Source organism: Theropithecus gelada, chromosome 11, assembly GCF_003255815.1.
Source record: "Theropithecus gelada isolate Dixy chromosome 11, Tgel_1.0, whole genome shotgun sequence".
Classification (NCBI taxonomy): Eukaryota; Metazoa; Chordata; class Mammalia; order Primates; family Cercopithecidae; genus Theropithecus; species Theropithecus gelada.
In genome coordinates this window covers 1,592,806-1,881,163 of record NC_037679.1, presented here as the reverse complement: position 1 = coordinate 1,881,163, position 288,358 = coordinate 1,592,806, and the positions used below count along the sequence as shown (strand labels likewise).

Here is a 288,358-nt window from a genome sequence, read left to right as displayed (position 1 = left end):
TACCAAGTGCATAAAGAGAAATAGTTCCATGTATACACTAAAGAAATGGCTTTTAACCCAGTATATATGTAAAGAAGTTTTGATTTATCTTAAAAGCAATCAGAACAATTGAAGAATTGTAAGTAGTGGAGTGACATGATGAGAGTTGAGATTTTGGAAGTCCATTCTGCCATGGTATTGACTGCAGCGTAGATTGGGAGGGAAGTGAGGAAGGAGTGGAAATGTTAGAGCACTAGTTTTCCACTTTGATGAGCATCAGATGCACGGGCTTGCTAGTAAAATGCTGGGCTCCACTCCAATAGCTTCTGATTTTAGGCAGGTGGGCCCAGACATTTACATTTCTAACAAGTTCCCAGAAGATGCTGATGCTGCTGTTCCAGAAACCACACTTTAAACACCATTGTGTTGGAGGAAGGTGAGCAAGGTGGAGGCTAGGTGGAAAATGTTTAACACCTGAACAAAAGCAGAGGCAAATTGATGCAGAGAAGAAACTTAAGAGATACTTGAAATTAGTAGCTGATAGCATGGTGGACAGGGGTGAACTTATGCTTTTTTGTTTTCTATCAAAATGATGTCTCGTTAAGGAAACCAATAATATTTTATTCATGAAACCAACATTAGTTAAAATTCAGTCAATGATATGTAGGGCAAGCATATTCTCCTTGGCTTTTGTTGGATCTACGTTTTTATACACACACAGAGCTGTGGAGCTAGCTATTCCACACCAGACTTAGGATTATGTGTTCTAATCCTGCCTCGTCCAGCTTGGAGACCTTTTATTATTTTCTCACCTAATGGGAATAACGACAGATAACTACCATGGTGTAATTGTTGATTAAATTACATACTATATATTTGTAGACAATTCAGAAATATTCCTGTGCCATAGAAACATATCATTAGTATTTTATTAAATATTAATCATTGAATTTTTCCCCAAGGTCATTTAGCTGACTTCAATAGCTCTGAAGTCAGCTATTGTACTCAGGGTAAAGTTGTTGCCAAGTTGAAACAGAGGATTCCTAGCAGAAATAGGCTGTGGAAGAGATAGCATTTGACTCATTTCTTTGTCTCACCTGTTCTGAAGTCACTTAAATTTCCATGTTCAGCTCCTGTGGTTATACCAGGTAACACTCCAGTTGTCCCTGACAAAGGTAAAGAAAAAACAAATATCTGGCTAAAAAAAATGCATAGGCACCACCAACTATCAAGGTCATCAGCACATATAATTTTAACATTATACTTTAAGGAAGCAACTTGTGAAAAGACTAAAGATACAATATTTCAATTACATATAAGGAATAATCACCTAGCTCTAATACTTTTATTTTGCAAAATATTGTTCTGAGTAACATCACCTAAAATGAGTTTCTTAGCTGAGACTGGTATACTTTGTTCTGAATTTAATTTACCTGCCACGCCTGCAGCACCAGTGACGGTGGGGCTCACTACTCCTGTCGTGCCTGCATTTCCAGATGTTGAGATGATGGGAACTGAAGTTTCAGTAATGCCTGAGAAAAACATAAAATAAACGTCTCATCTAAAGTCTATTAGGACTTTATCACCATGGAGTGAGTTAACTGTTTAATCAAATTTACCATAGAAAATAGAATCAATAAAGCCAGTGACTTTCTGCCTAGAGTTCCCTAAGAATTTGTTTTAATATCATTGCCTTTTTTTCTTTTTTACAAATACAGCTTTCTGCATCTTGAACTGAGCCACACTAGTTCTTCATATATTTTTCTAAATAAGTGTTTTAAAATAAGCAGAACCTACAGCCACTGTGGAGAAAAGTTTGGAGGTTCCTCAGGAAACTAAAAATTGAGCTACCGTATGATCCAGCAATCCCACTGCTGAGCATATACCCAAAAGAAAGAAAATCAGTGTATCAAAGAGATATCTGCACTCCTACATTTGTGACAGCACTGTTTACAATAGTTAAGATCTGGAAGCAAGCTAAGTGTCCAGCAACAGATGAATGGATAAACGATACACGAAATGGAGTACTATTCAGCCATAAAAAAGAATGGGATCCAGTCATTTGCAAAAACATGGATGGAATGGGAGATCATTATGTTAAGTGAAATAAGCCAGGTACAGAAAGACAAACATCACATGTTCTTATTTTATGGGATCTAAAAAAATCAGATCCATTGAACTCATGAACATAGAATGTAAATGGATGGTTAGCAGAGCTAGGAAGGGTAGTCAGGGGTTAGGGAGAGGTGGGGATGGTTAATGGGTATAAAAACATTTAAAAGAATAAATAATACCTACTATTTGATAGCACAATGGGGTGACTATAGCCAATAATAATTATACATTTTAAAATAAAGAATATAATTGGATTATTTAGAACACAAAGGGTAAATGCTTAAGGGGATGGATTCCCCATTCTCCATGATGTGCTTATTTCACATTGCATGCCTGTATCAAAACATCTCATGTATGCCATATATGTATATATCTACTATGTTTCTATAGCCAGTCAATATAGACTGATCAAAAACAAGTAAAATTCAAGGTTTTTAAAGAAAAATTTAAAGTCAGTGGTAAAAACCTAGTAAACTACTTGTTTGAAATATTTTTTCTAAAGCCAAACTGTCCTATACATTCTTTCTTTAAAAGCCAAAGTGACTAATAATTTAAACTATTGAATATTTTTATTTAACATATAAAAGCAGGAATTAATATACTGGCCTGTAGTAAAAGGCTCGGTGAGAGGACCTAGAGTTGTTCCTGAAAAGGAAAACAGAAATGATGTGAATTTTTCCAACCTCAAGGAAAAAATACTAGAGAGACTGTTCAGCTGTTGTGTAGTTTTCAATATAGAGTAACTTGTAATATATTTAGTGTTTAGAGTTAATAAAAAATTTGTATTTCATTTTTAAAATAGTGACATACATGGTGTACTTTCCAATGTATACATACACACATATACACATATGCTGAATTCTACTAAATACAAAGTAAATGGAATGTATATCAACAACGGCAATACATCCTCTGATAAGCAGAGGCTGATTTTGCAGTTTATGGTTTCTTCAACTTTTCTCAGCTTCTGGTTGTCTGCAGCTTGGATATTTTTATATTGAGTAACACTTAGTCTATAAGGACTTGGAGGGAAAAGGATAAATATTTTTTAAGATTTATGTTTATGATTTGACATAGCAGGTTTATAAAAATAAATTTGAATTTACCCTAAACAGCTGTTGTGGATTATCAGTGAACTCCTGAAGGAAAAGGCCATGTTTTACCTTTGTATTCTCAATGTCTGCCCATTGCTAGGGATGTGATAAAAGCTCATCACATGTTTACTGAGGACCTGTGCACTTAAAAATAAGCCTTTATTAATTTGGGGTTTTCATAAATAAAAAAAATAGTCAGGCATTTTCTCTATTTCAATGTTAATTTTCATTGAAAATCCATGGAAATCCACTGCTTACTTTATGTAAACAATACTACTTTGCAATTTTATAGTGTTTTGGAACTTCAAAAAAAGAAGGAGAGAAACAAACTTCTCACAGAATCTATTTGATCCTCACTCCTCGTCCAGCCACACTTGCCTTTCTATCTTTTCTACCTGCTGTTTGCAGTTCTCTGTACTTGGAACATGGTTCTTTCCTCCTCTTCTCCTACTTGAGCTTTCATTGGTCAGTTCTCAACTCAATCATCTTTTCTTCAGTCCTTCCTGAGCTCCTTGACTGGATTAAATCCCCTGCCTCTCATCCCAGGCCCTTTTAGATACCCCATAGCTCTTGTGTTGATGTAAGTTTCCATTTGTTTTTGTAATTACTTAATTGATATCCACATTCCTGACTAGGCTGTAGGCTTTATAAAGGCAGAAACCATGTCAATTTTAATTCACTTTAGTATCTCCAAGGCCTATAAGAGTGCCTAGCACATAATAAGAGCTTGAGAAATATTTGTCCATAGAATGAATGAATGAATGAATGAATGGAGTAAAAATATTTTACCCATTTTCCTATAAAGAATGGGGCTCAGAAAAGTTGAGTGATTTGTTCAAGATCATACTGCTGGTTAGCGACAAAACTAGGACTCAAATGTAAATCCCCCAGTACCTAGGACTGTGACCCATACTGCTTTTTATGTTATTCTGCCTGTACGTATAACACATCACCTCCTGCAGTTTTCAAGTTTTCTTAATTACCCATTCATCATGTTAATGGAAATATTAAAAATTAGACTAGAAATTATAGAACACAATATCAAGTAAAGAATAAAATTTCCTGTCTCCCTGAATTACTTTACAGAATGTATATTTAAATAAGTATGGTAACTAGTTTCAGAGAAAATTTTTGTGACAGTTATCAAGAGCTGACAAGGTTTAGTTGAGAAGAATTTTCAAAATCGGTATTACACAGACTCCACCAACTGACCAGCTCAGATCTTGATCTTTTCTCACTAATGAGCACAATAGTTGGACATTTGAATCAAAATATCTTGCTGATCTAATTGTAAGAATAGCATGGAAAGACTGTTATGCCATGAACCCCAGAGACGATCAAGATTAGAATGATGTGGAAGAATAGATAGACCCTGATATTCCCAAAGATTTTGGTGCAGATTCCATTTCCTAGTATTGATTTAACCTTTATGGAATTCCAGTGATCCAATTTGAGCACTTTCAAACTGAAGACAATTGCATTTAATTAAAAGCAGCATTATCATATGGAATAAAATCAAATCTCCAAAATTTACACATCTAAATAAATATGCTCTAATCAACATGGATTCAAGAACATAGTTGCACATCATAGGTGGTAGTGCTCTGATCATCACTATTTTTGCCATATGCACAAGAGAACATATTTATAGGCCTTTCCTTATAATTGATGTTGCTGAGATGGCAACATGCTCATGTGCATCTCAAGGACCGATCTTTAATCAGGGTCATAGAGTTATTTAAACTAGGCACAGATTGGAGTACAGACCAGTCAGGCTACTATGATATAGCTCCCTTTCCCCATGAATGAACTTCAGAAGATGTAAGTCTGAAATTATTGATACAGCAATAAAAGTAGGGATAAGCCTTTACTAACAGGAATACGTGAGAACTCACTTTTCTTCTGGGTTTAATTACCAAAACTGATAGAGACTGCATTCTCGTTCTCATTAATTCTGACATCCATAACCATTACAGTTTCAACTGATTTTTCTGTTACTTGCAAATGAACACACATGCTGGAAGTACTTGATACTGTCAAGTATTATGCGTCAGCTTCTTTGTGTACGAGACATAAATAGTAATAGGAGGAGCTGCCTTCACCAAAACACTAACTCCACCCTAAAACATTTTTTCAAGTGGCTTTGTCCACTTGGGTTTCACCTCGCTACAAACTTAATATAAAGTCTTTTAATTAATTTTCTAGCTACCACTAAGTTTTTAAATTAATTCTAAGAATCATTTTAATTTTTACAAGGAAAAAATATTTTGGCATTTTTTTCAATGAAGTTTATTTTACTTAAAATATATGTCTGAAAGATAAACTTCAGGAGTATCCATAACATTTCCCCTCATAAACAACAAATTCAGTACTGCAGAGTCTACAGCTTTTGCAAAATATCTTATTCTGAAAAAGTTTAAAAATTCATAAAATTGGCTTTAATTCAAGAAGCAGTATGTTTCTGATTAGTAACCTATAAAGTATTAAACTCCCCAACTAAAATATAAACTCATTCACCTAGTTAATCATTCCTTATAAAATTCACTAATAATAAAGTTGCCTTTACTGAATACTTCCTATGTATTACACTAAGCTGCACTGTCACATTTACTGTTTTCTCAAATCTTTCCATGTAGAGATAATTTTTAGTTCCCACTTCACAGATGAGAACACTAAACCTCAGGCTGCTTGAGGGACTTAAAACAGGGTCAAACTTTAAGGGGAGGGATTCAAATTCTTATTTTTCTAATTCCACATTCCACTATACTCATCTACCTCCCTTTGCCTGATGCGATTTTTTTTATGATTGATGCTATTTTATAATAAGCACATTGTATAAACAAAATTTATACATAACTTACAGTTGTAACATTCTAAGTTTTTAAATTTTTGAGTAAATATGCATTTTAACAGATTATATGGTTGTGTAACAGAAACTCACTTTTAAATTATATGTCAGTATCCCACGTATTCATTCACAGGGGGGATTTTGTTGTTGTTTTAATATAAACCTACTAAACAACCTATGATTTTATCATAAGTTCCAATTTGAAATCAGAATCTGTAATTACATGTTGCTTCTTCAATAACTGATGTAAATTAAATTCAACTTCATCCTCTTCTTTAAACATGGAAACACCGGGGCATTAGGACTGGAGTCTAGAAAATATGTTCTGAATTTTAATTATCTCTGCAACTTATTAGCAAGTAACCTTGAATGTATAACTTAACCTCTTTGTGTTTCCATTTACTCATTTGTAAATAGGGGGAAATGATGGCACCACTTCAGGGAATTTTCTGTATCAAATCACATAATATATGTCATATAGGTAGAGTAGTGCTCAGTAAATATTAGCTCTGTATCAAGATCAGTCAATCTAAAAAGGAAAAGCCCCATAACTGCATAATGTTTCTTCTAAAAATAGCATGCTTATTAGAATGGTTAGCTAGGCATCTCTCAGGGTATTTTAGCCCTCTGAAAGCATTCACTGTATGGAAAAGATGATAGATACAGAAAGCATGTGGAGAAATTAAAGTCTGCACACTGCTTCCCTTTCACTTTAGAGTTTTCTGCAATGTTTTTCTAAACTGCTCAAAAGTACCCTTTACTTCTATGCTATTTACCGCAACAAAAAGTTAAGGTCTATTCAACAACGAAGTCATACCTTGTCTTCTATGCAGTACTTGGTCAAAAGTACTTTATCCAGAGAACAAGTTAGTGGCAAAAGCCTGCAGCCCCTACCCCACTGCCCCGCCGAGACTCTTTTTAAAATAAATGTTATCTTTGTGTTCAATAATTATAGGTTTTTATGTTAAAATGATTTATTTTTAAGACAAAGCAAAAAGTAAAAGTAGGAAAGTTTTAACCAAGTTAATTTATCCCATTTATCATATTGGTTCTGCTCAAAAGCACTAATACATTATCCACAATGAAATGGGTTTCCATGTCCAAGAAACAAATCCTTTCATTTATTATAGATAGTTCATGGAGAGGAAATACATATTTGAAATAAAGTGTCTTCTTAGCTATATTATATCTGAAATATAATCTTTTACTTTTCAATCTCTAAGTATCTTTGGTTGATGCATACTATATTTTGAAAGAAACAGAAAAAAACACCCTTTGCTAGTGATGGTGTCAAAACACTTATTTTAAAATAAAACAAATATGGGATTCATTGTTCTCATAACTGATCAAGTGAGGCTTACCACCAGAAAACTTAAAAACAAAAATCATTTTGTAGTTAGGGATTCATCACAATTTGAAAATGCCACTGTTAAACCACCAATGTCAGTGAAAGAAATAGGATGCATCTTTCAAGCCTACAATTTGTGCAAGACAATTGCTCTACAAAAGACCTTTATTTTTTTTAAAAACATTCTAAAAGCAAACAATCTAAACTGTTTTGTTTTCACAATGATATAATGTTTATTGGATGAATTTAGAAAGAAAAAGAGCGTGAAAAGAAAAAATAAGTTGGTGTCTCTTAAAGGAAAATGTTTTATTCTTACATGAAAAATGAAAAATAATAGATGTGACTTTTTTTACTTTGGAGCTCCAAAATAAAAATACCAGTAAACCCTTATCTAGCACTTTCTGGGTTTCTTCTGACTACCATCCTCATTTTATATAAATTATTATGATTCCTCAGCCAGAAGAAAATTGGCATATCATCTCTTAGTTGTTAAAAATCAGAAATACCACATTTTATTTTGAATAGTTTGTACTCAGTCCAAGTCCCTAGCACAAGTTGAAGTATACTATTTATGATTTCCACTTAATCGAATGAACAAAGATGACCAACTGGCATGTGCCAAGCCCTCAAGTCACAGGTTTTAAGGAAAACGAAGTTAATCATTATTTGAATGATTTCTAAATTCCCATCTGTATAGTGTGATATGGTCATAGCCTCAGAAAAGATAAGGAACTAAGAATTACCTCTAATTCTTACCACTAATTGTTATTTTTTAATTGAAATTTGATACATTTAACTAAAATTTAATTAAAGTTTTGTATGCTTCAGTTTATCTGGAAAATTAGCACTTCCTAATCTGTTCCAGCAACAAGATAAGCTATACATACACTATTAATAAATGCTGGGAATATATTATTAATTTGATAATCAATGTTTTCTGCACATTGGGATTACTTGACTAACTTTATTTGAAACACACACATTTTGTGGCACAATTGGAAAATTTTAATATGAGGGAAAAAAATAAACATTTTTATACTTCTTTGTCTCCTGATTTTATAATGATGTTGACTACAGTTTCTGGCTTTCATGGATAACAAGAAAAAGAAAACCAATCCTGACTTCTCTCTAGATCATGCCAGAAAGTCCTTTTCTTTCTGATCCTTATAACCCTGAAAATGTTAGTTAAGCTCTTTGCATTTCCTCACCTTTAAAATGATGAGGTGAGGAAGACTGGAGAATAACAATCAGAGGATTAAGATTTAATGAGATACTGAATGAAAAATATTTAATATAATGACTAGAATAAGGTAAATCCTCAATAAAAGTCATTTTTAGCATATTTTTCAATAAAATAGTAACATACCATTTGGTTAATTATTAATATTATACTTACAGAGCATGAAATATCTACCAGAATTTCAGGGAAATTAAATAAAACATTAGGATTCAGTAAGGCAAAGCACAAAAGTCATAAATAATACCAAATGAATTCAAGGAAAAAATCACCCAGGTAATCTTTCCTATAATTCAACTCTGCATTTGATTTATAATTTTTAAAATGCTACCATGAAGATAATTGATAAGTTTTTTTAGTGTTTTACGGTAAATGGGACAAAATATTACATCTAAAACTTAATCAGTTGCTCACAAAAACCTTATCAGGGTAATCTACTCATGATGTTCTGTTTTCCATGGACAGTTAACTTACTACAGTACAAAGTGTTGACAAAATAAAATTGAATATTACATTCAAAACCAGGTGTTTGAAAAGGAAATTATATATTTTATATATTTTATATACATATAATTTATATATTTTATATATATGTATATAAGCTAGAAAAATTAAACCACTTTTAATAGTTCTAGGTAAGTATTGTGATATAGGATATAGATATCATCATCATGATACTGAAGAAATAGAAATAGTTATCTAAGCTGCTTATGATTCATGCGTAGCTATGCAGTTCATTGAATCAAGGAAAAAATTATTTCTTTAAATGATCACAAGATACGAAAGTTTTAATAGCTGATGAATGACTTTGACTAAAGGAAAGCTTAGTAACTGAACCAAATTAATCATCTTAGAAACAGAGCCAGGCTGAAAATTAGGGATTCAGTCCACTGCTTGCACCTGAGGTAACACGTAGCTAGAAAATTACTCTGCGGTGCATGACAAATAATTCAAAAAACTATTGGGATGAAATTGTTATTAGTCCTGGGAAATGAATTTATGATTACAGACTGCAGAAGAACATTTCTGAAATGTGTCAGGCTTTCTGAGATTTACATTGAAAGAGCCAGTAATGCTTTGTGTCACGAATGGTATCCAACATAAGAGAAAGTTTGACAGGAAGTAGCATGTTGTTTTCGGTATTTTTAATAATATTGTGCACTATGGTAGCTGATGCTTTAAGATATACATATGTATTTACTCCTTTAATATAAAAATATATTAATTTAAAAATAGACAACACTAAGGTTTACAAAATGTTCAAAATTATAGTCACAATTCTATATTATGATATCAATTTATAATCCAATAATAGCCTTGGTTTTACACTGTATCTTTGTATTGAAGATTAGCTCTAATGAGTGAAATGTATGAACTGTTGGATTGATCAGTATAACTAATATTTAACAAATAGTTTAACCTTCACCAGAAATTCTGAGCTAAAGTTCTAAACTTGAGTTCTAAATTTTTGACAGGGAAAAAGAAAAGTCATTCATTCACTCTGTAACTACTTACTGAACACAAACTAATCTGTACCTTAACATTAGGTACAATTGGGAATTCAAGGATGGCGAAGCATGGCCTGTGACTTGAAGTAATGTATTCATTTAAGACTTGATAAGTTAATAAATAATAAAGAAAGAGAATTAGTGCTAAGTTGGGGGTAAAGACTGTAAGTATAGAAAAGTGAGTATATGAAAGATAGTGCAGAGTTGGAAGGTTGAAATCTATGGATGATTTTCTCAGACACATAGATTCGAGAAAGAAATGACATACACTATGCATGTGAATCTTCAATTAAGTAAAAATGACATCTTTTTAATTGTATAATTAATTAGTTTAAAGAAAAGAAGGTGACTATTATATATTACAAACAACAACAACATGTAGAGTCACAATGCTAAACTGTCTGCTAGCCATTTTTTGTGAATTTTTTAATCATATTTTCATATACATTAAAGACACTGAAACATACTGAATACATTTTTAAATTTAGGTGGAAAGATAAAATAGCAAACTAAATTAGGGAAACTGGATGGTCAGAGGGAAAATTCAAACCCAAATATTTTAATGTGTAATCAAACTGATGTTGATTCTAATATTTAAGTTGTTCAAGGTTTCAGATACAAACCTTTATTAAAAACTTTATTCATCACTTATGGATTTTCTGATTTACCTACCTGTTGTTTCACTGCTTGATGTTGTAATCGCTGGAATGGATGCTGCTGAATTTGAGAAAACAATGGAAAAAATAAGTTTTATACGCAGGGGAAATTATACTTCCAAGAACATCTATAGTCACATGCAAAATGGATCAACTTGAAATGACTGTATCAGACAAAAAATCATCATATAGGTGAAAAGAAGCCCAAATATTAGTTTTAGAATGTATAGGCCCCAAGTAAAAGGTCAAAAAACCTTATCATTTGGTATAATGCTTTTTTTCCCCAAAAGCTTTCTCTAAAAAATTCTTTTTTATAAAAGAAACTTCGTCTATTTCTTCTAAAAATGTCATTACAAAGATATAATACTGCAAAGGAAGTTTTGGGTGTTTTTAAAAATCCGCCATTGATTAAGTTGTGGCTTAGAGGTTACAGCTTACCTATGCCTGGGCTACTGGTAACCAGTGTAATTGCTATGCAAAGAAGAAGACAAATATTTGGAAAAATACATTAAACTGGTATTGAAAGATGAGGTTAACCATACCTATTTAAACATGTTTCAATCTCCAGAATGCAAATAAATGATTAAATGTAACAGTTAAGTTCGCTTATCAGATGTTTACACATTTCAATATACTTTTGTACTCCGCTAGCTACTGTTTTAATGACAAAGCATCCAATTAAAGTTAAAGATTTCTTGGTGTTAATAAAAGAAATTGTAAATTACTTTCAAGGAATTTAACATAGAATTTTCTGACATAGCCACTTTCTCCAAATCAGTAGAATGTAGAATGTTCTTCTTAGGACAGACAACTTTTGAAAAGGGAAGATGTTCTTTAATAATGTTACAATTACGTACAGACCTGCTATTTGGCATGGGCCTTTAGCAAATACATAAATGGAGAATGAAAACTTTGAAAAAAGTACCATGATTCCCAAACTATCAATTATCTTTGCTGCTCATTTAGGAGCTATAAAAATAGTTAGCACTTTTTAATTTATATACCTGCTCCGGTGCTTAATATGGCGGTAGCTGTTGTAGTGGAAACTGTTTAGGAAACACAATATTTATGAAAATAAATTAATTGAATAATTTTTGCTGGGAAATATAGCTCAAGAAACCAGTTGTCATAAACTAAAAGTAAAATTTCTGAAACATGTGCAGAGGTTAAGTGACAAAATAATTTTTTATTTACATCTACACAAATAACACCATATATTTATATATGTCCACCAAAAATAACTATTTCCTGTTATTATCACTTAACCAAAATCTCATAGGAACTTTATAAGGTCTCTTTATGGGCCAATAACGACTTTAAAGGAATGTGGTTCAGAACCTTGACATGAAAACTTCACTTCAGGTAAGTGACCAAAAATAACTAAAATTTAACTAGCATTTTACAGCAGATTGCATAATTTTAAATAAATTGTCAAAGCCTCACTGTTGGAAGCTCACTGTTGGAAGCAGTGAGCCCTGATCGTGCCACTGCACTCTAGCCTGGGCAGCAGAACAAGACCATCTCTCCAAAATAAAAAATTAGCCAGGCATGGCAGCGCATGCCTTTGGTTCAAGCTACTCAGGAGGCTGAGATGGGAGGATCACATGAGCCAAGGCAATAGAGGCTGCAGTGCACTGTGATTGCACCATTGCACTCCAGCCTGGGCAACAAAGTGAGACCCTGCCTCAAAACAAGAAAGCAAGCAAAACAGGAAGCAAGAAAGCAGGCAAGGAAAGAAGGAGGGAGGGAGGTAAGGAATGAGAAGGAGGGAGGGAGGGAGGGAGGGAGGAAGGAAAGAAGGAAGGAAGGAAGGAAGGAAGGAAGGAAGGAAGGAAGGAAGGAAGGAAGGAAGGAAGGAAGGAAGGAAATAATTTTTTATTTCTGTTTTCAAATCATCCTCTAGCATGATGATGGTTTTAAAATATTTACTTCACAGAAGGCAACATTTACTTCTACTTCATTCACTTATTCAATTATTATCTAAAAATATCAAGCTTTGGACGATGATATTTAACTAATGTGCAGAGTTAAAATATTAATGAATTAATAACAAATATTAACTAATAATATCTATTGTATGTTTAATCATATTCCTAACTTAATTCATAGGAATATAATGAAATGGTATTCTGACATATTTCTAGTAACTGTTCATTTTAATTCACAATTTTTGTATCAGCAGATTTACCATCATACCTTTTACTGGCACAGATTCAAGTGAAACCATAAAGGATTAGCTACACGAAGAAATCAGAGATACAACATTTAAAATATAATGATGATTTTACCTGCAAATGTTGAATTGGTAGGAGCAGTTTCTGAAATAATCACACATTACTGTTATTGACAGGAACTTTTATATCTTGAAAAAATTCTACATCTCAATTTGTCTATAAGTCACGTCTCTTTTTATTTTACTTCTTGCAATTTCTAATATAAAAAGGAGTAGCTAACATATTCTTTTGAAGGTTTTTGGGATTTATTTTTTTAAGATGTGTGTTGTGGCTAGGCACGGTGGCTCATGCCTGTAATCCCAACACTTTGGGAGGCCAAAGCAGGTGGATCACCTGAGGTCAGGAGTTCGAGACCAGCCCGGCCAACACGGTGAAACCCCATTTCCACTAAAAATATAAAAATTAGCCAGGTGTGGTGGCTCACGCCTGTAATCCCAGCTGCCCGGGAGGCTGAGGCAGGAGAATCACTTGAACCAGGGAGGTGGAGGTTGCAGTGAGAGATATGTGTTGCTCACGAACAATCCTTCAGTTATTTAATTCTTTTTATATTGATTCTCATCTTCTATTCCTCCCTTTCATTATCAGTGGGGAGGAATCATCCTTTCACTGATGCCTCACTCCCTCAATTCCCAGAACCTACAGTTAGGCAGGGGCATGTATGCAGCAGGTGCACCCCCTGAGTATCAGCCATGGCCCCATCTGACAGTCGTTCAGCATATCTTGGCAGCACTGGTTTCCCACACAACTCATCATGGACAATCGCTCTGGGATGGAATTGTGCCAGTCCTCTGAGGGACAGCCTAATGCATTTAAGTCCCTGCCCCTCTGGTGATTAGCCTAAAAATGATTCCCAACCCCTCCTCTGATTTTTCCTAAATCAATTAGTGTAAAATTTAATGACTTACCACTGCACTCCAACTGCCCTGCAATACAGTAGCTGAAAGTTAAATGTAAAAAGAAAAAAAGAATGAATTGGAAAATTTGACTCTTAATTGCATACAGCTCACAAATTTAAAACAACAAATTGCCTGATTGAAAACCAGCAGAACCAAATAGAAGTAAATATTTGTTTCCCCAAGAGAATACTATTCAAATTGCTTGTTTTTCCATGTGCTGCTATACCCAGTCGTTTCACTGAGGAGCTCCGGGCACCTGAAGAAATGGTGTGCAGGTAACCCTTAAAGGTAGTTCTTACATAGTCAGTTTCAAACACGATGTTATTTGATGGCCGTGGTGACCTACTATGAACCCGTCAATTTGCTTCCATGTAACTGTTTGAAAACCTGTGAACATAATCTTACATTTAAAGAATTAAAATTCTTTTCCTCTACAACTACACAATGACATTTTCTGTCCTGTGTTCTGCGTTATTAAGTATAAAATTCCACAAACCATTTGTTGACATGCGAATTATCTGAAAATAAAAATAACTAACATAACTGATATAAAATGAACCTAAAGCTGGCCTTCTCATTCAGAAATGGCAGGATCAAAAATTATAGATATATATACATGTATACATGACATATATATTATTAACACAATATATTCATACACGTATTTAGTTTTCCTCCTAAATGAAAAGGCAAAAGTCAAAATTGCTTATTGAAAAGTTAGTAGAGAATATACCATGTTCTTCCACAATTATCTTCAATCACTTCCCCTGCTGGTATGATATCATTATAGAAGCAGCTGCACTCAGATAAACTGACACATTTCATGGTGTTCTCATCCAGGTAAGGAGCACTATCTGGGCACTTAGCATAACAACCTGTGTGTAAAAATGACCCACAGTTCATCTCTATCTACTGAAACTCATTATACTGAATATTATATATTTGTAAAGTTACTTAAATGACTCCATGAAGTGAAGTAGACAATAGCAAAACAATATCACACTCATAATGAAAATATAAAAATAAAACAAGGTTCAGATCTTCTTGCAGTGAAATGTCAGACTAAGAACTTAAAGATTTTGGTTGATTTATTTTTTTCTAAAATGATTCTTGAAGTAATTTTAAATGATTTGCTACTTTCATAACGGGCATGATGCTGTAACATAAAATAGGCTCTGGTAAATACATATCCTGAAATGTGAATGCCAGTTTCAAATATCTGTCTTTGCAACAGTAAGTAAAGATAAAGTCATAGCAAAATAAGCTAAAAATACACCAAAGGATTTAACACAGTTGTGACTTTTGGAAGAGTTTCATGTTATACTGTTTTCTTGCCTGTTTTTTGTTTATCTCTGAAAATAATGCTAAGAATAAAATGCTGCTTAAGTGTAAGATATAGTTCATTACTACAGTAATTATACTACTCAAGCAAGATTGTATCATATGTTGCATTCTGAAACTGCATTCACACTAAACAACATTGTCTAATCAAAGATATAAAAGTGACAATAGGATCAGAGTGCTGTCCCCATCCCCCACTAAGCTTATGTTTAGAGAAAGTGTTTCTAATGTAGAAACATTAATGACATAATAAAGATAACTATTCATTAAATTGCCAAGTGTTAGACACTAAATTGGGAGAAGCAATCCTTTCCAGTTAAGATGAATAGCATTTGCACTACTTTATGGATATTCTTAAAGTATGTGTTACCTTCTAAAAGTGAAGAAAATTTCTGGCCAATGACCTGATCTTTGCATGTTTTTGCAGTCACTGTGCCACAAGGTTCATAATGCCATCTGCATTCCCCAGGTGCATTGTAATAATCACAGTAGACAGCTATAATTGAATTATATCAAATTACTTTCATTCATTATATGACAATTTTCACCTTTCATTTTCCAAAGCATTTTAATAGGGGATTTGGGATGATATTAATAATAAACATATCTAAACTATATCAGGTCTTATCAAGTTCCTTTGGCTTTATCTAAACTGTCATATAAGCCAAAATAGGTCACAAGGGGAGTAGACATATAAACTCAAAATAGAACTTTGTTTTGCCATCTCATACTCTGGTTAGTTTGAGATTTAACAGGTAAACTTTCATTTTATCATTTAGAGATATTTAGGTCATAGCCTAGATTCATGGTTTCAATTTCAACTTTAAATTGGAAAACTAAATCCTAGACAATTAAGCTTTTTAGTATGTAAATAACAGTTCCTAAATGAAGTAACTAAAGATGTCAACATAATCTAATCCTGTGCATAAAAAACTGAATAAAATGAGGGTTCTGTTTTAACACTTCTCATATTTTCTCTCATAATACTTAGAAGGAAAAGAGCTGACTCATTTCTATTAAGGTTATTACATTCCATATGTATCGAGATTCAGTCTATACTCAATGTACAGTTCATCTTCAATAGGGCTCTATGAAAGTTTTCAAGGAAACATGTGTGAGCACTTTAAGCAAAAGTAATATATTCAGTAAATATTGAAGGATATGTAAATATACCAAGATAGGTAAACAGTTCATCATCGAAGTATGAATGAGAAATATTCTCCATCAGTATTCATTTTTCCCCCTGTGAACACATGAATTTTTAAACTAAAATTGAACTTGAAGCGCTGGGCCAGGTGCTTTATTTTTTAAGTTAGGTATTTTTGCACACCATAAACAAAAATATCAACATGTTTCTAGGTACACAAACATGTGTTTTATAGAAAATATGAGAGGAAGACTGAGGGTCTAACAAAATACTTCTATCTAATTACATTTTGAAAGAACAACATCATATGGACTTCACTTACGACACAGATTTGGTTTTCTCCATGAGACACAAACTCCAACTGCACTACACGCCTCTGCGTACATAGCCACGGCAGTGCAGAATCCCAGGTACTTCCCCTCCATGTCACATGCGCAGGCTTCTTCAATGCATGCATCATAGTAAGCACTGGGGTCAACCTAGGCAGAGCACAGCACATGAGTCTCTGGGAGGAAACCCTGTGTAAGTCTCTGCTTTCAGAACAATGCTACCTTGCTGTGGCAGTCTCTGAAGGTGCTGTCTCTGAGGATCTCACATTTTCGCACAGCCCAGGCTTTACAGTATGGGTTTGAATCACATGGGAAAGTCTGAGCCACTGTATCTGAACACTCTTGGCTTGTTTTCCAACTATTCCCAAATTCCAGTGCTCCAGAAGCTACTGAAGAGTATCTTGTTGTGAAGTCATCCTTGAGATCACCGTTGTTATTTCCACAAAGACCACACACCTTGCCCTGTATTGATCGGAAAGGGAAATTTAAAAATTAGTTGTGCTAGGGACATTGAGATAGATAAACAGATGATAGATGAACAGATAGATATCATGATTATGCATATTGGAGCATGAATCTATGTAAAATTCCAATTTTCATGGATAAGATTCCAGAATTTGTGGATAAGAGTATTCTCCCATTTAAGGTACCCCATGTCACAAAATGATCTAGTACCACACAGAATAAATATCTACAGAACCAAAACAGGTATGTCTGCTAGTTTCAAATTACACATGAGACTACTTTGGCTTCTTAAAATATTTGCTCCAAGGAACACATTTAGTTCAAAATATATCAAATACCTGAAAATCACATCATGTGATAATCTCAAGTAACCAAATATAGGTAAACTACAATGCCTCAGGTTATTGCATTTACTCTTTTTTTTTTTTTTTTTTTTTTTTTTTTTTGAGACAGAGTCTCGCTCTGTCACCCAGGCTGGACTGCAGTGGCCGGATCTCAGCTCACTGCAAGCTCCGCCTCCCAGGTTCACGCCATTCTCCTGCCTCAGCCTCCCGAGTAGCTGGGACTACAGGCACCCGCCACCACGCCTGGCTAGTTTTTTGTATTTTTTAGTAGAGACGGGGTTTCACCGTGTTAGCCGGGTGGTCTCGCTCTCCTGACCTGGTGATCCGCCTGTCTCGGCCTCCCAAAGTGCTGGGATTACAGGCTTGAGCCACCACGCCTGGCCTTGCATTTACTTTTTAACCAGATTTTGTTATCTTTGATTACATTTCATATTTCATAAGAAGGTTGAAGAAAGGTGGAGGGCTTGTTACTCTAACAGAGACCCTGCCATTCCCCTATACTCTGCCTATCAATACCTGTCTTTAATTTTTAGTAACAGAAATGATTTTGCTTCCCCGTTATTCAGTTGTTAGCGATATACATACATTCCAGTTTGGATCCAGAATAACAGACAGTCTTGTATTTTTGTCCCAAATCATGATTATTCCATTTTGAAATTTCAGAATTAAGTACAGGCCAACAGTATGTATGGAGTATGCATTTGTATTGAGTTCACATTTCTTACTTTCTGTAGATTTGACTGCTGTTACTTTACCATCTTGCAAGACAACATTCTGATCCTGTAAATTCAGACAGATTTATAATAACAGTTTTATTTGGCTGTCACAATGTGAGAGGAAAAAATAAAGAAAATAGTACTGTACCTGAAAAGAAACTATAATTTTTCTTGAGCATGTTAGTCCATCTTCACAGCATGGAACACTCTCCGTTAAAATACGAAATGTGCCATTTTCATGACCACAATAATCCTTTAAAATAAAAATTATAATAGTTTGTAAATATTAGAGACACAGAACTCAACTACAGTATTTGTGTCAGACAAATATTCTTAGAGAAAATATTTGCCTTAAACTCAATAAATTGCCGTATGTTGTGTTACGGAATTTCCAAAAAACAATAGTTTAACACATTTACAGATAGTTAGCCTTGACTAAGTCCACTCTAGCTAATTTGTTTTGACTCAGTTATTTTCCCATTACTTCTGCACAAGTTCAGAATTATTCCATAAACATGTAAGTATTTAAAGTACAGACGTTTGTAATCACAGATTTATTTCTAGACTAGCTAGGTAAATTTGGCCTTATTTCCTCAAAGACTTACATGAAACTTGATATTCAAACAAAACTAATGCATAAATACAACAAATTTTACCCCTTAAATGTTAGTTAGGAAGCTTGCAGCTTGATAAGATGAACTCTGGAATGTATGTAACAAGCATGAACTCTGTAATCAGACAGGTCTAGGTTTACTATGACATTTTCTATTTGGTAGCTTAAGTTGCTTAACCTCTCTAAACTTCAATTTCTTCATCTGCATCATAGGAATAATAATATCAGTCTTATAGTATTATAATTATTAAATGCAATGAAATATATAAATTTGCTTGACAAAGAAGCGCTCATAAATGTTAGTTGTAATTTTTGCTGCCAGTGCTGTTGTTGGAAGAATCATATCTAGCATTTATTTATTGAGCACTAGTATGTCCTCCAGTGTGTGCTCTAGTGTGGTTTCAAGTAGGGGCTATTTTCATGCCCATTTTGTAAATACAAAAACTGAGACACTGAGAGGTTAAGGAATGTCCCCAAAGACATGCATCTGATAAAAGATGGAGCCAGCAGTGAAATCTAGTCCTAGCCTCCAGAGCCAGCAGTACACAATATAACATTTTACTGCCTTCTGGAAACATATAAGGGACCTTTTAAAAATATTTCCCATTTGAAAATAAAAGTATTTGGAACTAATCTACAAATGAACAATTAAGAATTATAGAAAAATTTTAATAAGACATATTCATAATTACCTCAAGAAATGAATACTGGCAGAGACCGTCAAAACTGTAACTTTTCCCATCAAAAGTTCTAACATGACCTTCCCCATAGATGTGGCAGATGGTTTGACATTCATTTTGGGTACAACTCCAAGACCCTTTAATGCAGGTACTAAAAGGAAAAGACACAGCGTAGTGATTATATTATGCCAGGATTCATACACTAATATTGCTTTTGTAAAGAAGCACAAAATTATGTTTCATATTGATTTAAATTTTGTAGTAGTCTTCGTTATAATGTAGGATGTTCAATATATACAATGCTACATAAACTTCTGTTTTAAAAATAGCATCTTGGCCGGGCACAGTGGCTCACGCCTCTAATCCCAGCATTTTGGGAGGCCGAGGCGGGCAGATCACGTGATCAGGAGATCAAGACCATCCTGGCTAACACGGTGAAACCCTGTCTCTACCAAAAATACAAAAGATTAGCCGGGTGTGGTGATGAGCGCCTATAGTCCCAGCTACTCTGGAGGCTGAGGCAGGAGAATGGCATGAACCCGGGAGGCCAGCTTGCAGTGAACCGAGACCATGCCACTGCACTCCTGCCTGGGTGACAGTGCAAGACTCTGTCTCAAAATAAATAAATAAATAAATAAATAAATAAATAAATAAATAAAATAGCATCTTTTTCTAACTGTATTTGGTCATTTTTTTTTTCAAATATCCCAAAGTGTGAATTCTTTCCTATGAAAATAAGAACAGACTGCATTTTCTAATATCTAAAACAAATAAAATAAAAATCCATTATTAAGCACCATTCATTGCAGCCAACAGAAGTGACACTTCCTTCATCATATTCTCGTCCACCAAAAGAGCACGGACAGTCATCAGGAAGGATGCATATCCCTTTAGAATTTCGAACCATTCCTTCTGGACAAAAGCACCCACGTTTGCAAGGCAAGTTCTCCTACAAGAATAAATATAAAATATACACCATGAGGCACCATTCTAATCATGTCATATTATCAGCATTAATTTAAATGCTTAAATATATCATGTATGTATTTGGAGTCAATCTCTGACAACTGAAAATAACACGCAAAAAGAGTATGACCTTCTAATTATTTTTCATTAAAATTATAGCTTTCCTAGGACCCGAAACAAAACCTTTCAATGGCTAAACTCTAATACTATGTTACTTACATCAAAAACAGGTATGTTCCGAGTACTGCATGTTCTGTCGGTTCTTCTCTGTGCTTTGGGATCCCTACAGTCTACATACTCAGCCCCTCCAGAACAATTTTCTGCAGAATAAGAAGAATTGTCATTGATCAAGAGCCTGTCGATCTGTTTTCTTTAGCAAAAGTGGATATTTTAAATTTGCACCGTGATTTTAACACTTACGTAGGGTTAAATCAATGGGAATCTGGCAAAGAAGAATTCCATCCCGACAGACACTGGAAATAAAACAAAATTATAAATTTAGACATAAGTTTCAAGGACAATTAGTTAAATGAGTGAGACACCATCCCCAGAAGAGGCATAAAATATACCAAAGGATAAGATATCATCTTGTAAATATTACAAGAATGTACAAACAAGGTTTTATGGGCATCAGAGAAAACCTTGTGGAAAGGATGGCTGGATCTTGATGAGAAGTGAAATTTAATACTTCTGATAATATGCCACACTGTGGTGTAGGAGAGAACAAGATATGTTCCAGTGACTCAAATGATTCATGTTTGGATGGAAAGAAGGGAAAATGGGGGAAGCAGTATATGTAGATTGGGGCCAGACTTTAGATGGTCTTAAATGACTTGCAAGTTTGTATTTGTTCTCCAGGTAACTGTCAGTCACTAAAGTTTCTGAGCAGGGAAGTGGCCCTATCAGAATAGTGCTTTAGGCTACATAGTCTTTATTGTTGTTATTACTACTATTATTATACTTTAAGTTCTGGGATACATGTGCAGAACGTGCAGGTTTGTTACATAGGTATGCACGTGGCTTTAAGCTACACATTCTTGCAGTAGTGCAGGAAACAGGACACAGAGAGACAGAGCAACAATGAGCAACCAAGTTAGCTATCACAGTGGTGCCAGCTGAGGAAAGTCTCAAATATGGTGAAGGGAACATAATTTGGAGGTACTGGCCTGATTCATTGAAAAGTTAATGTATTGATTCCCATGAAAATAAGAGCAGACTGCGTATTTTCTAATGTCCAAAACAGATAAATTAGTAATTCTTTATTAAGCACCATTAAAAAATTAATCTATTGATTCCCCAAAACTACAGAGAAAAAGAAATTATCATTATCAAACCCCAGCCAAAGGCTCATGGGCTTTGATATAAAGGGGTTACCTAGGCTTTCCTTTTGAATGATCAAGAAAAATTACTTATTGCTAAATGATAGCCTCATGAAACCAAAGAAAAGAGAGGAGGTGTATTCAAAGTATTTTTGAATGGCTATTTCATTTTGGCAATTATGTTGTCAAGAATTCCTACATCTCTCTATGGAATTAGAAACATGCTTAAATTACTTTGCTCCAGGCTGAGCACAGTGGCTCATGCCTGTAATCTCAGCACTCTGGGAAGCCAAGGCAGGTGAATTGCTTAAGTCCAAGAGTTTAAGACCAGCCTGGGCAACATGGCAAAATACTGTATCTACTAAAAATACAAAACGTTAGCTGGACATGGTGGCGTGCACCTGTAGTCCCAGCTACTCAGAAGGCTGAGGTGGGAGAATCACTTGAGCCCAGGGAGGTTGGAGCTGCAGTGAGCCAAACCTGTGCCACTGAACTGCAGCCTAGGCAATTGAAGTGAGACCCCATCTAAGACAGACAGACAGACAGACAGAAAGAAAGAAAGAAAGAGAGAGAGAGAGAGAGAGAGAGAGAGAGAGAGAGAGAGAGAGAAAGAGAGAAAGAGAGAAAGGGAGAAAGAAAGAAGGAAAGAAGGAAAGAAGGAAAGAAAGAAGGAAAGAAGGAAAGAAGGAAAGAAAGAAGGAAAGGAAAGAAGGAAAGAAGGAAAGAAAGAAAGAAAGAAAAGAAGGAAAGAAGGAAAGAAGGAGAGGAAGGAAAGAAGGAGAGGAAGGGAGGAAGGGAGGAAGGAAGGAAGGGAGGAAGGGAGGAAGGGAGGAAAAAAGGAAAGAAGGAAAGAAGGAAAGAAAGAGAAAGAAAGAGAAAAATTACTTTGCTCCAAACTGTAGAAATCATAGCCTCCTAGGCCAAAATAGTCAAAATTCTTCAATTCTTCAGAAACTAATTCCAAATTCTTGGTTATGATCTGACCACTGTCAGTGTTTCTAACCCAATCTTGTACAAAACAACCCACATGTGTAGTTTTTTCCTAACATTTCCTACATCTGTGCATTCTGTTTACAGGAAATCATCCTCTACATTTCATTTTTGTCTGGAAAAAGATTCATTCCCTCGTACAATTTATTTGCCTGTCTTCTCTGAGAAGTTTGCCTTAATCTCCTTAGGTAGTACCTGGCTCTTTCTGCTACCATATTCTAGTATACAAAGCTCCTTCTAATAGTTTGTGCCCTGCTTACTTGAAGTCCAAGACAATGTTCCTTCAGCTTTGCAACTCCAGCACTCAGCACAAGGCCTGGCACACTGCAGACACTTAATAAGTGTTTGTTGAATGATGACTACAGAGAGACAGCTAGAGAGCATCTTCTGAATATGAAATCATTTCACATTGTCTGTATATAGAATTTACCAGAATATTTTTCTACTGGTGTTTAAAACAAAATCAGAGTGGGATAATCTATATCCATTAGGATGCAATGAGCCTTCCAGAATAAAAGAGATTTTTATTAAGAAATAAGAAGCATAAGTATGACCAGTCTAAAAAGACTTCATACTGACAAAAGACCATTTCTCTGAAAAGCACAGTCTGTTGATTTCAGTGTCATAGCAAGTATACATGTAATTTCCATACCATTTATTGTCATCAATATGGATGAGTTTGCCTGGTTGCATGACCTCGTCATTTATGTAGCAGTCACACTGAGATTTCAGTACACAGTTTCCTTCATTATTCTGGTACATTTCATCAGGGCAGGTGCATCCATCAACTGGAACATCTTCTACATCACAGCTCCTATCTCTCTCTGACAATGATCGGCAAGAACTATTACAGGCTTTTACATTGTACTTGAAAACTAGTCCACTTGGACAAGAATGTTCTGTTGGTACAGAGACAAAAGAAACAATGAATATGTACATATTCAGGGAAATAAACAATTTTATTTCAGCTCGATGTTTATAGATATCGTGAATTTTCATAAGAGAGATTATGAATTTTTTAAGTCTTTGTTCATTGGGTTTTTAAAATTCTTTTTTGTTTTCAGTCAATACTGAATTCCTATTAATGTGTTTAAAAACTTTGCTGGGGGTTAAGCCCATAAACAGGAGAAGCAATACATTGCTTTCACATGGCTTACATTCCCAGTGAAAGGACAGTCATGGTACGTGCTATGAAGAAACAAGAGGGGAAGCACTAACTGTGTACAGATGAGGATCTACACTTAGTGATGAGCGTGAGTAGATGAAGAGCAAGAAGACAGTCCAGGGAGAGGTGATTCTGTCTGGAGAATAGCCTAAATCAGAGGGAGAATGAGTCTTTTAAAGAGTGCATAGAAGAATAGAAACTATATGGCCAGAGACAGAATGAATCAGTGGTTAAAATTTACAGGGCCGCCTTAAGGAGTTTGGTATTTAGCCTTAGAGCAATGAGACACCATTAACTTATTTTAGCCTGGAGTGTCACATGATATGCTTAGTTCCATTTGGCTTGGTTTTAAAGATTACCCTGGTTTTTCTGTAGAAAATGGATTAGAGGAAGCCAAGAGTAAATATTGAAGGAGGCTACTGAAATCACCTAGGAGTAATGGTAGTTTCTTGAACCTGGTTGGTGGCAATATAGATGGAGAGATGTGAATAAATTTAAGAGAGATTTTGGAGGTGAAATGGACAGATCTTATTGATTAACTAGATACAAGCAATGTGGTGTTAAATATGATCTACAAGAGGTTTGTTTCTACAAAGTTTGTTGTTTGTTTTTGTTTTTCTCTTGGTAAATCAAGTGTTTTTGTGAAGTCATAGTCAAACAGTGCAATAAATATTTTAAAACAAAGCAAGATTTTAAAAATATCATAGTTGAGCCCTTAATTTATTGGTTCATTTTTGTTTTTTCTCAACATAAATTATTCATATTAAAATGTCATTTACAAATGCATTAGCAGTCAGAACATTATTTAAATTTCAGCACACAATAATTGAACAGAAACATATATTTATATATAAATACATATATATTCTGGTTTTTCTCTATATGTGAATATATTAAATCAAGATCAATAAATCAAGAAGTAAAATATGTAAGGATTGCACAAGGATATTAAAAATAAAACAAAAAAAATCATCTTTGAAAGAACTAGTTAAAAATTTGTAAACACATATGCCTACACACGCACACCACACACACACACACACACACCCACTATAGCAAAACTGGGAAGGAAGTAGTTATTGCAAGCTTCTCTGCGGCTTACCACATAGGCCAGTTCTCCATTCTACTATGTATGTTTCCTTCTCAGCACACGCTTTCACATAGTTGCCTAAAATTGTACATAGGCAGTCTTGACTGTTTTCACAAGAGCAAGTATATTTTTTGCATTCCTTGAAAATAAGAAACAAATTTATATTACATTATGAAGTTACTCAGAAGAACAGGTAAACTGAGTATAATTTAGTTCCTAACCACTCTTCTACTCCAAAAAAAGCTTTTTTGAAATGTTCGAAAACATTTTTAAATATTCAAAATAGTGAATGAATTATTAGCCTGCTTGTCAAAACATTTTTAAAAAGGCAGAAAGAGAAACTTATTCAAGATTTTTCTCATTTGGGGTTATTTTCCGCACCACTTTTCTTCTGAATTTGGCATATCTAACACAAGAATGAATTAATAGAATCTAATACATATCGAAGGATATACTTTAATCTACTGACAATGGCTGTTATTCGAAAATATTTAATATCTACATGCTTTTGTCAATATCAGCAAAGTATTTGTCAACAAGAGGTGTTAATGTTAGAGCCTCACATACCTCATGATAGTGTTTAGGGTTCACAATTGGGTGGCAGGAAGCAAAAGGCCCACTTGAATCAAGAAGAATTCCACAGTGCCTTTCAGCAAACTTTTCTGGAAGAAAATCAGTGCACTCAAAATTAGTTTCAATAATGTCATAATCCTTTCCTTTTTTTTTTTTTTTTTTTTTTTTTTTGAGATGGAGTCTTACTCTTTCGCCCAGGCTGGAGTGCAGTGGCATGATCTCGGCTCACTGCAACCTCTGCCTACTGGGTTCAAGTGATTCTCCTGCCTCAGCCTCCTGTATAGCTGGGATTACAGGTGTGTGTCACCAAGCCCAGCTAATTTTTTGTATTTTTAGTAGAGATGGGGTTTCACCGTGTTGGCCAGGGTGGTCTCGATCTCCTGACCTCGTGATTCGCCCACCTCGGCCTCCCAAAGTGCTAGGATGACAGACGTGAGCCACCGCACCCGGCCATAATTCTTTAATTGAAAGAAAAGATGTACAATTTTAACTGTTCTCTCTATTAAAACAATTTTTAAAGTGTTCTGCTGTAATACATCTAACTTGTCACTATATGCAAAGATGGCATGCTATAATTAAAAAATCTTACACTAAGAGGCAAAGTCTTTGTTAGCTTTGGAATTTTGGATTAAATCAATTTACCTTTCTCTGAAATGCAGTTTCTATATAAAAATGGAATTAGGGGACCGTATTATATCTTTAGATTCATTTTAACTTTAAAATATATATTTATAGCTAAATTGTGATGAGTTGTAAATAAAGCAACCACAACAACGCCCCCCCCCCCGCCCAGCCACCACATGATCCCAGTCACCTCAGAAGATTATAGAAGATTATATCAGTTTTCCTGAAGGTCATATATTAGCACAACCAGTATCAATAATTCCAACACACCAATTTTGCTTTGTTTTTTAACTGATATTTCATTGGCCTATAAATAACTAGCATAGTATTAAATTAACAAAAATAAAAATCATAACAATAGCATCTGAGTAATAAGTGCTTGGCCTAAAGATTTTTGGTAATAGAGGAAGCTGTCTCTATTAAAAACAAACTGAGACCAATTATTTCCAAAATTTTAACTAATTGGCAACCCAGTATCATAACTTTTTATCTAAATATTACTAACAGCTTATTAAAATACAGTTTAATTTTCTGTATTTTATGTTAAGTTAAATGTAAAGCACTGAAAATTAAATTTAATTAATTTCTATATCTCTCCAAAGTGGTGGCATATAGTCTGCTTAACATAAATTGACTTGGTATCGTATGAGATATACATTCTCATTTTAACTGTTTTCATTGCAACACTCCAAAATCAAAATAATATGATAATCAAAACCCTGAAATATGTATTATGCTGTTTACATTAATGCTTCTACCAACTCTTTTAAATCAAAATTAGTAGACAAGGCTTTCAAAAGGAATTGCCTTAGTAATGTTAAAATATTATTATAATCTGATAAGACTATTTCAAGTATATATTAATTTAGAAAAAACTAATTAACATGTCAATGTAATATATTTTAACTTAGCTTCCATTGCACTCTTTTTTTTAATGAAAGAAGCAACACAAAATGAAGCATTTATTAGTATCAGCAATACCAGAGGAGCGACCAAAGCATGACTTGGATTCAAAATACTTGAATTTCTCATCTGTCATCCTTATTCACTAGGGATCTTTATTAACCCTCTCTGTGCTCCATTATCCCCACTATCTACATTAGTGGGGATAATAGTCCCGCCCATGCTGCTCATGAGTTTTGGTAGAAATAAATTGAACTAATATTTTAAAAGCCTTCTGGTAAGCATAAATGTAAGCTGAATCATACCAGTGTAAAGTTTAATTAATGTCTGTATTGGGGCTTGCACAGCAGTAGTTAGGACACCTGGACCCAACCACAGCTCTATCATCAAGTGGCTTCACCAGTTTGGGCGAGTCTTGCTAGTTCAACCAATGACTATTTTTATAACTAAGTTAAAGGAGGGAATAATTGAAGAACTAAATGTGCCCCAAATCTCTTCTAATCTTGTTATTCTATAGTGACAGTGAAAATTATGTAAGAAGGAAAGGAGTAGGTATAGAAAAGCAAACAACCAAGATGAACTCCCATGAACTATTTGTTTTGTAGGAATAAGATCAGCCAACCAGACTGCTTCTCTGCTGTGTCCTCCAAAATTCAGACAGTACAACAAAAACTAACTAAAGCCAGGATTATCTGATGTGTTCATATTATTACCAAAATAAGTACATAATTCCTAGCACCAAATATGTAATTACAGATTTCAATAGTCAATTAACATTACCTGTTTCTATACTAATACATGAAGAGGGGTTTCCTTTAGGACAGGACATCATTTCCCAAGAATTAGCAAATGCTTGAGATGTCTTCTCCAATATATTCTGACTTGACATGAAATCATCCTCTGCTTTGTTGTTGTAGGAACCACAGAGTCCTGTATAAAAGCACACAGCAAAGTTTCACACCTCACCTACTCAATTTTTTAGATTCACATCCTCACTGCACATTCAGTTCTTTGCCCAAGAGAAAACCTGTAGAAGCTACCTGAGAATATGCCTTGTTTAGCCTTCATACATTAAGTAAAATGTCATGGCATTTCAGATTTCACCCAAATTCCCTTTCATTCGCATTCCAGGAGCACTGAAACACCATTTGCCATGAATACTGTCTTTTTCCTATTTGTCGCTGTAACTTGTATCTCTTTGGAGGAGCCAACAGAAAGTGTGCTTCTAAGTAGGAACTTATGACTCACATTTGCACGATTTCAGTGTGGATAGTTGAATCATATTGAGTGCTATATGCCTTTTTAACCCAGACCCTTCTGACCTATGAGTTACATCTATTCCTTTGTGTAAATAAGTTACCTTCTCAAGTACAGGTGTGTTACAAAACCTTCTGCTGTTTGTTAAGTACTAGTCTTTGTGGCACTTGCCATAATCTTTGTTTGTTTTGCTCAACATTTATGGCTGTAGTTAATAACTGATTTATAAGACAGAAAACATCAGTGACAGAAATGACCATATGATCTTCCAGAAAGACAAGTCACAGTGTAGCTTTTATATAAACTGTGATTTTCAAAAGATTTATATCTATAATATTTTCATTTATTCAACTATGGTTTAAAGCCTTAGTAGCACACACTAGCAAAGTGATACATTAACACATATATTATCAAATCTCATTTAAATAAAAGCGTTAATTTAAAATGTTTAAAAATTTAAATTGTTAAAATCTTTAGGGAATAGATTTTGTAATAAGTAAAGCCATCTTTACTATGACGAGTAAGTTGGAATTATTTTACTACAATGTGGAAGGAAAGATTAAGTCAAAATGGTTTATTGGCTTACTGTTATTAATTAATTATCTAATTAAGAAATTAGAATAAGTGATGGTAATATTTCAGCCTTGGGAATAAAACTTAATCCAGAGGACTTACCCACAGTGTCTGTGAATTGGTTGGGTGGCATAGAAACATATAATTGCATCACAGGAACAATTTGTATTTGTAGTTTTACGTGAAAGTACGTTTCTACTTGAAGGTATGAGGAAGATGCGTTGAAAATCTGTATTTTATCTGTTAAAATAATTAAGAACATTAATTACATGTTCAACAGTTCTTACTTTCTTAAAATACTTTAATATTTTGATATCTGTTAAAAATCAGAAATGTAATAGCTTTAAAAATTGAAAAAATGACTGCATCTTACACTTATTTTAAAATGTTGTTATTAAACTTACCTGAATAGTAATAACCTTGATTTCTAATCTTGTCATTTGTGACTGTTCCATCACTGCTGAATACGTATTTGTCAACTGGAACAGACTAATATTTAAAACACTTTGTTAGTTAATATTAACTTGCAGTATTAATTTTAATGTAATATATGAACCCAAATTTTTATGTCATAAGATGTTTAATGCTATAGGATTAATTAATAAATATCTAAAATACATTTTTAAAGCATTTTTAAGGCACACTTTGCTTCATTGTTTCTCATACCAACTCTGTGTACCAGATTGTAAATAAATCTTCATCCCCAACATGTGAATGCAGAAATGGAAACCCAAGACGGTAACTTGAGTATCCAAAGGTTAAACAGCCTGTAAAGGTCAAAGTCCAAACTACTCATCCTCCCTTCCCATTTAGGTCTATTTCCACTTATAATGTCAATTCCAAATAAATAAAGCTCTAAACAAATGCCATTGCCTTCCTTCATAAATGGTCTGCAAAGTTTAACATTTCAATGAACACATAAATTTGATCCATAATCAACATATTAATTGTATATCTATGGTAATTTTGATATACTTCAGGACTTTTGCAACTAGCTGGCACTTCCAGAGACTTTATCAATTTTCTATGCAATTTTACTTAAGCTTTGAGTATACATAGTAAAGCTTCTCTTCTTCAACCTCAAAAATCCTGAATTTATAAAATAAGTGATATGATTTGACTCTGAATAAGCCTTAGGAAGCTGATTACTTACAGAATTCAAAAGAAGTGTAACGCTATTTAAGCATGTTCCTGTCTGACCACTTGGGCATGGACGGAGCTCAACACTAATAGACCAATCTTCATTCTGTAAAAAATACATTTCATTAAAATGTTTATTAGAATGTCATTTAATGCTATTTATGGTATGCTATTACTATGTAATTCATTCACAATGAGTGTTTGAATTTTAAATATGTACAATTCCTACTACAATCAGAGTGCTCTAAGAATAGAGACCAAGTTCAGCCCATAGTACAGCCTCTGGACTGGCCAAGAGCTTAGTATCTTGCATAAACTATATCCATGTAGTTTACCATTGATGAATTTTCATAGTCATCATTTTTTAATTTTATTTTTACTTTTTGTCTTCCCAAAGGGAATGTACTGCCACATAAGGACTCTTAGGAATTAGCAGTAACACAGTTTGCTTCTTCTCTGGACAGTTCGCAATGTCTATTTAAATCCAATGTGAGAGTCATTTAATTTGTTAAACTGTAATATAAGTCATATCAAACATAGACTTCCAGATCTCATTTCAATGTCTGGAAATCTGTAATCTATAAGAAGCAAATGTTCCCTATGCTTTGTCATTTTCCCCTCTTACTTTCCCCATCCTGTATCCTAATGGATTTAGAGGAGCATAAAAAGAAGGAATGGCAGGCCTGGCACAGTGGCTCACGCCTGTAATCCTAACACTTTGGGAGGCCAAAGTGGGCAGATCACCTGAGGTCAGGAGTTCGAGACCAACCTGGCCAACACGGTGAAACCCCGTCTCTACTAAAAATACAAAAATTAGCCAGGCGTGGTGGTAAGCGCCTGTAATCCCAGCTACTCAGGAGGCTGAGGCAGGAGAATCACTTGAACCCAGGAGGCAGAGGTTACAGTGAGCTGAGATCAAGCTATTGCACTCCAGCCTGGGCGGCAAGAGTAAAACTCCATCTCAAATAAATTAAAAAAAAAAAAGAAGAAGAAGGAGGAAAGGCAGATTATGTTGGTAGGCAATCAAGAAGCTTTATTTTGGAAGAGTGACTTTTAGTAGCAGCAACTACATTTTGTAGCTTACAGGACATTAACCAACATTTATCACTTCAGGATTCACAAATTCTGTTCATCTTCATTTCTTACCAAAAAGATTATATAAAATCACTAACTCTCAGGTGGACTAGATTGCTAGTTCTTTGTAGCACAAACTACAAAACGGAATCACTCTTTTACTGAAATTCAAGTGACTTAAAATTTTAGTACTGAAAAGAATGTAAATGTAGGAATAGCCTCTATCATAGTGATACTGTTGTATTATAAAAACTAAAAATAAATTTAAGGAAATAATAATGAAAGCAGAAGATGCTTCATGGAATGTAAAAGATTATTTTATTTGAAACAGTAGTGACCACACACAAAGAAAAGTAGAAGAATGAAATAAATTCCCAGTGTATTCATATGATTATGAGTGAATGAAAAGGGTTCTATTTGTTAGGTTGTTTTTTTGCAAGGAATTTCCAAGGAGGACAGGTAATGTTAATTTAATACTGACAGGTAATACCATCAGTGCCAGTATGTGATAGAAAACATACTGAAATACATAACCAGTAATTGAAGGATTGTTCATTTTTTATTTCTTTAAATACTAATTCAAGGTGAAGACTGTGTTTTAAATTGGTTGAAGAATAGCTTTGTTTGTATATCAGTTTGCTCAAATATTGCAGGCTATTACATACGTGAATGGCCAGGAAGTGGCAGTTTCCAGGAAAGTTGTACTTAACACCATCAAAGGTGGTAAGGGAACTTCCTTCCACCTTACATCTTCCAGGGCATAATGCTTCAGTGCAAGACCATTTTGCATCTTGGCATGTGCTGTTAAAATGTAATGGTTATATTAAGGGTTATCAATTGTATTTTCTCTATGGTTCAAATAAAATTTCACACTAAAAATTCATCACAAGTTAAGACATTTGGTTAAGCTTTATTCGACCATTTCTATTTTCCACCCAAATCTCAGCTCTAATAAAACATCTCATTGATGGTGGTATCCTAATATTTTAGAAGCCTTGACTATAATGATAACTTCTCATGAATTAAGTATATAAAACTTATAATCTGGATTTCAGAGATTTTTTTAAATGGAACACAGTTCATTATCAGTGTTAAAATACCTGCTACAAACCACATTGTAGAATTGCACCGCACAATACATAGAGCGAGCTTTTGGAATGTGTCTCATCTCAATTGAGACCCACTATAAATGTAAAACACATACAGATTTTGAAGACTTATAGGAAAAAAATATTGTAAAATCCCTCACTAACTTGATTTCATATTAATGTTATGTTTAAATAATAGTATTCTAGATATATTGGGTTATATAAAATACATAACTAAAACTAATTTCACCTGTTTCTTCATGTCTTTTAAAAATTTGTCAACTAAAAACTGTTAAATGATATATGTGGATCATTTTTGTAGCCTAAATTATATTTCTCTTGAACAGTACTGTTATAGACATTCAATAAATTATAGGTACTATTATTTATAATTCTTCATACAAATTAAAATTAATTATTAATATAAACATAATATAAATTAATATTGATTATTACTACCAAAATAAAACATTTTCCATTTGTAGAGAAAATGCATTTTGTATTGAGCCAAATTATGTCCCCACAGAGACACAATACATTTCAGGAAAAGGAAGAAAACCAATATTGTGAAAATGGCCATACTGCACAAGGTAATTTATAGATTCAATGTCATCCCCATTAAGCTACCAATGACTGTCTTCATAGAATTGGAAAAAACTGCTTTAAAGTTCATATGGAACCAAAAAAGAGCCCGCATTGCCAAGAAAATCCTAAGCCAAAAGAACAAAGCTGGAGGCATCATGCTACCTGACTTCAAACTATATTACAAGGCTACAGTAACCAAAACAGCATGATACTGGTACCAAAACAGAGATATAGACCAATGGAACAGAACAGAGCCCTCAGAAATAATATCACACATCAACAACCATCTGATCTTTGACACAAACCTGACAAAAACAAGAAATGGGTAAAGGATTCCCTATTGAATAAATTGTGCTGGAAAAATTGGCTAGCCATAAGTAGAAAGCTGAAACTGCATTCTTTCCTTATGCCTTATACGAAAAGTAATTCAAGATGGATTAGAGACTTAAATGTTAAACCTAAAACCATAAAAACCCTGGAAGAAAACCTAGGTAATACCATTCAGGACATAAGCATGGGCAAGGACTTCATGTCTAAAACACCAAAAGCAATGGCAACAAAAGCCAAAATTGACAAATGGGATCTAATTAAACTAAAGAGCTTCTGCACAGCAAAAGAAACTACCATCAGAGTGAACAGGCAACCTACAGAATGGGAGAAAATTTTTGCAATCTACTCATCTGACAAAGGCCTAATATCCAGAACCTATAAAGAACTCAATCAAATTTACAAGAAAAAAACAAACAACCCCATCAAAAAGTGGGCAAAGGATATGAACAGACACTTCTCAAAAGAAGACATTCATACAGCCAACAGACACATGAAAAAATGCTCATCATCACTGGCCATCAGAGAAATGAAAATCAAAACCACAATGAGATACCATCTCACACCAGTTAGAATGGCAATCATTAAAAAAATCAGGAAACAACAGGTGCTGGAGAGGATGTGGAGAAATAGGAACACTTTTACACTGTTGGTGGGACTGTAAACTAGTTCAACCATTGTGGAAAACAGAGTGGCAATTCCTCAAGGATCTAGAACTAGAAATACCATTTGACCCTGCCATCCCGTTACTGGGGATATACCAAAAGGATTATAAGTCATGTTGCTATAAAGACACATGCACACATATGCTTATCGTGGCACTGTTCACAATAGCAAAGACTTGGAATCAACCCAAATGTCCATCAGTGACAGACTGGATTAAGAAAATGTGGCACATATTCACCATGGAATACTATGCAGTCATAAAAAAGGATGAGTTCGTTTCCTCTGTAGGGACATGGATGCAGCTGGAAACCGTCATTCTCAGCAAACTATCGCAAGAACAGAAAACCAAATACCGCATGTTCTCACTCCTAGGTGAGAATTGAACAATGAGATCACTTGGACACAGGAAGGGGAATATCACACACCGGGTCCTATTGTGGGGAGGGAGTAGCAGGGAGGGATGGCATTAGGATATATACCTAATGTAAATGACGAGTTAATGGGTGCAGCACACCAACATGGCCCATGTATACATATGTAACAAACCTGCACATTGTGCACATGTACCCTAGAACTTAAAGTATAATAAAAAAAAAAAAGAAAAGTATTTTGTAGTATTGCAGAAATTTAGAGCTTCAGAGAAAAGCCATAATGAAGAATGGGGAAATCTCAATGGTCATTACATCGTTGTAGAACTTAGAAGGAAGACTCAAGCTGAGTATTCAATTAATAGTGAAATAATCTACAATAACTTTTGGTACATTAGAATTTACTGCTGAATAGATATATTATTCATCTTCACCAATCTCGCTACATATAAAAACTATTTGAAAAGTATTTGGCTCTTTCTAACTGTACGTTTTATTAAATATTCTTGGCAGAATTAGCATCACTATTGTTTCATTATTATAACCAAAATCTTATACTATACTTTGCTCTATATTTGCAACTACCAAGTGGTTTACTATTGAAAACACTGTTTCTGTTAGTGAGCATTGTCTTCTAAAGATACACAGAAAGATCATATATGTTATAATAAAAAACACACTGAGTCTAAAAACAAAACACCAACAACACAGAAAATGCAGTGATATTGCTTTTGATTTCTTAAAGGTTTATTTTAAGGGTGCATTTAGGAATCTTTCCAAATTATGTAAAAATATTGGTATTATTTTACCATCAATAATATGTGAACAAAAAGCACACACGTACCACTGAGAACCACAAGGACCTTCTCGGACTTCTCCTGGCTGATACACGTTTCCACTGGATTCACAGGGACATTCAGCTTTTAATACACATTTTCCTTTCTCTCCAATATCATCCAACAGATAACCTAGAACACATTGTATAAAGTTGACCTCAAAACTCTACAAACATCAGTAAATTGTTCAGCAGCGTATTGTGAAATCACTCTTGAGATAGTTCTTTCAAGCGTAACATGCACCGAAAATGATAATTTCTTGTTAAAGCAATTACTCCTAATTTGAGAACTGGCAAGAGGATAGAAAACAATTTTCTGAGTCTGAGTTACTGCTACACAGTGCACAGTCCCATTGCACTCAATTTGGGACTAAAGCATATTCTGTGTAATACAGAAGCCCTCAGGTATTGTAGAGATGGAAATACACATTAGCTTTAAAATTCTCTCTAACCCTCCTCTGCAGTTTGCTAAGAGAATATATTAGAAATAGTTAAATTGTTGGAATGTCATGCTATAAATAAGATATCACTCTGACATGACTTGAGTCCCACTTTCTTTTTAGCTTTTGTTTTGTTTTAGTGTAAATACTCTCATTGGTGTACTACCTTCTGGGCACGTGCAGCCACTCACACAGTCACTGTCTTGAAAAGGAGCCACATTAGAACAAGTTGCAGGGTTGGAGGGTCCACATTCTTTGTAGATATGTTGTTCTTCTGGACATCTATGTGTTTCTGAAGAAATATAAAAATATGTATACACGGATATTAGAGGAAACTAAATATAAGAAATACATACTCTTCTAAGGAGGAGCTTCTCAAATGGAACTCTTTGAGTCTGAGTTACAAGGTACAAGTCAGTCTTTAAAGATACTCAATACGACTAAATTATTCCAATTTCCTGTGCATTATTTATGACACAATATTTAATTTAGAGGAAATATATTTTTTCTGTAATTTCATTTCATCTTAAGTTGATATTTATATTCTACTTGTATTATGAGGATTGACTTAAGCATATGTGGAAAGTATGTTTGCATATGAACCTCATATTTACATTTTTTATTAATCTTTTTGAAAAATGATAGTACTAATCAGTATACATTTGATAAACTTTCCAGTTATTTTCTATAGAACTGACTCATGGTTTTCTGTGACTTTAACTGATTGTAACAAGTACAACATTTTAAATTAAGATCTTAACACAAAGCACTGCAACTTGAGGCGAGTCACATCACCTAAACAAATCTGTTTCCTTGTAAGTATATGTGACAAACAAGACTTCATCATCTCTACTATCCCCTTCCAGGGCTTAGAATCATTTGAGATTACGTTGCAATACAGCTTAACTTTAAAGTACTGTATACCTATGTATCAAACCTGCACGTTGTGCACATGTACCCTAGAACTTAAAGTATGATAAAAAAAAAAAAAGATAAATGAGAAAAAAAATAAAAAATAAAGTGCTGTAGAAACTTACAGAGTTGTAACCTACAATGAAGGTAAAAACCTACCACAAACCACATCGGAATCGCTTCGCCAGGATTCAAAGGTGCCAGGACCATCTGAGGCACAGAGGCGGGACAGTTCTGAGTAAGTGTCACATGTAGATGTTTTGTCTCTAGTTTGGCAGTATTCATCAATGCAGATCATTTTGTAGTCATTGGCTAGAGCGGCAACCTTTCCACATTTCTCAAAGTAGGTGCCAATAATTTTGTTACAGTGCTACAAAATAAAGCATGATATTTTATTAAAATGGGCAACAAAAGTAAGAAAAATGGGCAGTAAGATGAATTTTTAAAGCATAAATACAGAAGTTTTTGGTTTTGGTTTTGTTTTGCATCATATCCTGTAGCTTTGACAAGGAAAGTTCTGGGATGCTGTTTGAAATAGAGCTTTTTGAAGTATTATAGTTGGTAAAATGACTCCTAAAATGAATACTGTTGGATTCTCGGCATTTTGGATTGTTGTATAATGACGTTGGTTGAAATTGAGGTTTTTGAAGTACTACAGCTAGTAAAGTGACTCCCAAGAGAATACTTCTGGATACTTGGCATCTTGAATTGCTATGTAATGACTTCAAAATTTATTGTACTTAAACTTATCCAAACTGTCTTTAAAGGTGACATGAATTTTAGGACAGAGAAAATGGAAGGGGCGAGAAGAGAGTTGATTAATGCCAAAGACTGGGATGGTACCTGATAGAATACCACAATAGACAGAAGGGATATTGTCCCTTTAACTGTTAATCTGCCCGTAGTTTATAATCAAACAGATGACCATAAAATAAAGTGACTCTGTCCTTTCTTAGTCAGAGTCATGTGTATTTGCTCTGGGAACAACATACTCTGTTTTAGTAAAGGAAGTAATGACATGTATTATTGAATGAAAAAAAGCTCAAATTTCAACACAGTTCAACCACCATATAGCTGTTTTCTATTTTAACAATTTGTTTATTTTTAGAGAAGCAAAAAAGCTACTGTAGAACAAATGTACAATTTTTTAAATTATTGTTATTTTTGAGATGGAGTCTCGCACTGTCTCCGGGGCTGGAGTGCAGTGGCATGATCTCGGCTCACTGCAACCTCCACCTCCTGGTTCAAGCAATTCTCCTGCCTCAGCCTCCCAAGCAGCTGAGATTACAGGCACCCACCACCACGCCCAGCTAATTTTTTGTGTTTTTAGTATAGACAGGGTTTTACCATGTTGGCCAGGCTGGTCTTGAACTCCTGATCTTGTGATTCACCCGCCTTGGCCTCCCAAAGTCCTGGGATTACAGGTGTAAGCCACTGCGCCCGGCCCAAGTGTACAATTTGTACCAACTAGGCTGGAGGCAGGCTGATGACATTCTCCAAATGACGTATAAAATTAAGTGAAATAAAATCTTCAAATATTACTCTTCATCTACTATTTTTTGTACATTTTTCTCACTATATTACAGATTTCTCTAGAGTAAGAAATACGACTTTTTATGCTCTGGGCTTAACACAGTATCTTGCACATAAGTTGGTCCTTAGTAAATATACATTGGTTTGAATGTAAATTGATGTAATCATTTAACTAACACTTTTGAGCAACAAGGAATAAGTTTTCAACATATTATGCAACTACCACAATGCATAATCCCTATTATCATGGAACATCTAATTTTATAGGGAACATATGAGAAAAACTTGGGCAATTTTTATAGATGGTATCTTATTATAAGTACCAATGAGAGCCATAAGGTAACAAAAGAAAGAGAAAGCAATTCCAACTGCAAAGATCAAGTAAGATTTCACAACGAAGATGGTAGATGATCTTGTATAATGCCATGGTGTGATTTGCTTTGCTGTAGATGACAGGATGGCTGTAATTGCAACACCCTCTTCCAATAAAACAAAAACATATTTTATTAATGCTATCCACACATTTCTTGATCTTGAGAATTCTATTCTAGTTGAAACAGGAATGTGTGAACATTCATTCAGTCACCAAATGGATGCAGTCAATCAAATTCAACATAATAGCTTACATAAGTGCAGAAAATCCACAAAGTAAATGATAACTATCTGCAAATGCTGTTGTCAAAAATATTATCTGTAACTTTCTCAAAAAGAAAGTAAAAGATATGAGGGATGACAATTCAGAAAGGATATCTGGGGCAAAAGTAAGGGAGTGGGACATAGTACATGGATTTCCAAACTGTAAGAGAGGAATCAAGACAGTACCCATCAAGAGATGATAGTGGAAAGGTGAAGCATGTCAGTTTCCATACAGACAAACTAAAACACTATGCAAAGGAAATTATAATTGTTACACTAATATATGGTAAATATCATAGTATTTGAGGGGAAATTATTTTGGCATGTGCAGCTAGACCAAAGCTGAAAAACAGAAAATAGGAACATTGGAGAGGAAGTAGTTGCAGAATTCTAAGAAGAAGGTATGAGTGCTTAGGAGAATATGGAACCAAGGGCTTAAATTGGAACCAAGGGTTACAAAGCCATGTTAATAAGAACAGTGTAATAATGGCGTAAATACAGACACACAGACCAGTGGAACAGAATAGAGAACCCAGAAATAAATCCAAACATACACTGCCAACTATCTTTCACAAAGACACAAAGAAGACACAATGGTGGAAAGGATGGGTTCTTCACTAAATGGTGCTGAAAAAAACTGGTTTTCCATATACAAAAGAATAAAATTAAACCCATATATTATACCATACACAAAAATCAATTCAAAATTAATCAAAGACCTAAATTGAAGACCAGAAAATATAAAATCTCAAAAGGAACATAGGAGAAAAGGTCCTGCACATTGGCCTTGGCAGTGATGTTTTGGACATCACACCAAAAGCTCAGGCCACAAAAGCAAAAATAAACAAGTGGGACTGCATCAAAACAGTGCTTCTGCATAGCAATGAAACAATTAACAAAATTAAAGCGTAGCCTAAAAATTAGGGGTGAAATTGTAGACCATATATTTGATTGAGGATTAATATCCAAAATTTATATAGAACATATAAAACTCAAAAGTGGAAAAAGAAATAACCCAACTTAAAAATCAGTGAAAGACTTAAATAGACATTTCTCAAAAGAAGACATACAAATGGCCGACAGTTATATGAAAGGTGCTCAACATCATTAATCGTCAGGGAAATGCAGCTCAAAACCACCAAGAGCTATCACCTCACACCTGTTAGGATGGCTATTATCAAAAAGTTAAAAGATAACAGAACTGGCAAGAGTGTGGAGAAAAGGCAAGGCTTACACACTGTTGGTGGAAATGTAGATTGGTACAGCCATCATGAAAAACATCATGGAGGTTTCTAAAGAGATTACAAATAGAACTACCTGCCAGGCGCAGTGGCTCACGCCTGTAATCCCAGCACTTTGGGATGCCAAGGCGGGCAGATCACTGGAGGTCAGGAGTTTGAGACCAGCCTGGCCAACATGGTGAAACCCCATCTCTACAAAAAATACAAAAATTAGCCAGGCCTGGTGATATGCAACTCTAACCTTAGCTACTCGGGAGGCTGAAGCAGGAGAATTCCTTGAACCAGGAAGGCGAAGGTTGCAGTGAGCAGAGATCACGCCACTGCACTCCAGCCTGGGCGACAGAGTGAGACACTGTCTCAAAAAAAAAAAAAAAAAAAGGAACTACTATATGACCCAGCAATCACTCTTTTGGGCATATATCCAAAGGAAATGAAATACCACCTTGTAAAGATATTTGCACTCCTGTGTTCATTGCAGCATTAATCATAATAACTAAGATATGGAAACAACCTAAGTGTTCACAAATAAACAAATAGAAAAAGAAACTGTGGCTCATATATGCAAAATGGAATATTATTCAGCCCTAAAAAACAACAAGATCTTGCCATTTATCATAACATGGATAAGCATGGATGACATTATACTAGTGAAATAAGCCAGAAACAGGAAGAAAGATGTTGCATGACCTCACCTATATGTGTAATCTTTTTTAAAAAATTAAGTCTGTAGAAATAGAGAACAAAACAATGGTTACAGGGGCTGGAAGAATCTTGAGATCTAATGTACAATCTGAAGACTATAAGTAATAAGATTGTACTGTATCTGTTATTCATGCTAAATGAGCAGATTTCAGCTGCTCTTACCACAGAAACAAACAAACCAACAAAAAAAAGTTGAAGTATCTTTCAGATGAGATGATGGATATGTTAATTTGCTTCCCTGTAGTAAATATTTTACTATCCATATGTATCACATACCAGACAAACACGTACACATGTTGTGTACCCTAAATATACACAATAACATTTATTTTAAAAAAGAAACCAAGGGAACTATTGCTAGAATTTGCTACACAATGAAATATAAATTTCTTACCTGTATTCCATCTTCACAAACTTCATAGCTTTTACCAACAGCATTGGGACAATCACCAGGAATTTTACTATCGGCAATGTGCTCATTAATATCTTGCCCTTAAAAAGAAAGCATTGTTTAGTTTCAGTTATTCTTTTTATGTGTGCATTATTTTCAAGCTACATATGGACTTGGCAATGTAAAATGTTTTCATTTTAACAAGTTCTCATTCTTTAGACAAAGGCAAAATTGAAAATGATTTGAGTTTTTAGTTTCATTTTGGAAAGCAGGTTCTTAGGAATGATACATTGGAATGTTACCTGGAGTGCTGTTGAAGTTGCCACAAAGCCCACAAGTTGGATACTGCTTGTGAAGAGTGAGCTTTAAAAATAAATTACATGTATTATATGTTCATGAAATGTTAAACACATCTCAAAACAAAATGTACCCAAACCAAAGGGCCATGCCTCCTCAAATTCAATTCTATCTAAGCTGCTTACTTAGAGGTGTTAGAGGGCTTTTTCTTAAGGACCTGGTTCTGGAATTTGAATAGGTCCTAACTCCACCGTTTACTATGTGTCTGAAAATATTATTTGGTGCAAAAGTAATTGCGGTATTTGCCATTTCAAAGTAACGGTCAAAACTGCAATTATTTTTGCACCAACCTAATAACTTTTTTTACTTTGCATTTCCTGAGTTTCATCATCTGCAAAATATGATTATTAATAGCATGTATTTTAAGATGTTTTGAATACTAAATGAGATATTTAGTATAATGACTAATACATAGAGATTTCTCAGTAAGCCTTAGCTCTTACTTCCCTAATAGTGTATTGTTTTTGTAACTTAACTAAAGGACAAAAAGCACAGGATTACATGAAAATCATAGATAGACTTACTGAGAGTTTGTTATTTTTGTCCCACATTAAAGTCAGGATTCCTCTACGGCTATTCAGAACATTATATTCTCCATATTTTTTAATGTGAATCAACTTATTGTTATATGGTATCTGTATGCTGAAAAATATAAAATATAAGTATATGTAAAAAGGTAAGAATCATACTATTATAATATGTTTTCTGATAATTCATGTCACCCAACAATTTAGTATCCTATAGATAGAATACTTGCTGGTAAATACTAAAGTTTTTTTTATCAATTCAGAAAAAGAGAAACAGTGGCTTTTTTGAACACTGGAAGAACTTCTAAAAAACAACTAATAGATCCTTGGCGCTTTGGAGAAATTAACAGGATGAAACATTGGTTTGGTGTCAGAAAAAAATAAATTGAAATGTTCCCAAGTAGAATATCATGCCTCATTTTCTTATTCTGGAAAGTATTCAAATATGCCATCCCTTCCAAATCTGAATTGCTCCCTCTAAAAATCATGGACTAAGAGTTTTAATCTCCTCAATTCTAACTTACAAAATCTTAAATTGGCCGGGCGCGGTGGCTCAAGCCTGTAATCCCAGCACTTTGGGAGGCCGAGACGGGCGGATCACGAGGTCAGGAGATCGAGACCATCCTGGCTAACACGGTGAAACCCCGTCTCTATTAAGAAATACAAAAAACTAGCCGGGCGAGGTGGCGGGCGCCTGTAGTCCCAGCTACTCGGGAGGCTGAGGCCGGAGAATGGCGTGAACCCGGGAGGCAGAGCTTGCAGTGAGCTGAGATCCGGCCACTGCACTCCAGCCTGGGCGACAGAGCGAGACTCCGTCTCAAAAAAAAAAAAAAAAAAAAAAAAAAAAATCTTAAATTTATACTTGGTGTTAAACTTGCAAATGAAAACTGAAATATCCTGAAACATTCAACAAAAATAATCGGATTTGTTGAATACACACAATTCCCATAATCTAGATAGTCAGTATACTCAAACAACAGAATTTTTTTCCGTCTTGTTATGGGAATAAATACAATGTCTTACAATCCCAAATATGTCAAAGTCTTACACATTTATCAAACTCTTGGCCAATAATCAATTAAAATATCAATATGAGCATCAAAATGGGGAGAAAGTATCATCTCCCTTTTTGTCTTTTTTTTTTTCTTTCTTTTTTTGCTCAGGTCACTTTAAATAATTTTATATCATTTACCCAAAACACTACAGTATTTACCTTTCTCCATTAACTAAAATGGTGTCACCAAAAATAGAGATGTCGTTATTGTCAATTAGAACTGTTATTTTTTCAGTCTCACTATCATTGTTTCGTTTGATTTCAATATTGAAATCCCCTCCAGATTCAACGCAGTGACGGCAGAAAGTGTACGGGCATGAAGATTCGAACAAAAAGATGCGGCCGTTGAAAGATTTATATGCTCCTTTGCTCCAGGTAGATGCTTCACCTACAAAATATTCAGAGGAACATATACATAATTATTTAGAACAATTAGCATACCTTCTAGGTCTGTTTTAAAGCATTTTTGTCCTAAGGGAAATAAAATCACTGAAAGGTTCAATTCTCACAGCCACCACCTTAAATCAGTGCTTGCTTTCTTTCACTACTGCAAAGACTCACTAAAACTAGTACATGAGTACTTCTTTAGTGTACCCTAAGTTGGCTATTCCAGCTAAAATAAAGCAAGATTGAAAACATCTTGCTTCTCATAGGAAAACAAAAATTGTCTCTAATATGGGATGGAATATATGGAAGGAAGCAGTGGTTTGTATGCTTTCTTGCTTTGCTTTTTTGGTAGAGATAGTTTTTCTAAGTCTGAATGAAGTCCCATTTATATTGAATGACGATAAAGAATTATATCATTTATCTCTATACATATAAATGTGTGTATATATGACTGTGTATAGGTATATGCGTATGTGTGTGTGTGTGTGTGTGTATACATGTTTTCTGGAGAAAAAAATAGTACAACTGTGGTATCATTCAAACATACAATGATTAAACAGACAGATGATGGGGACATTTTCAAAACTAGTTTCAGGTTGGGCTCATGCCCGTCATTTCAGCATTTTGAAAAGCTGAGGTGGGAGGATCGTTCGAGGCCAGAAGTTCAAGACCTGACTGGGCAACATAGCAAGACTCTGCCTCTACCAAGAAAAAGGAATATCCAGGCATGGTGGTGTCTTCCTATAGTCTCAGTTACCCAAGAGGCTAAGGCAGGAGGATTGCTTGAGCCTAGGAGTCAGAGGTTACAGAGAGCTATGATTTTACCACTGCCCTCCAGCCTGGATGACAGAGTGAGACCTTGTAAATAAATAAATAAACAAAACTAGTTTCAAATTTTGTAAATTTGTTTCTGTGATCTCATTAGGTACTGACGTGGGTGTAAATATATGAATGAATATCATAACCATTTTTACTTACCAATAATTGCATTTGTTTCTGAGTATTTTGGAGTTGCTTCTGGAATGTGGGATCCTTTTTCTATTCAACACAATGCATAGATTATTTCAATGTTAAGACATATATTCATTTTAAATATACAAGATATTGGAACTTCTACATGGGAACTTAAAAGTTGGCATTGAAGGCCATCAATGAATTTTTTATACTGTATATTATATAACATATATAATGGATAACTCTGTGAGAGCTGGGACTTGCCAAAGTCACATACATGATTAACTCTGCAGTCCACACTTTTTCAGTATGTTCATGAATCATTAAGAGCTTATGTATTGGGGGTCCTGTACAATTACTAACATATGCTGCACCCCTTACAGAAATATTTTTCAACTTTAGAAATAAAACATTGCATGTTCATTTCTATCAGGAGCTGTGGCACAAATAGGACAGAGGTACATTTTAGTCAATCAGTCTATTATCTAATACTAATAATTTATCTATATATGAGGAAAAGTCAGTTCTCCCACTCACAGGGAAAAATCTATATACTTTGAAACTTTACATTTCCCATGATTGTTTATATCTAATGACCCTGGTATGTAACCAAGTAAATTTATATTCAATTGTAGGGTAAAGCCGAAAAACAAGCAACAACAATAACAAAAGTGGATGTTCTGATAGAATTGTAAACTCTTTTCTGAAATGCTCTTTATCATCTATCTTGAAGTTTCTTCTCTTTACTACAGGTTGTATTTACTCAGACTGAGTGGAAACAGATTGAACTCCTAATTTGTTTATGAAGGCATTTTAAAAATACTATGTCTAAAATAGTAAAGGAGTTGTAATATGTTTTATTCAAATTCCCTTAAAATGTGGTTTAATCTCTCTTATTCATGAAATTGTTTCAAATACTTAGTTGGCCATCTAAACTTTAGTATCCAAAGAGAAGTAGCACTTAAGAGCTCAATATGAGAAAAAATAGTAACAAGTCCTAGTAAATCAATAATCAGCAGAACATTACAACATTGTAAGTGTATGTATGTGTGTGTGTATGTATATCTTTTTAAACACTCAAAGTCATAAATCAGATTACCTGGAGTATTGAGTGGTCCAGATGTACTGTATTCAGACGAGTTTGTGACACCTATTTCAATACAAAATGATTAAGCCATTTTGTGTGTATAATTTTACTTGGTAAAGTGATTTTTAAAGAAAATCTGATGGATAGACCATAGATCCTAGTCCAGCAATGCTAATGCTAGCAGACTAAGACCGTGTAAAGCTGTACAAGAAAAAAAAATGTCAACTCAAAACTTTGCTGGAGTAAGAAAATTAAATGCCTTGCCTCTAAATTAACTGACACCAAATCAATTTTTTTCTAGATCATTTGTCTTAAAACTTGTCAAGGGTAAGAGAAAAAGGTTCATTAGACAAAGTTCTAGGTCTCCTATCCCACTGTCAACCAAACTATTTCCCATTCTGAACTGTTTTACTTTTAGGAAACCTGGGTACTATTTCAAGACGTCAATTAAGCAAAAAATTCTGCACTCACAGAAACTAGAAATATGAAAAACACTAATCTAAATGAACTGACACCTTCATTAATGTCAAGAGATTCAGACTTCCCATTGCAAAGCCACTGGATTTACTGCCATTAGAAACACTACCAAAAATAACACTTCTTAATAAAGTCTATCTCACATGGAAAAATCAAAGCAGTTAAAGTCTAACATCCAAATAGCAAAAAAAAAAAAAAAAAAAAAAAAAAAACGAAAAAACCAAAAAAAAAAAAAAAAAAAAAACAAATCGGTAACCACTCCACACCAAGAAACATAAAATGTAATTATTCTGAATACATTTCTCAGGAAGAAAACCTAAATTTGAATACCTGAGCTAATGGCAGCCTAGCTGGAGTTCCTAAATTAGATGTCTTTGAAACCGTTTGTAACAACTGTGATTTTTTTAAAAATCCAGGTCAATAAATAATAAACGAATTTCTTAGTTCTTTGGAAGTGTTGACTTCAAAATTGACGACCAAAGTTTAAGAACAACCAAAATTAAAATTATTATTTCTGTATGACCAGGCCTTTCTTGGAATAGGTTCATTGACAGTCAATCCCGTGTCAGGTCAACTGTTACTACACTACACTGTATCTCTTGCTAATTACATTTCACTTTTTAAGAAAAAGATATTAATCCTGAAGCTGAATTCTAAAGATGAATCCTGAATATTTTCCAGAACCTCCATTTTACTGTAAGTGATCCACTGTCCCCAGTTCTATTGTCATCTACTCTAATGGTTCCCAGGTCGTTCCAGCCCTGGTAACAGCATCAAAACAGTTTCTGCATCAAGAGTACATATTATTTTAAAATTTTTTACTACAAATTCCAAGACCATGCAATCAAATGTTTTCATTAAGTGGAAATATTAAAATGTATAAGGATTTCAAAAGTGGATGCAAGTCTTAGTCTTCTCAGCAATGGGCTTGCAAAGAAAACTAAAGCCGCCAAGTCCAGATTCGGGATACAAAGTTTGAGACCAACAGTTCAGCTGCTACTTTATCTCTTCAACTGACTCCAAATCAATTTTACATAAAGGCAACAAAAAGAATTCTACATTGATATATTCACAGCCATGAAACCAGTTCCACATCTTATGCCAACAAATGTTAAACATCATTTGCCTGATTATATCTAAGAATATTTCAACATTTGAGAATGCAGAATTCCTTTTAAATTACTATTAATAATGTTTACAATTTTCATTGTCATTGTAAGATGTTTCTTAGAATTCTGATTTTCTGATAATCGGAAATCTCAATGCCTATGCCATAGGAATAAGATCCAGTAACATTGCTTCCATTATCACAGGTACCTGAACCACTAAGGCCAGTTTCACCAAATTCACTTAGTCCAGAAGCACCAACACCAAGGCCATCTGCACCCTTACTTCCTCCACCACTTCCAGAACCAGAAGACCAAGTGTTTCCTCCTAATCGAAAATCAAAATATGATTAAAAGAAATAAAGAAGAAAGAAATTTATTGGAATTTCTTGGAAATAGAGTCCAGGTTAGGATACCTGAGTCACGGACATCAGATCCAGGACTCAAGTTTCCAGCCTCAGCAGGTTCACTGCTTCTCTTTCTATTCCCACCAGTTCTACTGACTTCAAATCCATGTTGATCAGATGACCCCAATATGACTCCTGAATCTTCAGAGATATCACTAGAATTTTCAAACCCATTTCTGGCACTTGAGTCACCTGTTGAATACAAAATTATGATCACTAGAATTACTTTCAATGCATACCATGATTCAGAATTGTCCGTGCACAGAAATTAACAATCAGTACCTAGCACTATAGCCTCTAGAACTACCTACTCCATTTCCATCAAAATCTTTACTACTATTGCCATTGTCACCAAATTGATTTAAACCAGAATCTCTAAAGTCAAATTCAGCTCCACCCTTCATTTATCCAAGCCCAAATTCAAATAACCATGACTTTCCCACTGGTGAAGAAGTAAAATGTTAGTAAAATAATGGATGACAGGTTGAAATCAATTTAGATTTCACCAGAGCATAGTCCAGGACTAAACCACCTGTGCCACTGACATGAGATTTACTGCTGCTCTGCTCATTCCAACCAGAGCCACTTCTTCCAAATCCCTTTTGACCAAATTTCTCCAAACCAAAACCCAAATTTTCTCATATATCACACACAAAAAAATCCCTTTTTTATTGTTCTGGTACCAATTACATTATATAAAATGATTATCATCGGAATGCATTTCAATAAGTTTATGATTCAAACTTTTATGCAAAGAAATTAAATATTGATACCTAACCACCGGAACTAGATTCTCTAGTAACTTTTATTCCATTTTCACTAAGCTCATTATCACCAAATGTGAATCAGAATACCTAAAGTCAAATCCAGCTCCAAGTTTTTTTCTTGCAAGTCCAAATTCAAGAGACTCAAGCATTCCCACTAACAGAAAATCAAAATAGTTTTAAATAAATGAATATTTGGAATTCAGATGTATATCTCAGGAACAGAAACTGGCTAGAATACCTGAGCTACTGGCATCAGATCCAAAACCTTTGAATCCAGCCTCAGCAGATACACTGCCACTCAATCCATTCCCTCCAATTTCATTGATTCCAAATCCCTCTTGATCAGAATCCCATAAATTGGATATCGAATTTCGAGAGCACCACCAACAAATTGATTCTCACTTCTTAAACTGGTATCACCTGCAGAATATAAAATAATTGTCACGGTATATTGAAACTATTTTATGATTCAGACATTTTTATGCACAAAAGTCGGATATTAATACCTAGATCAATGGAAACAGATCCTCCAGAACTACTCATTTGATTTCCTTCAACTGTTTTGCTACTAATGCCACTGTCACCAAATGAATTCGAATCAGAAACTTCAAAACCAAATGCAGCGTCACCTTTCCCTGCTCCAAGTTTCAAACCAGAATAACCAGTTCCAACTAATGGAAAAAATCAAAATATGATTAAAGTTAATATTAATTAATTAATCTCTTTGCTATTAAGTGACATTAAAATAAAAGTATTTTAACCAGTTAATTAATTGAATCAATCTAAAATTTTGAGGAGTGAGTCTTGTTGGAATACCTGAGCTACCTGCATCAGATCCAAAGACTATGGTTTCACCCCCAGCAGATCCGCTGCCTCTAGTTTCACTCCCATCAGCTCTACCGACTTCCAATCCCTTTTCATCAGACGTCCCCCAACCAAATCCCACATTCAGAGAAGCACCACTGCTACTAACGTCAGCACCAGATCTTGTGTTGGTGCTATCGGCTGAAAACAAAAAAAGAAAGAAAAATAGAAAAAAAATCATTGTGGCAAGGGAGTATTTTAACACATCTTATGATTCTTTATTTTGATGCAAAAATCTGAATAGTAATATCCACATCACTGGAACTTGATTTCCAGTGTTCTGTATTTCATTTTCACCATAGCCTTTTGTTGAAGACCACTGACAACAACTGAGCCAGAATTTCCAAAACCAAATCCCAATTCATTCTTCCTTTCACCACCAACTCCAAAATCAAAAGCCAAAATGTTTCTGCCTAATGAAAAATTAAACTGTTATTGAGAGTAATATACAAAGAATATGAATTATTTGTATTTTGTATTAATAGTCTCTCAATCAGAATTCCTTAGTCACTGACATGAGCACCAAGGTCTGTGGATTTACCACCAGTGAACTCCTTGTTCTTCCTGTTTCTACCAATGTCCACGTCTTTTATGGTAAATTGTTCTAAATCAAAAATACCTAGAGTTACTATACTTTCTTGACACTCACTTCCTTCATTGGCTCTAGTTTCCGAATATGAAATGCTATTCATCCATACTTTTGTAAATTTATTTTCTCCAGCCTTCTTTTTCAAGAAAACTAGTTCAAATATAAGTAATGGAATTTTAAAAGTTAATGTGGTAGATGTCATTCAAACCCAAGAGCACAAGATCTATCTGTTCCAGATGACAAAACTTGTGAACAAGAGAGGTTAAATGGTTTCCCCAAAGGTTAGTGTGAAAGACTGGAGATCGAAACTCTTTGTCCCAGGTCTAAGCTCCTGGGAAGCCTCAAACCTACTTGCCTCTTCACTAAATTGTTTAAATTGCTGATTTCTGTTGAAGTTAATATAGATTTTTGATGAACCAGACAAAGAGTTTACAAATTTTTTTCATGAATTCCTCTAATATTAAATCTGTATTTGTCAAAGAAAACCACCAATTCCTGCTTTGCTAATTAAATCAGTCAATTAATTGATTATTCTGACAAAAGCATAAACTAAGAAACAACATAGAATGCCTGTTTCCCTGGCAGCAGAATCAGAGTCAGCTAATCCATTTACTGCACCTACATCTAATCCATTTTGATCGGGGACCCCTACCAATTTTATTTTGATTTGAAGCAGTATCACCAAACAGTACCACCTGCTGAACTGATTTCATCCACCAAAATACAATCATTACCACAGAAAAGTTGTATTCATTCATACAATACAAGAAAGTAATCCCTGCACACTGCTTGAATCAGAGCTGCATTTTAGTTTCTGATATATTCCTTGATCTCCCTTATTCCATATCTTTCCATATATATTTCTATGTAGTAGAATCAGGAGTAAGAATGGCAACCAATTTATCATGAGATTTGAAAGATTCCATAAGAACGATGAAGCTTTGGGGCCGTTGATGATAAGCTTTTATTGTGCTCTATGGAACATGAGAAAATGACTAACACCTAATGTAAACAAGAGTAGATGGATCTGTCTTATCTCCTTAGTCCTACTGAGTTTGTCAGTCCCAAAACAGGTGAGTGGAAAATAAAAACTTGGTATCCTTCATAAAGATACTACATCCAAAGCTGTTTCTGCCTTTTCACCTCAGAGACAAAACTACTAATTTTTAATGTAAAATATAGAACTTATTTTCCTCACTGGGACTGCTTCCTTCCCATTTTGTAGAGGTACAAACTATAGAGATTTCAGGGGCCAGGCAAATATAGTAAAAATGTGAGTAGAACAGTAGGAAAAATTGTATTGAACCAGCAAGACCTCAACTCACCTAAAGAAATTTAAATTTTTTCCCCCAAAAAACAAAATTTCAGGCCACAAACTGCTTAGGAACTCTTCCTTATCATATCACTCAGCAAACCGGGTATGTAAGTTCAGTAGAGAATCTTGATATAGAAAATCAATTGTGGTTAGATACAGAAACATGAGTGGAGAGAACCTACTCTACATTTGGGCCCAGGAATCATTTTTTATTTTTAACTTATACAGTAAAAAATGTCAGAAAAATAATTCATCATTAGAATAATAGTACCAAGTACAAAGAGCACATATGAAAATAATTATCAGGAGAACAATTAATTTAATGTATACATCTTTACCAAAATCCTCTAAAGACAGAATTTATCACTCTCATTGGCCCTGAAATCAGTGCTTTTAGAGTAGCGATGACTATTAAAGCCATGTGCTGCAAACAAAAGAAAGATTCTCAGATTATCCAAAATGACAACCAAAAGCACTTGTTTGCTAGGTACATATTTTTTCTGGAACAGTACCTGCTGGGCTGTCTTCTGACCTTGAATTCCCAGCATCCCGACGTTCTCTGGACTTGTCTTCAGCCTCTCCTGTAGCACCAAATTCAAAGCTAAAGAGTGACTTTTTTCTGTCTGAGTCACCAGAGGATGGACTACCATAAAAAAAGCCACCTACAGTGAAGAAAAAAACATTTACATTGCTAGCACAGACTAAAAAGGTAGTCTAATTATGACACCATGAAGAGCCACATTTTATTTTCAGTAGGTCTCATTATCCTGACAACACTTGGAACAACATACACCACTGGTTGACTTAATCACCTTATCTGTATCTTTTGGTCATGTTTCTGAAACTTCAATCGAGAATCGAGCTATGAAGATTCAATAATTGATGTATACTAGATACTCTTCTCCTGGGCAGAGCAGAAACTCCCCAGTCTGCTTCCTTCCCCATTCCTAAGCTCCAAGTTCCAGCATCCCACTTCCCCCAATCAAAATTTTCTGCCTTGTTGAATCCACATTGTCCTTGGCTACTGTTCATTATAGCTGCTTTTCTGAATTTCTGCAAGGAAGAAAGCATGTAAACATTTACTCATGAATTAATTGTACTATCCACCTCCTTAAGTTTCATCTCAATGAGGCACACTCTGACAACTTAAAATTGCAACCTCACTCCATTGTTACACTCCCAGTTACCATTATATTATTCTATTTTATCCCACAGATTTGTCATCTTGTAATATACAAGGTAAAATATATCCCCTTGTGATACACCTTTTATCACTGTCTTTAATACTTATGGAGTATTGACTGTATCCTTCTTCCACATTTTAAGCTCCATAAACTCAAGTTTTATTTGCCTGTTCTATTGAGAGAGGGATTTCAGGTGTCCAGACCAGTACCTCAACAATAGAGGGCACTCAGTATTTATTTAATAAATGTAGTCACCAACAAAGACCACTTCTTAAGGTAATAAACACGTTGTTACATGAAGTACATATGCTTTCTATCATGCCATTTGTATATTTTTTGAAATCTCTATATAAAATTTAAATATTTCAGAATTATTAACATCTTAACTGTAATATTCCTGTAGAGTTGTGGAAGACATAAATTTTGGTCACCAAATAGACAAAAAAATGATGTGAATGATTTGTAAGTAACACTTGAAGACTATGTAATCACAAATACAAATAAAATAAGTGGCTTAATTCTGCATTAAAATAAGGAAAGAGACTTCTCCCTCCACAAATACCTTTTCTTTGATCATTTCCTGAAGAAAACTTGTGAGTACTTTCTCTAGCTCTCTGAAATGTACATAGACATTTTTAACGACTAAATAAACACCCCGAGAATGTTTCTTCAAGGGGCAGGGGCCAACACTTTGAAATATAGTCATGAAGGAAGATGCTTCCCTATATCCTAAATTCCTGGGAGGTAGGAGCCTAACTTCCACTGGTGTTTGGCTACAAATCACAAACCTACCTCCGGTCATAATACACAAGAAACTTCTTTTTTCTTTTAAAAGCAATCAGCAAACACAGGTGGTTACCCAAACCACCATGCAAATGTAGGATGAACCCTATGGCTAATGATGCTGTCAAATCCACTTGAGAACTAGTTATTTCTTATATTCATAACTTACATGTAATGGGTTTTATCTGCTTGTTTTATAAAAGAGAAATATTTCTGTGTGTCTGCAATCTTTTTAGTGAGATGCCTGTCAGGACAGGTTTTCAAAGGGGGCAGGAGACCATTTTTAAAGACATTTCCCCAACAACCTCTCTTGGAATTCTTAGCCATTTTCCAAGTTTCTAGCAAGTGTATCTCTACTTTTCTAAAGCAAATAGTAAAAATAAAATATGTCTGTGATTATGAGAATAGTCAAAATAATAATCTATTATGTAGTATTAGGGAAAGGCATTCAACATTTAAGAGATTTTGAAATTATAAAATGTGCATGTAGGCGTTTGTTTTAGGACTAAAACAATGTTTAAATTATGAATAGCCAATATATACTATTGTTTAATTACCTAACCCTTCAACCACTGCTACCTGTACTACTCTTCCTATATACAGTATTTCACCTCTTTCTCTCCTCTTTCCCTCTATCTACCCTTCTTCACTATACACTCTTCTTTTTCTCTTTTACCATCTTTCTCATTGTCTTTTTCAATGTCATGTAGTTTCAGAGCTGCACCTCAATATATAAATATTTTAGTTTGCTGGCAAAGCAGAAGGAAGCAAAGCAGTATTCAGTCACAGCAAAAGTATAAACTCTTAATGCAAACCCATCTGGTTCCTCCATTTGCAATTGGTAGCCTTGGATAGTAGCTCTCTTGCTCTCAGACAACAGGGATTCTTGTTCTGTTCTACCCACATCTTCCTCTGGCCTTCCTGGGGTCATGGCACTCATCAGAGAGCACAGAATACAGGCCAAGAGTGAAGGGATTATGCCTACCCAGGGCCTGTGCTATCCCAGCCTCCCTTTCTGGATCACATTTTAGGGCCCCAGGGCTGCAGTCCCTAGTTTGCTACATGGGCATGCATGGGCATGTTTCCTAAGACCTTCTTCTCCAGGTGAGACCACATTGCAAATACGATCCCCTAGGTCTAAGGGATGGGGAAGGAGTGGTTAGTGTGCAGAAGGAGATGGACTGAGATAGAAAAGCTGGGATGTCCCTCCCAGTATGCGAATAAGCCAGAGATGGAAGGAGCATGACTGTGGGGACCTCAGCTAGGGCACAGTCAACATTGATCTTGCATTGAATTCCAATAAACCCGAAAATCCTGCATTGGATCCTGCCTTCCAGGTTGTCACAGTGTACTTTTGTCAAGGTAGAAAAAGCAATACATTTTATGTCCTATTATGTTTCTTTATTGGTAACTTTTAATTATGTATATACCTGCATTTATACTCTTGACCATGACTGTGCCCTTGGCCTGTCCTTGGCTAACCAAATTAACATTTCTAAAACAAAGTTTCCTTAAACAAAGTTTATTTCACCATTAAATGGACACTACATAATGTATGAGGATAAAATATTGCCAAACTCATGAAAAGAGTTTTTTATGTCCTGCCTAAAGATATTACAACCACACCCCTACACCCAAAGCTTTTTCTGCCTTTTTATTATATGGACTCAGATATCAACTTTTCATATAAAATATTGAAGTTGTTTATTTCACTGAACCTCTTTCTTTCCCATGTAGAGGTATAAACTCTAAAGATTTCAGAGACGAGGCAAGTACATTGAAAGTTTAAATAGGCCAGCAGGGAAAGATATGTCAAACGAGATTCAATGTCTCACCTAAAGATACTTAAAATTTTTCTTTAAAAAAATAAATAAATAAAAATAAATTGCAGTCTACACACTGTTTAGAAACTCAGCTTTATGCTACTATTTAGTAAACTAAGTGTGTAAGAGAGAATCCTAGTGTAGAAAATGAATGGTGATGAGATTATAGAAATGTGAATGGAGAGATTCTACAGTACATTTGGGTCCAGGAAGCATTTTAAATAATTAATTTATATACTGAAATTGGTCATAATAACAATAAAGATACTAAATATAAAGATAGAATTAAAAATAAATTTTATCAGGACCATAATTAATTTAATGTAAACTTTTTTACCACAATTCTCTAAAGACAGAATTTATCACTCTCATTGGCCCTGGAAATAGTGTCTTTAGGGTTTCCACTATTTCTATGCAGGCTTTGTCTTCAATAAAACATAGGGTATCAGATTATCCAAAATGAAAATCAAGAGTACTTGCTTGCTAAGTACATATGTTTTTCTGGAACAGTACCTGGTGGGGTGTCTTCTGACTTTGAACTTCTGGCATCCTGACGGTCTCTGAACTTGTCTTCAGCCTTTCCTGGAGCACCAAGTCCTAAGCTAAAGAGTGGCTTTTTCCTGTCTGAGTCATCAGAGGATGAACTACTGTAAAAAAAGCCACCTACAGCAAATGACAGAAGATGTTATTTGAAAACAGCATTATCAGCACAGAATATAAAAGTCATTTGATTATGACATTATGAAAAGCCACATTTTATTTTGTATAAATCCCATTATCCTAGCAGCACTTGAAACAACATATACCACTGGGACTTAATCATCTAATCCAAACATTTTGGAAGTTCCTAATCTGATCTATGCAAGTCTCACTCTGGCCTTCCTTGGGTCATGATGCTCCCCAGAGAGCAGAGGCTACAGGCTGAGGGTGAAGAAGACATGCCTACCTAGAGTCTGAGTCATCCCCTACCCCATTTCTGGACCATGTCCTAAGTCCCTAGGGCTACAGACAAACCCACGATCTGGGCCTACATGAGCATCTTTCCCAAGACCTTCTTTTCCAGGTGAGACCACATTACACTGATTGAAACCCTAGGTCTGAAGGATGGACAGAGGATGGCCAGTGTGTGGAAGAAGATGGACTGAAATAGTAAAACTAGGGCATCCCTCTCAGTATGGGAGTAAGCAGGAGATAGAAACAGAGAGGCTGTAGGGACCTTGCCTAGGGCACAGCCAAACTTATTCTCTTATTGAATTCCAATAAACATGAAAATTCTACATTGGAACCTGCCTTCCGGGTTGTCATAAATATATTGTTGTCAAGGAAGGGAAAAAAAGTATTTTATGTACTATTTTGTTCTTTTATTTATAACTTTTAATTTTGTGTATACCTGCATTTATACTCTTGACCCCTGACTGTGCCCTTGGCCTGTTAAACAAAGTAACACTTCTAAAACAAAGTTCCCTTAAACAAAATTTATTTTACTATTAAATGAAGACTACATAATGAATGTGCATAAAATAGTATCAACCTCATGGAAAGATATACAATTTTATATCCTGCCTAAAGATATCATAACCACACCCCCACACCCAAAGCGGTTACTGCCTTTTCATTACATGAACTCAAATATTAAATTTTCATATAAAACATTGAAAGTATTTATTTCACTGGACTTCCTTCTTTCTCTTTTTTGTAGAGGTACAAACCATACAGATTTCAGGGACCAGGAAAATAAAGAAAAAGTTTGGACTGGCCAGGGGGAAGAAATGTGTTAAACAAGTGATATGGTTTGGCTCTGTTGCCACTCAGATCTCATCTTGAGTTGTAGTTCCCATAATCCCCATATGTGGTGGGAGGGACCAAGTGGGAGGTAACTGAATCATGGGTGCAGTTTCCCCCATGCTATTCTTGTGATAACGAGTAAGTTCTCAAGATCTGATGGTTTTATAAGGGGCTTGCCCCTTCACTCAGCTCTCATTCTTCTCTCTCCTGTTGCCACGTGAAGAAGGATGTGTTTGTTTGCCCTTCTGCCACGCTTGTAACTTTCCTGAGGCCTCCTCAGCCGTGCAGAATTGTGAGTCAATTAAACCTCTTTTATTTATAAATTACCCGGTCTTGGATATTTCTTCATAGCAGCATGAGAATAAACTAACACAAAAAGAGATGAAATACCTCACCTAAAGACATTTAAAATTTTATACAACAAGAGATGAAATACCTCACGTAAGGACACTAAAAATTTTTCCTCCCCAAAAAATTGCAGGCCATGAACTTTTTAGAAACTGCTTTATAATATTGTTTAGCAAATTAAGGGTGTAATTTAAAAAGAGAATCCTAATGTAGGAAATGAATGGTGGTTAGATTACAGAAATGTGAATAGAGAGATCTTACACTACATTTGGGTCCAGGAAGCACCTTAAATTATTAATTTATTTGCTGAAATATATTATAATAACAATTAAGATACTACATATAAAGATAGCATACAAAATAAATATTACCAGTACAATAATTATTGTAAACCTCTTTGCCAGAATTCTCTAAAGACAGAATTTAGCACTCTCTTTGGAGCTAGCATTAGTGCCTATAGGGTCTTCACATTTCTATTAAGGCTACGTCTTCAATAAAACAAAGGTTATCATATTATCCAAAAAAAAAAAAAAAAATGCTTGCTGGGTAACTGTACTCTCTGTAACAGTACCTGCTGGGGTGTCTTCTGACCTTGAACTCCCAGCATCCTGACGTTGTCTGGACTTGTCTTCAGCTTCTCCTGGAGAACCAAATTCCAAGCTAAAGAGTGGCTTTTTTCTGTCCAAGTCACCAGAGGATGAACTACCATAAGAGAAACCACCTACAGCAAATAACAGAAGATTTTATTTGAAAACAGCATTGTTAGCACAGACTATAAAAGCGGTCTGATTATGACACTAAGAAAAGCTACTTTTTTATTTTATACAAGTCTTATTATTCTGGCGGCACTTGAACAACATATACCACCTATCCACGTCTTTTTGTCATGGTTCTAAGACCTTAAGAAAGAGAGGAGAATCGAGCTGTGGAAATTCAATCATTGATGTGTGCTAGAGAGACTCTTCTTCTCCTGGACAGAGCAGAAACTCCCCAATCTGCTTTCTTCCCCATTCATAAGTCCCAAGTTCCAGCATCCCACCTCTTCCCACTGCTATTGTTTAGGAGTTTGTCTCCCCACAACCCATGTTGAAATTTGATCCCTGTGATGGAGGTAGGGCCTGTTGGGAAGTGTTTGGGTCATGTGGGCAAACACCTCAGGAATAGCTTGGTGTTGTCCTCCTGGTAATGAATGAGCTATTGCTCTGTTAGTTCCCACAGAACTGTCATTCCTTGTCTCTCTCTCTTTTTCTTGCTCTCTCATGGTGCACAGGCTAGCTGCCCTTGGCCGTTGCCATGAGCGGAAGCACCCAGAGACCCTCACCAGAAGTAAAGGCTGGTGCCATGCTTCTTATACAGCCTTCAAATACAGGAGATGAATAACCCCCATTCTTCATAAATTACCCAGCCTCAGATATTTCCTTATGGATAGCAAGGCAAATAAACTTAGATGCCCAGCAAAATACTCTGCTATGTTGAATCCACTCTGCCCTTGGCTACTGTTCCTTATAACTGACAAAATTAAGATAACATATCTGACGCTCCTTTCTGTATTCCTGCAAAGACGTAACCATTTACTCATAAATTAATTGTAAAGTTAGCCTCTTTCAAGTCTCAGCTTAAATTTCATCTCAATGAGGCACACTCTGACCAGTTAAAACTGCAACTCTACCCCCACCATTATACTCCCAATCACCACTATATTTAATATTACTCTATTTTATCCCACAGATTTTATCACCTTTTAATATAACATGTTTACTGCTTATAATGTTTTTTGTTTATTGACTGTATCCTTCTGGGTTTTAAGCTGCAAAAACTCAATGTTTCTTTGCCTGTTTAATTCACTCAAGTATCCCAGGTGATGAGAGCAGTGCCTGAACTACAGAGGACACCCAATTCATATTTATTTAGTAAATACATTCACCAACAAGATTACTTTTAAGAGAAGAAATACTGTCTTACATGATGCATATGTGCTTTCCGTCATTCCCTTTATTTTTTTAATCTTTACAATAAAATTGAAATGCTTTAGAATTAATGTCATGATAATGATGATATTCCTGTAAAGTTGTGGAAGACATACATTTTGATCAATGAATAGAGAAGAGAATGAAGCACATTACTTGTAAGTAAAATGTGAAGAATAAGTAAGAGCAAATGCAAGTAAAACTAAGTAGTTTAATTCTCCATATTCAAAATAGGAGATGAGATTTCTCTCCCTACACACTTTTGCTTAGATTATTTACTTTAGAAAACTTGTGTTTTCAGCCGGGCACGGTGGCTTATGCCTGTAATCCCAGCACTTTGGGAGGCTGAGGCGGGCAGATCACAAGGTCAGGAATTCAAGACCAGCCTGGCCAACATGGTGAAACCCTGTCTCTACCAAAAATACAAAAATTAGCTGGGTGTGGTGGCGCATGCCTGTAGTCCCAGCTACCAGGGAGGCTGAGGCATGAGAATCGCTTGAGCCCAGGAGGTGGAGTTTGCAGTGAGCCAAGATTGCACCACCCTACTCCAACCTGGCGACAGAGTGAGACTCCCTCTCAAAAAAAAAAAAAGAAAGAAAAGAAAGAAAGAAAAGAAAACTTGTGACTTATTTCTCTACCTCTCTGAAATGTATATAAATATTTTTAAAGACTGGATAAGCACCCCAAGAATGGTTCCCCAGGGGCCTGGCACCATCACTTTGACATGTCATCACAGAGGAAGATAACTTCCCATCTCCTAGGTTCCTGGGAGGTAGGAGCCTAACTTCAGCTGGTGCCTGGTTACAAATTGCAAACCTACCTCCAGTCATAAGATACAAGAAATTTTTTTTTTTTCTTTTAAAGACAATCAGCAGACACAGGTGGCCACCCCAACTACCCTGTAAACTTAGATTGAACTGTATGGCTAATGCTGCTATGAAATTCACTTGAGAACTACTTGTTAATCTTGTCATAGATTACATCTGCTTGGCTATGTCTTTCTGTTTTGGTAGTCTCTTTAACCTGTATGTGCATCACATTCTGCTTTAATGTTTATTCCATAATAAAACTTTTTATTGTAGGAATACAAGTGCTTAAATCATGTATAGTCTATTTATATTATTACCTATATTAGGTAACTTTCCAATGACTACACTACCTTTCTCCACAGACAGCATTGCCTCTCATTGTCTCCTCTTTCCCTCTATCAACCCATGTTTTCCACATACTCTTCTTCCTTTCCTCTTTTACTCTCTCTCTCTCATTGTCTTTCTTCGATGCCATGTAGTTTCAGAACCGCACTTTAATATACAAATATCTTAGTTTGATGACAAAGCAGAAGGAAGAAAAGAAGTATTCAGTTGTGTGTAAAGTATGCACTTTTCAGCAAACCCATCTGGGCTCACCCTCTTGCAATCAGTGTGGTCTTGGCCACTACCTCTCTTAGACCTAGCAACAGAGGTTGCTGCTCTGATCTATGTCAGTTTCATGCGGCCTTCCTGGGTCATGGCCTTCCTCAGAGAACACAGAATACAGGGCGAGGGTGAAGAGCCTTTGTCTACTCAGAGGGTGTGCTTGCCCCTCCCCATTACTGGACAATATTCTAAGTCCCCTGGGCTGCAGCTCCAAGCCTGCTACTTGGACCTTCATGGGCATCTTTCCTGAGATCTTCTGCCCCAGGTGAGACCACATTGCAAAAATTGAAGCCCAAGGTGTGAGGAATGAACAGAGGGTGGTCAGTTTGCAGAAAGAGGTGGACTGAGATAGGAAAGCTGGCCTGTCTCTCCCAGTGTGACCAAGCCAGAGAGAGAAGGAGCAGGGCTACTTCTTGGATAGGGCACAGGCAACCCTGTTCTTGCATTGATTTCCAATGAATCTAAAAATTCTGCATAGGAAATGTCATCCCAGCTTACACATTTTATTTGCTACTTTGTTCCTGTTATTTGTAACTTTTTTATTGTTTACACACTTGCATTTGTACTTTTGCCCCTGGCTGTGTTTTGTGTTCTTGACTTGTCCTTGGATAGACAATTTAACATTTCTAAAACAAAGTTTTCTTATCTACTAAATGGGGAGTACATCATAAACAAGGATAAGATCATGTCTACTTCATAATAGAAGTATTAATTAAATGACAGTGTTAAGTGAGGTGAGTGCACCTAGTCCAGTGTCTTACACACAGCATTCAACTGGAATAAACCCTGTCCTTTAATACATTTGACTTGTCTCAGCAAACTTACTGCATCAAACTCGTTTAGATGCATTTTATTTCACTTATTTAATTCATGATGTGTTTGTTCACCATACTCATCATACCTCTCCTGAGCTCAACCCCGGAGACATATTAGATTCTTCATTTTATTAGACCAGTATTTCTTCATTCTAATGTTGACATGAGTAGACCTGGCATCCTAGATATTCAATGTGCCACATTTGTCTTCACTAACTTTATTAACTTTATTTTATCCCTTTTGTTTTTATTATATAAAACTTGCTCAGAAATACTTGCTGCTGAAGTTATGGTCAGTATGTTTTTCAAATGTACAACATCTGTATAACAGTACTTTATATACCTTATCACTTTAGTAGCCTCAATTCTATGGGATAGGTGCCATTAAACTACTTCATTTGTAGATGAGAAAATAGATATTTAGAAGAGACTGAATAATTTGTCCAAGATCACGTGGTTAGAAAAATCTGCCAAGAAATCCTTTGCTCTTAACTGCGATGTACACTGCCTTCATCTTGCTTAAAGACAGATTGCTTATACAATGCTCAAAGATAAATAAAATGTTTACTTTATAGCTTAAGGATAAATGAAAATGTTTATATTTTCATAATAAAGTCATATTAGATTTTGAATACATTTTGCACAAAATTTTGGAAGGTTTAGCTTATACTTTAAACCATAGAATGGAGTAGAAAATAAAAATAGACATAATTCTGCTTCTTCATCCCTACCTCATGGAGAGAAAGGGCTGGATAAGAGAGGTGAACATGATTCCGCTGTGTGGATAGGAAGATTTTTAAAGTAATGGGAACAAATGAATTATGTTTCTGACGTCAGTAAAAATCAGTGGATATCAAAAAACATGAAGCCCTGTATTGACCTATAATCCTTTTTCTCAAATGTAGGATTCTTGATCTCATTAAAGAATGAAGAGTTTGAGGGATAACAATGCCCTGAAGTTTGTCCAGCTTTTTTGTTTGTTTGTTGTTTGTTTGTTTGTTTGCTTGCTTTTTGAGATGGAGTCTTGCTTTGTTGCCGGGCTGGAGTGCAGTGGCGCAATCTCGGCTCACTGCAAGCTCTACCACCCGGGTTCAAGCAATTCTCCTGCCTCAGCCTCCTGAGTATCTGGGACTACAGGCCCCCACCACCATGCCCGGCTAATTTTTCTCTTCTTTGGAAGAGACGGGCTTTCACCATGTTGGCCAGGATGGTCTCAGTCTCTTGACCTTGTGATCTGCCTGCCTCAGCCTCCCAAAGTGCTGGGATTACAGGCCTGAACCACCGTGCCTGGTCAGTTTGTCCAGTTTTATGTTGACTGGTTGAGTGGTTGATGGGGACTTTCTTGCTTGCCATTTTTATTCACTTAAGACAGCTCTAGCCTTGGAGAACCTCATGTCCCTCCTAAATAATACCCAGACCTGGAAGTTCTCTGAGACACATGGGAATAAATTCAATTCCTCAGAATTTTAAGGAACTTTCATAGAACTATAAAATCCCAAGCATACCCTTACCTCCCTCTCATTTGTGAATGGGGGCTTCTAAAGGAATGCTGAAGACTCGTATACCCCCATTTACAAAAGTAACAACCAGATTTTGTAGAGAAACTCTTACTATATCACTATGATGGAATTTAATGAGTCTCGTCCATAGTTGTGAAAAATAATCTTGCTGTCTTCCTGACTCAACTGAGCTGCTGCTTAATCTCAGTTTATATCTTCCCTCAAAGAAGACTTTTTGAAATTACATTTTATTTATGTTGTAGAATGAGGTAGGGATGTAAAATGCCTATAAGAAAAGCACAGGAAAGTATATTGGGCTGTTTTGATTGCTGTGTACAATAGATCAGAATAAAATTGAATCTAAGTTGATATTAGCAATAATCTTAATGCTGGATTTCAGAAAAACTTCATTAAGCAGTCTTGTTGATTTGCTATGGCTCATTTTTCCATTTCAGTGGGTAAAAAAACAAAAAACAGTAAAGGATAATGGTGATATTCAATCACCTGATGGGATCTAGTAAAACTGCTGAAACTAGATTGATTTTAAAGCAGATCACTAAGGAATCAATCTTGGAAGAGAAAAGCAACAGCATGTCCTGCCAATGAAAATATAGGAAAGTAAAGTCTTAAATTTGTATACACATTTCTATCACAGGTTTAAGATATTTTAGGTTAAGCAAATAACCAGAGCAATTTTCCATTTTAAATTTCACCACCTGTAAAAGTATTGATCAAAGATTAAAATGTCTGGCCCAGATTATACAAAAACACATTAAAGCATGTCTGTAATAATAAGAGAGATTATATTTTAAGCATTTGAAGGATTTTTCCAGGGGAGATACGCCCTAGGTCCAAAGCAAAGCACTACCATTCTATTGCTTTTGAGTATAAACAGTATAAGAAAACAGAATAAAGTAATTTACCTGATCTGCTTGCTGCTATTTTACCATCTGAACAAAGAAAGGAAGAATTGCTGTCATTAGTGGTGTCTCTAAATGATAGATTTACCAGTAGAAAGTGAATATTGATTACAGTCATTTCTTGTCTTTGGGAGGTGCTCCCAAAGAGATATATTCATTGAATTTAATACTCAGGCATAAATACGGTAAGTAGCCATTGCCCATGGCACATTTCTGCATCTTCAGAACACTGCCATAAAGGAGAAAGTCTGGGCTAATCTTCCAGTCACTCTCATGCCCAGTCTAAATGCATAAATTAGAATGCAGCAAAACTCAATAATTTTTGGACGACTGAACAGGTGCTTCAAAAGACTAATTATTCTTTTGGTAAAATGCAGAAGTTTTAGTTAAAAGATATTTTCATGTGACAAAGGTACTGAATAAACTACAATTACTTAATGTGAATCAAATGTCTACAATTTCTAGTTTACAGCTGAATACTAAAATTTATGTATACACAACTTAAAAATTATTTAAGTGTCATTATTGTAAATCAAGGTAAACTTTCTCCATACTTAAATAAATGGCATGTAAATGTACAACCTTGTCAAGCTATTGTAAGTACAGCTGAGTCAAAAACTCACAATAAGAATGGGTACTTTACAACAAAAAGTATAATTTACATACACACACACTTATTAAGATTTACAAATATAAAAATATTTGTATTAAATACATCAAGTCATTGGTTTCCAAAATAATTTTCTCAATAATTCTGTGAAATAAAACACTTAACAATGGTAATCGAATTTTGCATAAAGTTGCATGTTGATTGCATATTAAAGAAACTTCAAAGATGTTTTCGGTAACATTTTTATTTGGAGATTTACAGGATTGTGGTTTGTTTTAAATGCTTCTCTATGCTCTATAACCTTTAAATTTTCTAAACCCAAAATGACTGCATTATTCAAATAAAGAGTCAAGGCACATGGTCTGATACTAAGATAAACTGTTAGAAATTTGAACTAAAATCCAATTCAGGATAATCCAGGACTTATGGTTAGTAAACCTATCCCAGAGATGAAGGGGTAAATTAAGACAAACAGTAAATAGCACATTTAAAAGATAAAGTATTTCCCATATGTTCTCATAAATTTGTTGTCAAAAACCAAATCTTATGTATTGCACAAACAAATGCACACACACATGTCTAGCCAAAGGCTAAGAAGAAATGGTTTATAGATGTGGCTTGGAGACACTTAATATAAATGCTTCAAAAGAAAACTGCACAGTAATATTCTCTGTGTAAGTTAAACACCTGGAAAATTCTAACTATCTGAAATGTAGATTGCAGTTAAGAAGTTGTCCCGAAATCCTCTTGCGGCAAATAGAGGTATCATCGAGCCCACGTATAAATTCTTGTTTATTCAATGTACCCATCAGGAGAAATCTTTTGAGGCCTCACTCAGAGTGCACATCCTTACCACAGGTACAAGGCTAATGAGCTTGGATCGATGGTGTTCTCAGCCCAGTGGACTGAAAACAATGAGTAAGAAAGAATTGGAACTGACTGCTAAAAGTAGACATGATGATCCTATGAATATAGAGTTAGTTGTTGAACAGAAAAGAGAGGACAGAAAGGCAAATCAAAAGCAGACACAGAAACTCAGAAACAATCTCCGGAACAGGGACAAACTATTTACACAAGTCAGTAGATTCCAAGGGCATCATTGTATAGAATATAATATGATAATGGACATGCATTTTCATGCCCTTAAAAAAGATTAAGCTATTTTCAGAAGTTCCTCGTCTTCTTTGGTAAGAAGTTAGGGCATCCTTGGTTTATTTCAGAAAGTTTACCTTGCAAAGCATTTGGTTACTTTCAAGTAGAAAATTCTTGTAGGCAAAATAAATCTTATATTGATAATCCCAATTTATTTTATTCATTTAAAACAAAGATGTACTGAGGACCTACTCCATTGCAGCCACTGCTCTTGGCATTATGAATACAGGGTGGGCAGCATAGACCAAAATCTGTCCTTAAAGAGTTCAGAGTCACGTGGAGTAAACGGGGTGTCATGGGAGCTCATTCACGAAACCAAGTGTGTAGGACACACACTAATTTTCTGATTCCAAAAGCAACCTCACAATGCAGCATAATGTTTCAAAGCAAAGATTAATTCCTGAAAGATACTGACCTGATTTTTGTCGGTAAAGTAGGGCTTCCACATCTATTTTTAAATGAAAAAAAGAACAAAGTAAGTCATTTTATAATTCTCTATAACATATTTTAAGACAATGAAAAAGATGTTCTTTTTGTTTTCATTCTTCCTTAAAATTCAATATAAGCAATCCACTGTTTTTATCTGGTAAGTGTAATATTTTAATGGTAATTTATTATTTTGCAGGTTTTCTATTTAATAGGAAATGATCTATGTAACACAGACCTACCAGCATACTTGATATCAAAATTTTCAATGCCAACTCAGACTTGAAAATGTGCATGACCAAATAGATTAAGTTCACAAATTAATATTAGCCAGTACTTTATATCTTTTTCACACAACTACAGCTGTTTATCTAAAGTATGTTTTCTGATCTAAATTTCACATGCTTTTATTTCCCTTAAACATTTTCTGGGTAATGTGTTCATAAGCAGTGAATTATACAAAAAAGAAACAAGAATAAAGGAACAGAATCAATTATATGGACTTTAATGAGAATATAGGATAGCCTGAGGAAAAAAAAATAAAAGTGGATTATGCATATTCACGCCTGAACTATGTCTCTTATAACTGTTTTTTTCTACTTAACCAGAAAAATTGTTTTTCAAATTTTTTTCTTTCTATATAGTTATGCTTGATTAAACAATGCAAATGTTTCTTCCAATTGATTATATGGATACTGACTAAATATTTGCCTTCAGCAACTTCCAGGCCCCAAGATTTATCATCCTATAACCTACTGAAAACTATGAGAATCTGTATATGAAACATAAATCAGACTAACAGCAACAAAAATTCATTTCAAATAAGGCACCTAGGATTTCTGCAAAGAGCAGTTTTCCAAGTATGTTTCTCATTTCCCACAATGACATCTTGAATAAATACATAAAATCTTTGAATTTTGTTGATAAGCCGCCTGTCTATGGAAAGCCCGTTGAAATACTCATAATCATTTTCCAGATGTATAATGGATGGATATATAGGAATTTACCTTAGAAACATGAGCCAATTCTTCAGGAAACTTAATATACTTACAACAAGTACTTTTAAAATTATGTTTATGGTGATACGACGTAAAATAAATGCTTTGAAAATAATGTACTCGGGCCGGGCACGGTGGCTCACGCCTGTAATCCCAGCACTTTGGGAGGCCGAGGCAGGCAATCACGAGGTCAAGAAATCGATACCATCCTGGCGAACAAACACGGTGAAACCCCATCTCTACTAAAAATACAAAAAACTTAGCTGGGCGAGGTGGCGGCGCCTGTAGTCCCAGCTTCTCGGGAGGCTGAGGCAGCAGAATGGCGTGAGCCCGGGAGGCGGAGGTTGCAGTGAGCTGAGATCACGCCACTGCACTCCAACCTGGGCGACAGAGCGAGACTCAGTCTCAAAAAAAAAAAAAAAAAAAAAAGAAAAGAAAAGAAAAGAATGTGCTCTGTGCTCCATTACTTAGGAAACAAGAAACACATTTATGCAACAGGAAAAAAGAATATAACAAAGCACTATGTAAGATTTTGAAAATCACTGTTACACAAAGTAATCATTTTCTAATGGTTCATCAATTTCCCAGAGAGTTGGATTAAACTTAGAAACATTTTATCTTAATTATAACAAATAATTGCAGTTCTCTATATTCTGGCATCTCAGAGAAAAGTAAGATGTATGTTTTGTGTTCTACTTTCAGATTTAGAGAATAGATTTTTAAGTTTAGATATGGAAAAAAATCTCCTGCTCTTTGCAGACTTTTCCCCTTACGTTTGGATAATGTTATCTTTTCTGCCCTTTTCAGGAACAGAACAACGTTTGTTTCTAGGCACTTTTTCATTTTGCTTAATGTTTAATTTTCTCAAAATGAATGACATCTTACCTTTAATTTGTGAAAGTAATTAATGAACTTTCTAAAATATCCAGGAAAGTCGTTAGTTTAAAAGTGTTGTTTTTGATGATGACCCTGTTTTTAATTGGTGATAATTTCTCGATTTGTGAAAAACATGATTACCTGTTTGTGTCTTTAGTCTTAGTAGGGATATGCATTCAAGATAGAAACATCAAAGCATAAACTGTGATGAAAATCAGTAACAAACAACACTGAATGTATGTTGCGTGATCTTCTTAGTAATAGTTCTAGGCAGTTGCTAAACAAATATATCTAAATGTGTATACATATATTTAAAAGCATCCTTCATTTTATTGTGCTTTACTTTACTGATGTTTACATATATTGTGTGCTTTACAAATCGAAGATTTGTGGCAACCCTGTGACTAGCAACTCTGCTGACACCATTTCTCCAACAGCACGTGCTCACTTCAGGTCTTTGTAACATATTTTCATAATTCTCCCAATATTTCCAATTTATTATTATTGTTATACCTGTTATGGTGATCTATGATCAGTGATTTTTTGATGTTGCTCTTGTAATTGTTTTCGGGCATCACAAGCCATGCTCAATAACATGACAAACTTAATATAGACTTATGTTCTGACCTCTCTACCAATAGGTCATTGCCCCCATCTCTCTCCCTCTCTTTGGGCCTCCCTTTTCCCTGAGACACAACAATATTGAAATTAGGCCAATTAATAACCCTACAATGGCCTCTAAGTGTTCACATGAAAAGAAGAGTGGCAGATCTTGCATTTAATATCAAAAGTTCAAAATGATTAAGCTTAGTGAGGAAGGCACGTGGAAAGCCGAGACAGGCTGAAAGCTGAGTCTCCTGTGCTGAACACTCAGCCAATTTGTGAATGCAAAAGAAAAATTCTTGAAGGAAATTAAAAGTGCTACTCCAGCGAACACATGAATGATAAGAAAGCAAAACAGCCTTATTTCTGATATGGAGAAAGTTTGAGTAGCCTGGAAATATCAAGCCAGCCACAATATTCCCTTAAGCCAAACCGTAATCCAGAAAAAAGGCTTTAACTCTTTTCAGTTCTCTGAAGCCTGATAGAGGTCAGGGAGCTACAGAAGAGAAGTTTTAAGTTAGCAGAGTTTAGCTCATGAAATTTAAGGAAACAAGCAGTCTCCATAAGATGAAAGTGCAAAGTGAAGTAGCAAGGGCTGATGGAGAAGCTGCAGCAAGTTCAGAACAGAAGATCTAGCTAAGATAATTCATGAAGGTGGCTGCACCAAACAATAGATTTTCACTATAAACAAAACAGTTTTCGATTGGCAGAAGATGCCATCTAGGACTTTCGTAGCTAGAGAGGAGAACTCAATGCCTGGTTTCCAAGCTCCAAAGGACAGACTGATTCTCTTTTTTAGGGTCTAGTGCAGCTTCTGACTTGAGGATAAAACCACTGGTCATTGACCCTTCTGAAAGTCCTAGGTCCCTTAAGAATTACGCTAAATCTATTCTGCCCATGCTCTATACATGAAATAACTCAGCCTGGATGATAGTACGTCTGTTTACAACAGGACTTATTGAATATTTTAAGCCAATTGCTGAGATCTAGTGCTCAGTACAAAAGATGCCTTTCAAAATATTACTGCTCATTGATAAGAGTTCAAGAGCTCTGATGGAGATGTACATAGAGATTAATGTTGTTTTCAGGCTGCTAACACAACATCCATTTTGCAGCCGACAGGTAAAGGAGCAATTTTGACTTTCACATCTTCTTACTGAAGAAATAAATACATTTCTTAAGGTTATAGCTTGCCCTAAATAATGATCCCTCTGATGAATATAATCCAAGTAAATTGAAAATCTTCTGGAAAGGATTCACCTTTCTAGATGCACATTCATGATTCATGAGAGGAAGCCAAAATATCAACATTAAAATAATTTGGAAGAAGCTGACTTTTAGGGGTTCAAGACTTCAGTAGAAGAAGCAACTGTGGATGTGGCAGAAAGAACAAGAGAACTAGAATTAAAAGTGGAGCCTGAAGATGTGACCGAATTGCTGCAATCTCATGAGAAAACTTGAACAGATGATGAGTTGCCCCTTGTGAATGAGCAAGGAAAGTGATTTCTTTAATTGAGAGCTACTTCTGGTGAAGATGCTGTGAACATAGTTGAAATGACAACAAAGGATTTAGAATATTAGACAAACTTAGATGCTAAAGCAGTAGCAGGATTTAAGAAATCTGACTGCAACTTTGAAAGAAGTTCTACTGTGGGTAAAATGTGGTCAAGCAGCATTGCATGCTACAGAGAAATCTTTCATGAATTGAAGAGTCTATCAATGTGGCAAATGTCATGGCTTTCTTATTTTGAGAAATTGCCACAGCTCCCCCCTCTCCACCTTCAGTAGCCACCACACTGGGTACTCAGCAGCAGTCAACATCAAGGCAAGACCCTTCACCAGCCAAAAGACTACAACTCAGTGAAAACTCAAATGATCATAGCATTGCTTAGCAATAAAGGATTTTTAACTGAGGTATATATACATTGTTTTTTGTACATAATGCTATTGTACACTTAGTCTACAGTATAGGGTAAACATAACTTTTATACATGTTGGGAAGCAAAAAAACTGTGTGTGACCTGCTTTATCACAATATTCACTTTATTGCAGTAATCTAGAAGCAAACCCGAGATATCTCCAAGGTGTGCTTGTATCCACACCCTTAAGACAGGATTGTTAAAGCTGAGGTAATACACAGTAAGATGAAAAATCCAGTTTTCTTATCCTACTCTAAAGCGTAGTGTAAGAAAGATTGCTAGGAATAAAATGTTTGATGTACAGAACACTAAACATTTAAACAAATATATACTTGGGGTCATCACATTTGAAAGAATTCTTTAAATTAGTTTCTTACCTTTGCAGAAGCACCAAAGAGCCACAACCAAGTACCATAATATCAACTTCATGGTTGTGATTTGAGACCTAGAAATGGAGCATAGTCATTCTGGAGAGACAAGTCCACAAGGGCCCCTGTAACTTTGGTTTTTATACCCACTCATCCCACTGTCTGCCATCATGGGCTAGGTGTGGTAAACTTGGTGACGAGAGAGCAAAGGTAAATGTCATAGCCTGCCAAAGATGAAATCCATTTTCAGCCAGTTTAGTGCCTTACTCCTATGACATCTTCTGTCTTGGACCAAATCCAGCTCATACCAAACCCAGAACATGCCTTCTTGCCGCCCTGTGCAAACAGCAAAGCCAGGAACTAAAAGCCCCAGGATTAAAAACTAAATAAGCTGAGGATACACACATTTATCTGTCCTCCATTAATCACTGCAGAAGTCTGAATACCTCAAGAAACTCAAATATTGTGATTAAATATTGTAATTGTCTTTCCCTTAACAACAAAATGTGTTTTAAACATTAACCTACTTTGAAACAAAGAACTCTTTACTTACCAATATGTTAGAGAAATGCATTGCATAAGTATAGGTGTAGATGCCCTAAGATGTATAAATATACAGTAATAGCTTTATAATTCAAAAGGATATGTAAAACTCTAATGATATGTTTTTATTTTACAATAAGATATATAAATAAGTAGAAAATATATTAAAATGAAAACAACATAAAAAGAATGTTTTGGGACAAACACAAATTTGAATAGGAAATGTCATTCATCAATACATATCTAGATATCCTGGGTAAAGAGATAAGTTCAAGTTAGAATCTCAGAGAAGTTCTGATCTGGTCTATGATGAACAGGGTAGAGAGGATTGACAAGGGAGGAATCTCTTGGGCCAGTCAGGTGGACCTGGAAAATGGAAAGGCCAACTCCACAGCTTCAATGATGCCATTTGCTCCTCATCTGCTCCCAGCTGCTACCAAGGAAAGACTTCAGCAGCTGAAGTGAAAGCAGTCCTTAGTTTTTTCTCCCCAGAAAAGCAGAAGAATCCAGGAAAGGGGGAAAAGGTATGGCCCAACATCCTTTTTCTTCCCCTTTATTCACTCATGACTCAACTAACTTAGAACACATAAATAATTCCTACCTTTTCAGAGGGCCTCACCAATGCATATTGAATGCTTTTACACATGCTCCTTGGCTGGCCAAATCTGTTTAGTCTATTTGTTGAGTCTTAAATTATTTCCAAAGGGGACAGAATTTAACAGATTTAAACATTTTAATTGCATTTGCCTGATCAAGGTGGCACATTTACTGAAGGCCGTGCAATATTAAATCTGACACCAGTATAAGTATCAGAGCTTTTTCTGAGTCAGGCTTTTGGAGATGGTAAACAATAGATATTTTAGTGCTGGAGAAGAGGACTCACTCCAAGAACAAAGAAAGAGGTAACAAATGGAGGTTAAAGAGACTAACAACTGACTCACTGACTTTGTCATTTTTCCAAAACCCAGCCTTGTTCCTTTCAATGATTCACAAATTTATTAAGATGGTACATAAAGGACTTTTCTCCAATATAGAAAAAAATATAGTTCAGAGGGAACTATATTATACACTGAGACATGTGACTCACAGTAACACTGCCATTGATGATGTTCTTTTCTTTATCATACATGACTTCATTGTGAAGAAGATTTAATCCCAGGAAAGCCATTTTTTTAGATTATCATTATGACATAATTATTCTGCTATATGCTTCACAGTAGGCTTAGACATGTAAGAGACTAGAATGATACAAAGTTATCAGGGGCTGTTAAGCAACTAAGAATATATGCAAGATAGAACATTTCAACAAGCAAGATTGAATGGAAATGGTATGGAAGCTCCAAGGAAGGTGAGATTACTTTTAGCTTAGAAGAATCAGGGAACATTTCATTACACTTGCTTGGCACAACCCTAACCATGGCTTAAATTAAACTCTTTCCTGTTCCCAACTACACTATGCAGATGAACACAACTTGTTCATCTACGAACCACATGCTAACTTGTCTCTCTTAAATCCATTACCCCAAATTGACCCTTAAGACACCTAGGCAATTATATTTTCTAGTCCATTTGCTGTCACACTCTTCCATTTCATATCTTCTCTCCTCTCAACATCCAACACCTCTTTCCCATCATCCCTTTCTGTTAATAGCTTATTTCCAGTTTTACTGAGAAAACAAAAGCTATCAAAAGAAAACTCTACCAGATTTCTACTCAATTACCTACCTTCTTATTTATCCAGATGAACTCTCTGTGCCACTATCAAAGGCCAACTCTTTCATTTGTATACTGGATTCCATCCAAGAATATTATGCCAGCAATTCATTCATCTCTAGTTTGTCCCCCCTTTTGGATTATTCTCAACAGTATAAATGCATGAGCTTATTTCTCCTAACTCAAAATAAATAAATACGTACATGAAACAGTGCTATGAAATGTGAATTATATCTCAATAAAGCTGTTTTAAAAAAAACTGTGGAACTCACTTCCTTTCTGGCTCTCTTCCCATTTCTCTGTTCCCTTTAATGATTAAATATCACAAAAGAGGTATTTGTGCTCATGGATTCACTCATGAACTTTGTTCCTTCAAGTTTTCACTCCATCACTCCACAAGATGTGCCCTTGGCAAGGACACTGGTGATTGATCCCCTTTTGTGAATCTAATGCCTTTTATTAACCTCTCAACAACAGCATTGAACACAGTTGATCAATTCCTGCTTCTCAGTACACCTTATGTCACTTCTGCAAATTCCAAGCTTTTTTCTATTTCCTTTGTTGCTCCTTTTTATCCTCTGTTGATTCCTTCTCATATCCCAAGGCCTGTTAACATGAGGACCCTGAGGTTCAAATTTGCATCTCTCTTTTTGTTATTCACTCCTTGGGAGGGATTCTATTCAAATTCTATGAATTTAAATACCATGCATATGCTCCTTACTTTCAAGTTTATATATCTAGCCTGGCCTTTTCCTCTGAGCTCCAGGCTCATATTAATCATCTTCACTTGAATGTCTGCTGAGCAGCTGAAACTCAGTGTGTCCAACATGAAACTCCAGTGCTATGTTCCATCCCTTCCACAGATGTGCTTCGCCTAATGTCTTTTCATCTCAGTTAATGGAGCCTCTGTTCTTCCAGTTACCTCTACCCACAATTTGGAGCCATCCTTAACTCCTCTTTTTCTTTCACCCATCCCCTACTCATTCCATTGGAAGATCGTCTTAATTTTCACTTTCATCTTGAGTTCAACCTCTTCTCAGCACCCCCACTACCACTACCCTGATACCCCTCATTTATGCTGCCATCACCTCTAGCCTAGATTACCATAATGGACTTTCAACTAGTCTCTCTACTTATCTACTTATTCACTGTGGCTAATCTCAGGACATCAGCCAGCATGGTCCTGTGCAAACTAGCTCTTATGCTGTGTTTCTCCACTCAAAACTCTCATGGCCTTATTTCATTCAAAATAAAATCAACACCATTAACATGTCTTACAAGGTCCTGCTCCATCAGCCCCAACTCTCTCATCTCACCTTCTACCTACCTACTCTTACTGTCTCCACTCCAGTCCCAGAGGCCTCCCTTCTATTGGTGGAGCTTACCAGGTACAATCATACCTCAGAATCACACTCAGAATCTGATGTGGTTTGGCTGTGTCCCCACCCAAATCTCATCTTGAATTGTAGTTCCCATAATCCCCCTGTGTTGTAGGAGGGATCCAGGGGGAGGTAATTTAATCATGTGGGTGGTTACCTCCATGCTGTTCTTGTGATAGTGAATGAATTATCATGATATCTGATGGTTTTATAAGGGCCTTTACCCCTTTGCTAGGCACTTCTCCTTCCTGCCACCATGTGGAGAAGGATATGTTTGTGTCTCCTTTTGTTACCAGTGGGTCTTTGCTCCTAGGGATCTCAAGGTGGTGGCAGGCTGCTCCCAAGATGGGGTGGGCCGTTCCCAAGATGGCAGCAAGCCTTTTGTTCTCTGACCTGGGGTTCTTGGCCTCACAGATTCCAAGGAATGGAACTTTGGGCCATGCGGTGAGTGTTACAGCTCTACTAGAAGCTGTGGGTCACAGAAGAGAACCGTGGAACCCAGTGACTAGTGTTCAGCTTGATTAGGATGAATCCGTGCACTTAGCTGCACAGGAACAATGGTGAGCCTCTAGTGTGATAGGGAGTGGCAATGATGCCTTGCTAAATCAGAAGCACAGAGGACACCCTGCCGGATCTGGAGGGGTGGGAGTCAATGGCGGGTCTGCGACAGCGGCATTCAACAATGGTTGACAGTGAGCGAAAGCTTAGCTTGAGCTGGAACAAACATGGACCAGAAGAGTGTGCAGTTGCTAGATTTAATGGAGTGAAAACAGAGCTCCCATTCAATGGGAGGGAACCCAAAGGGGGTTGCCACTGCTGGCTCAAATGCCCTGGGTTTGTATCCCTATCATTGTCCCTCCCCTTGTGCTCTCACGCAATAGATGATTTGACTATTTCTTTACCTCCTGCTCTTAGCCTGATTTGTATTTTAGTGACCACTCTTTACTATCTGATTGGTTGGATGTGAGCTGAGTTACCATCCTTGTGTTTAAAGGTGGGTGCCGTCACCTTCCCCAGCTAGGCTTAGGAATTCTTACAGGAAATTCAGCTAGTCCTGTCTCTCAGTACTCCCTTTCAACAGGAAAACCCAAGTGCTGTTGGAGAGGTTGGCTGACGACCACTCTAACTGCTTCCTGCTGAATTAGAGCATAGCAGGGGTCATGCAGTTGACATTTCCTTGAGAGGGGTACCTTCAACGTTATCAACATTGGAGCATGGGCTATCAGGCTGGCCCAGGGGTCCACAGTAGATCTTAGTCATAGACTGCATCTGGGGCTCCATTTGAAGAGCCATTTGTACTTTTACAGCTTTGATTCTGGAAGACACAAACTTAACAAGGAGGTTAAAGATACAAGGATGCACAAAAAGGCATCCATAAGGTCCGGGACTGTAAACCACTCTCTTTCTCTGGTATTTGGGAAAGCAGGGTATAAGGGTTAGGTACAGTTGGGTATAGAGGGACATCGGCCTTACTGATAATCCTGAGACCTTGCACTAACCTCCACTGTCGGTTGGGTTTCTGTACTCCTAAAATTGGAGTATTGCAGGGGCTATTGCATGGTTTTACTAGGCCTTGGGCTTTTAGGTCTTTAACAATCGTTTGGAGCCCTTGTTGGGTCTCTGCCTTTGTAGGAAAAGGAGGTGGAATCCTTTAGTTTAGCTTGAACAGGACGGGCATACTTCGCTTGTCCATATTGTCCTTCTGTTGCCCAGACTTCAGGATTAATTTCTTCCTCAAGTAGGGGACAACAAATGGGTGTTCCTTCTCCTATGCTCAGGTGTATAATGGACCTTGCTTTTGCTAGGATGTCTCTCCCTAACAAATGAGTGGTGCTTTCAGGCATAATTAAAAAGGCATGTGAAAAGAGTAAAGTTCCCCAGTCACAACTTAGTGGCTGGGAGAAGTATCTAGTGACTGCCTGTCCTAGGACCCCTTGGATAGTGACAGATGTAGAGGACAGTTGTCCAGGACAAGATAGTAAGACTGAGAAGGGGGTGCCAGTGTCCAGGAGACAGTTAACCCCATGGAGCTCAATGGTCAAGCATACCCAGGGCTCTGTGAGGGTAATGGCATGGCCTGGCACTTGCCCCAAGCACCCTCAGTCCTGCTGCTGGATTATTTGGTTAGTGGCTTCTGACTCAGAGGACCTTAGTCCCCTGGGGCAGTGGGCCTTCCAGTGATTCCCTTGACATAAGGGGCATGGACGATGGGGGTATCTTATTTCTATTCGGACAATCTTTTTTAAAGTGTCCTTGTAGACTGCACTGGAAGCAACCCCTATGAGGTATTTGATTTGCCCAGCCTTTCCCTGTTCCAGAGCCTGTAAAGTCCACTTGCCTGAGGGCCATACCTAAAGCAGTGGCCTTTTTCTTATACTGTTTGTCCCATTCTGCCTGCTCCTCCTGATCTCTATGATAAAAAAACCGAGGTTGCCAAGTTCAATAGGGTTTCCAAGTTTTGTTCCAAGCTTAAGGTGGACTTCTGAAGTTTTTTTCTCATGTCTGCAGCTGACCGAGTGATAAACTTATACTTTAAGATTAGTTGGCCTTCAGTAGAGTCAGGTGACAGAGAGGTGTGCTTCCTCAATGCCTCCCTTAGTCTCTCCAGAAAGGCATTAGGATTTTCTTCCTTTCCCTGTGTTATAGTGGACATCATTGAATAATTCATAGGCTTCTTCCTAGTTTTCCTTAGTCCTTCTAGCACATAAGTTAGCAAATGTCTGTGGCAGCAATCTCCATGTTTTGATTCTGCGTCCCAGTGAAGGTCTACACTGGGAACTGTCTGCTGGCCTGTGGGGAATTTTTCTCTTTCCTCTGCTGTCATCCTATTATTGACCTGACTGAGATACCAGAGACTGCCAAACTCTTGGGCTGCAGGTATGGCAGCACTTTTCTCATTTGGGGTTAGTGTCTGATCTAGCAGTAACATTATATCTCTCCATGTCAGATCAAAGGATTGTCCTAACCCTTGTAAAACATAAATATAGCCATCAGGGTTCTCTGAGAATTTACCTAGGTCTATTTTCATTTGCTTCAAGTCTGAAAAGCAAATGAAAATTGGCACTCTGACTGGGCCAGATTCTCCAGAATACATCTTAGGGGCTCTTTTGCCTTGGGGGGAATGTTTCCCATCTGAAAAAGTAGCATAGGAATGCCAGCACCCTTAGTCATTTTCCAATGAGCATCAGTCTGATAGCATCCTCTGTGGTCCTAATGCTTATTCCTTTCCAGGGTGCATAACCACCCATGGACCTCTGCTTATCAGATTAGTTATGCTCACTGATGTAGCAGTCCTGCACCTGTTTTTCCGCCTTTCTTGACTACAAAGAAAGGGGTCCAGGTTGCTGGATTCTAGTGGTCCTTTACCAGCATGCCCAACATTGCCTGTGTGCTCAGGGGTGACTTCTAGAGCTGGGCTGGGTTTCTGAGTATTTCATAACAACCCAGTTGCCCCATCAAGATGCATTCCCATAAACAACAGTTTTATGCAAATTCGCTTCAGAGATTGTGTAGGTAACCTTTTGAGTCAGGATTGAGATAGAGTTTTTGCCCACCAGGGCTTTTGTCCTTCTTTTCCTTTATAGGAATATGTCCTAATTATCGATCTTAAACTTTTTGTTGTCCTGGATTAAGTCCTTTTGGGTACAAAATATGAGAGATGGATCCTGTTTATCCTATGCCTTTTTCCTATGAGAAGGAGAGTGAGGAGAAAAAGATGGGTTTGCGGGTTGTGTAAGCACTTTAAGGCTTGGCTGAGTGCAAACAGCTCGCACATTTGAGCAGACCAATTATCAGGCAATTTTCCTAACTCTACTTTTACAAGAGTTTCCCCCAATTACTGAATACCAATTGTGTTCTTTTCCTCAATCACCCAGGAGGAACCATCTATTGCCCTGTTCTGAAGGCAGTTCCTCCTAGGTCTGGTTGGACCTTTGCATGATAATTAAGATTTAAATCCCCTGTTAGGAAATTTGCTGGGTTAAGGGAATTATCAGTGGTTAGTGTTAAATCACCTTTTTCTAACAGAACAGTCCTATACTTTAAGATTTTTGAGTTAGTAAGCTACCTTTTTGCTTTTTTTGACTTAGAATAGCTCTGAATTGGTGAGGTATGCTCACAAAGAGGTTTTCTCTAAAAGTTATTTTTCGACTTTCTTCTGTTAGCAAAGCAGTTGCTGCTACAGATTGAATGCATTTGGTCCATCCATGGGTTACTGGGTGAAGGATTTTTGATAGGACGGCTACGGGTTGTCAGTGGTCTCAGTGTTTTTGGGCTATGTCCTTGTTTACACTGACAGCAAGGTAATATTGGAGTGTTATAGGGTCACGGAGAAGACCTTCAATTATCAATTATAGGTTTTAAATCTACTCTGGCTTTTAAAGGAATAGGGCACACTTTTTATTCTTTACTACTTCTATCTTTCTCTCTCCTCCCACCTCCCCCACTTTTCCCTTTTTTCTCTTTTCTCTCTTTCTTTCTTTTCTCTGTCTTTCTGCCTTTCTCTCTTTCTCTCTCTCCCTTTTTCTCTCTTACTCTCTTTTCTCTCTCCCTCTCTCTGCCTTCTCTCTTTTTCCTTTAATTTACTCAATTTGCTTTCATCCTGATCTATTATGTTGTTGTAGACCCAATTCCAGCTGCTAAAGTACTGGGTCATCAGTTTTAAGGCCCTAGCCAAGGAGCCAAGACTTGGAGATTGTATTGGGAGAGGGGGGTAAGCTGGGTAGAAATTGGGGAGGAGAGCATCTTGCACAATGAAAGAGCAATTCTCCTAGCCATTTACAAACTTGGGGCCCTGGCAAGGGTGATGGGGAACGGGTCCCACATAACTGCCCATGTCGAGAGCTGTATACCTAAATTAGGAGGGACACGAGGGGCAAGACTCCCTGGATTCATAGCCTAGATGCCTAAGGATGCAGCATTGAGCTTCCTTAGATCACTTTGGCAATACAACTTGCTCTAGTACTTGGGATAGGAAATGAAAGTCTGAAGCATTAGTACCTAGGAGGCAGGGATCAGAGGAAGTAGATTCAGAGGTAAGGAGAATTTTGGGGCTACACTTTCAAGAAAATCATGGTCAGGACCAAGGAGGTATGGGTCAGAGGAGAGGTAGGGGCACATGCATGGGCGACTGTGGAGTGGACTTCTGTCTGTGCCATGAAAGTGTTCGGAACGACAGCTTTCTGCCTCTAGTTGGCCCTCGGCTTCCCCCAGGAAACTGAGAAAGCAGAAGCTGGTTCCAGGCAGACCAATGCTCCCAACCCAGAAGGGTTGAGGGTTGTTAGAAAGCCTTTTTCCAGAAGCCTCACACCTGAGTCTTAAGTCTGGTGGCCATGCTAATACAGGTGCCTGGTATTTCCTCCAATTCTGAGGAAGAATAGGACAGAATAGCAAGCGAAAGTGGTCCAATATTACTCACCGCTTTGGATCCCTGTACAGGCCACCAGATGTTACCAGAGGGTCTTTGTTCTTAGAGCTCCCAAGATGGTGGCTGGCTGCTCCCAAGATGGTGGCAGCTGCTCCCAAGATGGCAGCAAGTCTTTTGTTCTCTGACCTGGGGTTCTTGGCCTCATGAATTCCAAGGAATGGAACCTTGGACCGTGTGGTGTTACAGCTGTATTAGAAGCTGTGGGTCATGGAAGAGAACCTGGAACCCAGCGACTAGTGTTCAGCTCAATTACGATGAACCTGGGCACTTAGCCGCACAGGAACAATGGTGAGCCTCTAGCCTGATCAGGAGCAGCAATGGGCGCCTGGTTGGATCAGAAGCACAGCGGACACTCTGCCAGATCGGGGTGGGATTTAACTGTGGGTCTGTGACAGCAGCATTCAGCAGCGGTTGGCAGCAAGCAAAAGCTCAGCTCCAGCCGAAACAACACGGACCAGAAGAGTGTGGAGTTGCAAGATTTAATAGAGTGAAAACAGAGCTACCATACAATGGGAGGGAACCCAAAGGGGGTTGCCACTGCTGGCTCAAATGCCCTGGGTTTATATCCCAATCATTGTCCCTCCCCTTGTGCTCTCAGGCAATAGATGATTTGACTATTTCTTTACCTCCCGCTCTTAGCTTAATTTGTATTTTAGTGAGCCCTCTTTACTACCTGATTGTTTGGGTGTGAGTTGAGTTACAAGCCTCATGTTTAAAGGTGGCTGTAGTCACCTTCCTCAGATAGGCTTAGGAATTCTTACAGGAAACTCAGCTAGTCCTGTCTCTCACTTTCGCCATGATTGTAAGTTTCCTGAGGTCTCCCCAGCCTAGCTGAACTGTAAGTCAATTAAACCTCTTTCCTTTATAAATAACTCAGTCTCAGTTATGTATTTATTAACAGTGAAAGAACAGACTACTATACCATCCCACCTTTATACTGCTGCTTCTGCTCCTTAGAATACCCTCTTCAGATATCCACACAATATGCTCCCTTACTTCACTAAAACTCAGATTTTTATGACATATTTTACAAATAGCTAGTACTTACTTCTGTTCCCAGATCAAACTGAGGATTGGGCTGCTGTTTCTTGTGGCCCAATAATGAGATGCAGATGAACTGGGGAGGAAGAGAGTTTTAATTTCTGCAACCAGTTACAGGGAGAAGGCCTGGAAACTATCACCAGGCCAACTCCAAATTACAAATTTTTCGAGAGCTTATATACCTTAATCTATATACTATATAAACTATATGTGTAAGTGTGTATTCATCTAAAGACAAGTGATTAACCTCCTTTTTTTTTTTTTCAAGATGATGTCTTGCTCTGTCGCCCAGGCTGGAGTGCAGTGGCGCAATCTCAGCTTAATGCAACCCCCACCTCCTGGGTTCAAGCAATTCTGCCTCAGCCTCCTGAGTAGCTGGGACTACAGGCATGTGCCACTATGCCCAGCTAATTTTTTGTGTTTTTAGTAGAGATGGGGTTTCACTGTGTTGGCCAGGATGATCTCAATCTCCTGACTTCGTGATCTGCGTGCCTTGGCCTCCCAAAGTGACGGGATTAGAGGCATGAGCCACCACACCCAGCCAAACTTATTTTAATCTCTAACTAACATCTGAGTCCTGAAGGCGTTCCTGTGAAGCCTCAGTAAATTTACTTAATCTGAATGGGTCCAGGAGCTGGGGTGATTAGTCTTGTCTCCTGCTAAATCTCAGAGGTTTGAAGAGTTCCTTCAGACACCCAATAAACTTGTTTATGGAGGCCTGGGGAGTTTCTTTAGACCCCCAATAAAACTTATTTAGTCTTCAGTGGTCCTGTTAAGAATTCCTTCGTTGTTTTGTCATGCTTTAAGGCCCAGGAAACCCCTAGGCAAAACTAATGATGGGCTTTTGTTACATCTTGGCCTTTGTCTAAGGGCACTGGCTTTTAATATTGAACTTCATGGCTCCATCAGCACTGAAATAGTTGTTTTGGAGGCCTGCGTCAGTGAGACCTGGCCTGCTACACTTCTGCGTACTATAATTAGTTCTTCCTCCAAAATAACTTTTTCAGAGTTATAATTAGACTTTAGCTTTAATGAGGTAAAACCTCTCCATATGTAAGTGATTTTAAATGTGGATAATTTGCATATGTTTTAAGCAGATGTCTAAGAAGATGGATAGATAACATAATAAGATTATATTATCAATATTGTGGCTGGGGACTGTGGCTCACGCCTGTAATCCCAGCACTTTGGGAGGCCGAGGCGGGTGGATCACGAGGTCAGGAGTTCAACACCAGCCTGGCCAAGATGGTGAAACTCCGTCTCTACTAAAAATACAAAAATTAGCCGGGCATGGTGGCACGTGCCTGTAATCCCTGCTACTCAGGAGGCTGAGGCAGAGAATTGCTTGACCCCGGGAGGCGGAGGTTGCAGTGAGCCGAGATCGTGCCATTGCACTCCAGCCTGGGCGACAGAGCGAGACTCCATCTCAAAAAAAAAAAAAAAATATATATATACTATACCAAATTCTGAAATAAATTAAAAGACTTAAATTTCTTGCCGACCCTTTTATACTTTTGTGTAATTGCTAATTCTCCCAGATTTCACTTCCTCACCCCATTTATGTCTTTGCTCAAATACTAATTTCACATGAAGACCTTTCCTGAATACCTTACTTTCAACTATAAATATCACCCCACTCCACTCCTTCCCTATACCTATTTTCTGTTTTGTTTCTCTGTAGCACTCACCACCAGTTGATGTCTACATCTTAATGTAATCTATTTACTACACGTGTTTATTATCTGTCTTTAGCAGTAGAATGTAAGTTTGATTAGGGTAGGGATTTCTGCATGTTTGTTCACTCCTGAGTCTCAATGCCCAGAAGAGAACTTGGCACAAATAAGTGCTTAATAAATATTGAATGATTGACTTAGTGAATAATTTTATTGGGCTCAAAAATAGGTTACATTAAGGTTGGGCACAGTGGCTCACACCTGTAATCCCAGAACTTTGAGAGGCCAAGGGAAGGCAGATCCTGAGGTCAGGAGTTTGAGACAAGCCTGTCCAACATGGTGAAACCCCGTCTCCACTAAAAAAATTCCAAATATTAGCTGGGCTTAGTGGCAGGCACCTGTAATCCCAGCTTCTCCGGGGGCTGAGGCAGGAGAATCGCTTGCACCCGGGAGGCAGAGGTTGCAGTGAGCTGAGATTGCACCACTGCGCTCTAGCCAGGGTGACAGAGTGAGACTCTATCTCAAAAAAAAAGTTACATTAAATAACAATGGCAATAGTAATAGTCATAATAGTCATTTAGTCTTAAATAGACTTAAATAACCTATTCAAAAAACCAATTCTTAAATAGGTTTTACTATTGCAGATATTTACATTGAGACATGACTCAGTTTAATACAACTTGCAGTTATTTCACACAGCACTTAAACTGGGAATACATGATGGATAAGAAGAGGTTCCCACCATTAGAAACTTCTAGCCTAGATTCACCCTCAATGAGTTATCACAAAGGACAAATATACTGGTGGTGTTAACAGTCTTTGTTTGATTTTAACAGTTCAAAATTATCTAGTAGTGAAAAATAATCACTAAATTTTAATGATGCTTTCTAGAACTTCTATACTGCAATGTTAATAACCATAGATAAAATTTGGTTTACATTGGAACTGAAAGTCAAGATAATAATAAAATGGCAGCATATTATATTTATATTTGTTGCTTTTCTATGAGTATTTTAAAACTTTCATGAAGACCCTGATAATTTGATGATATGTGTGAAAGCTTTATCTCTCAGATTTCAAAGCACGTGTAATTGAAAACATAATAGAAAAAGTATATAATATATATACATGAATTAATACTATCAACTTAGCAAATGTTAAATAGGGTGCTTTAAAATATATTTTTTTAGGAAATGATTCATTTTGTTCAGGAACTTCTCACTAGGTAGCTTGTTTTACAAGGACATTAAGCATTTACCTCTTTCGTAACAATATATCAATTGGATAAAGTCATCTAATAATATGAAAACATATACCACATAACTTCTATACATAGATTAAAAGCATATCCATCAGAAAGAACAATAGTCAAACATCTCCTTCTTGTTTTAAAATGATGTGGCTTAAGTGTTTGCACACTTAAAGATACAATGCCAGAGAAAAGGTCAACTGTTGAAAGAACAATAGCATCAGTATGTGCAAGGCATTTTTTAAATTTTATTTTATTTTATTTTAAGTTCCTGGAAACATGTGCAGGTCGTGTAGGCTTATTACGTAGGTATATGTGTGCCATAGTGGTTTGCTGCACCTATCAACCCATTACCTAGGTATTAGCTATTTATCCTAATGCTCTCCCTCCCTCCGCCCCACAACAGGCCCAGTGTGTGTTGTTCCCCTCCCTGTAAGTCAGTTTGTTTTTGTGAAACGTTTTTGACAGGAGAAAATACAGAAAATGCTAAATAATATCTATTTGGATTGTGAGAAAGAAGCTCCTCATTTTCTATACATTATGAGCTGAAATTACATTTGAAAACGGATTGTCTGAAAATTTAAAAAATTTTTGGTATATGGAAAGTTTCATTCCAAGAGAAGTAAAAGTACAATTAAATTTTAAAATAAATATTATTTAAATTGACATTAATTATGTAAAACATAAATAATAGTTATTAGATGTAAACAATAAATAATTTTCTAAAGTGATTTATCTCCTCCAATTTAAATTTTCAGCATTTTCCTAGAGTAGTATTTAGTATGCAGAAGAAATTCACAATGTTGGAATGGACTTTCAGATAGTGATTTTATAAAAGCATAAATGAGAAATGTTGTCAGTGTTCTGAATAGAATATTATAGTGGTATTGATACTTGCAGTTGCCATGTGAACTTCCCTTAATAACATTTTAAGAGGAATTTGAACACTGGCCTTCCCCTGGTAAATAGGTCTATAGTAAGCTGTATTCCTGACAAAAGTTCTATACCTGCGTCTTCTGTCTGCATTTGTATCATTGAAATGATTTCTTGTGCTCAATCATAAGCCATATTTTAATGGTCACTCTATCATTTGTCCTACACAATCACCCACACAGTTATTATATCAGCTCCTTCTTTCTAAATCTCCTCTTCTAGTTCTTAACGTTCATTGCTGTTTTTCCATTCTCATTGTGCCTTTTTAGATGTACTCCTTTACCCACTTCAATCCTTCTTCCACTCCTTCCCACTCCATAAACTCTGTTGTATCAATGGTCACCACGTATAGCGTCATCAAGTTCATCTGCTTTACTAAGTCCAGATAGATCCTCATTGACTGTCCTGCCATTTTTTACTTCACTGATTATCTCTTTAAACGATCTCCTTCTCAGCCTCTGTCCTCTTCTGTCTCTTCTGAATATGGCTTTTTTCAGAGCTCTTTTCTCAATGTGCTCTGCACATTGGCCAGGTCATCTTGTCCGAGGGTTTCATTGATGGCGTTATGGGCTAAATTTCCTCGTACATTGAAAAAAATTCCTATGTTGAAGTCGAAATGCCTAGAGCCTCAGAATGTACCTCTGTTTGTGGATAGGATCTTTAAAGAAATAATTAAAGTAAGGCCATTAGGGTGGACCCTAATCCAATAGATTGGTGCCTTATAAGAGGAGAAAGTTTGGACAAAGACAGGTGCAGGGGGAAGACGATGTGGAGACACAGGAAGAAGACAGCCACCTACAAGCCAAGGAGAGAGGCCTGGAACAAATAGTTCCCTCACAACCCTCAGAAGGAGCCAACACTGACAATACCTTGATCTCAGACTTCTAGCCAAAATAAATTTCAGTGTTTAAGCCATCCAGTCTGTGGTTTTGGCAGTCCTAGAAAACAAATACAGATGGCCTCTCAACAGATGACTTACAAATCTGTTTCTGACCCCCCAGTCTCTTCTGAGATTTGGATCAGTATTCACAACCATCTATTGAACATTTCCATCTGTATGTTTTACAAGAAGTTTAAATAAATATGTCAAACTTTAAATGCTTATCTGCACCAGACCTACTGATCTTCTTTACTTCTCAGTGTATCTCTGTGTCCAACAATCTAAGCTTAAAATCTCATAATTTTATTGAATGTATAGTCTTAATTGTGATGTTAAAACTGAAAAGGCGTGATATAGCAATGTTAAGTGGAAATGAATGGCTTATTCATTTTCTGTGAACCATTTATATTTATTAAACCATATGCCCTAGTTGACAGGCTGGAGAAAATCAACAACTAAAACTGAGGTGAGAAATTCAGACATTTGGGAAATGTATTACCAAATGTTTTCAGGACAATTTTAGTTCATTCGGTGAAAGTAAACTAGTTTGTTTCATCTTTAAATTTAGAGACATAGTGTACTAAATAAATACATAAAACACAAATGTATAGTTTAAAGAATTATTATACAAGAAATACCCATTTACCCACCAGCTGGGTCAGGAAATAGAATATTTTCCAGCATCTCAGAATCCTCTACCTGCCTACTTCTCAATTATAATTTTTTCCCTTCTTTATAGAAATAACCACTCTTGATGTTTCTATTTATCATTTTCTTACTTGCTTTATAATTTTACCTGTTATTTATACATCCTTAAACAATCAAGTTCAGTTTTGATTTTTAATTTTATGTGAATGGATGCATAATATGTAAATTCTTTGCATTGTGTTTCTCTCAGCCAACATTGTTTGTGGGAGTCCTCCATGCCTTTTCTTTTTATGTTCTGAATTTTCACTTTGGTATGTCAATGTGGGGATGCCCCAATTTATCTTCATTTGGAGTCTCAGTTTCTTGTATGTATACAAATTGGTATCTTTCATCAGTTCTAGTTATATCCTAGTCATTATCTCTTCAAACATATTTCTCCTCTATATTCCCCTTCTCTGGCATTCCAGTCAGACGTAAGTTAGACATTATTACTCCACCTTGAAGAGTCTTGACTATTTGGTTTACATTTTTCATCTCTGTTTCTATCCATGTTGCATTCTAGAAAATTCCTTTTGCCTTATCTTTCAGTTAATTAATTTTTCCTTCATCTGTATCTAAAATGCTATTAACTCCATATATGATATTTTAAATTATAAGTATTATATTTTTTCTTTTTAGAATTTCTACTTGACTCCTTTTCAAATCCTCTTAATCATATTTATAGCTTCCTGCCCCCTGAAGAAACATTCAAGTGTATCTTTATTTCAGATTCTATGTTTCACCTTCTAATATTTGGATTCTTACCTTTCTTCTGCTCTTAGTTGACCCTGAAGCGTCTTTCACATTTTCATTTCTCTCTTAAGCTTCATTTATTTGAACTGTACATTGTACACTGCTTATTATCTTTAGAAAGTATATTATTTGAGAAATATTAATAGGATAAATATATATTTCATTAGAGAAGATTTAGATTTTCTTATCCCAGGCACCTAACTACTAATGGAACTGCTTTCAATAATAAACCTCTCAATGTGTTTGGAAGCATATGTGTCATACATTTGACCTGTAAATCTCTTGTGATTTCAGAGTTACAATGACTCTGATGCTTTTCTTACCACCTTGCTATGCTTGACACCAAGACTATTTTACTTTGTGGAGTGAGGGACTGTAAAAGCATGGCATGGGTGAAATATGGTCTACCATGCTAAGAGTAGCAGTTATGCATCACTTAACAACAAGGGCACTTTCTGAGAAATGTGTCATTAGGCAAATCCATCTTTACACAAACATCATAGAGTGTAGTTACATAAATCTAGAGGGTATAACTTACTACACACTTAGGCTATATGGAATAAGCTTTTGCTCCTAAGTTGCAAATCAATACAGGGTATTGCTGTACTGAATACTATAGGCAATTGTAACACACTGGTATTTGTGTGTCTAAGCATATCTAAACATAGAAAAGGTACAGTAAAAATTTGATATCAAAGGTTGAATATGGTATGCTAATATGGGGCACCATAAATGGAGCTTGCAGGACTGGAAGTTTCTCTAAGTGAGTCGGTGAGTGAGTGCTGAGTGAATGTGAAGGCCTAGGAAATTACTGTACGCTACTGTAGGCCTTATAAACATTGTATACTCAGGTTACACTAAATGTATTTTAAAACAATTTTTTTTCTTTTTTCTTTCCATTTTCATTTTTGGAGACAGAGTTCTGCTCCGTTATCCAGGCTGGAATCACAATCACAGTTCACTGCAACCTCTGCCCTTCACCTCTTGGCCATAAGAAATCCTCCCACCTCAGTCTCCCAAGTAGCTAGGACTACAGGAGTGTGCCAACACATTCAGCTAATGTTTTGCATTTTTAGTAGAGATGAGGTTTCACCATGTTGCCAAGGCTGGTCACGAACTCCTGGACTCAATCAATCCTCTTTTCTAAGCCTCCCAAATTGTTCGGCTTAAAAGTGTGAGCCACTGCACCCATCCTATTTTTTTCCCCTTAAATAATAAATTTAACTTAGCTTACCATAACTTTTTTCTTTATAAACTTTTTAATTTTAAAACTTTTTGATTCTTTCGTAAAAACACTTAGCTTAAAACAGAAACATATTTTACAGCTGTAAAAATATTTTTTTATTTAGATTCTTATTCTATAAGCTTTTGTCTATTTTAATTTTTTTTAACTTTTTGGTTAAAAACAAAGACAAACATAAACCATAGCCTAGAGTAATGCCTTCTGGGCCACCTCCTGAAGGATCTGCCTGAGGCCGTTTTACAGTTAACTTTATATATATATATATAAAGTTATATATATATACACACACACACACACACACACACACTGTAAAATAGGCCAGGCACCATGTGGTGGCTCGTGTCTGTAATCTCAGCACTTTCAGAGGCCGAGGCAGGCAGATCACTTGAGATCAGGAGTTTGAGACCAGCCCGACCAACATGGTGAAACCCCATCTCTACTAAAAATACAAAAATTAGCCGGATGTGATGGTGCATGCCTGTAAACCCAGTTACTCAGGAGGTTGAGGCAGGAGAATCCCTTGAACCTGGGAGTGGGAGGTTGCAGTGAGCCGAGATCATGCCACTTCACTCCAGCCTGGGTGACAGAGTGAGATCCTGTCTCAAAAAAACAAAACAAAACAAAACAGAAACAGAGAGTACACTCTAAAAATAATGATTAAAAGTATACTGTAGTAAATATGTAAACCAGTAATATCACGTTTGTTATCAAGTCTTAGGTAATTCACATAATTGTAGGTGCTAAACTTTAATACGACTGGCAGTACAGTAGGTTTGTTTATGTCAGCATCGCCACAGGCACATGAGTTATGCATTGTGCTACAATGCTAAGTCACTAGGGGACAGGAATTTTTCAGCTTCATTATAATCTTATGGGACCACCATTGTATATGCAGTTCATCATTGACCAAAATGTTATGCAGCAGATGACTGTAGTTATTTTGGGTTTCAGCTTTTACTGAAGAGTCAATCTGTAATTAGTATCTCCATGTTTTATGTCTTCCATTCCACATATACCTTAAGTCCTTTGAAACCTCATCTCAATTTCAGTAGAATCAATAAATACCTTCACCAAAGCAATTATTTACACATGCATTTATTAATTTATTAATTGAGTTTTCTTTCATAAATACTGTTCAATGCCACCCAGACCTGACCAGTGCTTCCCAGTTGCTGGGAAAGTGGTCAACTTACCTTACAGCCTTCTCCTAGAAATACCTCTGCTATCACAAGAACAGAAAACCAAACACCGCATGTTCTCACTCATAGGTGGGAACTGAACAATGAGATCACTTGGACTCAGGAAGGGGAACATCACACACCGGGGCCTATCATGGGGAGGGGGGAGGGGGGAGGGATTGCATTGGGATTTATACCTGATGTAAATGACGAGGTGATGGGTGCAGCACACCAACATGGCACAAGTATACATATGTAACAAACCTGCACGTTATGCACATGTACCCTACAACTTAAAGTATAATAATAATAAATAAATTAAAAAATGAAAAATAAAAAAAATTTTTAAAAAATTAGCTATATTTTAACATGAAAGCATATAAATAGAAAATATTAAAGGCATTTTGGGTCAGTTAAAAAAAAAAAAAAGAAATACCTCTGCTGAAAATGTGGCCATGCTCAAGCTCACTCTGCCTTCTTCCGGCATCCCCCATCCGACAACTGGTCTACGTGGGTATAAAGACACTTCTATGATTATACAACGCCTTTCTTTTCCCTGATAAATTTCCTTGCTTGAGGTCTTCTCTGTCTGAAATTTTCATTTAATTAAAAGCTTGAGTAATTTTTTTAAAAAAATAACATAGATGACGTGAATTTGGGCAACTCCAGGAGGAATTGCTTATGAGCTTTTTCAGGATCTTGTCAGTGAGAAGAAGGTGGACAGTTATACTTCTGATTGTCACACTGACTTGTATTCCTTTGGTGCCCCAGTCTAACGGAAACACCCATGTGTTTGACTGCTGACCTTGAGATGTGATCCAATCCTTTCAAGGCTGGGGAAACTAAAGGTCAGATTCACTAGGTTAAGCAAATGCTCATAAGAAAACATAGCTTTAGTGCTCTGCTTACAATTCACTTTGATTTTGGCCAGATAGTTTCATACCATCTCATCAGATCTTTGGTAATTTTAGATGTTCATTTTAATATTCTTCCTTTCCTTTTAAGCTAACCTTTTTAGTTTTCAGCAGGTGGACTTCTCCAAATCATTATCTTGTTACTGGAAATGAAACCAAAGCCAATTTGTTTTCATGTTATTTTTATTGACACAAAGTCAGTTTCTCCCAGGTCCAACTAAACAAATGCTAAACACAAAGTATGAGTTTGATAGGATGCCAAATTACCAGCTTTCCTGGTCACTGATATTCATACTCTATAATCCAGGGATCTTAATCTTCCACTCACTCAAGTAACTCAGTTGAATGAATAATCACCAGAATATCGGCTCCATCTACCAGCTTCAAACTTTAAAACTCTCCTTTTTCTTATCAACAAATAGAAAGCACCTAAGAGTCCTTTTAGGCTTGGGGATAAGGAGAATCTGAGAACAACATGCTCCTCACAACAACTGTCTATTTTTATATCTTTTTGCACGTAAGGACATTGGTACAAAGAGATTGAGCAACAAAGTGGCATAAGTAAGAGAGGGGCCCAGGCCCAACAGCCCAGGGCCCATGTCTCTAACCTCTATGATGTCTTTAATTCTGACTCACAAGATGAAAAAAAAAAAATTAATTCTTCTGCTTGTGTAGATTTGCAAGGGAGATTTTTTTTCATCAGTTTTTGATACACAAGATTCCAATTAGTGATTAAAGATTTAGGTTGACTGTTTCTTCTCATTTTCCATAATTTATAATTGTGCTATAAAAATCTTCTTCAGTCAGTGTTTCAAATTATGTGTTTTCTTTCTTCCTGTTTACATTACCTGGAAAGCATAAAAGCTACTTGAGAGAGCAATTAAATAATTTATGCCTCAGTTTATATGATGACATTTAGAAAATAATACCTGGAAAACCATTTTCTTTAAAGAAAGTAACACAAAAGGAAGAAGTAAGAAGCAAAACATCAGCAACCCTGGATGAAGGACAGCTTATTTCTCAGTAATTGACACATACTAATTATCTTTATGGAAGACCAAAGTGTATAAAATAATTGAGAGCATTTAGAGAAGAGGTGATTGAATTTACTTAAAAGCTTAACATAATATTTAACTTATGGTATTACAACATATTGCTACCACTTATGTTTACTTTTGAAATAAATATATATCAATGAAGACATTCTATTGTATGTGGCAAAAACATATTTATCTTTTAAATAAAATCCTTCTTGCTAAACACACAGTTTATTGAGAGCCAAAGATACTCCCATCTTTACCTAAGCGCAATGACACATAAAACTAATATTATTTCATTTATTTTATAATTTTCCACTCTAAGAATAAAGAACTGTCCAAAATTATCAGAACTGTGTAGGTGGTTTTTAATGTGAAATTTAATTCTCATGTAAAATTATCTGCTACATGCATTGTACTAGTTAGTAATGTTACTCAGACACAGTGGACACGAAATGGGTAAATAGTAAAATCCTATATTGTAGGTGGTGAAGGGAGGAGCACGGAGGGAAGTAGAGATTGTTTGTAATGTGTGTGTAAGTTACATCAAAAAAATAATTCTGGCTATAGCAAAAGAGTTGTCACCCAGTGATCTTCAACCTCAGTGTTGCTCTTTTCTCCCACACCATCCACCAAAATCAACAGAAAGAGCAAACTTGCTCTCCTTCTTGTTGCACAAAACATTATCCCACTCAGAATGGATGATGTATACAATCCAGAAACCAACAGCTTCAGGCAATTCATTGGAGTGAATTGTTTAAAGAAAAAAATCATAGATGTTATCAACTGTTATCAAGTAACAATGGAAACAGAAGAGAAGGCAATCATAAGGACATCATGAGGCAGAGATCATTTTTCTAGCTGTATCTGGTCACTAAAAGCATAAAAACATAATGTAATAAGTCAATATCTTGATAGTAGTTTCTTTTCACACTTTAAATTAATTGTTTGGCAAATTCGATTAAAACCCTTGGCGCCTTGAACTTATTATTAGTGGTTACCAGGAGCAACTTCCAAATATCCAAAACGCATAGTATGTGTGCTTTATTAGAGAAATGAATTTTTAGTGACACTGATGTCTAATATGAATTCCCTCATAAGGTGGTGCTTGTGTGTGACTTGCCTGGGAATTCATTGCACAATTCCTTAATTTACACTCATCCTTCTAGAAGGTGGGTATACTACTGTTGCCATTTTACAGAAAAAAAAAAAAAAGATTCTCTGGCCATTTGTGCAGCTTGCTCCAGTTCAGATTACTAAGTAAATGTCAAATCTAGAATTTAGACCAAGGTCTTTTTCAATTCTAAATGTATGTTCTTTCTGGCTGCTTTCTTTTGCAACCGTTTCTCTTTTTTGCCTGTTTTTTTAAAGTGAATGCAGGTAATTAAGAAAAACTGAACAATAATGCCAACATTCATGGAATAAATGCAGAGCCCTTAAAAATGTCATTATTAAAGAATATGTTCCATTTGAACGTATAAGTTTATTTTAAATTTCTTTATAGGTATACTTTGTCTACCCTGAATTGTATAGTCTCATCAAAGAGGTCCACATCCCAAGCTATATTAATAAGCGTATACTCTTTCTTTTCCTAAAAGCAGTTATTTCAGCCAAAGCAGAAAGTTTTTATTTATCTGCTTGTGGCAGAGATTTCCTGATTCAATACTAGCACAGATTAATTAATTTAGTGATTGCAGCAAGGATCCAACTAAACTAAGCTTATGATCAGAGAACACTCTTTTGCCTGCATGCAGCTTCTATCAGTGGTTGCCTTATTACTCTAACGTACAATCTCATTTTTGTTACATAACATAGTAGGAAATCAAAACAGTGCCAACATGGGAGAATCAGTTTGCAAATATTTTATCCCCTGGACCCCCATTATAGTATATCACATTTCTGCTATGTATTAACCTTTTAAACTTTTATCATAATAGCACAAGCTTTGAGTTCGTTACTTTGTGCTTATTTTGCAAGGAGATAGGGAAATCTCTTGTCATATATTGTACATATACATAAAGTCATGGATTCCTTCTAGGATTTCTTAACCTATAAGATAAACTTGGTGTTTGAAACATCTCTCCCCATTTCATCCTAACAAATACTCCCTCTGCAAAGAACAGCTCATTAACTTTATAATCTCCCAATTAATGATAAAAGTGCTATATTCATACACAAATATATACTTCTCTTGCATCTTCAGTCACTTAAGTGTACTGTAAGGAATGGGAACTTGTCACAAATTTCAGCATGTATTTGATAGGGATGCTTTCAAAATAAGCTCAAGTTCCTAAGACAGCACATGTGTCATCATCTGCCTAGAATGTTATTTCACTCTGGAAATTGTTGAATGCCCATTTGTCCTAAGTCTCTGTTTAAATATTTGTACTTTTTTTGTGATCCGGATCCTCTATTCTCTGGCCAGGTAGACATATGCTCTACTTTTCCATAATACTTCTAATAGAGTATGTATCGGAGTTTGGTATTTTCATAAATAAATGGTAACAACCTTCTCTTGGGAGTGTTCAGTGGGTAAATGTGGTGAAGCCCAGGTCAGAATGATACCTCTTGTTTACTCTATAACATCTAGTTTTGTAGGCCCTGATTGCTGTGAAACAGTGGATTCTCATAGAGGCCAAGAAGCAGCCCCATGATCCAGATGCTAATACTCATTCCGTTTCTCTTCTCTTTTTCTTAGCCTGAGACAGACATCAAGTAGAGACTTCCCAGGTAAGGGTAGAAATCAAGAGCAGTGTGGCGGCAGCACATAGAGAGAACCACCACATCTCTGCTCGCTCACTCAGAGTGTGTTCAGACAGCAGGCCTTTGGGTCAGGTGACTGTCTCTTGCTTGAAATCAGGGTGATAGGATCACTCCAAATTCCTTGACAAATTAGAAAGAACCAAGTACCTAGGTGCCTTTAAGCAGCCAGATTCTGAATTGTTATTAGAAACAATGATACCCTGGATCAGCAACTGGCTGGCATGGAGAATGAGGATGTCAGTTTCTCCCGAGTTGACATAGTTTACTATTTTACTGAATTGCTGATGAGCCTCCATGAAAAACATTCAGTTTACCAGGTTAGGTGTTAAGCTACTCAAAGTGATGGATAAAGAAGCAAAGTCCCAACGGTTTTGAATTTTATCTCCCCTCAATATTAGAACATTTGCATCCTTACATTTAACTTAGGAAAGTTCACAATCTTCTTTTGTTAATTTGCTATGTTTCATCAATATATTTCACTGCCTTGATGAAAAATAAGTTGCATTTTAGTTAAAATAGTTCACACATAATCGATAGAGGGAATTAGAGTCAGAGAGGCGCCCTTTTTTGAATTCAAAATTTTCCCAAAAGAATATTTTCTGTTATGATAATATGTTTGTATTTTGATCATAATTAGCAGGTTATTTTAGGTTTCTAATCAGAAAACACGTGAAGTGACTGTGCCTATTTTTTGTATATATCATTTGCTCTAAAGTCTTATATTTTGTTTCAGTACTCAAGAGCAAACAAATTTACTCACAAAAAATTTTTAAGAGAACTTGAAAATAGAATGTTTCATACCCATCAGATTTTGTCCTGGGATCCTGGCAACTATACGTATTATAGAAAAGTAAATTTAAATATTCCGTAAGTTCTCAAGAAAAAACTTTAGTTGCACTTTCTTATCGTGGAATGTTCCATATACAAATTAATATACAAAGTTTCCTTTGAGGTGGATAACAGACCCATATGTGAAAAGCAAAACACTATCACAAAGTTTAAAAATTCATAAACATGCTTTTAAAAATTTTATTATTCCATGTAAATACAGTATTCTATTTTTGTGTTTGTCTTTGGTAAAAAAATTTGCAAATACATACAAAGTAACAATGAAAAGATAACACTGGAACAAAGAGCTCTACTGTATTTTTTTTGTTGTCGTTAATTACGTAGCAAGTTAAAGCACGAGTTCCTTTAAAATACAGAAAATCTTTCATGTTTAAGAATTTCATCACCCTGAATATAAATAAATTTAAAGTTTTCATATAGTCAAATGCCGTAAGTTCTGAGAATATTAAATAGACTAGTTGTCCTATCACAGGGAATTGTCTGAAATAATGAATACTGGTCAGGGCCAAAGAATTTACCAAAAGTACTTTTCCTAAAGCAGAAATGACCTCAAATTATTACATAGGTATTTGGCCCTGATACTCCTACTGTGGTAAGCTATGTAAACAATTTAAGTCTAATTTGGAAGCCTAGGGTGGCAGATATTTTTATCCATCATAACTAAAGCTCTTTTCTCCTTCAGCAACTGAAAAGTGTTAGATATTTGTCCTCATGGTCTTGGTAGGAGCTGTGGAATTCTATAATTCTGAAAAAAAAAAAAGTTTCTATCTGAATGATGTAGGATCTGCAGCATCACAAATTTAGGGAAAAGATGAATATAAGCATTAGGATGAAGCAGATTAGAAAACAAGTAGCTAATGGTATGAATAAAAAAATAAAAATATCACTTGAAGGACTGAACACTGTATTTACACTAATTATACAAAATTCAGGGTATCCATACTCAAAGAGAGTTGAAAAACAACTCTGTCATGTCTAGGAAAGACACAGGAACTCTCCTCATAGCCTAGATATGAGGACTTTGACAGTATGCCATGTTTCTTCATTAGTACTTTTAATGGAGTTTTCTTCTGGATTGAGTGAAGTTGTGTAAGATGCACTGTCTGCAACAGCAACAAAGAGAATTCACATACCAACAAAGGAATTTATTAGTGCAAATTCATTTGAATATTTGCAAGCATATATGATAGTGCATTTCAAAGCAATCTAAGAGGGAATACATTACACGGGAAACCGTCTTAATATTTTCATTCTACCTTGCAGATTTCTAGAAAAATCAACAAGCAATAGTCTTGTCTTAAGCACAGAATTTAAAATAAAGTTTATCTTCATTACAGACAAGAAAACAAAAAATTATCGGCCTTACAAATTTTAGTATGAGTACTTAAATTAGGTATTTCACAGATTTATTTTCATTAATTAATGCACAAAAGTAACTGGTATTCATAAGAAATACAACATTGTGTTTTAAATAGTTCTTTAAAATATACGTTTACTGGTAAGTATTTTTACATATATTTAAATTAAAAATATAACATTCCTTCATATACACATGAGCTATTTCAAAAAATGTGAGTACCCTTTTCATGTGAACATTTTTAAATAAATATTTACAAGAGAATAATTTTCCTATCCAAAGACAATTCCTGTTTCTCTCTTATTCAATAGATGTTCCTCTCATTTTTTCAGCTAATTCTTTTCTCACTTCAATGTGTTTTTCTAAATTTTGCACTTCATGTGGAAGATTGATGTCCCAAACAGTCAAGCAAGATTGTATCTCTAGAAAAAGAAAAAAATGAAATCAAGTTTCAAAGATCCACCATAAAACATTCTTATTTTATTTCAGTTTGGCTTATGTATTTTTAGTTGACTTAGATAAATGTATATATAAACACAGCTATAACTAATGCACTAAATAATTATTTATAAAAAACTGTACTTGGACAATTTTTATAATACATTATAGAAACTACTAAATTTCAAGAAGAGTGTGGACATTTAATAAATTAACATTTCATAATCTAAAAGAAATAAAGCTTTTCAAACACTGTTCAAAATTAAACATTATGTAGATATAGGTAAGTTGTAAAAAATATTCACATTTAGTTTAAGGGTGAGCTAGGGATTGACACCTCTACTTCATCTGAAAATATAAATATTTAACACTTCATATCACTTGTAATTTTGAAAGTTTACGCCTAAGTTCTTTATACTATAAACTACCAATTAAAATTCCTGATTATACCATATGTAATATTTTCTACAAATTTATAAAACACATAATATGTTACCATCATTCATGCCATTGCACTGTTTGGAATACAGTATCCTTTTAAATGTTACCTTTCTGCTGTTGTGTACCTTCAGTACTTTTCCGGTTATAGCCCAATACCAGCATGACATTTTTAAGGCTCCCTTTACAAAAACAAAATATGGAAGTTTTCCGTTAAAACTATATATTAAGCTGGTCTGAAAAAAATTAAAGTTGTTCATAGTCTAAGACACAAATACCTTGGAACTGAATTCACAGTTCTATTTTCTAGGTGACCCTTAAATTATATTGAATAAAGGCCAGCATTAAAGAAAAGTAACAAAATCTGTGATCTACTCCTTGCTGCAACTCTTAATTATGTGAGTCTGAGAAAACAGCTTAACCTTTCTATAAAATAGGCTTAGTATTTATACATTACCCTCCCCAAAGTTACAATGTTAAATGAGGTAATGTGTGTGAAAAGTTCTTTGGATACGGTAAGGTACAAATATGAGTATTTAGATGGACACTTAGATGGATGGATATACTGATGTCAAAATATCATATTTTCTTCTCAAATCATTCACTAATTTATTCAACAAATTTGCATCAAAAGTCTTCTATGTAAGTCCTAGGCTAGATCCTGGGAATAAAGGGGTAAACCAAAACACACTAACCCAACCTGCTTGGTGTTTATATTCTAGTGAAGAGACTAGTATTAATGGAAAAAAAATATGACTATGATCACAACTATGCAAGAAAGCTGTTATGGGAACCCAAAGTGGGAACTTTGACCTAATCAGTGTTGGCTTCTCAGAGGTTTTGACACAGGAGCTAACATTTCAAAGCGTATGAGTTAACTAAGCATAAAAAAAACTACTTTAAGCAAAGAAATAAACAGCATGTGCAAATCCCTGAGGCAAAATATAGCACAGTAATTAAGAAGAATTGGATGTTCATCTAGACGAGAAAGATCTGGTAGGAATGCGGTAGATGATGGAGGCAGGAGAGGTACAGTGAAGCCAGCTCACGCAGCACCTTGTAGGCTATGTTCAAATTGATCTTTATTTTAAAATCAAACTGTAACCCATTGAAATTCCACTATAACTTCAGTTATAAGCAAGCTATTTGGGTCCCAAAGTACATACAATTCAACTAGAGAATGCAACAACTTTGGTAGAATAAGACTATGGAGACAACCCATTGAGATACCTACTGCTCTGCTTGTGTGGACATGTATCTTAATAGTTCACAGTCATTAAGAGCATCTAATTCTAACTCCTTCTGTGCAACTCTAACGTCTATAAATGAAAAATAGGTGAAGGTGCTAGAGAAACACATGTTCCTCTTTCACACATACTTGTAATGAGTCTATTTTCTTCACCATGTTCAAAACATTCATTAATTATTTGCTAAAGTTACATAAATTCTAGTTTTTTTCGGAATTAAACCCCATAGTGTTGTTTTTGTAAACTTTTGTATATGTGCTTTTATTGTTATTTTCTAAATCAAATTATTATCAAAGGAAGATACAAATATATTTATGCAGAAAATATATTTTATGTGATATCACTATTTCATTATATTTAAATAGAAAAATAGAAGCAAAAAAAGACAAAGTTTCAGTAAAACATGATTTGTCAATATTTGTAGGTTGTGTGGTTCAGCATGTATTGCTGCAAGAATAAAGATTTGTTATAGAATGAAAAACTAAATGAGATTCTTTAACAAGCGTGGGAGGCTAGACTATGATTAAAATAAACATTTTCTTTATTTTCTTTGCTCAAAAAGTGAAATATATTCAACACTATGTATTTCCCATTTTTGCCTTAGATAAAAAGGAAAAAAGCAAGTAAGACCCAAACTGAGTGTTCAGCTGCAGTAATCTGCTTCTCTTATGGGACTGAGAGCATTTACTCCCACCATTTCTGTAATGACCCTATTCACAATTTACACCAGTCTTATGTTTCATTGTGTGAACCTCCAAGACCATCCAAATGACACTGGAAAGTGCAGAGAAAAAGTAAATGTAAAATAAAGGCATATTTTATAAGACTTAGAGAATATGAAAAATATCTAAAGGAAGGAAACTTGCCTAGCTGTGCTGTCATCATGACTCTGACCGAATCACAAAAGTTGTAAATTATACGTATAACTCGACGAGTTGAAAGATCCAGGAGTAAAATATGGCCTCCTCCAGTTCCTATCCAAAGAGCAGTGTTCTTCTGAAGGCAGAGAGCTTTCACTCTCCCAGAATAAGACATTTTGTGTTTTGATTCCTTGTTTACTTTTACCATTACCTCCCTAGAACCATAAAGTATACATTAATAATTTTACCACCAGTTAAGACATAAATGCTATTTATATATGAAAACATAAATAACATTTTAAATTATGAAAACATGACACCACACATTATGCATCATTAAAATTATACAAAGCAAATTTTGCTAAACACAGAATGCCAAAGAGCCACATTTCTTTACTTGAAGCATAAATTATCAAAGACAACAATAGCCCTTCATTTTCAGGAAATTATGAATAAGAGGGATACAATTTTTATAAATACCAAAGCTATCTAATTCAGTAAAAATAGCATGCATGTGCCCAGGATAAAGAAAAAAATGTTAGATTCAAAAGCTTTACATGATGTCTCAGTGTTACAAAGGAACATAAAATTACAGTCATTCACATGTAAGAGATATCCATACAAACCACTGGATTTTTTCCCAGAACCAGTGAATAGTCTAATTCACGACCAAAATGAAGTGTCCAGAAATAAAAGAATCCTAATCGTTTTGGTACTTCAGGAAGTAAGGAATCCTTTATCAAGGAGACCTGTTGGTTCTTCTGAACATAAACTGTGAGCCCTTCTCACAATCGAGAGAAAAACTATCAGATGAATCTAAGAAAGGAAACTTTGAAGTCTCCTTTTACAGATACAGTGTGTAATCTCAAATGTTCTTAAGAGTATCATAGATCTATAAGGTAAAACCAAAACAAAATAAAAATATAAAGTGGCTAGCAAATAAGCTTGAAAATGGTCCTGTTTCTTAGCACCAGCACAGAAAGAATGTGCTTGCTATGGATTTGTCACTCACTGGCTGCATCAGACTAAGCACTATGCTCTCATTCTGGGGTCTTGATCCCAACTCCTTAGTTAGTGCCTTGCTGAGTCCATTGTGTTTCTCCCCATATTCGTCTATTATTTTGTGACTCTTTTTCTTTGAGCAGATAATCCTGGGGCCCATAATTTAATTATAAATAGTATATTTGACACTGTGACACAACTACATCAAAGCTAGCAGAGACTCCAGTATGCTCATTTTCAATAATATACTATTTTCATTCGAGAGCATTCTTTATAATACCGTGAAAAAACTATGCATATTATGCTCCTATTTTTTTATTTTCCCAAGACAAAATGTTCCTGATTTGAAGAGCTGGTGCCGAGAAGCATTACAAATTTTTTTCTGCATTTTTTAAAAATTCTCTATTCAGAGGCAGAAAGGAAGACAAATCCTTCCTCTGCGACACATGAAGTGCAAAGATAATTCTTTTGGAAATAAACTTAAAAGCCAATGAATTAACCTTAAAAAGTGCACACAGTCTATTAGTTCGCAGAGTTTTTCAGTTTTCTTATCCCACACTTCCACAACAGGGCTATTTTTCTTAGCAATATAGAGAGCAGTGTCTACCACCACTGTTACGATGTTGGAATCACTGAAAGCTGCATAAGAAAACCTACAGAGAAAAAAAAATAGAAAGTCATCACTATTTGTTTTCTTCTTAAAATTTCTACGCGTAATACAACCTTAGTTCTTAATGCATGTAAAAACACTATTTTGAAAACTAAACAAGCTAGACTATTGCAATTATTTCATATTCTTCACTAACAATTCTGAATTGAATATATAACATGCTTTGGTATTTTACATACTTTTGGTTACTTTATACTAATTTCTCTTGATAATAAAATAAAGATTATGTCCAATGTTTACTTTGGTCTTACTTTTAGTTTCAATTCTATGTGGCTCTTTGTAGAATTTTATACTATATCTAAATTTCTGAAGGAAATATTATAATATCTGTAACTTTTGAATGTCATTGCAAAACTTTGTTTCATGAATGCTCAGAAAACTAAGCATTAGCCTTTTATATCTAGAGTTATAAAATATAAAATGTTGAAAAAAAATTTAGTTGCAGTGTCTTCAAATTTTAAAGCAAGGTATATCTTTGCAGTTGAGCCAGTCAAATTATAGGAAACAAAAATCCACATCATTCAAACATAAACAGAAAGTAAAATATTTGCCATTTTCCCCTTTTAAACATAAAGAAAAATTACAAACACCTTAAAATATTTCCCTTTCAACCTAAGGCATCTGACATTGTACATATTTCACAAACAGATTGGCTACCATGGGCCACATCAACACGGCAAACTCCTACTTGGCCTTTGAGGATTAACTTAAATGTCAGCTCCTCTGGATTTCTTCCCTGACCTATCAAAATAGACTAACCAGTCCCTTTTCCCCACTGGTGTCACTGTCATATTATAGACCTTATTAAATATAAAGTTGTCTTTATTAGGGCATCCCTCACACTAGATTATGAGTGTAATTTCATAAGGATGAGGATGATGTATTTTCTACATAACCCTCGTCCAGTAAAGAGTTGCACAGATAAGCACCTCTGATATACCAAGCAGTGTGTGAAGTGGGGGATAGACGGCACTCCAGTATGAATGAACAACCAGGAATAAGTAAAAATAGTCAAAATTGCATTTAAATCAGATAGATAACATGAAAATACCATAATGATTCAACAATCATTAGTACATCCTAGAGCAGGAAGATTTTTTTTTCTCCCCCTTTTCTTTCTATTCTGGAAAAGGAGATAAAAATATGATGTGTTGTCAGAGAGCCACCACGTTTTAGGTAACGCCTTCCTGGATGTTTGCTGTATTTAATAGAAAATAGTTCCAATTAGGATAAAGTTTTGCAGGGAATTTTCATATTTTATAAAATACTTTTGTGTGTTATCTTGTTTGATCCTTAATTAAAAAAACATAAAATATGACAAATCTCAATGTTTTTAATTGTAGAAAGAAACGTACGCCGGGCGCGGTGGCTCACGCCTGTAATCCCAGCACTTTGGGAGGCCGAGGCGGGCGGATCACAAGGTCAGGAGATCGAGACCATGGTGAAACCTCGTCTCTATTAAAAATACAAAAAATTAGCCGGGTGCGGTTGTGGGCGCCTGTAGTCCCAGCTACTCGGGAGGCTGAGGCAGGAGAATGGCGGGAACCCAGGAGGCGGAGCTTGCAGTGAGCTGAGATCCGGCCACTGCACTCCAGCCTGGGCGACAGAGCGAGACTCCGTCTCAAAAAAAAAAAAAAAAAGAAAAGAAACGTACAAATGCTAAATAATTTGCTCAGGGTTCCATGACTACTGACGTCATGCTTGCTGACCTAGGACTAAAAACATGTTGCAGACCTAGAACTCCAAAAGTTGTGCAGTCTTCTGGCTTCAAAGGCAGTCATCTTTCATTACTCAATATGCCTCTCAGTCGGTGTGTATTGATGATGATGAGGGTACTGATAATGAGGCAACCTCTGATTCGTGATGTGATGTCTGTTTCGTGGGGTAGAGATCAAGGCCACAGGAGATACTTGTTCAGAAGAGAGCAAATATTTCTCTCTAAGTGTTTATGCAACTAAGTCCCAATCTCTTTTGGGAGATGAACATCTTTGAGAGCTTGATCTTTATGGATGCTCTCTAGTAAAGCATCTGTGCTCCAAATCTTATATGGAACTTTAAGGAGTTAATTGATATCCATGAGCCCATAAAATGTCTTATGAAATAAAAAAATAAACTGGAGGCCCTTTCTTTTTAAAGGTTTTCAGGCTTGTATAATTAGGTTAAAAGTGGAAATTACAGGAAGGGGAAAAAGGATGAAAAACTACCTATCGAGTACTATGCTCACTTGCTGGGTTGTGAGTTGAGTTGTATTCCAAACCTCAGCATCACTCACTATACCTTTGTTAACAAACCTGCACATGTACCCTTGGAGTCTAAAATAAAATTTGAAAGATAAAAATAATAAAATACATTTTTACATTCATTTTTTAAAAAGTGGGTGTTACAGAATGAAAATGAGTTGATCTAAATGTTAACCACACACTAGTAAACAAATATGTACACACAGAAATAAAAATCCTCATTCATGGGAACTTACAATACATTGCAGTCTACAGTATATCTTAACCTCGAATATACTTTAAAATCACTTGAGAACCTGAAAAAAAAAAACAAGTCTGATCCCCATCCCAGGCTTAACTGATCTGATTTAATTAGTCTGAGGTAGGGCCCAGGTATCATTATTTTCAGCTACCTAGTGGTTTCTAACTGCACAGCCAATGTTGAAAACCAGTAGATTTAGTGGTATTAAGAAACTACTTTAAAAAATACAATTATAAAAATAAAATAGCTATTGTGATGGAAAACAATAGATGCAATGGAAGCACAAAGTTACCTAACCTGCCACTCGGAGCAAGTGGCATTTGGACTGAAATAGGCAGGGTGCATAATAGTTATCCAGGTAAAGAGAATACTACATTCAAAGGCTGGGGGTGAAAGGTAACAGGTTATCTTAGAGATCTGAGTCAATTTCAGTTTGGGTAAAGCACAGATGACAAGAAGGTTGCAAAATATGAATCTAGACAGCTAAGCAAGCACTGAATTATGAAGGGCTCAGTAGGCTATCTTAAGGAATTTGGACTTCATATAAAGGACAATGGGATGCCACCGAAGGGTTTTAAGCAGGAGAATTGCATCAGATTGATGTACATTTTAGAAAGATCCCTCTGTCTGCAATGCTGAAAATAGGTGGAAGAGAGTGTAATCAGAGGATGAGAACTGGATGCTCTTGTTAATGTGGCCACAGATGATGGATGGCAGTCCAGCCTATGGTAGCAGCACTGAGAACAGTGAGAAGTACAAAGATTTGAATGACAATTAGGAGGGTCAAGTGGATAAAGGGAGCAAAAACAAAGGAGTCAAAGATTACTCCCAAGTGCCAATCTTGGGCAATTAGATGGATATTGGGAAACTAGGATATTCTCTAAGGTAGGGATTTGTGACTCAAAGCTAATAATAATAATAATAACAATAGCTAATGTTTATTGACAGCTTACCAGGTGCTGGTCATTATGTTAATTAAGTTCCATATATTAATGTTCTTATTTACTCCTCCAAATATCCCTTTGAGATAGAGAATATTACAATCCTCAGGTAAGAGATGACTGAAGATGTGAAAGGTTATTGCCCAAGTTCACAAAACCAATAGATGGCAAAGCAATAGGTGAACTATGGTTTATGCTCTTATCCACAATCCTACACTGCTTATCACTGAGGAATGTGATAAATAAGGACCAATGGCAAAGATTTGATTAAAATACAACTGAAAAAAACAAACTTGAAAGAGGTTTATATTAATATTTTATTTTACTCTTGTTTGAAACTGGTATCACTAACTTGGTTGTTAGTAGACATCTGTATAATTATCAAATCTAGAAACAACTTGAGACAAGCAAGAATACTTGCTGTCTATCTTTCCTACAATCAATACTTAATGGAAATTACCCAAATTGCATACGTAAAGTCTATGAATTTGGTAAAATACAGAGTTGATTGTCTTCCAATTTCATGTCTAATTTGAAACACAGATAATAAAAATTGTTTAAAAATTTAGATTGATAAATACTACTAAGATTACAATGGGTTTACATATTTTATCCCTAAAAGTATGTTTAGGCTATATATTAGGCTATATATTACTATGTATTAGGCTGAGTGACTTTTTAAAAATACCCTTCTGCTTTTTGAAACTTTTAAAATTTTTTATAATGAATGTTTAATTTTATGATAGAAATAAATTATGCAATTTAAAAGATCTTCCTTATGAATTATCAACAGTATTATTAATGATTATAAGGAATAAACATAAAGATAATGACAAATTACTTGTACAAATAAAAAAAACTTACAGTTGGCTTGTTCTTGTCTCAATGAGTTTCTGAATAGTGAAATCATTAGAAAAGGAGAAAATTTTTGTGCCACATCCTCCCCACATTACATTTCTTTCTGTTGAATTTGTGGATTCACTCAAACACATCAATGGAGTACTGACATTTCCTATATTTAGTATCTTCAAAGGAACAGCTCCTTCAAGCTTTGTCAAAAAAAAGAAAACACACTCAGCAAATTGAGTATCCACAGAATAAAACACTAAAAATCTGTGCTTTCAAAAAACGACTTTCCATCTTAAATGATTAGAGATATTAAAATTAAAACTCAAAAACCTAAAGGTTCCATCAAAAAAAACCTCTTAGTTCTGATAAATAAGGACAATAAAGGATTCAAAACCAACATACAGAAATTAGTAGCATATCTACACAAGAACAAAGTAGCTGAAAAATCAAGAAAGCAATCCCATTTAAAGTAGCTACAAAAAATTAATAAAACACCTAGGAATAAATTTAACCAAGATGATGAACAATCTCTTTAAGGAAACCTGAAAAACATGAAAGAAATTGAAGAGGACACAAACACATGGAAAGATATTCATGCTCACAGACTGGAAGAATTAATATTGTTAAAATGACCATACTACCCAAAGCAATCTACAGACTCAATGAAATTCCCATGAAAGCTCCAAAGATATTTCTCACAGAAATAGAAAAAAAATTATAAAACCAAAAAAGAGCCAAAATAGCCAAAACAATCCTGAGCAAAAAGAACAAAGCTGGAGGCATCACACTACCTGACTTGAAAATATATTACAAGGCTAGAGTAACCAAAACAGCACAGTGTTGGCAAAAACACAGATACATAGACCAATGTAGAGGACCCAGAAATAAACCCACATATTTAGAGTCAACTGATTTTCAACAAAGGCACCAAAAGCATACATGAGAGAAAGAAAACTACCTTCAAAAAATTGTGCTGGAAAAGCTGGATATCAGTCTGCAGAAGGATGAAACTAGACCCCACTCTCTCACCATTTACAAAAATCAACTCAAGATGGATTAAAGACTTAAATGTAAGACCAGAAGCTATGAAACTGTTAGAAGGAAACAGGGGAAACATTTCAGAACGTTGATCTAGACAAAGAGTTTATGGTTAAGATCCCAAAAGCACAGGCAACAAAAACAAAAATAGACAAATGGGACAATAATAAACTAAAAAGCTTCTGCACAGCAAAAGAAACTATCAACAATATAGAGACGATCTGTTGAATGGGAGGAAATATTTGCAAACTATTCATCCAGAATACACAAGAAACTCGAAAAAGCAACTCAACAGAAAAAAAAAAAAAAAAAAAAAGAACCCCATTGAAAAGTAGACAAAGGGCGGGGTGCGGTGGCTCATGCCTGTAATCCCAGCACTTTGAGAAGATGAGGCAGGAGGATTGCTTGAGCCCAGGAGTTTGAGATCAGTCTGGACAACATAGTGGGGTCCCATCTCCACAAAAAATAAAAATAAATAGCCAGGTATGGTGGCACATGCCTGTAGTGCCAGCTACTCGTGAAGCTGATGTTAGAGGATCACTTGAGTGCAGAAGGTCAAGGCTGCAGTGAGCTATGATCATGCCACTGTGCTCCAGCCTGGGTGAGAGAGCGAGACCCTGTCTTAAAACAAAACAAAAAGTTTGCAAAGGATCTAATAAACATTTCCAAAAGAAGACATAGTAATGGCCAATGGATATATGAAAAAAAATGCTCAACATTAACTAATCATCAGTAAAAATGCAAATGAAAAGCACACTGAGATCTTCTTCACCCGGTTAGAATGACTATTGTAAAAAAGACAAAAAATAACATGCTGGCAAGGATGTGGAAAAAACGGAATGCCCATATGCTGTTGGTGGGTATGTAAATTACTATAGCCACTACGGAAAACAGAACGGTGATTTCTCCAAAAAACTACAAATAGAACTACCATACAATCCAACAATGTCACTACTGATACTAATCTAAAGGAAAGGGAACCAGTATATCAAAGAGATTCCTATATACCCATGTTTATTGCAGCACTATTCACAATAGCTAAAAAATGGAATCAACCTAAGTGCCCATGAATGAATGAATGCATAAAGAAAATGTGTGTGTTTACATAATGGAATACCATTTGACCATAAAAAGGAAAGAAATCATGTCATATACTACTAGCAACATGGATGGAACTGGAGGTCATTATGTTAAGTGAAATAAGCCAAGCACAGAAAGACAAATATCACATGTACTCACTCATATGTGGGAGCTAAAAAAGTTGATCTCATGGAGGTAGAGAGTAGAATGATAGTTATCAGAGGCTTGGAAGGATATGGGTGTGTGGGAGAAGGGGAGGATGAAGAGAGGCTGGTTAATGGGTACAAACACAGAGTTAGATAGGAGGAATAAGTTCTAATGTTCAATAGTACAATAAAGTGACTACAGTTAAAAACATTTCAAAATAACTAGAAGAGAAGACTTGAAATGTTCTCAACACATAGAAATAAATGCTCATGTTGATGGATATTCTAAACACCCTGAGTTGATCATTAGACATTCTATGCATGTAACAGCATATCACATGTACCCCATAAATATGTACAAATACTATATATTAAAAAATTTAAGTCATATTCAAAATATTATTGTTACATTCAATCTATTCTTTTTCCCCATGTAAAAATTACATAAGAAATAACCTAAGGGTTATTATACTCTACTTCCATGTCTCTCCTCAGATAATAAGCTTTTTGGTAATAGGAGAATGAACGGGTAGGAAGTAGAGTGAATAGATGGAACCAAAGATGAATAGATGGATAGAGGAATAAATGCTTTAATGACTAAATAAGAATCTGAAGAACACAAAATTAAATGATTTCTTCAATGCTTAAGAAAAAGTTAATGGCAAGTCATATTTAAAACTTAAGTATCTTTTTGGTTTTTTTTCCCACAATATATTTATAAGGAATTATCTTATCTGCCTCAGATACAAATCTGTACAAATTGAATTATTTCCATTCCTAACATTATCAATCAGATGTCATTTATCATCTTATTCTTAGTTCATTCATATAAAATATACAGTCAATCAGCAAGTATTTTCAGAGGATCTACTGTGTGCAAGACTTTATGAAGCAATACAAATATAAGCATAATTTATGATTCTTGCTCTCAGGGAGTTTATAATCCCATAAGAGGGCAGTGAGATATATATAAAACAAAAGACTTAAAATAAATTTAGATGTAGAATGCATTCAACATTTACCTTAACAGTTTTATCTTCAAAAATTGCTAAATTGCCATCAGCGGTTCCAACCAAAAGAAAATTTTTTTGTTTGCTAAAAGGAAAAATGTTGAAATTGTTACAAAAAGAACATGTACATTGACTAAAATGGCCTTAATGTTCTCCTCTGCTTTATTAAACTTTAGATAGACTTCTCAACTATAAACTCCTAACCTCCCTTTTCTTAGAGTATTTACTTTAGAAGACTTGCAATTATAAATTCTTTCTCTGCCCCTTTTCCCAGACTCTTTCCAGTTTTATACCCCAGGAATGTCTTTTCCAAGGACTTGGGAGCCATTCCTTTGAAATGTAATTATCAAGAAAGAGGCCTGGTGCGGTGGCTCACACCTGTAATCCCAGCACTTTGGGAGGCCGAGGTGGGCAGATCCCCTGAGGTCAGGAGTTCGAGACCAGTCTGGCTGACACGGTGAAACCCCATTTCTACTAAAAATACAAAAAATTTGCTGGGTTTGGTGTTGTATGCCTGTAATCCCAGCTACTCGGGAGGCTGAGGCTACAGAATCGCTTGAACTCAGGAGGTGGAAGTTGCAGTGAGCCGAGATCCTGCCATTGCACTACAACTTGGGCAACAAGAGCAAAACTCATTCAAAAAAAAAGTAAGGAAGGAAAGAAGGAAGGAAGGAAAGAAGGAAGGAAGGAAGGAAGGAAGGAAAGAAGGAAGGAAGGAAGNGGGGGAGAAGGGGGGAGGAGGAAGAAGGGGAGAAGGGAAGAAGAGGGGAGGAGGAGGGAAGGGAGGAAAGGGGAGGGGGGGGGGGGGGGGGGGGGGGGGGGGAGGGAGGGAGGGGGGGAGGGAGGGAGGAAGGACGACTATTCTCTAGTGTCTGTGGGAGAATAGGAGCCTACCTTCAAGAAGGGACAATTAGCAAGCACAGATGGCCTAATCACATTGACAACTGCTCCCACTTCCCCACAACACATCCTCAGGTACTTTTCCATTAGCTCACCCCTGCACTTAAAACTCTCCCACCTTTTGTTTCAGTGGAGTTTAGTTCAATCAGATCTCTCTCCCCTGTTGTGATAGGCTTGAATAAAGTCTTCCTGGCCCAATCCCATCCATTGAAATTTTTCTTTGACCATATTCAAATAATTTCAACTCCGAAACTGCCAGTGGAGCTGATATTTCAGGTTCCAAAAACAGGCTTCACATTTTTCTAATACTTTTTTTCCAATACTAACTTAAACCAGAGAAATATATGGGGTATATAATCTTAATGCCTCCTGGAAATCATCCTGCCCCATTACAGACACCAACCTACAACTCACACCTGAAATTTTGCTATGTAGATATATTTCTTTGGGACAAGAACCCTGCAACTGATAAAAGCTAAGTCATTTTCACCAATTCAGAATTTATTAATTCATTTATTTAATTTTTTTCTTAATTTCATAGATAGTTGGTATGTTTAAGCCTGGCACACAATGGGCTTTTATACACACACACACACACACACACACACACACACACACATATTCAAAGAATGAATGAATGAGAATTTATCCTTGAAAAGGCCCTACAAAGATGCATTGATCTGAGGAGAAGTAAAGAGAGAGAGCCACAGTTGAGGTAATACCAGGAGCAGGGCTGGTAGGCCTGAAGAAATGGTTGACTTATTTTATAACTGTCTCAGCTAGGTCTGTATTCAGAAAAATAACAAATACCTCTGTGACCTTCCACAATTCCCTTTAATATATGCAAACCAATGCAAATGGGTTAAAAATGAACAATCTTTACTGATGCAATAACAATTCTGCACACAATTAAGTCATTTAAAAGGTCTGTAATTTCCCCCAATGATCAAATTCACTACCATACCTTTGCTTGGAAAAGGAATTGCAATACAAACAAGTGATGGAATCAGTCATCTTTTCTAGGGTATGTCTCTTTTTCCCATCTTCGGTATTGATGACCAGGAGAGTACCAGACTGTGTCCCGGACACAATCCAGCTTTCTTTTTGAACAGGAAGATGCACCAAGGCTAAGCACAATATTCTACTATCAGCAACCTCCTGTTAAGAAAAGAAAATATTCTTACAAGGCTTTGATTTAAGCTTAAGCAACTAGAACTTGTACAAAATAAAGGATTCTGTTATCAACATACTTAACTCTTTTTGCTTTCTTGCATTTACTTTTAAAAACAATGCCAATTTTATTTAATTTTCAATAACAATTGAGTTAATTGGCAAACAAGTTTTGTCTATCAAGATAACATCTGAAAGTAAAATTAAAAATTATTGTTCAGTGTGAATTCTCATTCCTTCAAACCATGTAAGAATATTATTTAACTTCAGAACTAATGTCGAGGCACAATATTTATTTCCAGGCAGCAGTCAAAATATTAGGTTGTCTTTTAAGTCTAGAAATTTATCTTATATTTGCCAATACAATGTATTGATCCACTTGTAGAGCCATGCCCGGATCTCCTTTATCCATCAGGTATGCCACCCCTGGCTACCATGAGTGTTGGCTACTATAGTTCAGAGCTGTGCTCTTTACCCCAGAATGCCCTCAGATGACAAGAGGCAGCTTTCCCAGAAATGCCTTGTAAGTTACACTACCCCCACCTCCCAGCAGATTGCAGCCAATGAGTGACCAGTATGTGAGAATACAAGACTGGCCCCCTTGCCTGGCGGTGGGAAAATTCTGTGCTACTGTTCATACTCCAGAGCTCCTTGTGGGCAGAGACTGAGGCTAGACCTCCTGAGAAACCACATTTCTGCTGAGCTTCTTCCTCTGCCCTTTCTGGCTTCCTTTACTTCCCTCTAAGATTCTCTTTCTTTAAATCACTTGTGCAACATCTCAGGGTGTTTCTGGGGACGCTGAACTAAGACATATACTGTTATCCTAAAGCAAAACACACTAGCTCTTGAATACTCTTGTTCTTTTTTTTTAATTATTATTATATTTTAAGTTCTAGGGTACATGTGCATAACGTGCAGGTTTGTTACATATGTATACTTGTGCCATGTTGGTGTGCTGCACCCATCAACTCGTCAGCACCCATCAACTCATCATTTACATCAGGTATAACTCCCAGTGCAATCCCTCCCTATTCTCCCCTCAACATTGATAGGCCCCGGTGTGTGATGTTCCCCTTCCAAAGTCCAAATGATCTCATTGTTCAGTTCCCACCTATGAGTGAGAACATGCGGTGTTTGGTTTTCTGTTCTTGCCATAGTTTGCTGAGAATGATGGTTTCCAGCTGCATCCATGTCCCTACAAAGGACACAAACTCATCCTTTTTTATGACTGCATAGTATTCCATGGTGTATATGTGCCACATTTTCTTAATCCAGTCTGTCACTGATGGACATTTGGGTTGATTCCAAGTCTTTGCTATTGTGAATAGTGCCGCAATAAACATATGTGTGCATGTGTCTTTATAGCAGCATGATTTATAATCCTTTAGGTATATACCCAGTAATGGGATGGCTGGGTCATATGGTACTTCTAGTTCTAGATCCTTGAGGAATCGCCATGCTGTTTTCCATAATGGTTGAACTAGTTTACAATCCCACCAACAGTGTAAAAGTGTTCCTATTTCTCCACATCCTCTCCAGCATCTGTTGTTTCCTGACTTTTTAATGATTGCCATTCTAACCGGTGTAAGATGGTATCTCATTGTGGTTTTGATTTGCATTTCTCTGATGGCCAGTGATGACGAGCATTTTTTCATGTGTCTGTTGGCTGTATGAATGTCTTCTTTTGAAAAATGTCTGTTCATATCCTTTGCCCACTTTTTGATGGGGTTGTTTGTTTTCTTCTTGTAAATTTGTTTGAGTTCTTTGTAGGTTCTGGATATTAGCCCTTTGTCAGATGAGTAGATTGCAAAAATTTTCTCCCATTCTGTAGGTTGCCTGTTCACTCTGATGGTAGTTTCTTTTGCTGTGCAGAAGCTCTTTAGTTTAATTAGATCCCATTTGTCAATTTTGGCTTTTGTTGCCGTTGCTTTTGGTGTTTTAGACATGAAGTCCTTGCCCATGCCTATGTCCTGAATGGTATTACCTAGGTTTTCTTCTAGGGTTTTTATGGTATTAGGTCTAATATTTAAGTCTCTAATCCATCTTGAATTAATTTTCGTATAAGGAGTAAGGAAAGGATCCAGTTTCAGCTTTCTACTTATGGCTAGCCAATTTTCCCAGCACCATTTATTAAATAGGGAATCCTTTCCCCATTTCTTGTTTCTCTCAGGTTTGTCAAAGATCAGATGGCTGTAGATGTGTGGTATTATTTCTGAGGGCTCTGTTCTGTTCCATTGGTCTATATCTCTGTTTTGGTACCAGTACCATGCTGTTTTGGTTACTGTAGCCTTTTAGTATAGTTTGAAGTCAGGTAGCATGATGCCTCCAGCTTTGTTCTTTTAACTTGGGATTGTCTTGGCAATGCGGGCTCTTTTTTGGTTCCATATGAACTTTAAAGCAGTTTTTTCCAATTCTGTGAAGAGACTCATTGGTAGCTTGATGGGATGGCATTGAATCTATAAATAACCTTGGGCACTATGGCCATTTTCACGATATTGGTTCTTCCTATCCACGAGCATGGTATGTTCTTCCATTTGTTTGTGTCCTGTTTTATTTCACTGAGCAGTGGTTTGTAGTTCTCCTTGAAGAGGTCCTTTATATCCCTAGTAAGTTGGATTCCTAGGTATTTCATTCTCTTTGAAGCAATTGTGAATGGAAGTTCGTTGATGATTTGGCTCTCCGTTTGTCTTTTACTGGTGTATAAGAATGCTTGTGATTTTTGCACATTAATTTTGTATCCTGAGACTTTGCTGAAGTTTCTTATCAGCTTAAGGAGATTTTGGGCTCAGACAATGGGGCTTTCTAAATATACAATCATGTCATCTGCAAACAGAGACAATTTGACTTCTTCTTTTCCTAACTGAATACCCTTGATTTCTTTCTCTTGCCTGATTGCCCTAGCCAGAACTTCCAACACTATGTTGAATAGGAGTGGTGAGAGAGGCCATCCCTGTCCTGTGCCAGTTTTCAAAGGGAATTTTTCCAGTTTTTGCCCATTCAGTATGATATTGGCTGTGGGTTTGTGATAAATAGCTCTTATTATTTTGAGATACGTCCCATCAATACCGAATTTATTGAGCGTTTTTAGCATGAAGGGCTGTTGAATTTTGTCAAAAGCCTTTTCTGCATCTATTGAGATAATCATGTGGTTTTTGTCTTTGGTTCTGTTTATATGCTGGATTACGTTTATTGATTTGCGTATGTTGAACCAGCCTTGCATCCCAGGGGTGAAGCCCACTTGATCGTGGTGGATAAGCTTTTTGATGTGCTGCTGGATCCGGTTTGCCAGTATTTTATTGAAGATTTTTGCATCAATGTTCATCAAGGATATTGGTCTAAAATTCTCTTTTTTTGTTGTGTCTCTGTCAGGCTTTGGTATCAGGATGATGTTGGCCTCATAAAATGAGTTAGGGAGGATTCCCTCTTTTTCTATTGATTGGAATAGTTTCAGAAGGAATGGTACCAGCTCCTCCTTGTACCTCTGGTAGAATTCAGCTGTGAATCCATCTGGTCCTGGACTTTTTTTGGTTGGTAGGCTATTAATTATTGCCTCAATTTCAGAGTCTGCTATTGGTCTATTCAGGGATTCAGCTTCTTCCTGGTTTAGTCTTAGGAGAGTGTAAGTGTCCAGGAAATTATCCATTTCTTCTAGATTTTCCAGTTTATTTGCGTAGAGGTGTTTACAGTGTTCTCTGATGGTAGTTTGTATTTCTGTGGGGTCAGTGGTGATATCCCCTTTATCATTTTTTATTGCGTCTATTTGATTCTTCTCTCTTTTCTTCTTTATTAGTCTTGCTAGCGGTCTGTCAATTTTGTTGATCTTTTCAAAAAACCAGCTCCTGGATTCATTGATTTTTTGGAGGGTTTTTTGTGTCTCTATCTCCTTCAGTTCTGCTCTGATCTTAGTTATTTCTTGCCTTCTGCTAGCTTTTGAATGTCGTTGCTCTTGCTTCTCTAATTCTTTTAATTGTGATGTTAGAGTGTCAATTTTAGGTCTTTCCAGCTTTCTCTTGTGGGCATTTAGTGCTATAAATTTCCCTCTATACACTGCTTTAAATGTGTCCCAGAGATTCTGGTATGTTGTATCTTTGTTCTCATTGGTTTCAAAGAACATCTTTATTTCTGCCTTCATTTCATTATGTACCCAGTAGTCATTCAGGAGCAGGTTATTCAGTTTCCATGTAGTTGAGCAGTTTTGAGTGAGTTTCTTAGTCCTGAGTTCTAGTTTGATTGCACTGTGGTCTGAGAGACAGTTTGTTATAATTTCTGTTCTTGTACATTTGCTGAGGAGTGCTTTACTTCCAATTATGTGGTTAATTTTGGAATAAGTGCGATGTGGTGCTGAGAAGAATGTATATTCTGTTGATTTGGGGTGGAGAGTTCTGTAGATGTCTATTGGGTCTGCTTGCTGCAGAGATGAGTTCAATTCCTGGATATCCTTGTTAACTTTCTGTCTCGTTGTTCTGTCTAATGTTGACAGTGGGGTGTTGAAGTCTCCCATTATTATTTTATGGGAGTCTAAGTCTCTTCGTAAGTCTCTAAGGACTTGCTTTATGAATCTGGGTGCTCCTGTATTGGGTGCATATATATTGAGGATAGTTAGCTCTTCCTGTTGAATTGATCCCTTTACCATTATGTAATGGCCTTCTTTGTCTCTTTTGATCTTTGATGGTTTAAAATCTGTTTTATCAGAGACTAGTATTGCAACCCCTGCTTTTTTTTGTTCTCCATTTGTTTGGTAAATCTTCCTCCATCCCTTTATTTTGAGCCTATGTATGTCTCTGCATGTGAGATGGGTCTCCTGAATACAGCAAACTGATGGGTCTTGATACTTTATCCAATTTGCCAGTCTGTGTCTTTTAATTGGAGCATTTAGTCCATTTACATTTAAGGTTAATATTGTTATATGTGAACTTGATCTTGCCATTATGATATTAACTGGTTACTTTGCTCGTTAGTTGATGCATTTTGTTCCTAGCCTTGATGGTCTTTACACTTTGGAATGTTTTTGCAATGGCTGGTACCGGTTGTTCCTTTCCATGTTTAGTGCTTCCTTCAGGGTCTCTTGTAAGGCAGGCCTGGTGGTGACAAAATCTCTAAACATTTGCTTGTCTGTAAAGGATTTTATTTCTCCTTCACTTTTGAAACTTAGTTTGGCTGGATATGAAATTCTGGGTTGAAAATTCTGTTCTTTAAGAATGTTGAATATTGGCCCCCACTCTCTTCTGGCTTGTAGAGTTTCTGCCGAGAGACTGTTAGTTTGATGGGCTTTCCTTTGTGGTTAACCCAACCTTTCTCTCTGGCTGCCCTTAAGATTTTTTCCTTCATTTCAACTTTGGTGAATCTGGCAATTATGTGTCTTGGAGTCGCTCTTCTTGAGGAGTATCTTTGTGGCGTTCTCTGTATTTCCTGAATTTGAATGTTGGCCTGCCCTACTAGGTTGGGGAAGTTCTCCTGGATGATATCCTGAAGAGTGTTTTCCAACTTGGTTCCATTTTCCCCCTCACTTTCAGGCACCCCAATCAGACGTAGATTTGGTCTTTTTACATAATCCCATACTTCTTGCAGGCTTTGTTCATTTCTTTTTCTTCTTTTTTCTTTAGATTTCTCTTCTCACTTCATTTCATTCATTTGATCCTCAGTTGCTGATACTCTTTCTTCCAGTTGGTTGAATTGGTTACTGAAGCTTGTGCATTTGTCACGTATTTCTTGTGTCATGGTTTTCATCTCTGTCAGTTCGTTTATGGCCTTCTCTGCATTAATCATTCTAGTTATCAATTCTTCCACTCTTTTTTCAAGATTTTTAGTTTCTTTGCGCTGGGTACGTAGTTCTTCCTTTAGCTCTGAGAAGTTTGATTGACTGAAGCCTTCTCCTCTCAACTCGTCAAAGTCATTCTCCATCCAGCTTTGATCTGTTGCTGGTGATGAGATGCGTTCCTTTGCAGGGGGAGATGCGCTCTTATTTTTTGAATTTGCAGCTTTTCTGCCCTGCTTTTTCCCCATCTTTGTGGTTTTATCTGCCTCTGGTCTTTGATGATGGTGACGTACTGATTGGGTTTTGGTGTGGGTGTCCTTCCTGTTTGTTAGTTTTCCTTCTAACAGTCAGGATCCTCAGCTGTAGGTCTGCTGGAGATTGCTTGAGGTCCACTCCAGACCCTGTTTGCCTGGGTATCAGCAGCAGAGGCTGCAGAAGATAGAATATTGCTGAACAGTGTGTGTACCTGTCTGATTCTTGCTTTGGAAGCTTCCTCTCAGGGGTGTACTCCACCCTGTGAGGTGTGGGGTGTCAGTCTTCCCCTAGTGGGGATGTCTCCCAGTTAGGCTACTCAGGGGTCAGGGACCCACTTGAGCAGGAAGTCTGTCCCTTCTCAGATCTCAACCTCCATGTTGGGAGATCCACTGCTCTCTTCAAAGCTGTCAGACAGAGTCGTTTGTGTCTGCAGAGGTTTCTGCTGCTTTGTTGTTGTTGTTGTTGTTGTTGTTTAGCTGTACCCTGTCCCCAGAGGTGGAGTCTACACAGACAGGCAGGCCTCCTTGAGCTGCTGTGAGCTCTACCCAGTTCGAGCTTCCCAGCAGCTTTGTTTACCTACTTAAGCCTCAGCAATGGCGGGCGCCCCTCCCCCAGCCTCGCTGCTGCCTTGCCGTTAGATTGCAGACTGCTGTGCTAGCAATGAGGGAGGCTCCGTGGGCGTGGGACCCTCCCGGCCAGGTGTGGGATATAATCTCCTGGTGTGCCCGTTTGCTAAGACCCTTGGTAAAGCGCAGTATTGGGGTGGGAGTTACCCGATTTTCCAGGTGTTGTGTGTCTCAGTTCCCCTGACTAGGAAAAGGGATTCCCTTCCCCCTTGAGCTTCTCAGGTGAGGCGATGCCTCGCCCTGCTTCAGCTCTCGCTGGTCGGGCTGCAGCAGCTGACCAGCACCGATTGTCCGGCACTCCCTAGTGAGATGAACCCAGTACCTCAGTTGAAAATGCAGAAATCACTGGTCTTCTGTGTCGCTCGCGCTGGGAGCTGGAGACTGGAACTGTTCCTATTCAGCCATCTTGCTCCGTCCCCCTGAATACTCTTGTTCTAACAGAAGGCTAATTGAATAATATTCCTACATTGGCTCTTATTTAATTTATTTTTTACTTTGTAAAAAATTTATACTTTTGTTTTTACTTTGTAAAAGTAAAATTTGTAAATTTTTACTTTGTAAAAAATAAATTTAAAAAATTTTCCCTAAGTAACTTTCTAACTGGTATATGCTTTAAATTACAAAAGATTTAAAGAGCATTGGATTTACCTCAGAAGTGTATCCTTCAGTATTTAAGTCAAGAAATGAGAGCTGTCCTCTGTTGGTGTGCCCACAGCCCAGCCAAATGCTTGCATTCCTGCTGTTGTGATGTGTAGCAACCATGCAGTCAACAATTACATTTTTAGGTAATAAAATGTGTCTCGTCAGACAGACTAATTCAGCTGAATTCAAAATGTCAAAGACCTGAGAAAGTTCAAAGATAACAAAACAGTACTTATCAAGTTAACTCATTTCCCTTGAAAAATCAAACATAGACTTAAATGTTATAGCTCTGTCAAGCAAGACCAAAAACTGTTAAACTGGAACCCAACTAGCTCATCAAGATTAGTGTCTAAACTACAGATACAATTACATGAAAAGGCAGATCTGTATTTTTAAACTGTACTTGATACTTTTTGGTATGTGTAGTATTTTTTTTTTCACTTGAAAATCTCAAGGGTCAATTAAACAGGATTTTAGCAGAGTCAGGAGGTACTCTTCATGCAATTCTACACTGCAGAGCCACCGTAAGTGAGAGAAAAACCCTTGGGACAACAATTTAGTTGAGCTTCTAGTAGTTGAAAGGAACAGGAATTTCAGTCTTTGGTAACAAAATTTAGAAGTCACCTCTAGATTATGTTTTTATGTTTGTCCTTCAAACACTAATGATCTGGAGAGACAGTGTGAAGGCACTGTAAGAAAACAGAACCATAAGTCAGGAAACTGGGATTAGAGGTGTGACATGGCCACTTACCCACCACTCAGGAGACACCAAGAAAGCCCATTACTCTCTCTGTGCCTCATCCCATAAAAGTGATGAGTTTTCCTGTCTTGCCTAGTATATGTTATATTTTAAAGATAAAATAAGTATGTCTAAGCTTTTTAATATTGTCATATATACATATATACTTGTTATATATTCTGTTAAGTATAAGTGAAATACACTTGAAAATGAAAAAAGAAAATAGTAAAACAACAAGTTATGAAAAATGTTTACTGTGGACATAAATATAAAAGTTCATGTGACTAACATTGGTGGTAACCTAAATTTAAAAACAAGTAAGCCATGTAGAAAAGAAAGCATGTAATGTTTGATAAAGTCAACATAGTTGTACTTGACTATTTTTGATCAGAAAATTTAAAGTTAAAACTTTTCCAATTAATTATAACACAAAATCAAGAGCTCCCAACATAAAGATAACCCACATTTATTAAAATGTGTGTAAGTATAAAACATCACAAGAGTTCTCTTTCAGATAATATGGTGGACGAGGTTACTTGGGCAAATCTTCCAACTAAAAACAATTTAAAATGCTAAATGATTTTTTTTAAAAACAATGTATTAAAAACATTGAAGATCTGACACCATAAGGCATTATCAGGCCAAAATCACAGTGAGAGACAGAAACCAGAGGGGTCAGTTGACCCTAAAGCCAGACTTGCCCTGAAGACATTTGTCTGCCAAGACAAAGTGAGACAAAATAAATGTATACTCTTGGATGCTTTGTGGGGCCCATGGGAAAGAAGTTAGAGTCTACGGCCTTCCCAAGATAAGACAGTCTTAGTAAAGGGACTGTACCCATAAAGCTGGGACCCTAAGGGACTGCATATTCAGCATAAACAAGAAGCAGAAATCAACCTGTCCACATTTCCACCTTCACTGGTATATAAGGAAAGTTGCTTTGGGACTGTGCAGGGAAAGGGGGAGAGGGAGCAAAAGGTTGCTGAAAAATTGCTATTCACAAGCTTGTTGTCAGTACAATTCATAGACCAGATTTACATGAACTAGGCAGTTAAAAAACAAATCTCAAGCCATGAATTGCATTTGAAGCAATTTGCAGCAAGAAAATCCAGCCAAAGATATGCAAGACCTATACGTAGCATTACAAAACTTTATTGAAAGACACTTGAGAAGACCTAAGTAAACAGAGAGAATTTATGCCATTCCAGAATAGGAAGACTTGGCCAGGTACAAGTGGCTCATGCCTATAATCCCGGCACTTTGGGAGGCCTAGGCTGGAGGATTGCTTGAGGCCAGGGGTTCAAGACCAGCCTAGGCAACATAGTGAGACTCATTCTCTACAAAAAAAAATTAAAGGAAAAGTTAACCAGGCCTGGTGGCACACAATTGGCTGATGGAGACTGAGGTGACAGGATAGCTTGAGCCCAGGAAGTCAAGGCTGCATTGAGCTGTGACCCTGCCACTGCACTCCAGCCTAGGTAACAGAGCGAGACCCTCTCTCTCAAAAAAAAAAAAAAAAAGGGTTCCAAAGACTTAATACCATAAGGATATCCTCTCCAGATTGTTTCCATATTAATCTAAGACCAATCCAAAGGACAATATGGTTTTTCATAAGATTTGACAGCATGAATCTAAATTTTATGTAGAAAAGCTAAGCCTAAGACTGGTTAAAATATTCCTGGATGAGAAAAGTAAATAGGGAGAGAGCATTATAAAGCTACAGGAATTAAGACAGGTTAGTACTGGAGGAAAAATAAGCGAGTTGATCAGTGGAAGACAGTGTACATGTGGATATGTGCATTATCTTTAATAAATTACAAAAGGGACACATCAGATCAATGGGACAAAAGGGGAGAAACCATTTAGTAAATCAAGCTGAAAAAACTAGTTTTCCACATTAAAAAAAGGAGTTAGATACAGATAAAAATGTCAATTCCAATGGATTAAAAAATTGTCAAAACCAAACTTTTAAAACGCTTGAAGAAATCATAGGTAAATATTTTTGTGGCTCTAAAAGAAAGATGGACTCTACAACAGGACCGAACAGGAATAACTAGAAAAAGAAGGAAAAAGAAGGATTGTTAAATTTATATATATTAAAATTAAGAGATTCTGTTCATTAGTGGGCACCCTACAGCAAATTTAAAAATCAAGCCACAAACTCGAAAAAGAAATTTGCAACATATAAAACCAACAAAGGATTAGTAGGTTATATATGAAAATTTTTTTCTCGTTTGATTTGTAGGCAAAAGAGTCAACAGAAAAGTGGGCAAAATAATGGGCAGGCATTTCGAAGAAGAGGAGAGGAGACAGGCATATGGGAGCACGTGGGGTTTTGGCAATGTCCTTTTTCTGTGCCTGGGATGGTGAAAATTATAGGAGGTTTGCCTTATAAGTATTTTTAATTCTGTCTGTGTGTGTTTATTTATGTGTTTAAGTATATATATATTTGAAGATTTTGTATATATATGCATATATGCACATGATGTTCTGTACAAAATATTAACAAAATTTTATTATAAGAATACCTGGGCAGAAGTAGGCCTTTCTTGAGGATTTTCTTTCAAACACTTTGTAATTAATTTCTCAACCATAGGCCATGGGGCACAACCATATTCTTTAACTGGATCTAAAACATTAAAACACATCATGCTAGCATACTAAATAAGTAAGAACACTTATATTTCCCCTCAATGTTTATAAAAGGTCCAGACATTGCAAAGAAAAATATTATCTCCATAATCCTATATTTATGTAAATTTACTTATCACAAAATTAAAGCTAATTTTGTTAAATTGATCTCCACTAAGAGCTGTGGAAAAAGATGTTCTTTTATGGAATCAAAAGAGACCCAAATAACAATTTAATAAAATAATAGATTTTCATTCTATACCTGCATTTCAAATAGACTTTGGAAACACTTTTACTCATATAATAATTAAGCTTCTACTTTTAATTTTAATACTCAAAGTAGGCAAGCATTTAATCCTTATGTCCTCACAGATGGTTTGTGCACATTTGTTTTTTATAAGATGTTGCTTATTCTTCTGGTTGATGCAGAAGGCAGAACTGATTTTTTTTTTTTTTTTTTTTTTAAGATAGAGTCTCACTGTTGCTTAGGGCGGAGTGCAGTGGTGCGATCTTGGCTCACTGCAACCTCCACCTCCCAGGTTCAAGCTATTCTCATGCCTGGGACTACAGGCATGTACCACCACGCCCAGCTAATTTTTGTATTTTTAGTAGAGACAGGGTTTCACCATGTTGGCCCAGCTGGTCTCCAGCTCCTGGCCTCAAGTGATGCGCCTTGCCTGGGCCTCCCAAAGTGCTAGGATTACAGGCGTGAGCCACTGCACCCAGCAGAGACCTGAATATTTTCACTAGAAAACTAGTAAGATAAAGGAAATACCTAGATTATATCTAAGGTTTATCCAATTAATAATAAGTTGTGTTTTGCCACAATCTTGAAGTTACACTCAAAAAAGATAAAGTTCTATTTCCTGTACATGGCACGTCGTGTACACTCAAAAGTATTTTTTAAATGAAAGGGAAAGCAGAAAATATGAGAAGAGCTAAACAAATTTAAAAGGGTATTTTGGGGTGAGAACCAAAGTAATGGCTAAGGAATGAATTACAAAGTCCTCTAATTTCTTGAAAGCCTGAGACAACCATTCCAAATGAGCTTTGATAACATTAAATACGTATTTACCAATTCTTACTAAAAATTATTATTATAGATCATTCAGTCTTCCATTCCTGCATGTAAATTATTTCACTCCAAGAAAATGAAAACATTCCAGGATAATGAGTACATAGTAATTATTTATGAAAATTAAAAATCACCAAATGTGGAGTTCTAACAGCAATTTCCTTTTCTGAGTATGTTTCTAAATATAATACTAAATACACCAATATTAATTTAGAATTCTTTTAAAAAGCCTAAAATTGCTACCTTTTTCAGGTGATTTTTATTAATACGCCACAGGATTTAAGAATATTTATGCTTTAAACAAAAAATGATCATCTGTTTAAGGAATTAAGCATACAATTACAATTACATAAAAATAAGGCTGCTGATATTAAGAAAAAATAATCTTCATTGTAGAGGAAACAGAGCTTACCAGGTAATTTTCCTTGTATTGCTAATTCATCAAACTCATTTGGAAACTTCAAACCCTCTACTATTCTACCTCCAGTTGTCAAAATGTCATAGAGTAGCAAACCAAATGAATAAACATCAGCTTGTTGATTATAAATGACATTTCCTCTGGCAACTTCAGGTGCACGAAACCCTGAAAGCAAGCAGATAAAATAAATATGCCAACATCAGGGCTCATACATCCAAGGAGGCATACACTTAGGCTCTATGCCAAACAAGAGAGTCAGGAAGAGACGTTCTAAACCAGGCTGTGTTATTTTTATAACCAGGTACCTTGATCAAGTCAATTAATTGTCCTGTCTCATAACATCTCACCCCCCGAGATTGACCTCAAAGGACAATAAAATCCTTTCAATCTTTATTATAAGTATCTTCAATCTTCAATAAAATTACCTTGAAGGAGAATAAGGATAAACATTCAATGGTAAGTTATTAAGTAGTATTTCATAATTAAGAAATAAAGCTTACTAGGAAAACCTATATCATTTTTCTCATTCCTAATATTAACTATTTCCAGGACAGTGTTTTAAAAACAGGAGAGATGAGCAGAAAGGAGATTTCTAAACCTCACTCCAACTCACTTTAACCTGACCAAAATGCTAACACTCTCATTATTTCCTGAACTTGTCACTTTGCTCCTTCTACCCAAAAAATAAAAAATAAAAATAAAAACAACAACTAAAACAAAAAATGCCTTCTCTCTTGGGTTCATGCCTGAAATTCTTTTAAGGGGAAATAAATCTTTTATTCCACAAGAGAGATAAATTACTTTTAAATTCTTCAGAAAAAAAGAGTGATTTCAACATTTGTGATAATAATAAAAATATAAACAACCTAAAGAAATCCAATCACAAAGGGAAATGGTTAAACAATTAAACAATGTACACCATGCAGTAACTTAAGGATCACTTTCTAAGATGATATGCTATGACATAAATTAAAAGAAAATGTAGGATAGAATCCTGGATAGACAGAAAGTTATCAAATATGTGGAAAAAATCAACTGAATTATTTTCTTAGCTGTGATAATGGTATTATGATCATGTAAGTAAACATCCTTATTCTTTTTTTTTATTATTATTATACTTTAAGTTCTAGGGTACATGTGGATAACGTGCAGGTTTGTTACATATGTATACCTGTGCCATGTTGGCGTGCTGCACCCATCAACTCGTCAGCACCCATCAACTCGTCATTTACATCAGGTATAACTCTCAATGCTATCCCTCCCCCCTCCCCACTCCCCGTGATAGGCCCCGGTGTGTGATGTTCCCCTTCCCGAGTCCAAGTGATCTCATTGTTCAGTTCCCACCTATGAGTGAGAACATGCAGTGTTGGTTTTCTGTTCTTGCGATAGTTTGCTGAGAATGATGGTTTCCAGCTGCATCCATGTCCCTACAAAGGACACAAACTCATCCCTTTTTATGGCTGCATAGTATTCCATGGTGTATGGGTATATACACAAAGGATTATAAATCATGCTGCTATAAAGACATATGCACACGTATGTTTATTGCGGCACTATTCACAATAGCAAAGACTTGGAATCAACCCAAATGTCCATCAGTGACAGACTGGATTAAACATCCTTATTCTAAAGAAATACACACACTGTTCAGAGATTACATGGCATGATGTCTACAACTTAATTTCAGCGATTCATTCATATGCAAACAGAGCAAGAAAGAACAAGTAGGGCAAAAAGTAAATAATCAATGAATTTATGTGTAGGGTATATGAGTGTATACTGCACTATTCTTTCTTTCTTTTTTTTTTTTTTTTTGAGATGGAGATCTCATTCTCTTGCCCAGGCTGGAGTGCAGTGGTGTGATCTCGGCTCTCTGCAACCTCCGCCTCCTGGTTTCAAGCGATTCACCTGCCTCAGCCTCCCGAGTAGCAGGGATTACAGGTGCCCACCACCATGCCCAGCTAATTTTTGTATTTTTAGTAGACACGGGGTTTCACCATGTTGGCCAGGCTGGTCTTGAACTCCTGACCTCAAGTGATCCACCCACCTCAGCCTCCCAAAGTGCTGGGATTACAGGCAGGAGCCACTGCACTTGGCCTGTACTATTCTTTCAACTGTTCTGTAGGCTTAAACATTTTCAAAATAAAAAGTTGATGGGAATGTACATAATTAAAATCTAAGCAGAAAACATCCCAATATAATTATTATTTCATTTGCTAAAATTATCTGTACATTTTATCTTCCTTTTTATTTCGAAAATTTTTACAATGAACTTATATGATTGTAAGAGTAATTTAAATATGCAGCCAGAAAAATATAACAAAGTATGAATTCATAGCCTTCAAGGAGTAAATGACTGAATTTGGAAACAGTTCTATTTGACAGAGAGACTACCAGCAAAAGATGGAGCTCAGCAGTCCTCACCATGCTAGAAAAGCATGAAGAGTTGGAAGGGTGGAGATATCGAATTTGAGCATGATAACTCCTACTACACTAACCGAGGATAACATTCCCCCACATACATGCATGTAAATAGATTGTATACATAGTAACATAGTAATATAATTACATATAATTATCACATAAATTAGCATAATTTATACACTATATTAAGTTACAGATACAATGTTTCAGACCTAAATATACATTTCCTTAGAATAAGGGTATTTTCCTATATAACCATAATATCATTCTCACAATCTAAGTTAAAGAATTACGTAATTAAGATAGCTCTAAAACATATCCCTAATAAAGTGCACCTATGACATAATGTAAACGAATCACAATAGCTCCTAATTCATCTCTCTCTACTATTTTACAGATGCCTTATTGAATATTTCTTTTGATATGCACAAGAATCATCTGTGGTAGACAGATAAGGACTTTCTATTTTACAAATGACATAATCCTTTCAGAAATGTATGTATTTTCCTAAGGCCACACAGATAATGAACAAAGTCAAGAGTACTTAAAAATAATGAGCTACCCACACAGTCACTAGTTCATTAACAACCTTTATGCTTCTCTTCTTAGAATGTGAAAGAGATTTGGGAGGTTTATTTAAATCTTAATCAGTTATTTATTATTCATTGAGCACATTTATTAGTTATCTATTTTATCCAGGTACTATTCAAAAACTACTAAAATGTTCAGCATATTTTTTTCTTGATAAATGCACTGTTAGAATTTGGAATCACAGGCTCTTAAAGCAGGAAAAGACTCTAAGGGTCATTTCATCTAATTCTAAATTCTCATCCAATGCACACCTCCTTTTAGAATAGATTTTACCCCTCTAGGCAACAATCCGAAGATCGTAGAGCTGTGCAGAAGGTTGGAATTTTTTTTCACAATGAGTCAGAGAACTCTGAGAAGATAACTGTGAAGATACGGAAATGAATATTTACTTCAATATGGAAATGCTTTTAAACTTCTCATCTTCCCCTTTTCAAAGTAAATATCTTCATTGGCACGATCTCTAGCATGAAAACATAGTATTATTTATAGATTCATCAAGTGCCTCAATTCTAATATAATATCCTTCTAAAAGCTTATTTAAATTCTCCCAGTGAATCTCTAGTGTTCTTGATTGCACTAACAATTTCCTGATGAACGTCATGCCACTATTAAGCGGTACAGCCAGTTTGGTGCTTGGTAAATGTTCAATATATTGTTGCCAAATGAATGAATAAATGAATAAAAAATAAGTATAATTTCCCCTTGGAGAATTATCATAATGATTATAATGTTAAAATGCTTGAGAAAATATGATTGTCTAAAAACTATTTTTAGAAGTAATTTTTCAGAGAAGCTTGTATTTTAACAAATGCAATAAGTAAATAAATAAAGGATCCATAGATGAAGAATAAGAGAAATTTATGAATTAAGTCTGAGCATATATCACATTGTGTACTGAAACATATACTTTATTTTTTACTTTCAGAGAAGTATGAGTAGAGTATGTTCCATAACCTCCATCAGATATTCGTGTATGTCCAGCCAGTAACATTTTATTTACCCAAAGACTGTAGTATTTATGTGGGTGTGTTAAATAATATCACATTAGTTAAATGTTAAAGCCATCAGTCAGCATTCATCTCAGTCAAAAGTGCAATTGCCACAGGACCCAGAATTAACTGTCACTCCCAACCAGATATGATATAAATATATCCATTTGACTGAGTTAATGTTGAAACTCTCCAAGTTATTTAAAGGTGAAAATATCCATACCATAATTATTTTCAAAATATGGACAGACATGGCACCACGGCCCTTGTCAATAATTGCAATGTTTCTGTTTCTGCGTCCCCAGCTATCACAGTGCTGGACAGGAGCTCTGCTCTCAAGCTGCTTGGGTATGCATTTTGTCTTACAGTTTTGTCCTATAGGACCTTGTAAATGTTTTTGATACTCTCTAAACTTTAGTCTCTGCATCTATAGACTAGAAATAGTAATAGCACATATATCAGAGGGTCCTAAGGATTGAGATGCTCAACTCATGGACAGAGCTAAGCACAAGCCCAGCACATCGCTCATGCTCTGGAAGGTTCTGCTCCTATTACAGCTGTAATGGACCCACACTCATAATGCACACACTTCGGTAAGAGTTAGTACAAAACTGCACCCAAAAAGTTTAACAAATCCATCGTCTTTTGTTTCTCTAGAAGTTTCCATGTTAAAAGATGTAACATTAACAGGAAGATTCATTAAACAGAAAAGACAAGAAGATAACTGAAATTGTATGAGAGGGAACTATTTTCTTCCCAAACAGAACTGCTTTGGGGAAGAAAAAGTTTGGTGACAGTAGTACTAGTAGCAGTATTAGTAGGAGTGAGAATTATTGTTATTTAAAATTGGAGGCAGAGTTTAGGGCTAAGATAATTAGAAGTGCTCTAACAATAATAGAGTAATGATAAAGGGAAAATCTAGGTTACAGCCAGAAAAAAAAAAAAAAAAAAAAAGCTTCCAAAGTATTAAGAAGCCTGTGAGAAGAGTGGGCACAAAAGATTAGGCCCTGGGTTTCTGTCATGATCTGTCTCCATATTTATGTTACCACCATTCAATATTGGAGATTAAAAGGGATCAGGAGCAATTGTGTCGCTTGGTATGAAGAATCAGATGGGTATTACATTTTAGACAGGTATTGAGCAAAACCAGAAATCAGATACTGAAAATGAAAGGCCATGAGTCTGAACCAAGGTGAACTGAGTGGCTGCTAGCTGACCCAGACCACAGAGCGGAGAAGCAGAGCCCAAGTACAAGAGCACAGCCCATAGAGACCTGAGAGTTCCACTGTCCAATTAAGTAGACAAGGCTTCAACAACAGATTTTCACCCCATGAACAGAAAGACTGGGTTGGGAGATGCAGAAAGAAGAAACTGAGTGGTCCAGTCCACCTTCATGTGCCATGACAAAAATGAGCAGATCTTCCAAAAGAAAATCATTGTCCTGTGCCCACTTTTTTCAGGTAGGAATATATGAGGTCTATGGAATTTCATCCTTTAAGATTGTTTTTCCAAACCTCTCATTGACAATATTTGCTATTCATGGTTCTGTTGTTTTGTTTTGACTTTTTTAATAGGGAAAATTAAATAAGCTTCTTCATGTTAGAGTCACATATGGTTTAGGAGGGACTATAGAATTTAAAGCCAAATATCTCTGGATCTGGTTCTCATTCAGACTGAATTCTTATCTCGGCCAATTACTGAGTGATATTCTGCAAGTTATATAATCTCCCTGAGCCTCAGTTTTCTCATTTGGCAAATGAGAAAATAATAGCTAACTTTCCGCCCTGGCATGAGGATAAGAGATCTTGTCTCTAATATACCTGGCACTGGGCCTGACGCACAGCACGGTACTGAAAAAAATTATAATTAATTTCATTGAACTACACAGAGACACTCTCAGCCAGAATATACACTTTGAAGTGTTTATGAGAATACACAGTCTACTTCTAAAATGTACCTATGCAAAACAAAAGAGTATATATGTATTTGGAGCAAAAATAAAACCAGGCATTGGAATCTGGAGCCATTTGTTTATCTAAATACAAAAGTTGAGTGGGCAAGAATTGAACTGGAACCTTTTCCCTAGTGAGATATCCTCTAGCATATTTTCTTCTGTGTCAGGCATGGTGATTTAATTGAGTTGCAATCATCAAGATGACGTATAGCCACCTGTAATTTTACTTACAAATAACTAACTATATAAAGTTTCCCTAAAGATAGAGTGATCCTCCCCTCCAAACAAATGCCAACCCCTAAATGTTGTATTTCCTGCTTAAACTGATGTCTGAGACAACATGTCTGTACAGATCACTGGCCCCATAACTGCTTTTTAGGAATCTGAGCTTGAAATTCTGATGAATTTGAGTTGAAGAAGTGGAGTGGGAACTGAGAAAGGGAGGGAATATTCCATGGGGTAGATAGTGATGTGCACAGAAACCCTTTGAAGGGTCAGGGCCGGCCCCCTGTACTCAAACATGTATATATTTCTGCAGCAAAATGTACGCATATTCACACTGGGCATGAGAAATAAAGACTGTAATAAGCATCAAGTCAGTTTGCTTAGGTTTTGACACCAAATTAGTTATTTAAAAAAAAAAAACTTGGGGTTTTCAGAGTTATGAAAAAGAATTTGTGGATTTCAGAGTTATGAAAAAGAATCTGTGGACCTGAATTTGATTTGCCTCACAAGTGTCAACAGTACCTAGACTGAAGTTTTTGCTGTTACTTTTTACAACCTCTAGAGTATCTAAAGAATCTAAAAATCTAACTTATAAAAATATAACTTGATATCAAACGTTCTCTTCTTTTTCTTCAGTTTTTGCCCTGAAAAATTACATCAAATGTCTCTTTTCCTACAAAATACAATGATAAAAATCACAATGTAATGCTTGCAATTTTTCACACAGTAAACCTCTGTTCCCAATGTGATAGACTCTGGTTTCCTTTTGACTCTTCTGAACTCACATCTGAGGTCAGTGGTTATCCATCCTGAAGATAGAATTATGAGACAAACCTGATCACCTACCTGGTGTGCCCTCTGACGTTTTTATCCCCATTCTACAGCAGTACTGAGCAATGCCGTAGTCAGCAATCTTTGCAATGATGGCAGCATTGGGATACAGTGTGAAAAGCAGCACATTGTGGGGCTTCAAGTCTCGGTATATAATCATGGCTGAATGGAGGTATCTGCCAGAAAATGCACAGGAAATCTTATTCAAATGCGATTACATTATAATAATTTCTCTCCTAATTTCCTTAAATATACATGTCCATTATGCCAAGCATCAAAAATTCTGTGCTCACTTTGACCCTTAAAGTTAAGTGGTATTATAGAAGAAAATCAAAACATACATGTCTAATATTACAAAGTAACGTTATGCTTTAATAAATGGTCAAATCTGTAAGCGAATGATTTCAATTTTAAGACAAATCTATCTCAGGCAAAGACCCAATTTTTGGAGACTTTTCTTTAGTATATATGAACAATTACTTAAAGGCAATTCTGAATGCCCTCAATGATCATGTGAATATTTTAGCTATTTCAAATAAGTTAAATAAGAATTGATGGGATTTTGTTGTACTTGCCATTTATTTAATAGTTTTGATTTTCTTAAAACCATATAGAGGTTTAGCTCAGATTTAAAATTTTTCTCTATTCTATTTACCATTGATATTTATTTTTCTGACTAAAATGTTTCCCAATGTTTGGAAAATATTTTCTACTTTTTGGATGAAAACAAATGAAAATATAAGACTTTTGCTTGCTATTAGTCTCTTCTTCTGTTTGAGTATATAATTTACCATAAACCTAATCATGTTAGATATTAAGGTTAAAAAAGAGTATTTTGGGCTGAGTTAGAATGAATAAAACATTGTCTTGGAAAAGATGATGGGTAACATTAAATTCCATCCTTTTGGAGACTAACCCACGCAATCATGAGCAACTAGAGTTGAACATTTCAGGCAAAGAGTAAAAGCTAGTTAATATAAAAAAAACAACATAAAGTTTTTGTCTCAACCAGGTCTTATCCATTCTGGAAACACGGTCAGTGAGCTTACCGTGTCTCAGCTACTAATACTATTATCACATTATATGTCTATAAAATTCTGATTTCCAACTCTGTCTTCTCTGCCCCATGATGTCAAATTGACTACAGCATTTCATGTGATGTCACAGCTATGTGACAACCTAGGTTGAAAATAATTTTTCACAAGACTTAATGGAGTTAAATTTAAATTCTTTGCTTATTCGTGACTGTTAGTTTTGGCTCACATTATATCAATTAATAGTTACTCCATTACCTAGTACCAATCGCTTCTGGAAGGATTAGAAGAGAACGGCAATGATACCCTGAACTTTGAATTGTATGATGGCCTGGAGAGTACGTATTATTCAATTGCATCAACTAATACAGCAGAAGATTCTCTCTCTTCCAGGATGTAGTTGGGACATTTGACATTAGGCCCATTCATTTCAATATACCTATTTTGGGCTGAAAAAAATAAGATAAATACACTAATGAAGTTGACCTTCACAGTAAGTAATGGGCGTGAAAGAAAAATTTACTAAGGGCTTACTGAAAGGCCATTAGGTACTCTTGCCATGCTGAAGAGAAAAGCTGAGAGATTAAGAATAAAAAAACTAAAGCCAAGTCATACATCACTGAACAGTATCCAAATCCTTTATAAGACATGCCTCTCTAAGTATATTTATAGAACACAGACTCAGAATACTTTCCAAAGGCTAAAAAGGAATAGTTAAGCTTAATTTGAAATAATGTCAGTGGGAAAGAGATAATATCTTGGTTAGTTAAAATGTTCAATTATAGAATTTAATCCTAAGAAGTGCAGTTTTAATAGCTTTTAATAGACTAGCAAAATAGCTTTTGAAATAATAAGTAAAGATCTTTCCTTCCTGACAATAATTTAGCCATAATTTATGCATTGTGTAACCATGACTATTGTCAAATATTTTATTAAAACAAACTGGTTTATATTAAGTTAAACAGTCATTCTTTGTGATTATTTTAAGAGTTGCTAAGAAACTTCTTTTTTCATAGCTTAAAGTAAACTTTATCTCATTCTGAATAGAATTATTCCAAAAATAGAACGCATTCATTCATTTGACAAATATGTACTAGGTATCTATGAGGGCCAGTCATTTAGTATACAAAGCCATCTTTGTATATCTGCTCTCTTGAGGGTGTCACAATCCAGAAGGATTGTGCCCAAACAGTCCTCAAACAGGTGTTCAAACAAGGTTCCAGAAATATGTAACTACCACATGCTAGGGAAGCACAGAGGAAGAAAAACATTGAGGTAAAGACAGCAAAGTTGAGTCTCCCACTAGGACTGTAAGCTTTCAACCTCAAGAACAATATAATATCTAGCTTTCTCTCTTTAGCACCTAAGACAATGTCTTGCACAGAGCGTGTGCAAGAAACACAAGTTGGAGAAGCTAACACTTCATGACACATTTGAGCTTCACAGTAGAGATGATATGTGAGGAAATTCTTAAGAAAAATGAGCTTTCTAGGCAGACAACTTGGTGGAAAGAGAGGAATAACAAATACAATGACGGAGAGACATGAGCATAACTGAAAATTCAAGACTGTCATCATGGCTAGAATGCAGTGTGGGCAGTAGGGGGGCAGGGGCTGTAAAGGGAAGCAAGAGGCATACAGAAAGAGCTTTGATGCTATGCCAAGAGTTTGGATGCACTTTGCAGATTGCAGATAATTGAGAACAGCCACGGAATTGCAAGCATAAATTGATTTTTATTTTAGAAAAGAAATTCTGATAATTCCCTGGACATGCTGAACGAAGGCAGCAGTAAGCAGCGTAAAAGTAAATGAATTGACTAAAAAGATAATGTAAAATAGAGTCAAGGACCTGGTGGACAAATGCATAGTTGCTTTTCGGGAAAGGTGTTTGGCCTGGATGGGACAACAAGTATCCTGGCCTGGCAAGTGTGGGATATAGCAGAAATAATAGATTTATAGTGGGTGATGTACCAAGGCAGTACATTCCATTTTGAAGATACTGAAACACAGAAACATATAGAAAATGTAGGTGATTATATTTTCATAAGTTTTATAGAATTATGATAAAGAGTTCAAAGGAAGTGGATTGAATTGGAGAGGTGAGCTAACAGGTAAAAGCAAGATGGAGGGAGAGCATGTAACGTGAAGAAAGTTCTTGTATGTCACTCTAAACAGCTCCAGCATTCAAGGGACTCCAAAGGAGCATGATTTTATTTTCTGTGCTAAAACATACTTGGGAAAATAAACCTTAATGCTGAGTTTTAAAAATTACTTAGTGCTGGTAGAAGACTGATAGATACTGAAATCTACTAGTCTTTTGTGATACAAAATCCAGAAAGCTTTTCTGGCATTAAGCTAAGAACAAATTAGGCAAATTATTTTAAATATGCTGACATTTCATTTACTTCATCAGAAACTGCTGGATTTGTTGTTTAAAGTAAGGTTTCACAGAACTAGAATAAGTCATTTTAGAAACAAGGTGTTTCGAACAGTGTTAAAAAAAAAAAAAAAAAAAAAAAAAATAGCAATTCTTCACTTTACAAATAAACACTTTGCGGATTTGTGGAAGAATTAGGGAAAAACTGAACCTAGAGTTAGTTAAATGAAGGAAAGAGGGCATTGAAATACAGGAGACTAAGCTGCACTTTACCTACATTAATTTAACCCAAGGTTCCCCCTGGTGTTCAAAAGCAGAAATATCAACTCAAATGCAAATCCCTGCACCCTGTTTCATTTCATAATCTGGACAGTTTTCAGTAGTTTCTGGACCCTTTCAGGAAGGGACATTTCTGGATACTACCTAAAAGGCATATTCATAGCATTTCAGAAGAGAAGGAAAGTTACATACACTGCTTTGCTACTATGCACCAGGCACTGTTTTCCTTCTTTCCTCCTTTCTCCCTCTTCCCCTACTGTCAACACAATAATTCTGAAGGCTTACTATTTTAGGAGCTAGAGATACAATGGTGAATAGGATGAAAAGTCCCTCCTTTAATGGTACTTAGATTCTGATGGCAAGACAGAAAATAAATAAATTTTTAAAAAATGAAAACATAAAAAATCCTAGGCAGGAATATTCCTATAGAGGCTGGAGAGACAAAGGGTCGTTGGGGACATCCTCTGTGTTGAGAGTCCTGAATGAAAGGATTCAAATAATCCTTTATAATAAGTAGAGAACATATCTGGGAGTCAGACACTCCTGAGTGAAATCAATAGCCAATATAAAGCCTCTGGTATCTGCAAGGAACCTCAGGGATAGGAGTGGCTGAGCACCTTGCCCAAGAAATAAGGCAGGGGAGGGTTGATAACAGGAACAAGGCCTGATCCAACTTTCATGTTAGAAAAATCACCCCAGTAGCTGTGTGAAGAACGGGATGTATCATGAGACAGAGATAGAAGCAGGGGACCGAAAGGCAATGAGAGATGATACTGGCTCAGACATTAGTGAGAGAAATTATTACAAGCATTAAGATATATTTTGGTGGCAGAGCTGAAAGATTTGCTAAAGGATTAGCCATGAGATGAGAGAGAAAGAAAAGAATGAAAGGTGACTCTCAGGTGTAAAGAGGTGACTGGGGTTGGGGAGCAATGGCAGAGCGGACATCAAGAGTTTCATCTGGAATGTCTTCCATTATTACAGAGGTCATCACAATTTTATGCATTAAATATAAGTCATGGTTCATAGACTATTTAAAAACTGAGAATCAGAGATATACAATCACAGTTACTAAGTGTGTGGAATAGTGATTAATCCCAGGCCTTTTGCTTTCAAAGACAACAGCCTTTCCACTCCAGTGTGCTCCCTCTCCAAAGCTTGCTCTGGCTGTGTGGATAGTGTACCTCTGAGACGTGTGAGATGGTCATACCGAAGAATCCAACATGAATCACTCTAGTCCCCTTGAGAAGTATGGACTCATCTTTCCTCACTGGAATCATGTAATTGACACTCAATTTGATACTGTGAAGCCTAACTTATACATTTGTACAGAAGGCAGATCAGTACAGGGTTAAAATTATGGGTTCCACAGCTGAACTTGTGGGTTCAAAGTCTATTACTACTTGCTATGAGGTTCTACATGGTTTCATACTCTTATTTTCTGAAATTAACCAAATTTGATCAGGGAAATGGTAGTTTTCATCCAAATTGTTTGTAAATTGTTACTGGGGCACGGTGTTACTGGGAAGTGTTCTCGGAACCTGAGAGTAAGTCTGGGGTCACACTTGTCATGCACTGAATATTAAACAACAAGACCTACTTACCTCAAACCATCAGCCACATGGAGTGCAATCCTGTGCTGTAGGGTTCTAGTGAGGCTGGCTTTGTCCTGCTGAAGCAGGCGATCCAAGGAACCCTTGGAGGCTAACTCCATCACCAACATCCGGGGACGAATACCAGCTGCCAGCAAAGATATCAAACTGGGGTGGTGGAGGTGGCAAAGCACCACCAGCTCCTGCAAAAGTCCAAAATCATATAAGAGTAATTCACCATCAGGTCTTACCCACGTATCTCCTTCTTTAAAGTGCATCAACAGGGTGACCATGGATTTCTCTGGATGACTGGATCATAGCAAACTTTCCATTTCTTCTCTGAGTTTTTTTAACATATTTTCAGAAATAAAAAGCTGGTTTTGAAACTACAGTTGACCTTTAGACAACATAGGTTTGAAGTGCCTGAGTCCACATATACATAAATTTTCTTCCACCTCTGCCACTCTTAAGACACCAAGACCCACCTTTCCTCTATCTCCCCCTCCTCAGCCCACTCAATGTGAAGATGATGAGGATGAAGACCTTGATAATAATCCACTTCTACTTAATGAAGAATAAATATATTTCTCTTCCTTATGATTTTTTAAATAAAATATTCTTTTCTCTAGCTTACTTTATGGTAAGAATGGAGTATATAATACAGATAACATCCAAAACATGTGTTAATCAAGTGTTTGTGTTATCAGCAAAGCTTCCAGTCAACAGCGGGCTATCAGTGGTTCAGATTTTGGGGAGGTCAAAGTTATACGCAAATTTTTGACTGCACAAAGGGTCAGCACCCCAACCTTTATATTTTTCAAGGGTCAACTGTATTGTCAGAATTAAATTGTTAAGTTCTATTTTTCCTTTGGCTCTGCTTTTGTCAGACATTTAATGCAGAAACAGTGCACACAGTACAGTCATACTAATGGGCCATGTCAAACTCGTCTACTGAATTCTGGTTAGCCACAGAATCCTTCTCAGCCCAGGATTCTCTATAGCCACTACTAATCAGCTGCAACTGGCATATGAGGGAAAATCTGTCTATAATCTCTGGTTTAATGACTACAAAATTTACTGAGGATAACGCTCAACTTCAAAGAAATATATATCATCCCCTCCTGAAAACTCTCTGAAGACTTCTCATTTTTCTTAGATGAAAATCCCACCTACTTCCATGGCCTCACCGCCTGATCTGATCATGCCCAGGCCTCCTAGACCTTCTCCTTTCCCCCTCCCCTTCATTCACCACCCTTCAGCCACACTGGCATTCATTCAATCCCAAGCTGTGCTCAGCTTCTTCCCGTCAGAGGGTCTTCGCCTGTGCTGACCCCTCTCCCTAGAAATCCCTCCACCGTTCACATGGCTGAAGTCTTCTTGGCATTCAGATCTTAGCTCAAATATTACTACATCTTCAGAGTGGCCCACCATGGGCCACCCTTACTAATGCAATCCCTGGCTGCAACAATCTCTCTGCAATTCAAAAAAAGTCTGAGATATCATTTTGGCTTGAACAGAGGGATTGGCTTAGTAAGGGTGGCCCCTGGCGGGCCACTCCAAGGATGTGGTAGTATTTGAGCTAAGATCTGAATGGCAACAATCCTTTCTGTGGCCCACATCATGTGAGACTTCACAGCCTCTTTTATGACATTGTTGGGCTTGAATTCCAGATTCACTTTATACGGTATGTTGCACTTTACTCTGAAACTGTAACTCCGTTGAAATTTATAGCTTATGTGACATTAAATTGATTCATGCTTTAAACTGTGATCGCTGTAGAAGTGCTGCTTCTTAACAACCAGCTTCAAAGATGTGGAGTAGCAGCACCCACTGATTTATCAGGAAACTGAAACGTGGAGAATTCTGCAAACTGAAGAAGAAAGGCTGAACACCCTGAGAGGGGATTTTCCAAGAACAAAGTTTCAGACTGTGATCATATTTGCTTAGTAGATAAAATCTTTTTTTAAAGCCCATGTTTGATTAGCTCAGTTGGTTAAAACTGATGACAACGAGTTAAGTTAGCTCTACTTATTTTCACAGGCACAGACAAAGGCCTAATCCAAATTTTCTATCCTGGAAAAGCAACTCACTGACTGCAAAGAAAAAAGAGCATAATAGTACAGTGTAACATAGATCTGCCCCATGACTACTGGCAGAATGACCATCAAATGTCATTTTTATTTCTTTATGTTGTTGTCTTTTTTTTTTTTTTACGAGAAGAAGCACATTATGCACATCGGTTTTTTGTTTTTTTTTTTTTCCAATTTCTTCCACCATTCCCTTAGTTTGCCTCCCTGCCTATACACTAATTGGCCCTGTAGACATTTTTAATGCACAGACTTCCATCAGAGTTCCCCAAACACATTGTGTAAAATTTGAAATGCATGCTGACAACTAACAAACAAAGCTAAAAAATCAATTTATATAACAAATTACCTACACATTAAAAGAGATTGTGCCAGATTTGTTTCACAGATAAGCTTCTATATGCAAAATGTTTAATTTGGTTCTAGAACTACACTGTGACTGTAGTTACTAATAATTAAAATGCCCCCAGGATATTTTGTACACACATGAAATTTTCTATTACTCAGAGTAACTGAAGTAGTGTAACTATGTATTTTTTAAAGGTTACAAAATTTTTAGTGTAGCCACTAAGAATTTTTTTGTAATAAATCAAAGGAAAAGTAAGGATACATAGATTCCAGAAATACAGTTGAGTTCTGGTATAAGATGGAAAAATTAGCACTGAATTTTACTTCCTCTCTCACCCTATTTCTATCTCTCATTCCTAATGTCAATAAAGACTCAGAAAAAGAAATAAATACACAGTAGTATCCAAACAAGAGAGAGTACAGGAGTAACCACTGTTAACTAACAGTGTATATTCCCCTTCCTTTCCATGATATTTGCTGAAGTACTCAACCTTTACCCATGCAGCCCATGGACTTTAGTTCAGGTGGAAATGACCCCAACATCAGCCTCTCAGAAAAGGTGAGAATATTCTAAGTAACAGCACCCTCAGGGCCACAGTGATCAGTTCGGTAACAGAGACCTAAAGCCAATTAGCACAGATCATTGCCCTGAACATAGTGCTTGTTGAGAAAAGCACAAGTGACTCAACTGGGGCTGAGAGACATTTATTTATTTAATGGGTTATTATGTAGGCCATTTGATTCCTTTGAAATGCAAGTCCTCAAAAGAGGTGCCCTCTTTTCTCCTGTACTTGGAATAAGTAATTGTGAAGCCTAGAACCAGTTTACCACAATGGGAAAAGTCATTCTGAAGAAATTAAACCAATATAATAAGGTTAAAGGAATTTTAAAGAAAATTGGCCAGAGTCACTGGAATAAACCAATCCTATAGTGAGTACCTCCCATGACTTTTTTTATGGATGAAAAGAAGATAATTTCTCTGATAAGCTCATTGCAGCAAGTTATTGATCTATGAAGAGATGTAGAACAGAGTCTGAAGTATCTAGAACAAGCTTGTCCAACTCGTGGCCCACAAGCCACATGTGGCCCAGGATGCCTTTGAATGTGGCCCAACACAAATTCATAAACTTTCTTAAAACATTATGAGATTTTTTTGTTTCCTTTTTTTTTTTTTTTTTTTTAAGCTCATCAACTATAGTTAGCCTGCCTTCCTTTGCTAGGGATGGTCTCAGCAGTCCTGGTGATCCCTGCCCATGTAACCTAAAAACAGAGTATCCCTAAGCAGTACACAGCCCTTAAAAGTCTATGGTCTACCTTCTTGTTCAGAAAGTGGTAACTTGAACAAGCAAACCTACATAAATGTGAAGAATGCCCATTCTAGTTATCTTTGATAATCAATATAGTACTCACTTCATAGATATGAAGTCATCCAAAACTACTCAATTTGGAAAACCAACAATATAAAAGAGAAAAATCAAGGTGAACCCATAGAGCAAATGACCTCAGAGAAAACAGCAATAATGCAAGTAATACAAAAAATTAAATTCCAATTGATGTGAACAGAAACACTTGAGGGTATTTCATCCAAAAATATGGCTACAAAAGAACAAGGAGAGGCGATGGAAAGAATTGCTGGAAGTGAAAAATATGATTATCAAAACAAAATTCAGCAGAAAACTAAATAATAGATGAGGCAATTCTGAAAAACAAACTAGAAACCTGCAAGAGATAGTCAAGTAAGTAACACAAATTATAGATAAAACTTGAAGAGGGAACTCAAACATGGATGAGATAGACCCAGAAGGCTTGTCATCTAATATATACTCTTGGAACAATGGCAAGCAATAATGAATCATAAGTAACTAGATATAGGCTCCAGAGAAGGAGAGGCTTGACTGGGTTTAGCTTACTACTATATGTATATTATATATCCTATCACCTAACCTGGTACATAGTAGCTGTCAATAAAAATGATAAATAAAGGTTAGGGAGGAAATAATAAATAATAGAAGAGAATACACAGAAGATAATTTTTCACAAAAAAATGAATTAGATGGAATGAAAAACAACCTACACACAAACATATACTTGTGAAGGTTCAGAACAATGAAAACAAATGAAATTCAAAAGATCAAATTTTCAGTTTTTAAAATGAAATTAAAGGTAGCTTAGATAGGAGCAAACATGACTGCAGACTTCTCTTTAGCAACAGTGGGCACTAAAAATCAGCGGAATTTTCTTCAAATTTTGAAGAAAAATTATTTCAAACCTAGATTCCCAAAATATAAAGTGTGATAACATATCCACCACATGGGAGGCAAAATTAAGATATTTTTAACGTGTAAGGACTGAAAACATTTACCTTACAAACACCTTTTCTTAAAAAAAATTATTCAAAGATATTCTTCAACAAAAACTAAGGACAATTCAACCAAGAGAAGGCATGGAATCCAAGAAACATTCAGAATAATCAAAGAGGGCAAGGAAACTAACTCATAGATTAATCAGTGCGCAAGCAGCCTAAAAATCCATCTCTCCTGTTTAGAGCAGTAAGTCATGTGCTGAATGATGAATGTCTTCAAGAAGAAAGTAGATTCTGTTATACAAACTGTATGATTAAGAACTTAGAAACACTTGAAGGCATGATGAAAATATCTTTTCCTGAGTATGTTTTTTAAAATATATATATATATATATATATATATATATATATAATCAGAAAACCTCAAAAAGCTACATAAAATAAATCACCACTGGTACTCAGAAGGTTAAGGTGGGAGGATCACTTGAGGCCAGGAGTTCCAGACCAGCCTGGTCAACCTAGTGAGACTGCATCTCTAAAAACAATTTTTTTAAAATCAGGGTAAAAATGTGGCCTGAATTAAAATATGCCCTTATTTTTATAGACTGATGATAAATACATAACAATAGAGGATCCGTTTGACTTTGTTATTTGGAATGTTACTATTCTATTAGGAAAAGAAGTTAGTGACAGAAGGTTGCATTTCTTTGTCTAAAAGTAGAAATATTTTGGTTCTGTACAAATAAAAATATATATAAATGGCATTTATTGGTTTTGTCCTCAGAACCAAACTATAGACAAAATGTGAACAATTTAATTATGAGCACAGAACAGAATATAAACGTTATAAACTTTCACTACATAAAAATAATAGAACAAATTAGGGAACGTGAGAAGGTGATGGGAAGAGGAGAAAGAATGGCAGTAATTTTCCTCATCTCACATAGCAAGGAGTCAGTCCATGCTGTCTAGTATTGGTGTACTAAAAAATCAAAAGTTTTGTAAATCATTCTAAGTTATAATTGTTATATATGAGGAAAACTAATTTAACCAATTTTAAATTTTAGGAAGTGGGCAGGGACAGGAAGTAGGAAATAGGATAAGCGTGCTGACTTTTCCATCTTTGTAGCAAGTAATCAATAGCGGTTCTTATTGAAGTGGATAAATCCAGAAAAGAAAGGTGCAAGCTTATCAGTGAGAGTTTTGGTTTAAGATTTCTCACCTTCAATCAAATTAGCAATGTGAGGTCATGCGTTAAACTTCTTCTTTCACTCTGAACACACGGAAGTCATGTTCAATAAAAATAAAAATCATTCTCTCCCTAGACCAGAAATGTAAAAGATAAACACTCTGAAGAAAATAGAAGGTGAAGTCAGGAGCTTGCTAGGCTTCAAGGTCTGGAAGCAAGTGGAGGCAGCTAGGAGTCTGACTACTGTGGAGCACCGGGGACAAAAACATGGTGCTGAAAAATCCCAAGTTTCTACATTTCTAACAATCTCCTGGATAATGCCTGGCTACTTATCCATGGAACACATTTTGAACAGTAAGGTTCTAAAGTAAAAAGAGGAGGGTAAGTGAGTCTTTTTACAACATACTATGCATCACAATTATAAGGATTCTCAGAATATAGTGCTTTGTTTCTCAACAGGAGAAATAACACAAAACTTTCTATTCTACAAAGAAAAGACAAACTAGAATTGCATAATTAAACTCAAGTAGAAATGTGGTCATTATTTTGCATTTTCACAACTGTACACAAAATAAGAATTCCAGCAGATTAATAATGTGTAATTTAATATAATTATATTACTGAATTTCTTACTTGTCTTAACAGCCTAAGTGATGTGTGTTTATTAAAAATCTTCACAGCCACTTCTTCTCCTTCATAGGCTGCTCGATAAACTGATCCAAAACTGCCATCACCTGTTGAAAATAAAATACAAAGCACTTAAATTAATCTGTCCAAGCAAAAAAAAAAAAAAAAAAACTAAATAAATTATATCTGTTTTAATTGTATCTGTTGTATATTTGAATAGAAATCTGATCTACTTGTTTCATTGAATCAAATCTCCTTTAACATTTCCTTTTCCTTCTACTCCGAGAAAGATACATCTAAAGATTTTGTCCTCAACCTTCCCATCTTTCCTCTACATATAACCTGCTCAATTATGTCATCCACTTCTGTGACTTCATCTATCCCTCTAACGTAGATAATTTTCACATGTTCACTTATAGCCACCTCCTAAGTGCTCTTCTACACTTCTAACTTTGTGTTGGATATTTCACTGGTATGCCCTTCCAACTCAATCACAGCCTATCAAAAGCCACATTTATTATCTTTTCTCCTAACAAGTTTTTATTCTACCTTCCATATAGCTGATGATAACAAGACAAAACTCTTTTTGAGGTCTTTCTGGAGTTAAAACTGACGAACCATTTTAAGTCTTGCTCCGGTCTAACCCCACGGCTAACACTGGCAGTTCACTGTGCAGCCTCATTCACATTCCCTTCCTCTCCATTTCCACTACCACTACACCCATTTGGTGGCCTCAGAGCCTTCTGCTGAGTCCCAAGAGGCCTCCTGAGTTCCTTACTTCCAACTCATTCTCTCTCTCTCGTAAAATTAATTTTCCTATCATTCCACTTTGATTGTGTCATTCTCCTGGTCACACACAAATTATTCCATGTTGCCTACGAAACCAAATCTAAATTCAGCTCCACAGTCATATTGTGGCCCCTAAATCCTTTTAAAGTTCTCTTCTTGTTCTTCTCATTCTCAAGGCTTGATGAGTTCAGTAGCTTTCCCTGCCCCAGTCCTGGCTGAACAATACATCTGAGGAGCTTTTTAAAACACTAATGTCTGGGTTCAAAGATTTTGATCTAATTAGTCCCAGGAGAAAATAGTTATCAGATTTTTTCTTCTTTTAATTCTATATTTAGTAGAATTAGTAACGAGCAGGTAAGGTTGAGAACAAGTGCTCTAGACAAACCGGAATAGCCAAAATTTCCTGAGCATGCTTTGTACCTTCAAGCCTCCATACCCTTGATGAGCTCTGCTACTCCATCATCTCCACCTCCAGGGAGTTTATCAAGCCTACAGGGACCAACACATACCAAGAAATAGAGGCCTGCCTCAGAAACTGATCACAATCAGCCCCATGGACTGTTACTCTCCAACGACATTCAGCAAATCCTGTTTGTACAATATTTATGGTTCTCATGTAGTGCCTTGGAATGTAGTCACTTGATGGATATAAGTGAATACACGCAAAACAGTCTATAACAACTTGTAATTTCCAAGTGGTGAAATTACACATCTATGGAAAGCTTCTACCTATTTGTTTATTTTTTATACATCTATAATGAGCATATATAATTATATTTTATGCTCAGAGACAGAGTATATTAAAATAATTAACTCATTTGAGCATGTCTTTCTACTAGATTGTAAATATGTTAAAAGTATTATTTGCATCTTATCAGTCTTGGTATTCTCTCATTCTATCCCTCCAGTACTTAATAAATATTTGACTTTTAAAAACCATTAGTTAGGATTGTTGGTATTGAGAGAGTTTCAGGGGAAACTGTTATATATTGGAATCAGAAATAGAATCGGGTAAACAGAAGAGGGAAAAGAGAAAGAAAGCAAGTAGAGGGGAAAGGGAGAGAATGGGTCGGAGAGATGGAAACATATAATAGATGCATCTTGCTCTGCTTCCCCTCGATCTGGACAGCTATCAACAATAAAGAGAAATTGTAATGGAGCATAGAGGAGTAACATACTCTAGGGAGATACATCGAAATTTCAAGATGGAGTAGGGATTTCTAATTTTTAAAGCCCTTCTATATTTGAGAATCACTGCTGCATTAATATAGAGTATGGATTGTCATGTCTTTCAGGTGACTGAGAACAAAAATAAAGTTAAGGACTACTATTGTGTATTTGTGATATCCAGGTTGGAAGGAAAATTGAAGGCAAGGAAATTTTCCTAACCCCTCAAATTACACCACAGAAGTAGAAGTACCTGTCTTGGCTCTCCAGAAAAATAAATAGCTCCACAAAGAGGAAATGTACCTTGTAGCTTCTTAGATGCATGAACAAAATCCCATACATTTATATTTTAAAATATATTCACAAAACAAGTCTATTCATATCTATTAAGGTGGGTCGTATTAGTCACTGCATAATAGTTACTGCTATCTGGGAAAAAGAGAGTTTTCAAAAAGCCTGAATGCACTGCTGCCCTACAATAAAAATGGGAAGAGGGAAAACGGAGAAAGGCAAGACCTTCTCCAGATTACCCTAATATAAAGATGCTGGAGTCTCTACCTGTAAAATGTTTTTAGAAGGATACACCTAATTTGTTAAATCATGGATACTCAACCCCGCCCCTTATCTTTGGCAACATCCGGAGACATTTTGATTGTCACACCTGAGGGAAGAAGGGGAGATACTACTGACATCTAGTGGGTAGAGGCCAGAGATGCTGCCAAACATCCTACGATGCACCTCGATAACAGTCATCCCAGCCAAAATGGCAATAGCTCAAAGACTGAGAAACTCCTATCTAGACTGCTTTCTGTAAATGAACATGGCATTTATGGATTTATGGGACATAGGTCTAGAGAAGGGAGAGTAATCACAAACATTTTCTTATCTGTGTAACTAAACAGACTTTGTTTATTTGTTTCTGTTTTGTTTTTGTTTTTTGAGACGGAGTCTCACTCTGTCGCCTAGGCTGGAGTGCAGTGGCACAATCTCGGCTCACTGCAACCTTCACCTCCCAGGTTCAAGCAATTCTCTGCCTCAGCCTCCCAAGTAGCTGAGAGTACAGGCACCCGCCACCACACCCGCCTAATTTTTTTTGTATTTTTAGTAGAGACGAGGTTTCACCATCTTAGTCAGGTTGGTCTTGAACTCCTGACTTCGTGATCCACCTGCCTTGGTCTCCCAAAGTGCTGGGATTACAGGAGTAAGCTACTACGCCCGGCCAACTAAACAGACTTTGTAAATGACGTTTCCACATACACTACTCAAAACGTGTCCATTCATCTGAAACACATTTTAATGCAGGACAAAGAAATATTTTAGGAATCTGTGTCTGACAGTTTGGGATTTCTTCAGAGGAAGGATGCACTATGTCTGGTACTTTCCTGTATACCTTGAAGTTTGGGGTTGATTAAAATGTAGGATTCAGCATTGACGATTCAGCATTTTGTGTTAATCCTCTATTACTAATATATTAACTTCCTCAGTTCCAAAGCATTTAAATTCATCCTAAACTTCCCAATGAATGCCAATATGAAAAGTATAAAGGTGTTTATTTAGCTTTAAATATCATGTCCCAAATTTTGGACAATTTTTTGCTAAGAATATTATGCCTAATATTAGATTTTAGGCATTATCTCTGGGGTAATTTGATTAAAATTAAACTAAACAACAACAAAAACTAAACAAAGTAAGGTCAAAATTGTCTTTAAATGCTTTACATTAAATCAGTCTAATGCATTTCGTAGTTGCCTCAATGACTCTCTGGAATGTTTAAAACTTGAGTACATCAGCCTAATGTTAATAATAACATACTGTATACTTGTAAATTGCTATTAGGGTAGATTTTAAAACTTCTCACCACAAAAATATGTATTTGAGATAATGTATATGTTAAATAGCTAAACTTCTCCATTCCACAACATATACATATATCAAAACATCATGTTGTACACCATAAATATATACAATTTTTACTTGTCAATTAAAAAAATAAATTTGTATAAAATATATTAAAAAAAAAACAAACAAACAATAACTGAGGAGTCAGATAGATCATGGCATCACAGGCCTTGTAAAGACATTAGCTTTTATTCTGAGAGACATGAGAAGCCACACATGTAATCTACTGAATGACATACAGTGACATATCTTATGTTGACTGCTTCTTTCCCAAAGTAGTTATAATGCATACATTTTTCATCTTCTGAAGTGTATGAGCATTTTTTAAAAACATCTTTTAGGCCTAAAAATCCATGTACAATGATAGGACAGGTCCAGGAAGTCAAGATACAAACGAGAATATTGGAACATGGTTACCATGACTTCACCTTTTCTCAATGAACACCTAAACATGCTACATGAATTCAATGATTTCCATCATCCTCTATTGAAAATAACTGATTGAATTCATGGAACCAACAAATGTAAATTGTTCAGCATACCAAAAAAAAAAAAAAAAAAGAATTTGAGTATATCACCATGTGACACTTCTGACTTCTTAATTTCAAGGCTTTTTATGAATATTTCCATGAGAATTCAGCATTGTCACACTCAGTCATAAAACCCCTGCTATGACTACACTGAGGTGTGCTTCCTTTACCTATTCTGTCATTTTAAATATAAAATATGGCTGCTTCACTTAACTCACCTGAAAACCTTCTTATTTGCCTCCCACATCCCTGGCAATTAAGGCAAATACAAAGATACATTTCATAAATATTTGTGCTTCCATGATAATCTCATCCTCATCTTGATCCTAGTCTACATGATTATATGCAAAGCAAATTCCAGATGTGTAACATGATATTCCTTTAAAATATATCATTCCAAATAAAAAACATTATAACAAATATATGAAGACAGTAAAAATCTATGACAATATAATTATGAGATCTATTTTCTAAATTATAAGGAGAAAAATACATCCTAATTTTTATTCCCAAATTAACAAAAAGAATTACCTAGGAGAAACTCTGGAGCTTGTTCAAATTCCAGCTCATCATTATTCAACATAATATTTCTAGGCAGGTCAGCCAAAATCAAGTCAGGGGCAATCTGAGATATTGGAATGGTGAGCCTTGGTTGATCTGGATTTACTAAGAGATCTCCTGAAAAGTAATAAAACATTTTTTAAATAAAAACAACATTTAAGGAGATACATAAATCTGTGGTTTTGATATGAAAAAATAATGGAATATTTTCTATAATTTCTAACCCCTCCCTTTCTAACCAATCCTAGATTTCTCTAGAAAATTTGAGAACATTTTAAAGATTCACTTAATATCTATCTACTTGGAATTTCAAAAATTTATTCCTACGTTCACTTGTAGAATTCTGAACTGCTGCAGACTACCAGACATCTGACTAGAAAGTTATCTATTCTCTGCTTTTGCCACATTCATGAAGCTGAAGCTGTTATTATATGGCAGACCTGTTAGTAAATTACATCCATGTATTGTCCATTTGAATCTTTATAACAATTCTATGAGATAGATGTGGTTGGTATTCCTATTTCACAGATGAGGATATGTTGTTCAATGAGCCAGCATTCAAACCCTCAAAAACATTTTCTGAAACTAGAATACAAGATTTTATTGATAATAAATATAATCCAGTTTTCTGAACAGTCCCTATAATTGAATATACTATTTTTCAACTCATTCGTTATGAATAAGAATATTTACATTTAATAAAAGTCATTTTGTAAGTATTGAAGGATCACTTAAACGCATTTGTAAGTTGTTTCAAAACATACCTTCCTCTGCTTTCTTCATCAAGTCATCAAGTAAGATTTTTTGATGCTCTTCACCATCATTAAAACTATATAATGCCCATTTCTTCAACAGAGTTTCTCCTTCACCACAAATATCAATCTCCAGCAACCCAGGAAACCATTCCTCCATGAGAGAATCAATGTGGTCCACAACTTGGCCCAAAAGAATACAGCCTACATGATTGAAAACAGAGCTCAACGTCTTGTCTAAACCTCATACTGTCACAAAGCGTTAAAGTAAAGGTTTTTTGTTTATATACATAAATGTTTTTAAGTTTAGATTTCTTTAGTGTTACAATTGAAGCATTTAAATTGATTTCCTTACCTTTTCTACAAGAAGGAACTGTAATTTTTAAGAAACTCTCTGGGTGATTGTCTAAGACTTCAGATCCTACCAGACAATAAGCTTCAGGAGACCAATTTAAGTAGATGCCTTGTCGCCAATACATTCTGTTTGGGCGAAGTGCTCGTTCTAAAAGAAATTTAAATGGATCCAAATGGAGCTGTTTATTAACTGCTTCCTAAATTAAAGGGAAAAAATCTACTGCACACACCACAAGTGATTGTAATACAGATCTACTCATTTTGAAAGAAAGTATTGGGTTGTTAATGATATGAGTCCTCATCCATATCTATTAAATATTTTATCCATAACTTTACAATAAAACCAGTTAAATCCCCTGTAGATTAAGATCCATTTCAGGTTGATGCTGTTAAGCAGTTTAATAGGCTCAACCGATGACGAAAGAGAATCATAAATCAATCCTCATAATTTTCAAAAAGAAATTGATTGTGCTAAACCCAAAACTTTCTGAACTTTTTAATGCAATGTAACTACCTATATGTTGATTAATTCCAATCAAGATAAGGTTTATTTTGGAAACCTGTAACACCTGTGTAAAGCTAATTTTAATCCCCAAAATGGTATTTTCCCTTTGCAGTACCAAAATGTCTCTATTTATTTTAGAAGAAAGAGTTAGCATTATAAACACCGGATTTGCTCTTTTCTTTGTAAATGGCTTAGTGGCTGTGCAACAGAAAAGAGATAATCACACTCCCTACAATGTAATCACGGCCAAGAGTTGAGTGAGCACCTAAGGAGTTTTCTTCCTGACAAATTGGATGAGGTTATATGTGCTTGTGTATCTTTACATTGCCTACTCCAAGGTTTTATGAGCTTATTTTCTAATTCTTCAGCTGCCTTCCAAACAAGTAAACTCTGAGAAAATGGCATATTACTTTTCATATGCCATCTCCCTAATTTCTCTAAATATTAAGTCTTCATTAAACACTCACCTCTCCCTGAAAGCATGTAAGGTGAAATCTCAAGTAATCGATTGATTAACCTCGACCAAAATCCCATTGGAAAATAAGGCATTTCATATAGTCGGATGATAATTTCAGAGTTCTCACAATGGGGAAGCTCTATCACAGGCCTGTGGTCAGACAAACTAAAGGCAAAAGGACACTATAGTTATACAGCCTCACAGAATACCCAAAAATGTTGAGCAAATGATTTTACTGCTTAAAATCAATGAAGGTAACCACTCCAAGCAACTGTAGTCTTTTTGTAACATTGTTTCACATGTTTTTCCTACACCAAAAATTCAGAGGTCATTAATCAATTCAAATGCATGCTCAGATGTAGATGCATGAAATATTTTTGGTAATCCCTGTGCACTAATACATAAATTATTATAATTAGTTATGAATAGACAAATGTAATCTTACATAAATCCTGAAAAATACATGTCCTAGAAAAAAGTGTATATTTATTTTTACAATTGGCTGCATCCATCAATCAATGTAATTTGCACATTTCAACATCATATTACTTTATAACATTTCCCACTTGCTTATAAAGCAGTAGGACAGCCAAAGTATAGGCTAAAACTTAGGCATCCACTATGATGCCATAAATGCTTTTAAAATTCTGTTGAAAACTCACTATCTTCTCAGAACTTGCTTAATAAACTCTCTCAGTGTTGTTTAAGAACACACACGTACATAAACAGGGACGCACACACCCACACATACACACACACACTTATCTCTAATATTTACCTTTCTTAAATAATTTAAACAGTGATAAGTCAACTAGTAACTATATATATAAAATAAGTTTTACTATATCTTTAAAGCGTCAGATGCAATGTTCCATTCCAAAATAAATATGTCAGCAGGAAGTTTACACTGGAAGCAAAATATATTTATTTATTTATTTAATACATCTATTATAGACTAGAGTTACTTTGACAATTAAAAGAATAGATAGTGAATTTCCATGTAGCAATTATTTTTTAAGGTTTTTTTTACCTGCTTGGAACCAGCAAATATTCTTCTCCTATTGGCAAAGCAATCTGGAATTTTTCTAGGAGCTTAAAATACTGTGACATGTAGTTCTTTGGAAATCTCCTTTTCTTCGAAAGAAATTTTTCCACATCTCTACGTGAAATAATTCCCTTAGGGTGTTTTGGACAACCTTCCACTTTCACTGTCAAAATCTGAAAGATTGAGTCATAAATAATCACTAGAATTTATTTTCTGAAAGGTTGCAAATTTAAAGCATTTTAGGTCTCTTTGCTCAGTGAAAGTAGTCAGAAAGATTTTAATGTTTTCAAGTGCAACAAAGTACCTAATTTCTCTAGCAACTATGTGGCCTAGAAGCCCAGAGGGACATTCACTCTCAAAAAAAAAAAAAAAAAATTGTTAAATTAAGGGAGTTAATTCAGATTGGAAATCATTGAACTTCTCTGGAACCAATGAACATCAATATTTCCCTAGCTTCAGTGAAAAGATCAATCCAATACCTTACTTCTGTTTTGCAGTCTCATCAATAATATATTCCCAGGAAAATGATCTTCCAGACAATTATCAATACAGGTTTGAAATAGAAATATTCTTCACATTTATATACTAGGAGAGGGTTTCCATGAATAGGAAGACAGACGGTGTAGTAGAGTTTCATGATTCTCAAAGTAACTACTGCATTTTGATGGATTCTACTTGCAGTGTCTGGGTCAGTAGGTCTGGGATGAGGTTTGAGAATCGGCTTTTTTAGCGAGCAACCCTGATGATTCTAACACAGAGATCATACTTTGAGCTTTGATCATTGTCATGGCAGTTAAAAATCAGAACCCAGATTCAAATCCAGGCTCTGCTACTAGCTGTGTGACCCTGGGAAAGGTATTTGATTTCTTTAATGCACAGCTTTCTTCTCTGTAAAATGAGACAGTAAAAGTGATCGTCTTAGATTGCCCTGAGAATGAAATAACACATGCAAAGCCCACAAAGTACATATGACAAATTTTAGCATATTTATCTATATATTCCAATTTATTTTGCTTTTCAAATTCACTTTAAAAAGAGGTTTGTATTTAATTTTCTTTGGTAGATCTACAATGTTCAAGGAATACTTAAACAGAAGCAAACATTATTTATGCTATCATGTAGTTGGGTGAAATACCAGGTTATAAAGTCCTTAGGCCCAAGGACTTGTCTTACCCATCTCTGTATTTCTATTTTGTTTGCACAGTATTTATTAAATCAATGAATGCATGATTGATTGTACATACTGGTATTTAATGACAGCGTGCAATGGGCCTATAAATAATAAAAACTGTTGTTTAAGACTTCTCCCATGTTGTGTACTTTATAGCAATTCCAGATTGCTGTTACAATTCAGGTGGTAAAGAGAATTGTTTGCTCTTTCAGTGTTTTTTAAGTGCTAAGACCTTTTTTTGACAACTCATCTCCAACTACACTTCATATTTTCTTCGTAGCACCCACTCAACATATTATATGTTTATTTATTACTTCTTTTCTCTCATTTGAATATTAGCCCTATGAACGTAACTCATAGGCCCTGGAGTCAAACAACTTGGTTTGAAATTCTAACTCTACCTCTTCCTGAATGTGTACCATTGGGTAAATTATTCAACCTCTCTGTCAATCAGTTTCTTCATCTGTATCACAGGGGTTAATAAAATACCATTTGGAAGTGTTGCTGTGAGAATTACATGAGATAATCTTTGAAAAGCACATATTAACCTCATGTGTGTTAGCCATTATTATCTAGTTATTCTAATTTATTTTACTAAGATACATTTATTTTGTAAAGAGTTTGTGCTTGATTTTCCTAGTGGATCTATAGCATGCTACCACTACTTGCAGCAGAAGTTTCCAAAGATGGACACATCATTTCTATCGCTATACACAGGTGCTATTCATATGGAGTCTATTTCCCTTCCCCTTTATTCTGAAGTAGGTTTGTGGTTACTCTGGTTACTAGAATGTAGCAGAATTAATACTTTTGCCAGTCCTCGGCCTAGCCTTTAAGAGGACAGAAAAATTCTGCTTCATTTCTCTTGGTAACCAGCCACCATGAAAGATGTCCAATTACTCTGTAATCACCACACCACGAGGAAGCCCAACCTAGCCATACGATAGGCCACATGGAGAAGCACCAATACTCCAAAAACGTGCACGTACCTTTCTTGCACTTTCCAGCTCAGTTTAATGAATGAAGCCAAGTGAATGACCCTTGCCAATACCATGTGGAGCAGAACCACGCAGCTGAGCCCAGTCAAGCCACAGAAGAATAAGAAATGATAAATTGTTCACATTTTAAGTCTCCAAGTTTTGAGGGGGTTTGTTACGTAAGAATAAAATCTGCAACATTATCTTGACTTTATCACCTTTAAAAGAGCTCCTAACATTCCTTCAACCTAATAACCTGAATAGCTAACTGATGCCTTATTCAAGGAAAGAGAATTTTCCAAATTCCTTTGTATTTCTCCCATGTATTTTTATCAAGGTTAAATTGCCATATAAGCTTTTCAATGTTCCACCTGATTAATTCAATAGGTCCCTTTCATATCTCTTTTATCATACAGTTAAATGAGTCTTGTAAGCTTCTACCTGCCTTAATGGTACCTTTTTAAAATTAGTTTAGTGACCTTACAGCTCGGGGCACATAGAGTGGGTGGGCTCATTAGAGCTTCTGCACCATGAAATTATTTGTGCCCTTGCCTTGATTCATGAAGGTGAATACTCTTATTTATTTTTGCTAATAGCTGTCAGACAAGTTGCTCTTGGTTTCACTTGATTATTTAGAGCTTTCATTTCCTTTAAACCTTAGTGAGAAAATGACATTATATTTCAATTTATTGGCATAAATAAAAATGATGGTACTTCTTTTTTAGGTTAATAAGAAATTTAAATTATCATTTTATTGACATTTTAAATCTGTCTTTCAAAGTAACTTTGAGTGGCTCAAATTAACTTAATTTTTACTTAAGTTATCATATTTATAACTATGTTAATGAGAAGAACTTTCATGGATTTTCAACTTAATTACTTCACAAAATCTTTAGGAATTTTATTGCAGTCATATTGAAAATCTGCATTTTTTTAAAAGGGGGATTCTGATGCAAACCTCTTCCTTATTCTACTGTACAAGATATGCCCACCCTAATGTTCACATGTGTGCGATTTCAAGTGTTCCATAGTGACATGGAAACACATCACTTTAGGGAGCAACTATAGCGTTTCCTTGACTATATGGAGTTGAGTTACCTCCTGATAGCTACCATGCGCCAACTAGGACAACAAAATTGCTGGATATATTTAAAACTTCCTTTGCTGTACAGGATGCAGCTACCTACACATCTTTTTTATTTGTGCCCATAAATGACACACTTTCCAAAACTATGTGAGTACCTCTTTATAGTTCTGAATTTTTAAAAATTTCCTAATTAACATTCTTTAAATTGCCAAATAGATCCAATATAAAATTAGCTAACATTTACCCCTCACTTACACTGAACTAGGGAGGCAATATAGAGGACAACTGTTATTTTCCTTATTTAAAAAATAAGTAAACAAAGGCTTAATGCATTAAGAAATTTCACAGAACTAATAATCAATTACCTCAAGTAAGTGCAGTGGGTCACATTACTGTCTCCATTATCGTTTAATAATTGAGTAAAATCACACGATCCATGACAATATGTGCAGAAGGTTGAAAGTCTAATTTAAAAATACCTCCCAAAATAGCAATAACTAGCATACTGCAAATAATCACTGACTGCAATGTTTCAATATGCTCTCGAGTTCCATGGTACTGGATTTAGCCTCGACTGAGTTCTCTCTTCACAATACCTTCCTTTTTTTCCTTAGATGGAATTTAGGAACAATTATTCAAGACTGTCTGAGTGAATTTAATTACCTTTATGGTTTAATTGGAAGAGATATCTCTAATATAAAAATATATAATAATTTTAGGGACTCGGGCAGCCACATGCAAAACTATAAATTTTACTCATCAACAAATCAGAAGCTTAATGTTTCTCAACTAGGGTCATTCTCACATTCTCCAAGCAATATTTAGCAATGTCTGGATACATTTTTGCTTGTCACAGCTAAAGGATATTACTGAGAATTATCTGGCCCAAAATGTCATCATGCTGGGGTTGAAAAGCCCTGAGGTAGTATGCTTTGCTCAAATGGTCTTTTATGTCAAAGCTACAGAGATGGTTTATTGTAACTAATTAAACTCACTGGTAATGGATTATCATTCGGAGAAAAAAACATTTTCCATGTGAAATATAAGAAAAAAACAGCTATAACCAACGCCATCCAAAGTTTTCAAAATCGTAAGCATTTAAAGTTCAGATCATTTCACTTAAGTCAAAACTCCCCTCCATGTTATCTAGATAGAGGTTTCACAGGCTCAGCAACCCAATTTTCTTCTATGTGTTTACCCCAAGGATTTCCACAAAGCCTTCGTTCAATTGACTAATTCAGTAACCAAATCGATGACATCATCAGGATCTAGTAAAGCAGCATGGGACAGAGTGATACAAACATCTGTATGTGGCTTGAAAACCAAGTCATGGAAGTGAACTCAAGACATCTTTCCTTCTTCCATGAAGTTCTTCAAGTAGTCTTCTATGTGAAATGTTCCACAGTCTTCTAAATTCACAAAAGTTTCTGCCTTAACTAAACCCAAACTCTAAAATGCTCAATGCTCTGGGCGCCATCTGTTCTATGCTTTGACCATAACCCCCGTGCCACAAAAATAAAAGACACCAACCTGTGCCATGATTTTACAAAGCCACTTGGGTTCCACAAAATATAAGTCACTTAACTGCAGTGCTGGGTCTTGAAAATGAAGAAGGACTCCTGTAGTAAAAATTCATCAAACAGTGAAACATGGAATGTAGAACAAATATCAACGGGCTTTAGAAAGAATCTAGTCCAACTTCCTCATTTTACAGGTAAAGAAATTTCAGCATATCTAGTGGCAGAGCTGGGACTAGAAGCTGTGCATCCTATGGTCTAAAGTCCCAATATTATAATGGAGTATTTTTAAACTACATAAAACAATCATATATAAACATATTTGAGACACTGACATGCATTACAAAGCATATTTCATGCATACATAGAAATTCATAATTTTCTGTTTTGCTTGCTGAATAAACACGACAAAGACATGTTTTATTTTCAAATACAGATAAGAAACACAGCATATTTCAGCATACCTTAAGAACAATGGGGAAAAGGAACAGATCATAAACCACAGGAAGCTATTTTTCACACAACAGAATCTAGGGATCAAAAGCAGCTTCCCAGTCACTTACTCTAGTACTATCAAACAACTCACACATTTCTGGCAAAGTAATATGATCAAGTACACAATTAGCACTGAAGTTGGTTTGAGAATTTTCATCTTTGAGACCAATATTTGATGAAAGAGAGCTAGATCTTCCACTCAGCAGCTGCATCATCTCAGGGAGCCATTGATTCTCAAAGCGTCCCAGTTAGACCATTCCAACAATAATTCCCCTTTGCAATATAAAAATAAGTTTCACATGCACTAAACTCATTTGACATTATGGAAGGATATGGTTGTGCTTGGGGTTCCACAGCTCCTGAATAGTACAAGTAAGGTCTAGAACCCAAATATTTTAACTCCCACTCAGGGAATCTTTCCACTACTTTACTCCTAGGTGATTTCTAAATTTGTTTTCTTACAACATGATACATGATTTGTCATCCACACACATGATGATCCTCCAAAAAGAAAAAAATCAGTGGCCTATTAAAGAACTGTATGGATATTCTCTCAGCTTTGAATGTAAATTCTATACAAGATTCAGAAACACTTTTATAAGTTATTACAGCTGAGCTTTGAAAATAAGGAAAGAAACACACAAACCTGATTCATTTAGAAAGTGAACTGCGTGAGGAAGCTCATTTTCATCTAACTGCAACTGATTTTCTCTCACTAGTTGTAATAATCGTTTCTGGTCAATTACAGGAAATTCAATTGGCACATTTTTACGCTCCGATAAAATGATTTTCTCAAGTTCTACATAGCAGTCTGGAATCAGCTGTCCAACAACAGGCTGATCTCGGATCTATGAAATTACAAATGACAAGCCGTAAAAATCTATTTTATTCGTGTATGTGTCAAATGGTTGGCAAATTCAGTGCTAACAGTTTTTACAGAAACAGATATGTTATTCAGAAGTACATTTTTAAATAAAATCAAAATATAATAAAAAGCTATTTAGATTGTAAGGAATAAGTACAATGAAATTAAAATAGGAAAACTGTTGATCCAGAGGCAAATTAGGAAATATCAAATAAAATAGTATGGAAATGTTTATCTTGCTATACAGAAATTCCATGGCAAAAAACAAGATAAATCACTAACCATAAGAAAGATTTTTTATATCTTAAGACATTAAACTTAACGTGGAACAGACAAGCTAGCACAAGATATCAGTACAAATTACAAGAGCTTTTGGTTATTATATTTTAAATATTCAAGGTAAAACATTAAATTTTGTGCTTGTTATCTGTAAAATGTTACATTGATGGGATGTATATATCAACAGTGAAACCTGGAGACATAAAATCCCACTCAAGCTGTGTTTTTCATGGAACCTTGAATTTGGGAAAATGAGAAATCATCTAAACACCAGTGATTCTGCTAGGAGAGGATGATCATTGTTCTGTTGCTTTTGGAATCTAATCACTGTCTACAAAATGAGAAATACATAAAAGAAGTTTTTTAAAGAATAGGCTTAAGAGGATAGTTTCTATAATAAAAGTATCTTCCAAACATTTTTTAAAATATAATTTTAAATAGAAAAGCAACTCTTAATAACATCCGCAATGCCTTTAAGAACCACCAGATGGCAAACTCTCCCTATTTCTGGACCTATGGAAATTACATATTCTTTTCACCTGATAAGAAACAGCATTTCTGCTTAAATTCTTACACTGACTACAAACAGAAATTCAGCACACAGATACAAAAAATTAACTTGGTCTTTTTCATTTGTGACTAAAACCTTAAGGAGACAACCATAACCATTACTTCTGTATTTACCTGTAAATGGTTACTCAAGAGACTGTTTTCGTGTATTTTTTGACCCAGAGAATTGGAGATAATTTCACTAATCTCCACTTTTCATGTTCCCTCTCAGAGTTGTTCATAAATTAAGATGAAATGGAACTTCAGATTGAGGTTTATGTTTTAATCCAAGGAGGGAAACCTCCATATAAAAGTAAACAAGAGTTCTCAAAGAAAGCAAATCAAGTAGAAACGGGATGAGTTTTAGGGGACTAGGTCTCAAAGCCTAAAGGGATGCCTGCTCTGCTAATGGGCTGAACAAGATTAAAAGGAGTATTGTCGGCATTCAACTCTGTATTGTCCTGCTTCTCCTTTCAGCATGATAATCAGTTCACTGACAGGCTGAGTCAAAAAAATAAAACTTAAAGTGTCTGCACAGACACATGTTAATAAGGTTGAGACAGAAAAAGATTAGAGAAGAGCTAAGATCAAAGGGAAAGATGAAAAATAAATGAGAGGACAAAAAAAGATCTCTAATAGATTAAAAGCTGCTCTGTGAATTCAGGTTGAAGCACCTCAGGGAAGAAAGAATTTTCAAGTTCTGGCAGGCCCACAGGCCCTGGGTCCTCCGAAAGAGTCACTCTTCTACAAAGCAATCAAATGAGTTTTCAAACCATTATGCCAGAATGCTGCATCCATTAGCAATATATACTTTTCTTTCGCTAATACTGGTATTTCTCAAAGCATCTGTTTTACTTCCTTGTAAAAAGTTGTCTTCAAAGTTGATTTACAAGTGCCAAAAGGAAAACTGGTCTGATTTATTGGTAATGATATCTATCAGACAAAAGCAGTATTAATACAGCTTAATGAGCCATCTTATCTGTGACTTTGCATCAACTAAATTCAGGCCTTTTCAAAACAAACTCGTCCTCCAACAAGTCTTTTGAAAGATATGATACATTCTCTGACAGCAATGACGAAAAGGGAAACTATCAAAATATTCTCAGTAACAACAAAGTTTTTGAAGTATGGGTATAGTCTCAGAAAAAAAAAAAACCTCGATTAAGAGATTAACTGGATGAATAAATTTTGTGTATTTGTTTTTCTTTAAGTCATATTACTTTCTAATTACATGTCCAACAAGAGAATAGGAAAATCTACAAATAAATAACGTCATTTTTACATGACAGTACCGTCTATCATCAATAAAACCTTTTAATAACTATAATAAATGTGTGCTGAAGGACACGAACATACAAATTCTCTCCCCGGACACCGCAAAAGCCATCACTTTTACAAATGGCTCATTAGGTTTTGCAGAGAAGCACACATAATCTATATAAATGGATTATGTAAGCTAACTGGCCAACGCGGAGTTATAACCAAGGTGACCATATAATTTATCATCCAAATTGGAATGCTTTTGAGAATATAGTGGGACACTATTAATAATTATGCTGGGACTGCCCAGGCGAAATAGGACTCTATTTATCAGCCAGGATCTTGATCATTAGTGCTAATGAGCTAAGCCAAGAGGGACTAAGTGAAATTCATCATTATATTTGTCATATGGAACTATCAAGGGTATTTTTCAGTACAGTTTACACCACACTCCCTGTAGATCCCAGTGAATATTTCTTTTTCCTGCAAGTATTAAAAAAAGACTGTTGTCTCTGATAACTGATTTATTTATGCTTTATAAAGATTTGGCTTACCAGAAGATAATTTTAAACATTTAAAACATAATTCCCAAAATAAAAAGTCCATTTTGTATGAACTAAGTAATTAGTGAGATACTGCTGAAAACCAAGTCAGTGGTCTTCATGACTAAATAAAACAGCTGCCTCACAATACAGAGGGGAAAAAAAATTGGAATGGGAATCACCGTGACAAAATACATGAAGGAGTGGCACAAAGGATCAAGATGTCCATAAAACAGGAATTCCAAATGAAAGGAGCAAATGGAAAAATAACAGTCAAAGAATAATAGAAGAAAGATGATCCCAAGACCTCAGTATTCACCTTTACCCTTGGACTGAACCACCACTACAAGAAGTTGGATGAGAAAAGACATCAAAAACATTTTCTCAGATTCTCTCTCAGAAACATTTTCTCAGTATCCCAGAAATGTTCTCTTAGTTTCTCTCAGGGTCCTCTAATTATTTTTTATTCCCATTTCTATGAATTAGAAATGAAGTCCAGTATAAATAATTTTAAAATGGAAAAGACTTTAACAATGCTAACGGCAATGGGGAAAGAAACCCCACAATTTTAAGTGAGTTGTTCACTTCTCAAAATTTCTGACATTTCTAGGCAGTTGCATAACATGAGAATTAATAAATTACATTTCTCTACCGCCTACCACGTTACCTTGAAATTAAGGCTCTCGTTTATGATGGTTTTCCGAAGTTTTGCCAAAGCATCAGATTCCTCAGTGGCATTCACAAAGTGGTAATCTCGTATGGCAGGGAACCCTCGCTTATTCAGGAGTTCCTTGGTGATTTTACCTATGCAGGCTTTGCGCTGCCTCTCATCAGAAACATCCAAATGTGTGCCAACGAGAATCACAGGGGAAGAAGAAGCGCGAGCCTGGAGGGAAAGACGCAAAACCCTCTTGTGTTTGCTTTCAAATTGGGCCTGCTCACATTCCTGTTGATATTTGCTTTCCGTGACATTCACTTGAGTGGAAAAGAGAAACTAACAGACTTCAGAAGAAGAAAAGAACAACTGTCCTTTTTTCCTTAAACCTAAGAAAACAACGTAACCTAGACATTTTAAAAAATCATTTTTAGGCCTTCCTTAATCCAATTTTTATCCCTTTTAGGTAGCCTATATAATGGTAGTAGCATAGTTTTCCTTTCTCATCTTCATGCCTTAAGATGAGTTATCCACTCCTAAATAAAATAAGCATTTCATAAACCCACAAATTATATCAAATTAACGTCATATCATGTATATTTTCTCTTCCTTATCTGTGAATTTAATCTTCTAAATTCATTTTAAAGTCATTGAATTTGGAGTCCACAATGAAAGAATAAAAGCCATTCAAACAAGTATGACTGCCACTGTAATATTTGCTCATGTTGGCTAGCTGTAAAAAAGTTAATAAAAGAAACATTAAAAAACACCCAAATTACAAAACAAGCATGTATGCAGCCAAATGACATGGTTAAATATCCTGACACAAGCCTTTTTAAGGACTTTGCTCACAGAAGAGCTCATTGCAGCATCATGCAAGCAGCATTTTAGTCTCAATTCTTAAAAGCCACAGTGTTTGAAGGCATAGCTGACAACAAGACAACAAAGGAAAAGATACAAAAGCAACAAAAGGGAGATTCCAGATATAACAGCATAATAATCTGGGACCACTTAAAGGATACAATCTGAAGGATTTCACACTAAATGGCCCCTGAGTACCAAGTTGATGATATATATAGATTGCTTTTCTTTAATATAGCTTATTTTAAATTAGAAAAATTTAGATTTCATTTAAGAAATAATATGATTAAAAAAACAGTTGAACATATATATTTTCAAGTTTTACAGCATAAAAGAATTTCGGGTTACCAATAACATTCACCAATATGGAACATACCATTTTCATGTTATGATTTAATTACTCTGAAAGTTTCCCAACTCAAAACTTTAGTGCTTCTTTTAAGAAAGTATTTAAAGAGACTGAAGCAACTGTTTGCCCAAAATAAATTAACGTACACACACACACACATTATTTTCTATTTTCTATTTTCAAAAGATCAGAATAAATCACCTTTATATTGAAGAGCCAAGGCTTCATGGCATCAACTTCAGCCTGTCCTTTGCTAAGGTCATAGACAGCAAGGTACAATGCTCGCTGCGTCATAAAATGAGGATGAGTACTATAGAATTCCTCACGACCTAAATAAAGATTAGAGACAAATTTTTTAAATCTTTCAAACAACAGGCAAGAACTCTTTTTAAAAAAATATCTGGGGGAATAATACTATTTTTTATTTAGCATACTAATAAGAGAAAAACAACAGTAATGTTTAGAGAACTATTCTGGGTTTTTACAAGGGATTGACCACTTTTAGCATATATGGCACCAACCGATCAAAATACCTAGCACCATATTGTTACCAACATATCCCTCCATGTTCTCCTCCATTCTGGAGGCAAGGGTAAAATTAGGAGAAGTAAAGGGCTTTGGAATAATTCTATACAGTCTACCAGGTTTCTGGATATTAGAACAGAAAGTTCAGTTTTTGAATCCCTGTTCAAAACAAATGGTAAAAGTGAATTTTAAAATTCTATAGAAAGAAATACCTGCAAAATCCCACACATTCAGAACGAGATCTCTCTTTCTTTTGCCTCTTATTTGGATAGGCCAGTCTTTCACATCTATGCCAACTGTGGCACTTTGCATTCCAAGATCTGATTTCTTGGTTTTCATTAATTGCTGCAACAAGGTGGTTTTACCACTCCCAGTATTTCCAACAACCATAAGTTTCATTCGGTTATAGGGCACAGCCTTTTTTAACCGCTGCTGAAGAAACCTAGTATTTGAAATATAAAAATAAAATAATAAACTGTTGAAAAGTACACTTAAGATTTAGGTGAGTTCTTTTGCATGTCACACTGTTCTAAAATATAATATCCAAAAGACTGCATAGCTCATATAACTAATAATGTACATGTCTTTCAGAGTACTGTTAACGCACATATTTTGCTAGAGATTTTAGTGTGGTTGATAATATTTGGTAAAATCACCAAAGAAAAAATGTTACACTATCGCCAGAAATAATCAAAAGGCCAAAATACATTTGCAATACTAATTAGACTATGATATGCAATATATATACACCTATATATACACACATATACATACATACATGTATACATATTTGAATTTCTTTAAATAGTATGAAAAGCCCTGTAAAAGCTACCACAGGCCAGGTGTGGTAGCTCATGTCTGTCATCCCAGCACTTTGGGAGGCTGAGGCGGGTGGATCACGAGGTCAGTAGCTCAAGACCAGCCTGGCCAATATAGTGAAACCCATCTCTATTAAAAATACTCAAAATTAGCAGGGCATGGTGGCAGGCGCCTATAATTCCAGCTACTTGGGAGACTGAGGCAGGAGAATCGCTTGAAGCCAAGAGGCGGAGGTTGCAGTGAGCCGAGATCAGTCCATTGCACTCCAGCCTGGGCAATAACAGTGAAACTCAATCTCAAAAAGAAAAGTAAAGAAGAAAAGAAAAACCCTATAAATTATAAAGTATAAAATTTCACAAAGTCCATATGACATAGAAACAAGGTATACATATATGTATACTGTTATAATAAAGCTTGATAATAAGGTCATATTAGTTACATTATATATATGTGTATATATACACATATATGGTATATATGATGTATAGATATGTATTCATATATGTCACATATGCATATAATAGTATATATGTATAGTGAGATCACCTTACTTCATAAATAAATAAATATAAACTATTATACTATCAGCAACTGTTAACAAGCTTTCATCCCTAATGATCTTAATGCAAAAACTGAACTAAATAGAAGTGTTTAGGTAGCTTAAAAACTACCTTTAAACTAATAGATTTAAAGTGTTATCAAAAATATAATGGATAGATAAAGATACATTTTGAAATATGTTAAAATGTTGCCACAGTCTCAAATTAGAGAAAAAGACTAAATCATAAGTCACTACATCGGAGTAGTGACCAATTCATTCCTATTACTAATAAGAATCTCACCAACATTCCTGATGATATGACCAAAAAAGATTACTTTTCTTGATTTATTTATTTCTTAAGAATGCACCACTATTCGAAAAATGGCTTTCTTCAAAAAGCAAATGATGCTTACAATTTCTAACTTGCTCCAGGTCTTTCTGTCTTCTCTGAAAATGTTAAACATGTTTAAAAATATTTAGATATATATTTTGATAATACAGTATAATACACTGAAAGCTAGTTCTACTAAATGTTTAGTAAGAATTGAACCAATTTTTATATAACCATCTTTTCCAGTTTCAAGAGAGAAAAATAATTGTGTAGGATGAAGGGTAGTCACAATTAGCACAAAAGTTAACAAATTCTTTCCTTTAAAATGAAATCAAGCTCAGGAGGAGTTCAGAAAACAAAATCCTTCCTCATAAAAAGAGATGAAGTTAAATACAAATTTAAGAGATTTTAGGCAGAAGAGAATGAGTAAGTATAAATCACTGGTAATTAAACAATTACTAATTGTATGCCAGGCACTGTGTTGGGTGCCAAGATTTGAATAGTGACTGAACACAGCTATGGTCTCTGCCTTGGGGGATATTACAGTCAAGTTGAGAGGTGATGACAGAAATGAGGTCTGCAATGTTCATACAGTAACTGTGGAAAAGGGAGCAAAGGATTTTATGAGAAAGTAATAAGACCAATGTGCTGAAAGGGAATAAAAAGGGGGATAAAATCCATTATCAAAGATACTTAAAGTGCTTAAAGTGTAAAGACCAGAAACAGTGATACTTGAGAAGTTTTGGTGCTTTCAAAACTGATCAAGGTGAGTAGATTACTCATCCTAATGGGCAAAATAGAAGTTAGTAATTTCATATGATGTCAGTAACGATAATGCTTTAAGATATAAGAGGCATATGTTACCTAGTTGCTATATGAAATTCAGTGTGAGAAGTTATTAAACTGTGCTATATTTCTTTAGATTGTGTAATCGAGAGACCAAATCACAATACTTATTTTCTTTTAGAGTCTACTCCAGTGAAAAGACACAGAAGGAGGAGAAGCTGCTCTCAACATTAGCCTGGCTAAGGAGAATGAAAAATCTCTACAGTGGCACCACAGAAACGCATTCATTAAATGAAAGGCAAATGACACAGCATATTAATGCCAAATATTACTATTCATTTTTCCCTAAATTGTAACAATGTACGTCCATCAAAGTCACAGAAAGTAGAAAATCTGAAATAAATTTAATAAAAACAAATAGAAAAAAAATTATCTAACCTTATGATGTCTTTGGCTTTACATCCTATATGTTTAAAATCAAAGTTAAGACGCAGTTCATCCAAAGGAAGATCCCATATTTTGCTTAATTTCCCCATTTCATTGGGAAAGGATCTTAGTTCCAAGTTGTAACTGACATCCAGAGATGTCAGATTTTCAAGACAGCCAATCTCAGGAGGAATCTAAATGGAAAAAAAGGGGCAAAAGCTGTTGGTGGGAAGGAAGAAATGTGTTCTGCCAAAAAACAAGATGATAAGAAACAAGAAAGGCTCACAGATTCCATCAGCAGCTTGCACAATCTTTCAACAGAGTTCTAAAACTTTCCAAAGGTTTGTCATAAGTTGTCAGTATGTGTTTAAAAACATGAAAACTTACATATAAAAACTTACTCCCAAACAATCTATGTCACTCATCTGTAATCTTAAAAAACCCCATCTCCTTTGGTAACATACTTCATCTCTTCAAGACATTGAAAGTAAGGAAGTTCTTACCACAAAATGGATTTGGTTATCCAAATCCATTATCTGTGGCTTCATTCTGCTCCTTCAGTAAAGGAAAGAAGACCTAGAGTCACTACAAACCTGCATGCAATTTAGTATTCTCAAAGTAAAGCAACATGCTTATATTTTAGGCGGCATCCTAATTGGAGTGATTTCTCTTCTGCTCCAAATTTTTAAGTAATATATACTGTATTTATAATAGAAAACACTCATTTGCTGGCAAAAAATTAGGTAGCAAAATATATGCACAGTTTTTCTGAACCTCACAGTGTCAGACACTTAATTCTTTTGGTTTTGTAGGCAATACGCTAGAACTTGAAAAAAAAATATTTTCTGAGACAAATAGATTATCAATTTCAGATTTATAACAGAGAGAATGGAGCAAAACAAAAAAGATTGATCCATTAGGGTGATAGGTAGCATGGTGCAGGAATGCAGAAATTTAAGAATGTACCAAAGAAAGCTGAAAAACAAGTAATATAGTACACAGGCCAGCAACAACTTGAGAAAAATGGAGCATCTAAGAGTCTGTTAACAGATTGGACAGAGATTTAGTGATACAATGACACACAGCATAACATTAATCTATAATTATGTATAATTCATATAATCCTTAAAAAATATAGCACAAAAGTATTTCTTAAGGAAATTATGCTGTGTTACCATATCCATTTACCATAGGGTAGGCTTACAACTTATTTAAAAACCAAAAAAATTGAATAGTATTGATATTTACAATGCTTATTTTGAATTTTTAAAATTAAATGACATCAACTACTATTCCATAGAACACTCTTTATGAGCTAGTACTATAAAGAACTGTGTATTAGTAAAGCATTCTAAGTTTTTTTGTCATAGTTAAGTAACAGTTAAGAGTAACTTGAGTTAATCTATAATATGTTATATGATAACATCACACATAATTTGAAATGAATATTCTAATAATTTTTACTTTGTACAAATGTTGGGTAGACAAATTTATATCTAGCTGTTTAGCTTTCAGATTAAAAGGTTCTGATAAGTATTGTATATTGTTTTATTGTTTAGTGGAAATATTACAGCTACTACTTTTAAATATTTTCAAAAGCAGATTTTTTTAAATTGTCAGTGTGAGAATAGAAATTAAATTAAGTGACACACCATTAGTAGTTGTTCTTATTTTTGAATTTAATGGAAATCTGAATTTATAGTTGACAGGAATTTATAGTTAACAGGATGCTTCTAGTTTCATGAAATTGGTATTTAGAAGCTAAATATCACTTAAAATGATAATTTGTGATGATGCAAATCATAAAGTATATTTTTTAAGTGGCAATAATTTTAAAAGTGACATCTTACCTCTTTCAGTTTATTGTGAGAAAGATGCAGTTTCTCTACTCTAGACCATAAATACGCTTTTTCACTCAAGTCCAAGATGCTGATCTGATTATGGCTAAATAAGAGTTCCCTTAAGTTCAAAGATTTCCAGTGTGCAGGACCTGGTAGACATTGAATATAATTGCTGCTCATATCTAAAGACCGCAAGCTATAACAATACAATGGAAAGATGTAAATCATATGAGTATTTCCAAAATACATGAAATAACATCACAAATAATTTTCCTCAGGGTGAGAATAAGGTGTAATGTCAAAACTAGCATTATTGACATATGAGTATGCATGTGATTCGAGAGCCTGAAGTTGAACTACCAGAGTTTAAGAACCATGAGCTGGGCAAGTTACTTCATCTCTTATGAAGTGGAGATAATAACAGTGGCTATTGTAGGGGATTATTAGGAAGATTAAAGAGGCGAACCACTGTAGAGTAGTTTGAATAGTTCGACACATTCTAAAGCTAGATGTAAGTTAGCTATTATAGGTTTGTGTAACACTCTCTATGGCTAAATTATAATTATTATTTCCCTAAATATGAGCTCACAGAAGAGTTCATTGTAGCATCATGCAAGCAGCATTTTAGTCTTAATTCTAAAAAGCCACAGTGTTTGAAGGAATAGCTGACAGCAAGAAAACAAAGAAAAAGATAGATTTACACATATATTTTATGAATTTGGTTTATCATGTATGATATAATTAGAGTAGAATTTAAGATTACAACACAATCAAGATCGAATTAATGCCTCAATTTAAAGTTAACAGGAAACTTCTGGTTTCATGAAATTAACCAAAATACCTCAAAAACCTGGAACTATATAAACTTGCCTAATCTTCACCCAAAATTTCACTCAAACACAACTTAAGCATAATGTCAAAGTTAAGGGTATTCTGGCAACATATCAAGTTCCACTAACATTTTAAAAGTTAAAGTGATAGCCAGTATAATCTCATTTCATTATACTAATACAGCAATTAATTAAACAATCTTAAGTTGTTTTTACACAATGATCCACGAAATTAATATAAAAGTTTCCATTTTAAGTAATGAGTTGGGTCTTTTATCTAGTGAAAATCATTCATACATACAAAAACATTAAGCTAAGTAGGTTTAGAAAGCAATTACCTCCATATGACTGAATCGAAATCATGTTTCTAAAGGTTCTGTTCCAGCTGATGTGCTTTTAAAATTAAAAAAACAATAAACTTACTGTGGAAGATTTAAAATTGCTTCTGGAATACATGTAAATTTGTTTTGAGATAATTTTAGGCTTGTCATGGAAGGAGGCAAGAAAGGCACAGCAGCTAAAAGAAAAAAAAATGAGATAAACATTTTAATCATTTTACCCAGATTTCCATTAAATTCAAAAATAAGAACAGCTACCGATGGTGTTTAATTTAATTTAATTTCTATTCTCACACTGACAATTTTTAAAAATCCACTTTCAAAAATAAAGTAATAGCCTTAATACTTCCACTAAACAATAAAACAAAATGCCATACTTACCAGAATCTTTTAACCTGGAAGCTAAACAGCTATTTAAATATAAATTTAACTACCCAACATTTGTACAAAGTAAAAATTATTAGAATATTCATTTCAAATTATGTGTGATGTTATTATATATCATATAGATTAACTAAAATTACTCTTAACTATAGAAAAACAACTTTGAACACTTTACTAATATACAGCATATTATAAGGACAAAAATTATTTATGGTACTAGCTCATAAAGAGTGTTCTATGGAATAATAATGGGTGTTATTTAATGAAAGTATTCTTTGACCATATAATCTTAAGAGATTGGGAAACATTCAGTAAAATAAAGTAAAATATCTGAGTTCTCAAAACTCTGGTGTATTTTATGAATTTTTTTTATTTTTTACTTTTTTTTTACATTATTATTATTATTATTATTATTTGAGACAGAGTCTCTCTCTGTTGCCCAGGCTGGAGTGCAGTGGCACGATCTCAGCTTAATGCAATCTCTGCCTCCCAGGTTCAAGAGATTCTCCTGCCTCAGCATCCTGAGTAGCTGGGATTACAGGTGCGGGCCACCATGTCCAGCTAATTTTTTGTATTTTTAGTAGAGATGGGTTTTCACCATGTTAGCCAGGATGGTCTCGATCTTCTGACCTCGTGAACCGCCCGCCTCGGCCTCCCAAAGTGCTAGGATTACAGGCGTGAGCCACTGCGCCCGGCCTATTTTGTGAATTCTTAAGAAGGAAATGCAGTATGAGGTACCTCCAAGGAATAAAATTCTGTGAAACACAATTTGGGAAATAGAAAATCACACAGCCTGTTTTCTTATCTGTAAAAGAGTGCAGCTAGATCAGATGAACGCTGAGATACGTGAAATATCTACAAATCTACGGTTCTGTGAAAATGGCTTGAGGAATTAGTTATTAGCATTTTCAAGGTTAAAAAATATGGGTTATGATTTATCTAGACAATCTTCAAGGGTCAAAATGTTCCAGGACACTCCCAGAAGCTGTCTTCCTGAGAAGCAGAATGATACATATTATACCTCACCTATTGGCAAAATAAATGAGTAGAAATGATTCTCCACTTAAGACTTCAGAGTCTTGAGTTTCATATGTTGTATGGAAAACATTCATAAGGCCACAAAACTAAAATTATATTTTACATGGGATTGATTGATTGATTGATTGATTGATTTTTTTTACAGAGTCTTGCTCTGTCGCCAGGCTGGAGTGCAGTGGCATGATCTCCACTCACTGCAACTTCCAACTCCCTGGTTCAAGCGATTCTCCTGCCTCAGCCTCTCGAGTAGCTGGGATTACAGTCACATGCCACCACGCCTACTAAAAAAAACTAAAAATTTTTGTGTTTTTAGTAGAGACAAGGTTTCACCATTTACATGAGATTATTTTTTAATGGTTAGTGGTCTTGCTCAGATGTCACCTCCGTGGGGCATCTTCTCAAATGTAAGACCACTTTTCAAACTATTAAGCTTGTGTAGTGCAAAGCAAACAGATTTTGAACTGGGGCCCATTCAAACTTTCACAAGATAATTAATTACATGCACCTGTAAACATCACACAAAAAAATCTCGCTGCTTCAATTTCCTCAACTGGGCAGAGGTCATACCTGTCCTAGGTACGACGACCATGAGGATCATTGTGAGATTCAGCTGAGATGACACACTGACCATACACAGGCTTCGGGGTCATTTTGGATGCTCCTCTTTCCAGACCCAACTTAAATGTCACAGGAACACAAAGGCTTCCCTGACTCCACAGTCTGAATCAGATTCCCCTGAGGTACCACAGAGTATCCTGAAACTTTTCCACAGAAGGTACCACAATATAAAATTACATTTATTTGTGCCATCATTACTTAATGTTTGTCTGTCCTCTGAACTTAATCACAAGTTCCTGAAGGACAGAGACCGAGTTTGCTTTGCTTACTAGTGAGTGAGTGAATCACTCCATCTCCAGTTTCAGGATCATAGTTAGAATGTGGCCAATATTCATGAGAGGAGGAGGAAGGGGGGGAGGGATAAATGAGGAAAATACTATCCAAATTAAGATGGCTTTGATCATTATTAGTTTCTGAAAGCTCTGACAAATTAAAATACCATTAATAAGCAGTCAAGCCATATTCTGCTATTAAATAGAATTAAAAATTATTTTACTGAGTCAGGTATAGAATAATCACATGGGTGGCAAGAAGTGAGTATTCTCTATGAAGGAAGATAAAATATGGGGAATTCCTGTTTATTATCATAAAAGTATTTTGTTCCTTAATATTAAAATGTTCATTTAGGATACAAATGAACATAATTTCCTCTATTATTTCATAAGCTAAGAGAATGCAGGGGATTCTACAACTTTTAATAAAAGTGATGATAATAATTTGCATTACTGTAATGTCTTGCACAGCACAAGAGCTGATTGAATATACATTAACTTCACTAAATTGAAAACTATTAAATGATTAATTTTGTTTCTAACAACAGCAATAAGAGTAATCATATTTATCATACAAAAAATTGCTGAAGAAACTTCAGTATGAAAAACAGTATTTCAGTATAAGGATGCCTTACCCAGCTCAGGCAGTCATGTTTAGTTGAAGACTAAAAGGAACCACAGTGTACTACATAGTAGGCCAAGTAACTATCATTTTAACCTCTGACAATAAAAATGCGATAACTTTGTTTAAATTATAGACTATTTTTAGAGCAGCTTTAGATACACAGAAAAATTGAGCAGACAGTCCAAAGACTTTCAATATATCCCTTCTCTCACCACCACTACCCCACATATATTTTCCCCTGTTATTAACAATTTGCATTAGTTTGGCACAGTTGTTCCAATCGATGAGCCAATATTTGACACATCATTATCACTCAAAGTCCATAGTTTACATCAGGGTTCATTCTTTGTACTGTACATTCTATGGGTTTTGACAAGTGTACAATGGCACGTATCCCCCACTGTAGTATACAAAACAGTTTCACTGCCCTAAAAATCCTCTGTGCGTTACCTATTCATCTCTCCCTCCCCTAACCCCTGACAACCATTGATCTTTTTAATGTCCTCATAATTGTGTCTCTTCCAGGATGTCTTATAGTTGGGAATGAATAGTATGTAGCCTTTTCAGATTGGCTTCTTTCACTTAGCAATATGCATTTATATTTCTTTCATTTATTTTCATAGTTTGATAGCATTTTCTTTTATTGCCAACCTGCTAACTTTATTTTTTAAATCCAGCATAATATTTAAACTGAAATGCCACCTTTCAATCCCCACCTAAAGGGTCCATATGTGACTCATCTTGTACAACTTAGAGGGCCTGGTAAGGAGGAGACCCACACAGAACACTTACCAAGAAAATTCATTCTGGCACTGAAACTCTCCACTTTAGGACAAGCCTCAAGAAAGTTCTCTGATAGGGATGAAATGTGGTTTTTACTAAGGTTTAAAATCTTCAGTTCCTTCAGTCTCAAGGGGGAGCATATCCCTGATATTTTATTTCTAGTCACAAGAGACAAGATAATGATTAAATTGCATAAATTCATATGCTTTAAAGAAAAAATACCAAAAACAATTTGCTTTCAAAGAATAGCATCGAAGAGGACTCATTAATTTAAAAATTAGTTGTGAAAATGTAAGTCATTGATAAAAGTTGTAATATTCATTGTCTCAGTTTTTTATTATATATAATAATACTTATACATTATAATAAATATATATATATATATATATATTTTTTTTTTGAGACAGAGTCTCGCCTCTGTCACCCAGGCTGGAGTGCAATGGCGCGATCTCGGCTCACTGCGACCTCCGCCTCTTGGGTTCAAGCGATTCTCATGCCTCAGCCTCTGAGTAGCTGGGATTACAGGCACGCACCACCAACCCCGGGTAATTTTTGTATTTTTAGTAGAGATGGAGTTTCACCATGTTGTCAAAACTCATGACTATACAAATGTCAGCATATTTTGTTAACATCAGCATATTTAGGCAGTCCTTTTATTTTTAATGAGCTCTTTCTTACCCTTCTAAAATGAGCTGCTCCAGTTTCTCTGTCACATCAGCAAGGTTCTCAGGAACAGAAGACAGCTGGTTATATGACAGGTTAAACTGTTTCAGAGTTGGACATTTCACTGCAGGATCTAAAACCACTGAGGGTCCAATGTCATTTCGAGAGACATCAAGGTTAGCAACACAACTCATTTTCAACAAGTAAGAAGGAAATGATGTAAATTTATTACTGTGCAAGTCCAAATGTGTCAAACTCTTCAGAGTCTGAAAAGACAAGAGTTTAAAATTCTAAAGTGAACCATCTGAGGAACTTAAGTCTAGCTAATATTTCTGCCTTACACACCTCTGGTAACTAGAACCATCAAGAATTTTCAAAAAGTTGAAAACACAATCCACAACAGAATTTCAGTATACTGATTAGCCCAATCACCTCTGCTTATAGCATGGGTAGAACCAGCAAAATTACAACAGTAGACTGTAAAAAGCAGGTTCATGAAAATAGAGTTGAAAGCTTCCTTCAGCTTTTTTGTAAATTATTTCCAGAAAGAGCAAAATGGAAGCAGAATAGGCCTCAACAAATATTTGAATTAATGATTTAAGAAAAAGCACAACATAATCCTGGGAATATGTTTTAAATGCTGTCAGAAATTGTTACATATTTTGATATATATAAGATTTAACCATAAAAATAGTTACATACAATATGTGTTTCATTTTAGAACCTCCTCTTTTTTATGAAACTTTTTGTTTCAAATTTCTACTTTCCATTTTTAAGCAGTTTATAATTTTACAATGATAACAGCAAACCCCTACTTACATATTACGTCGACTTTTTACAACTTTGTTATGTAATACTCTTAAAGAGCTCAAATGCCAAAAACAATCACTTCTCTATGTTCTTCTTTATATATCAGTATATTTATCCGCACAAGAAATTCTAGACTTTGATATGATTATAGAGGCTTATTAATGACTCTTTGCCTCAGAAGTTGTTTCAAAATTCCTGCCTTTGTTTCAGACCCTTATTAACTTATTCCAAAGTAAAGATTTTAAAATTATTCCCAGGGTTTAATCAGGAAATTTTCTTATAAAAAGGAACATAGTTGAGACTCTTTGACAATAACAAACAAACAAACAAAGTACCATCTAATGGTGTCATTTTGAAATTTCCCTAAGAGAAGGTTCTGAGCTTGTCCAGTCATTGAATGCCAGCATGTCTCACCTTATCACCATCTCTTCCAATTCTCTTTGTTTTAACTAGACTAAATCTCAGAATTATTTCACTTGCTCATTTAACAAATATTAATTGAAGTATTACCAAGTTTCAGGCATTAATGCCTCCACAAATCAATTCAGTAAGTATCTACTAAACTTCTACCATATGTCAGGTCTCACTAGGCACTGGGAATAGACAGAAACAAGCCTGAAACAAGTCCTGTCCTCAAGGAGTTCACAGTTTAGTGAGGGCAAAGGTACTTTAAATCAAATTGGATGACTGAATGAGAATTAGAGGGAAAGCATCATGTGTTATGGAAATGGAGGTTAGGTGGCCAGGTTGGCTGGAGGGTAGAAGGAAAAAGGAAGAGAAGCAGAGAGTGATGAAGTGACATTTAAATTGAGCCCTGGGTGACTTGAAGTATTTAGCAAGGCAAAGAGGTGAAGAGAGAAAGACACATTTTAGACATTACAGCATGGCTGGAGGAGTGGGTCACCTTTCTTTCTTCTCTCTGTCTCCAGATATAAAAACTTTACAGAGAAAAACACCCCTTAAATATACTTAAAATTTATGTAATATTGCCTTTAAAACATCTCAAAATTATGATAATTTTTTAGACTTAAAAAGGGGGAAATGCATTTGCAACAAGACTTTTTTTTTTTTTTTTTTTTTTTTGAGATAGGGTCTCACTCTGTTGCCCAGGCTGGAGTACAGTGGTGCAATCTTGGCTCACTGCAACCTCTGCCTCCCAGGATCAGGCAATTCTCCTACCTCAGCACCCAGTAGCTGGGACCACAGGTGCACCCCACCACACATGGCTAATTTTTTGTATTTTTGGTAGAGACAAGATTTTGCTGTTGTTTACGCTGGTCTTGAACTCTTGAACTCAGACAAATCCTCCTGCCTCAGCCTCCAAAGTGCTGGGATTATAGGCATGAGTCACCATGCCCAGCCTTGAGAATTTAATTTAACAATTTAAACATTTGCATTAAAATAATTTTAATTTTCATATCTTCTTTGGCTTTCAAAACTATTTTGATCTGTAGTACATACAAATGTTGAGCAAAGTCAATTTTCAGAGAGCTATCCTATCAACAAACTATATTATACTTTAATTCTTATAAGACAGGGACTTTGACCAAAAATAAAAATCTTTTAAGTTACACATTATTTTAAACTGGAAAAAAAAATAAGCCACAATAATCATTTAGTTGAATCTCTATTTTACAGATGAGAAAATGAAGGATTAGAGCAGGAGGAGTGACATGTTCGTATTGTCACACAGTTGTAGCTGAGTCAGAGCCAGTACTACCAAACCAGGTCTAATTCTGGTTTACCTAATCTAATTTAAATAGTTGACGTTGTCTTACTTGAATTAAATGATTAAAGTTTAATCAATATACACTTGATAGACTTTAACATGTACTCTGTACAAAACCTAGAATTTCTTTCTAATCAGATCTGTTTCCACGGCCTGCCCTCAAAGATGCTCCTGAACATCACACAGACTAAGATATGTGTGCAAAAACCAGAAGAACGGGGGACTTATTGCCAGTGACACAAAAGCAGAATGTTCTTTTAAAAGACTTAATCAGGCAAACTAGATATAAATACAAAAGCTCTTCAAACGTCTTAAAAGTTACAAGGATAAATTAAATTTACTTCACATAGCTGTTGTGGAAAGCTCGTGAGTGCATTCTGGTGAAGCTCCAGCTTTTCAAGATGCTCCAAATGACCACTTATACAGGATTTCTGGCTTAGGGCATCAATATCTCTTAGTTCATTTGCTGAAAGGTCTAGTGATGTAATATATTCTCTCTCAGAAGCCAGAGAAGAAATGCTGTCTGAATGCCTCATATGGGATTGAAGTTTTGATGACCCTTTTGTCAAAAACAGACAGACAATGGAAATATAAGCAAATAATTCAAATTCATGTAGTGAAAGTTTACTGAGCACCTCCTAGCAATCAGGCTTTCTTCAGGGCACTGAAGATTCAGTAGAAAACCAAACTATGGAGTTTACGTTCCAGTGGCAGAGATGAACAGTAGATAAAAAGTGTTTAATCAGGTGGTATAAATGGTGTGGGAAAAAGAAAAAGAAAACTGGAAGAGAGGATGAAGAGTGGCACTGGTGGGAGGTGTTATTTACATTTCAGAAAACTTGTAAAAATAAAGACTAACGTGTTCTATAATATTCAAGAAAGGTAAATTTTAAATGTATACTTCATTTTTCTATAGCTTATGGGAAATTATGTAAGATGAAACTGGCCCCAAGAATATTTGAATAATTGGAGGAAATTCAACCAAACACTGTATTCTGCCCAAAGTATCTATTCACTTATGATTACATCCAAATACTTACTGAGTGAATCATCTGAAGATAATATTTTTCTTTTTCTCCTCAGTAAATCTTCATGATCAAAAATGGGCCCCTATTAAAAAAATGATATTTATAATAAAATTGCTGTCACTTGTTGGACAAGAGGACATTTTTATAAGGAAAGAACCATGAAATTTTAATAGGGTTAAATGGTATTTATAATTATGGGAAAAAATAGGCAAGTAAAAACTAAGAACCCAATTATGAAGATAAAAGAAAACAATTCAGTTTTGTGCTCAAATGACCTTAGTATCTACTCTTTCTCTTTTGTTTTAAATATAAGGAAACTGAAAAACAGAAAGGTTGAGTCAAAAAGCTATATCTATATAATTTCTCTCATTAACCAAACTACTTTTTATAACTAAATTTATATATAAATTCGAAAGAGCATATATAAAGCTGAGAGCTAATTTAACCGATTCAACTATAGTCATTCATTTCACCCATCTTAAGGTCTAGAATTAACATATAACAACACTGATATTTTTAGTACTCAGCTATAATCAAAATTAGAATAGATCCTTCAAAGTGAACCTGAGAATAAAGTGGCTCCCAATTTCCTCAACTAGAATGATCAAACTCCTCATGCAAATATGCAATAGTCCTTCTATAGTTCCAAAACAGACAGGAGGTTGAAATAATAATAATGGTGTCTAAAAAATTAAATAACTTTCAATACACCTATAGATATAGATATAGATATAGATATAGACAAAGATAAGTAATGAATTATATTATGCTACTCCATCTTGTTCAGTGTCCTTCAGACTTCTGTCTGGTTTCTTAGAAATCACTATAAGATTTCTAGCTAAAGTGTTCATGGAACCAACCCACACCATTAGGTACAGGTCTAGCCTGGGCTCTTTTCAGACATGAAGTTCTGAAAAGAAAGAAGAAGAAAACCATCTTGAAGTGTACTGCAAGTATACATATCTATGCCCCAAACAAATTCCTACCCCGCATACTCAAAAGACTACAAATGTGAATTTAGCATAATTTACATCTACTGTGTTTTCATATATATACATATATAAAACATCTCAAAATTATAGTTTTCATACATCAGGGAAATCCCTACCAATTGTTCCTAGCTTTGGCATAAATTTTAGTTATCAAGAGAATGTCAGTAGCAAAACACAACATAATCACAATTCAACTTACCAAGGAACTGGAATGCCTTTGCAAATTTGGTGAGCAACGTTGTAATACGGCATCTCGGTAAAATTCTCCTACACTAATTGAATTTGATTTCTTTTTCACAAGAAATGAGCCTTCACTTCCTATTTTGAAAATGATAAAGTAACATGAAAGTGAGTATGAAAAGCTTACTCAATCATAAGATCCTTGTTCAGTCATGGAAGATTAAACCTATTTTTATTAATGGAAATTTCACAGTCCATTTCCTTTGTAAAATCTTTAAAATAGAAATGATAAGCCATGTTGGTTTTTCACTTTAAAAATTCAACAACATTTTTCTTCACCCATAAATATTTATGGAATGGCTGTTACAGACTAGACACTGGGTAAGCACTGGATAATGATATGCAGGAAAAAAATAAATCTGTCCCTCAGAGGAGCTCATAGTCCAGCAGGAAAAAGCAAAATCAATCAATGGTTACATAAGCTATAACAAATATGTGTGTGTGCAGAAAGTTTGTATGCAATCTGATCAATGTTACTGCTTTCTGTTTCTCTGAATTTTTTTATAGAGACCACTGTAATAGGATCTAGCAGCATAGGAAAGAGAGTGGATTAACTCCCTGAATTTTTCTTATAAATTTTTCAAATCTTGCTTTAAATGTTGTAATCACACAAATTATTTAACAGCAATTTTGAATATATTCCTATCTGAATTTCATGTTTCATGGTTTCTTTTATGGAATGGTATTAAAATAAACACAATAAATTTGGCTGGCAATAATTATTTTATAAAATAAGGAAAAGGCAGTACTTTCAAAATAATAAATTTACAAAAAAAGATCAATAAATAAATCATATTAAAGATAAATAATGTGAATGCATTTGTGAAAATTATGATTTTTAATTCCCCTACTCTTTATCTTAGAAAAACAAAGAATTCATTTTACTTCAAAACCAAATTATAAAATCTGTATATCCAAATATCCCCTTTATAATATTCAGTATAAATCCTGATATAAACAGTTCCCACCTGGTTCATTACTGAAATTCAATTAATTCTATAATTTAAATTATTTTAACGCTTAAGAATTTTAATAAAATAGAATTTATAATTTAGTAACAATTACATAATTATAAAGATTATTAAATTATCATAATTATCCCACTTTATATGTTTGTGAAATGTCTATTAGCACATTATTTGTACAAGCAGCATAGTGCATTTTATAATTATTTTATGTTAAAATTTCTAATGTTTTCTTTAAAAATACTTGAAGAGAGTTCTTTCAGGCATGATAGAGCAACAAATGTGAATGAACTTAACCTACTTACATAAACAACAAGAAAACTGGACAAATACATTAAATGACTGGATATAGACACTGGGCGACAGACAGCACAGGACTATGTAATACCTGAAAGAAGGGTAACAAATTATGTGAGCCCTATGATCACTCTGGTCTTCTGCTTGGAGACAAATTAAGGGGCATACACATAAGAAGAAATTTAAAGAGTCTCACGGCTTTCCTGAGATGAGGAGATAGACATCAACATTTATGGAGACTACAATAGCTGGGAGTTCTGGGGCAGTTACAGAAAAATAGCTCCAGTAATCTGCATATGGGTTTCTGGAAGATCTACACTAGAAATGTAAAAGGGATTCTTCCAGAAGAAGAAAATGATACTAACTGCAAACTTAGATTAACATAAAGTGGTTACTTCACTTAAAAAATTATTTTTTATATATAATCCTTAACATTTGCACAACAAACAGCAGAGCTTCAAAATATACAAAGCATAAACAGATAAAACTGAAAAGACGACCAACAAATCCTCAATTACAACTTCAATAGTTCTCTTTCAAATACAATAAATAGAAAGAAAAATCAGTAAAGTCACAGAAAACTTGAGAAATTTTACCAAACAATTTGGCCTATTGATTTGACCCAATAACAGATGAATATACTTTCTTTTCAGTTGCACATGGCACACCACCAAGACAGATCATATAATAATCCATAAAGCATGTTTCAATAAATATAAAAGGATAGAAATCATCAGAGTAGGCTGTCTGACCACAACAAAATTAAATTGAAACCAATAACCAAAATGTTATCCAGAAAAATCTCCAAATATTTGGAAAATAAATGACAGCCTTCTAAATAACTCATGAATCAAAGAAGTCACAAAGGAAATTAAAAATTTTTTAAATGAATGGAAAGATGACACATCAAAATACTGGGATGCAGTGAAAGTGATATTTATAAGGACATATATAGCCTTAAATAAATGTTTCTGTTACAAAATAAGAAGGTTCTAAAAACCAGAGTTCTAAGCTTCCAAATTAAGAATCTATTAAAAAAAGTCAATTAAAATGAAAATAAGTAAGGAAAGGGAACAATAAAGATAAGAACAAAAGTCAGTGAGAAAGTAACACAAACAATAGAGAAAATCAATAAAACAAAAATCTGATTCTTTGAAGAGATTATTAATAGGATAATTAAATCACTAACAGGATAATTAAATAATTACTATAAGTAACATTAAACAAATAAATTTGGCAACTTATATGAAATGGACATATTCCTTGAAAGTTACAAATTACTAAAACTGACTTAAGAAGTAAAAGAAAATTAAAATAATCATACATCTATCAAGGTTATTAAATTCATAAGTTTAAATCTCCTCCCCACAAAAATTTAAAACCTAGATGGCCTTTGCTGGTGAAGTCTATCATACATTTAAGAAGAAAACACCTTTACACAAACTCTTCTAGAAAATTGTGGAATGGGAAACACTTCCCAATTCATTTCAAGAGGCCAGCATTACTCCCATAATTACAAGGAAGTATAAAACTACAGACTAATATCTCTCACAGATGCAAAATCCCTTTTTTTTTTTTTCTTGAGACGGAGTCTCGCACTGTGGCCCAGGCTAGAGTGCAGTAGCATGACCTCGGCTCACTGCAAGCTCCACCTCCAGGTTCATGCCATTCCCCTGACTCAGCCTCCAGAGTAGCTGAGTCTACAGGTGCCCGCCACCATGCCCAGCTAATTTTTTGTATTTTTAGTAGAGATGGGGTTTCACTGTTAGCCAGGATGGTCTTGATCTCGTGACCTCATGATCTGCCTGCCTCGGCCTCCCAAAGTGCTGGGATTACAGACGTGAGTCACTGTGCCCAGCCAGATGCAAAATTCTTAACAAAATTTTAGAAAATAAAATTTAATACTATATAAAAAGGATAATGTACCATAACCAAGTGAGATTTACTCCAGGAATGCAAGTTGGTTTAACATTAGAAAATCAGTCAGTGTATTTGACTATATTAACAAAATATAGGTAAAAAATATGAATACCTCAGCAGATGCTGAACAGCATTTTTCAACACCTATTAATGATTAAAAAAAAAAAAGGCTCTCCAGAAATGACTAGGAAGAAGCTCCTTCAATTTGATGAAGGGCATCTATGAAAAATAACAAATAATGTCATAATTAGTGATTAGAGACTGAATGTTTTTGCTCTAAGTTTGGAAACCAGGGAATGGTGCCCAGTCTGACCGATTCTATTCAACATAGTACTGGAGGTCCTAGCCAGTGCAATATGACAAGAAAAAAAAAGGAGACATAAATATTAGAAAAGAAAAAGCAAATCTGTCTTTACTACTAAATGGTATAATTACGAACAAAGAAAATCCTGTGGAATCTATAATAAGGTACTAGAAAACTCATAAGTGAGCTTAGCAAGTTTACAGGATAAAAAATTCATGTACTAATAAATGAATTGTATTTCTATATATCAGCAGTGAACTCCTGGAAATTAGAATTCAAATACAATACCATCTATAACAGCATCAGAAAACATCCAATACAACACACTGTTAGAAATTTTAAAAGACTAATTGAACTATATATCACATTAATATGTCAAAAGACTCTTTATTAATATATTAGTTCCCTCAAATTGATTTACAGATATAATCTATAGAAATTATTTATGTATTAATTATATGGTATAGATTATATTAACATTACAGGTAATATGATTTAATTTATAAATTAATTCTATATAAAATCTAAATATGGACTTAATTACAATAAAAATCCCAGCATAAAGTTAGTTGATTCAAAATTTATATGGAAATGCAAAGAATCTAGATTAATAAGAACAATTTTTTTAAAAGAACACCAGAGGACTTGGATTACCTGATTTCAAGACCTGCTAGTAAGCCAGAGTAATCAAGACAGTGTGGTTTCGGCATAAGAATAAGGTATAAATCAGTGGCACAGAATAAATAATGCTAAAGTAGAACCATACCTAAATAGTCAATTAAAGAGAACAAAGCTTCCATTAATTCAATGAGGAATTATACAGTATTTTCAACAAGTAATGTTGGAACAACTGGATATCCACATAGAAAGAAATAAGTGTCAACCCTTCATTGACACGTCACACACAAAAATCAGCTTAAAATGTTTTAGACCTAAATGTTAAAGCTGAGATTTTAAAACTTCTAAGAGAAAATATAGAAGAAAATCTTCACAAATTTAGGCTAAGAAAAGGTTTCTTAAGTGGGATAGAAAAAGGACAAACCATAAAAGAAAAAAACTGGAAAACTGCATTTCACCAAAATTTAAAACTTCTGTTTTTTAAAAATAATAGAATTAGTAAAATGAGAAGACAAGCTATGACTGGGAAAAAAATATATGCAATATATACACCTGTCACAACTTCTATCTAGAATATACAAAGAACTTTTATGTAATTGTAGGACAACCCAATTAAAAGCAAAATACTTCAACACTTCACACAAAAATAAGAATGGCCAATAAGAACATGAAAATGTCCTCTATGTAATTAGTCATTAGGGAAATGAAAATTACATCCAAATGAATTAAATCTCCACTAGAAGAGCTAAAATTAACTTGAAAATACCAAGTACTGACAAGGATGTAGAGCAACCAGAATGCTCATGTATCGCCGGCGGAGGTAGAACATAGTACAACCACTTTGGAAAATAGACACAAAAGAGTACTTACTGTATGATTCTATGTACATAAAATTAGAGAAAACATTAATCTACAGTGTCAGGAAGCAAATGATTGCTAAGGGGCAGGGGCAGGGGAAGGGGACGGTTTCAGTGAAGAGGCACGAAGAAACTTTTTTGGATGATGAAAATATTGCATAACTTAATAGCGATGATGACTACATGAATATGTTAATTTTCAAAGCACATGAAAATATATACTTAAAGTGAATGCATTTTATTTTATATAAATTATATATGTATATAAATCACTACACTTGATTTTTAAAAATGGTTTGACTTGAGACACAATATCTTGGAACAACTCTCATTTTTTGCCCTCTCAAATATCCTTATTCTATCAACCAATGTTTTCAATCATACTATATTAACAAAAAAGTCCCTCACTCCATTTTTACCAAACATCTTATTAACATTACTACCTTTAACAAAGTTAAGGAGCTTACACAAGCCACAAAAGGATTTAGTCAGTGTCAGAGTGTAGAATCTCGTTCCAGTCTAGTCAGAGTTTATTTCCTGGAATATTAACCATTAACCAATTAGTCAGAATAACATTTAGAAGCACAGAGACACACTTCCTTGAAACATCACTTTGACCAATATTAGTAAACCTAACCGTTTGTGGTGATAAACACATTTCTACTTAAGTTTTTCCAAATGATTTAAGTCAGGTTTTTGTCTCGGGTCCTATCGTTCAATGTCAGTATGTAAATATAAAACATAAAGGGATTTCTTTTTATAATAAATACCTTCACTATCTAGATCATCACTTGGAGCAAAGACACTGTCCATAGAAGAGTCAGGAATAAAGGTCCATTCATCAAATTTAGACAGCACATCTTCAGAAAAATTTCCATCACTGCCTGAGGCTGCTCCTTCTTCCACAGCACTTTTCATCTGATATCTGATCACCATTCTTGCTAGTGTAGATGCTATATCTGAAAATAAAGAGATGCACCAGGAACTTAGAAATCAACAATTATGCAAAAATAAACATATATAGGACCAAAGTTCTTATGTATTCCTATGCTTCTAGAGAAAATTTCTATTTTTCCTTCCAAAGTCACCTTACACTAGTGATCCTGAATAATTAGCAGGTGGCAGATCATATTTTTTTAAAAAAACATAACCATGTATACAATGCTTTGGTATAGATAGCAAAATTGAACCTCTATGGAACTTTATTCAGGAAAAGGCCTAGGCTTTGAAGCCAGACAGGCCTGTGTTCAAGTCATAGAAATGCCATTTGTGAGTTATATAAGCTCCCTGGGTGTCAGTGTCCTCACCTGGAAAATGAAGATGATAACATACACAGCATATGGTAATGGAAAAGAGTAAATGAAACCATGCATATAAAATGTTTAGCACAATGCATAGAACACATAAAATACTAAATAAAGGATGTTGTTATTTTTATAAAGTTTGCTGAGTGATTCATTATGACTATTGGGAAATTTGATGGAATTTCAAAATTAACATTCTTCTCACAACTTCATTACATTATATATCAGCTCTACTATGAAAAATAAGTTGACAGAGTCCTCATTGTCCTACACACAGCCAGGAAGATTTCTTCAAATATTACTACTGTAATTACTTCAAATATTACTACATGATACAGTGGTAATTTTCAAAGCACATGAAAATATACACTTAAAGTGAATGCATTTTATTTTATATAAATTATATATGTATATAAATCACTACACTTGATTTTTAAAAATGGTTTGACTTGAGACACAATATCTTGGAACAACTCTCATTTTTTGCCCTCTCAAATATCCTTATTCTATCAACCAATGTTTTCAATCATACTATATTAACAAAAAAGTCCCTCACTCCATTTTTACCAAACATCTTATTAACATTACTACCTTTAACAAAGTTAAGGATACCACTGTAACATGTAGTACAATATCCAGTGATGAGTTGGTTAATGCAATGCTGGTTAGGCCTCCTACTGTAAAAAGGAAAATAAACCCTGGGGCTCAGAGCGTGGTGGGGGATCATTTGATATTACCGCCGTGAAGTGTAGCTCATCAGCTAAAAGACATTGACGCCAGTAGGAATAGCAATCATTATAGTAGCAGAGGTGAAGTACACTCATGTATCTACATCTATTCCTACTGTAAATATGTGGTAAGCCCATATGATAAACCCCAAGAAGACATTTGATACTGTGGCTTACACTATACCCATATACCCAAATAGTTCTTTTTTTCCAGAGTAATATGTTATGATATGGGAAATTATCCCGAAGCCCAGCAGGATGAGTTCACACACATATATGTCACTCAGGCAAATACTACCTGAAAAATGTTTGAAAGCTATGACCCAAAGTGTTCTTTACTCAGACCAGCTGCCAATGAAATCATGGTTATACCCTCCAATTAATCAAATGACATTACTGTGTTCTTTTAATTGGGTAAGATGTGTCAATGGTAAAAACTTCATACACAGCAAAGGGAATATAGTGAATGATAAATCTCCTCCATCCTTCTCCAATGGGCCCACAATTCCTCTCTATCAGACAGCGAAGATTAAAGTAAGCAGATTTTTGGCATGAGACTAGTTTAAGTAATGAAACATGGGATCTAACCATGTCTCAGTAATTTCCAAAGACCCCAGAGACAATCAGGGACCCCATTTCTGGAGGGTTTTATTTCATATTCAAACTTTTATAACTATCATATTCCAATTGCATTTCCATCAACATTAGTATAGTAAAAACACTGTTCTGTGCCTGTTTTTTGCCATGGAGTAATGTAATCTTTATCAGGACATTAAATTTGCTATATTTTTTTTTCCTCAATGATTGCAAAGCATTCCACTACATGAATGTACCATTATTTATTTGAATAGTTCCTTTTGAGGAATACTTAGGTTTTTCCCTACTCTTTTGCTATTATAAACAATGTTTTAATGTGCATTTTTGTACATAATTTTTTGTGCACATTGAGAATGTCTGTATCATAGATTCCTAACAGTACACTGCTAGGTCAAAAAAGTATGTTTGTATATTAAAAAATATTAGTGGATATTGCCAAATTGTCCTCAAAAGAGGACAATTTAAATTCATATCAATGTATGAAGCATGTTTCCACATATGCTTAGCAACATAATGTATTACATAATTTTTATTTTTGCCAATATTAAATGTTTAATTCTAAATGATAATCTACTATGTGCAAAGCACTCGTATCAATGGTAAGGTTACAACCATGAACAAAACTGACATTGACTTCATGGTACTAACAATCTACCAAAAAGTAGATAATAAAAATGAAAAATTAAATTATATAATGTGGTGAATGGTAGTATAGGTGAGAAATAAGGTGCTATAGGGTCATGTAAGAGGACCTTCCAGACTGATGATGGTGCTGAGACAGGAAGAATGAAGAGACAGCCAGGTGAAGACAGAATTTAGAGTTAGGTAGAGAGAGTAACAATGGAAAAAGACTGGAAGTAAGGGTACATGAAGTGTTTGAGAAACCGAGGAAAATTCAGCCTGACTGGAACTTTTGGAGCCTACTGAGAGGTTGGAAACCTTGATGTATAAAGGCACCAAATTGCATGGACGGGTACTTTACTCTAGCAGCACTCAGTTATCTTGGTGAAAGTGAGGGAAAAAGTAGACTGGTAGACTGACCAAAACTGGTGTTTTGCTATTGAGTGCATCATAAAAATGAGAGAAGCAAACATGCTATTTGCAAGATGGTCCTAAAGGTGTTGAGTCATGGAGTATCATGACCATGGGGAAGGAGATGGGCATGAGACTAAATTAACATAGGAAAAGCTGGGAGCTCACACGCTAAAAACACATTTAGTGTGAACAAATGAAAGAGCTCAAAAGACAAAAACAGTGTCAGAGGATGGCAACTTACCATCAATACACATAATATGTACAAAATACATATGAGCTTGAATGTATAAAGAAAATGCATTATCAATTGAAATATATATATGCTAAGTTAAAAATGCCAAGTGAATATGTGTGTATGCTTTTACATACATTTGAATGCATAGGTACATGTAAGCATACAAAAAGTTAGGAAAAATATCCGTTTTAATTACTTAAAAGGGAAAAAATAAGTTATTTTTATTTTCTTTTTTATAATTTTATATTTTTTTAAAAAAACAAGGATGCTTTACTTTAAAAATAAAAAAGGACTATATTAAAAAGTAGCTCTTCAAAAAGCTTCCGCTATTTTGCTCTAATTTTATAAGTACCTATTTGCTCCTATTTGCTATCTCATAAAGAACTTAAATACATCATTTTGAAGTATTTCATAGCCAAAAAAATCCAAACCTTTGCAATATTTTTGGCTTAAGGTCCTTCAAACTGGCATGAATAACCACTAAAAGACTAGTGACTTAAAAAAATACTATTAAAAATAAGAACTGTCAAAAATATTCTCCTTGTTACTTACTTGTTTGTTTCCTTAAATTAGAAGTCTTATCTGGAAATAAAGGACCAAGCCAGGAAGGTTCAACTTTTCCTATACAAAACCCTCCAAGGCAAATGCTATTGTTGGCCATGTCCAGGGCCAGCCTCCTTAAGAGCAAGCTGATGATCTGGCTGTCGCCTTTCCCAATGCTTATTGTCAGCGCTTTTCGTACATCTTGTTCACGAGATCCACTATTCAATAAGAGTTCCACCAATTTGGGACTGCTCTCTTTCTCACATACCTGTTAAAGAAAAAAAATTAAGTATATTAAAAATCTATAGTTTTCTTCTTTTTAAGAGACTGGTAAATCAAACGTCATGTGATTTTTCTCTACATCTCCAATTTGGAATTAAACAAAATAAAATAAGACAAAACTGATCCTTGAATAGATTGGGAAAATAAGATGATATTAATGCCATAACTGTCAGAATAGCATGAATAATCTGCCACATGGCAGTCAGTTATCCATGAAAGAGACAATATTATATGGAGACAAAGTTCCATAGGCTTGGCATCAAGATCTCTGTTTACATCCAGACTCCAACAAGTATGCACATTGCTTACACTTTCTGAGCTTCTGTCTTCTCACTGTAAGATATCTGGGAAACCAGTACCTTAACACAGTAAATACTACTGTCCTGTCTTTATCTGTGACATAGAATAACTAAATGAGGACTTAGCTATTGTAAAATTTATTAATGCCACACGCAAACGACAATCATTACTCGTGTCTGGTTTTCCTGATCTCCTCAGGACAAGCATCTGAATTTCCTCAAAGATATACCTTGTCTCTCAGTCCTCAACCTTCCTCTGAATGTTATGTTTTCAGAGCATGTGCTCAGGGTGGGTTAGCACGCGAGGTGCTACAAAAACTAGAACAACTCAGCAAGCCCGGAGAAGCCTTAGCAACCTGCAGCACTACACACTGGCCCTACTCAGGAAGAGCTTTGGAAAGGAGCTAGACGTTAGCAAGGAGCTATCAACTAGAAGACAAAAATAACAGGTAATAGAAATAATATCCATCAGTTACTGTGCCAAATTCTGTACACATGTGATTTCTAATCTTTAAAAAAAAAAAAAATCTTATGCCATAGCAATTATTTCTCCCACCTAATAGATGAGTATTTAGAAAAGATATATAATTTGTCCCGTAAAGCTGGCAAGCAACTGAAACTTGGATTTGAAGCCAAATCTGCTGGCTTCAAAACCTGTGCGACTTTCATTACCCAAAATTAAACATTAAAAAAGGAAAGAAAAGAAGACCCAAAGATCCAGGGTACCAACTCAGAGGAAAAAGATGTTGGGGACAATTCTTGAATTTTCTAGGATCAAAGTGCTTCCAAGGGATTTAAGGGGACATTCATTCATGCGGTTGGAAGGCACCAATTAAATGCCCACCAGTCTCCAAGTACACTCACCTTCAACCCATACTCAAAGCACTACAGAGCTCTGATCAAGTCACTGTCCTCTTTAAAAGCCTAAAATGCCACTGCTCCGGACATTCTTCCAAACACAGCATGTAATTTTTCAAACCTCATTATCTTTTGTGCTATTTCTATTACCCCAAATGCCTTCCTCTACTCTTCACCCAGCAAAAAGGTGTTCATTCTTGAAGAATTGGGTTCAAAATTTCTTGTGGAGAAGTCCTTGCTACTAACCTCTCAGGCCAAACACACTATTTCCCCTCCTGGCTCCCATCCATTTCATTTAATGTAGCACTGAGCAAACAAACATACACACCCATCTGTTTTCTTGCTAGAATGCAAAGGCCTGTACATTACTGCAATTCAACTTGTATTCCTGAAGCCTAGCACAACACCTAGGACGTATATTTAATTTAAGTAGCAAATTACTAAAATCCTCTTTAAGGGCTCACAGCAAAATTAAAAGGAAGGAAGGTGAAAGATGAAGGAGGGAAGGAAGGAGGGAAGGAAGGAAGGAAGGAAGGAAGGAAGGAAGGAAGGAAGGAAGGAAGGAAGGAAGGAAGGAAGGAGGGTGGGGAGGGGAGGGAAGGGAAAAACTCACAAATGCCTTCTCCTGTAGCCCAGTAACTTTTTTTCTCTAGGATAAGCCACTCACTCCTTACTTTGTACTAAGGTGATTTATGTTTTATTCTCTTGTCAATGTCCCAACACATACAGACCTATAAACTTCTTGAAACAGGAAACCCCTTATATATTCTCTATTAATTATCTAGCACTGTGCTCTGCACATGTTTGTGGAAGGAATTTTCCTTGGAGGATCCAAACTATCCAAGCTGACTTTAGGCATATGGGTGCCATGAAGAGAGAGATATATAAGAAAGGAAATCTGAGAAAAGAAATAAATGCCAGCAAAAATAAGAATTAATTTCTTTAAATCCTACAGAGTCATTCTCTTTAGAATATTCACACATTTATGAAAGTAATTTCAACTTCATGACAGGAAAATACTACTGCTTACAGATATTTATTTTCACATTTAAATAATAATGAAGAAAATTCAGAATATAATAACTAAAGATTATCAAAAGCATAATTTCTTATCCCTGCAATCTTTCTCTGATCATCTAATTTATAATAAATGCAGCACATTATCAAAATCAAATTATTTAAACTGTTATTTTAGAGTAAATGAACATCACTACCACCACTACCATGAATCTGCTGTGTAGCCAAGAAATCAAAGCAGGCACTGTGGAGGCAGATTTTGCACTATTTACCAGGAGCTTGTTCTTAGGCAAGTTATTTAATCCCTCAGTGCCTCAACTTCTCACTTGTACAATGGGAATAACATTAGAACCTACTGGACCTATTCATAGGTTGTCGTTAGGATTAAATTGTGTAAAGTATTTGGAGCAGTGCCCAGCTGGTAATGCATATGATGGAGGTGTTTGGTTTTATTGTTTTTTTGTTTGTTGGTTAGTTGGTTGCTTTTGTCATCAAGGTTGGAGTACAGTGGTGCAATCATAGCTCACTGCAGCCTTGACCTCCTAGGCTCAAGTGATCCTCCCGTCTCAGCATTCTTATGTTATGTTATGTTATGTTATGTTATGTTATGTTATGTTATGTTACGTTATGTTGAGACAGGGTCTGGCTCTGTTGCCTAGGCTGGAGTGCAGTGGTGCAATCTCAGCTAACTGTAACCTCAACCTCCCAGGCTCAAGTCATCCTCCCACCTCAGACTCCCAAGTAGCTGGGACAATAGGCAGGTACCACCATACCCAGATAATTTTTTGACTTTTTGTAGACATGGGGGTGTAACTACGTTGCCCAGGCTGGTCTTAAACTCCTGGGCTCAAATGATCCTCCCACCTTGACTTCCCAAAGCACTGGGATTACAGGCATGAGCCACTCTGCATGAAGCTAGGACTACATGTGTGTGCCATCATACATGGGTTTTTGCTTGTTGTTTTGTTTTGTAGAAATGGAGTCTCACTATGTTTCCCAAGTTGGTCTCTTAACTCCTGGCTCAAGTGATCCTCCCACCTCAACATCCCAAAGTGTTGGGATTACGGATGTGAACCACCATGCCCAGCCTCTTATTATTTTTATTCAGACTTCACTATACTTTTTCCACTGTGATTTGATAAGTTTTACCTTGAGGTTTTTATCCATGCATTTGCATATCCAGTATTAACCTTTCATATTATTCTCCACCAGTCATGTACATTCCATTATTAAATTTTCTGCAGAAAGCCTAACACAACTCCACCCGTGCACTAGATACTCCTTCAACATGCAACCTCTTGGTAAATGAATAATCTTCATTACCTTATTTTGCTCTGGCACAAATAAGGTACATACAATAAATTCATCCACAAGATTTAATCAGCAGTTATTATTTGCTAGGTATAAATAACTTCTGACAACTGGGATAAATTCTTTAAGTCTAATACATAATCCTTGGATTTAAGATTTTGTTTTGAAAAGATAAAAATAAGCATATGAAGGCCAAAAGAATATGGAAAGAGAAATAAAGTAAAAATCCTGTTGTATAGGAAGATTTGGATAAATGGAAAGAAGAGCAGAAATGATTTCCTGTGGGGAATGCAGTAAAGTTGTATCAGGTGCTTTTAGGTATGTTGTTTCCTTAATGTGGACTTAGAAGGGGAAGTTTCTTTTTAGTTCTTTGCTATTTTCAATTAACATTAATGCAATAATCTGCATGCAAAAGATGCACCATAAAAATGTATTAAATTATTGATGGAAAAATTTAATTATCTTTAATAAAGTAGAACTACTATTTTAATTTTTGCTTGCTTAAAAGAAATTTGACTAAATTTAAATAATTAGATTGTTTATGTGATTTTAATACATAAACATAATGGTGCATGAAAATGGGTTCCACGTTCTGTTTCTTTTTATGTTGATTACTAATTAGTATTAACTTAATCTTAACAGTCAACAAATTGACTTCAATTCATAGGCAAGTGGGATATTAAATACAGTAAGGCTTAAAAAGTAAATTATTGGCAAACGTAGTACTTTACTGATTATTTACTGATAATAATACTGATTAAAAATACTGAAATTTAATATTTGTTAGAAATGTTAAATTTCTAGAAAATAGACATAGTGCTACCTGAATGCTAGTATAAACTCTAACACTTATACAAATAATACAAATCTGAAATACAAGCAATGAACTTAGTATTTATTGAATACACACTATATGTAAAGTAATCAGCTAGATAGTCTGAATCATACAAAGATGAACACTATACATGGTTATTTTCACACAACTCACCAAGTACACAAGAGATATGTATATATTTTCATGAACTGACAGAAGAAGTAAATCTTAATTTTGTTTGGAGGTATGGGGAGGGCTTTATTAAAGAAAGGCAATTTGAATTATATTTTGAAGGAAGAGCAAAACAATCAGACAGATATATGTTTGCATGGTTCAGGAGGGAAGAGAGAAGGAAAGAAAGACCACACTACTACACAACTTTGGCCAACAGCAACTCATGTCAGTGTGAATGGCACCCACAAAAGTGTGACATTCACAGCCTGCATAGCCATGTGTGGTAGCCCTCAGAGGAGAACTTTGTAGGCAAAGAAACTAAAACCATGGAAAAAAATGGTTAAAAAATTATCAAAATATTAGAACTATGTGTTATGTGGAGTGTATCTGGAGAACAAGTTGTAGAGATGCCTACTAAGGGACCCATTTGAAAAGTTATTTATCAACTTAACAACATAAGCCAACAGATGAAATGAAAGATTAGACTGGATAACACCTAAAGGACCCTATTACTTCTGGAATTCTATAAATCTAAATCCCTACTACAAGATACAAGCAATTACAATAAACTGGTAAATTTCCGTAGTGAAGAATAATATGATGTAAGTAAGAGATACACAGCGGCAGGGCTCTTACATTTGATAAGAATAATGAGCAAAGACACAAGTGAGGCCTTTAATATTTACCTGACAAATTAAAGAAGTTCCCTCCTTTGCTTGATTGGCATCTGCTCCTAATAGAAGCAAGCATTCAACCATGATGCTGTTATTCTGATCACATGCTCTCTCTAGCATCACATTTTTTAAGTCATCATCCATAGCTACTTTTGCAAAACACTTGCAACAGAGGTTTAGAAACTAAAAAGAGTGGAAATGAGAATTAGAGTCAGATAAATACATAACATTTAGGATGCAAGTGGAAAACATTGTACCTGTTGATCCTTTTGTTCCATGATACTGGAAGACATTTGATGGAATATTACTAAGTCAAACGAATGATGCACCAGCAGCTTAGAAAAAGATGCTGACAATTTGAGGATTGCTAAGATTGTCTGAAATCCCTAAAAGTATAAGAAAAAAATAATAAACTAAGCAATTATAGGCAAAAAGAATAAACAGTATAAAGCAGAGAGTTTGTATATGAAACAATACCTAGGATGTTCATTTAACTATAGATATACTGGGTTGGTGCTTGAAAGTATTTATCCTGTAAATAAATACTCCCTCTCTCTCTCATGACTAAGAAATATAGCAGGTACAAAGAATAAAATGCTAGTTAACCATCCAGTAGCAAAGCAGAAAAAAGAACTAATCCCCTCAAATTTGGTTTTCAAAGATGCTTGTCTAAAGCCATAGTTGTAGGATGAAACCCAGATATTAAACAGGATTAAAACAGTTGGATCAGCAGAGCTACACATCCAAATAGGAAAATAGAGTAAAAATTTTTATTATAATATGAATAGTAGGTTCTCTAGAGAGCCTAGCATATCCCCCAACTTTCTGTGCTGTCTTCTAAAATGTTTACCTCAAAAAGGCTAGCGTGGACTCTTAGGTTTCATTTATGTTGAGTGTAACAGAGAAGCACTGAGGGCACTCTGAGGATTACATTATAATAATAAGTTATTTATAAAGAACACCATTACTTTTTCAGAACCACCTTAAGCACATCCCCAGAGTCTGTCCTCTTCACCCATGTGATGTTTTAATGAAAGATTGGGATTTGACTTTAGTATTATTTAGTTTGGGTAAACCCAAAGATCACCTTAACTTTTTAACATTTTATTACCTCTAAAATTACATATTAATAAAATTTGCCAGGCACCGTGGCTAACACCTATAATCCCAGCGCTCTGGGATTGCTTGAGCCCAGGAATTTGAGACCAGCCTGCACAACATGGCAAAATCTTGTCTCTATGAAAAATATTTAAAAATTAGCCGTGCGTGCACCTGTAGTCCCAGCTACTCAGGAGAATGAGATGGATCACTTGAGCCCACCCAGGAGGGTGGGCCCAGGAGGCAGAGGTTGCAGTGAACCGAGATTGTGCCACTGCACTCTAGCCTGGGCCACAGAGATCCCATCTCAAAAAAATTTAAATTAAGTTAAATCATCTAAATATTAAAATTATTACTTCAAACTCTTATGATACTGAGTTTCTACAAATACGAATATTTGATAAGCAAAGTAGCCTTAATTTATGTATGTCTGAGGGACAGGTGGTCTACCTGCCTCTAGAGCCAGAGGTCCCTGAAAACTAGTGAATGCTGCAGCAGAGCAGGTCATGCAAATGTGCAGAAAGTACATCAATCGAATTAAAAACTTTTAAACACTGAACTGAAGGCTGGGTGCAGTGGCTCATGCCTGTAATCCCAACACTTTGGGAGGCCGAGGTGGGCGAACCACTTGAGGTCAGGAGTTTGAGACCAGCCTGGTCAACACGGCAAAACCCCTCTCAGCTAAAAATACAAGCATCAGCCGAGCGTGGTGGTGCACACTTGTAGTCCTAGCTACTAGAGAGGCTGAGGCAGGAGAATCGCTTGAACCCGGGAGGCGGATGGCGCTGTGCACTGAGATTGTACCACTGCACTACAGCCTGGGCAACAGAGTGAGACCCTGTCTCAAAAAATAAAATAAAACACTGAACTGGACAAATAAAATATGTTGGCAGGACAGATTTAGTTCATAACCTCTACTGTAGAGATTCTAAAATTTATGCCTAGATGAATTAATCCAGAGTGACTGAGAGTTCCATACCTGCATAAAATCCTTTCCTTTCCCTAAGATTACTTTTAATCAATCCTATCTTGCTCTAATCAGCCTATCCTGAGGCACATTATGAAAAGCAGTTATAAAACACATTGTTGTTATTAATGTAAGAATTTTGTATGTTCTTAACTTCATAATTTTTTAAAACACTTTACACACATTCTCTCATTTACTGACGGTGTCTGTGCAAAGATTAGAGACCAAGTATTTTTATTCCTGGTCAATGCTGCCAGTTACAAAAAATATTTCCTGAGTCGGCTGGGTACCTTGGCTAACGCCTATAATCTCAGCACTTTGGGAGGCTGAGCAGGACAGATTGCTTGAGACCGGGGAGTTTGAGACCAGCCTGGGAAATATGGTGAAACCCCATCTCTACAAAAAATACAAAAGTTAGCCAGGAATGGGAGTGCATGCCTGTAGCCCAAGCTACTCAGGAGGCTGAGGCACAAGAATCATTTGAGCTCAGGAGGCAGAGGTTGTAAGGTTGTAGTGAGCTGAAATCTGCCACTGCACTCCAGCCTGGGTGACAGAGTGAGACCCTGTCTCCAAAAAAAAAAAAAAAAAAATTCCTTAGTGTAGTTTATGAAAGTTGCAAACTCCACAACTAAGACAGAAACTCTTGAAGAAAAGCTATTTGTTTTGCTAAAATTTAAAAAAAAAAAATTATTTCTTAATCTCCCCTGAACTCACTCTAGGCCAATATCTTGAATTCCTTATAAAGATAGTTATTATATATCATGTTTTAAATTTTGCTTGATGAAAAATGTTAAAAACATTTTTTCACTGCAAGGAAAAAAATTAACAAGTCAAATTATTAGAGGTAAGCAACCTACAATAAAACCCGGAGAGTGACAAACTTTGGAATATTTATAAATTCTATTTATCTAAAATCTAAGTGAATAAATTCAGCTCTAGCTGAGATTTCTAAGCACAGTCTCTGAACTTTTATGGGCAAGATAAATGGTGAATAAACATGCTGACTTTAGAGATTTAATAATGAAACACTGGATCTTTAGAGATTCAATCCAATTTTCTTTGCTTGTATAATTAAAATAACTACAAAATGATAAATGGTTTTCCATTAACTAGAATACCCCATTCATGCAAAGTGGGAATTACACAAACTGCTCCAAAAGTGAAATTTGCACAAGTTCCCAAGTTCTTTCCAAGATCATGCACATACTTCAGTCTGTACTTCAGCAACATCCTTAAATCGGTATAAGCTGGAAGCCAGAATTTTTGCCAGCAGATGTCCAGTTCCTATGCATAAATTCTTCTTTGTAATCAAGCATCCTATAAGACTTAAACCCAGACACTGAATTTCTAGAAGAAAAAAAAAAAAAGAATTGTTTTAAATCTCAAAACTGAAGAAAAATATTTACAGACATCCAGTCGCCAGCTAATGGCCTACAAAAATCTATTCTAAATCCAGAATTCAAATTGTACTGACCTTGGTCATCTGGATACATCTGCAGTGTGTGAAGCACTGAATCCACAGCACCTTCCAGGGATAACACCCCTAATGTATCAGTAAAATGTGCAATAGAAGAAATTACTTTTAATCCACATTTCTGAATCCCAGGATTTCCAATGAACTGAAATCAAAAGAATACTTGCTCTTAAAAATGAGATCTTAATACTTACCTTAGTTAAGACCAGTTATAGACTGACAAAATATAAATCAATTAATACAAACACAAATTAGTATCCTTGATTTTGTTTTCTATAATATTAATTATGTTTATGCATTATGAAGAATAAGAGTTAGCATTTTTACAATTAATGAGAGCTTGCTCTGTGCCAGGCATTGTAATAAATACTTTGTAGGCATTTTCTTTTCATAATCTCATGAAATCCATACTGATATCATTCCCATTAGAAGAAGAATTCACTGAGGGTTAGAATGGTTGAGAACTATTCTCAAAGTCCACACTAACTTAATAGTTAGTAAAATGTAATGACCAGTAAAACGCAATGCTGCCTCTCAACAAAGAAAATATTGATAATTACTCTTCACTGCAAGTTCTTTGCATGCCTTATTTCATTTATCTCCTCGACAGCTTCATGTAATAGGTTTGCCAAACTTTGAAGATGCAGAAGTAAGAGCTCAAGTCACAGAACTAATACGCACTGGGCCTGGGACTTGAATATAAATGTTTCCACCTTAAAAGCCCAGGATCTTAATTACAACATCATCCAACCTCTTTAATCTGAATTTCCTCCAGATGCTTTGACATTATAAAGGTATTTTAATACAGGTCACTTCTTTGTCCAGACCATCCTACTCATCAACCAAGAAGAAAATGCAACATACATCTAACTCTTATTCTGGTCATCTCTGCCTTTTCACACACAAGCAATACGCTCCAAACATCTACCTTGGTGTGAATGCTCAACTCATAGCTTTTCTTTCAAAAATTATAATGCCATCCTTCCCAGGAATTTTGCTTTCATTTAGATGATGTTTTGCAGACACTCGTTTCATGGTACCTCCACTCCAAAGACGTGATGGCCTCCACCACAGATAATCCAAAGAGCTGAAATAGCTTCAAGCCGGATGTCTTTGACCGAAATCTTCTGCCTTCCAAGCTTCCTCATTTCTGTAGTCTCAGTGAACAGATTTCTATCCCTTTCTCAGTCTAGTCCCCTAATGCCTCTCAATTATCTTTACTCATTATCTTCTTTACAGAGGCTGAGAAGTATCAGTTTCTCACCCTGTGTCCTTCTACTTCACACTTTAATTGCTCAGCTTGGACATCATTTCATGTATCATCTTAATAAGACACTGTCTCCCGTGACGTTTTTGTTTCCTGTCACTGTTTCGATAAGCACATCAGCTTGGAGGCCAATTAAATTTGGGTTTAAATTCTGTGAATCTGAGAACCATTAAATAAATCTGAGAACCATTAAATGAATGAAGTAACAATTACTCAGACAATGACTACTAAGAAGTGGTAAGTAAAAAGTGAAACTTCTATTCAAGAAATATAAAGAAATTCAGAGTCGTGCGAAGTGAAATTGGAAGGCTGGTTTGCTGTGTCTCAGCTCCCTCATCTCTAAAACAATTCTCCTAATGCAGGCTGTGATGGGGAGGAGATGAGATGGCTCTGTCCATGGAACAGACCTGGTGAGAGCAATCATCACAGGTCAGGCCTGGGGCTAAGCGCTGTCCTCAGAGATGAAAAACTTCAGAGTTAATGAGAGACTTTCCCTTAATCGGTCCTCTCTTTCCTCAAGTTACCACTTTTTCTTTATTTCTAAACTTATTAATAGAAAAGTCGACTCCCACTACCTCCACATTCGCCTTACCCTTTAATTTCCTATAATCAGACTTCTTTCCTAGCCATTCTGAACATAAACCAAAGAAAAAAATCTAATAACAACTTAATTGGTGCTTTTCACCCCTTAATTTCCATGACACAGTACCCCCCTAATTATTCTCAATCTTTAAAACCATTCCTTTACCCATCTTCTTTACGATCTCTTCTTTCACCTCCAAACCTTGCCCAAAGTTCTTTCTATTTTCTATTCACGGGTGGGATTTCACACACTAAGATGACTTCAGGTCGTAATAACAATAGCAATGACCACAATAACAATGCCAAAACCTATGTAGCACTCGCTCTGTGCCAGACATTCTTTTAAGTACTTCATATGTATTCACCTTCTTAATCCTCCCAAAACCTTTGTGATGTAGACACACTATTGTTGTCCTGATGTACGGATGAAAAAAATTGTGACACAGAGACATGTGAGCACACAAGTCAAAGCACAAGTTTAAACTCTCTAAAGTTCTAAGCCCAAATTTATTTTTGCTTGATACCAGTATCTTAAACTCAAATATTCAAGGCCAAAACTTAGTATCTTCTACAAAACAAAGTCAGATTGTCATTCTGAACTTTCTGTTTGATTAATAGGACCAACATTCCTGTTTGACAGGCAAGGCCAGCTTCACAGGTGTGTATTTGTACAATCATATACAGCTTCATGCTCAGAGAGCACTTGCTTCAATGCTCTGTCATCACCCTTGTAAAATCCTTAATAATTTTCAAACAAGGAGAGTGCATTTCCATTTTATTACACAATTACATATCCACTTCTGCTCCCAAGCTCAAAGCGTATCATAAGCTTCTTTTTATGTTAAAATTATATCAAATTGATATTTATAAAGCACCTACCTTTGTCCTTAATAGCTCTACCTCTAACGAGTTTCTACTCATTTACTGGTCCTTTTACCTGGAACTCCCCTAGGCTCTAACCATTTCAGTCCAGGTCAATGATGACTAATGACTTGTAACAGATAATCTCTGATTTGTCTATGCAAAAAGAGAATTCAGAGTATAAACTCATAATTTTAAATATGAGCATTTGATTTTTAATAGCTAAGTAAATGTTTAAAAATTAATATTTATATATACATATATGTATTATATAGGTATGACTATCGTGATATTTACAAACCCACAATAGAATTTCCTTCAGTTATCTAATGCTCCATCTTGCAATAGTAACGTATTGCACTGGTGCTCAAATAGGGATTAAAATCAATTTACTAGTGTCTACTTAGGAGGTGTTTTTCAAGTGAAACTCTGGAGATGCCAACAGAAGGATGGCAGCATCCTACCACCTATGCTTTACTACTCTCCAAGTTTTTTTCAGAGAATCCATAAATATTGAAATGGTTTCTCTAATGAGTGAGCTTGCCAGCTCAATGGAAAAATACTCACGCTGGCCTCTTTCCTAGCTACTAGGTAAGTAGATTAGCCAAAGAAAGGAAAACAGACTCACGTTCCCAGATAATTTGTGTTTTGTTTTCTCCCTTTATCCTTTTTTTCTTATAAATCCCATCTCTGATTTTGATAAATAAGCTAAATGTTTGGAATCATCTCCCTTGTCTACAAGTAAGTGGCATGGTGATAGTGTCGCTGGATTAGTCTTTGAAAAATTAAAAGATTAAGGCAAAAGAGATCCAACATCATATGACTGATAGCCTCAAAGAAGAGAGCTAAAATAATGAAAGAGAAAAATACAGATATTTAGCTGGTCACGGTGGCTCACACTTGTAATCTCAGCACTTTGGGAGGTCGAGGCAGGATTGCTTGAGTCAAGGAGTTTGAGACCAGCCTGGGCAACATAGTGAGACCCTGTCTCCACTTTTGTATTAAAAATAATAATAAGTAAGTATATCCAGTTCTACTTCCAAACTCAAAATGCACCACAGGCTTATTTTCACGCCAAAATTATATCGAATTGATATTTATAAAGCATCTATCTTTATCCTTAATATCTTTACTATGTATATGTATATGTATATGTAATATACATGTGTATAAAGATGCAACTCAATAAAACTTTCCAGGAAAAAAAGTTGAATGTATAGCTAGAATGAGAATACCATATCCCAGGACTAACATTGAGATATATCCTACTAAAGTGGATTGATTTCAAGAGAAAAAATTCTTTCAGCGCCAGGCAAAGAATCCAAGCACTTAACAGTAAGAAACAAATGAAGCTGGTCTCAGACTTCTCCACTAAAACATTCAGTACTAGAACACAGTGAAATGCCTACAAACACTTCAGGGAAAAAAAAAAACCACACAATATTTTACAACCAACATAACTTTTTTTAAGAGTGCAAAATTTATAAAGGCAAAAACAGCAACAATGAAATATAAACATTAGATATTCAAGGAATTAAACTTTTCTAAAGAAATTCAGACAACTAAAAGATGAATGGAAAAACAATAACAAAAGGACTTGAGATGAAGACTGCTTCCAAATAACTGTAGGAATAAGGTAAACACAAACTTAGAAAGCATAATTAGAAAGCTGAATATAAATATTATCTACTCTGCCAATGTGGAGTTAGTTTATTGAAAAAAAGTAGGTGGGAAAACAGGAGATATCAGAAGTGCAAATACTCTCATCTTATATAGCCAGGAGTCAAAAGATACTTTTAAATCTAATAGCAATAACATTAACATTTATTGAGTGCGTACTATGTGCCAATCATTATACTGACACTTCTGCATGAATTATCTTATAAAATCTTCAACAAGTCTAACTGAAAAATCAAGTTATTATCTCCATTTTATACATAATAAAATCAAGACATTAAGTACTTGTCCAGGGTGCATAGTCTGTAGGTGGTGGTGTCAGACTTAAATTCAGATATCTTAATTCCAGAAACCACAAACTTAGCTATTAGAAAATTTTACATAGCTAAAGCTATAAAAGCGAACATATAATTTGCTACAATTGGGTGATAAAAGCAAGGGAGAGAACATAAAGCAGTGGAAATATATTAATTTCAGCCAAAAGTGTGCATAAGGTGTCAACACACAGGAAGGAAAAAACGAATACCTGGGGAATACATTCATACACATAGAAAATTGAAGATTTTTCCAAAGCAGCACATTAGGAATCTCACCTCATTGTTTTTTAATATTTACGTAGGATGATATAATTTGGAAATGGTATAATTTATCTGATTAGTCTCTATTGATGGGTACTGCATTGTCAGGAAAGATTAAATTAAGCTGCAGTAACAATTCTCAAAATTTTATGGGGTGCAAAAATAATAAGCTCCATTATTGCTCATGCTACATATGTGTTGCAGGTCAGGAGGGGACTCTGCTTGTTGTAGTCCCTCAGGGACCTCCACTGACAGAGCAACTACTATCTCAAACACTGCAGGTCAACATACCTGAGACAGTGCTCCCTCCATTTACAACTCCCTGACCAAACTTAGTCACATGCTTCAACCTAACTACTAAATCCTATGCCAGAATCACCAGAAGGTGGAGAACTAAAAATATTTGGCAAACAGCATGAATGATTACCATGTAAGCTTTTAGTTTGTTGCCACATTTTTAATTACAAATCATGCCACAGTGAACATTCATGTCTAATAATCTTTCTGTACATGAGCAAGTATATCTGCATTAAAAATTCTTAGAATGAAATTGCTGATCAGAAAAGATGGCATTTTAATTTTGATAAATATTACCAAATTTCTCTCCAACAGGCTGTTTCGTTATCATTTACGTTAATAACAATTATAGTTGAAACTTTTAATGTGTACATATACCAACGTCATTATAGACCATAATCTCATCCATTGTAATTTGTTTTGGCAAAAGGAGTAAGATATTCAGCTTCCTTTGCTTTTCCCAAATGGCTGAAGAGTTAGTTGTTCCAATTACTCAGTTCCAAGTAACTGAGTAATCTATTTTCCTCCCAACAGTCGAGGAATATCATAACATTACAAATTTTTATTTAAGTCTATTTCCTGAGCCACCCTTATGTGGCACTGATCTGTCTCCTCTAGTGCCAGTATCACACCATTATAGTTACTAAAATTGTATAATACATTTGATTATCTTTTGGAGTTAGGCCATATGAATTAACACTCTTGTTTAAAATTCTCCTGATTGCTCATATGTATTAATTTTTTCATGCAAATTTTACACTAGCTTACTTAGTTCCAGAAAATACTATTGTTATTTTTACTAAGGGTTCATAAACATAGATCAATTTTCATTTTTAAAAATTTAGTCCTTTTATCAAAATAGAAGATGTATCTTTTCATATATTCAGCTACTCCTCTCTACCCCTAAGCTTCGTAGTTTTCTGTATATCCATCCTGTAAACCTTTTATAAATTTTACTTATATGCAATTTGTTGTTATTGTTATTGGTGTTGCTTTTGCAGATAAGCTCTTTTTTTGACTACTGAAATAAATATATTCAATATTTAAGCTGAGTATATTTTGCTTCAAGGTTTTTGTGAAGCTCACAAGTTCTCTGATTTGTGCCCATTTCATCTGAAGATTTGTTTTACTTTACTGGATTTCCTCACTGAAGAACACAGGAGTGTCACCACATATAAAACACAGATGCAGCCAAAATGTGTAGAGTCTATTTTCAGCTTTGCTCTCTGGAAACAATAATGGACAAATATATCTCTCTGGAACAGGTGATAAAGTCTTCATCTGTGGAAAAGCTAAAAGGATCAGGCATAAATGGAACATCGCTGTTCTAGACAGAGATTTTAACTTCAGCTTGAATTTTATTGCATTTTTATGTATCCAAACATGGATTCACTTTCATAAATACTCTTCTTAGTCTCTGCTTTATAAATCAGAGTTGAATCTCAAGTTCTACCTTATTTGGAACTCTGCTCTCCAAGTTTAGATGTATTAAAATGTAATTCATTTTATCGTGTCTGCAATATTTGGACCTAAAACCTCTGATGCTTTGTAATTACTATTCAGAGTAAGACATGCAATCACAGAATTTTGGAGCTACAGTAATCACTCTCATCTCTTAGAGCCATTTTTCTCAACCATGGTGAAGGATTAGGGGAATTACACTGGAGAGGTCTTTGAAATAAAATATTGTTACTTGTGTTTCTCCATGACCTTAACTCCCCACCTCTAACGATAATCAGTGCTGAGTGAAAGGCTGTGCGTCATTACTGAAGTACTGGCATGGGGGGAAAAGCAGCGTTCAACCATTTCTTCTCAGATGGAACAAAGCGATTTTCTCCACATCACAGTACTTACCTGCTCTCTTGGCTCCTGACTGCTGAGGTTACATCTCACTTAGGCTTCTCTAATAACTTTAGAGAATATTGGCTAACTGGAACCAGTTATATATATGGCTTTTTTGGTACCGCTTCCACTTTTCACCAACACCCACCATGAATAAAATTAACTGTTCCCTCCTCTATGTACTTAGACTATGTTCACAATGCTGGTATCCCTCCTAAGTGCTCGTGTAGAACAACTGATTTTATGCACAGTTGTTATTCCTCTAACAATGAGGCAGGATAGGTATTAAAAGGAAGTAACCATGTCTTCAGGACGCGGCAACTGTGGCAATCTTACTGTCAACATAGTAAGTTTCAGCATTCGCACTGTAGTCCAGCTCATTCAAGCAAAGCTATCTCCAGTAGAGAATTGCCCCTGTAGGGAGCATGCACATTTTGATTTTCCCTGTCCTCAGACTGACCCTTTGCTCATTATAATAGTAAAACACACACCGCTGGGTGGAGATTTCAGAGAGTTATGAGACATGGGATATATGAACAAGCATGTACAGCTACTGCACATGTGCACCCAGAGGACAACCTAGAATATGCTTACTAGTAACACGCCTTCCCACCTGCTTATGAAAAGTCATGTATGACTCCCACAAATGGAGTCTTCCTAGTGCCAGTCTATGCAGTCTCCTCCTTACTAGCAAGCCCGCCCTGAATTCTGTTAGGGTAAAAGTGTCTATTCCTCACTTAACCTGCAAAATATTCTTTCTTTTGCAATAAATTACTCGATGCTGCATCTCCTCTGCTGTGTGTCTCTTGTTTACAGAAAAGAACCAAGGTTTCACAACAGACTTCAATAACCAGATTATGAGATTCAGGAGAGAAGGGTACAAAGCATTTTTATTTATCTTCTAAATGCCTAACCGCTTCCTTCCATATACTTATTTTCAACAAATATTTCTCAAGTTAAATTTAACCCATTACAACATAAATTCTTTGTATTAAAGAATTTAATACAAAGGACTGTATTAAAGTTTGAGTATAAATGACTCAAACATATTATAGGCAGTGAGTGACATTATAAAGTTCAATTTAAAATGAATTTTTAAGGGAGATCTCTTTGGAAGCTACTTTAATTAATTTATGACATTTATCAAAGTATATCAAACACATGGAATCATTTCCATTAATTACTTTAAATAGGCTCCTCCTTTTATAAAAACATTCACACTAATCATGTCTTTATTCTTAACATCTTTAATAAAGAACCAATGCATTTCATGCAAAATTTCCAAAACTTAATTCCACCAAAACTTTTTGCATTACACAATTTAAATTTAATTCCCTTTTTCTCTTTTTCATATTCAGTATGATTTCTTGATACTTTAATTATAATGTAGGAACATAGATATATAAATGCTAATAAATGGAAACAATGTATACCAAATCATTTCAGAGGTTATCTCTTAGGAGAGCAATGAAAAGGAGCACAGGGAATCAAAGAAGACTTTACTGTTTTTGTTTGTTTGTTTTTGTTTCTGTTTCTGTTTTGGTTTTGAGACGAAGTCTCACTCTGTCGCCCAAGCTGGAGTGCAGTGGCACCATCTCAGCTCACAGCAACCTCTGCCTCCTGGGTTCAAGCGATTCTGCTGCTTCAGCCTCCCGAGTAGCTGGGATTACAGGCGTGCATCACCATGCCCAGTTAATTTCTGTATTTTTAGTAGAGACAGGGTTTCACCATGTTGGCCAGGTAGGTCTCGAACTCCTGACCTCGTGATCCACCCACCTCGGCCTTGCCATAGTGCTAGCATTACAGACCTGAGCCACCGTGCCCAGCCGAAGACTTTACTTTTAACCCTGGTATGTCTTCATGGGCTAAATCATATACCATGAGACCAGAAAAGAAAGATAAGTAGCCGGAGAGGACAGACAGAGAAAACAGCAGCCATAGCACTCAGCATGACTCATAAGGTCTAGCTGCATATCTGGCTCTTTGGTTCTCTTTTTGGTTGAGCAAACTAGAGTGGATTTATATTACTGGCAATCAAAAGAATCTTGCCTACATTTGCAATTGATAATACACTTAGCTGGACTTAGCTTAGTACGTGTCTTTTCACTTCCCACATCTTATGTCTCTAACCACATGACTTCCTGCTATCATAGTAAACGGAGAATAGAAAACTTCGACTGAAAAAGCCCCCTAGTTCTCCAAATTTAATACTTTAGTTAACAGTGTAAAGACAGAAAACTTATATTCAACATACCCTGTTCAAAGCTGCTAGGACCAGTTTGTGAATATCATTCTTGAAACACTGTTTTTTAACCATATTTAGCTTATGATGAGATTCTGCATCCTCTCTGGATTCTTCTGGCATGCCTAAATGCACAGATAAATAAATAAAGAAAGACTTTTCTTATAAACATTTGAGTTGAACAGACTGTTACTTTCTAGAAATTGTCATAATTAATCTTACAATATATGTGTCGTACTTTTTTCTACTACATATTTCCTTATCAAAGAAATAACCAGAAATTTTAAGGAATCTATAAAGATAGCTCATCACTGAATATAAAATAAATATAATGTGTAAGAATGCTTACTGAATTTGAAGTAGCAAAAAATTATGATGGTGAAGCAATTTTCTGCGGCAATCAATCACTTTTTTGTGTGAGTAGGCTGTGCTTTAAGATGCTGGAAGATTTGTATGCAACAATGGACAACTTGAGAAAAGTTCAAAGTTATTTGGACTACAACATAAAAAGGTCAGAAATGAAAAGTAGGCAAAAAAGAGTAGCTGGAATAATCGTGGCAAAAAATAAGATTTGAGTTTCAGTATTAAAGTGGTAGAGAACATGTCGTTTTTTAGAAGTCCTGTAAAGGCTATAGAATAGCATTGTTATTTTTAAAAAATCATATTCCTTATTAAGCTACACTATAGCTGAACTATGCTAAAAACACTACAAGTCAAAAATGTAATATAACATGTAAGTAAAAATATTATGAATGAATAATGTTTTCCAAACCTAAGATTATAGACATAATTGTTAACAATCATTTATAATCTTCCACTTTAATAATCTACATTAATACAAACTATAAGCTGGCTACAGCAGGTTTTTCATTTATTTAAGAAGAATTTGAATTCCAATTACATGCCAAGGATTTTGTTAAATGCTGGGAATACTATGGTAAAGAAGGCAGCCTTGATAACCACCCTACTCCAACTTTCAGTCCTTATTTTAAAATGTATTCAAAGAGGTTCTGATATTCACTGCAGTCGTGTGGTCTGGGGCAAGTCCCTTAAACTCTCTGTGTATCATTTCCAGTGACCAAGACCACACTAACTTCTGAGGCTGCCTATTATGCCTTAAGAAAATGTGACCACTAAAACTGGCCTGTTTGAGTAGTAAAAACATCATGCTACATGTAATGGGTTTTACTAAACATCTTCCTTATATTAAGACCAAATGAACATTCCTGTAAATTTCTTCTCCAGTCTCTGTTCTATCACTTGAGGTCCTACTATTCAAATGGATATAATCTCCTTTCTACATAACAGTCCTTTAAGTTGTGCAGATGGTACATTTTTTTGAGAGCAGTGTCCATAACCTCATCATCTCCCCAGACCTTAAGGATTCTAGACATAGTGCTTTAAACACAACAGTTGTTCAGGACAAATTTGTTGCACAAACATTTATTTTAAAATGCCTACTCTGGAGTCAGCCTGCATACGCTGAAAATCTGGTGCTGTTATATCAGGCCTGACCTTAAAAATCTCTACAATTCTATGCCTCAGTTTTGTTGTCCATACAATACCAAAATAATAATAATACTAATAATAATATCTGCCTCATGGAGTATTGTGAGAATTGAAAGAGTTAATATACTTAAAACACTTCAAACAATGACTAACACTTTTTAAGTTCTCCATGTTCGTTTAGTATTATTACTGTTACTGGTTGTAAGTGAGTAGATTTTAACAGAGTTTCATATCCCCTTGAGTCATCTCTTCTTCAAATAAAACAATCTCAGTTCCTTTTATTGCTCTTTTTGATGTGCTTTTATCTCCCTAATCACTCTCCTCTGTATACTTCCCTATTCGCCTATATCCCTTCTTAAAGAACTTCACATTATTTCCTCTAAAACTAGCAGTAACTCAAGAAACAACAAGTCAAATGATATTTTATTGAAGTAACTGGGTCTTTATTATTATTTTCTTAAAGCAACCAGTTCAATGTCTTCAACAAGTTGTTATAAAGTAAAAGAGAAAATGTACAGTAATAAATTGGAAGAAACTTAAGATACATACACTAGATGCAATATGCTATCCTTAATTGGACACTAAATTATACACATTTGCCATAACGTACATCTTTGCCACTAAAAAACCTGAATATAATCTAGTTAATAAATGAATACATGTACACCTAGGTATCTTATAAGAACCTCAACTTAGCATGTTCAAAACAGAATCATATTCAACCTAGAAACTACCAGAGTATTGCTACCATAGTTCGTTGTTGATACCTAGAATGATATGGTACTGCACGGCATGGTACATGATGGTAGGGTACAATACAGTATGGTGTAATGTGGTAGTATAATATGTTAGCATAGAGTAAATGATTAAGCCTTTACCTACCAGAAGAATGTACTTACATACTGATATGTTTATAAAATGTATTTTTTTACATGAAGTACAGTCCTCAAGTGATTATTTTCAAGGGCACCCATAATACATCTGATTGATTGCTGACTAACAATTTTGCTTCAGGGTCAGTTTAAGAACAATAAAAGAAAAGAAACACTGTATTCCAAACTTACTTTTGGACTAAAAGAATATTATTTCATTAACAGATACGGTTTTTGAGTGTCCTCTGGTTATCTTTAAAACTCAAAACCTCTCTCAAAAGAATAAGGCTGTCAACTTTAAGGATAATCAAAAGGCATTTTTATTGTTTTTAATTACAATCTAAAAATAAAATTCAATAAAACCTGCAATAATATTTGCAAGTAAAATTACATCTGTTAAATTATGTCTCAAAATTAAGCTGAAACTATGAATAGGACACCATGATTCAATTTTTAAAACACTGATTGAACAGCTACCAGAGGACTGGAAAAACATGACTGAAGAAAGCTCTGTCCTTAAAAAACTTTTATATCGAATAATACTCTTATACAGAGAAACATAAAATGTCTATATAACTAGAGAAAATGATAGATTTAGGAAGATTTCATTTTAAAAGAACAAAGCAAAAATGACTGCAAAAGATTGGGAACTTCACAGAACAAAGCATCATCCCTCATACTTAGGGATCACGATGTCACATCAAACAGATCTCCCAACCATCTGTCCAATCTGCCCTCTCATCTGTGTTTCCACTGCAGGGTTCCTTCACCGGGTCTCACTTGACTACCACAGACCTCCAACCCAATCTCCTTTTATATAGTCTCTCTCCCTGTCTATCATCCTCTACACCACAATGCTATTGTCTTTAGTTGCAAAATTCGGTGTGACACTACAATCTGTAAACACTTTTCATAAACTTGGATTAACTTCCATTGTTACAAGGCATAGATTTTTCAACACTGCATTCAAGCCCCTTTTCTTTGGGCCTCAGCCTGTCCTTCCACACTCATCCCCATGCACTACTCTCCTCATCCTCTATGCCTCACTCACCCCTGACCATGTGCATGTTCTTCTGCTTGAAATGTCCTCCTTCGTCTTTCTGCCAGGCCAGCTCTATTTACCCTTCCACCTCAAATATTATAATCTCTGTCCTACTCCTCTGAAGAAATTATTTGTGCCTCAATCAATATTCTCAAAGCCTTTTATACATGCATCTATCATGGCCCCTCTCACACTGCCTGTTAATTAACTATTTACACGTCCATCTACCTCTAAGCTCCTATAATAGTACAGTTGTGCTTTTTTTCCAATTCATCTTTCAAAGCTTAACAGCATCACAGTGCTTAGACCATAAGAAGCACCTAATAAATGTGCTGAATGAATAGAGACATGGGTATTTTAAAGGGGCTTTTGAGAACAAATAAGGTGATAACAGATGTAAGTAGGAATTAAAGGTGGGTGGCGGGTGGAAGCCATTGAGGTAAATGAGTACACACCATATTGGAGAAAGATTAATTCAATCACAGAGTAAGAAAAGGATGGAAATGAAGGAAGAGAATAGGCATGAAAATTAGCTAATAGTACAATTCAAACAAGTGAAAAAAAGCTTGAACTCAGGTCACAGCAACAAAAATAGAAAACAATTATCAGAGATGAACACTCGCCTTAAAAATAAAATCTCCACATCTTACATTGTAGTTATTTAAAATAAATAAATTACTGAATTTCATATGTTTTATAAAAATTAATCTAAATGCCAATTCTGCATCATATTTAACCCCTATTTTTGTTTTTGGTGTAACAGAACGATTTACATTTAGTCAACAGAAACTAGTCTTTTAATATTTGCCTAGAAAATTGCTATTTCATGAAAAGTCAAAAATCCCTTTAAATTGTTATCTCTTCTCACAATCAACTATGTAACTTACCTGGCACTATAAAATGTAAAATAGCTCGAAGCGCCTCCAGCTGCACTGGTAATGATGTCTCATGACTTTTCATAACTGTTACTATTTTGGGGAGCACTGCTGCCATTGTATCCAGGGAAGTGTTGCTGGGGATATAAAATTGGCATGTTTATTGGAAGACCGATCTGATTCAATGGTATAAACACCAAATTGAAGTAAGTACAGGAGGACAGAACCAATATATTTTATCAGGAAAGACTATATGAAAATGCATTTGAAATCAGCAGTATAAGCATACATAATTTTAATTGTCTAAACTTTGAACTCATAAGATAGAATTCATAGTAACCTGGGAATTATTTCATTTCATAAAACTAACAACATCCTTCTGACCTAGGATGGGTCAATGACAACAATCCCAGGAGGTAGGTGTTATTATCCCCATTTTCTACATGAAGAACTTAGGCAGATAGAGGTTAAATATTCAGGTTTTGTCACTGAAAGTGACAGAGACAAGGCTGGTACCCAAACTTGTCTGACCCCAAGATAAGGCCTCTTTACAGCACATGAACCTTCCTCTTCCAGATTAACATCACTGGACTTCTTATATAGTATCCTTAATTATTTTTAATTTGTTTTACAGTCGTGTTTTCTCTAAGGTATTTTAGCTATTCTTTCTTTTACATATAAGCAAATGTCACTTGACTAGAATGCGGTAGGTACTATGAACTTTAATACAGTCAATCCTTGCTTTACTTGCTAACTGAAACTTGTGCATATCAGAACCATGTTCTCACTTTGCATGGTTCTGTGGACACTGAGATACACTCCTTCTTTTCCAACTTAAAGTCCCAGTTTAAACACATCCCTCTGTTGGAGCCTGCCCTCCTTAGGTAACCCCAGCTGGGTCCACTCTACTCTTACCATTGTGTATTTTACACACTACTGCTACTGCATTCTGAGACTGTATTATAATAACCTGTTTACATATCAGTCTCTCAACTAACATGAGTTCTCTAGGGGCAGACACATTGCCAGAGCCAATGTGGAATCTCCAGGACTGCAACTGTACACATTTTACTTAAGAGCATGCAGCCAGAAACATCAAATCGCTTGCCCAGAATCTACAGAATCCTAGACTGGAGTTTATTCCACTGTTTTTGTGCCTCATTTATAAAGGTTTGCACACTTTCAGCGCCATTAAAATCAACATTTAAGATAAACTTTTCATCTCAGTGTTCAAAAACAACATTTAAATAAGAGAAATACCACTTAAAGAGATACATAAACATAGATTAGCTAGACTGATGTTAAAAACAGTGTAACCCTACTTCTTACAAGTCTGCAGTTATGTTACATTTCATGCTACATGCACTTCATCTATTCACACTTAATAACAGTATAACAATAGATATAATTTGTTGAGTGCTTAAAATGTAGCAGGCATTATCCTAATCCCTTTGTAAAAATTAATTTATTTAATCCTTACATTCTAAGCTTACAACTTTCAAGGCTGTTATTACCATTCTTCTTTACCAATGAGGAACATGAAGTTTTAGAGATGAAACAGTTGGCTCAAATTAGTGGCAAAGCCAGGAACAAAATTAGTTTTTACTGCAACTTCTGTGCCAATTATTTTGTCTACACATGAGAGTTTTCTATATAGCCTCTTTTTGTTTGAAATTTACTCAGACAATGCCAAATTTACATCATATTTTTTGGCTTAACGAAATGCAAAAAGGCACTGAGCCTATTCTACAGTAGGTACCTTCTGCATATTATTCATTTTTCGTCTTTTAAACAGGTTTTTTTTTTTTAAGCCACAAGTTCTGCCCACACCTACCACCCCTCACCCCCACCTCATCCCACTCTATCCCACCACCATCCATACATAGATCAAAGGATCTGGTCTCTGTTGTGCCACTAACCAGCAGCTGTATAATCTTAACATCTCTGCACTTGGACTAGATGTAGTTAAAATTTTCCCTAACTAAAGATTGAGAGCAGGAAGAGAAGCCAAAGTTCATTCAAATGAAGGAATAATATATTTGTTGTGAAAGAACAACAATTAGGAAGCTATATCCTGATTTTATCTTTTATAACTTTCACACACACAATATTAGAAAAACTGCTGTATGCTATGTGCTATACAATTACCACTTTTCAAAATATAGTCAACATCAAGCATCAGGTTCAAAACCAAACCTTCAACATGTTTCCACAATCTTGCCATTCCTTTCAGTGTTCAGATAAAGTAAGTCTATGGTACTAGTGACACGAGATTACATTGCAAAATGCTTCAATTTTCAAGTGTCTTACGTTTTTCTTTTTCTTTTCATTGTTAGAAATATGCTTGAAATATTGATATTCTACCTGGCCTAATATGACATATTCTGTACAAGTTAATGAATCTATATTACCTTCCTTCAAAAAGATGATTAAGCATTTTACAGCCACTTTCAGCCACTTCAGGAGAATGTATATGCTTCTGCATTAACTCCAAAACATTCAGGTATATTCCTTTTGACAACAGGATTTTTCTGAAATTAACTGAGATTTTTTAAAGTGTCACTTATGGATATGAAAGCATATTTTCATAATTTTACCATAAGATTTAGAATATAGTCCATCATATACAAAGAAATGGAAAGCATTTACACAGAATATAAGTAATTATGGTTATTTTCACAAAGTAATGCCAAACTCTAGGAAACATAGAGATATGCTTTACAACTGGTATTTCATTTATTTGTGAAAAGTAACTATATTCCAGCAATAATGATTAAGCAATAATTTTCCTCTTTTTTTGCTGTTGTTGCTTTTTGTAACAGCATCGCTCGCTGTTGCCAAGGCTGGGGTGCAGTAGCAAGATCATAGCTTACTGCAGCCTTAACTTCCTGGCCTCAAGTGATCCTCCTGTCTCAGCTTCCAAGTAGCAGGAACTACAAGTGTGCCACCATGCCTGACTAATTTTTGTTAATATTTTGTAGAGAGGGGATCTCACTATGTTGCCCAGCCTGGTCTTGAACTCCTGAGCTCAGGCAATCCTCCTGCCTTGGCCTCCCAAAGTGCTGAGATTACAGGCATGAGCCATCACAACAGGCCAATTTTCCTCTTTGCAATAAAATTCCTTCACTAAACATAAATCTGTTGTCTTCAAGTTTCCACATAAACATCAATTGTCTTGAAGCCTCTATAAAAATATCAATTCCAACATTACACACTGTGATTCAACACTTTGAAAGTGGCAGAAAAAGAAACATAAAAAGTTTTAACTTAAGTACTGCTTTTAAAATAAGTATATGACCCAGCCATCCCATTACTGGGTATATACCCAAAGGATTATAAATCATGCTGCTATAAAGACACATACACACGTATGTTTATTGCGGCACTATTCACAATAGCAAAGACTTGGAATCAACCCAAATGTCCATCAGTGACAGACTGGATTAAGAAAATGTGGCACATATACACCATGGAATACTATGCAGCCATAAAAAAGGATGACTTTGTGTCCTTTGTAGGGACATGGATGCAGCTGGAAATCATCATTCTCAGCAAACTATCGCAAGAACAGAAAACCAAACACCGTATGTTCTCACTCATAGGTGGGAAATGAACAATGAGATCACTTGGACTCGGGAAGGGGAGCATCATACACCAGGGCCTATCATGGGGAGGGGGGAGGGGGATGGGGGAGGGATTGCATTGGGAGTTATACCTGATGTAAATGACGAGTTGATGGGTGCTGATGAGTTGATGGGTGCAGCACGCCAAGATGGCACAAGTATACATATGTAACAAACCTGCACGTTATGCACATGTACCCCAGAACTTAAAGTATAATAATAAAAAAATAAATAACAATAAATAAATAAAATAAGCAGTCTATCTCAAGAAGATAGGACAAAACATGGAAACAAATAGAAACCACATACACATTCTACAATACTGCCAGAACCTGAAAAACTGGTATCTTTTAAACACATTCAGAATAGCACACGTTAATATACAATAAACAGTTGGTTACTTTGCTCGATCACATCAGAAGTTGTAACAACCTTTCCCAAAGTGGCTAGCTTCTAGCCAAGACGACGCTTTAAAAGACAAAAACAACACTAGATCAGTGGTTCTCAAACTGTAGCGTGCATCAGAATCACCTAGAGAGCTTGTTAAAACATGGATTGCTGGGTCTCAACTCCAGGGTTTATGATTCAGAAGGTCTGTATGGGGCCCTTGAATTTACATTGTTTATCAAGTTTCCCCAGCAAATGCTGCTGGTCCAGGAACCACACTTTAAGAATCACTATCCTAGACAGTAACCCAATGTGTGACTTGAAAATTGCAAGCAATAAACCTAGGAGAAGAAATTTCATCATAAAGTCACGTCAGACTTTATAGAACATTTTACATGCTATCGCATCTACCAGCTATCTACATAATACTCCTGATCTCATCCACTCCATTTTAACAGGAAATTAACTGCTTTAAGAGGCAAAAAACAATATGCAAAGCCCTGCAGGTCTTACTCAATAGACACCTTCTTTCCTGGCTGCCTATTCACAACTTCATCTCCTCTGATTTCTAACGTATCATATTCTCCTTCCTTGCTTCATTTTTTATTGTTAACTGCCTCAAATATTACATATTTTAGTTAGTCTTACTATCTTCCCCACTACAGTTTAAATTCCATGAGCCTGGGATTTTTACTTAATGAATGTATCCCAAGTGCCTACAGACACTAGACACTTGGGAGCTCAATGAATATTAGTTAATTAATTAAATGGAAAATGTCACACAAGATGTGTGCAACCTTGGGACCTCCATGGTTCCAAGGACCCAGTTCTTCTGCCTGCCAATGTAGCCATTTTTCTAAAAAAGCCATGCCCAGCTCTGTATACCCAAAGGTTCTCAAGTGTCTTTCAATGAGAAATTGCCCAAGAAAGGTGATGAATGAGCTACTCAAGTTCTTCATGCTTTATTAAGGCAGAACTCCAAAGACAACACAAAAGGATCTGAGGACATTTTACCTGACAGGTGGTCAGGAACAAAGAAGTAGGGAACTAGAAAGAGCAGAGAACTGAACGAAGACATCAGGGTGTACTCTGAATGTAACCAGTCCTCAGACATCATAATAGGAAGCAGTCGAAATTTCACAAAGTTTTGGTTGTTTAATTTGCATATCAAAGGAGATTTCCAGGTGGTTATGAATGACGTCACCAACGCAATGTTGTCTGTACATAGTAAAAGTCTACCTCCACTCTAAGGTGCCTCAACAGAAGCCACAAAGTCCAGTCCTCATTTTTGGGAGTGAAATCCCTGTCCAGACCTCTTTAACTGCACAGTAGAATATGAGAGATTCGAGAACAGCGATTTCCTCTCCTTCCCCTGTTACTCGGACTCATTATCCTTGAGAGCAGCCCCTGTCTGTCTGTCAGTGCCCTTGCCACTCCAAGCGTTTTATTAAAGTGCCATCAGAGAGGTGAGATGAAAAAGGAGGAAGAGGAAGAAGAAATGATTTTCCTCTTTATTTAGCTTCAATAATAATATAAAGAAACATGCATGAGGTGGTGGCTTTATTTTTTTTTTTCCACCCTACCCAGGTTCTCTATTAAAAGCTGGTGCTTACACTGGTCTCTGTCTCTGGCTTTCAGTGCTTTTCTCTATTTTTCGCCCTATAAAAATATCCTACAAAAGCTGCCAAGTCCCAATGCCTTTATGATGAGTTTTCACCTAAGGATTTCTGTCAGTATTCCTGTTTACGGGGGAAGAAATTTGAGCAGCCTGAACCATAAGCTTAAAACTCACGTCTTTCTGAAGGTATACAAGCCATTTTCTCTTCTTAATTATACAAAGCTATAAGACTTATAAGAATTATATGTAAAGAACCATTTTTTTAAAAAGTATAGTGTGAAAAGTTATAATAGACAATTTTACCAGATTTTAAAATGGTGAATAGCTTTCTGCCCAGTTGCATTTCTATGAAATTTTCCCAAGAAAATAATAGGAACCATGTATAAAGGAAAACAGAGGAGGAAAGTGATCATTAGTATGTATTATGGGTTTCAGAAACATCCCACTAGACACAAACTAAAACTTCATTAATAAGAAATTGGTTCATAAAACAGAATACAGGCATGCAATGAAAAACTACATAGCTTTTAAAAATGATAATTTGGGCTGGGCACAGTGGCTCATGCCTGTAATCCCAGCACTTGGGAGGCCAAGGCAGATCGATTGCTTGAGCCCAGGAATTCGAGACCAGCCTGGGCAACATGGCAAAACACCATCTCTGCAAAAAATTAGCCAGGCATGGCAGTGCACACCTGTAGTCCCAGCTACTCAAGAGGCTGAGGTGGGAGGATCACCTGAGTCCAAAAGTTTGAGGTTGTAGTGAGCCATGATCATGCCACTGCACTCCAGCCTAGGTGACAGAGTGAGACCATATCTAAAAACAAAAATTAATTTTAAAAATTAAAAATAAAAAATGATAATGTGAGAATACACATGTATCAACATAAAAAAGAAAATAAAATTTGGTTATGAAAGAGTATAATATTTCTACAAAATACGTAAAATTTTGTATATGTCATGTGTGAGTTTACACATAGAAGTCCAGAAAAATATACAATAAATGTTTATTTTATTCTTCATCCTTTTACCTATATGTTCATAATCCACATGCCAATATATCTCTACACACAGAGATATCTTTCACAATATATAGCTTTATAAATTATGTAAGTTTCTCACAATATATAGCTTTTATAATTAAAACTACCACAAAAATGTGTTTCCCTTTATTTGAAAATACGGCACACTGCTTACCATTTTGTTCTAAAAGAGTTGACAATGCATTAGCAGATGCCTGGAAAACTTCCTTTGATGACGAATGCATCAGCATGGACAGCATCACTTCCCTATGAGCTGGGAAACTTTCAAAAATTCAACGAAAATGTTAGTAGTAATCTTTTAAATAATTATCTCAAATTCTCACTTACCATTATCAAATATCTCTAACAACAATTAAGAGCATGTAAACAATATTTTATGCCACCTCCCCTTACAAGAGTTAATTATAGTTCATTTTTAAGACTCAAATTAATTAAATACTAATAAATTAGTACTTTTATGCTTTTTCAAAAACCAATAAGCAGCAGAGAGAAATAAAGAAGCTTAGCAGATATGTAAAGAGATGCTGAGGAAAAACGTAAAGTGAGGAAAAGAAGATAATGGTAAAAAGAAAAGAACAATAAAAAACTGTCAAGAAGCAAGATAGGTTTTAAAGATGCACAACATAAATTTATTTTCTTTGTTTTAATAATATATTTATTTTAAAGTTCTCTTACGGATATTGAGAAACAGGTATCCTATGAACTAAAATTTATAAACTGCAACATGAATCTCCCTTACCCTAATCTCCAGAAGCCTTGCTCAACATGAGATTATGAAGATGCCAATTTAGCATAGTTTTCAAAAGAACGACTGTTTCTTGTCAAAATGAAAATGTTTAATTAAGTAGCATCTGTGTTATTAATTCCCCTCTTATCAGCAATAGATAATTAAACAAATAGACTGTCAAGATTTCAGATGTAGAATACTACTATTTGTTTCCAAAATAAGTCATTCACAATTTAAAACCCAGAGGATATCCATTGCAAATAGCACAAGCATAATCAGTTGCCATAAAACACAAAGGCTCACGGATATGAAACAAACCTGATATGCACAAAACTCCTTGCTACAGTTTGTATCTTTGGGAGAGAGTGCCAGTCTTATGATGTTTGAATGGCACTCCTAGTGAAAGAGTTATCTGGAGATGACAGCTTCAAATAACCCTCTCAAAAGAAGACAGGTCAACTCTGTCACATCAGATGGGAACTCATCATAGGGAGCTCTCTAACCAAATGTAATTCCTGATATTGACAACCTGCTGGCTAATCACCACAGAAGAAATGATCACAGATGGCTCTGCAATTTCTATCACTCAAGAAGAATTAATATGGCATTTTAAAACGATCAGCCAGGAAACAGATTCTTTCTCCATGATTTGTGAATTACCAAATGACTCTTGATTCCAAATCTCTCAATAATAACTCTCAAACATGCTACCTTTTCTAACTCCTGGAGGTAATGAGATCAAAATGCTACATACATACTACTATTTGGCAGCAACATCTAAAACTAAAAGGCTGTATCAAAAATATTTCTAACAATAAAAGTTATGGTTAAAGTATTTTGTAGGTATTGATATAAAATATAACTGAAATTTTCTATCATATAAAATCAAAACTACTGACTGGCCATCTTCATCTCCAATCTTCTCATGTAAACTGTTTTGGTACATAAGGAGATTATTTAGTGCCCAGCATGCAGCCTCCTGGATTAGGGGAGAAAAAAGAAATCTGTCAAAATATAAATGATTAGAAAACACAATTTTGAGTTAACTCTAATATTTATGAGAGTCCAACCTGCACGTGCTTGTTCTTTCTATGCCACGTTAACGCTTTGTAACAGGCTTCCAGCCAAAACAATTTAACTTCTTCTCCCTCATCATCATTCTCTTGATTCTCATTCTTTTCCTCTAAATCTTGATTTAAGAAAATGGTCTCAGCTTGAAAAAAATTAAAAAATAAATAAAAACATTATATATATGATTTACTTAACAGTTTGACCAACTCTAATTCAATATTTTGAAATATTACCAACAGAATGAGGTGTGCTTTAGTAGAAGCCTTGGTCAATTATAAAGATAATTTTTGATATATTACACACCTCATAATACTACCATCCTATACAGATAAATAATAAAATGAGGAAGAGGGTACCAAAAAAAAAAAAAAACCTAATAGACTAGAGAAGGATTATTTGAAAAGATTAGTTCATCACAGCACTATTCACAATAGCAAAGACATGGAATCAACCCAAATGCCCATCAATCATAGACCGGATAAAGAAAATGTGGTACATATACACCATGGAATACTATGCAGCCATAGAAAGCAATGATATAATGTCCTTTGCAGGGACACGGATGGAGCTGGAAACCATTATCCTCAAATAAACTAACACATGAAGAGAAAACCAAACACTGCATGTTCTCACTTATAAGTGGGAGCTGAACAATGAGAACACATGAACACAGGGAGAGGAACAATACATACTGGGGCCCATTGGGGGATGGGACTGGGGGAGGGAGAGCATTAGGAAAAATAGCTAAACCATGCTGGGCTTAATACCTAGGTGATGGGTTAATAGGTATAGCAAACCACCAAGGCACACGTTTACCTATGTAAAAAACCTGCACATCCTGCACGTGTACACCAGAATTTAAAATACAAATTTTTTTTTTTTTTTTGAGACTGAGTTTCATTCTTGTTGCCCAGGCTGGAGTGCAGTGGCACGATCTCAGCTCACTGCAACCTCTACCCTCTGGTTTCAAGCGGTTCTCCTGCCTCAGCCTCCCGAGTAGCTGGGATTACAGGCGCCCGCCACCACGCCTGGCTAATTTTTATATTTTTAGTAGAGACGAGGTTTCACCATGTTGGCCAGGCTGGTCTTGAACTCCTGACCTTGTGATCTACCTGCCTTGGCCTCCCAAAGTGCTGAGATTACAAGCGTGAGCCACCATGCCCGGCCACAAGTAAAAATTCTTTAAAAAAAGATTAGCTGCTTAGTGACAAAGCTAAATCAAGAATGATGTAAAGCAAAACTCTACATGGAGATGTGTATACTTGTCATAACTGTTAGTTTCCTTGAAAGTATTCTCTACTAGAAAATGAGCTACACAGGACAGAACTCCCATCTGTACATATGATTCTCTTGTTACAATGTTCATATTTGATGTCAAATGCCTCTGGAAGAATCTCCTTTTTAGTGAAGTTACTTACTGAGGAGGGCCAAACAGCTGAGCGCTGAGATCTGTAATGCTGCGTTCTCTGGGTACCGCTGCACAGCTTTCACCACAAATTCATGGACTTCGTTTAATACCAGGATATTAAAAAAATTACCTAAAAGTTAAGTGAAACATTAGCTGAATTCTCATCCATGGAAGTTAAATTACCTTTAACATATAACACTATTTACATCAATAATTTTGGATGGTGATGAATATTTAACGGCATTAAAACATTTACTGTAATTAAAATAGCTTAATATGATTGAGTAAAGTTTTGAAATTTTATTTTATGCTGTCATTTATTTATCTTACTTAGACAATGGAAGTGACTGAGCAAAAATAATGATACTAGTTTGGGTTGTATTAAATGCATGTTCTCTGATTCCCTCTCATGTCACGTCTGTTACACATGGCACGGCAATATTCATTGTATAAAATAACTTAATTTTTCTGACTTTTAAAGATGAAACTCTTAAATCTGTCTTTTAGAAGATCCAATATTAAATAGTTTTGCTGAAACCCTCTTCTTTCACTTAAAGGAATAGTGTTCAGAAAATTCATTGGCATGCTTACCATTATTTGATCTTGTCTATGATGATCTCAGAAAAAAAAATAAAAACTAAAATAAATGAGATATTTCACCACCTCCAACCCACCCTGGGGAGAAGTCCCATATCTTTTTATACCCATTCTTCTGAGAATTAATATGACACCCAAGAGTCTAAATCCTTATGAGGAAAACCTTTACATGATATTCCAGAAATATGTACCTTTTTCCATTTGGCTTATTTGTAACTCACTAACAGTCGCCAAGCTTCTTTCTAAAACAAAGAATTAAAACTCCTATTCATCTATAAGCATAACTAAGTGATCTCTGAGATACAAAGCCAGAAATGGAAAAGATCCTGTATCATAAAAAACCTAAAGCCCAAATATTCATCAACGGCCTCACAATCAAAAGGCAGTTTAAGCAACTATGGAGCTCCTTTACCAACACCTTCCCATGCTGTTGCCTCTTTCACATTCACCCACCAAGCAAACATTCTCCACAGCCCTTAAAGATCACTAGTGTTTTCAAAAAGATTTTCTTCTACTTTTACCAGCTTGTCTAAACTTGGGTGGTCCCCATCACTCTCTTTTCCCTATTATACCCACACCACTGCCTACAGCTGTTCTGTCACTGACTCACTGTGTGACTCAGAAAACGGCAGGAAGACTGGACCTATGTTCAGACAACTTGTGTGAAAATACATAGCAAACCGTACAGAGTCCTTAAATGCATTAAGCCCATAATTAGATTACATAATTTGGCAAAATGTTAAATATTTACTTACTTGAGGTTTTAATTTTAACTATGAAGAAAAAGTTAAGCATTTTATTCAGCTACTTTTGAAACAATAACAGCAACAATACATTCTCTACCCATTAAATGGAACTAATAATCATTCACTAAGAGATAAACAAGAGAAAAAAGCATCTTTACCTGAAGATCAGTTTGATCTCTTTTTATTTTTAAAAAATCTTACAGAATAATACAAAAGTTGCATATGACATGACAGTTGCCATGGTTTATTTAATTTTAACAGTATAAAATCAAGCACCTTTAATGTGCTCTTCTAGACCAATTTGGCAGTCAAGTAGCATTTCCCTAATCACAAAAACAAAATCACTTCTTCCTCTGGCTCATTTCAAGAAATGAAGGCGAACTCACATTTTAATGTAACATGTGCAAGTTGTAACTTGACTGTGTAAAACATGAAACAGAGAGTTGTACAGTAGTGTGCTACTCTAACACCTGGATTTAAGAAATCAACTTTGAATTAGATTAAAACATTATCAGATACCAGCCAGTTTGTACAACTACAACCTTCTCACGAAAAATAATGAATAAAGGGTAACCTGATAGAGATAAACTAGTAAATGGCTACCAAATTTTAGAAGAAATACTTTGTTTAGGGATGAAGAAATCTGGGTTCTCAGCCTGATTTCACCCCTTACTGCTTACATAATCTTGAATAAAACACAAAGATTGGTGAACCACAGGACCTCATCTGTAAATGTACAAATAATAACAATATCCCATCTCCCAAGATTGTTGCATGGATCAAAAAATACTGTGTGTGTGTGTGTGTGTGTGTGTGTGTGTGTATATACACATTTACATATACAAATATATACTGTGTGTATATATATATGCACAGTATTTATAATTGTATATATAAATGTATTTATATTTATAGACATTTGTATATAAATATATGTATATACATTTGTATGTATATTTCTATACATGTATATATATTTATATACATTTATATACAATGTTATTATATTTATATATACAGTACATAAGTAGATTCATACATATCAAATATATAAGTATATATATACACTTTGGAAACTATAAAAGAAATGTGAAAATATTAAACATGATCATCTTACAGTCTTAGTCATATAACAACATTCAATAAAAGCTTATCAAGGAAAGAAATAACAAACTAAAGTTGTGCATTTAAAATAGAATTCAACTTACAAAAAATTCATTTTAACTGAAACTAGGAACATTCCTAATGCTAAAATCAATTTCCAAATTATACAGGGGATATAATCATGATACTAGAAGTGAAAATACGAGTTGCTACAATGGAGATGTGTCAATTAGTTTTTTCAAATGATTAATGATTTTCCCCAAAATTTGTAATGATGAAAAACTAAATGCCTATTATAATAATCCTAATTTTGCACAAAATATTCCTGGTTATCCTTTTGGGAAAGTGTCATCAGAATCAATTTCCAACAGTTAGCCATCATTCCTTATTAGTCACCAACCACTCCCTTTTACACGCATTGTTGTCCTCACAAAAATATCAAGGAAGTTTCCAAGGTGTGTGTTGAGGGGCACAGGGAGTTCAAAAAGAAGCTGAAACAAGAGCTGTGAGTTGAACGCCAGAGTAGTCTCGAGGGAAAGCATGAATTCCGGCGCTGCATTCAACAATCTAGTTTCAGACTCTCTGCAAGGTAAGGTAATTCAACCAGAGTCTCCCATATTAAGCCTAGATCTTAAGATCCTAAACTGCCCCCAGGTCAGTCCTGTGCTCTGACTTCTGGCAAACACCTCTGAAAGAGCATCTTTAATTTAAGTCCTCAGGATGTTCAAATATTAAGCTCAATCAAAGAGAAACTCACAAGCATACAAGAAAACAAGGCTCCGTAACTGATGGGCAGCCAGCCTAGAAGCAGTTGGTTTAGAGTCCCCAGAACTTTACATATAGTTATCAGATACAAAACACAAAATAGCCATGTATTAATCATTAAAGAAATAGAAGGATTTTTTTAAAAAAAAGAAAGGGTAAAAAAGAAAAAAACAAGAGGCTGCCAAAACTCACCTGGTATACGCGAAAATAAACAGAGAAGATTTTTTAGAAGTGTTTTCAAAAATCTAATAAATGACCAAGTTAAATTTATCAGGAAGTGCAAAGTAGCTTAGTATTAGAAAACCTGTAGATGTATTTCTCCATATTAACAAAATGAAAAGAAAAAAAAAGACTTACATTTTAAGTATATTTGATAAAATTAAATATTCACCTGTGATTTTTTAAAGCCCACATTGTAAAAATAAAAGCAAAGAAGAAATAAAATAAAATTTCTTAAAACTTTTTTTAAAAATGTAGAACCTTGTAAGATGCATTATTTTGGATGGGAGAATATTAAAAATATTCTGTTTAAAATCAGGAAAAAGAGCAAGACAAGGATGTCTACTATCACTGATTCTATTTAACACTGTATTAATAATTCTGGGTCATGTAAAAAGACAAGGAAATGAAATTAAGAATATAAGAAGCAGAAAGGAAGAACTCAGACTGTCATTATTTACAAATTATATAATTGCTATGTAGAAAACTTAAGAGCATTTGGAAACAAATTGTCAGAATTAACAGAAGAGTTTAGAAAGGTAGGTTAGCTCAATATACAAAAAAAATCATTTGCATTTCTTTATGAAAACACAATTCAAAAATACGATGTAAAAAGAAATACCATTTAAAATAATAATAAAAATAAGATATGTAGCAATAACTAACAAAGATGTGCAAGACACGTATAGAAGAAATTATAATGTAAAGACATCAGTTCTTCTTAAAATGATCACATATTTTGTGCAATTCCAGTCAAAATCTCAACAGTGTTTTCCAAGGAACTGGACAAGTTAATTCTAAAATATGTATTGAATAGTAAAGGCCCAAGAAAAAAGGCAAGCTGTGCTTAAAAAAGAATGTATAGTGACTTGACCTACTAGCTTTTCAGGTATCAGGACTTACAGAACTATTAATTTAAATAGTGTTATATTGATTCAGACAAATCAGATTAATGCAACCGAACAGCAGGGACAGAAACATAAATATATACAGTCGGTGTACCACACAACTGGGAAACAGGTGAACCTCTAATAAATTGTGCTATGATGGTAACTAGCTCTCCACACTGAAAAAAAAGAGGGGGAATCGGGTTCTTTACAGAAACAAACTGCAACAGTTTAATAAATGAGAAAGATTTGGAATAAAATATACAATATATTTATTATCTCAGGAAAGGAAAGATTTCTTAAACAAGATACATTAAAAAAGAGTAAATCACAAAGGAACTGATTATTAAATTTAACTATATCACAAAAGCCACCATAAAGATGGTGAAAAGACGTGCTACAAGTCAAGGGAAGGTATTTTCAATACATATAACCTACCATCAAAATATTATTATCGAGAATCTATGAATCAGTTTTAAAAAGACAGACTATCCTATGAAAAATATTGATAAATGACAGATTGTGTATTTCACAAAGAAGGACCTACCAATGGCAAGTAAATATTTTTTAAAATATTAACCCTTATTTATATTTTCCTAACAACACAGAGAGTAGTAGCATAAAACAAGAAAGAACCCAAATGTCCATTGATAGAAAAATGGAAAAATAAATTGTGGTATTTCCAAATAATAGACTACTACTAGCAACCACATGCAAAAATATTTCTGATTCTTATAATCATAGTATAGATATTTGAAAATTGCAGAAGACAACATACAATATAATTACATTGTGATGAAGCAAAAGCAGGCAAGTGTTAACAATTTACTTAAAGAAACATGAAAATGTAGTAAATCATATTTATAAAGCAAAAGATTTGTAAACACAAAATTCTGGATAGTGTTAACCTCTATAGAGAAAGCAAGGGCAAGAAGCAGCCCAGGGTAGCTTCCCCCATTGGGAATATACAACATTTAAGTTGGATGGTGAGTTCTTTGCATTATGCTTTACATTGTATATGTTATGCATATTTTTTGTATATATCAATTCTTACATAATTATATTTTAAATATAGCCTCAACAATAAAAAAACTCATCTATAGAACTATCTCTATAAAAATAAGATTAAGATAATACTTCTTTCACATTCTACACACCTACTTTTGACACTCCTTTTAAAAGTCCATCTAAACATAGCAAAACAGTTTGGTAATTTACAGTATTTTCTTTTTTTTTAATTTATTTTTTCTGGGACTTTACAATATTTTCATTCAAAGTATGTCAATATGCTACTTATCCATCATTATGCAACATATATATATTATATATATGTATATCATACAGATTGTGATGATATATTAACTAAGAAACTCACCTAATGTAAGCCTATGGAGCAAACAGCAACTCACTTCTTGAATTTTTTCACTGATAGGGAATGCTTTCATAGCTTCCACCACAATATTATAACACCTGACATTGCCACTCATGAGGACTTCCACATTATTGCCTGAATTTGAAGAGATCATAATTATCAATAAGGTAACCATTTTCCCCTTTCAAATATGCATACAAAGATGTCTTATACAGATTGTAAATAGATGGCAGCATAATGACCGCATTTCCAAATTTAAACATCATGTTCCGTTAAGCAGCTGTAAAAAATTCTAGGCTGTTCATTGATAACATAATGGAATGTAGGACTCATCTTTAGCATTAAGAAAAATTTACTTCTTTCCTGTTTCTTGGCTTAAAGCCTTAAGATCAAAAAAAAGGAAAAATTCAGAGTACTTTTAGTACTGAAAACGAAATGAAAAGTACTAAAAATGAAAGTCTAGAAATGTAATGTATTGGTCTAAGTTTTCAAAAAATAAATTGGAGGGTCTCTTTCTTAACGAGGCTCAACCTCACTGGATAATGACTTTTGCATTTTTTTTTTCCCCAACCAAAAGAAAGAAAATCAAGAATATGTCACCAGATAGAAGAGTTAAAATCAGTTATGACCTGTTTCCTCCTCCATTCCAGGAGAGCAACCAGTGTACAAGGCAGCAAAATAAAGCTTCCTGAAGGCTCCAAAATAGGTGGAAGAAAAGATGGGAGAAGGAAAAAGGGGAGGCACAATATTAAAATATAAGTCTAAGGGACAAACACAGGTGAAACAGAAAGGAAGGAAAGACTCTACCAGAAAAAGCAATTAATCAATAAAGGGAGTGAAGTGTGAACCTACATGGAGAAAGTATGTCTATTTCTGCATCAAATGTTAACTGTTCTTTTTTTTTTAAAAAAAAAAAAAAAAAAAAAAGGGCTGTTTGCAAAACATTTTAGTATCTGTTTTGGCACAGCCAAAACTAATCAACTGTTTTCACAAAAAGTGTCTTATAATGCTTAAACATAGAAAAAAAGTTAATAATGTATGGAAATGGTCTGTTAAAGGAGTTACCTGCTTTGATTCAGAACAATAGACTTAAAGACTGAAAAGCAAATGTTTTTCAGTTAGAATCAGTGCTTTAAAAACTCTTGATTCTTAATTTTTAGCTGCCACTTTCTTTGACTTTTGTATTATGAATCAACACATTTTTACTGGAGTTATGTCAGATGTGGGTGGAAAACAATGGATTCCAAAAACTGCCAGCCCAAAATAAATAAATAAATGAATAAATATAGCCAAGGAAAAGTATAATGAAAAATATATTCAGTTTGTTGGCAATGATGACTCAGAGAAATGTAAAAGCATGGCTTTTCTCTATTATTGTTCAGCCCTCACCCACTTTCTAGTATTTAATTTCCTGTGGATAAGAAAACATTGTGATTTTATAAACATCACCAAAAAAAAGGCATTCTTTCACAAGGGCATTGGGTTTTTACTCTGCCTACACTGAAGGCTCACACCTTCAGACTGACACAGTGATTTCCATATCTGAAACCATAAATGCAATTACATATAGTATACAACATACATATAAAATACATATTGTGTAATAATCCTGTCAGTGATTTTAGAACACTTATTACATGCCAGGTACTACTCTACATTTTTAACTCGTTGAATCCTCAAAACTTCACATGTGTGAGGATGAAAATATCACTAGATAAATGCATATGTATATCCTGTAGAAACCCACACAAGTAATACATGAAATACAAAGTGTTAATGGGCATTTACAAAACAAAACAGAATATAAGCCATTATTTTAGCTTATTAGTAATCATTGGTAACATACACATCAAATTAATTTCTTCTGATTAATATTTTTTGGTGAAAAAGGTGGCTAAATTTCAAAGCATCATCAAAATGCTAATCAAGAATCACAATAAAATTCAAACTCCTTCATGCAGCTTTTTAGGCCCTTTATGCTCTCCACTCCATGTCTCTGGCCTCATCCACTGCCTCTTATCAAGGTCTCCCTTGCCTCTGTCAATGAAACACAAATGGACAGGATATTTGGGGATGCGCATGCACAGTGGCACACACGCATGCATGCATGCACACTCATAACCCCACACCTTTACTGAGATACTTTTGTCTTCTTGAAGGTAGTCTGCTCTCTCTTGCTACAGCATCTTTACACTAACCATTCCCATTGCCTGGGCCACTTTGCCTGCACTCTCACTTCAGCTCACACCTCTGTGCACAGGAAGCTCTACTTATTCAATCTTGGCTAAGAGACATTGCCTCACTTCCTATTTGTTCTCCTAACTCTGGGTACTTCTGCCATCACTTCTGCCATTGTAATCACCTCTGTACTTATCTGTGTCCCCCATTGTACTACAAGCTCTGAAAAGGTAAGGAACACATTTGTATTTTCCACTATTGTTTCTCTAGCACCAAGCCTACAGCCAACTTCAGTATAGTGTCAATTAATGTAAATTAATTAAATGGATAAATGAATGAATGGGTTTAGCATCCACAAGTTTCTAAACAATAAAAATATTGTTAAAATATACTCAGAAAGAGATATATTGTGATTTTTCAGATACGAAAAAGAAATCATATATAAATGCTACTTACAAGGAATTGCTAGGGAATGTAAACAATGCAGTACATGAAGCACAATTTCCTCTTCATCTTTAAAATTTGTTAACGCACTTAACAATATCATATAATCTTTGTTCTCAACAAATTCAGTTAGTTGCTCCTCTGAGACTAAAAAATGAAAGACAAAATACTGAATAAGCCTAAAGATGATACAGAAGTTTAATTATTCAAAAATTACAACATTCATGATAGTTGTGTAAAAAAATGTAATCTCCTTAAATAAAAAATAGATTTCTGTGAAAACAGCCCTTCCTAAGAATGTTATAATGGGAAAGCAAGCTACAGAGATTAAAATAATTTTGTTTCAGTCTATGTTCGGTACTCAATGTTTTGAAATGTAAAAGTGCTAGTCAGCAAGTCATTCTCAGAAAAACAAAATTATTTACAATTTCATTTGGGAAATTCTAGAGAAAATTGACAGTGACTAATAAAGATGGCCAACTGGAATTGGACATATTGCAATATTTGAAAGGGAGGCATTAATGGTAGGCTGCTGAAGGGTAGCTCGGCTAAATGTTTCAGTTCAAGAGTTGTCAACTTGAGCAAATGGCAAGTAATCAGACTTTGAAATACTCTGTCTTAGTGATTTTCCATCAGACAGCAAAAATATAGATCATTAATTTTCACAATTAAAGTCATTTGATCAAGCCAGTAAGTTCCATTTGGAGTCATTGTTATTGGGCAACAATCTCAAAAACATGTATAAAATTCTAGTTTATCTAGCTTGAGAATGGTGCCAGAAATATGTTAGAAAATACGGCACTCTAAGTGATCAACATTAATTTTTTTTTAATTTTATGCCAGTGTCCCTATAATATAATGCGAAATCAGTTAAGTTTTTCTAACAAGTGAAGAACATCATGAAACTGTCTCAGTTATTAGGTGATCTATCCCATTCTGGGAACTGCGAGAAATTAGACTGGTAAACTGATAACTGACACAGGGCCCGCGAAAATCATTCTTATCTAAGCCCCTAGCATGGTTGGCTCCCATAATGATACAAAAGGGGCTCTCAAAATAATTGCTAATTGAACTGTACTGTCACAAGCTCTGTGCCCTCAGGCAGGATGCTCACTTCACTGCTGTGACCCATTTCCTCCTCAGGTCAATGGAAAGACTAAACAAGGACTCCAACCAACTCTAAAATTACATGACAATCTCAGTTACCAATCTCAGGGTCAGGCTATGAAATGTATATTAGTCTTTTTCCTGAGGGACACTTTGTAAACCTCCTGGCTCTTTATGCAGAGTCTTTATCAATTTCTAAGACTTCTGATGATGACTCAACATCATAATCCCGATGTAACCTATGCTTGGCTTCAGTTGTATTTTTTCTTTCATAACACCCACACATCCAGTTTTCAAAGTAAACCTTACGCCTTGTTATGCAACTGAAGAAAGTCTACTCCAGTGGCATGATTTATAACCCATGAATGAAATTCACTCCACCAAAACAAGCAATACTGCTGAATTAACCCCATTCCTCACCCTTGACAGACAACTCCCCCTTCTTAATAGTAGGATTTTAGAAACCTTCTTCTTCTTATAACTGTGTTCTACTTTTCCCAGTATAAGCCTTTTTTTCTTATATATACTTTAAGGAATTTGACATTTTAAAATACCTCTCTCAAACAGCACATGTAAAGCTTTGCATCCAAGTTTCTGGATTTCATCACTGGCTGGAAATGAGTGCATGGCATCAAAAATTAACATGAAAATATCACTTTCTTCATCCAATATCAGTAAGGTGATTTTACCTATTTTGAAGAGAATAATATGCTCTGAGTAAAGATCTGCTTTAACATTTAATGTGTCAATTTTTACATGAAGACTGTGAATGGTTTGTAGACTCACGATTTTTTTTGTTTGTTTATTGACAAACCACTTAACTGCCCTAGATGTTAGACTTATCAAGCTCTAGATCTTTATAAATGAGATAAATTCCCAGTTCACTTTATTACAATTTCATGAGTCCCAATCAGTACTTCTACCCTAGATAACTTGCCCCAAACACCTGAAATACATTCTTATGCCTCTTAGACAACATCTGAATATTCTACAGGTACCCCAAACCTGGTCTACTCCTGTTCCCTGTCTTCATCAATGATACCATAATCCAATAGCTACCCAAGAGAAACTCCTGCGTCATCTTCTTTTTCCACCATCCTTTCTCTTCTCATTCTCTATCCAAACAACAAATCAATTCGTTACCAAGTCCTTTAAGTATATCTCCTACACATCTTGAAGATTCCTTCTGAACAAAATGCCTTTTGAACAAGGCACCTTCATTCCTATTGTGTTTTGCATTCTCATCTAGAATGCAAAAACAGATGCTTAATTGCTCTACAGGCCCCAATTTCTACCCAACTAGTTTATTGCCTGCATTATATTTCTAAAACACAATTGTGGTCTTGCAAATCCCTTGCTGGAATCTTCTAAGATCTTCTCATACTCCTTAGTATGAAAAAACAAGACCCTTCACACAACTGACTATAGTACCTGTATCTCATCAGCCCCTCATCCCTCTGCACATTGTCTTCACTCCAAATATGCTAAACTCTGTTTCTCACTAAACATTTTCTTTGTTACCTCTTTGTACTTGGACTAACTGCTTGTCATACTCTTGCCTTTTACTATATCAAACATCTCCTATCATAATCCAAAACATAACACAAAGAGCATCTATTCTGTCAATAAAAACAATAATACTGGAATAGGAATGGTAGTACTGTATAAGGCTAACTTTAATATATTCCAGTGTTGAGAGAATTTTCAGATTAATAAACCCTCATCTTCCTGTCCATTGCCAAATGAAGAATGAATACCCTCAAAAAAACAAAAACAAAAAAAAATACCTCCCAAGGATGAGGTTAAATTAAATCATGGTTAAGACTGTTAGTGCATTCCATACAATATGGTCATAAAAAGCGGTGGTGAAATGCTGAGTACTTTCTTGTTTTTCCCTCATACTCTCATCTTCCTCTTTCTCCAGCAAGGTCTTCATCTCTTAGCAGGACTGATGGGGACTGATGGAGACTGATGAGTACATTTCAAACCTTCCCAATCACATGTCCAGCCTTTCTTATGCTATTCTCCCAGGCCTGTGCACCCATACTTCTCTCAACCTAAAAAGCCCTCCCCTACATGGAAGGAAACTCCTCCCAGCCCTACAAGATTAGCTCCCTGTGAGCAGCCTTTCTTCTAAGAACCTTATATAATAGCCAGTGTCCAGCACAGCAATGGCCACAACTGTTGCATCATTTCAAGATTTTTTGTTTTCAGGTCCGTTATTTTCCAGGCCAAAGTTTTCTCAGGGAAGGAACCTGACATGGAGAATCAGACCCTGTTTCTACCACTTAGTGGCTGAAGCAACTTCTCTGCATTTCAGTGTTTCTCACTTAGAAAACTGAGATAAAATCCCTATCACAAGGGGTGTTTTCAGGTTTAGGTGTTTAAAAGAATGTGAAGCATATTACTTGTGAAGCCTGGCATCTAGCAAATACTCAAGAAGTAATGTTATGTATTTTCAAAATGTAACTATTATGGCATACTCCAGAACATACATTATAGAAAATATATTAAAGATATATATGGAGAAAGAAGTAATAATGCAAGGGCATCAATGACCACTAACCTAGGGAGAATATGAGATGTGGGTCCAGATTTTGGGAGCAAACATCAGGCTACAAACAGAGATTTGGGGACAATATATAAGGTAATGTTTAAAACCAAGGTATTGAATGAGATTTTTTGAGAGGCAAAGTATAGATAAAAGAGATAAGGAGAAAAGATGGAAACAGAAAGAATTTTGGAAATAACTGATATTTAGATTACATTGTGGCTGTCACATCACCAGGTCTAAAAAAAGATGCAATTTTAGGACATTTAAATCAAGCTACCCTAATCCTGATCTTTAAAAAAAAAAAAAAAAAAAAAAAAAAAAAAAATTAAGTTAATGGCATCAATTTTTTTTAAACTGAATCAACAGGGAAAACATATACATGTATTACCTGAAGTTAGGAGGAGATCTAAGGTCTTCAGTCCAATCATTGACAAGTTTACACTGGCATTATGAACTGTTAGCATTTTAAGAATCAATCTGGAGTTAAAAACAGAAATCAAGATAAGAATGAAATATCATACTCAGAAATTTGCTTATTTAGATTTTTTTGCTCACCTATTTTTTATTACTCTCATTGTATTTAATTCCCTATAGTGAAGCTCATGTGTTTTTGTTGTCTGTTGTCTGCTTTTAGAGACAAGGTCTTGCTGTGTCACCCAGGCTGGAAAGCAATGGTGCAATCAATCACAGCTCACTGAAACCTCAAACTCCCGGGCTCAAGTAAGCAATACTCCTGCCTCAGCCTCCTGAGTTGCTAGGGATACAGGAACACACCACCACACCAGGCTAATTTTTTCATTCTTTTTTGGACAGACAGAGTTCACTATGTTGCCTAGGCTGGTCTAAACCTCTGGGCTCAAGTGATCCTCCTGTCTCGGCCTCCCAAAGTCTGGGATTATAGGTATGAGCCACCGTGCCTGGCCATGTGTGTTTGTTTCTTTCTACAAACCTGAACCAGGCTTATAAAAACTAACAGGGAATGCTAATTAGCTTGATTGTGGTAATATTTCACAATGTACACATATATCAAATCATCAACTATATACCTTAAATATAAACAATTTCTAATTGTCAACTCTACTTTAATAAAGTTAAAAAAACAAACAAAAAATCAACAGGGAACTATTATGTGTCTCATTTAAAAAGGTAAAAGCGCTACTTATTTTCCAATAAATATTCAAATTCAAAAATTCAGATTCACTATTTTCACCCAACTCCATGTTCAAAATATCATGAAGTCTTATATACATTGAGAGCAAACCCATTTTTACATGTGATATAAATTTATAATTTATCTTAGACATGTTGATATATTAAAATATAGAGAGATATAATAAAGATGTTAGTTTGTGTATATAAATTAAGAATTCATTTCAATATTTAAATTATTGATTGCTACTGTTTTCAAAAGAGAAATTAGTAATATATTAAAAAGTGGGCCGGTAGCGCTGGCTCACACCTGTAATCTCAGCACGTTGGGAGGCCAAGGCGGGGGGATCATGAGGTCAATAGATCGAGACCATCCTGGCCAACATGATGAAGCCCTGTCTCTACTAAAAATACAAAAATTAGCTGGGTATGGTGGTGCACTCCTGTAGTCCCAGCTACTCGGGAGACTGAGGCAGGAGAATCACGAATCACTTGAACCTGGGAGGCAGAGGTTACAGTAAGCCGAGATCAGGCCACTGCACTCCAGCCTGGCAATAGAGCAAGACTCTGTCTCAAAAAAAAAAAAAAAAAAGTGAACTTAACATATCAATAATGTTTAGTTCAAATTCATGAGATTTTAATCCCTATATTATTAATCCCAAAATATAATCTCTAGTCTATTCCTGCACAGCATTGTTTGGTGAATTGTTGGGAAAAGACTGAGCTGACCACATCTAGAGCTTTGTACGTATTCAAGAAACGTTGCATAATCTCCATTTGGCAGTTGGAGGAACTGAATGAAGCCAGTCTTCAATTCTCTGCCAGTCTTCCTCCTAATCACCCTGCCCCTACCTCTCCCTGTACCATTCCCACTCTTCCTGACTTTACCACCACGGAAGAAATTTTTCTTCAGAACTGGTAAGTCTTTGGAGAGAAAAGGCCTTGAAAAAACAGAAATCTGTTTTGCAATCAATTTTTGCCGGGAGTGACCTAATACACTCCCCTGGAGAGAGCAGTGTGTCTATCTTCTTCACAACTGCATTGTTTCTGGCCTAGAGGAGGGGCTTAAAAAACATTTGATGAATGGAAGATGAATGACTGGATGAACAAAGTGAGTGAATGAGTAAGTGAGTGAGTGAACAAATTTCCTATATAAACATTTATGTAATTTAATTTGAACAGCTGGTTTGAACAGGAATATGACTAGATGAGTTTCCCAAACACTCCCTGAGGTTATAGACTGGCTCATCTTTGGACATCTTGGAAATTCTCAACCAAACCAAGGGACACTTAAAAGTTACAATTGCTAATTACTGGTATATTCTGAGTAATTCCTCATCAAAAGCTGTATACTTTAGAACTGAAACAAAGAATTACAAAGATTAGATTGAAGATGAGAACTCCAATTAATTGTAAATATGCTTTTCCAAACACACCCTTTATGTACTGAAAACAAGAAGAGCAACACATTTGTCAAAGAGGGGAAAATGTATAAGCACAGATATGTTCACTTACGGCCAAACATATAGCTCTAATTTTTGTCTAAATTTGTAGCACTACTTGATACTGATCACCAATATAAACAACTAAAAATTTTTCAAAAATTACATTTTCATAAACTGTATACCATTGTAAGCCAAAAATATTCACAATTTCCTTTTCTGTGGTAAAGAAAAGTCACATTACGTATAAAAAAGATTTAAAGTTAATGACAGAAGGTTTGTTTGTTTGTTTGTTTGTTTGTTTGTTTTTGAGATAGAGTCTCACTCTGTCACCCAGGCTGGAGTGCAGTGCTGCAATCTCGGCTCACTGCAACCTCCGCCTCCCAGGTTCAAGTGATTCTCCTGCCTCAGCCTCCCGAGTAGCTGAGAAGATATTTTTTAACTGTCAAGAAATAATGTATTTTCCTGAAAACACATTCTTCTTCAGAAAAGGTTTTCTTAATTAATTGTGGCTAAGGAAGTAGTCTCATTTAAGAAGTCATTATGCTGCAAACTGCAAAAACATAGCTGGTAAAATTGTCATCAAGATTTGGCTGCAGATGTGCTGAAAGGTAATTACCTCTTTCTTACTCTTTTTGAAAGCCGTAGTTTAAACTTACTGTGTATATATATGAAAATATATAAATGTACCATTTAAAGACAGAACATCAACTTTCAAATTACTACTTACAGAACTAACTTTTCTCAGTTCCCATTTTTTTAAGAATTAGTGGTTTGTATCAGTTCTATTATTAAAGGGCAAAATCTCTTCATGGTTTGAATGCAAAAGTACTCATCAAAAATCTACAAGTTAACCAGTTTTATAATTATATGATTATATTATTAAAATAACTCCTGACATGTTACCTTAAGTGTTTGCTTTCTAAATCAAACTTCTGAGTTTAAAGCTCTCTATAAATGTAAATCATTGACTCAAGGAAAAATATCTTTATTTCAAAGAATTTCACAAGAGTAGCCTTGGATTGCAAATTCAGTGTATCAAGGGAAGGTTTCTATGTGTATAGATAAATACTCAAGGCAGTTTGTTTTTACATATCTATCATACTTACTGGTGAACACCAAGGACTTCCCAATCATTTCCAACATCCTGGGGTCCCATTAAGCTTTGCATTGTACCCGGACAGATTTCTATTAATTTGCACAGAAGTGACCAACCCACCTGAAAACAAGAAAGACATATATTCACGTGTTTTAAAGAATGTTAATAGAACATACTGAGTCAAACATGAATCTCTTCAGTCTTAGTGGAATATATGCTTATCTCACTTGTAAATAATTGTTATAAAACAAAATGATACCCTAAAATGCTTACCAAGAAACAAAAGCAAGCCATATCTTTAGGATACACCTTTCTCCAAAAATCAGACCAGAAAGACATACAAAAAATATAACATTTCGGCTGGGCACAGTGGCTCACGCCCGTAATCCCAGCACTTTGAGAGGCGGAGGCGGGTGGATCATGAGGTCAGTAGTTAGAGACCAGCATGGCAGAGGGTGAAATCCCGTCTCTACTAAAAACAAAAAAATTAGCCAGGCATGGTGGTGAGTGTCTCTAACCTCAGCTACTCGGGAGGCTGAGGCAGGAGAATCGCTTGAACCCAGGAGGCAGAGGTTGCAGTGAGCCGAGATTGTGCCACTGCACTCTACCCTGGAGGACAGAGCAGGACTCCGTTTCCAAAAAAAAAAAAAAATACACACACACACACACACACACACACACACACACACACATAAATATATAATTTCTAAATTTTGAAGAACATAGACATGCCTATTGTCTAAATAAGGCAAAATAAAATAAACTACAAAAAATAGTTTTAGAGGTTGTACCAAGATTATTAAGTGCAAGAACGGCTATACTGGATCCTTAGTAAGTTTCTTTTCTTGTTTTTTTTTTTGGTTTTGATTTGTTTTTGAGATAGGGTCTCACTCTGTCACCCAGGCTGGAGTGCAACGGCACAATCACCGATCACTGCAGCCTAGAACTCACGGCATCAGGTGATCCACCCACTTCAGCCTCCCAAGTAGCTGGGACTACAGGTATGTGTCACCACACCCAGCTAATTTTTAAAACATTTTTGTGAAGACGGGTCTCTCTCTATATTGCTCAGGCTGGTCTCAGGCTCCTTGGCTCAAGCCTCCTGACGTGGCCTCTCAAAGTGCTGGGATTACAGGCGTGAGCCTCCGCACCTGGCCCTTAGTAGGTTTTAAGTAATAGCTACCTGACAGAATTTCCTCCACATATTTAAATTTTTAATTACAGGAAAAAATGAAGTGGCTTAAAATGAAGGATTAGGGCAAGTTGAAAATTTTAGTAGCAAAATGTAAGTTATCAGAATGGCTGCTCCCCAATTAATGAAGCTAGAATAATAGAGGCAAGAAACGTGGCATTTTTAGCAATTGACTCTACATCTGATAGGAGAAAAAGAGAAAGGGCTCTATAACATAGACTGGAGGTAGAACTCCTCAATGGCTCCCTCTAGATTTCTCTAGAATGAATTGATAAGGTGTAGAGATACAGACACCCCTAGTAGGCTCTTTCACATTTCGAAATAAAATATGAAATTATGGATGCATTTTAAGTATATCTTCACTCAGTCTGTTTACAAGATGCCAACTTGCCTAAGTTGCTCTTTACCTCTGAAAAAAAAATTGAAAGTCCTGATTTCAAACCACAGATTAAAATTAACCTACTCCTCCTATTGTAGACTCCTCTCTAAATGTAAAGGATCTCCAATTCTATTATACTATAGAACTATACTTGACATGGTCAAAAAAAAAAAAGAGAAAGTGCATTTATATATACACACACACACACACACACACACACACACACACACCACCCTCTAGAGACTTATGGAAAAGTACCTAAGTGTGATGTGTAATAAATACCAATACAATAGAAATACTGAAAGTAAGATTCAGTGTGAGTTGAAATTACTCAGAGAATATAATATGAAGAGGGAGAGCTTGAGCCAGATTGTATAAGAACTGTTGAGTGGTGAGGAGAGTAGGCTGCTACATAATAAGGAAGCCGCTACAGGAAAGAGACTATTTTGGGATAAGGCTGGATGCATAAGTAAAGTTGAACATTGCAAGGAGTTGAATGACAAGGTGAGAAATCTATATGCATCCAATAAGGAATAATGGCACAAGTTTCTTACCTGTTTACAGGAGTAAACAAGGGTTATTTTAGGAAGATAAAAATGATTACTCAAGATCTCTTTACAATATTACTTTTGGATCTTTTCCAGATTAAACAGAAATTGCTTTATTTCGTCATTACTTCCTTTTACATAATTTCAAATTGCTTTCCAAGGCAGCAATTTCTGACAGCTATTTCTACCTATACTACTTAAGTAGGACATCCTCCTCCACGTAAGCTGAACAGACATTGACAATCCAGCTGTCATAGAAACCAACTATTTTTGTGTTTTCATAAAATACATCAAGACTTTTTTCCGAAGTATTTAAGAAAATAACATTCTGAACAGCTTCTGGTGGTGAAAAAAATCACACAGGATGCCAAACTCATCCCTATACCTACAAAGCTGACTCAAGGAAAAAACCTGTTTTGTTTTGGTTGGTGAAGCAACAGTATAAGTAAATGCTTTGCAAAAAGATTCAGGCAACTGAGCTCTCCAGTACTACATGGAACTTCTGTGATGAAACAGAATCTCTGGCAGCAAAGCAGAGGTAACAATTGATCCATTAATCTATTCAATTAAAAGCTTATCTTTCAGAGAGAGAAATTTCCCATCCTGCATGGTTACAATACAATTAAATTGGTAGTTTTACTTTATTATAATTATTCTAAAAACTCAAGCATGTAATTAAGGCACAACAGGAAAGAGTCTAGGGGTTAAAGAAAAATTTTTAGCCACTTTCATTTATTTTGCTCCCCTTCTTCAAAGGTTGAAACTGTGAGAATAAAGAGATGTAAAATTTAGGAGCACAGTGAAACGATGGGCAGGAAAAGAAAAATATAAAGCAGCTTAACTACCAATTTTCTAAAGACTGTCATTTATGAAGAAGCATTAATAAAATATGAAATAAACTTCGAAAATAAAACTGACAGCCCGGAATATCATGTTAAATGGCATCTAGAAACAAACCTTAATCTTTATTTTAAATAGTAATTAAGAATTACAATTAAATTAAATGAAGGAGTAATTTACCTTAATACCTTAAATTCATCATTAAGAGTTTTTTTTTGTTTGTTTGTTTGTTTGTTTGTTTGTTTTTGAGATGGAGTCTCGCTCTGTCACCCAGGCTGGAGTGCAGTGACCAGATCTCAGCTCACTGCAAGCTCCGCCTCCCGGGTTCACGCCATTCTCCTGCCTCAGCCTCCCGAGTAGCTGGGACTACAGGCGCCCACCACCTCGCCCGGCTAGTTTTTTTGTATTTTGTAGTAGAGACGGGGTTTCACCGTGTTAGCCAGGATGGTCTCGATCTCCTGACCTCGTGATCCACCCGTCTCGGCCTCCCAAAGTACTGGGATTACAGGCTTGAGCCACCGCGCCCGGCCATTAAGAGTTTTTAATTTGGCACTTCCAGCTAACTCAACATATAAAACATTAAAGGATACTTACAGTAATTATACTAATAGGAAATCTGAAGGAAAAACACTACTTTCAAGTGAGTATTAAAATGTCAGTAGGAGACCCCTTTCTACATCCCCTTGGTAAGACCAATGCTAATTTAAATTGATGTCATTGTACCTAGCATGGCCAAAGCAAAAACCAAACCATTTTGCTTTTTATGAGCTTGCACAAAAAGCTTGTGAATTCAGCAGCTAGTAGATTGTATGATGGAAAGAGATTTTGAAGGTGTGAGAAGACTTGGGTCTCAGGTTTGTCACAAGCTCTTTGATCCTCAGTTAGTAGCTTACTCTCACTGAGCTATGAGAGTAAACCATCCGGTAAGATTTCTGAGAGGGCAATGAGATTTCAGTAAGAATCAAATCATGTAATATGCAATGCCCTTTATAGACTTATACACATATGGTACTGAAATTAATAATTCTATTGCATTAAATTACCAAATCAAAAGACTATTCCTCACATAGATCAATAGAACAGAATAGAGAACCTAGATAAAAATCCATGCATTTATAGGCAACCTATTTCCAAAGGTGCCAAAGACCTACAATGGAGAAAGGACAGTCTCTTTAATAAATAGTGCTGGGAAAACTGGATATTGGCTATGCCAGAGAAGGAAACTAGATGCACAGCTTTCACCATATACACAAATCAACTCAAAATGGATTAAAGACTTACATCTCAGACCTGAAACTGTGCAACTACTAGAAGAAAACATTGGGGAAATGCTACAGGACATTGGTCTGTGCAATGATTTTTGGGGTAGGACCTCAAAAGCACAGGCAACAACAAAAGAAAAATAGACAAATGGGACTGTATCAAGCTAAAAGCTTCTGCACAACAAAGAAAATAATCAACGAAGTGAAAAGACAACATAAAGAACGGGATAAAATATTTGCAAAATAACCACTCAACAAAAGATTAACAACCAGAATACATAAGGAACTCAAAAATCTCAATTAGTGGAAAAAAAAAATCTTATTTTTAAATGGACAAAAGATCCAAATAGACATTTCTCAAAAGAAGACAGACAAATGGCTAACAGATACATGAAAAAAAAAAAAAAATCCTCAGTATCACTAATCTTTAGGGAAAGGCAAATCAAAACCACAATGAGATATTATCTCATCACAGACAGAATGGCTATATTATCAAACAGAGAAAAAATAACAAATGCCGGTGAGGATGTAGAAAAAGGGAAATGGTGGTACACTGTTGATGGGAACATAAAGTAGTACAGCCATTATGAAAAATAATATGGAGGTCCCTTAAAAAACTAAAAATAGAACTTTCATATGATCCAGCAATCTCATTGCTGGGTATATATCCAAAAGAAAGAACATCAGTATATCAAACACATGTCTCAACTCCCATGTTTATTGCGGTACTGTTCACAATAGTTAAGATACAGAATCACCTTATATGTCTATCAACAGATTAATAAAGAAAATATGGAGGCCAAGGCAGGAGGATTGCTTGAGGTCAGGAGTTTGAAACTAACCTGGGCAACATAGCAAGACTCCATCTCTACAAAAAGTAAAAAAAGAAAAAAAAAATTAGCTGAGCATGGTGGCACATGCTTATACTCCTAGCTACCTGGGAAGCTGAGGAAAGACGACTACTCGAGCCCAAGATTTCAGGCCTGCAGTGAGATTTGATCACACCACTGTTCTCCAGCCTGGGCAACAGAGTGAGACCCTGTCTCTAAATTAATTACTTAACTAAAAATAAAAGAAAATGTGGCATACATACACAATGGAATATTATTCAGTCATAAAAAATGAAATCCTGTTATTTGCAACAGCATGGGTGGGAATAGAGGTCATTATGTTAAATTCAATAAGCCAGACACAGAAATAAAATATTGCATATTCTCACTTATACGTAGGAGCCAAAAGGTGGATCTCATGGAGGGAGAGAGTAGAATGGTGGTTACCAGAAACTGGGAATGAAAGGATGGGGAGGGATAAAGAGAAGGTGGTTAATGGGTACAAAAATATAATTAGATAGAAGCAATTAAGTTCATATTTAATAGTACAGTAGGGAAATTATGAATTTATTGCATATTTCAAAATAGCTAGAAGAAAGGAATTGTAATGTTGCCAACACAAAGAAAAATGTTCAAGGTGATGGATAGTCCAGTTACCCTGATTTGAACATTACACATTGTATACATGTATCAAATATCACATGTACCCCAAAAATATATACAACTATGATACATCCAAAAAAGTAATTAATTACTTATAAAAAGACTCTTCCTTATTTTCCAGCATACTTTGCCTCCAGTATCCTCTGGGCAGAAATACTGAGTGACACACTCATAACTACTCCAGACAAGTATGCTCAGGCTTGAGCAATTTCTAAAATTAAGAATTAGGTGGTATGTTCCAGAGTCCCTTGGGTTCTCAAGTTTAGCACTCCCTTATCTAGACCTTGCAGACCAAAGCCTACCTAGGGTCTGACTGTCCTGAGCGGTATCAAGCAGAAGTGACTCTATGAAGTACAGAGTCTAGAGAATGAAAGTGGCCAGAACCAGGCACTTCTGAACACCAAAGCAGAGGCAAGAAGGGATGACGTGGGTGCAGAGCAGGAAGCACAATAGGCCATTGCCCAAAGAGTGACTCATATTCCACAGGCAAAATTCCAACTTTGAGTCTTAAAAGAACAGCATCTTTATTATGCCTCCATCTTTTCTTGGTTTGGTTTGATAGTGGTGTGAAAATCTATTAACAGTCAGATGGAAAATATTTCACAGTTGAAAACAAATTAAAATATTTCTTCCAGATATAAATGTCCTCATATGAAAGAAGCTAGATGGTTCACCCAGACTAGATAGAGCTAGATACAGAGATAAGCATAAAGATAAAGATAGACCCACACCAATTTAAAGATTGAAATGCCTTACCTCTGTCAAGCCTCTCAAGTATTAAGAAACACTGGCTTTCTGACTGCACCTCCATGGAGTTCAAAGTCCAGTTCTCTTTCTTTGCATGAGTTAACATGCAGATGACAAAACTGATTTCAGTTCCCCAAATCTCTAAGTACTCCAAAGGAAGTTATCACTTTGGCCTATAATTTTGTTTTGACTGTAAATCATTCTTAATTACCATTTTAAAGCCCCCCTTAAAAAAAAAATCCAAGGTATTTAGCAAATTTCTGGGTTTCCTGTGGTACAGATTGTAAAAGTTTCAGTTTTACATGCATTTTATATGACAACAGTTGTAAATTATGAGGGTCTCAAAAGACATGACTTTCTTTAGATACTACAAGGTATACTACAACTAAAGGCTAGAAATCTGTCTTTGAATTTTAAGAAATGCTGAACTCTACAAGAGTTTGCCAGTGACAAAGTGGCATTTTATCACTATTAGTTATTCCCCTTTTCCAAACTACTCATAATCCTCTCATCTAGGACATGCTCTACATTGGGAAGATTCCTGGAATAGTCAGGTCTAAACAGTAATTAATTCATCTTGCCAATAACGGGACTAAACCCGAACCCATTTTTATCCCCCTTCTACCACCACCCATACTGTTGGTTTTATAAAGTTACTACTTAAAGACATTCAGGGAACACATACTGGGGCCCTTCATCCCTTTTTACATGATCAAAATATTTAACAATGTCCCCATCTGAAAATCACAGTCGGAGGTTCCTCAAGCCAAATTTCCAGAATAACCAAGAACTCCTGGCTATATAACACTGCCAGTAAAACGTCTCCTTCCAAACAGAAGGGCGAATGAGTTAAAGTGAAAACAATGCCTTTACCTGCTGCACACTCGCGACTCTCATATACGAGTCCAAGACGATCAACAGAGGCACATGGATATTTTTGCCTTGAAATAACTTGGAGGCTGGAAAACAAGTGGGTGGGGAAAAGAAGCAAAGTCACAATCCACAGCACCCCCTTTCCTTTTAAGTCTGAAAAGGGGAGAAAAGTCAAAAAGGTGAAGACCTTCCTGGAATTCTCAGCTCCTTTCCGCCCTAAGGAAAGGATATGGGAGTTTATGGCTCTTTAAGAGTCCGGGTTTGAGCAGCGTCAGCGGAGGAGGACAAAGTTTGCAAATGTGAGGAGGGGGCGAAAGTTTGCAAAAACAAAAGCACAGTTTCTTCGCAAGTGATTACCGTGCTCGGAGTACGTGAACACCAGCAGATCCTCCAGGATTTGGACCAGCGTTTCTATCTGTTTACCTTCCTGGACATTGTTCAGCCTGACTATCAACTTCTTCAGAGTTTCCTCGTCCTCCTCGCACCCCTGACAGCTGCCACTAGCCATGGTGGCCCCTGCTTCCAACCCGCCGCCTTCCCAGCACGAAAGTCCGCTGCTCAGGGAACCGGCAGGGGCGCCGGCCACAGCTCCCCGGGATCTAGCTCAGCTCACCGCCCTCAGCCAGGGCTCCCCGGGGGCCCCGTCGGCGCCCACGCCCGCCTGTTTATGAGGAAGGCGGTGGCTCCCCGCCCCGCGTTGCCCTCCCTCTCCAGAGCCCTCCTGCTCGGCTTCCTCCTCCCCCAGCCAGGCCCCAAAAAACCAGCTCAGGGGCCTGCCAGAGGCTCCGCCGGGGCGACGGGCCGCGCAGAACTTCGGCGGCGGCCGTGGGGCTGCTGGAGCCGGGCCTGGCCGGGATGACCGTGCCCGTGGCCCCCAAGCACGCCTAGACTGGACCCCGGGCGGACGCCGCCTCCTGGGACCAGATTCCACCACAGCGGCGGCGCAGCGGGGAGTCGCGCAGGAAGAAACTGACTCAGCGGACTCCGCCGAGTCCCAAGGCCCGGAGCCCCGCAGCGGAGGCGCGCAGTGCGCAGCCCGGCCGGCCACCCTCCGCAACCCGCCAGCCGGGGATCCTGCGGCCCCAGGGAAGGTCTGGGAACTGGCAGCAGGAAAAATGAAAGCCGCCTATCTCCAGATCTAAGAATAGAAATCAGGGCGCTGGGAAAAAGAGGACACCGCCCAGATGGCCCCTTTAGGAAAACATTGTCTCTATAGAGTTCTCCCCTTAAAGGATGGAGAGAGAGGTTAGCCATCAAAACTTGCCCCGCTACTGTCTTTTTTATTATTGTTGTGACTGTTAGTGGGAGAGGAAATAAACATTGTTTCCCTGTGAGTTATCTGAAGCTCTGGTCACCAAAAGGCCACTAAATTAACTTTTGGAATTGAGTTGCACTAGGCAGGATCCTGATACGTGGGACACCCGAAAAGTAATCAGCTCTCAGAGCTATTAGAACTGAGACAAAGGACAGGGTACATGAAATGAAAGGTGAAAAGGTGAGAGAAGCAAACCGAAATACTCTTCTCTTGGTATTCAGAATTACTTATGAGTATGGGTGTCTATAACCCCAAAGTTTTTTGGTTTCGTTTTTTGATTGTTTGTTCTGTTAAGTACCTAAGTAATGTGTTTTTAGGAAGAGAAACCTAGCAAGAACATTGTAAACAAGGCTAGGCAAAGATGATCTATCCTTCAGTTGATGTGTCTGTCCTCAAGGTTATTTACAAAGAAGAGGATTGGACTGGAAGTTACTACTTCACAATTTTAGATTTGTTTTCACATCTGTTACTTCAATCCTGATGACAAGTCTGAAATGGATAAAACTACTACTATGTATCCTTCTTTCACTAATGAGGAAATTGAGATTTGGAGTTGAGAAGTGAAGAGCTTTGCTGGAGTCACACAGGTGGGAAGTTGAGAGCCAGGGCTTCAACTCAGGCAAATCTTCTAACACCCGGTAGATGGTTCTTCATGCTCTACCACTTTAATAAAAATGCTCTAGACTTTGTTTTTTCATCAGATTAGTAAGATAGCAAATTCCTACTCAACCTGGATATTAGATCTATGTCTTGTTGTTGTAGAGTCTTCAGTTTTTACAGAGACATACTGAAATATTTACAGTTGAAATGGTAGCAGGGTTAGGATGTGTTTCAAAGTCATCCAGTGGTGGAGGAAAAGATGAAATGTGTGGAGGCAGAGATAACAATAACAACTTTTGAACTGGAAATTGTTGAAGACAATAAGAGATGGGTTCATGTGGTCGGTTCTACTATTCTGTCTATATAACGTTTTCCATAATTTAAAAAAAAAAATCCTAATCTTAACAATATTTATCAGACCTACAGTGTATTCTTTTCTAAGTTGTTTCTAAACTTGTTTCCATTTCTGATGACTTAATCAATGTCTCAAATATTTCTAGGCATTCTCGATCTCATGCATTCCTTCTGTTCCTCTGCATTAGTTTCTCCCTTCCTATTCTAATGAATTACAACCTTGCAAGAAATTAAAACCTACCTCCCTTCCAAAGCAAAATATATCTAAATTAAAAGATGTCTCCAATTTCCACAATTCATTCATCCATCTATTGCCTATTTATTATCTACTCTATATTGGCCAGACTGTGAGTAGGCAGTATGAAAATATGAATTATCTGTTGGGAGCATTCTCCCATGAACTACTGCAGTGTTAAGGTAAAGTATTCTCTTAGGTTTCAAAAATGTTTAATTGACTGACTAAAATTCCAAGATTTATCAACTCTTCAGGTAGTTAACAAGACTGAAAATGAAGATTACAGGCACAAATTTATGATGGAAGCAGTGCTCAGTGGAGAATAAAATGGTGCTAGAACATTTGGCTAACTTCCTGAAAAGAAAAAAATAATACTGGCATTTCTAATTACAGCAAACATCAAAACAAACTCCAGATAGATTAAAAAGTTAAATAAAAATAACTTCAAAAATAAAATATAAATTAATAGTTATATAATCTTGAATAAGAAAACATAAAAACAAGAAAGAAATCACATAAGGTTGGTGTATGTGACTCCATCAAATTTAAATTCTCTGCAGTCAAAGAAAAAATACCCATTAATGAAACTAGAAGTCAAATGGCAAACTGGAAGAAAAAAGTTGTAATACATATGATGAAACACAATTTGCCCTTTAACTTTCAAAAGTTCTTACAAATCACTGGGAGGAGGGTATTATGCCACAGATAGACCAGGAAAAAAATAATAATAAACTAAGATTTTGAAAAGGAAATTCACTTTGAATGACCAATAAGTATTTTTTAATGTCATCATTATAAAAAAATTATGTTCATAAACCTGAGTGACACACAATTATAAAGTGTAATTGTGTGTGTGTATCATGACAATGAGAGAAACCTTGAAAATAAATCTAACAAATACTTACAAAACCTTTATGAATAAATTATTGAACTATGTTAAAAGGCATTAAAAAGGCATGAATACATGGATAGTACATATTAATTAATGGGAAAATTCAAAAATATATCAATTCTCTACAAAGTAATAAAAAACAATGCAAGATTAGTGAAATTCTCAACAAGATTTATATAGATTTTAGCAAGATCAAAAGACCTAGTATAACTAGACACTTTTGAAGAAGGACAAGATGGGAGAATTGCCATCTTGTCCTTTTGGATGTCCAATTGACATCCATTCAGAGTATACAGTAGGCTTTCTCTATCAATTTCCCAAGAAGGAAAAAGTGCCCCTAGGATGAAAGTGGGGAGCCCTGAAAGCACATAGTTTACCCAGCAGGCAGTCTTTCTATGAATTAGAAAAAGCTGCCCCTCCTTCCAGGTAGACACAGCCTTATGTCTGGGAGTATCAAGCAGGATTTGGATTTCAGTCTCTACCCATTTCTTCACTCTGGTGTTCTTATGGAGGACACAACTTGTACAATGTAGGAAGCATTATATTTTTTGAAGCTATAGAAATTAATTGACATGTTATTGACACAGCTGTACAAAATGACCAATGAAAAAGTATAGAAAACCCAGAAATACATCTTTCCTGATATATGAGACATGTTGCATTATGTATCAGTGGGAAAAAAAAAAGGGCAATTTGATAAATGAATCTGAGACCACTACTTGTGGAAAAAGCATCAAATGATTATGTCTACCTCACACCATATTCAAAAATAAATTCCACATGGATTGAACATTTTTGCCTAAAAAATGAAAATAGGCCAGGTGCAGTGGCTCACGACTGTAATCCCAGCACTTTGGGAGGCCGAAGTGGGACGACCTCTTGACTCTACTAAAAATACAAAAATTAGTCAGGCATGATGGCATGTGCCTGTAATCCCAGCCACTAGGGATACTGAGGCAGGAGAATTGCTTGAACCCGGGAGGCAGAGGTTCAGTTAGCCAATCACGCCATTGCACTCCAGCCTGGGAGAAGAAGGGAGATTCCATCTCAAAAAAAAAAAAGAAAAGAAAAGAAAAGAAAACATTTGAAAAAATAGAAAAGTATCTGACATTAAAAGGGAAAAAAAAATTACTGTTCAGGCCAGGCATGGTGGCTCACACCTGTAATCCAAGCACTTTGGGAGGCTGAGGTGGGAGGCTTACTTGAGACCAAGAGTTAAGACCATCCTGGGCAATACAGAGAAACCTTGTCTCTACAAAATATTTAGAAATTAACCAGGTATGGTAGTGTGTGCCAGTAGTCCTAACTTCCCAGGAAGCTGAGGCAAGGGGATCACTTGATCCCAGGAGTTACAGGTTACAGTGAGCTACAATTGTCACACTGCACTCCAGCCTGAGGGACAGAGCAAGGTCCTTTCTTTAAACTAAAAAAAAAAATAAAATAAAATCACAGTTCATAAAGGAAAAAATTATTAAATTTACAGACATTAAAATTAACACCATACAAAAGACTCCATCAACAAAGTCAAAAGATGACCATAGGCTGGAAGGTTTTTGGAAAGCTTATAACAAGTAAACATTAATAAGAAGAATATATAAAAAGAACTATCACAAATTATAAAGGAAAAGATAAGTAGCCTGGTTTTTATATAAGTTTTAAAAATATGGCCAGGCACTGTGACTCATACCTTATTCCCAGCACTTTAGGATGCCAAGGTGGGTGGGTCACTTGAGGCCAGGACTTCGAGACCAGCTTGGTCAACATGGTGAAACCCTGTATCTACTAAAAATACAAAAATTAGCCAGTTGTGGTAGTGCATGCCTGTAATCACAGCTACTTGGGAGGTTGAGGCAGGAAAATTGCTTGAACCCAGGAGGTACAGGTTACAGTGAGCCAAGATTGCACCATTGCACTCCAACCTGGGCAACAGGATGAGAATTTGCCTAAATATATATATATATATGGCAATATGTAGAAGAGGAAAACCCAATAAACTTAATAAACCTATCCAAAGATGCTCAATTACACAAGTAATCAAGGAAATAAAAATTAAAGCCATAATGAGATACTATTTCACGACCATCCGATTACCAATAACTACTGGCTGGGATGTGGAGCAACTAGAATACTTTTTGTGGTATTGGTAAGAGTATAAATCAGAGCAAGCTCCTTGGAGAGCAAATGGCAAAATCTAGGAAAGCTGATGTGTCTATCCTATGATCTGACATTTTCACTCTAAGGCTGTTTCTTAGAGAAATTCTCAAATGTCCATAAAGACATTTATGTAAGAATTTTCAGTGCATCATTTTTTGCTTATAATGAGAATGTAGACCATATGAATATCTTTCAACACTTAAAGTGAATATATTCATATAATGAACTTTTATAAATCTGTGAAAATTATGAAACTAGAGCTCCATAGCAAAATGGCTAAATAGCAAAAAATTGTAATACTGAGCTTTTTACAAGTTGCAGAGGATACTTATAGCATGATATCAGTGCTGCAACGATATAAAATATGCAAGGTTTCATATACTTTAGGGATATTTATGTATGTATAAAAATTATACTTGGGAATAATATTTACCAAATTCTAGCTAGTGGTTATCTCTGGGGAGAAGAAAGTAGAAATGCATCCAGGAAGGATATTTTATAGGCTACAAGTGTATCTGTAACTTTTTCTTTAAGCTTGTCGTTGGGTACATGGGTATTCATTATATTATTACCCGTATTCTGTTTCTAACTTATTTCAAAATAAAAATAATTAAACATATTTTCAACTTCACTGATGCTCAAAGTAATAAATCAACAAATTAACCCTTTTCATTCACCAAATTATGAAAGAAGTCTTTGAAATGTGTGTGGGAGTTTCATAATAATAAATTGTTTGCAATATATGAGAAAACAATGTCATAAAATCCCAGAATTTTGATCCAAATTTTCCAAAAACACCCAAAAAAGTATATGCCTAATAAAACTACTGAAAGTAGATAAGAAACACATGTAACAATGCTTCATGTTAGGTGGTCACATAAACAGTCAATTAACATAGTTTTGTATATGTGTTATATACTGTATTCTTAAAATAAAATAAGCTAGAGAAAAAATGCTATTAAGAAAATTATAAGGAAGAAAAAATATATTTATTGTTTATTAAGTGAAAGAGGATCATCATAAGGACTTCATCATCATCATCTTCACGTAGAGTTAGCTGAGAAGGAGGAGGAGGAGAAGGACTTGGTCTTGCCCTTTCAGGGTTGACAGAGGTGGAAGAAAAGGTAGAGAAAGTGGAAGAGGAGGCACACTAGTGAAGGCATCTAAGGTTTATATGTGGAGCTACACAGTTCAATCTCATATTTTTCAAGGGTCAACTGTACTTCATTGATAACTGAAAATTCCATAAGACATCCTGGATTTTGTTCTCTACCAACTCTTCAAAACAGTTCTTGGCACACAGGAGCCATTAGAGGAATAGTTGATACTTAGATGAATAACTGAATGAATGGAAATGGAAGACCAGGAGAATAAAATGACCTTCTCAAAGGCATTACTAAAGGCAGAACTGTACTGTGTGATGCCAGCTTCCCAATCCAAACTTTTTCCATCACTTTATTGTTCTTAGATGAGTTTCATTAAACCAGAGATAAGCTATCTAATCGCTGAAACTGCACTTATCCTTTATCATCTGTGCCTTATATATACTGAAAAAAAAACCTTTTTTTCTGGTTTTTGAACTAGAGATAAAAATGACAACTGTGCTATGGTATGATATTCTCATATGAGTTGAAATAATCGCTCATTAAAGTCAAATCCGAGTCACTCTGATATTAGAACAGCAGAGTATCCACAGTCTTCACGCTTGGTTCTCTCAGAAAAAGCAGTCTTCCAAAACAATATGGCAATATTGTATTCTAGTTTAAAAGTTTTAAAAGTGCATGTATATATTAAGTGTATCAGAGAGAACTAGTATGGTGCTGAAACCAAGTCACTGTCTGTTTCACCCAAAACAGATCGTTGCCTTTAGGTTGTTGGCTATATTATAGGTAAAGAAATATTGATTGGATTAAACTAAATTATTAGTCATGATATTTAATCTCTGCATGGTATTTAATCTCTATTATATTAAGAACAAGAATAAGATGATGAATCTTTTTATCACACTTCTTCATAGGAAAAAGTAACTTGAAATTTCTTTTTGCAGAAACATTGCTTTTTCAAGTCAATAACTTTAAAATATCTTTAGAATATAGTTTTATGACCTTACCAAGGTAATTATAAAATAAAGACGTTTTCCAAATGAAAAAAAAAATGTTTGGATTATATCCTTCACCACTGGTAATAGAGTTTCTGAAACATCCAGATTTTTTTTTACTGTCATATGGATGATTTTAATTAAACCTGCTATTAGGAGCACACATCTTTCTAGTGTATTAAATGTGATTGTTTACGTTGTTTAGAGTACTTTCTCAAATAAGAAGGCAAATTCTGACAAGAATTTATATAGAAAGAAGTATATTTATAGATAGGAACAAGTATCTCCCAGGGTATTTATTTATTAAATCAACAACTGTTGTGTACCTATTGTTTGTGGACTCTGCTCTGTGTGTTGGGAATGCAAAAGACCCAATCTCTACCCTGAAGCAGCTGACAATCTAGTGAGACAAATTCTCAAACAATTAAGAAACAATACAACACTGTTATATTATATTATACAATAGTAGTTGTTATAAGGGGAGAAAGGGAAAGTTTCCTAAGACCGCCTAGAAAATCCTGAGTTTGATGTACTCACCATGCTTAGAAGGGAAGAAAGAAAAGGGACTCAGGAATGTGAGAAGTGAAAGAGTAAGAGGAGGCTCAGGAGGTACAGGGACGGGGTGAGAGGAGAAAAAAAAGGAGAGAGTGGAGGCAGGTACTTAAAAGGAGAAGTGTTTACCAGTAAGGTTAAAAGCAGGAAGAACTGAAAAGTGCCCTTGAGATTGGGTAACAGTGACGACCTTACTGAGAACAATTCTGCACAGTGGTGAGCTCTGAAATCCAACTGTAGCCTGCTCACTGGGCTGTGAATGGGAATGGATGACTGTTTTACAGGTGAAGTTAATCTTCAGGTGTTTTTATATATATATATTTATATATATAAAAATGAGGTGGCTTTTTTCCCATTGTAACTATCTTTAAGAAGAGTATTTCTGAATCTACTTCTTATCTCTTTTTATTATCTCTATATTACCATTGTCACCTTTTCCATAAAATTAGTGTTTCTCTCCAAGTAAAAGCAATAACCCTGCTAAAACACAATTTAAGTTGCTATAAAGAATTGAAAACATACTTGTTTTACTATACACCAGAAAAGGAATATTAAACCAATAAGAATGTTGACACAGTCCCCTCCACCACAGGGCTATGTCGTAATTAGCAGCCAGAACATGGGAACTATAGAGAGAAACTCCTCACCCCCATAAGATCTTGGGGAAAAATTGAAGGATAAAATCAACAAAAGCAGATCAGATTAAAACTAGTACATTAAAATCACTTTGAAGAAAGACAACTGTACCCAGGCAGACAACAGTATATTTAACGGATTACATGTATTAACATATCTAAAGAACAAGTGTATTAAATATCTGAAAGGGATTGAGCATGAAAACACAGAAAACCAAGCAGCAACCTTGAGTAATTGCCATCTAGGAAAAGTCCCTATTAACATAAATTTATGTTTTAACATAACATAAAAACATAAATGGTAGAAAAGTAGAGGAAAAGGAGACTGAACTGTTGGAGAGCATGTCTTCACTACTGGATTTTGGACACTTGGTGAAGCTACCCTATTACCAAAATTAATGAACAAATGAATTCAGCAATTGTTTACTGACAATCTGTTATTCACCAGGCATAAACATAGAGTTTATGATCTCGGGATGTTATAGTGCTGAGTAGTACATGTGTTGCAATGAGGGAATGAGAATACATTAAAATGAGGGTACTATGAGAATACATTTAAATGGCAACCTTTTCAGAATAAGATATAAAATGAGAGAAGGCTTTCTTCAAGCCTGTGTTCCTGGCACAAACCTGAAGACAAAAGAGAGCAAGACAGGCATTCTAGAAACTCAATGATATTCAGTATGGCTACAGCCAGGAATGCAAACCAGAGAGTTGTTATAAGTTGTTTTCCCCTGGAAGCAGATTCTCAGAGACAGAGATTAGTATGCAGAAGGTTTATCTTTACCAGGTAGTATGGGGGAGAAGGGAAGGAAATTAGATTGAGAGGAGAGAAAAGTCGGGCTGTGATAGTCTTAACAGAAGCGTCAGCCAACCTCACCAGGAGCTCTGAAGCTGAGATGGCCCTTCAGAGCTGTCCTGAGTTGAAATGACAGGACCAGCTCTCTACAATAACTTCATGTATATCAGCCATTTGATATATGCAGTTCCGAAAAGGGATGACAGCTGAGGGCTGACTACCAACAGCAGTGCCAGTAGCTGTCAGAATAAACCTTTCAGTCTGGAAGGCAGATCTGATAGCTAGATGACAGCATGATTATAAGTGAGAGGGGAGATAAAGCTGAGAAAGTAAGCCAAGGCCACATCATGAAGGGTCTTGTAAGTCAGGTTAGGGGCTTTGGACTTTACCTAAACAAAACAAGGTGGCCACTGCAAAGTTTTCCTCAAGATAGTGAGGTGTAAATATTTGTACTTTTAAGTGATCACTATGCCCATGTTTATTCTTTTAGGGTGGGAAAAGAGACAAAAATGACAAGATTGGAGGAAGAGGAAAAGAAGGAATGTTAGGAGGCTATTGAAGGGATCTAGGAAAGAGAGGATGGCAGCCTGAATGGGGCCATGGCAATAGAATTGGAAAACAGTTGATGAATTGAGACAAATTTCAGTCACAGAATGGGTTAAATTGGTTTCCTGATTTTATGTGAGGGTGCAAAGGAAGGAATATGAATGCTTACAAAATAAGTGATAGTGGTGGTATTCACCAAGCCAAGTACCACCAGAGATGGAACAAGGCTTAGTTGGGGAGGGGCAGGGATAGGAGTAACTAGTTCAATTTTGGAATCCTGGATGTTACATGTGAATAGCATATCCAAGTGGTATGTGGCTATACCTGCAGGTCAGGAGTTATGAGAAAAAAAATGTAGCTTCTAGTAGGTTTGCCTCCAATTTAAAAATAATAAATTATTCTTAGGAAAAACTTAAATATCTCAGAGAAAGCTATAGAGTAGGAAAAGAACACCTAGGACAGAAAACTAAAAAAACTGTCTTTGTCTGTTTGGGCTGCTGTAACAAATTATATTAGAATTGGTAATTTATAAACAACAGAATTTATTGCTCACAGTTCTGGAGGCTGGGAAGTCCACTATTAAGGCACCATCAGATCTGTTGTCTGGTCAAGACCTGTTCCTCCAGATGGTGCCTTCTTGCTGCATTCACACACGGCAAAAGGGGTGAATGTTGTGTCTTCACATGGTAGAAGGGAAAAATGCTATGTCCTCACATGGCAGAAGGGGTATAAGAAACTAGTGCTTTTCTTTCAATCTCATTTATAATGGCACTAAAAACATTCATGAAGACTCTACCCTCCTGAATCACTTCCCCCAAACCCCACTTATTAGTAGTGTATCACAGTGGGTAGCAAGTTCCAACATATGAATTTAGGGGGCACCAACATTCAGGCCATAGTAAATACCAACACTTAAGGAATGGACAAAAAAGGACATTTGTAAGGACAAATAAGCTCAAGGAGCTAATGTGCCACCATGTCTCTTAGTATTAGTGGCAGAGACGTAGTGATTTTGTTGCCAAGAACTATTATAAAAGGGTGGTGTGCGCTGAAGCCAGCCCACAGGGTTCATGAGTCAGTGAGTAGAAAGTCAGAGCCTATGCTATGGTTTGAATGTATGTGTCTCGCCAAAATTCATACATTGGACTCTAAGACCCAATGTGACAGTATTAACAGATGGGGCCTTTAAGAGGTGATTAAGTCATGAGGATTCTGTCCTCATGAATGGGATTAGTAAGCTTATAAAAGGGCTCAAGGGAGCTAACAAGACCCTTCTTGCCCTTCCACCTTCTACCATTTGAGAACAGAGCAACAAAGTACATTGATCTAGGGCTTCCCAGCCTCTAGAATATGAGAAATAAATTTCTTTTGTCAATAAATTACCCAGTCTAAGGAATTTTGATATAGCAGCAAAAATGGCCTAAGACAGTCAGGTCCTGATGACGTGTGCCCAAGGTGGTCAGAGCACAGCTTGGTTTTATACATTTTAGGGAAACATGAGACATAATAAACATATGTAAAATGAACATTGATTTGGACCAGAACGGCAGAACAACTTGAAGTAAAGGAGAAAGAACTTTAAGCAGGGAGAGGGCTTCCAAGTCACAGAGAGGTGAGAGACAAATGTAGGCCACATTACTCTGAAGTCCATACATTGATAGGCAGGTATGAAAGTGGCTTTTTTTTGTAAATAGATTGCTGTTTTTTTTTTTTTTTTTTTTTTTTTTTTTTTTTTTTTTTTTTTGAGACGGAGTCTTGCGCTGTGTCACCCAGGCTGGAGTGCAGTGGCGCGATCTCGGCTCACTGCAAGCTCCGCCTCCCAGGTTCACGCCATTCTCCTGCCTCAGCCTCCGAGTAGCTGGGACTACAGGCGCCCGCCACCACGCCCGGCTAGTTTTTTGTATTTTTAGTAGAGACGGGGTTTCACCATGTTAGCCAGGATGGTCTCGATCTCCTGACCTCGTGATCCACCTGCCTCGGCCTCCCAAAGTGCTGGGATTACAGGCTTGAGCCACCGCGCCCGGCCAATTGCTGTTATTTTCTTCTGAAGTTTAAGTTGTTTAGCTTCAGTTTGCAGGGCTTTATGAAAGCACATCTTAGTTTTTAGTAATTTCAAATAAGGAAAAATGGAAAAAAGAAGAAAAAAATTGAAAACATTATTTTGAAGACTTATAGCTAAGAAAACTTAGAATCCTGTCCAATCTGTAGAAAATAATAAAAATTGAAAAACGTTAGGCAAGGCTAGAATTTAACAACAGGTGTACTGTAGTTTTTGAAACATAATTTTTCTCTCTCCAGTTTTCAATTTTTACTAAAGATGAATCATGGTAGGGCTGGTTTGCTTTGTTATATTTGGCTTAATTATTTGCATACAGTGTCGCAAAACTAATTGTTTTTTACATATGCTTTTAAATTGGCTTTGAGGGAACTGCATTCCTTAGGAAGACTCTCAGATAAGACTTTTTTAAAGCCCAGCTGACCCATGGATTTGTGTATTAAATACCTATGAGATGGATGACTCTCTCCTTTTGAAGTTCCACGATAAACCAGGGCTCCAGGGCCTGATACAAATTGACATTCTTTACAGGTCAGAAACCCTGTACAGCAACTGTGTAGAAAAAGGTATGAGGCTAGTTTTTCCAAAGGGCTTTTATTGGCTCTATAAGTTAAGTTTGATTCCTTAAAGGAAATCATACCATTTCAGTTAAAGCCTTGGTAAAATGACCAGTTTCCTTAATTGTGTCCTGTTACAAATGAAAACAGATTTTTATTGCACTTATACAAATAACTGTGTTGTTGTAAGTTAAGAACACTCACAATTAGTTTCCAAATTCTGGAGAAATCAGGTAGAGAGAAACAAATACACTTCAAATTTTGTTTATAGGAGTATACTTTACTTAATTGTTAAAAGCTGTAAAGAGCTTAAAAGAAAATTTTTCTTGACTCTGAAAAACAAAACAAAGGATCAGCAACGTTTTAACCAAAAAGTTAAAAAGATTACTTTAGTCTTCTCTTAGTTCAGTTCACACAGTTTACGCCTGTTCTGCTTGATATTCATGAACATTTTGGCTCTCCATGAGAGTCCTGAAAGGTTTTTCCTCTATTCTAATGTCACAGTCTCCCAAGTTAACAGAAATGTGCGATTAAGAATATCTGTTAGAGTTCTATAGCTGATTATAAAGTCACCTTTTAAGGAAGACCAAAATAAGACAACAATTGCCCATGGATGACCAACGGTTTTAGGGCAGTCATAGTTAAAGACATAATTGACAAAAAAATTTGTTACCTCTGTGCCACACAACAATTTAACATAACAATGATAATTATTACTGATAATGTACACCAAGTCATATCAGAATTATAGGAGTTTCCCATGATTTGAGGATTCATACCAATAACACATTTATATAAATATAGCCTAAAGAAATCAAACACCAGCCGGGTATGGTGGCTCACACCTGTAATCCCAGCACTTTGGGGGGCTGAGGCGGGTGGATCACAAGGTCAGGAGACTGAGACCAGCCTGGCCAACATGGTGAAACTCCATCTCTGCTAAAAATACAAAAATCAGCTGGGCATGGTGGCTCACGCCTGTAGTCCCAACTACTCAGGAGGCTGAAGCAGGAGAATCGTTTGAACGCAGGAGGCAGAGGCTGCAATGAGCCACAATCACGCCACTGCACTCCAGCCTGGGCAGCAGGCCAGGCTCTGTCTCAAAACAACAACAACAACAACAACAACAAACCATTCATATTTGACAATGTTTCCTGTACAATTTTTATACCAAATAAGCCAAATTATGTCATTATTGGACTTTAGGGTACCTAGTATCTTAAAGGATTAATTAGATCAGAAAAAGACATAATTTATAATTTGATTTTGGACAGTTTGTCAAATATCAAAGGGTTAAAACACTTGATATCACAGGTCATCGTAAAATAAGTCATTCATTTGACAAAAGTGATAACTCAAAAATTTCAAAAAAAGAGACAAAAACTTTCATTCTTTGAGAGGAGACTGAATTTTCCAAACAATAAGCCCTAATAAAAACAGCATGAAGCCGATTAAATTTGTTTCTCAAAATTTTATAAACAATCTATAAAATTTTAATCTTGACCATGAGATATAACTTTCATAAACCTTTTATAAACTTTATTTAAGAGTTGGCTACTGCTTCAAGAAAACCTTGTTAATCTGATATGGGTCCATATGCTGGTCTTGCATCAGTGTGCCTTTGACATTAATTAATTTATAGAGAAACTGAACTCATTTTATCTCTTAAAATTGGCCCTTACATTCTCACACACCCACCTTTTCCACGACAGTTCCTGGGCCTTGAGGAGTTGAATAGCTTTAATTTCTGGCTGTGTGTTTCAGGAATGCAGTTTATTTTGATTAAACTGTACTGGGCCCGAAGATGGGGCTTTAATTGCTGTTAGTGTTTAAAATTTAGCAGTACTTGGTGTCCCTTTGAGGACCTGGGAGTCAAAGCCCTGTAACTCAATGTCATAAGTACTTTGAAAGTGCATACAAAGAGATACACAGATGTAATAATCTGAATTTAAAATTTTTTTTAATTTTTATTTTTTTCCTAAGCAACTGGAAGCAGGAGGGGCTTCCAGGTCACAGGTGGATGAGAGACAAAAATGGTTGCATTCTTTTGAGTTTCTGATTAGCCTTTCCAAAGCTTTCCAAAGGAGGCAATCAGTTATGCATTTATCTCAGTAAGCAAAGGGAAAACTTTGAATAGAATGGGAGGCAGGCTTGCCCTAAGCAGTTCCTAGCTTGAATTTTCCCTTTAGCTTAGTGATTTTGAGGGCACAAGATATTTTCCTTTCACATTGTATAACATACAATATCATGCAATACACAAATTGTATCTAATATCATTAACATATTATATATTATATAAATATAACGTATACTTTAATATACAATAAACAAATACAAAATAAATATGTGTTATACTATATACTTATATATAATGTATTATATATGTATGCATGTATATATATAATATGCAAGCTTATCACACATATACATATGATTGATATATGTGTGTATACATATAAATATGAAAGAGAAAAAGGAAAAATAAACTTTAAATAAAACAGTGTGTTTTAGATGCTAATTTCCAAATGCTTCTGGAAGCTGGTACCCATTTTAGCTTGTGCCTGAGGGAAGTGGTTCTGATCTTTGCCCATCTGCAGTTATCTCCAATCCTGTATCTAACATTATTAATATCTTGGGCCATCTGGCCAAATCTTCACGTAAGGAAATCAAGAAGTAGCAGGATTTTGTAGTTGTCTTCTCTGTTGAAAAATTATTTTGGATATTTGTTCTCTGTATATTTCCTTCCACTTCCTATTTGTAACTGATTATTCATGCCTTTTATGTTTCTTGCCCAAGATTTATGGGGCTTGAGAACAAGATGCTTTCCCGGCATTTGTTATTCTAAGATGTGTCCTATTTTGAAAGGTTAAGTGCCAATGAAAGGGGGAAAGTGTATTCAGGGGAGAAATGAGAAGGAAGTTGAGGAGGTAAAATTTTTCTAAGTTCAAAAAAAAAAAAAAGGTCAGAATTGATGGAGGTGGGGTGAACTGGAGAAGGCGAGGCAGTGACCAGGCTTCAGAGCAAATTCCTTGCAGGAATAACTAGGAAGGTGGAGTTCTGGGCCAGGGCTTCCCAGAAGCAGCTCAGATTCTTGAAACCCTGTGTAGCTTAGGAGCAGAGATAGACAGGGCTTCTTTCCTCATGCGTGGACTAGGAGCAGGACCAGAAAGACAGTGGAGCCCTTTCAGCTATTTCGTGGATTTCATATAAACTTCCCTGATTCTGTGAGATCCCAGGGAAGGATCCAGCCCCTAAATGACTGAGATTAAATTTCTTGACATCCAAGTGAAATGGTAGTTTGGAATTAAAATTCAGTTTATTTAAAGAATATAAATACAGGAATCATGTGCACAATTGAGTGTACTATATGACTGAGATCTGATCCTGCTACTAAGATTTTTCTTAATGTAAAAACATGCAAAAATTCTTTAGTGTTTCTGCAATGAACTCCATTCAAAAAGTATTTATTGAAGGCTTTCTAAGTGCCAGGCATTCAGGATACAATGGTGAACAGGACAGATATGCCAGAGCTTGTAGCGTAGAAGCAGGATAAGCCAGTAAATAGGGAATTAAATAAGTGTGCTAAGAATAATGACAGGGTAAAATAAGTTTATCAGAGGAGACATAGGAGACCACTTAACTCAGACTTAGGAAGTCAGACAAGAGAATGTTCCTCCAGGAAAAGGCTTGGAGAGAAGAGAGTATTCACTAAGTACTGGAAGAAATAAGAGTTAAACATGAAGTTCAAGGTGGGGAGTGGAGAAATGGGTCCAAGGAAGTCACCAACATCCAGGACACTGATGACCTTAAAAGCAATGTTAAGGGACTAGGGCTTTTATGTGATTGCTCAAACTTTCATATCTAGTATAAATTTTCTTCAGGCTTCTAAAGAGGTTTTCATTCTTCCATCGCATTTTACATATATATTTGCTACAGCTATTGGTTCAGCAGGAAAAGCATTGTGATTTGTACATTTGCTGGTTTGTATCTCAGAGCTGTGCTATTCAGTAAGCAGTGAGAAGGTTTTATGGGTCACAAATGTTTTTAACCAGAAAAGAGCAGTTTCTAGTTTCTGGCCACTACCTGAAAATGCCTCCTCATTGCACAGGATTCATTTAGCTCTGTTTTGCTTCCTTTGTTGCAATATCAAACATCCCCATGATTGCAGCAGCTCCAGCCCACTTCTGTGTAAAATAAGGAAGGAGAAATTTCTTCTAGTTTCAATTTTGGTTTATATCATCAGCTCTTACTATTTCAGTTTTGAAAACCAGCCGGCATTTAAAAACTAACCATATTGAATGATTTACTAGGCTAGACAAAAGAATTAAAAGCCACCCAGTGTTACACAGGCCCAGGCAACTTGGGGCTTAGCAATGCCAGATGGTTTGCTCAAGGATAGGATAAATTAAGCCCACCTAAAGACAAGATCTGATATAGTCATATTATTAACACTCTCAACTATGCCATTAGCATTTGGAAAATTAAGATAGCTTAAGCATTAACATCAAGTGTTCACTACTTGAAATGCAAAGAGCGTTGCCTTAACCAATAGGTAAAAATTTCCATTGCCAAGGGCTTGGAAAGACTCCAGTGAATGTCTACCTGTTCACAGAAGTTGGATGAACAAGCTATTATAATTCAGCTGACTTTATATTCACAGTGTGCAACAGAATTTTGGCTTAAAATTGAAAGAAGTTTATAAATATTTGGGAACAAACAATGGATTCAAAAGAATATTTCAAACATTTTTTGTATTCCTGAGTGGCACAAAGCTAATTGAAAAAAAAAAAAAAAAAAGTCCATCTACATAGTAATCTTACAGCTGTGTATAGAATAAAATTAGTTTAGAAGGCAATATGCTTTGGGATTCATTTAGCTTGATAACTGATCTAATCCTTTGCTATATTTGAACTTTTTCAATTTAGGTGAATTGAATTTGGGCTCCCTAAAATAGGGATTGCTGAAGAGTTTATACATACTATATTTTCCTTGTTCTGTAATGTGAAGGAGTGCTGACCACTAGGTCCTCATGACAAAATTCATATACACAATGGTTTCTTACACCAACTACCACATGGTACAGTCTTCTGTGACGGAACTAGGCAGTCGGTGCGAAGGGCATGCACAGCCCAAAGATGTTTTGTGTGTTTCAATCCATAGTCCTCCAAGGCCAGTAAGTTCACAGTTTTGCTGGAGTTGCTGGTATAACTTGGCAAGTCTTTGATTTCAATTATATCAGTCAAGTAGGAGCCATCACACCCTCTGGCCCTCTGCCAGGAAAAGAGACAAGACTCAACATTTCAGGATGCAGCATTGTTGTATGACACAGAAGCAAAGTTTTAAACCATAATTACTCATTCCTTCACTGTAGCTCTCCCAAGCTAAAATCCAGTTAAAGCCAAGACACTGAGGAAAGTATGTCATCATGGCCTCCTACCTTAATAAGCAAGGGAAAAGAGTAACAATCTTTCATTATCTTTCATTCTGGCAGTCATAGGTCTTAGAGTCCCTAGGTAAAACAGCTGGAAGCTAGAGGTATATTGAGAAGTGAGAAAAGAGATTGTGAAGTTAGACTTACTAGAGATTAATGCTATACGGAAATAAATAACAATATTAGAACATTATTTGTATCTGAGTTTTGTTGAAAATATGCATTATTTATGTAGCTGAATTAAAATGCAGAATTTCAGATTTAAAGCAAATGCAACAAAAATCCTATTGGACACTAAGGATGTAACAAAAGAGATCACAAAATAATACACTAGTCACAATTCTATACCACAGTTGTCTAAAAGAAATAGATTTGGAGATCATCGTTTACCTGGGATTTTTTTTTTTTTGAGATGGGGTCTCACTATGTTGCTCAGGCTGGTCATTAACTCTTTGCAATCTTTTCATCTCGGCCTACCAAAGCGATGAGGATTACAGGCATGAGCCACCGTGACTGGCCACCTGGAAAACTATGATTCCTTTGAAGGCAGTTATACAAAAGTGGGTCTAATGGTAACATTTAAAAAATACTTTTAAAATCTCAAAACTTATTATCACAGTCCTTTGATGAAATTAACAATAATAACAAAAAGTAACATAGGCAAAATATCTAGTACAATATCTAAAAAATATGCTTAAAACTTTTTTTCTTATTTATTATGTCTGGCATAATTCTAAGAAAAACTAATGTTTATATATCTGTATCACTTGACTAAGCTATATAATTATTTACCTCCATGTTACTATAGATACTTTCAAAGACTGAATACATCACGAACACAGCACTCAGTAGGTTTGCATTTATTGGCATAACTTCTTACTGTAAAGCATATCCATAAAAAAGAACATACAGAGTATCTATATTTAGTGAGAATAATCCTCTAGAAACATGTAACAAACCAGTATCAGTAATTCCCACTCTTGTAATTAGGTAGCATTAATTAAAATACAAAGTCATAAATTTGTGAATAAGAAGATACACCCTTAACATGGATAATAACTAATGGGAAAACCTTAGAGACATTTCTATTCACTTGAACCAGCTTATTGATAAGATACACTTTTATCATGCACCTCCTTTATTCTAGGCATTGTGACAGGTGCTGAAGATTCAGAAATGGAGAAAGCATGAGCTCTGGTCTCAAGGAACTCAGATACTCATATAATTTGTCATTAGCAACATGCTCTAGTGTCTAATGAGGCAAACAGAGATTGTTACCTAGCTTTCCTTTGGAAATTCTCGTAAGGTCATAAGATTAACAGAAACAGAGCAGTAATTATTTGAAAGAGCTTCGTTATTTGCAACGAGTATTTTTATGAGTCTAGATAACCTAACAGAGTGATTACAAAAATTTTAGAATTAGTAACAGAGCTTAATAAAGCGGTAGAATGGAAACTTTATATTAAAATATTTGCAGCATAACAACAACAGTGTGTAAATAAATAGGGAAAAGTGATTTATACAGATAGCAACAAAATAATAAATGCAAAACAATGCCAAGCATGATGGCTCACACCTGTAATCCTAGTACTTTGGGAGGCCAAGGCAGATAGATCACTTGAGCCCAGGAGTTCAAGACCAGCCTGGGCAACATGGCGAAACCCCATCTCTACAAAAAATACAAAAATTAGCCGGGCATGGTGGCATGCACTTGTAGTCCCAGATACTCAGGAGGCTGAGGTGGGAGGATCCCTTGAGCCTGGGAGGTTGAGGCTGCGGTGAGCTGTGATCGTGCCACTGCACGCCAACCTGGAGTGAGAACCTGTCTAAAAACGGAAAATTACAAAGCAAAACAATACAAAAATCTCTAGAAATTGCCCTAACAAGAAACATGTCAGCGTCTATTAAACACATACATACACATCCACACACACAGAAAACATCGTAAAACTATTCAAATACATGGTGAGGTTTAAATAGATGGCTATTCCACATTTCTAAATCAAAAAAATTCATATGATAAAGACCTATAAAATTTATCCCAGATTTACCATGATTCCAATGAAGGTGGCACTGGTTATATTATCATTATTGGAATTATATTATCATTAATGATGTTTTGGAAATTCAACAGCAAGTTTGTGAGAAAAGCTAAGGAAATTTTAAAACAAAAATTATAGGAGATTTTCTTTATAAGATATTAAAGTATATTATATCACAAAAATAATAGAATAGGCAATTTTTGCAAATATTGTTAGGCAATGAAACAGAATTGATAGATCTAAAATAGAGTTTAGCGTACATGAGAACTTAGTAAACATCATGAATCAATGGGGAACAAATTGATTATTATGTAAATAGCTCTGAAGAAACTCACAAATTATTGAAAAAGGATATCAAGTTTACTTACATATTAAAATAAACATCATCTTTTAAAATTCCAGATGGATATGAGACTCTGTAAAAAAAAAAAAAAAAAAAAAGTGGAAGTGCTTTCTGAGCACATATGTCTTAAAAGTCCACCAGAAAGATTATTACATTTAATTGAATTTTTAAAAATTAAATTCCAGGAGCCTCTCTGAACCTGTTCTGATTTGGAGGCTGCCTGATTCATGAAAGAAAAATTAATTAAAGTCAGTACATAAAAATATATTAAAATTTATTTGGCAAAGGACAGAGGGAATATGTTTGAAAAACAGATGATGAGTAAAAAGTTATCTTTTCTTTTTTCCTTTTCTCCTTCTTTCTTTTCTTCAACAAACGTGCATTAAGTTTTGGCCAACACTGTGTAGGAATTAAAGATTCATGGCAAACATAGATTTCGTTCCCAGGACTGCTGCTGTCCACAGGGTACCTCTGGGGGAGCTGGAGAAAAAAGTGCCCCTGTTGACTGCAGATTGTGGAATTAAGAAGGACTGGATTTCAGGCTCCACTAGCTAGCCTCAGTTTTTACCCCTGGGCAATAAACTTGCACGGCCCTATTTGGGTACATTCCAGTTCTGCTCACAACCTAATAGGCAAAAATGTCAATTAAACAATTACTATATAAAGATGCAAAGCAATACAGAGTAGGGGCTCTTAACCAGAACTGAGGAGGGCAGGGACGGGTAGTTGGCAGGAGCGGCAATTTAGTTAAGAAGTGAAGACTGAGCAAGATTTGCACATGGAGACAGGGCAGCATGTGTACCAAGGTGAGATCTTCATTCGATAATGAGCTTTTGCAACCAATTAAAAAAAATTGGCATCACAAAATAAAGTGGGGCAAAATATACCAAAATTAACAGAATATTAACTTAAAAACATGAAAAAATTTATCTTCTCAAGTGATCAAAAAATACAAATTGAACCAGTAATGGCAATACTATTTTTTCTATAAAATTGATAATATTTGATAATATGTGTTAAAAGCCTTGAAAGAACTCATGCCCTTTGTTCAAGTAATTCTTTTTAAAACTCTAATATCAAATAAAAACAATAATAGAAATGCATTTTGATTTTAGGCATTCATGATCAAACATTATGGATGCCATCACTGAAGAATGAATCAACGAAATGTTGTATATTTATACAATGGAATATTATTCAGCGATAAAAAGTAATGAGGCTGGGCACAGTGGTTCACAGATTGCCTATAACAACAGCCCTTTGGGAGGTCAAGATGGGAGGATAGCTCGAGCCCAGAAGTTTGAGGTTAAAGTGAGCTGTGATGGGCACCTGTAGTAGTCCATTCTCACATTGCTCTGAAGAAATACCCAAGACTGGGTAATTTATAGAGGAAATAGGTTTGATTGACTCACAGTTCTGCATTGCTGGGGAGGCTTAAGGAAACTTACAATCACGGCAGAAGGCAAAGAAGTAGGCTCCTTCTTCATGGGCAGCAGGACAGAGTGAGTGCCAAGCGCAGGGGGAAGCCCCTGAAACCATCAGACCCCAGCCAGGTGCGGTGGCTTACGCCTGTAATCCCAGCACTTTGGGAGTCCAAGGTGGGTGGATTACGAAGTCAGGAGTTTGAGACCAGACTGGCCAACATTGTGAAACCCCGTCTCTACTAAAAACACAAAAAGTAGCCGGGCTTGGTGGTGGGTGCCTGTAATCCCAGCTACTCGGGAGGCTGCGGCAGGAGAATGCTTGAACCCAGAAGGCGGAGGCTGTGGTGAGCCGAGATCGCGCCACTGTACTTCAGCCTGGGCTAAAGAGCAAAACTCAAGGAAGAAAGGAAGGGAGGAAGGGAGGAAGGGAGGAAGGGAGGAAGGGAGGGAAGGAAGGAAGGAAGGAAGGGACCGAGGGAGGGAGGGAGGCAGGGCAGGCCCATCAGATCCCGTGAGAACAAACTCACTATCATGAGAACTGCATGGGGGAAACCACTTCCATGATTCAATTATCTCCACCTCTTCTCTCCCTTGACACGTGGGGATTATGGAGATACAATTCAAGGTGAAATTTTGGCTGGCGACACAGCCAAACCATTATCAGCACCACTGAACTTCAGCCTGGGCAACAGAGTGATAATCAGTCTTTAAAAAGGAATGACGTTTTGACGCATGCTACATCATGGACAATTCTTGAAAACATGGTGCCAAATGAAAGAAGACCATAGAGAAGTGGTGGCTTGGGGTTGAGGGACAGGGAGAAACTAGGATGGGTGGATAGGGGGATGATAACTAAAGGGTACAGGGTTTCTTTTGGGGATGATGAAAATGTTCATTAGTTGATTGTGGAGGTGGTTGCACAGGTTTATATATATGATAAAAAACACATAAAAGTACACTTAGAATGAGTGAATTGTACAGTATGTGACTTATGTCTCAATAAAGCTATCTAAAAACAATGTGTATGATAGCAAAAAATAAAGAAAAATCCTAATATCCGAAAAATATACAAATGGTTTGACAATATCATTATACAAGTATAAATTAGAATAATATGTATAAAACACTTCATAATATGATGTTAAAGTATGGAAACAGACTATTATTTATATCTATATATCACATTGACATAGATTAGTTATTTCTGGATGCTGGCATTTGTGGGTGATTTTTATCTCTTCCTTATTTTTTTTTTTTTTGCTCATTAAACCTGTTTCGTAGCATAGGCATCTATTTTTACAATTAAAGGAAATGGCACGTTAGAAAAAAGATTGAAACAAATTTGAAAAAAATATTAAGAATGCCAGAAACTAAACTTCTAGGAGAAGAATATAGATGCTGGAAGATAAAATATTAAAATGTAATACTTCATTGGGTTTCTTTTTTGTTTGTTCCCCTTTTAAAAAAAAAAAAAAAAAAAAAAGCATACTATATTTTGCAGAATTAACTTTATACCCTACACTTCTTGTGGTGAACCATGGCTATTTAAAACTTTTTTTTTCTCACATTAGTCATTCAGAAGAAATAGCAAGCTGTTCACAAATGATATACAGCTCTAAAAATCCTACTTTCTTCTTGTGATTTGAACATATAAAGAAAAAAAACATAGCTGAGTGATTTAATGGGTACTTCATAATAAGTGTCAGAGGGAGATTTCTAAGGTGCTGATACAGTTAGAACTGAAAAACAATGTAAAGAACTACTAATGGAATTCTTGAAACGATAATACAACATTTATAATTATTTAAGTGGATCTTCCTCCCTATGTGTAGAGTTTAAGCAGCTTTAGAGGCTATCTTTTCTAAAATCATCTTCATCTTGTCCAAATGGAAAGAACATACTGTGGTTATGTACAGAAATACGTATAGCTTTAGGAATTCATATGCAGGGGTGGAATAACATGTCTATTATTTGCTTTAAATGCTTCAGTAGAAGGAAAGAAAGGGAAAAAATGGATGAAGCATACGGGATAAAATTCTGATAATTTTTCTGGGTTATTGATATGCTTGGGTTTATTATATGTTTTGCAAGTTTGTATAACATAGTATCCTTTTTATTATTTATTTATTTATTTATTTATTTATTTATTTTTATTTTGAGATGGAGTCTCACTCTGTCCCCAGGCTGGAGTGCAGTGGCTCGATCTTGGCTCACTGCAAGCTCCTCCTCCTTGGTTCACACCATTCTCCTGCCTCAGCCTCCCGAGTAGCAGGGACCACAGGCACCCGCCACCGCGCCTGGCTAATTTATATATATATATATTTAGTAGAGACAAGGTTTCACTGTGTTAGCCAGGATGGTCTCGAACTCCTGACCTCGTGATCTGCCCGCCTCAGCCTCCCAAAGTGCTGGGATTACAGGCGTGAACCACTGTGCCCGGCAACGTAGTATCTTTTAAGTGGAAGGGACATTTTGAATTTATTTAAAAGAGTATAAATATAATTTAAAGAAAAAGTTTAATAAATTACATGAGGCATAGATAAAGCCTTATGAATCTCAGTTAATATAAGTATACTAAAGATGCTTAAATTTTATGTTGTGACTTCAAACATCAATACGCCATGTGAAAAAAAAAATTTTACTTGCAAGCTGGAAGAGGCCCTAAAATTGTCCTAAAACAACATAAATAATTTTCCTTGTCTTGTTTCTGATCTTAAAGGAAAAACTCTCAACTTTTCATCACTGAGTAGGATGTTAGCTGTGGGTTTGTATTGTATGGCCTTTATTATATTGAGGAACATCGTTTCTATACCTAATTTGTTCAAACTTTTCATTATGAAATGATAATGAATTTTTTCAAGTACTTTTCTGCATCTATTGAGATCATCATAGGATATTTATCCTTCATTCTGTTAATGTCATATATCACATTTATTGATTTGTGTATGTTGAGCAACCCTTTAATCCCAGTGATTAATCCCACTTGATCATGGTGTATGATCCTTTTAATGTGCTGTTTGCTAGAAATTGATGAGGATTTTTGCATGTATGTTCATCAGGGATATTGGCCTGTAATTTTCTTTCCTTACGGGGTACTTGTCTGGCTTTGGTATCAGCATAATCTTGGCCTCATAAAATGAGTTTGAATGTATTTCCTCCTCTTAAATATTTTGAAAAAGTTTGGGAAAAACTGACAATTCTTCTTTACATGTTTGGTAGAATTCACCAGTATAGCCATCAGGTCCTGGGTTTTTCTTTGATGAGAGATTTTTGATTACTAATTAAATCTCCTTACTTATTATAAATCTGTCCATATTTTCCATTTCTTCATGATTTGGTATTGGAAGATTATATATTTGTAAGAATTTAGTCCTTTCTTCTAGGTTATCCAGTTTGTTGGCATATATATTGTTCATAGTAGTCTCTAATGATTCTTTGTATTTCTCTGGTATTTCTTGTACTGTCTTCTCTAATTTCTGATTTCATGTATTTGACACTTCTTTCTTTCTTGGTCTAGTTAAAAGTTTGTGAATTTTGTTTGTTTTTTCAGAAACCCATCTTTACTGTCATTATTTTCTGTTGTTGGTCTCTATTTTATTTATTTCTGCTCTGATCTTTATTATTTCCTTTCTTCTATTAACTTTGAGCTCAGTTTGTTCCCCCTCTGAGCTAAGTATTGCCTCCTTCTGAGGCGATCTTCCTACCACAGCCTCTAAAGTGCTAGGATTATAGGCATGAGCTACCACACCTACCCCTCTCTCTCTTTTTTTTTTTTTTTTAACATCAGGCAGTTTATGGAACCTTTCTTTAAGTTCTTCCATCTAAAATTTCAGTAACAAATGCTAATATTTGATGAGCAATGTATATATGAAACAAGATGAACACTCAATGAATATTTATTTTTTATAGTAATAAAGATGTTACCTCCTCTATTTTAGAAATTTCTATAATTCCAATAAAAAGTTGCTAAATCATACTGGTTATTTTAAAATTTAATTTCCCAAAATATTTTGTTTTTATTTCTTATTGTATTTTGTTTTGAGACAGGATCTTGCTCTGTCACCCAGGTTGAAGTACAGTGACATGATCATAGCTCACTGCAGCCTCAAACTCCAGGGCTCAAGCAATCCTCCCACCTCAGCCTCCCAAGTAGCTAGGACTACAGGCTCTTGCTAAAACGCCTGACTAATTTGTTTTCTTATCTTTTGTAGAGATAGGGTCTTGTTGTTTTGCTAAGGCTGGTCTTGAACTCCTGGACTCAAACAATCCTTTGCCTCAGCCTGAAGTGCTGGGCAAGTGCAAGCCACCATGCCTGGCCAGTATTTCTTTTGAAACTACCATATTTTATGCTTGAGACTTACTTTGAGAATATAACACTTTCTGCAGAGGGCATTTACTGGGAGTTACTTTGGTCCTTGGGCAGTTGGCAACCCTTTGTATTTTGCTGGCTGGAACCCACCCTGAGCTCATCCACTGATGGGCTGCCTGTGTCTCAAATGCTGACCATTATTCTCCCTACAGCATCAGCATCCCATTGCCAGGACACCCTTCCAGATGCATAAAAATTGCTGGGGTGTTGATGTCTTATTTTTTTTTTTTTTTTTTTTTTTTTTTTTTTTTTTTTTTTTTTTTTTTGAGACGGAGTCTCGCTCTGCCACCCAGGCTGGAGTGCAATGGCCGGATCTCAGCTCACTGCAAGCTCCGCCTCCCGGGTTCACGCCATTCTCCTGCCTCAGCCTCCCAAGTAGCTGGGACTACAGGCGCCGCCACCTCGCCCGGCTAGTTTTTTGTACTTTTTAGTAGAGACGGGGTTTCACCGTGTTAGCCAGGATGGTCTCGATCTCCTGACCTCGTGATCCGCCCGTCTCGGCCTCCCAAAGTGCTGGGATTACAGGCTTGAGCCACCGCGCCCGGCCTGATGTCTTATTTTAATATCTTTGGAAGAAAAGAATTGTAAAGCATGAGCATTGCAACATTTTAAAATAGGCTTTTATGATTCAGCAGCATCTAAGGAAAAAACTATATCGTTGATTCCCGATTGTTCTTCAACAACAGTTTAAAATTTACTGCTTTGTTGTCAAAGAAATATTTTCAAATAACATCTGTATATTTCTTTTTATATCTCTGGAACTGAAGCAAGGAACCCAAAACCAAAAGCACTTTGAGCCAGTTTTAAATATGAAACATGAAATTTGGCATTAGCATCTAGTATGATATTTTCCCTATAGTAAATGCTCGAAAAGCATACATAAAATATAATTGAAAAATTATCCAAAATAGTGGCCCTAGAGTTTAGCAGTATTAAAGATGTATTTGGAAAGATAAAAAGAGGAAACTTAAACCTATATTGAGTACAGTTGACCCTTGAATAATGTTTTTGTTTGATTTATTTGATGAGTTTGAATTGCTAAATGATATTGTTAGTTTAAAATTTAATTTCCCAAAATATTTCCTTTTTGTTTCTTTGTTGTGTTTTGTTTTGAGACAGGGTCTTGCTTTTTCACCCAGGTTGGAGGGGTTAGTGGCACTGACCTCCCTAAGCAGGCAAAAATCGGCATATAACTTTTGACTGCCCAAAAATTTAACTGTTAATAGCCTACTGTTGACAGCAACTGTTTATGTTACTGATAACATAAACAGTTGTCTGGGCATGGTGACTCATGCCTGTAATCCCAGCACTTTGGGAGGCTGAGTCAGGAGGATCCCCTGAAGCCAGGAGTTTGAGATCAGCCTGGGTAACATAGTGAGACCCTGTCTCTACAAAAAAATTAAAAATTAGCTAGGCATGGTGGCACTCACCTGTAGCCTTAGCTACTCAGGAGGCTGAGGTAAAAGGATCACTTGAGCCCAGGCATCCAAGTCTGTAGTGAGCTAGGATAGTGCCACTGCATTATCCATTCCAGCCTGGGTGACACAGCAAGACCCTGTCTCAAAAAAAAAAATAAAAAATTAGCAGCTGACTAATTGTAGTTATATGTATTATATACTGAATTCTTACAATAAAGTAGGCTAAAGAAAAGAAAATGTAAAGAAAATCATAAGGAAGAAAAAATAGATTTACTGTTCCCTACACGGAAGTGGATCATCATAAACGTCTTTATCCTTACTCTCTCCACATTAAGTAGGCAAAGGAGAAGGAGAAAGAGGTGGAGTAGGACTTACTGTCTCAGGGGCGGCAGCAGTGGAAGAAACTTTGCATGCAAGTGAACCTGTGCAGCTCAAACCTGTATTGTCAACTGCAGTTATTTCTAAGTCTGGGAACAACAACAAAAAATGTTATCATGTACAAAAAAGCTCTTAAGTATCCTACACAATATTATGTCTCTGGATACTAATTCAGTGTTAAAGTAAAAGACAAGGTGAATGTAGTATTTATTGCAGTGAGCTACAATCATGTCACTGTACTCCAACCTGTGTGACAAAGCGAGACCCTGTCTTCAAACAAAACACAATAAAGAAACAAACAGTAAATATGTTTGGAGATTAAATTTTAAAATAACTCAATATCATTTAGTAACTCAAAGATTAAATAACACACGGCTGATGAGCAACCTGGGATTCCAGCAGATGCAGTATGGATGAAGAACATGTGATCTAAGTCACTGTACGAAACTGCATCATATAAACAAAACAAAACACAGGGCGAACTCATTTCCCCTCTCTGGTTCCATCTCTCTCATGTTTGTCAGTTAAACTTCAGGTGTCCTCACAGCCTATCCGCTCTTAAATTTTATTAACTATGTCAACTCAAAACTTTCTGGCTTCTGTGCCTAATAATCTACCAAAACCACTCCCACCAAGACCACCAATGACTTCACAGAACAGTGTGGCAATAGGACGGGCTTTGGAATCCTCCAGGCCTGAATTTATATCCCAGCAAGTTATTTAACATCTCTAATCTTCAGTTTTACCTCATGCAATTGTTGAGAGATCAAATGAGATAACAGATGTGAAACAACTGGCATATTTTCATTTGAAATCAGAATAATAGTAATGATATTATTGACCATTAAGCAACATTTGATATTAACTATTCTCCCTTTCTTGAAACCATCTGCACCTTTGGCTTTTAGGAATCCACTTTGCTCTGGCATTCTTCTAAGTTTCTAGAAAGTTATTGATCTATTTCATAATTTTATCTTCATTTGCTTAAATCCCAAATATTGATATTCCCCAAAGGCTTATTTTTGACGCTTTTCCTTCTTGCTCGAGATCAATGATTCTTAATTTATGTGTGTAGGGAAAGAGGGCAGAGGGGAATTGAGGGATCCTTTCAGAATTACTAGCAGAGTTTTTTCAGACTACGTATCTTCCATCCCTGACCCACAGACGATTCTGATATATCCCCTTTAGGGTATAATATAGTATATTTTAACTTGTTGTGATAATTCGTCTTTCTAAATTTATAAAGCCTTAGTGTTTCTTTGATTTTTTTTTTTTTTTTTTGCACACATAAATGCACATCTAAAAATCCTCGGTGATAAATGTGGAGGAAGTTGTTCTCTTCATCTCTTCACATTTCTTTCTAGGGTCATAAAATAGGTACTCCCACCAAATCTTGCCTTTCAAGAAGTACTAGTGACCTGCCTTCAATACTTACCCTTCCTTGGGGAAGTTCTGGGGAAAAAGCTGCCATGATTCTCTCCACCCTTTTACTTCCCAAAAGAAGAGAGATTTATTTAATAGGAAAATTGGGGAGAAGTTGATATCTATTGTCCCAAGTTTCTTTACTGGACAAGCTAATCTATTAAAGATCATTGCCTATGACTGATCTTATTTCTTGGAGTTAATTGTTCCCTTCTCTCTCCCTCCCTTCTCTCTCTCTCTCTGTTCTAGGCTCTTGTGTACCTGTGCATGCTTACACACACACACACACACACACACACACACACGCATTAAGAGAAAAAGAGAGAGAGAGAGGTATGTGTGGAGAGAGAGAGACCAGATGTGTGCATGGACAGAGGAAAAACCACGTGAGGACACAGTGAGAAGGCAGCCACTTGCAAGACAAGCAGAGAGGCTCAGAAGATAACTAACCTGCCAGCATCTTTTCCTTTGACTTTCAGCGTCTATGACTGTGATAAAATAAATTTCTGTTGTTTACCCAATCTGTGGTGTTTTGTTATGGCAACCCCAGCAAACTGATATAAGACTGTTATGACGATTAAAAGTTAATATATATAAAGTGCCTGGCAATATGCATTTCTTATTGTTATTGCTTCCCTTAAAATTCAGTTTTTGTATATCTTTAATTCTTAGAGCTCACTTCCTTCTTCTATGTAATTAGATTTACCAGTTTACTACTTTTCTTTTCTGGTAGTTTGTAAGCCTCCAAAAGAATGAGGTACCATGTTGGCCTGTTCAAATATAAAAGTGATTGGAACATATTAAAGACTAAATAAATATTTATTAAATTAATGAAGGCCTCATGACCAACATAGGTGCTCTGCCAAATTATTTTTGCTAAACATGGGCCAATTGATTTGAGCATTTCTTCTTTCCCACTTGTCACTGAATTCATGTTCCATTTACTAAAAAAACAAATTATATTTAAGGATACAATATAGATTACAGAACTGAATCTTATCTTTCTACTGACCTTACAGAAATATGTTGAATAAGAAATGAAGGAAATAGTTACAAAGAATATGATGACAGAATGTTTGGGTAAAGATAGAAAACACATCTAAGTGGCTTCAATAACAAACAGCCTCACAGGAAGGAAAGCACATTGGCTCTAGGTATTATCCTTCCTACTCTCTAGTGGGGATAGTTTTTACCTTGAGGACAGTGGCACATTTAGCATAAGAATAGGGGTCATCTTGTAAATTTGTTTGAGTTCTTTGTAGGTTCTGGATATTAGGCCTTTGTCAGATGAGTAGATTGCAAAAATTTTCTCTCATTCTGTAGGTTGCCTGTTCACTCTGATGGTAGTTTCTTTTGCTGTGCAGAAGCTCTTTAGTTTAATGAGATCCCATTTGTCAATTTTGGCTTTTGTTGCCATTGCTTTTGGTGTTTTGGACATGAAGTCCTTGCCCATGCCTGTGTCCTGAATGGTATTACCTAGGTTTTCTTCTAGGGTTTTTATGGTATTAGGTCTAACATTTAAGTCTCTAATCCATCTTGAATTAATTTTCGTATAAGGAGTAAGGAAAGGGAAAAAAACAAACAACCCCATCAAAAAGTGGGCAAAGGATATGAACAGATATTTCTCAAAAGAAGACATTCATACAGCCAACAGACACATGAAAAAATGCTCATCATCACTGGCCATCAGAGAAATGCAAATCAAAACCACGATGAGATACCATCTCACACCAGTTAGAATGGCAATCATTAAAAAGTCAGGAAACAACAGGTGCTGGAGAGGATGTGGAGAAATAGGAACACTTTTACACTGTTGGTGGGATTGTAAACTAGTTCAACCATTATGGAAAACAGTATGGCGATTCCTCAAGGATCTAGAACTAGATGTACCATATGACCCAGCCATCCCATTACTGGGTATATACCCAAAGGATTATAAATCATGCTGCTATAAAGACACATACACACGTATGTTTATTGCGGCACTATTCACAATAGCAAAGACTTGGAATCAACCCAAATGTCCATCAGTGACAGATTGGATTAAGAAAATGTGGCACATATACACCATGGAATACTATGCAGCCATACAAAAGGATGAGTTTGTGTCCTTTGTAGGGACATGGATGCAGCTGGAAACCATCATTCTCAACAAACTATCGCAAGAACAGAAAACCAAACACCACATGTTCTCACTCATAGGTGGGAACTGAACAATGAGATCACTTGGACTCGGGAAGGGGATCATCACACACCGGGGCCTATCATGGGGAGGGGGAGCGGGGAGGGATTGCATTGGGAGTTACACCTGATGTAAATGACGAGTTGATGGGTGCTGACGAGTTGATGGGTGCAGCACACCAACATGGCACAAGTATACATATGTAACAAACCTGCATGTTATGCACACGTACCCTAGAACTTAAAGTATAATAATAATAATAATAATAATAATAAAAAGAAAAAAAAAGAATAGGGGTCATCTATGACTCATGAGTTTGATGTACTGGGGCCAAAGCCACCCGGAAAACATCCCCAATCTGGTCGTAGAACCATAGGCTCCATTTACTAACCTTGTACATATCAATAGTTAAGCCCTAGAGCTTACATTATGGGATAGGCCCTCTAGAGATCCCACTGAGATTTATGTTCCTGAGCATGAAGTAGGAAGAAGATGAAAGCATGATTTACTTTGATGGAAGCAGTGTGTTCTGTTCCTCCTGTTTTATATTGTATGTGCTTGAGTATGTGCTGGTGCACATACTCTGTTCCTCCTGTTTTATATTGTACACTTGAGTATGTGCTGGTGCCCAAGAGGTAGCAAGAATAGTATCTGCAGATTGGGCAATGCAGCCAGGCCTTCAAGTAACAAATAAGGTTCAATTGGGAAAAAAAGCAATATAACCTATTGAGGGAAAAGTAATCCATATGCTATTAATAAGACAAAGACTGTAACTAGCAAAGACAGGAGCATAATTAGGCCTTCAAAACATCAGTATAGGGTATTATTTGGTCAAAAGAATCGATAAAACACCAGTCATTTCTCAGGAAGGAAGGAAATTATGAAACAGGCAGATTGTGTAGCTTAGTTTCTTTAGTATCCACCTTGTCTCTAAGGCATTCAAAAGAAGTCCTGGGATAAGAAACTTTAAAGATGACTTAACGAATCTGGAGAGGATCAAAGGAGAATACTAAAGTAACATAGGAGATAAAGTTGCTTCTATAGGAGCAAATACTTACAGCTGTTTAGTCTGAACAGATAAAATAAGGTAAAATCAAAGAGCATAATATGATGATGGATGCAGATAGGACACTTGTAAACTTCTTCACCAGACCACCAAGTTTTAGAATAGGAAGGGACAGCCTCATGGAACATTATTACTGTGAAAGGAAAATATCTTGGGCCCCCAAAATCACTAAGCTAAAGGGAAAATTCAAGCTGAGAACTGCTTAGGGCAAACCTACCTCCCATTCTATTCAAAGTCATCCCTCTGCTCACTGAGATAAATGCATATCTGATTGCCTCCTTTGGAAAGGCTAATCAGAAACTCAAAAGAATGTAACTGTTCGTTTCCCGGCTACCTGTGCCCTGAAGCCCATCCCCACTTTGAGTTGTCCAGCTTTTGCTTCAAGTTGTCCCGCCTTTCCGGACCAAATCAATGTTCATTTTACATATGTCGATTGATGTCTCCTGTCTCCCTAAAATGTATAAAACCAAGCTATGCTCTGACCATCTCGGGCACATGTTGTCAGGACTGCCAGGGGCTGTATCACAGGTGCACGTCCTCAACCTTGGCAAAATAAACTTTCTAAATTAACTGAGACCTGTCTCAGATTTTCAGGATTTACATCTGACAAATCTCCTAGCAGTGCTTCATGCCAACACGAGCTAACTTTATGACTCAAAACAATAGGACAATTTGCTGAGGTCTGGGAGCATCGCCTTCAGAGAAACCCTTCTTTCCCCAAATTTGGTCGAGATCTAAAGTATATTTTGCTGTACAACTCCTTTTTTTGAAGTTTTACTTGCTTCCAACCAGGAAGACAAGATTTCCTGTTTCCATGACGATGGCCACGGAAGGCAGATAACTCCTTTATAGAGTTTGAGCTCGCTCCCAGCAGGGAAGATGAGTTTGAGTTTTTTCCTGCTTCTAAAATGGCAGAAAGCATTCTTCAGCCTGAGAGCCATCCCTATGTAAGCAGCTGAATGGGGGTTTTTGTCTTGGCTAAAGTTTAACAACCAGCTGATTTTAATTTCTCCTTACCATTACAGCACTCAGTGATCATATTGTTGGAGTTTTGTTGTTGTTGTTGTTGTTGTTGTTTGTTCTGGTTTTTCTCCCATCAGGTTTGATCAACTCTACCTGACTTGATCCAATAAGAGTAAGAATTCAAAATTATAGGTAACAAGGTTTCTCTAATCTGGCCAAAATTCCTTACAGCTGCAAAAGAAAAAAAAACAGAAAACAAAAAAAGCACACATTCGGTTTTTATGTTTGCTTCCTGCAATACCAAAAAAATCTAGAGAAGGCTTCTAATGACTTGAACCCCTTTAAAGAATTCAGAACAAAGGTGCCACTCACCCCTTTTGGGGTGTTCTATTTTCTTTATGGAGTTTTAAGAGCCATGGGCAGAGTCTTCTTTGGTCTAAAGCTCCGTTCTCCTGTATTGCATGACCTGACCTCCATGGTTTTGAGAATACCAGAGATAACCTTGCACTGTGACAGGATTTGACCTTGGTGTGTATAATGTCAAATGAGAGCTACAAATTTATGAGTGGCTGAATACACTTTACAGGACAGTCTTGGCTGTCGTTTTTTCTTTTTCTCCTACGAAGTTGTTTGTTTAAGGATCCTAATTCTAGTTTGGTGATGCATTCTAAAAGGTTTTCTTTATTGCTTTTTTCCCAAAATAATCTCAATTCAGTTTGTCTGTGTGCATTTGCATGAGGAACTGAACTGTTGTTTTCTTAGGTAAATGAGAGACAAAGTTTTCTCAGCTCTGAAGAGAAAGGGCCTCCCAACGGAAAGGCACCCATGGGTGACGGGGGCCCTCGTGAGAGTGTCTGAGGGGTTGACCCCTATGACGACGTGCAGTGGCCCTGCAGGAAAATCCCCAACAAAAATTAATTTTAAAAATAGCTCATCCAGGAAACACATATAGAGCTGATTACCCGGCATTTTGAGCCCTCTCAGAGGTCTGAAAAGAGAGAGAAACTGAGACACATAAGCGGGTGGAAAAAATTCAGAGGTGACACACTATGGAGTCCTGCCTACAAGCAGCATGCATCAATCCACCACACAAAAACCCCAGGTCACAGCTCAGTTCCTCCTTTTAAGACCAAAAAAAAAGAACAAAAAAAAAAAAAAAAAAAGAGGCAGGAAACAGATAATCTAAGAATTAGGAGAAAACAAGGAGAATGACCTGCTTTCAAGCACTCTGTAGGTTTTATGGCACTTCTACTTGCCAGAGTAAAATGGAAGTAATATGATCTTTGTGTACATTTACATTAATGAAAAAGTGCCCTGAGGTCAACCTGCAAACTATAGAGTTCCTAGGTTCCCTTTATCTCTATTTTCATTTCGGCTTGTTTTAAATCTGCTGTTACATTTCTACTGAGATAAAAACAACTGTTTGGATCTAACAGGATGTCATGCCCAGACCGTTTGTTCCCCAGAGAAGACCACCAGAGTCCAGAGTCAAAGCCAAGTGGCAAGGATCTTTACTACAAGTTCGAACTTGGTCTCTCCATTCCACAGCATACAAGAGGGCCTCGAACAATGCGAGTGCTTGCTTTTTATAGCCCGATGTAAACAGGATATGTAAAGTTACAGGGAACAAGGTAATTCTCTCGGTTACAGCATTACAATTGGTTAACATTATACATTTAGCATTCCTTATCGGAGATCTCCCAGGTGATGTTTTTCTGAAGTTTGAAAGAAATATGGAGCAATGTGTTTGTGCTGGGCTCAGGAAGTTGGGAGATATATGGGGGATGTGCCTCATTCCTTTCAAGGTATTTTAAAAAATGTTTTTATTTTTGCAAGCTGGCTAATGTGTATGTATCAAAAGGCTAGAGTACTGAAGTAAAAGCTATAGAATCTTTGTGTGTGTATGTGTATATGTATGTGTGTATGTGTATATATTTGAGGGCCTTTATAATAGACTTCTATAATTTTATGTTTAATTGGCCATTAAATTCGTTTTAATTTTCCTATAGCTCACCAGACTTTCTCTTCATACCTTATGATGTAAATTTTATTATCTGATTTTCACCAGAGTTGTTTCCTTTAATATGCAAATTTAAGGCTATTTAACTGACAATGGCCTAGGGTAAGGTTTTTTTTCAAAAGAAAAAAAAAGAAGTCTTTCTGAATCTATAAGATGTACTTCTACTGGCATGCCTAATACTTCTATGTATGTGCTGTGTACACAATATTTCACTACTAAAAATATATAAAAGAGCTCTAATTAATTGGCTTAAAAAATAAAAGCATTAAAATCAGATACTAAAAAAAGACTAGTAACATGCTTTTTCAAGTTCACATGACTTAAGTAAAATCTTTAATAAACAAGCTGGCTTTAAAATTATTGGTAAAATAATACTAGAAATGTCTTAAGAATTTGGCAGTATACATTTTTGTTAGCATTTATTAGTCAAGCAATTTTATACTTATCCCTGACAAGTACTCTAAGGTGTCAAAATTTGTCATAGAGATTATAAAACTATAAATCCAGGCCAAAACAGAATGATCTTTGCTTGTGTAATCTTTAATTAAATAAGACAATAATGTTGGTTTATTAAAAATAGCTACATCTTGAATTTAATAAGATTATCATAACTTTTAATCTTGTGGCTTTAAGTGGTCTAGTCCACAGGCGGTAAAGTTTGCTATAGTCTGTTTTTAAAACTAAATGATAAATTCCTCCCAAAGTTAGTTCAGTCTACACCAAGGAATGAACAAGGATAGCTTGAAGGTTAAAAGCAAGATGGAGTCAGCTAAGTCAAATTTTCTTCACTGTCTCAGTTATAATTTTGCAATGACGGATCCATAACTTAAATGATAACTATCACAGTTTTCATAAACACTCTAGGTAAACATTTAAATGAAATAATTAGGTAAATGTAATAGGATAAATATTTGTATACAAACTTGTTATAATTTAGAATCTAAAGTTATATTAAATAAAAGATATGTTGTTATTTGGGTATTTTCCAATAAAAACATATTTGTAGGAAAACATTCTTAAAAAAAGATGTGTCCTTTAAAAAAGAAGGGGAACAATTTTTATCTAATTCAAAGCCTATTTAAAAGTGATGTATAAAACAGGGTAAAAGGAACCACGAAATAAAAGAGATGTAAAGAAAGTTATAAAAATAAGTAGGTTTTTCTTGGTAAGAAAGCTTAACGAGAAATAATTTCATATACAAAAGAATCTTGTATGGTAAATTTAGTCCTAGAGTAAAATGATTGCTTATTTAAGAAAGAGGGATGTTCAGAACAAACCAGACAGTTCAAGTATGTCATGAATGGTATGTGTAAGTTACAGTAAGAGGATTTATTTTTTAAAAACCCCAAAGTTTTAAATAATCAAGTTGTCATATTATTATTAATATGGTTTGGTTTTCTTAGGAAAAAAACTGAAATTAATTTTTTTTTAGTTAAAGTTATTACATCTATGTATCTCTCTGTATGTGCTTTTAAAGTACTTGTGAAATTGAGTTACAGGGCTTTGACTCCTGTCTAAAAAGAACACAAAGTCCTGCTAAATTTTAAACACTGATGGTAATTAAAGTCCCATTTTCAGGTCTTGTAGAAGACGCCAATCAAAATAAACTGCTTTCCTGAAACACAGACAGAAATTAAAGCTATTCAAGTCCTCAAGTCCCAGAGACTATCAAGGAAGAGGTGGGAGTGTGACATTGGAAGGGCCGATATTGAGAGATAAAGTAAGTTCAGTTTCTCTACGAATAAATAATTAATGTCAAAGGCATACTTATGCAATACCAGCATATAGGCCCATTTCAGATTAACAAGGTTTTCTTGAAGCATTTACCACCTCCTAAATAAAAGTTATGAAAGGCTTATGGGAAGTTGTATCTTATGGTTAAGATTCAAATTTTACAGATTGTTTATAAAATTTGGGAAAATAAATCTAATTGGCTTCATATTGTTTTTATTAGGGCTTTATTGTTTGGAAAATTCAGTCTCCTCTCTCAAAGAATGAAGGTTTTTTCTTTTTTTTTGGACCTTAGGGAACCTAATATCTTTTTTTTGAAATTCTTGAGTTATCATTTTGGTCAAATGAATGATTTATTGTACAATTACCTGTGACATCAAGTTTTTAAACCTTTGATATTTGACAAACTTTCCAAAATCAAATTATAACTTACGTCTTTTTCTGACCTTTAGGTTCCCTAAAGTCCAAAAATGATATAATTTGACTTATTTGGTATACAAATTACACAGGAAACATTATCAAATATGAAATGGCGTTTGTTTTTGTTTAGGCTGTATTTGTGTAAATATGTTACTGCTATATGTTCCAAAATCATGGGAAACTTCTGTATTTCTGATATGACTGTACATTATCAGTAATAATTATAATAGTGTACATTATCAGTGATAATTTTAATTGTTATGTTAAATTATTGTGTGCCACAGAAGTAACAAATTTCCTTGTCAATTGTGTCTTTGACTATGACTGCCATAAAACGTTTCGTCATCCATGGACAATTGTTGTCTTGTTTTGTTCCTCCTTAGAAGGTGGTTTTATAATCAGCTATAAAACTCTAACAGGTGTCCTTAAAAGCAGGTTTCTGATAACTTTGGAGATTGTGACATTACAATAGAGGAAAAAACTTTCAATACTCTCATGCAGGGCTGACATATTCATGAATATCAAGGAGAAGAGGAGTAAACTGCGTGAACTGAACAAGTAATCCTTTTAACTTTTTGGTTAAAATATTGCTGATTCTTTGTTTCTCAGAGTCAAAACTTTTAGGCTGTTTACAGCTTTTAATAATTGAGCAAGTTATACTCCTGTGAACAAAATGTAGAGCATATTTCTTTCTCTCTACCTGATTTCTTCAAAATTTGGAACCTATTTGTGAGTATTCTTAACTTATGACAATATAGTTATTTGTGTAAGTGTAATAAGAATCTCTTTTCATTTGTAACAGGACACAATTCGATAAACTGGTTATTTTACCAAGGCTTTTACTGAAACGGTGTGCTTTCCTTTAAGGAATGAAACTTAACTTATGGAACAAATAAAAGACCCTTGGGAAAACTGGCCTCATACCTTTGTCTATATAGTCCCTGTACATGTTTTCTGACCTGTGGCAAGAAAGGAATGTCACTTGCTAACAGGCCCAGGAGCCCTAAGTTTATCTTGGAACCTCAGGAGGAGAGGATCATTGGACTCATAGGTATTTAATGGCACAAATCCGTGGCCTGGCTCAGCTTTAGAAAGTTTCATCTGGGACTCCTTCTACAGAACACAGTTCCATCAAATCCAATTTAAAAGCCTATGTAAGGCCAGCTACAGTGGCTTACACCTGTAATCCCAGCATTTTAGGAGGCTGAGACAGGTGGATTACTGGAGGTCAGGAGTTTGAGACCAGCCTGGTCAACATAGTGAAACCCTGCCTCTACCAAAAATACAAAAATTAACCAGGTGTGGTGGTGTACAACTGTAAGCCCGGCTACTCAGGAGGCTGAGGCATGAGAATAGTTTGAACCCGGGAGGCAGAGGTTACAGTGAGCCAGGATCACCCCACTGCACTCCAGTCTGGGTGACAGAGGGAGACTCCATCTCAAATAAATAAATAAAATAAAAGCCTATGTAAAAAAATAATTATTCTTGCTGCACTGTATACAAATAATTAGACCCAGTATAATAAAACAAACCAGTCCTACCATGATTTGTCTTTAGTAAAAATGGGAAACTGGAGAGAGAAAACTTACATTTCAAAAACTATAGTACACCTGTTGTTAGATTCTAATCTTCCCTAATGTTTTTCCATTTTTATTATTTTCTACCATTTGGACCGAATTCTAATTTTTCTTGGCTACAACTCTTCAATATAGCATTTTTCATTTTTTCCCCTGCTTTTTTCCCCCATTTTTCCTAATTTGCAGTCACTGAAAACTAAACTGTGCTTTTGAAAAGCCCTGTGAACTGAAGCTAGACAGCTTAAACTTCAGAAGAAAAAAACAGCAACCTATTTACTTACATAAACCACTTTCATACCTACCTACTAATGTATAGACTTCAGAGTAATGTGGCCTATATCAATTATCCAGGATTGTTCTTTTGTTTGTTGTTTTTTTTTTCTCCCTTCCTCTCTGTATTTTCTCTTCATAGAACATGAGACTTCACAATCTTCTAAAAATGACCTTTCCTAATAACTCAGGACTTATGTGTCTAGGAATAAGCCACCTAGCCATGAGAGATCAGACAAAACTTGGAACTGGAGGCTCATTTTCTTCTAAAATGCTTTCTCCAAAAGATTTTTAGAACGAAAAGGGGGGAAATGTGAAAGGAAAATATCTTGGGCCCCCAAAAGCCCTAAGCTATAGGGAAAATTCAAGCTGGGAACTGCTTAGGGTCAACCTGCTTCATTTCTGTTCAAAGTCATCCTTCTGCTCACTGAGATAAATGCATATCTGATTGCCCCCTTTGAAAAAGCTAATCAGCAACTCCAAAGAATGAAACCGTTTGTCTCTCACCAACCTGTGCCCTGAAGCCTGTCCCCACTTTGAGTTATCCCACCTTTGCTTCCAGTTGTCCCGCCTTTCTGGACCAAATTAATGTTCATTTTACATATGTCTATTGATGTCTTATGTCTCCCTAAAATGTACAAAACCAAGCTATGCTCTGACCATCTCGGGCACATGTTGTTGGGACTTCCTGAGGCTATGTCACATGTGTGTGTCCTCAACCTTGGCAAAATAAAGTTTCTAAATTAGCTGAGACCTGTCTCAGATCTTTGGGGTTCACATTACTGTGCAGGAACTGAGAGATCATTCTAATCTAATACGCTTTTTTAAAATTAGGAAATTGAGACCCAGAGAAGGGAGGTGACTTTCACAAGGATGCCCTGTTGATTATAGCAAAGCTGAGATTAGGCTTTTGTGTCTCTATCCATCCATCTATCCCAACTCTATTCAGAGGCCTCATATGGCACTCTGGCTGATAAGTGATGGTTAATATATAATCCCTTTCACTCTTGTTCCATTCATTCTCCAGACAACAGATGAAGTAACTTATTCTAGGGTGAAAAGAGCAATAACTATATATGCCTTACCACATCCACAGTGTTTGGATTTCCACTGATCAGTCCTGGAAAGGACAAGTCCCAAATTAAAGAATCAAATGTCTACATCACTGCTGTTGGATATGGCAGATAATGAGAGCCAGGGACATTTTCCTGGACTTTCTAAAATTGTATGACCTAGATACCAACGAGTTCTCCAATATCTGATCATAAGTGACCCATCCATATATTTTTAATGATTAGTGATGACCTCAATGGTACATCAATTATCAAGCAGAAAATTGCCAACATGTTTTAACTAGAAGCATATCAAAGGATCCTTTTGATTCTGAAAATCACCTATAAGTGATCCTTTGCCTTCTCAACATAACTATTTTTTAAAACACTAATATCTATGAAAAAAAACTTAATATCTTGATGTAATTTGGTTTCTCAGCTGAAAATTGTATCCTTAATTAAGGCTGCCTCGAGATTTAGGCCACTAGATCATTGAAAAGGGTAAGCTTCATAACTAAAAATGAAGGAAGAGCCTGGAAATGTGGTCAATGACATGACTCAAGAGAAATAATCTATTTCTTAATTTTTTCTCAATTTCTGAGACTCTTCTTACTGCTGGCAAAGCCACTGTAGCCCTAGAAGCAAAAGCTGTTGTTGCTCTGTCTTTCCTGGAATCAATGCTTGCCTTTAATTCCCCTTTACAGATTCACCTCTAAGAATGCTCTCTGAATGCTCCTGGGATGGATGAAATGGAGGGAGGGAAGAAGATTGGTACTACTTCTAAAGCAGAGTTTACAATTCAAGCTCTAAATGAGAAAAAATAAATAAACTTAAGTAAATGCAAACACAAGTTGAGGCACATCCAGTAGTGAACTCTAACTTTGCATTTAAAGGGAGAAAGATCTGCAGATAAATGAGCTCAAAAATCCCTGGAGCTGATGGTAAAGAGAATCTTGGCAGCATCTCACTTCATCAAGCAGGGCTTGAGAAAATTATCCATTACAGATAAGCTTCTTTACCTCAATGACAGTCATATAGCCAAGCTTAATGAGCAAAATTTCAAGAAAATACATTTTTTTTCCCAATAATGTAAAAGTAAAACAGGAATGCCTACACTCACTACTACTCATCCTATATCTAAGCACACAATGTTAGAGGTGATTCCAAGGGATCATCTCTCGTCTGTCCTCTCTACTGAAATCATCCCAAAATCGAGAAGATCCTTTACTTATTTGTTTGTTTGTTTGTTTATTATTTTTTGAGACAGGGTCTCATTCTGTCACCCAGGCTGGAGTGCAGTGGCACAAACACAGACCACTGCAAAGACCTCCCCTGGCTCAAGTGATCCTTCCACCTCAGCCTCTCGAGTAGCTGGTACTACAGGTGAGTGCCACCAGGCCTGGTTAATTTTTGTAAAGACAGGTTTTCGCCTTATTACCCAGGCTGGTCTTGAACTCCAGGGCTCAGGTGATACACTCTCCTCGGCCTCCCGAAGTGCTGGGATTACAGGATCCTTTCCTTTAAAATATCCTGGGGCTTTATCAATAACTCTGAAAAACTTTATGAATTTTCTTGAACTGTGGACTTAAACATTCTTGTTTAATTTGGAATTTATGAGTAAATATATTAAAAAATAGTTCACCAGAAAACTATCCTATGAAAGATTTGCTACTGCCAGAAAACTTTAAAATCATGAAGGGGAAGAAAATCGTGTAATGTTACTATCTTTAATGGGAACAAAATGTAGTTAAGATTGCAACAGAATGTTCCATAAAATGCACACATGGTGTGATAAGCACTTATTAAGTGCTTGATAAATATTTGTTGAATGAATGATTAATGCTTTGCCTTATGGGAAGAAAGTGCCACTTAATGATAACAATATGCGTGTTTGAAAGTAGAAAATTAGAAGAAACAACCAAATATCAATATATGTTGAAATAGTACTATTAAACATGCAGTTGGTATATTACCTCTTGCTTATGATAATTAATACAATTAAATAAGGCATGGAACCTTCATAAGAAGGTTTTAGAGAGATCTTCAGATTTGGATAACTTTGTTGTTAAGACTTTGAGATACAGATAAAAGCAGCAGAACTAGTTTTCCTGCTCATTTGGCATAAAACAATAAGGTTTAATAGATTTTAATTGGCCTAAAGGGCTCTCCTCCAAAGGACCACCTACCCACCAACTTACAAATGAAGTTCCTTATCATGAGGAGCAGGTGATGTAATGAGAAGAGCTCAGAGTTTGTATTCCAACACACTTAGGCACAAATCATGGCACTAACGTTTATAGTTGCAAGTGACCAAGGGCAAATAAATGTGTTGTCTTTCCTGAAAAACTGAGACAATAATACATACCTTTCAGAACTCTTGTGAGGATTAGTGGTAATCTATGTAAAATTCCTAATAAATAAGTATTAAATAAATAATAGCTATTATCAAAATTTTAAAAAATAATTTTAAAATGAGAAAATGTTTAAAAATAAGACAAAATTATGGAATAATCATTGGCTTAAAATAATAACGCTCAGGACTACAATTCTTAATATAAAACATAATCTAGAATCTGAAAGAATCTTTTCTACTCATTATACTGTAAATGAAAAGAGTCAAACTCTGTAAAATATTGGATGAGATTTATTTTGAGCCAAATGTGAGTGACCGGTGGCCCATGACATAGCCCCAGGAGATCCTGAGAACATGTGCCCAAGGTAGTTGGGCTATAGCTTGGTTTTATATTTTAGGGAGACATCTAAGATGTGCATTGGTTTGGTCCAGAAAGGCAGGACAATTGGAAGATGGGGTGGGGGACTTTTAGGTCATAGGTGGATTCAAAGATTTTCTGATTGGCAATGGGTTGGTTGAAAGAGTTATTATCTGAAGGCCTGGGATGAATAAAAATAAATGCCTGGGTTAAGATAAGGGGTTGTGGAAACACAGGTTTTATCATGCAGATGCAGCCTCCTTGTAGCAGACTTGAGAGCTCTTATCAAGCCTAAAAAGATGCCAGACTCTTAGTTAAGTCTCTCTTGGATGAGAGGAAAGACTTGGAGAGGAAGGCGGATTCTCTACAGGATGAAGCCTTTGCCTACAAGAGACAGCTTTGCAAAACCATTTCCAGTTGTGTCCAATAAATATATTTTGGGGTAAAATACCTTTATTTCTTTTTGGGCCTGCTCTCTGTCATGTGATGCTTATACTTGATGTCTTATTGCTACAAAAAGCCTGTCTTGTCAGTCTTACGATCTCTGTTTTAGTGTTAATGCTGGTCAGTTGTGCCTGGATTCCAAAGAGAAGAGGGTATAATGAGGCATGTCTCATCCTCACCCCTTCCCATCGTGGCCTGAACTAGATTTTCAGGTTTACTTTGGAATCCATTGGCCAAGAGGGGGTTCCATCAGTTGGTTGTGGGGCTTAGAACTTTATTTTTGGTTTATAACACTGTTTTATCTTTTTCCACTTGTATTAAAAATTCAAGCTTACAAAAATATTGAAAGTAGTACAATGAATACCTGCATATCCTTCACCTAGATTCAGGAATTGACATTTTACCACATTTAGAGTCTCTCTCTCTCTCTCTCTCTCTATACACACACACACACACACACACACACACACGTATATATATATATATACACACACACACCTCTGGAAATAAGTTGAAAATATTACAATAACAACTCACTCCTAAATACTTCAGCATGCCTTTCCTAAGAATAAAGACATTCAATGAACTCATTTATTTAAGACACCAACTAGGAAAATAAATATAAACAAGTTGTTAATCGTCATACACTAAACTCATTTTCTTGAGTTGGAAATCTCTGCACTTTTCTTACTACCAATCCGCAATTGGTGGACCATGGACTCTAATAAAGGCCTAATGAAGGCTTATAAAGTAAAATGTTCTGTGCAATAAGTAGTTTGAAAATGACCTATTTTATATAAGTTAGAGTTTTATCATCAGCAATAGCATTCATGAAAAGTGCTTTACTATAGCAATATAACTGTGAAAAGACATAGATGACTGTGAAGATGCATTGAAGACCTGAAGCCTGGCTTTCTGAACATCTTATGCACTGCTGACCTTCCCCTAGTCTTTGCTCTGTATGGTCTCTACAGAATACTGCTGTGCTGGAATAGCACCACCACACAATATCCCTCACCCCAGATAACACCTTACAGAGAGGCACTTTCACAACATTGTTCTTTCCTGTCTGCCTTGTCTCTGTATTCAAACTTTTCTTCTACTTTTATTTTATTTTATTTTATTTATTTTAGAGACAGGGGCTTGCTCTGCCTTCCAGGCTGGAGTTCATTAGCGTAATCATTGTTCACTGCAGCCTTGACCTTCCAAGCTCAAGCAGCTCAGCCTCCTCAAGTAGCTGGGACTACAGGTGCACATCACCACACCTGGCTAATTGTTTTTATTTTTTGTAGGGACAAGGTTTCCCTATGTTTCCCAGGCTCGTCTTGAACTTCTAGGCCCAAGTGATCCTCCCACTTCAACCTCCCAAAGTGCTAGGACTACAGGCATGAGCCACTGCAACCAGTTTCTTCTACCTTTTTTGCTGCATATTTCAGTCAATTCTACCCGAGGCAACTTTTAAACATGTAAACTCACTTTGATTAATAATTTCTTCTCCTTTGAATTTACTCACTTCCAGCTTTTGTTCAACTATCACAAAAAGATCTCACTGCTTCTTGGTATCCTAGCTTCCTCTTTTGCTTCTCTTTTTTTTATTGTGAAACAAAACAACCCCAGTCACTACTAATGAACTAGTTAACCTTGAGCAAATTGCTTGAAGCCTCCTGGACCTCAATTTTCCCTCCTGGTGACCTGGGATAATTGAGTTCCATTTCCAAAGGCAGCATTGAGAGTCAGGTCAGCTTGTATGAGGATAAGTAGGTGGATTCTGGCCTCAACCTGCCTGAATGGATATTTCTGCTTCTTAATTACTAGTTTGACGGCTGTAAGTTACTTAGCGTATCATGCCTCAGTTTCCTCATTTGTAAAGCAGATGTGTTAATAAGAGTACCTGCCACATAATGCTGAGTTAATATTTATACCCAGTAACCCTGCTTGTGACTGAAAAAAAATATAACTTTTTAAATTGATGTGAAAATACACCCACATCAAGGAACAAACACCAGAAACTCTGAGATAAGAGTGAACAATAAAGAACCAATGGGATGAAATGTCTAAAAGTATTGAGCATGTTTAAAATGTTTTATCAGAATAGATGACTATAAATGCCTCCCACTACCTACTGAGAAATAAAAATAAAATCCTAAGCTCCTTCCCCACCACACACCCACCGACTGAACAGACTCCCTCTTGGCTAAGGGGACACTGGAGAAATCTTCAAAGTGCATTCCTGGCCATGATGCAGAGGGTAGTAGAATAGCCCCCCTCCCTTGCTAACCGCCGTTAGGCTTTTTTCCATAGGGCTAAACAGAAACCGGTTCTCTCTAAAGACTCACTGCATGGCTGTTTTCAACCAACTACCTGATGCTGCCTTTCCCTTTTGAGATTTCAACAAAGCAATCCACCAGCCTTCACTAGCGCTAGGAGACCACTGACCACAGAGTGGCTCTAGCCAGTCTATGGAGGCTGCACACTGAGACTTTCTGTGTTCTGTGCTTCACCTTTTGATACCAGAGGCCCAAAATCTCCACCCATGGATCATGCTAATGCTGCCATTTTTTGTGCATGCTACTCATGACTGGATGAAGCTCAATTGGACATGTGCATGTTTCGCCTATCATAAATATTAATGGATCCTCCTAGAGTTTCATAAATATGGCTATTCAGCTACTGTGCTCAGCACAAATTCCTATCCTTTTTGCTTCTCCTGTGAAGTGCAGTTTCTGGCTTCTGGCCAGAGGCTACTCTTCCCAGCCTATCAGAATGGCCACTCTGCAGACTGCAGCCCTTTATGAGAAATAAAGTTCTTCTTTCCAAATTTGTGAACCTTGTCATGTTCCAGTTGACACTGCTTTCTTCTCATCCTCTAATCAAACCTGTCATCAAAAAGTTCATTAATCCAGGCAGGGTGGTATGACCACCCAAGGGCTTCACCTTGCCCACTGCTTCCAGCCAATTCATGAAGACAGGGGAATTGCAATAGAGAAAGAGTAATTCATGCAGAGCTGGCTTTGTGGGAGGCCAGAATTTTATTATTAGCCAAATCAGTCTTTCTGAGCATTTGGGGAGCAGAGTTTTTAAGGACAATTTGGTGGGTGGGAGAAACCAGTGAGCCAGGAATGCTGATTGGTCAGGGATGAAATAATAGGGAGTAGAAGCTGCTTCTTGTATTGAGTCAGTCCCTGAATGGGGGCCACAAGGTCAGATGATCCAGTTAATCAATCTGGGTAGTGCCAGATGATCCATCAACTGCAGGGTCTGCAAAATTTCTCAAGGACTGATCTTAGTAGCAGTTTAGGGAGGGTCAGATTCTTGCTCCAGCTGCATGACTCCTAAACCATAATTTCTAATCTTGTGGCTAATGTTAGTCCTACAAAGGCAATCTAGTGCCCAGGCAAGAAGGTCGGCTTCGGGAAAGTGCTGTTATCGTATTTGTTTTCAACTATAAGTTTCTCTAAAAGTTAGTTCAGTGTGTGCCCAGGAATGAACAAGGACAGCTTGGAGGTTAGAAGCAAGATGGAGTCAATTAAGATAGATCTCTTTCATGGTCTCAGTCACAATTTTTCAAAGGCAGTTTCAGTGGTTCACACCTGTAATCCCAGTATTTTGGGAGGTGGAGGTGGGAGGTGCCCAGGAGTTTGAGATCAGCCTGGGCAACATAGAGAGACCCTATCTCTATCAGAAAATAGTAAATAAATAAATAAATAAGCAAACCAAGCATGGTGTCACATGCCTGTAGTCCCAGCTACTCAGGAGACTGAGCTGAGGTGAGACTTCCTGAGCCCAGGAAGTCAAGGTTATGATCGTGCTACTGCATTCCAGCCTGATGACAGAGCAAGACTCTGTCCCCAAAAAGAAACAAGGAAAAAAATGTTTATTAAAATAAAATCCTCAATGTATTTTTTAAAATTACTGTCATTGTAAT

At 35.8% G+C, this 288,358-nt stretch overlaps 2 protein-coding genes across 3 annotated transcripts in view; both read right to left on the bottom strand.

Moving 5' to 3' along the window:
• MUC19 (mucin 19, oligomeric) overlaps positions 1-70,444 on the bottom strand; it is a 189,266-nt gene extending 118,822 nt beyond the window's left edge. The window contains 46 exon segments of the mRNA XM_025401355.1: positions 1,413-1,511; positions 2,701-2,739; positions 10,802-10,846; positions 11,224-11,256; positions 11,790-11,831; positions 13,074-13,103; positions 13,925-13,956; positions 14,649-14,790; positions 15,627-15,752; positions 16,726-16,882; positions 16,955-17,194; positions 18,127-18,321; positions 18,406-18,510; positions 19,563-19,701; positions 20,348-20,499; positions 20,736-20,836; positions 20,937-20,989; positions 23,478-23,724; positions 25,093-25,219; positions 25,648-25,742; positions 27,961-28,110; positions 29,113-29,250; positions 29,415-29,499; positions 30,164-30,256; positions 31,890-32,025; positions 35,103-35,226; positions 35,700-35,825; positions 36,605-36,815; positions 40,952-41,049; positions 41,251-41,311; positions 41,830-41,947; positions 43,046-43,274; positions 44,252-44,311; positions 45,327-45,377; positions 47,184-47,225; positions 47,314-47,496; positions 48,310-48,450; positions 48,453-48,491; positions 48,578-48,742; positions 48,888-49,076; positions 51,352-51,501; positions 55,143-55,292; positions 57,334-57,483; positions 63,382-63,408; positions 65,556-65,588; positions 70,340-70,444. Coding sequence (XP_025257140.1) covers positions 1,413-1,511; positions 2,701-2,739; positions 10,802-10,846; positions 11,224-11,256; positions 11,790-11,831; positions 13,074-13,103; positions 13,925-13,956; positions 14,649-14,790; positions 15,627-15,752; positions 16,726-16,882; positions 16,955-17,194; positions 18,127-18,321; positions 18,406-18,510; positions 19,563-19,701; positions 20,348-20,499; positions 20,736-20,836; positions 20,937-20,989; positions 23,478-23,724; positions 25,093-25,219; positions 25,648-25,742; positions 27,961-28,110; positions 29,113-29,250; positions 29,415-29,499; positions 30,164-30,256; positions 31,890-32,025; positions 35,103-35,226; positions 35,700-35,825; positions 36,605-36,815; positions 40,952-41,049; positions 41,251-41,311; positions 41,830-41,947; positions 43,046-43,274; positions 44,252-44,311; positions 45,327-45,377; positions 47,184-47,225; positions 47,314-47,496; positions 48,310-48,450; positions 48,453-48,491; positions 48,578-48,742; positions 48,888-49,076; positions 51,352-51,501; positions 55,143-55,292; positions 57,334-57,483; positions 63,382-63,408; positions 65,556-65,588; positions 70,340-70,391 — 5,200 coding nt within the window. The 5' untranslated portion in view covers positions 70,392-70,444.
• A 24,315-nt stretch (positions 70,445-94,759) lies between these two features.
• On the bottom strand, positions 94,760-241,003 carry LRRK2 (leucine rich repeat kinase 2). Of its 2 annotated transcripts, none has more exons than XM_025402005.1 (51): positions 240,735-241,003; positions 240,378-240,463; positions 233,054-233,163; positions 229,742-229,830; positions 227,354-227,488; positions 225,705-225,839; positions 223,074-223,205; positions 217,391-217,510; positions 215,972-216,114; positions 215,801-215,880; positions 214,329-214,435; positions 209,918-210,047; positions 207,519-207,643; positions 203,221-203,333; positions 193,863-194,007; positions 193,596-193,735; positions 190,581-190,709; positions 190,336-190,506; positions 184,904-185,162; positions 181,223-181,411; positions 175,451-175,569; positions 174,272-174,341; positions 173,573-173,790; positions 170,708-170,958; positions 170,039-170,187; positions 166,395-166,488; positions 165,151-165,337; positions 163,313-163,494; positions 160,610-160,839; positions 160,074-160,201; positions 158,675-158,893; positions 155,159-155,360; positions 154,031-154,119; positions 149,251-149,438; positions 148,231-148,385; positions 147,260-147,406; positions 146,917-147,108; positions 146,123-146,269; positions 141,213-141,313; positions 134,666-134,856; positions 129,388-129,548; positions 122,353-122,523; positions 120,763-120,863; positions 117,502-117,696; positions 110,012-110,205; positions 108,160-108,232; positions 104,889-105,073; positions 100,433-100,585; positions 98,937-99,145; positions 96,934-97,005; positions 94,760-96,369 (listed from the first exon to the last, which is right to left on the bottom strand). In XM_025402005.1, exons 1-51 carry the CDS (start codon positions 240,883-240,885, stop codon positions 96,248-96,250), a joined length of 7,584 nt encoding a protein of 2,527 aa, XP_025257790.1. In that variant the 5' UTR covers positions 240,886-241,003; the 3' UTR covers positions 94,760-96,247. The 2 variants fall into 2 exon arrangements, with proteins under 2 accessions (XP_025257790.1, XP_025257791.1); XM_025402006.1 differs by having other exon boundaries at positions 95,715-96,369; positions 96,934-97,001; positions 98,933-99,145.
• Between the last annotated feature and the right edge of the window lie 47,355 nt (positions 241,004-288,358).

Excerpts from the sequence above, each read along its gene's own strand:
- LRRK2 (XM_025402005.1), bottom strand. The coding sequence starts at position 240,885 with ATGGCTAGTGGCAGCTGTCAGGGGTGCGAGGAGGACGAGGAAACTCTG. Across the intron at positions 190,507-190,580 it reads TGGAACAAAAGGATCAACAG|TTTCTAAACCTCTGTTGCAA; the intron begins GTACAATGTTTT and ends CACTCTTTTTAG. Across the intron at positions 99,146-100,432 it reads GACTGTGTGCACTTTTTAAG|GGAGGTAATGGTAAAAGTAA; the intron begins GTTAATTCATTG and ends TTATGGTTCTAG.